Source organism: Aphis gossypii, chromosome 3 (assembly GCF_020184175.1).
Source record: "Aphis gossypii isolate Hap1 chromosome 3, ASM2018417v2, whole genome shotgun sequence".
Lineage (NCBI taxonomy): Eukaryota > Metazoa > Arthropoda > Insecta > Hemiptera > Aphididae > Aphis > Aphis gossypii.
Window position 1 is genome coordinate 11,756,222 of NC_065532.1, and position 279,588 is coordinate 12,035,809.

General features: G+C 27.5%; 11 protein-coding genes and 1 pseudogene across 16 annotated transcripts; 5 read left to right on the forward strand and 7 right to left on the reverse strand.

Moving 5' to 3' along the window:
• Positions 1-5,512: 5,512 nt before the first annotated feature.
• LOC126550988 (uncharacterized) lies at positions 5,513-6,349 on the reverse strand. Its single transcript, XM_050203742.1, has one exon. It carries the CDS (start codon positions 6,347-6,349, stop codon positions 5,513-5,515), a length of 837 nt encoding a protein of 278 aa, XP_050059699.1.
• A 1,525-nt stretch (positions 6,350-7,874) lies between these two features.
• LOC126551398 (proline-, glutamic acid- and leucine-rich protein 1-like) lies at positions 7,875-11,551 on the reverse strand. Its single transcript, XM_050204559.1, is given in 13 exon segments — positions 7,875-8,647; positions 8,770-8,982; positions 9,045-9,208; positions 9,211-9,229; positions 9,312-9,456; positions 9,526-9,642; positions 9,781-9,966; positions 10,051-10,208; positions 10,281-10,493; positions 10,575-10,646; positions 10,799-10,908; positions 11,152-11,236; positions 11,305-11,551. Coding segments are annotated over 13 exon segments (2,133 nt in total). The 5' UTR covers positions 11,332-11,551; the 3' UTR covers positions 7,875-8,023.
• A 1,726-nt stretch (positions 11,552-13,277) lies between these two features.
• LOC114124126 (mothers against decapentaplegic homolog 3-like) lies at positions 13,278-16,867 on the reverse strand. The gene is made up of 5 exons (XM_050204573.1): positions 16,280-16,867; positions 16,016-16,177; positions 15,721-15,945; positions 14,219-14,363; positions 13,278-14,144 (listed from the first exon to the last, which is right to left on the reverse strand). Exons 1-5 carry the CDS (start codon positions 16,344-16,346, stop codon positions 14,021-14,023), a joined length of 723 nt encoding a protein of 240 aa, XP_050060530.1. The 5' UTR covers positions 16,347-16,867; the 3' UTR covers positions 13,278-14,020.
• Positions 16,868-22,488: 5,621 nt separating this feature from the next.
• On the forward strand, positions 22,489-36,821 carry LOC114125537 (uncharacterized). The gene is made up of 4 exons (XM_027989230.2): positions 22,489-22,685; positions 25,870-27,554; positions 35,309-35,463; positions 36,328-36,821. The coding sequence occupies exons 1-4, from the start codon at positions 22,681-22,683 to the stop codon at positions 36,544-36,546; spliced, it is 2,064 nt and encodes a 687-aa protein (XP_027845031.2). The 5' UTR covers positions 22,489-22,680; the 3' UTR covers positions 36,547-36,821.
• On the reverse strand, positions 36,818-42,302 carry LOC114125544 (coatomer subunit alpha). Its single transcript, XM_027989242.2, has 3 exons — positions 42,159-42,302; positions 40,897-41,306; positions 36,818-40,273 (listed from the first exon to the last, which is right to left on the reverse strand). The coding sequence occupies exons 2-3, from the start codon at positions 41,291-41,293 to the stop codon at positions 36,972-36,974; spliced, it is 3,699 nt and encodes a 1,232-aa protein (XP_027845043.2). The 5' UTR covers positions 41,294-41,306; positions 42,159-42,302; the 3' UTR covers positions 36,818-36,971.
• A 1,331-nt stretch (positions 42,303-43,633) lies between these two features.
• Positions 43,634-46,738, forward strand: LOC114125483 (F-box-like/WD repeat-containing protein TBL1XR1). Its single transcript, XM_027989155.2, has 9 exons — positions 43,634-43,850; positions 43,918-44,362; positions 44,504-44,642; positions 44,719-44,880; positions 44,944-45,126; positions 45,284-45,486; positions 45,563-45,728; positions 45,840-45,941; positions 46,113-46,738. Exons 1-9 carry the CDS (start codon positions 43,793-43,795, stop codon positions 46,140-46,142), a joined length of 1,488 nt encoding a protein of 495 aa, XP_027844956.2. The 5' UTR covers positions 43,634-43,792; the 3' UTR covers positions 46,143-46,738.
• Positions 46,739-56,172: 9,434 nt separating this feature from the next.
• LOC114125474 (F-box-like/WD repeat-containing protein ebi) lies at positions 56,173-67,354 on the forward strand. 2 transcript variants are annotated; one of them, XM_050204562.1, is made up of 10 exons: positions 56,173-56,413; positions 64,275-64,346; positions 64,414-64,861; positions 65,007-65,145; positions 65,219-65,380; positions 65,444-65,626; positions 65,781-65,983; positions 66,060-66,225; positions 66,327-66,428; positions 66,603-67,354. In XM_050204562.1, the coding sequence occupies exons 2-10, from the start codon at positions 64,289-64,291 to the stop codon at positions 66,630-66,632; spliced, it is 1,491 nt and encodes a 496-aa protein (XP_050060519.1). In that variant the 5' UTR covers positions 56,173-56,413; positions 64,275-64,288; the 3' UTR covers positions 66,633-67,354. The 2 variants fall into 2 exon arrangements, with proteins under 2 accessions (XP_050060519.1, XP_050060520.1); XM_050204563.1 differs by lacking the exon at positions 56,173-56,413 and adding an exon at positions 63,549-63,996.
• A 3,260-nt stretch (positions 67,355-70,614) lies between these two features.
• On the forward strand, positions 70,615-208,873 carry LOC114125592 (uncharacterized). 3 transcript variants are annotated; one of them, XM_050204560.1, is made up of 16 exons: positions 70,616-70,849; positions 70,919-71,069; positions 71,184-71,327; positions 71,433-71,508; positions 71,577-71,719; positions 71,803-71,995; positions 72,083-72,214; positions 72,293-72,423; positions 72,498-72,554; positions 150,592-150,753; positions 150,846-150,974; positions 154,966-155,080; positions 155,169-155,291; positions 165,887-166,044; positions 166,224-166,318; positions 208,554-208,873. In XM_050204560.1, exons 2-16 carry the CDS (start codon positions 71,046-71,048, stop codon positions 208,696-208,698), a joined length of 1,827 nt encoding a protein of 608 aa, XP_050060517.1. In that variant the 5' UTR covers positions 70,616-70,849; positions 70,919-71,045; the 3' UTR covers positions 208,699-208,873. The 3 variants fall into 3 exon arrangements, with proteins under 3 accessions (XP_027845114.2, XP_050060517.1, XP_027845121.2); XM_027989313.2 differs by having other exon boundaries at positions 70,615-71,069; XM_027989320.2 differs by lacking the exon at positions 70,616-70,849 and having other exon boundaries at positions 70,973-71,100.
• LOC114125602 (uncharacterized) lies at positions 72,737-141,655 on the reverse strand (annotated as a pseudogene).
• LOC126551401 (uncharacterized) lies at positions 176,253-177,785 on the forward strand. The gene is made up of 2 exons (XM_050204574.1): positions 176,253-177,059; positions 177,165-177,785. The coding sequence occupies exons 1-2, from the start codon at positions 176,804-176,806 to the stop codon at positions 177,626-177,628; spliced, it is 720 nt and encodes a 239-aa protein (XP_050060531.1). The 5' UTR covers positions 176,253-176,803; the 3' UTR covers positions 177,629-177,785.
• On the reverse strand, positions 208,333-213,535 carry LOC114125581 (4'-phosphopantetheine phosphatase). 3 transcript variants are annotated; one of them, XM_050204553.1, is made up of 12 exons: positions 213,305-213,535; positions 211,973-212,076; positions 211,698-211,900; positions 211,275-211,630; positions 211,034-211,140; positions 210,771-210,954; positions 210,516-210,708; positions 210,197-210,349; positions 210,035-210,122; positions 209,769-209,973; positions 209,367-209,691; positions 208,333-209,122 (listed from the first exon to the last, which is right to left on the reverse strand). In XM_050204553.1, exons 1-12 carry the CDS (start codon positions 213,450-213,452, stop codon positions 208,909-208,911), a joined length of 2,280 nt encoding a protein of 759 aa, XP_050060510.1. In that variant the 5' UTR covers positions 213,453-213,535; the 3' UTR covers positions 208,333-208,908. The 3 variants fall into 3 exon arrangements, with proteins under 3 accessions (XP_050060510.1, XP_050060509.1, XP_027845105.2); XM_050204552.1 differs by having other exon boundaries at positions 211,197-211,630; XM_027989304.2 differs by having other exon boundaries at positions 210,792-210,954; positions 211,197-211,630; positions 213,305-213,533.
• A 39,831-nt stretch (positions 213,536-253,366) lies between these two features.
• On the reverse strand, positions 253,367-256,915 carry LOC114125558 (uncharacterized). Its single transcript, XM_027989267.2, has 8 exons — positions 256,672-256,915; positions 256,400-256,587; positions 256,086-256,295; positions 255,415-255,489; positions 255,204-255,342; positions 254,003-254,532; positions 253,762-253,927; positions 253,367-253,663 (listed from the first exon to the last, which is right to left on the reverse strand). The coding sequence occupies exons 1-8, from the start codon at positions 256,775-256,777 to the stop codon at positions 253,563-253,565; spliced, it is 1,515 nt and encodes a 504-aa protein (XP_027845068.2). The 5' UTR covers positions 256,778-256,915; the 3' UTR covers positions 253,367-253,562.
• Between the last annotated feature and the right edge of the window lie 22,673 nt (positions 256,916-279,588).

The following is a 279,588-nucleotide window of genomic DNA, read 5'->3' on the forward strand; positions in this document are numbered from 1 at the left end:
AGGTATATCGTATATATTATAATATAGATTAGTAGATTACTTACATACAAACAACCACTTTAAAATAATACATATTTTATAATTTCCCAAAAGAGAGGATAGTATTTTACTTAATTTTTAAACTCATAATATAATATATTAAACTATATCTATTAATATAAGTAAGTACTTAGCTAATAGCTATACTTATATAATAAGTATGGCTGGTAAGAGATAACTATATTGTTGGATTCCAAATAAAGTAATAAAGGTACCTACCTATTAATTTTACAATGTGTTTTTACTTGTTTTTTGCATTTGGTGTTTTGGTGAATAGTGAGTGGTAACATACTTTATAATACTAGTTTTTTTACAGTTGGAAGTTTGATCAACTTGATACTTCTAGAAGTTAAAAGTAAAAAAAAACGACTTTTTTCAAAATAAAAACAATACAAATATGAGGAGAAACGGGAATGAAAAAACGGTGACGTGATTTTTTACACATCCCTATACTGCTTTAGTGCTTAGTAAAATAAATTGATAGATTATATTCGTAATATCTATAGGTGTGTATATACTGTACAGAGCTACTTTCTCTATTTTTTGTATTAAAATAAAGTAAGTATGTATTTTTAATAATTAAATTATTCGTTATAGTACTCGTTTGTAGCATACTTAATATAATATCTAGGTATGTAGTATGTATAAGTACAGCAACAGCCATAAATATTTTAAGCTATTCAAGTCCTCGGAAGACTGTCTAATGTCTTCCTATACATTTTACATATTATAAAAAGTATAAATAGTAAGAGAGGTGAATATTAATAACAAAATTAAAGAACATATTTTATTTCAAAAAGTTATCTCATATGTGTATTTTGTAAAAATCGTAATTCCGATTAGAAATAGGAAGTAGTATACGGTCGTCGGTCACAGACTTAGATCATATACCATGGATAGAACCACGGCGTTTTTTTTTGTTGCCGATATTAGCGACGAGTCTCTTGATGAGGTGCTCAATCTACGCATGCAGTATATGATCTAAGGTCACAGACTTCTATAATAAATCTGTGAGTACGGTTATCTACTAATCGATACCAGATAACAGATAACCATTAACCGTGGCTTCCAACTATCTTGATTTTTTTTTAATAAAAAGTACATCGTGGAGAATATATTAATATTATTTTTGATTCAATAAAGTAATTAAATACTGAGTCATAGGCTATCTTTTATAGGAATGATTATCGCAATAATGGGCAAATAGTTAATACACACAAAGATATTTGTTTTTCATCACTCTTATCAAATACCAAGTATTAGTTATTATGTCATTATAGTGAATAGTTGGTATAGTACTTAGATCATATGATCTAAGGTATAGTATAACTACAGTAGGTACAACATTTTTTCGTTGTTTTTAATTCACACTATTCAAACTTCATCAGTTGTTTGATTTTGGTCCATAATGAAAAAATAATCAAACTTGGGTCGTTATAAAATATATATATATACTGCTGTTATTAAGTTAAATGGTAAAAAACAGCATTGGACGTGACAACTATGTTAAGTTTATAGATACATAGGAAATGGTAAACGGTCACTTTGTACTGTCTATTGTTTAAAATACAGAACGCGGTCACTTAGTACGGTCTGGTATAAAGGTACATTGCAGAACGCGGACACTTTGTACGGTCGAGCAAAAAGGTACTTTGCAGAACGCGGACACTTTGTACTATTATATACATAAAGTATATTATATAAATATAAGTTTTTTACCTACGTAGTAACTAGTAATTATGTAAAGTGTTAATTAATTAAAATAGAAAAAATAAAAATATTATTGATATAAAATATGGTATAATAATAATAATAATAATCTAAATAATCAAATAATCAATAATATCAATAACTTATATTAGTGGTAATAACAATAACCCACGGTATCCTCCTTCTATTTGGAATGTAAGATATCAAACATTGTCTAATTCTCATCGAACAAATAATTTTAGTGAAGGGTGGAATAGTTCGTTCAATAAATTAGTAGGAACAACGAATCCGAGTTTTTGGACAGTTTTGCGGGCAATACAATTAGATGAATGTGGCAATAGACTTCAAAAAAGACAAAAATCTTGTACAGCTAACAATAATAAACTATTAATTTATGTAAACAGCATCAAAGAAAAGAATTGACAAATATTGAATTTTTAAATTCCGTATACTTTACATGTAATTTTTAACTATTTTTTCATTGTGTTTTTTTATTATAGTACTCTTTGAAATTTTTGATATTTATATTGTACACATTTTTACATGTAATTTTTAACTATTTTTTCAGTATGTTTTTTTATTATAGTACTCTTTGAAATTTTTGATATTTATATTGTACACATTTTTACATGTAATTTTTAACTATTTTTTCAGTATGTTTTTAGATTCTGAACGGAGTGAAGAATGTATTGATTTTACAATGATGTATGTTTTTTTTTTGTGTCTGTGTACAGCATAACTAGTCGAAATAATGCTCCAATTTCAAAGTATTATAGAGTATTACAGAGGTGAAAAGTTAACATTTTCCAACAGTTTTTTATATTATACTACTCTTTGACATTTTTGATACTTATATTGTACACATCTTTACATGTAGTTTGATGATAGAATGATATTATTGATTATTTGATTATTTAGATTATTATTATTATTATTATACCATATTTTATATCAATATTATTTTTATTTTTTCTATTTTAATTAATTAACACTTTACATAATTACTAGTTACTACGTAGGTAAAAAACTTATATATATATAATATACTTTATGTATATAATAGTACAAAGTGTCCGCGTTCTGCAAAGTACCTTTTTGCTCGACCGTACAAAGTGTCCGCGTTCTGCAATGTACCTTTTTACCAGACCGTACTAAGTGACCGCGTTTCGCACTTTTAATGCCTGACCGTACAAAGTGACCTAGAATCATAGGAAATATCATCTACATTCATCAAATCAGAAAACCAAAAATATCATTTATCCACAAGTTAGGTACCTATACTAAATGTTAGCATTAGACAACCGCAATTAAAACAGATGCATTTTTTAAGGGAAACTTTGAATTTTTTTTTCAACCCGCGGGATACCTACAACTTTTTGAAATATAATATTGTAAAAATATCGAATATTGATCGATAAAAAATCGATTCCGGACACTAAAAAAAAAAGTAAATAAATAAATTATAAATTGATTAGGTTGGTTGATGTTACATGCTACAAATATTTTACACTCCAAGTGGTTGTAAAAAAATCGGGACTTTCTTGTCACGTTTGCTTGTAAGACAGGACACTGAACAAAAATTAAAAAACGCAAAAATTTGTGACATACGCGTCCCGCTAAGAACTAATAGTACAAGGAACAAGTATAGGTATTAAAAATCGGGAATGTCCCGCCAAATCAGGGCGTATCCCAACCCTAATTGGAGTCCTAAAAGATTAAAATACTAAATAATTAATGAAGTCCAGTGAAAAAATCTTTTTCAAATATAATGATTTGAAAAATAGCAGTATAAAAATAAAAACAATTATCTAGCTTATAAAATTAATTTATATTAAAAATTACAATACTAGCAATATGAAAATAAAAAAATTACCTATCTATTTATTAAAATTAAAAAATTACTATGTTAGGCAAATAATAATAATAACAATAATTTACCAAGTCATTTAATGTGAAAAATTGCATACCTTTTCCTTGGTCAGTTTTTTGAAATCGGGAACTCGTGGAAAATAGCTTATGTGCTATGTGTCGGAGACTCAGAGTGTCCTCAAGATGAGAGTCAATTTTTAATTTATAAAATCGCAATAAAACCGATTATTACCTAACCAATAAAATATTTGCAATGAATTATGGCATAAGGCATAACTATATAATTTGAGTTTAAAAAATGAAATGAAAATTGAAACATACATTTTCTATTAATAATACCTACTATAAAAAATAAAATGATAAAATATACTAAATAGTAAATACTATTAAAAATTCTAATAAAGTACTCTGATTTAGATTAAATTACATAATAATCAAGTACTATGTGTTGACGGCCTTGACTGACCAGAGGCGTGTCCAGCGGGTAGGCCTGGTAGGCCCGGGCCTACCCTGATTTTTAACTTTTAAGTATAGGACATAGGTATTAGGTACCCAACATATGCATTTTAAAATTATATTTATATAAGCACACAAATGTGTTGACTATACAAATTATTTTTATAACCAGGCCTGTCCTAAATTTTGGTCTTAAACACGCCTCTGTGACTGACGAGGACCAGAATCTTGTTTTTTGCAGTCTGGATCCGGACCGCGGTAAGCCAGTTGCCGACCCTTGGTATACAGCAGTATAATGTACCTATGCTATAATAAGGATATTAACTTAATATTGAAAAATTATTAATCATGCTTAATATTTATCACAACTACCTATAAGCCAGGAATGGCAAACCTTTTGAACATTACGTACCAAAAATTTACCTTATTTTATTTTTTTTTTTTGAGAGCGTGCCATGAAAAAAATATTATATTATTATAGTGCTATAATATTGTATGTTATATTCAATATTGTAAAAACAAAAATTTTAAATATGTTAACCTATTACCTATAATATTATATAATATATAATAGTAAAAATCTTCGTGTGCCCACAAAATCTTTTCACGTGCCGGCTAGGGTTTGCCATCCGACATCCCTGCTATAGGCTATAGATGATATTGCTTTAATAATTTCGTTTAAATTAAATTGTAATTAAATACATTTATTTTATTAATTTTTTGTACTAAGTATAGTAGTGGTTGTACACGTCTTGTACGTGTATATCTCTATTATACAGTAGTAGTAATTTAATTTATATGTGTAAGTGTAACAAATAGTTTTCAAAAAATAAATGTGGTTGCTTCTAATTATAAGTATGAAAATGTAGGTAGGTACCTATTAACTTAACCTCTCCTAGAAAAAAAATGTGTACTTATCACGACTGTCTTTTTATATATTGTATTTGTATACAAATTTAATAATAGATAGCTTAGTAGCTATTGGTCTTAAATTTATAAATACCTTTTTTTTTTTTTTTTTTTTTCCGTTTAAATCACTACATGGAGGCCGAACTGTTTTCACATTGCTTAACCCCCATGTAGCATCGTTTATTTATAATACATAAATTTATACACACAGGCTTAGTCATAACAGTTATGAGATACCCCTACCGCAGCAAGCTGGTGTACGAGTACCCCCATCCTGTTATGACTTTACAGATTAAACAGCATTGAGTAGGGATAAGCAGGAATTACCCACCTATCCCCTCACAGAAAAATTTCACAATTGTTTTATAATTATCCCTTGACTTCTCGGGCCAACCACGTCCCCCACCCTAAACATCTCGTCCTGTCGCCTCTTCTCGGACCGGACTAAGCCAGCCATCCTAGACATCACGTGCTGATGACATCTTCTCAAGCCGGTCTAAGCCCGCCGCTTTAGATTCCCGTGCTGGGATCATCGATCGGCTTCTACGGCCTGTCGGGCCCTCTCCTCCTCCTCCTTGACCGAGAGGATGTTTTCCACCATCTTGTAGAAGAGTCTGAGGGTCTCCTCGGCGTCGCAAAGTGCAATCGTCCTTTGATAGCCGTCTGTCGGTAGGTCTTCGAATAGAGGACCACAGAGTATGTCAGGCACATCAGCTGATGTTGGTGGATGCCCGAGTCGCTCACGGAGGTCTGTGCGTAGACCGTTCCAGTTATCGCAGTGGAACAAGGTGTGTTCTGCTGTATCCGAGGGACACTGGCAGTGGACACACCTTGGGCTTGCAGCCCTTGCGAAGCGATGGAGGTAGAACTGAAAGCAGCCGTGTCCAGTGAGCGCCTGTGTCATGTGGTAGGTCCAGGGGACAACTGGAGTCGTCCTGTTATACCACCTAACCAGGTCGGGGATGAGGCGGCGGGTCCAGGCAGCCTTGCCTGAAATGGACCACCTCATCTGCCATTCGACAATGGTAGCCTTCCTTTCTTCCCTTTTGATCCTATCTCTGGAGACAGGTGGATCTCCTGGGTTCGGTTCGTCATTGTACCTGCTCTTGATCCTCACCTTCTCGCGGGCGATAAGATCAACTGGCGGCATATTCGACAATACGAATGCAGCTTCGTCCGAGACCGTCCTGTAGGCTCTGATAGCCCTCAGGGCGGCCACTCTCTGTGGTCTCCTAAGATTTCTAATGGATTTAGCAGTGCCGCAGACGGAAGCCGCCCACACAGGGGCGGCGTAGAGCAGCTGGCTCTCTACTACGGATCCCAAGAGTCTTCTCTTCCATTGACCAGGCCCGTTGATGTTGGGCATGATCCTGCCAAGAGCAGCCGCCGAAGTGGCCGCTTTTTTGGCGACCGTTTCGACGTGCTTCCCAAAGGAGAGACGGAATTTATAAATACCTACTAAAGGTTTGTATAACAGAGATATGGCGCCCGGAAGGGGTGGCAAGCTGGGGCATTTGCCCCACTCTGGTTTTCAAAAATATGTTTTTAAAAACAAAAATATAAAATATGTTAAGATAAATTACTATGTATTATATAACAAATCCTAACATTGCCTCCTCCTAGAAAAATTTCTGCGGTACCTATGGTCTATGGAGTTGAGTAATATAGTATGCCCAGACTTAAAATATTTTAAGTCTATGGGTAAGCTACATAATGATCTGTATTCTATAATACTCCTCAAAATTAAAACATTTGGTAAAAACTATTTTTTAAATTTGATTTTTATATATTGAATTATTGTTTAATTTCATACATTTAAATAGATTACCTAGTAGATACATATATGTCAGTGACGTCTGTGGTATGTACCTAGACACATTTTATCATGAATCAAATTTTTGATTGAATAAGGACCACAATATATCCTATGGTTGATTTATTACAAAATTTAAATATTTCAGTTGAAATGTATACAAGCTAATTAATTTTTTTAGACATAATATTATTTCAAAATATATTAACTTTTATTTTCACATAATTTCCTGTCAAAATAAAACATACTTTTATAATTATAAGTTATAATTTTTAAGTTTACTTTCCTTTTCGAATGGTAACATACATTCGGGATATTTCGATAAATAAAAATCAAAATCTGGAATAATAGTTTATGAATTATAACATATAAGTATTTGAGGCTTAAGTGAACAAATTAGTAGACTAAGATTTTGTGAGGTATCCATTTACCTCAGCTCATATATACTTTAAATATTTAAATAACTCATAAATTCGTTTGAATTTTGATTTTTATGTATCAAATTACTATGAAAAATATTTTATTTAAGTAAATAACATTAAAAACTTATGTTCTCATTCAAAAAAATATTAATGTAAAAAAACCATATTATTAAGAAGACATGAGGTACCTATAAGTTATAATCTATAATTTATGAACAAAACATTTTAATCACTTTTAATTACCTATTACATACAATGGTGCCATATATAATACACGACACAATAATATATTTACTGTGTCATTATTAAATAAAACATTAAAATACACTTATAGAATTAAAAATTCTGACAAATTTTTCAAATTGTAAAAATATAAAATACAAGAATACATACAAAAAACAATTTTTAGAAAACACAATCTGATAAGAATTAAATTGGTAAATTAAAGGGTTCTATTCATAATATAGAGAAAATCTTCTCTACATCGAGGTTTTATTGATTAGTAATAACTTATTATGAAAAGATTCAATCTATACTGATAGATATAAAATATATATTTAGATAAGTTTATAAATTTGGTTGAAAATTGAAATTTCAACAATACTAACAGAAAATAAATTGAATTACTGAACAAATTATCAAGATAACATTAATCATTTAACTGAAAAATGTAAAAGGTTATTTATTTTTTTAGATAATGTATTGGATTACAAGGTGAGATAAATTATTGTCAAATACCTAATATTAAATTGTATATGAAATACTTTAAATTTAATTGAATCTCATAATAGTTTTGTACACATTTTTAATCACTATCTATAAAGTCGTTTAGCATATCTGTATAATTTTCTTCCTCCTCATCATTTTGAATTGGCAATTCATCACCAGAGCTTGAGTCCATATTATTATCAACATCCATAGATTCTATTACTTTATTTGATTGAACAGGCTCAGTATTTAAATTGTTTAATTCTTTTACATCAGTAGGTAAAGTTGGGTTTTCAACTGTTTTATTAGAAAAAGTAGTTTTGTTTTCTTGGATAACATTTTGAGCAGACTGTGAAATTGTATTTGGCTGAACATTTTCCGTGTTAATAATTTTTAATTCTTTAGCTTTGATGGGTGTAGTAGAATCTTCAGTTATTTTTTTTAGAACATGAGTTTTGTTTTTTGATATATCTAGAGAAGGTTGTAGAATTGTTTTTGGCTGAACATTTTCAGTATTAACATCCTTAATTCCTTTTACTGGATTAGGTAGAGTAAAATCTTCAACTATTTCATTTAAAAAATGAGTTTTGTTTTCTGGTATAGTATTTTGAGCACATAGTGGAATTTCTATTTCATTTTCAAGAGGGTAAAATAATGTATCATTACGTGGACGGATAATATGTTCAAGCTCACTCAATGATGATCTACAAACTTCTTTTATCTGAATAACAATAAAATCAGAAACAATTATAACAAAATATGATTAGATATACATAATACATAAATATTAGATATCACTGATACCTACAAGTAAAAAATTTAGACTTTCCAATGGTAACTTACTTTTTCATTACGATCAGTTGTACCAAAAGTAAAAACACGTAATGCTATAGTTGTGTGTGCAATGCATTGTGAATGCGGTGAAATAATCACAGCTAACAATGACTTGTATAGGTTAAGACGACACAGATCGTCGTAATATGGAAGAGGATAATCATTTGGCCGTTGACACTTAATAACTTCTAATAGCAAACCCATGATCGTACTTTGAAAAATCTAAAAAAATACATGTTAAATTTTTTTTTAAATAATTATTTAATAGCAAATGGTTAACATACTTTAAATTGCAGAACTTTCAAATTTGATGATAAAGTGTTTAAAAATAACTGAAGTGTCTTATGAGCTTCATTACAAACAGTATGATTTGCATGATAATCATGCATAACAATAGTATCCCGTTGATCCATAATTTTTTGATTTAGAGCACCACTCTTTCTTTTTTGTTACCTGTTTGTTTATCAACCTTCAATGAAAAATTCAGTATTAAATAAATTATTTGAATAATATTATTAATAAATATTAAATAATCTTTTATATAAACTTACAACTAAATTTAGAGATGGTTTATCAAATTTGATATCAAATAAAATCCCAGAAGTAAGGCTTTCACTAAATAATTCAAGTGAACTCTGTGATCCAGCAACAGATTGCCATGAGCATAGAACTTGATATGTTAACACACGCTGTTGCCTTAATACAAATAAAATACAACATTGTTAGTATTTAAAACATTAATTCTAAAAAAATTAAAAAACTTACAGTTTTGATCTTGTTGTACCATATTGAGAATTTGATGAATTAAATTGTGTCATTTTTAAGGATTGTAATAAAATACGGCAAATTAATGTTCCTTGAGGTATTAATATTCTCCCAAAACTGTAAAATTAATAAGTTATAATTCATTATTTTTCAATATTCTAATTTCAATCTAATTAAAAAATTAAAAACAATGAATTTATAAGAAAAATAAATCGATACTTTAAAAGTTTTAAATAAAAAGTAGATAATGCATACCATTTAATAATGGCTGAAATGGTTTTGATGGCAGAAGAGTGTAATTTCCATAAAACAGAATCTAATGCAATAACATCGTCAGTTATCATTGTAGCATTAAGTTTTTCTGAAGTAACAGACATAGTACTTAGAGCAAATTGAATAACTTTGTTGGAATCAAGACGTTTGAAAGTAGAGAACATTGATCTATAAATATTATTATATTTTTGATTTAAATTATAAATTATAATTATAATATAAATATTTATGTTAATACTGAGATATTCTTACAACAACATTGATTGCATTGCTGTATTAAAAAATATAAACACTGATGTCAACTTTTCATAACGTTCTTTAGGAGTCATTTTTGCGAGTTCAGCTAAATTGAAAACTGTTATATTAAATTTTCCTTCATATTGATCTGTCACATCAGTTCCGACAAAGAACTAATTACCAAAAAGGAAAATACAATATGATATAAATAGCTTTTAAAATATAATAAATTAAATGTTTCTTACGTTAACATTAGTGTAAAGTTGGTTCAAAAAATAATTGGCAGAGTATAGATAATCATTAAATTGATTCGTCCAAGCATCAGCATGATTAATACCTTATTGCCCGCGACCACCATATTGAGGAAATAAAGCGAGATATTTTGTCACTTTGAAAACAATACTATCTTCGTTAAAACATTCACTTAATACTTTAGATGTAAATTTATCTATTATATTCTGTAACAATATTACGTTTGTACAAACACATTAAGTAAATTAATTAATTCATTAAAAATAAATGGTTAAATAAAATGATACCTTGAATTGATTGCATGTTCCTCCATAGTATTTCAAAAACAATCTTATTATAGTTACTTGTGCATCTATAGTCTAGACAAAAAAATTATTGTATGAACAACGAAATGTTTAATTTTACAATTTAATAGTATAATAATATATCAAAAGTAAAAACATTCAAATTAATTTATATAATTACATTTTTTTATGTCAATGCTAGTAATTAAATAATTTATAATTCTTACTTGTTTATCGATTTTCCTTGATATTAAGTTTTCAAAAAATGTTGGAAGAACTGTAGTAGTTATCTGCTTTTTTAAGTCCACATCAGCCAAAGTTGATGTAATGAAAATTTCTAAGAAAAAATATTGAACATATCATCATTACATACAAATAATAACGGAATCCAATTAGATAACGCAATACTAATCTTTGTGACCAAACTATTATTATATAGGTAAGTAATGAAACAAAAATAAAAAATACTTGAAACCAAGTATTATTAATTTTAAAACACCGATATTAAATAACTGGACAGATTGTTAACTATAAGACTACTTGACGAGTAAATTATTAGTATTAAATTTGAATTTTTTACCAAACGTTTTGCATTCTTCGGAAGAAACTCCATAATTAGCAGCATTTTTCAAACTTTTCTGGAACCAGTTAATTGCTTCACTAGTCTATGAAATACAAAATACTAATTATAATATACGACCAAATAATGATCAAAATGTTATTTTAGTAAAACCTTTAACGATGTGACTTGTGAATTCATTTTTATTCAGTTTTTGCGATTTGTGATTAGTATGATATGACAACAACTCTACGACTAAGTACTAAGCAATGAACAATAAACGTTACTCGTCAGTAATGCTATATAGTAGCTTAATGTATTGCGGATAGACAAGTCACAAACTCACAAACTCACAAGTATAAAATCATTCAAATCATTCAAATTCCACATGGTTGCGAGAATGACGCGCCGGCGACTGATAACAATGAAGCATACTATATTACTATCACATAATATCATTATTATCTTTTATGATAAACCGGTGCTACATCATAGAGTAAAGTTACACTATGTGCTACGGGTTGCGTAGAGGTGGGAGTTCTTAATTTTCGAATCCCACCTTGATTCATCATGATTCACACGATTTACTTATGAATTGACTAGATATTTTAGAGATTTTAGATTATAGAGCAATCATTGTTTTTAATTATTGTACCTACCTATTTCATAATTTAAGATTTGATCAATAAGTATTTTATAATTATAATTGTATGAATTTGAACTATAGTTATAGATATAAGATTTACCTTATTATACGTTTTACCTTATTATACGTTTTATATGATTATAAAATATCAGTTGTTTGTATTATTATTTATTAATTATTACTTATCTGGACCATGTAATTCTATACAAATTAATCTGAAAATAACTTACGAAAAGAAAAATGTAAAATACGGTTTGGGTTTTCTTGAAATAAAACACCACCAAACATCCACGTTAACATTATAAGAAAATACCGTATACGGAAATAACTATATTTCGTTATTCGTTATATTTGATACATAGACTGATGAATATCTTAAATCGTGGGTTAGGTTAAAAGCATGAACTAAGAAGATCTTATTTTCTTATTTTACTTATAAATGTATAACACAAATAGAAACATTTTTTATCTTAGATATTCAGACACAATGAAATGTGACATTTTCAAGAACAACTTATAAGAAAAAACATAAAATAATTGAATTAATTGTAATTTATTAATACCACAGATTTAATAAAATAATTATTTAATCTGTGTTAATACTATGAACCTATTCGTATTATTGTATGGTATAGCTAGTTATATTAAAATACTATATATCATGTGAAAAATCATAAATGGGAAACCATAACTAGAAAAAAATTATGAAATCAAAATAATCAAGTTGATATTAAGCTTAAATATGGTATTAAAAAAAATAATTAAAACTGTATAGCAGATTATATATATATATAACAAATAGGTTAATTTCAATTAAAAAAAAAAAAAATAAACATACATTTAATTTTACCTTATACTAGGAAAGGCCAAAAAAAAAAGGGTTTTAATTTTAGATTTAGTATTGAGTGTAGATTCTAGCTATTGAAAATAAATTTTTAACTAAACAGTGAATATTTCATTTTTTTTAATCCATCCAATAGACATTATTAAGCAATATGTAGTTAACAAATTTAAATTTAAAAAAAATATATATTTATTACTTATGAATAATATTAAGTCATATATATTATATTTATCGAGTAATGGCGACCCTATTATTTATTAATCAATTCTTTTCCGAAAATTTACTCTTTATTGTACATCAATATAATATTCACTTACATACTAGAATAAAATTAAACCAAAAGTAATCACAATTTAGGTTAGATACTTATATGATTTAATAGTTAACATTTTTGTTACTTTTAGACATATTTTATACTGTATTTAAAGAACAACTATAATATTATGTATAACTAAATTTTAATTTGGTAAAAATTAGGGTACTTAAAAGTACCGAATAACTATAAATAATATATTTGTATTCATTATTTTATAATTAATAATATTTTATTTCAAAGTTTATAAAATTACAAGTTATATAAAAAAGTTGAAGAATATTTTTAATAACATTAGAAAGTACTTATTGACATCACAATGGCCAATTAATTTCAAAATCTCATATGAAAAGAATGCTTTTTTATAATTATATACAACATATTTAAATCTTTATAAAATGTATTAATTATTCGACAAAACAATGAGATGTATTTAAAAACTTTATAAACAATGAATTCAAAATGTTATATAGCTTAATATTAAATATATTTAACATATTTCAGCTGTCTACAACTTGGGCGCTTACAAAATACGGCTTACCAGTTTAATTTAGAAAATATATTGCACATGGTGAATGCAAAAAGCAGTTTGATGAACATGCTCATTTAATGCTAGAAGTCCTATGGTTTTACATGTTTTATTGGCTTCTCTGGTTATTAAATTAAATTAATACAACATTAAACAATATAATTCAAACTGAACAAACCTATAAAATAAAAGCTTGAAACTTAACACTATCATATATTCATATATATATTTAAAGTCATGTTATTTAAAATTTTTATTTTTAACATAAAAAAAAATATTAATAATAATAATAAAAAAATTCTTAACTCTAATACTCAATAATAATTCTAAACATCTATCACTAACATTTCGGTTTAAACGTTTTTTTTTTCATGTTACATTAAAAAAAATAAAAACATAAAAACACAAAACCACTGTTCCAATTAGTCGATTAGGTTAAATACAGATTCAATTCACGACCTTAAACTAGACAGCCATTCCAAGAGTTATGTACAGTTAAAAAATATATATATATATTATATAGTAATAATAAAGGTGGTTTAAAATTTTAAAATTAAATCACGACATAGAACTACATGTCAAGCGAGGTGAACCCATTTGTGTAAGAACTCTGTCCAACCACTGCAATGGCCCATTCAGATGTAGTTCTATCCAACAAGGGGTAGATGTAACGGTTTGTCTCCTATGAATACGATCAAATATAATTTATATACATGTAAAAAGTTTTAAATAAAATAAAAAATTATTATTATTTACCTATATTCAGCACCCCAGCCCTTAACAAAAGACATACGTATCGTACACATACGAGTTAACTGGTATACTGCTTCAAACCCTTGACTTACTGATTGAGATAGAAGAGATGCAAATTCTTGGTTATTGAAGATTTTTAAATTACAACCTAAATTAACAATAAAATATAATAATAATTTTTCAGTAAAACATGTACAACTGAAAAGATAAAATTTAGTTAGTAAAATTAATAAAAACAAATGATAACTAGTAAATATTAGATAAATTTAAGGTGTAAAACAAAATAAGGAATTTACAATGAACACGATTACTAGCCTAGAGAAAATATTAAATACATAGTTTACAGATTTATTTATAATTTTAAATCTAAATTTATTTGGATAATTTAAAAATATTGATAGTGTTAATGAAAGGTTACTATTTATTTATTTATTTTAGGCTAATATTTTATTTATTTATTAGTATACTTGTCTATGGTTACTACTCGTATGGATGAATTGTTGAGAAGATGATATGTAGTTGCGTACTTAGGGTAATGAATAATTATGTGTTTGCTCATAATTGGAGTTTAGCATGTCGCACGTTGGTTTGGGCTACAAATAATATTTTTAGTAATAGTTAATTGTTGTACTTAGTTTATTAGGTCTTTAGTTAGTTCATTTGTGATTTATAATTTTATAAAATAAAAGTAAATAAAATAGTTGGTAATATTTATTATAAGACATGCAAACTATATTCAACAGTAATAGGATAAAATAAGAAGTATCTAGTAAAATAACTGAAAAATATTGAATCGTAATTTAATTTTTATTTAAATAAATAAGTATTGTAATTAATTATTAACTGATAAGGTGAGAATTCTGAATTGTCTGAATTTTACTATTTATAATTATTATTCAGTTAGATTATTAGCAATGAACTAAAATATGTGGTAGGTGGCATGTACCTACCAAATATTATACCAGATACCAATTTATAATCAATGGTTATACCAATACAATACATTATTATTTATTATGTTCTTTACAACAATAATTAATATTTATTTTATTTAAATTATAATAAACATTTTTGTATAATCTTTATGGAAAACATTTTACTCTGCTCTACATTAACCACCAGTTTCAAGTTATAACATTTTATTTTTGTAACTGAAATATCACACACAATGACCAGCATTCTACAAAATATGTTTGTAAAGTAGAAGAAATCAACAAAATACTAAATAAGCAATAAGTGATGACGAAAACCATATAAGGAACAGTACGGCTGTAAAACAATGAATGTTAACTTTTAATCAGGAAAACGGACCCTACATTCTAAACCATGATGTATGGGCAACCATAAGCAAATAAATCCTTATAAAAATTGAATTGTCATTTGGAACAATTTATATTATAAGGTACCTACATACCTATATGAAGAATCCATGACATATTGTATTTAAATAATTTTTAGTATACTATTACATTTAATAAATCCGTAAAAGAAATAATTAAACATACCTGGAGGTATTTTACAAACAGTGGCTGGATGCCATCCGTATCTCTGATTACAATTAGGTGACTGTACAAAAATACTAGAATCACTAAGACATTCTGCAAATACTTCACCGCCAATGTAGTAGAGCCGTACACCTTTTCCAATATGTCGTCTAATCTGTTCAACTACATTAGTTCTATTTACATTTGACAATAGGCCCAAGCAAAATCGTTCTGAATTACTGGGATCTGAAATTGATAAAGGAAATCATTTCAACATGGAAATTATAGGTACTAAGTATATAGTGACTTTCATTACCTGTGAAGCCATCAACCGATATAGAAGGTTGAGAAGCGTGGAAAGTCTCTCCAACCCTTGTATTGAGCTCGTAATAGCTAATTGAGCACCAAAATACAGGTTCGCAATAGAGGACGGGTTGAGTGTCCAGTACTCCCATCACAGTAGGATTGGGACTCATACCTGCTCATATTAATATGTACATTAGGGAAGAGTGACAACGATCAACAAAATACACCGGAGTCGGGTTATCAATGTCAATACAACTACTACTGAATTACTCACTGTGAGATTCGTTGTTATCGCCGTCTTCGGACATGTAGCCCGGCGGTGTGGTCGGCGAGTCCATCATCTCGGAGGCGGAGAGCGATATCCCACCGGTTCCACTCGCGACGATACCCCGAAACTGCAAAGGCACACGCACAACGAGATCACTCGCTCCGGGAGGCCGTCAAACTGAAAAAAACCACGATCAGGAAATCGAGGGAAATGAAAACCCGAAAATTCGTCTTTTCCGGCAAGCGGCACCTAAGGCACAAGGACGTAATGGTTCGACACACGAAACAACGTAACAACAAACGATAAAACCCGGTGATCGACTGCCTTAGAAATTAGGATAATATAAGTCGACGGTACGTCACGCGCCGGCGCCTCCTACGCTATCTTCGAACGTACCTGTCGACAGGCTGCTAGTCGCTACAATCACGGACAATCAATGTTAAATCGGGACTTTTTTTTTTTTTTTTCACTTATTTTATGCGCCTCGCTCCGAGCGTCGTCACTCGTCAGTCGTCACACATACACACACACACACACACACTAATACGCGCGTCTCACACACACAAATACACACACACACGTCTTGCCGTTTTCAGTTTTCACGGGTAAGACACAAGCGTGCGTGACATTCCTCCGCCGCGTTTGTAGATGGCGCTCGTGGCGAAACGCGGACGAGTTCGAAGTGTCTTTGCAATTTTTGGCTCGTCGTCGGTCGTCATTGGAGTATTCTATCAAAAGATTGGAAGAAACCGCGTAAAAACGCTAAATTGCTAAATACCTATAAACCGGTGACCGGCCGACCGCCCAGACTATATTTAATATTATATTATAATAGCCTATCGTGATTTGTTGTAATATTCATACCAATAAATTATTGTTATTAAATATTTTATAGGTCTATGATTCGTATTATGTAAGTTACAAATAGTGAATATTATAAAAGTAGTAATTAAATAAATTGCCAATTAGTAATTACCGAGTAGGTACTTACTAATTTTAGAACAAAGTCTGTATTATACGAACCCGATTATCATACTCAACACCTTCAAAATTGAATATAAACATCAACACAAAAAATGTGTGCACACTTTGGTATGTAGATATCATGTTAAATGTTAATATTTAATTGAAAATATTTTTAGAGGAGTGCGGCATGTTCAGGTCAAATAGTTACAATTGAAATTTTTTTTTTTTTAATAATTGGTATAAAATATAAAATTAAATTGTATAAAATACAAATGTACCTAGACATTAGTAGCTATATATTTTTGGTGGTTTAGCAAATTATCGCTGATACCCCAATTGATTAAGGTAGCGTTTGAGTCTTGAGATATTCGTACTTAAATCGCTGTATGTATATGTCGTAATATCGTATTATATCATTTATATACTATGGACGTACCTATGACAATAATGTTATACAGTGAGTACCTTCTGTACAGTCGCTAATAACACATCGTCATTTATACTTGTATTATACCTATACAAATTTGTTTTCGCTTATACTATTAGGTCGTTTTTTAATTTTAATTGTTCGTTATTATGGATTTTGTATATTTAATTAAAAGTGAACTAAGTTATTAGCATATATAAAATCGAGAAAGAAAAGGTGCGAAATTAAATATTTTTTAGTTTGGCTTATAAATTTCAATAAATAAATAAATAGTTATTTTAGACCAAATCAAACTTGATTTTTTTTTTAAATCCACTTCACTGTAATATAGTTCTTTTTAGAGATACCTATAATACCTATTGCTATATAAAATATAAATTGAGTTATCAATCTCTGTCTCAGTATAGATTAAATTATATTTAAGTATGAGCATTTATTAATTCTATAGCTCGATATCGTTTCTAGTACGATTCAAGCTTACAAAAACACATTTAAGTGCATAAGTGCATAGTTTAATTAATTATCGAGCACTAATAAAGAAATTACAGATTCAAAACTAACACAATATTGACATATTGTATTTAAATAGTGATCTAAATAAAAAAAGTACTTGTGAATCTTTCAGTAATAGCCAATAGGTATTTTAGCTATGGTTTTAAAACTACTGACAAAATTATAACCGATTGGTATCGTCAAATTCCCAGGGGTAAAAAAGGATTCTCAAATGTAGTGAAATATCCCTTCTTCAACTGTTAATTAATTCAAATTTGGACGAAATTATATATTTAAACTTAGGAAAAGTAAAAAATAACGATCTTAATTATTTTAAAATACTTTTCCATGACTTATAAGGACTCGAAACTTTTATATTTACGTATAAAATAATTTAAATAATGTAAATTTAATATATTATACTATTATAATAATTGAAAATGTAATAAATGCTATATGTTTTTAGCATAAATTAATTCAACTTACGATATTAAGGGTAGTAAAATAAAATACAAAAAATAGTATAATATACCTATAGCAATGCAATATTTTAACATATTAAAAAAAAAAAAAAAAGAATACCTATTATATTATGTCTTAATATTCTAGTCTTCTTATTTCGTTTTATGGCTCTTCGCAAGTCTATGCCGCCGTTAGTCATTTATTATAATTTTCTCCATGGTTTTCGATCTTTAAAGTATATACTTCCCAATTTGTTTAATGTCTAATTATTCTACGTCTTCTTTTATTTTATACTTCCTACACTTTTTTCGTCTACTTTTTGGTTTCTTACCATTTAAATTTCAGTTAATCATAGTCTTTATTCTTTTTGTGTTATCTCTTTGCAGTATATATTCATATTTTAATTCTTTATAATATTATATAGGTAGACCTATAGTTATAGACTATAGTATTTAGTAACCTATGCCACTATAGTGCCTTATCTCTCAGTTTTCTGTTTTACCTTTGTTATTTTCCACTTGTTTATTTCTATATCAATGGTAGGTCCATAAATTTTCCTTAGGTTAGTTTGTTAACGATAGTATCTAATTATTTTTTTTCCATTTCCTTTGTTTCGAGAATAGCTTTGATTTAAAATTAAATTTTAGCAAGACAAGTAGGTAGGTATACATTTTTTTCGCTTCCATGTATTCCATTATTAATTTTTAAGTAACAATCCTCTCTTTGATTTAATAATAATCTTTATTTACGAAAATAAAATTTGAATTACATTTTTTATATCTATATTTTTTAATATAAAATATTTATAACTATAATGTAATATATTAATTTACAACAATTATACAAATAAGTCAAAAAGATTATATAATATACAATAAAAAAAAATATAAAGTAATACCTATAAGAAAAAAGAATAAAATAAAAATTCTAAAAATCCACTCCAAGGTATTAAAGGCATTTTCTTTTTCAAAGGTATATAATAATGTGAATTGGGTCTTGTATCACTTTCAATAATTTCTATAGCTTTTGTGTTTTCTTCGTTTACTTTCAAGCGCAATGTCTGATGCATTCCTAATTACGCACTCTATATTTCTTTTCACACTTTCTACGTCTTTACCAAGAATGTCTAGGTCATTCGCAAAACCTAATGTTTAATATTACTTTATAATATATTATAATATTAAATATTAATATATGAGTATCATAATATACCTAATACATAATGTATCGTATATATTACGATACAAATACACAATAAATAATATAATTAGCTGTATTTCTTGATTTCACTCGGGCTAAAATTAAATTCTCTTGTTTTCCGTTTTGCTTCAGTTGAAAAATATACAACATTGTATTTACAATTAATAATTTTATGATTTTTTACTTTTTAAATTTGAGTATATTTTTAAACATGAAAATCTAAAATTAAAAAACAAAATCATAATAACAAATCATAAAAATTAGTATTTGATTTTAAGATTTATTTTTTAGATTCTATGCAGAACATAGAACCCAATGATGTGTGTTCTTTTTGTGTATGATCAATTTGAAAAATCTTGTTATTTAAAAAATAAATAACCACAGAAACTTTGTTTTTAGCTATTTATATACAATTGAAATTTCGATTATTTTTAGTTTTATTTTTTATGAATGTCAGTAAAAATTTATAAATGAGCAAAAATGATTAAAAATGTAATACAATATGTATTCTTAATATTTGTATTTAGAATTTTGATCAAATTTGTGAAAAATACAAGTTATTTCGTAGTTAGAAATACATAAAGAATTTCTGTTTATACCTAATATTTAAAAATGTAATACAAGATTTTTATAGTATAATTAATTTATTTCCTAATTAAAGAATACCGGACATTAATAGCCAAAATATATTTTTATGAGCATTTTTAAGTTATTTTAATACGAATTCATTCGTATAACAGCAAGTTATAATCAAACGATTTTAGCTTTTTGTTGTAATTCAAAAAAAGAATAACTGCAGTAGATACTTTCACCAAATATTGATACTATCATTTTCATTATATGATAATTCTTTCAATTTTTTAGAGTAATTTTATGGTAAATATTTTTAAATACTCCAATTTTTCAATTGTTTTTAATTGTTAATAAAAAGTTATTTACTGGGTCAACATTTTTGAAAATTTAATACAAAATTCTAAATAAATAGTTTTTATATTTGTATAAAAATATAAAAAATATATTAGCACAATATTTTGCAAACGATAATTTACGAGATAATGTAGATGAAAAATTAAAGAATGTGATAATTAGACATAAAATAAAAAAATTCAAAGGTGAATGTTGGTGTTAATTGATAAAGTAGCTTACAAAACATTTTTGTGAAGTGGGTGATTATTAACATAAAAAGTAGAATGCACTGATGGGGCTAAAATTAAGGGCAAGAACTGGACAAGGTTTCGTGTTGCATTGGCTGGAACTTTAAATTGGATACGTGTTAGTAAATCTAAGGTAAACCATAAAGAACTTTTAAGAAGAGCATTTAAAAAATGACTGTAAATTGCAGTGCATCATGAAGAAAGTGGAGGTATATTAAATTATTAAACATATCGTACTGAGTATAGTGCATGAGCAGTGTCATACGTAGTAAAGGCAGTAAAACATAATCATATAGCGAGACACAATTTTTCTTACAAATATTAGATAGGTATATAGGTGAGAAATTTATTGTATACCCATTTTAAGCCTATATTAAATTGAACGACAATTTGTTAAAAGGGACCCATGTATATTTTCGACTACTTTTCAGGAGAAACAAAAAACAGTCTTCCTTTATTTCTATAGCCTATACTGTATACTTATACCATAAACATAGGTACCTTTTAACAAACTATGAAATATTTCATAATAACTTTGCACAGATAAGATGATACGAAATAGGTACTTTTTAACACAAAACGATATGTTTACATAAGAGGATGAATAATATACAACAAAACTATTTTTGTTTAAAATGTAACTTGCAGGATCCCTTTTAACAAATTGCCATTCTTGTTTTCCTCATTGTATGCTTGCCATATCACTATCCCATACTCAAAAATTTAACGTACAAGAATAAAGTAGAGAGAATAAAAATAATAATCAACTTAATTTTGAATTCGAGGAATGCAAGAAGTTTAAGAGCTTTTGTACTGTGAAGTCGATATGCAAAACTGCTGACTAAAAGAAAGTGAAGACGAAAAAAAGTTTCTATATTATCTAAATTACAATACAAGGAAAAAATATGTTATATTATTTTAATATATTTATAATTTTAGTTAATATAGTTATGGTATGCCTAATATTTCACCTATTAAAGTTAAAATCACATGGGAAAGTTCACAATCAACAACTTTTTGTCAGGAGAATTATGATCGAAGTAAAATACTGAAGAGTAGGACTCTGGACTAGTAGGTACTATATTGTACACTGTCCATGGATTTAGAACTGTTTAATGATAATATGTGTATTAATATTATGTACTATGTATATTGTATATAGTATCTACATCTTCAATTAATACAATTCATAAGTTCGTTTTTATATAATTTGAAAACTTAACTTTACATAAAAATTTACTCCATTTGTATCTACTTTGTTTTTATTCGAGTTTAATTTCTCTATGGGTTTCTATCTTCAGCCATATTGTGGGTACAAGTTGCCAAAATAGCATGTCAAATCGTCATAAGTTTCTAAATAAGATCCGTTTTTGTAACTTCTATTTTGCGACCAGCGCAAAAGGGAAATAGGACTTGTAAGACAGGTTTATTTGAAATCACTTGTTGAGGAGCAACCAGTTTTATGGAATTAGATCGAGCTCGGAAACTGGTCACTACCGTTGGTTCAAAACATACAACTCAATAGTCTCAGCTCTGATGCAGCTAGTCTGTTGACGTTCTTACATCTAAACCGAAGTGTTTTTATGTTTTGAAATTACAATGTTCGTTTGTGATTAAAGAAAAATTATAACTCATTTCTTTAACGCATTTTTAGTTGTTATAGTAGTTCATATATTAGAAGCCGACTTTATCGTGGTATAACAACAATGAGGTAAATATAAAAATATTTCGTATTTATTATTCTATAACAAGTTGAATAGGTTCAGGCGTAATAATTAATAGAATGTTATATTTATTTATTTAGATCTATACTTTTAATTAATAATTACCATAAAAATATTAAATAGATCAAAACTGAATTGTAAACCACATACAATTTTTAATATATTGTTGATTTTCGTGAAGTTAAATGGTTTAAAAGTTATATATGATAATATTATCTTATAGTAGTTGATATTTGATATACATATATGAAGATAACCAGAGGTGTTCCCAATAATTTTTTTGAGAGTATACTACCTAAATCATCAAATATCTAAATATAAATAATTAATATAATAAAAATATTTTTTTTTATGGGTTATAAGAGTAAAGCCGGTAAAGAACGTTTCAATAATATGGACAAAATTTTAAACACATTTTTTTTCATATCCTCTTTATATTATACCTCGTCAATCTTTACAAATATTAAAAAGTAAAAGAGTATGACTCTTTCAGTCATAAATAATTTACGTAAATATGGTAAAATTACTTAATTAAATTAATTTTGTTTTTCCTTTGTATATGATTTGAGTATATGCAGTATACTTATAATTTTGACATTTTGTAAAAATAACTTGAGAGTTAAAATCGCAAATCGATTGAAACTTGAGAGCATACTCAGTATACCTACCCATATTATTGAAAAAAATTTTTGAGAGTATACGGCGTATACGCAGTATACCCTATGGAAATCATATAACCATATAACCCTATACATCCCTGAAGATAACCCGTTGATCAGTGTTTATCTTTATCCGTATCACCTCCTATCGAATAGTGCTAGGTATTATATTTATATTTCTCTATACGGATGCGTATACAAATATTAACTATCTCAATAAATTGGTTGTTTTAGATTTTTAAGAAATTAGAAAACAAACATTTAAATTTTATTATTTTGAGTTTACATGATCAAAATAATTTATCTACCTACTATAAACTATAGCAATTGTGGCTCTATAATGTAAAAATGACTAAATAATTTTCTAAAACAAAAAATCACATTTAAAGTTTTTAGTTGAAGCAATAAGCAATATGGTATATTTTTGCTGTTATAACTTAAAAAAATAATAAAGGTCATAATATTTTACATCACTATAATTCTTTTTTACACTTTATTTTTTAAATTTAAAGGAAAGCAATGAGAGATTAATGTATTGATTTTACAATGATTTGTACTTTTAAAATGTGTATATTTTGTTATGTCTGAAGTCAGTTTTTTCTAGTAAAAATATTTTTCCGATCATTTGAGGGAAGCCTCAAGTAAAAGATTGGATTTACTTCATACTTTAATAAGGTTCAAGTCAAAAGTCTAAATTTCTTAGTAATTTTTATAACAGTAAAAACATCGGTGATTCCATGACTACGGAATTGTTAAAATTCTGTATACCTATATATAAATATATATAATATATTATATATTATAATAATATAATTATATAACCAATAATAGGTCTTTATAGGTTTATATAATATATATATATATAACGAAATTAAGTCGACCAATAAATCCAATACTCGTGTTATTTTTAAATTGATTTTACTGATTACAACATGTTATAGGTACTTTACCTAAAATTTTTTTTTATATATATAAGTACTTACTTTAGTCTAAGAAGATTTTTTTTCCATTTCTAGAAATAAGTAAAAGTGAAGTAATATCTCAAAAACGTTTTCTAGCATTTCAATGAAATATGGGGAAAATGCCATAAAAAACATTCTTCGAATACACTTGAAACATTTGTATACCTAGGAACCGCTTTGTGGTATTCAGCAATAAAAAAAGATACAAATACATTGCAATTTGAGTCTTGGATAGTAGCTATACGTACAATATTGTTACACTAAATAAAACTGAACAATTATTTATTATTTATGAAATTATAAATGTATTATCATTTAAAACGTGAGTGGCAATAAACATTATTATTGTTATTATTATAAAAAATATTCGAATATTATATTATATATATATATACACACATATTATTAATATATTTTTTTGCCATTTTACTCGTAGTACTTTAAATATATTTTTAAATATAGTTGGATATAATTCGTTTTTTTTAGATTATTTCATTGACATTTCGGATATAACATAATTAATTTCAAAAAAATTATGTTAATAATCTCAAATTATTTCTGGAATGATTAAAACTGTTAAACTTAATAAAACTATTATTAAAGAAATTTGCTTTGTATACAATACATTTTTATTGAAAAATGTAATGATAGAATGTTACACGAGAGAAAAGTTTAAATTATTATAATATGAAAGTGAAATGTGATATATATATAATAATATATAATATACATATAGATAGAATATAGATACGTGAAAGAACGCATTTATGTTGTATCAATTCATCAAAAAGTGGAACGAAAATAAAAACGTTTAGGGTATCGAATGAATACATAATGAAAGTCTCTAGAGCAATTACTATAAAGTCAATTATAAACAGGATTGATTTAAGATTGCGTAGGTATATGTGTAGCGGGAAAGTAGTTTGCAACAGTTAATTGATTATGGATATGGTTTTCTTTGCTTTTTATCTTTTACCTTTTATTAGAAATAATATAATAAAGGAAAAAGTTGTATTAAGAAATTTATTTTAAGTGGTGGTATGAACATGAAATGATTTGAACTTTGAACTGACAGTTTTATTACGTGTATGATAGGTATGATACTACAGTATAAAAATAGGTACTTATAGGAATAAAAAACAATATAATAATATAAAAGTTTTTTTTTTTAAACTGTTTTATTTCATATTAGATACAAATAAATACTTACGGTTTTTCTACAAAATATTATGTGATTATTAATTAATATATAAATATAATTATAAATTATATTTTATGAATTCTGTACAGAATTAATGTTAAAATTAAAAATAAACATATCAAATATTTGAATATCTATTTTAGAAAACAATAATTAGTATAGGCGGTACTAATTACGTATATTTACATATACATATGAAAATTGACAAATGGAATTTGTTGTTTATTGTTACAGTAAATATTTTAATTTTTGGATCATTATTTTAATATTTTTTAGTACCTACTATTTATAACTACACGGTTTTGCGAAATAATTGATAAATACCGATACGTCACATTATATGTTTCAGCATAATTAAATTGTGGATCGTTGTGGTTTCCTGTTTTGCTGTCGGTAACTGTACCGGCGAGAGTAGAAAGATCGACGAAGTGCAGTATAAAAATCACCGGACGTCGTCTTTCGGAAATGATACGTCACAGAACCACGCCATGCTGCATAAGACGTATCCTGTGTATCCAGCACAGGTTTATGCCAATCTTTCGAACGTAAGGGATTTTGAGGCGGTCAAACTCCATACAGAACAGCAGCAGATGTCGAAGACTACGGAAACGCCGTCGGACGTGGTGCGAATGTTCTTTACCGCGACGACTGCGGGCAAAAAGAAACCCCTGCAGGATGCTACCGGTAGCACGACTCCTGTTCCTGGTCTGGCAGCTCCGACTACAGGTTCTATTTTCAGGACCGCCGCACCGTCCACATATATTGTGACCGCTAAGAACGTTGTGTCAACTGACACCAAAGACCTGTATCATAAGTCACCAATTTATTCGGGATCTCAATCCGAGGCTGAAGTCAAGTACGCTACTTCATCGGTGGACTTCCGAGGAGTGCCATCGGTCAATGAAAACGAATCAAGAACCAAAACAAAATTTAATGGCTCAAAAATTAGACGGGTCTTGAAACCACAAAATCTGGCGATGCAGTCATCACTTCCCTACACCTCCACTACAACCCCGCAAATGTCACCGTCGTTCACCAGTAACCATCGAAATTTCACCTCGTTCGCGGGTAGTACCAAGGTGAACGCGATGTCGGTAACATCATCAAAACCGTTCGCGACCGTGCTGGTACCCAAACATGTCTTGGATGACGGAGTCTTTCATCAGCAAGAAGACTCATTCCGTCCAATTGTGCCTCCGGTATTTACGCCATACAAATCACCCAGCGTCGGCGTCGACACGAATAGTATCGTAGAGAATAGACGGGTGTCGGACATCGTAGCCGGTAACAATAACCAACCACTTGCTAACCGAGCCACCGCCGCGACGACTGTACCTAAGTTAAAAAATTATGGGCATACGAAACCACTCGCGTACAAGGTAGAAGAATACGTACCAGGTGATGCACAGCCGTCCGTCGTCCCCAACCACGGCTATGGTAACGAACAGGACAGGTCAGATCGCTATTCCGTGATAACCGATAAACGTGACATAGAAAAGTCACACAATCGGGAACATCATTCTGCTTCATCGTATTATGAAAATGCACCAAGACACAATGGTCCACCAAAAAAAGTAGAAGCTTTAAAATACGGATTCGTTGAATCAGAGGCGGAACCACTTAAAAGTGACAACGGTCCAAAGCAAACTCGTGAATTCTATCAGGCAACTGAGTGGCCAGCTCGAATTAAATACGAATATTTCGACGGGAGATCACCGACGCTATCGTCTGGATTGGTTCACACACAAGGATCGATATCGGAACCTCCATCCAAGGAGCACTTTAATGCCTCACCCGCCAGTTTATCGCCTCCGAACTACCCCCAAACGGAATCCCCGGAATTCGTAATGGGTGACCTGAACCCCAAGGACGTGTTGAAATCACTCCTACGAGACATCCTTAAGTCCAAGCAACAGGCCGAGATCAAGCCAAAGTCGCCCACCACTATGGATGAAATCCTCGACTCGTATATTAGTTCCAACCAACAAAACGCAGATTACTCGTCGCAGGACAGTTTTGATATTACACAATCAGGTGAGTCTGAACGTCTGGTGTATAATAATCATATATAGTATATATATTATATATACCTAATAAATGGTAATTATTTAATAAGTACGTTATTTAAATTATATTATAATATATGAAAATGATACTGCGCGGGGAAAATGTAATTATTTATTCAAATTTAGGAAAAATACGATGACTATATTATTGTTATACATCTTTACACATAAGTAGTACCTATGGATTTATATTAATTTTCGGTAGGTAGGGAATCATTTTTAGTTAGCCTGTATTGCATATTTGATGCAAAAAAGTTTAGTATAAAGTTTTCAAACAATACAAACAATAATATTTTAAGGAAAATACTTTCTATGAAAAAAGAGATCATTCAAAAGTTGAAAAAAATATTAAGAACATTTTTTTTCTAATGTGTCAATTTATAAATATGTTTTTGAACATTAGGTTTGGTTATAAAAGCATAAAGTATTTAAGTACGTATTTAATATTCTTCTATGTATGACTGTATATTGTTAAATACCTATTTACAAAAATCAATTAGGTACAATTTATTTATTTTTTACGTAACTTCGTTACTACATCAGTACGTCATACGTTTAATTATTACAACAGTGTTTTTTTATAATCAAAGTAAAACGCTAAGTATATAAAGTATATACCTACCTACCTAAAAATATTAGTGGCATTATGCTTACCACATTCGAGACGGAACACAATAATAGAAAAATAAGTTGAGGACGAATCACGCGCTGAGCGCGTCACAGTATTTTATTCATTGAAGACGGATCACGCGTTAAGCGCGTGATGACTTTAAGACATCGATATTAAATTTAATTTTTATCTTACACTTTTCGTATTTCGGTAGTATCGATAGTGCAATAATGATCAACATCGATAATTAAAATGTATAAATGGTCAGCTTCGCGTAGAGCACTGATTTTAATTAATTTTAATTGCGTTTTGTCTATACAAAAATAATTTCTATTGACTTCTAATTTTGTTTTTAATAATTTGGATATTTCTCGTGAATTATATCGCACTCTTGTTATGCTGGTCAACTCTTTTTTTTTTATGTTAAAAACAGTACATTTTGATAAAATAATTATATAAATAGGATAAATTACTATTATTTGATGTATATTTAATAATATTAAATAATAACTGTTAAGTTAATAGGTTTTTTGTTTTTCAAAATCGGTTAAATATCAACGTATTTGAAAAAAGTTGAAAACGCCCCGTCCACTATAAATAATGACCCCCAAAATCCATAGTCCATAACAGTAATATAGGCATTACGCGTTATACGCGTGATCCGTCTCGAATGTGTTACAAAGTATAATACACATATTATAATACCTACACAAGTTAAAAAACAGTATAATAAAAAAAATACATGTAAAAATTCCTTATATTTTAATAGTATACATATTTTATTGTAATCACTTACTGTGGCTGCCAGTAACCACTTTCCTCGAACCAGTCTTGACCTAACTGGACATAGCCAAAAAAACGACATTTTTGTACGGTTTTTTAATCGTATTTGGTAATAAAGTAGGTAGTTTGACAACTAGGAAATGTATTTACTTTGTATTTGAAATCAATTTACATAAAAAAAAAAATGCAAAAACATATTATTATCATTAAATAATTGTTAGATCGTGTGATAAAAACATTTAATTGTGTGAATATTTATTACAATGTATTACATGCAAATTTTGCAGCATAATTCGGTGACGTATTACAAAATAAAAAAAAATAACTGTACAGTAGTAAAACCTTGATTAATCGTTTTAAACAGAATCAAGATAGTGACGATTAAAAGAAAAATATCATAATCTTATATTTATAACAATAATTATCATAGGTACCAAAATTGATTAATAATTTTAATATTAAACGTATAAATGTATATAATATGTATTATGATGATAAAATAAAATAATTTGAAAAAATTACTCATTTTAGTTTGCTTTGGTATATGAATTAAGATTTTTTTTTATACAAATAAGTTTTTTATTTTTGTTAAAGTATTTCCATAATACGCGCTTGCAATATTCTATTTACAATTCACGATACTATTATGACGGTGGGTCGTGGGTGACGTATAAAATATGTTGACGGATAATCGAGGTTTTACTGTTGTATAATATGTATATTGTATAGTAGATACTATTATAGCATTGGTTTACTTCAACAGATCATTTATATATTTAACGATTTCATTTTTATTGGCACATTTAGTTTAATCCGTATAAAAATGCAATTATATACTGCACTGTTTTTCTATATAATTAAATGCAGTCTAAAGGAAATTATCAATAATTCAAATTTACCTTTTTTTATAACGGGAGATAATTGAGTGAGGAGGGTAATTTATTACATTGAAGCCTTTATATGGTGGCACTTATGATATATCCGAGCCTGTGTGTTATTAATTATAGCCTAATAGGCTTCATAGATACTTATCTAAAAAGTACCTATATCTATCTACAAAATCTAATTCTATGCTTACAATTTGAACACAATTTCTTCACCATGACATTTGTTTTTTTTAATAAGATGGCACCAGAATTCTTGTGCTTTACTAGTGTATAACATGATACAGATTAAAATCATAAACATTTCAAAGTTTTCTAATGTCTATTCCAAAATTAAACCGGATTTTTAGACGCACCGCTATTGAAAACAATATTGTAGTGTTCTTAACGTTTTTGTTTCGTAGAAACTGGTTCACCTAGTTATTTTTAAACATTTGATACATATGTAAAATAAAAGCACAATCTTATTATTTTAGAAATTTCAGAATCTAACTTAACCTGCAGCAATATCTACATATCGTATCAGGTTCCAGTGTAGTTTTTCTTAGGTTAGGTCATAGATGATCAATTACAATTTCATCTGCTTATACTAGTTATACTCAACTCGATTTTTCATGTTTATTTATTATTTTATGTAAGTACATTTATATGTTTTATTTCATACTTTTTTTTTTACTAGATGTAGTATATTATAATCTACAAAATAAAAATATTAATATTAATTATTAATATTAACTTATCTCTGCTGCAGGATCTCTTCTGTATTTACGACCTTTCTCATATATCGCCGTTTTCAATTATTTATTATTATTTTTTATGCATTGAGAGAAAGTGTCGGATAGCAGTTTACAAAAGTTGCCTAAATAACTAGGTACCTACCTGAATGGATCTTGTTTTTTTCAATTACTAAATCTCTCAGAAAATAAAAAAAATATTTTGTGACTCATGATATTTTTATTTTCTGTAAGTTATTTTATCATATATTTCCGATACATAAACTGTTTGTACGCGATCAGGGCAATTCGTTGGGAAATCAAAACATCCCTATACCTCCCTTTCCTCCATGTTCACTTACATAAAATACACAGCTCCTACATAATGACGGAGAACAATAAAAATAATAACATAACATAATGTATTATAGACTTATAATCATAGAAAAGAGATTAAAATACCTAAATAATACCTATTATACTTGGTATACTTTAATCAAAAAATGATCATAAATGTAGTTTTTATTGCAGCCACAGTGGTCAGTGGTACTTATATAATAATATAATATAAAAGCATGTAGGTAAATTTTTATTATATGCACCTTTACAATACACTAACCAAGTATAAACGGTAGTAATCAGGGATTGGATTTTTGATAGCGATCGCATATTACCATTGGTATTATAAGAAAAAGCCAAAGATATTTTATAACAAAATTAAAATTTTATTTTATTTTCATTTGTATATTATATACATTATACATTTTCTTGTCAATTTAGTCAATTTTTAACGTCTTGATTCGCACTTTTTAACCTCTATTTCAGTTTTATTATTTTTTTAACCTTCACTACAAACATTTTATTTTTAATATTACGTATATTATTACCTCCGAAGTCCAAAGATTTATCATATGTTTTCAACATTTTTCATATTAATTTAAGTTAACACTCACATTCAATATTAATTGTAGTAGATTATTTTTTAAATTATTTAATGATTTGTTTTCCATATTTTTTTCCATAATTATTGCTTTCAAATTTAATATCACATATTATACATATCACGAGTGAACCACTTGTTGCTTATTTTTTACTTAAATTATGTAGAAAATTCTGTTTACTTATAATTAATTAGTTGTTATATTTTATAAAAATAAAATAATGATATAGCATAGTTGCATAATTTAAAATTCAGTTTCTATAATACAGGTTCAACAATTTATAGATACAGTTAAACCGTTTATAACAACATTTAATATCCGTTAGAATAAATAAATTATCGAATACTAAGATACTATAATCATTCATAATATTAATTACACAATTCCAATAAAACTATTTTAAAGGTAGTGAATTACAATTAGCTAATAGTTAAAATCATTTTATATTAAAAAGTGGATATTTAACAAAAAAAAAACCTATAAATAATACTAAAATGAGTAAAATGTGTAATACATTTAACCAATGATAATATTTTCACTTTACTTTATTAATTGTGATCATTAAATTTGAAATATTTACAATTAAAATAATATTATGGGATCAATAATGCGTATATTTAAACCGTAACTGTTTTTAATACTTTAGATATTAATCTTATGTTTATTAGAAATTTTCAATTAATGTGCATCGTATATGAAACATTAGACACAAGAGCACGTCATTAATAAGTACTTATTTTATTTAAAATAGATTGCATCTGGGTTACTGGCTGACAATTTTTACTTATAAATTAACATGTATTTATTTTTTAGCATTAAATTTCTTCCTGTTATTTATTCTATATTCTATCATTTTAATATATTTATAATGCATACTTGATACTTTACCAAATGGTAAGTATACCCATTTCATTTTATAGTTTTATAATACTAATAAAATACACTCGTATGTTGTATCATACATATGGAAAATAATCATATTAAATTAAACCCGACAAACCTGATAATTTTATATTTGAAATCGAGTCATCTGTGTGACTGTTTTAATTTAGATTTAAAAAGGTTATGGTTTATGCTTTTAACAAAGAAGGAGTGACAACTCAAAATAATAAATCAATGGAACTGAAATGTAATATACCTATATAAGTTCTGCATGCAGGGTAGAGCATTATTTCAATACATTTTAATTTATGCTATCATTAAAATACAATTTTATTTGAATACATTTTTTGTAGTTACTTGAATAAAAATGTATTTGAATTAATTTTTAAATAAAACTAATGAAGTAAAACCAATATTTTTTATATTCAAACACATGTTTATTCGATTTATTATTTAGATAAAAAATTCCTCAACTCTGTATGCAAATCGTGAAAGGTTGGTTATAGGAAAATGATATTTGAATAAAAGTAAAGACTTATAAGCTATAAACTTAAGTTCTGTACTAATAAAATGTTATTACATTTCATACGAATGTATGATTAGTACCTACTTGAAAGTTATTTTTTAAATATTCGTTATACGTGATGGCAAAGGCCCATTAAATATAAATTTACTTATACCTATTCATTGTTATATATTTATAATTAAAAGTAGGTATAGTTAAGTATAACTATAATAACCATCATCGTCTGACGTCTGCTGATTCACAGTCTGAGAATTTATATAATGTTTTATTTAGTCAATCACATTGCTACAACTATTATTACTTTTATATAGGTACCATTTATAATCTACTCAAATTAGTTTATTTTTTACCCAACCTACATTTCATGGAAAATTATTTTATTTACTCCGATAACAATTCGTATTTTAATTATTTTAATAAAATAAGTAATAAATATTTTATTTGTCTATTGGTACAAATCATACACAAAAAAAATCCATTACAAATTAATAATAAAATAACATTTAATTCATTTTTAATAACGTTTCTCATAACATTCTAATACATAAAATATATTAAAGTATATTGGCCACTTAAATATGCATGTATATTCATCATTATTCAATCGTTTATCAATAGAAATATTGAGAGAAAAAAAATAAGATATCGCTCATAATAAGCTCACAAAAACTTGTCTAATTTTCTCTAAAAATATAGGTTTTTAAAATATTCAAATGGACCTTTTTTTTAGGATATTGAGCAATCACATAGATACTAAAATAATAATATTAATATTTAAAACAAGTATAAGAACGCTCTTTTGTATTATATTAATTATTTCATCGCTTTTGGACAGCGTTTTTCTTATAAAACCTCTGAGTAGGTATACTGTATAATATAATTACAATATTCTGGTACACATTTTATAATAATAATTTATTTACAGAAAAAAATTCGATTTACATTAAATATTTTCATTATGATTTCTTTGTTTTTAAAAATACTTGGTTTTTTTAATTATAGATAGCCGGCAGTTTGTTTTAGCACTGACAAATATATACCACCGTGACCAAACACAAAATAGTTTTAATAAAATATTAACTAAGAATATATTTAACGGTGCTTAATAACCATGATTTTTAGGTGAACGACCTAAAATTAAATTATCTAATTATTTATGCCCATTGCCCACAGGGATTTTGTGATTCCTGTGAAAAGTGGTAAATCTGTAATTAATTTATAAAACATGAAACAAATCTACAGTGTACCTAACGTCGTTATTAACGATATTATGTTAGTATTGCCGACTAAATTTAAATCTATTAAAACCTTGAACAGTGGTGGTCATGGCCACAATATCTATATGCCTATCTATTATATCTATATATTTTAGTTAAAAACTATATAGTTAGCTTACCACCTTACAGGTTTGACTGTTTATAATTCGAACGGAATTTATCAACATGACAAAAAGTATGTACCTATTATCGCAAGTATCACAAATATGTATTATAGTTTCACTGCAGGTGAGAAAGCAATTATTTATTGATTTATTACTCGTGCCTCGATTTCTCATTTCTACGTTTGATTTAGTTGTACCTACTCCAGCTGTGTAGGAATCGTTTAAGGAATCCTAAATATATTTCTTAAAAATATGAAGATCGATTATGACGTGTTGCGAAACAAAGAATGGTATTTTAGTTTTTTTCACTGTATAATATTAATAATATAATAAATTATATTAGGTATCTACCTATGCGAAATTAGAAAACAGATTACTTAAATATAGATCCATACTCATATTATATGTTGTATAATACAGGAATTAAAAATGCAATGGTCAGTAACTTAGGTATAAATTATTTATGGAGGGGTTTGTCTTTCAATTATGTGTAATAGCTAAGCTGCTTAATTGCTGTACATACCAAACGTTTTTTTGTAAAAATATATCAGTTAGCTAAAATAGAGTGGTATTCGTTAAAATTCATATAATTATGTATTTTTTTATTTAATTAAAAATGATTTTTATTATTACCACTTATTTATTTACTAATTGGTATTTTAGTAAATGGAGGGAGGGTTAACTCTTACCTAAGCCACTAGCAATGGTGCTCATTACTCATAATAAACACGCATTATTGAAAATGTTTAATAATTTCACTATAATACACTTATCTGACATTATTCGCGACTCGCGACTTATGGAAGATTAATTAAGATAAGATTCAATTACAATAAAAAGCGGTTTCATAGCGTCTAAACGAAAACTAGATCGTCCGATCGTTCCATATAATATATAAAAATATTATAATAATACGTATAATTATATTTAATTATTAATAAATAATAACTAATATAACCATTACAGAATTGATTTTTCTAATAATACTGGTGTAATTTTCAGACATGAACTGTAACTTGCGGTCATCCAAGTACATTACCGACGGACAATGTGTATCAACTAAACGCGTGGTAGAATCTGTGTGCGCCGACCGCTGTCTCGTTTCAGCCAGTTCTTTGAGTCAGAGACATCGATCTTCTATGCTCGACAACCAACAGGTATATACACAGGCGTAGACTTTAGATATGAATACCTATATAATAGGTGTATACGTTATGGACAAAGACGTAAATTAAGGAATTATGAATTCTATAAAATCGAAGTGTAAATGAAAGAATTCATATGTTTTTGTGGTTCTTATTGTTTAAGGACCGAGGACTTTAAAAATCGTTCGTCATAACTCATAAGGTTGAATACTTACAAAATCGTTTGTAAAATGTTCAACTTCGTTTGGTGGTGATAATAGAGTAATAGAAGTAAAAAAAAAAAAAATTATCTAGATTTTAATTTTTAATTTGTTAATGTAAACAATCAGTAGACGATATTGGTTTTAATGATTTACGTTATTACCTTAATATTATATCGTTGACGGTAGCATATTTTGATACATATGTTTTTTCGTAAGTTAAAAATTATTTTGTAGAACTTGTAAAAAGGAAACACGTAAATGTAACTATACCTATATTACAATTCTTATTAGGTTCCTATCTATACTTACTAAGTGTGAAACAGTGAATATACTTCAATTTTCATTTTTGGACTATTTCTAGTGCCTAGTAAATTTTAGTTATTCTAGTTAGTACTCCAGGGGGTAACTTGAAATTTTTTCATTTTTTTCCATAGACGTTGGTAAACAATTTTATGCTCGGTCGAAACCTTATAAAAATGCGATGTAATAAAATGTATTTAAAAAATAACCTGACGCAACTTATTTCCATATACCTAAACGTCCGAAGGTCGTAATATCGACAAAAATCGTCCCAAGTCAAAACGTTCAACTTCAATAGCTTAAGCTAGAAAATGTAATGTACCTATAATGTACCAAATTATTATATGATATTATTTTTTTATTTACAAAACAGGTGGAAGCCCTGCAATGCTCCGACGGTGACGTGAAAATGGTTCGTGTCCAGCTCAAGTGCCGAGACGGTAACATGTTCAACCACGTCATAAAAGTAGTGAGCTCTTGCCGCTGCAAATTGCACCCGAAACAACCGTTGATGAGGAGCAACTCGCCGAGCAGTCCGCGAGCAGCCACCATCAACCCGGACATCATGGCTATTGCCGCCGGACAATTCTAATAGCCACGACCGTTCGAATATTATAATTTATTGTTAATTGATATTATTTATATATTATTATACAAACCAACATAATGTCGTCACAAATCTATCACCGTACACTTTGTATACTTACTGCAGTTCAGTCGGTCTCAAAGAATGTATTTATTTATATAAGTCTAGTCTTAAGTGTAATGATAATAATGTATGTACACCGTCCGTCATTGTTGTTGTTGTATTATTTATTTATTTATTTATTTATTCAATAAAATACTTTTCGTAAGTAATAATATATATATATATACACATTTATTTGGGTTAAATAATATATCGAACATAATATAATTATAATAATATATGCCTAAACGTAATAAACAAAATAGAAAAATAAAACGCAAGTAGAACAATGATTAGCGAATCTCAAAACAAAAATAATTTCACATTATTCACCGGTAGTGCGCCGCGGTTATCTTGAGTCCCGTGGACTCTCGGCCGATGGACGATATCTGACATATGTTGCACACCTTTCCCCTGTGCGCGGGCTGGTACGACGCCGAACAGAACGGACATTTCACCTCCTCCTTGCCCTTGTAGATGGGCACGAACGAGTAGGCGCAAATCGAGAACGGGTTGTGTTGGTCGTAGGCCACCTGCAGCTTGTTGACCGGGTTCAGGTCGCAGGCCTGCAGCATTTTGCGCGCCTGTTGCGCCACGTCGGCGCGCGGGCCCAGCTCCAGCAGCCGTTTGGCGAACGACGCGGCCGTGTTCAGGTTGCCGATCTTGTAGAACACGTTGATGGCCGTGCGGAGCGTGAGGATTTTGTGCGACATTTGCAGGTCGCAGTGCGTAAAGTAGGCGACCATCTCGGCCACGCGCTTCTGGTCTTCCGCCGTGGTCTTCGGGTGCTCCTTGCGGGCCGTCTCCATCACCAGCCCGACCAGGTACTCCTTGCATATGTGCACCAGCTGCACGACCTCGTTCACCTCCTGCTTGGTGTCCACGCACAGCAGCGGCACGGCCGTCAGTATCGACCGGAACTTGGCCACCGTTTCCGGGAACTTGCCGGCCGTCGTCAGCTGATAACACGCCTGCAGTTCGCCGAGCAGATGTTCCAGTTTCACGTCCAGCACGGGCTTGTTGTTTTGGCCTTTGCCGCCGCCGCCACCGTCTTTCCAGTTGCGGTTGGGGTACACGAACAGCGACGGGTGCGTGGGCAGCGGCGTGTACGACGTGCACGATTTAAGGTACGAGTCCATGAACAGGCTCTTGAGCGGCCCGAAGTTGGTGACGCCGATCTGCTCGTTGAGTAGCCTGAAAGCGTTTTCGAAATCGCCCGACTTGACGTGGTCGATGGCCAGCTGGCTGTTGGCCGACCATGCGAGTGACGGGCAAGCGGCCGGCTGAGGCGCTACGAAATAGTCGGAGTCTTGTTGTCGGGACACCAGCACTTCCGGCGGAAGTTCCACCTCTTCGTCACCCACGTCCCAACCGTCCTCGCCACCACCGTCCGCTGCGGCTGCCGACGCCGCTTCTTCCTCGGCTTCCGAGTGCGTGGGCGACATGCGTCCCTCCAGTCCTAGGTCAGCCTCGGCTCCCCAACCCTCCTCCTCTACGCCCACATCCTCACCGATCGCCGTGTCGATGAGCCCTGACGCCTTGCCGGCCGATAGTATGGCGCCCTCAAAGAAACCTTTGGACACAGTTAACAGAGGCCAGTTGGACTCGGCCTGGCTGACTGGTGCTGGAGGTCTGAGCAGCTTAGCGCCGGCCGTCACCGTCGGTAAGTTACCCTCGTAGCCCTCTTTGATGGACTCGGCTTCGGCGTCCAAACCGTGGGTGGCGGCCGTTAGGTAGGCGAGCGACTTGTGACCTAGTTCGTTTAGTATCTTGATTCTTTCGTGACAGTCACCCAGCAATAGCGCACCCTGGTAGTGCCCAGACACGTCCTTACGTATTTCCGCGATTTTCATCATTTTTCTCAGTTTGTCCAAATTACCGGTGATCAGATACAAAAATGACAGTTTGTCAAAGTTCTTTGTCCTCTGGTAACACATCTCCACTACCTGATGGTTTCCCTGCAGCAATGCGGCCTGGCCCAGTTGTTCCCAACACACCTTATCGTCCAAAGTTCTAGCAGCTTCCAAAGCAATGTCTATATTACCACATTCCAGTGCTAATGAAAATCTGGTCTTGTTGTCTTTGACAAAATGTAATGCTACTTCTGGATACCCTTTCTGCTGCAAGTAAGCTATTATGGATTGTCCAATTAACCGATCATTCCTAACTATGTGCAACACTTCTTCATACTTGCGTTTGATGAGTGCTAATTTAAATTTATATTCTGTAGTATCAATATTTAGTATTCGAGGTCGACACTCCCTGTCCAAACAGAACACTTGGTTACCACTGACTTTTGTAATGTATATAGGCAGATCTAATGTACGTATAATTCCATAGTCACCACCATCTGGCAAAGCATATTTAATATGATTACTAGTAGTATATATAAATGCACCGCAATCGTCCCATGCCCCTGATTTTATTCTGGAATTTTCATGTATTGTACATAAAATTTCCAATTTTCTGTTACATATATATATATTATGTTTGCATAAAACGGCCAGTAAAGACCCATCATTTGCCCATATTACATAACGACATTTGGCTATCTTAGCTTGAGCCAACACTCTCTTTTGTGTAACGTCAAACAAAGTCAAATTTTCAGGATCACGTAGTAATAATAAGCCAGTACCAGCATAAAAAATTTCATCTATATTATTGGGTCCTATGTTCTTTTTAGTTAATTCATTTTTTAAATTTTTTACAGCCAACATGTGTGTTTTGTCTAGCACAGCAAACCGATTTCTGGCTATCCAGACGGCCATTAGACCACTAGACCTCTTACTCTCAGGTACTTCTGTAACACTACTGTCTGCTGATTCTTTAGGCATTTGATATAAATCATAAGTGCTATTTTCAAGATTTGACGAATTTCTTGTACATACGAGCATTGCATTTATAGCTGGGTTGTAACTAATACTGTAAATAGGCGTACGCCCACCACCTCTTAGTTGCATGACAGTGTTCACTTTGTGGGTAGTGAAATCAAGACGATGTAAAAATCTCTCTTTTACGTAGAATAAGAAATTACCAAATTGTGTAAATGCGGGTCTTTCACGTTCCAACTTGAATATAATCATACCCGAATCATGACCTGCAGCAAATAAGTTGGAGGTTGGGTGTGCAGCAAGTACCCAAAATCGTTCATGTTCTCGTCTAAATGTATTGAGACATGTCCTTTTTGTCATATCCCAAACACGTATACTTTTATCCTCAGAATTTGACAGAATAAGCTCTTGTTTTGGATGGAACACAACACAGGAAACATTATTATAATGTCCACGGCACGTGTCTACTTCCCATGCTTTAGAATCATTCATTCTCCATAATTTAATTTGACGATCATCAGCACCGGAGACAATAAGTGGCAAAGTAGGATGGAATGAACACCAATTAACACCACGGTCATGACCTTCAAGCACATGTTTAACTACAGCATCAGCTTGACCAAATAGATCTGTAGCATTTGGATTCCTTAAATGATCATCTAGTCCTCCAGGGCCAGGGGCTACATTCTTCTTACGTAATCCAGATATATCCCAAACACGAACTGTCTGATCTAAAGATGCAGAGACCACTAAATCCTCAGATGGATGGAACTGAGCACACATGACATAATGGTTATGGCCTGAAAACAATATTAACATAATGAAATATTATGTATAAAATGTATAAAATACATAACTCATAAATCATTATATAATATATTTAGTTAGGTATGTTAGACTATAATATTAGGTTTTATATGGTTATGTAAGTATAAAACAATATTTAATAATTGACTGGACTAGTTGTTAAGAAAGTGTTATTGCTGTGTAATCGTTGTTATTATTTTCTCTAACTCACATGTAAAATAGACAAAACACATTAGGTTAGATTTTATGGTTTTAAACATTTTTAGATTTAAATCACAATTACAAAAAATACAGATGATTATATTTTTAAGAGTTCAATATAATAATATAATATATTAGTGAAATATTTTATTGAGTCAAGATTTAGATAAAGTGATACAATAACCATAAAAATACTAAAGTACTACATTTTAATGATTTTGGCCTGAAATTATTTTTTGAATGTTTTTTGTTAATGATGTGCGGGATTTTTATAGATGAATACTAGTAGTTTTTATTATAAATGAATATTTAAAATACCTAGGTATAAATGGAGTTTAAAAGAATACTTTTTAACAATATAGTCTTTTAGGTATAACAAGATTATCAAAATAAAGGGACAATTCATTTCACTTACCAGTTAAAACACAAATACAGGCACGGCTTTGCCAGTTCCAAATTCTTATTGTCTGATCATCAGATGCACTTAATATCCAAGGGTACTCATGATGGAACATTGTGGAACGAATGTAATCCAAGTGACCAAGTAATGTAAATATGCATCGTCGTTGAGTATAATTCCATACTTTGATTTTATAATCGTCACCACCAGATACAAAGATAGGTTGTTGGCTGTGAAAACTAATACCGCGTACAGGTCCATCATGTTCGTCAAATTTGTCTAACAAGGTACACATACGGTAGTCCCATAATTGGATTACCCCTGTATGAAGACTAGCCAATATCCATGGCCGTTTTGAATGGAATGTAAGGCCTTTTATACGGGCCGATTTAGTTTCAAATTTTGTTAACATAATTACAATTCACCTGTAATTAAAAAGAATAATAAACTTTTCAGTTATGAAATACAATAGTTAAGCAATTAATTCTATCAGTTTTCATTGATCTTGATGATATAGGTGTTAGTAAGACATTTCTTGAACTTAAATTTATAAATAATGTATTTTTAGAAATCTGAAAACTTTAAGGCATAAAGGTTTTGTATTACCATACAAAGAATAGGTATATTAAAAGGATTTTACAAAATATTAATACTATACCTATTAGACTACTATAAATTTAATATACTAGCTCAATTATTTTATTTAAATTTTACACAACATTATATCAAATTTTAAAATAAGCAATATCAATACTGAAAACAACTTATAACATTAATATCTACAGCAAATTTTAGATTTCTAGGGTACCAATATATTTAGTTATAATTAAATACATCAGTTGCATCAATAATATTTTAATTGGTTAAAATGGTTAAATTATTACTTTCGATCCATATCGATACATAGATTATAATATTTTTTGTAACTATTTAAAAATCACCAAATGAGTTTTATACGATAATTCTAACATATTAAATATTTTGTATTACTATTTAGTTCGATATTGATACATTTACATACATTAGGCACATTAAAAGTCTAATACTTAATTCAGTTTATTCTAAGAACGCATTTATTTAACCAAGTGTTTTATAAACCGGGTATAATTGTTTAAAAGTCGTCAACATAAATATTTTATAATACAGAGCACACACCCACAAATCAACAGAGTTAATGTTATCGAAAGAAACCGCAAGAGAACAATAACATAAAAAATCACCAAAATATTTTTAAATACATATTTTGTTTCAATAATTATGATGTAAAATGCACTTACTCTTTAAAACCTTAATGTTGAACGAAATATATCACCATAATTCAAAATACTTCGAATTTACTTAAAGCTAAAACAGAAATTTATATTCACCATCAAGCATCAGTACTCAATTCGTTCAACTTGTTTACGTGTATCGTGTATGTTGCTGATAGCCCGGCCCGGTGTACCAACCGCAACCACGGTAGAATAATTTATAACTTAATGGTAAGATATATGATAACGTATCTTTAATCGTGGTAATACCACGGACTAAGATAATGACCATAATTTCAAAAAATGGTGGCAATACAAAATTGAAAATAGTTTTTAGTTTTTTAGTTAAACACAAATTATTAATTATAAAAAAACATAATTAACTGCATCGTCACTAACGCCACTCATCGGAAATAATTATCATGACGATCCAGAGTATTCATGTAATCGATTATCACACTTTAAGTGTGCATTTTTTAATGAACAATATAATTCGCTTGCATATGCCGTTAAATGTTATAATGTACATCAAGTTAAACCATACTATAGAAATGTTCCCGATAACTGTTGTAAATTATGAATTCGTAGCTTTTCGCATTACATTTATCAATGATTATCCAAACATAATTCAATCCGGAGTCGAGATATAAGCAATGTTTAACATAATAGGAGCAAAGATTTTTATTTATCAGTTTACCTACCGGCTGGCGGCTACCATTAAATATTTTATTAAACAAATTTGATCGACCACCACGTATTCACTACACCACTGGTTCGATCATGAAAAAATAATGTGGACTGACCGATCTCAAATTCTCAAATATACGTAAATCAACAAATCTAGTTTATTATTATTTTTTTTTTTTTTGGAAACTTATGTATTTTAACATTTTAAAAATTGTGGTACCAAATGCTTTTTTCGGAGATCATAAGTTTTTTAAATAGGTAATTCAAAAAAAATACATGCTTATTTCAACATCCTTACATCCTACAATTTTCAAAGGGAATTTATGGGCCAACGTTGCCACTTGCTAGATGCGCTCGCTCGGTCATTCGAAACTAAAACATCCCTCGATTTGCTAAGCAACACCACCTTAGGTAGGTCACAAGGCTAAAAAACGATACCCATTATTATATATTATTATATGATAGTATTTTGTCAATAGCGGTTAGAATAATTTTCGATTATTATTTTTCGAACAACTACCAGTTTCCACGCACAATCATCTACATACCTTTTATGTATACAAAAATAAAATATATATATATATCTCTACATTACACATAAATTAACCTTATTAACCTGTATTTTAGAATATTATAGTAATTAATAATAATATTAATATATTATATCGCCACTACAATAGTCAATAATTGACTGTGTGGTTTAAAAGTCGGATACGATTATCTTTTTTTTATTATCAAAGACGATAAGAATATTCCAAAGAGTATATATAGTTTTTGTTTATCTCGGTTTTTTTTTAGCGGTAGCGCACTCGCAAGTTGCGGCGATTCGTAAACTTATTGCTTAAGTAGTTAAGTCTCCATCACATTTCCTTAGGTCTAAGTTTTTAGTATTAATTTTTTCTATTATTATATATTATTATCTAAGAGTATGCTTAATTTTCGTACATTTTAAATAATTTTAAGTTATCTTAAGTATGGCTTTTTCGAGTGACGAATTAAACTTCCTCGTTTACCGATACCTACAAGAATCTGGTAAGTGCGATGACCCTTAATTATTGTTGTTTGATCTACATTTGAATTAAAATAAAATTTCGTTTAGGGTTTCAACATTCGGCATATACATTTGGTATTGAATCGCATATTTCTCAGTCCAATATCAATGGTGCATTGGTTCCTCCAGCTGCTTTGATTAGTATCATTCAAAAAGGTCTGCATTATACTGAAGCTGAAATATGCGTTGGAGAAGACGGATCAGAACAACGTTTGACAGAGAGTTTGTCTTTGATCGATGCAGTGATGCCAGAAATTGTAGCCAGTCGACAAAGCCAAAATCAACAAAAACAAAGTGTAGTCAAGAACGAGGCACAAGAAACTAACGGTGAAGAAGGTGCAGCTACTGTGACCCCAGCTGTAACCAGTACTGAAACAATGGAACTAGATAGTAGTATTGAAATACCAGCTGAAAAATCGACTATTCTTAAGGGCCATGAATCTGAAGTTTTTATTTGTGCGTGGAACCCAACCACTGATTTGCTTGCTTCTGGGTAATTATTACTCAATTATCTTTTATTACATTATTACTTACCAATCTTATATTTTTCATCAGTACATACTAAATATTAATAAATCTTACAGTGTTCTGAGATTTTACATTTCTGATTTTAAAAAACAATTTTCATTTATAGATCAGGAGATAGCACAGCGCGTATTTGGGATATGGCTGACAGTTCTGGTTCTCCTTCTCAACTTATATTGAGACATTGTATTCAAAAAGGAGGAACTGAAGTACCCAGTAATAAAGATGTTACTTCCCTTGATTGGAATGTATGTAACTTAGTTTTTATAATATTTAAAATAAGAATTTTATGTTTTTTTACTAATAGTTTTTATTTATGTATAGTGTGATGGAACATTATTAGCCACTGGATCATATGATGGTTATGCTCGAATTTGGATGACAAATGGCAGAATATCAAGTACTCTTGGTCAACATAAAGGTCCAATATTTGCTTTAAAATGGAATAAAAGAGGGAATTATATACTCAGTGCTGGAGTTGATAAGGTAAATTATTTCTTTTTTTTCCATTCTACTTTTGATTTATAATTTTTTGTTTGTGTACATTAGACTACTATTATTTGGGATGCTGCTTCAGGCCAGTGCAATCAGCAATTTGCATTCCATACCGCACCAGCATTAGATGTCGATTGGCAATCAAACAGCAGTTTTGCATCATGTAGTACTGATCAATGTATACATGTTTGTCGTTTAGGCCTTGATCGCCCAGTAAAATCATTCCAAGGACATACAGTAAGTTATTACTTATTATTTATTATACTCAATCCACAGTTTTTAATTTAACTAAAAGTATCTTATTGATTGTGTTAAAGTATTAAGGAATCATAACTTTATTTTATTTAAGAACAACAACATTTATTCTGTTACTTAATAATTGAAAACATTTTAGAATGAAGTTAATGCTATTAAATGGGATCCTCAAGGAAATCTATTAGCCTCATGTTCTGATGACATGACTTTGAAAATATGGTCTATGAAACAAGATACTTGTGTGCATGATTTACAAGCGCATAATAAAGAAATATACACAATCAAATGGAGTCCAACAGGTCCAGGAACAGCCAATCCTAACATGAATTTAATACTTGCTAGGTAAACACAATAATAAATTGATGTCATACTAAAATTGTTAATAATTAATATTTATTATTTACTATATATTTATCAGTGCATCATTTGATTCAACTGTACGTTTGTGGGATGTTGAGCGAGGTGCATGCATACATACTTTGACCAAGCATACAGAACCTGTCTACAGTGTAGCCTTCTCACCAGATGGAAAGTTTTTGGCATCTGGCAGTTTTGATAAATGTGTTCATATATGGTCAACACAAGTAAATATTTTTTATCAAAATATGAAAAATAATTAAAACATCAAATTAAATAACAATTCACTTCATTTTATACTTAGATAAAATAATAATCCTGCTATTTTTTTATTTCAGAGTGGCCAATTAGTTCATAGTTATAAAGGAACAGGTGGTATTTTTGAAGTTTGCTGGAATTCTAGAGGTGACAAAGTTGGGGCAAGTGCATCTGATGGAAGTGTGAGTATAATACACTCAATTTTATTTTCTATTATAAATTTTAATAATATAAAATTTTGATTTAGAAATTCTGATATTATTAAATTTAATCAGTTTATACTAGTAAAAAAAAAAGTAAAGTTACAAGTATTCATAACTTAATTTTCATATTGAATTTTATTTTTGTTGCAGGTATTTGTATTGGATCTACGAAAACTCTAATTATTTGGACATAATTTATTTTTATTTTGAGTTTTCCCTATTTTGGATACTGATTTTCAATTGTTTGCTAAAGAAGTAGCAATTTTCACTCCTGTTTTTATAAATTTATAATTATGGTGTTGTATCAAAGAAATAACATTAAAATAATTGGTACACGGTTGTATTAAAGTAAATTATACAAAACATATTTATGGTTGCACAATTAGTGAATATTACTTCTCTTTTAACCATCGGATTTGGATTTAAATGATAATTTAATTATTGTGAAACCAATTGTTTATTGCCATTTTTTTTCACATAATTTGTGATTTATATATAAATATATATCATTTTGTCAATAATAACGTGACACTCAACAAGATGTACATAATAAAAACAAAAATAACTTAAGTATAAAATAATAATAACCACATAAAAAAATAAAAAAAAATGTTGAAATGTGGAGTTGGGTTAATACTTGTACACAGTATCGAATATATTATATAACTTTATATACCTTAAAATAATTTTATATTTTATTTTATGTATGATTAGGTATTACTTTATAATAGTAGTTAGAAAATTAAGCAAATATAATATTATTTTTTATGTTGTAAGTTGTTTATATATTTTATGCCTAATTGAAACTCATATTATAAATATCTTGTTTATTTATTGCTTTCAGAAAACTCTATGTGGAAATATTAAATCATTATTTTTCAGTGTATTAATCTATATAAATTTTAAATTTTAAAACTATGTGTATTTTATTATTATTATAATTGATGTAATACTTTAAATTGGTTTTAATGGTACATTTCATTTTACACTTAAAAATAATTAAAAACTAAAATGTATTTGAATTTTAAAACAAATTAAATCTGAATGTTTTAATTATTACAATATAAATCTATAACCATTATGGTATTGAATTATTAAAGTATTATATAATTTTAAAATTGGTAGATTGTACTGTAATAATAAAATGTTGACTCATTTTTTATATAAATTATAAATTGTTTATTAATAGCCAATATAATAATTTAATTAAACTGTTGGCATATTTATTTATAATTTACAATTATTAATAAAAATGTTTTACTAAATATATTTAAATCTGCTATATTCTTAAATTATATTATCATGGATGTCATTAAAATATTTGATATCAATAATTTTTTATTTTGTTAAAAATAAACTTTTTATTATTTTTACTAAAATGAAATAATGAATAATTTGGTTGATGGTTATTATTTTAAGGAAATTTATTTTTCATTAAACAATTATATTATAAAAATAACATAGTTAATGGTTTCAGAATTTCAGATTCATCGCCAGAAAATACATTTTGTTTTCTATATTAATCTGTATTAAGATTAGTTTTTTTTTTTTATATTATATAATTGTTTTGTAGAACATCTCATCAGAATTTTTTTTTTTTATATTGTTTGCCTAATTTTACAGAACAATTGAGTGCAACTGTGCAGTCATTAATCTTATAATTAATATTGATATTCAATAGTATTGTAAAGTACCTATTTGTTATTAGATTTAAATGAATTTATTCAAATACACGATATCATAACCATAAGCTTCTGAATTAATTGTATCAAATAATTTAGGAAAAGTCAGTCATTATTTTTCGAAACAGTAAAAATGGTGTGAGCTTGTGATATTCAACTTAGAAAGTGGTTTTGGTTGTAAATTAAATCTAATTGTTACCTCAAGGAGTCAAAAGTAAAAAATAATTCCAACGTATTTCAAAATAACTGGAAAATAGGGAATTTTTTACTGTTAATTAATTTTTGAGAAAATCAATATTGTTTCTTGTTATAACTCAATAATGAAGAGCCTTAGAAAGTTGAAATTTTCAAAATAATTCTATAAGTTATGAAAATAATGTTGAACATTATTCCAAAAATATTTTTTGTAAATGTCTGAAGTTAAGATTTGAAGAAAATTGGTATATTTACGTATAAACTAACGATTTTAAAAGATATTGGTTAGTATATACATTTTGTTTATTGACATTAGAAGATAAAATAACATAATATGTAAATTTACTGGTGAATAGTTCCTGAAGTAAATTAAAATAATGCTCAAAGAATTAGGTGTTAGATAAAAATAAAATACATTTGTAAGTGTAAAGTGTTATTATGTTAATGATTAGTGGGGAAGTGGTGAACGAACATGTATCAGTAATTTGCAAAATAATGAATGTACAAAATTTATCTAGTAAAATTTTAAATGTAGGTATATATACAAATACTGTATAGGTAATCGATGTGAAACACATTCTCACCAGCGCTGAATTAGTAGGGATGCTGCTATGTATTATAAACTATAATTTATAATTATATTATCTATATGGTTAGGTGTCCTAGATAACTAAATAGGTAGGTCTTCAGTTTTTAATATTCAGGCAATGGATTACTCATTTTAATAAACTTAAGCTGATCTCCGCTTGCCATATTTGTTGTAAAAATTAAAAATTGATACCTATCTAAAAAATTTTTATATTCTTGGTATTGTAGTGATTTGAAAAAGAGGTTTACTTAATTAATCGGGGGAGATTGTATATTTCTAAATTCATTATTTATTAAATAACCATAACTTATATTATATTACCTCTCTGATTCCCGTGTCGACTTGTTTGTTGAAATCGTGGCTTTCGTCTGATATATGGAATTAGGTGACCGATTTATATTTTAGAGTAAAAAATCTTTTTCTTTGAATCACTATATTTGTTAATTGTACTTAATTTTTTGATACACATTAATATATATATTTTTAATTATTATTACAAACATTTATAACTATTTAACTATATCTTCCTGTCCAGACGATCTGCGTAGTCTTTTAAACTCGCCTTTGGCCGTCTGTACAAGAAGACAATAATAACGCGAATGCCCGCCTGAACGGCAGACTGGAATTCTTATAATATGATATCTTAATGTGTGTGTGTGTATGTGTGTGTGCTTAATCTTAATTGCTAATAATTATTATAATTATTTTCTTAAATACTTTACATTTAAAAGATATGATGGCTTAAACGCACATCATTACAGTATTAGCAAAGAGATCAAAATTAAGATAAATTTACTAATTGTACTTCTATAAACATACATTGTACCTAAATATCTCTTTTAAAAAATAAAAAAAACTAGTGTACTTATAGGCTAATACCTACCTATACAATTTCCTTAAATTCATAAGCAGATAATTGGTAATATACATTAGTGTAAACACACATGAGAACGTTTAGGGTGGGTTTAACCCCCTTCCACATATATCCCTCATATATCCTTATATTTTCGATTTTAATCCTGAAAATTAAATTTAACTCATTGGTAATTAATTGGAAATATGTACCTACCTGGCTACTTAAACTAAGTACATATTGATGTATCATATATGTATACCTACCTCCTTAAATACTAAAAAAATCTAAGTGATTACGTCCTATGTTATGTAAATATAATTATCATAATTAAAAAAATATGATGATTGTATTTCAAATACGAGTTACCTACCGTGATATCGCTACCTATTTGTAATATTTGAAATTCAATTCTATCAGAAATTCTTATAATATACCTATGCCGTTATTTTTACTTTCTGAGCATTCAGTTATCCATCTGGACTCCGGTAAACTCGTTGGCATGTTTACTAAAAAACAATAAATAAACATTCATTTGGTTTCTATATTTAATTATTGTTGATTTATCTATATTTTTGTAAAAAGATTTTTTTCAACGTATTATTCAATAGGTACCTAATATTCTTTAACCGCTATAGATATTATCTCGTATGAATTTAAAATGATCGATCTTATACTACTTTAAAGTTTAAATAAGCTTGTAAAAATTAAAATCAGCTAGTCGTCTTGATAATTAAAAACGAGAAAAATTTTTTTATCATATTATACTAAAAATTTACATAATATTAATTATATTAAAAACATATAATATAATATAAATCTAACACTCTCAAACACTTTGTACCTTTGAAATCGTGTGCCTGAATAGCAACTACTGAACTACCAACTTTAAAATAGCCCTTCTTTCTATATACGTTACATTAAATAATAAGCCTAGACATATGTAAAAAATCGTAATATTTTATAATTAGTTTTAAATTTTACACACAGTAGGTACCTAGACACTATAGATGGGTCTATGCATAGCTTATATACTGGTCATTTCTACGTTACCGCTCTCGTGCCGTTATATTATATACTATTACCTAGGTATGTATAAACTTCGCACAACTACCTAATTGTTGTGTTATTGCGGTATTATTTTGAGTTTCCGTTATAATATTTTAAGAACTAATATTATATTGTTAGTCGCCGTATAAAATCATAAAATATGATCATATGATACATAATATACCCACGCTATAAAAAAAAAAAGAATTAATCATCGAATTAAATATTTAATCATTGAAAAACAAAATTTTATTTCTAAAAAAAGTGACCATAATATATAGTTACGTAAATAGGTACGGTAAAAATCGAAATCCTAGTTAAAAAATATTACGTCTATTCGTAGGTTATATATAATATATTATTATGATTAATTCGTAATAAAGGTGTTTGGAAACAATGAAACGGGTTCGCAAAATCCTGATGCTGGCCGATTAGAATGATAGATGACGCGTAATACAAACAACGTTGTATATACCTGTCGTCTTGGAGATTTTCAATATTCTCGGCCACGGAATCGGACGGATGATTGTCGTTCGAGTTCCGCATTTACATTTCAAATTCTGACGCGTCCGTTTAATATTTGTATACGTTCTTTTTCGTCTAGTAAATAAACAACTAATACAAATGGAATCCGTAAAATCCGTCTGCACCAATAACGGTGTCACGTTCTCGCGGTTGTTCGATAACGTTCTCGCGTACATTACTGCTCGTAACAACTCCGACGACGACGACGACTTACAAGCTGTGGAGGAGACGATATACAAAATCCTTTTGCACGTCGACGGCAATGGCGAAGGCAGCGCCGAAGAACTGGTGGCCGTCGAAGAGATCGTCTACAACGCGTTGTTGGTGGCGTTGGCCGTCCGCGATCGCGCCGCCGGTGTCGCTCCAGCGCCGGAGATCAGAACCGTCGCAGCCGCAGTGCTTCTTGTCGACCGAGCGACCGAGACCCGCGGCTGCGACGTTCCAGAGCCGGTGCTGGAGACGAGGGACGAGTCGGTGATGGTGGTCGACGGAGAGGACCTGCAGGATCGTCGACCGACCGTCCCCCTCGAAGGCGGTCCGACGGCGTGCGACGGCGGTAAAAACGACGACCGAGACTTGTCGGCGGAGGGCGACGGCGGTAAAAACGACGACCGAGACTTGCCGGCGGAGGGCGCGGTGGAAACCGCAGCCCCGACGACGGTAGAAGACTCGGCAGCCGCGGTCGAGCCCGATCGGCCGTACGTAGCACTCGTCGTCGAGAAGACGTCAAAGCCGCGCAGAAGACGATCTACAGCGTGGAAGAGCGTCAGACGTGCCGCTCTGCGCTTGTTCTGCGTACGCTGAGACGGCGTTCGAGCAAAACGACTCCGCGGGACCGGACGTGAGAACGCCGCAGAGTAGGTGACCAGTACGGCACGTTTGTATCTCGCACCAATTCGCCATCTCGTCGCAGTGGCGTAACTGAGGGCCCGCAGCCTCCGCGTTGCGGGGGGGGGACCATGGTCATTTGGGACCTCTGGTTATAGCCAGTTATAGGTTATATTTGGTATAACAATATATATTAGGGGCCCGTTTTTAATATTTTTTATTTTTGCGGGGGGATTGTCAAATTTTTTTTGTTACGCCACTGCATCTCGCATTCCCCTCGCCGGTTTATCGTGTTGTCCTGCCGACGTACTCCCTCCCCCGTTTTTTTGTTGTTTTCATTACTATTGTCGTGTTTAAATTGTTTAAAAACCTTATTGTTCATTCGTGTTTTTTTTTTTACAAAAATTGTTTTGCGTTAATTAAAACGTACCTGCAATTTATATATTTTTTTCATTTTCGTTATTGTGATGTTATTATCAACAATGTTTGTTGCTAAGGCGCTTTGGCCTTTGTTTTTTTCTTATTACAAAAAATGAATTTATTTTTGTATATACTTACTTTTTTTCATACATGTTTTGTTGTTATATATTATATATTTATACTTGTTAAAATACATATATTGTTTTGTACAGATAATTATTGTTTTTATTTTGTCTTTTTAAGTGTATAAATCAGTCGTTAAAAAAAATGACTTTATAAAAGAGGCAGCTAAAATAGGTTCAATTGTTTGTAGTTAACTAACTATAGTACGAAGTCACTGGGAAAGCTGTTTGTACAACGACGTGGAAAAGATATATAATATGCAACTAGATATATTGAGATTGTAACAATTATAAATATAAGTATATGTTACATGACACTTATATATATATGAACGTTACTGCTGACCAATACACATACACACATACATATATATAATTGTAAGGCCTATGGCCAAGACAATGAATGTATACGTAGCCAGTCGATTGTACACCTTCTAGACATTAAGTAGTTCAGGACTCCGTTCGACCACGTAAAAGTCATTTTTAGTATAGAAGATAATTACTGTGAGTAACATTATTTATAAGTCTTTAATATATGATAAATATTAATAATAACTGAAGCTGAATCCTCGTTTATTTACATTACTTTTAAGATTCCGATATCTGCCCCAGGCTACGGTAATTATATCTATAGGGTCCTACGACTCTCCCTAGATATCTTATATTTAACTGGTCCTTCCCCGACCACGTTACATATTGGTGGAGGCGCCGGAGCCTGTAATTATTACAGTTGTATTGCAATACGTGGATTTTGTTTCAGTTTTTATTAATTTATAATTTTAAGTAATTTAAAAATTTTTTTTTTTTTTTTTTTAAGAGTGAAAAAATTAAGTTTAAGCTAGATAAATTCTAAATAACAAAAAAAAGGATTAATACTGCCTAGGTATAAGTTTTAAGAGGAAATTTAAGTTTTAAGAGAGATAAACGAATTTGAAATTTAATAGTATGCAAGAATCATTCATAAATAACGAACAGGAGAAAAATAATCATACACCCATACGACGAAGTATTCAAACTACACAATATTCAAACAACATAGAATAATCACACTTTGAGAGTTCTAATTCAGTCCTAGTTAATAATCAACTATTGTATAAAAAATATTTTATTATGTTAACCTTAAAGTCAAGTTTCAGATATATTCATAAATACACAGCGGACGTCAAACACCAATTTAGTTAAGTCAACCAACCTAAATTGTCCAAAAATATTCAAATCATGTAACTAAATATAGATTAAAGTTATGATAGAAATATTATGATTATAAGTATGTAAACAAAAAAGAGGAGATTATTTATTGTAATTATAGATTAAGTGATTATAAATATTATATTATTGGTTATACTCATATTGTCAATCATTAATGATATTAGAAAAAGTAATAATTATGAAATAAATAATGAAACAATCGAGTGTATACGCTATACAATATAAGACAAACACTATGTGGATTAATAAAAGGTATAATTTGCCTCTGGCACGGTAGAAACACCTGTAAGCAAATACTTATACTTTGTACTACACAAATAGCCTTCACTGCATCAATGAAGAAATACGAAACAATTACAAAAAAAACCTCAATCAGCAGCCCATCATCGCCATATTATTCAAGCAATCAAGACGAATACAAGATAAAAACAATGTTTATGTTCAAAATTTCTTTTGTAATTTTTTTTTAAGGGAGGGGTAATGTAACAATTATAAATATAAGTATGTTACATGACACTTATATATATATATATATGAACGTTACTGCTGACCAATACACATACCTACACACTGTTGTATTAAGATTTAACGAACTTCAATAATTATTAAGCAATAATAAAACAAAACATTTAAATAGGTTAAGATAACAATAAATTGTGAAATATGGTGTTGATAAACTTTTATATTTTAGCTAGCATAAGTAATCTATTAATCAAAACATAGTAGTAAGAAATGTAAATAAAAATTGTTATTAATCGGGTTAAAATAATAATTACGTAAGCTAAGGTGTATTGAATTGTAAATTTAGTATATAAGAGATATGGTTAAGGCAGCAAAGGGGTCAGTGGTGGTGATCGTGTGACTCGATCACCACCGGACGTCGTGTTCAAATAAAGTACTTTGCGTTATTTTGTGTTTAACTTTATTTTGGTATACGTCCGAGTAATCGGCGTATACGACAACACATACATATATATAATTGTAAGGCCTATGGCCAAGACAATGAATGTATACGTAGCCAGTCGATTGTACACCTTCTAGACATTAAGTAGTTCAGGACTCCGTTAGACCACGTAAAAGTCATTTTTAGTAGGTATAGAAGATAATTACTGTGAGTAACATTATTTATAAGTCTTTAATATTAATATATAATAAATATTAATAATAACTGAAGCTGAATCCTCGTTTATTTACATTACTTTTAAGATTCCGATATCTACCCCAGGCTACGGTAATTATATCTATAGGGTCCTACGACTCTCCCTAGATATCTTATATTTAACTGGTCCTTCCCCGACCACGTTACAAGATATATCATAGATAGTATAGTATCGGCAGAAAGGAATGGATTGAGAGGAATTGGTAAAATGATCTTAATAACCGAAAACCTTAAAAAATATATATTTAATGTTTTTAATACGCATATTACATTAAACTAAATTGGTATTTAGTTTAGTCGTAAGTTTAAAACTAAGGTTTTACAAATAAATTAAACTGTTATTTAATTTTTTTTAAATTAAATTTTATCTGTTATAGTATAATAGTGACTCATCACTAGTAGTCTAGATTAAACTTTCAAGTAACATCCTTTGAATCGTTTAAGTTCATTGTTTTAGCAGATGATTAGGTAATCACGATATCACATGAATATGGTATATAACATAATCTCCTAAAATTTACGACTTCCAGATCAAAACGATTAGAAATACACGACTCTAAACGATCCATTTTTTATAATTTTTCTTTAAATTTAAGCATTATTAAGCTTATATTAAATTTTCAAGTTTTTTCATTAATATTTTAAAAATAAATACTTAGAAAAATTCATCTCTCTATAAATAGCTCAAAAAAGTCAGAATATTTTGAAAATTTAACCGTGTGTAGAAAACGGAAATATAAAAATTTGGTGAAAATTTCATGTTTTTAGTGATTCGTTTTTGAATTATAACTATTTAATAAAATCGATTTTATCAAAAACTGGTTTTGTGTAAAAATTACCGTTCATCAGTCACTTTTTTATGGTTTTTATCGATTTTTTGAAAACTGCTGGAAACTTCTTACTTTTGACTTGTATAATGCACCAAGAATAGCAATTCAATTTGCCATCGAAAACCACCCCTAAAGTTTGAAATTGAAGCATTATTTCGACAAATTATCGTGTACTCGTAAATAAACACATCATTATGAAATCGATACATTCTTCACTCGGTTCAGAATCTAAAATTATTTGCATAAAAATAAATTTCAACTAGCTATGAGCGCGTAAAAAATAATAATACAATTAAAAACTGCTTGATGAAAGATGAATCATTGACAAACTGCAGCACGGAGCATAAAATTTACATAATTGAACAACTTTTAATGCGCAAAATAAAACAAAATTATTTCTAAGACAAAACGCATTGTGTGATCCGTGCCTAGGAAATATCGCCAAATCGCTATTTCGTCGCTGGCTAAACCGGTCTAGGAGACTAGGAATATTCGAATATGTTTTATTTTCCGTCAGTAATAATATAAAGTTCATTCATATAACGCTACCTATCGGCAGGTATTAAAAGTAAAATGTTAATCGCCGAAAATCCCTATAATATAAATTACGTGAACATTAGAGAATTCTCTGTTTTTTAAAAATCCAGTAATACAGTAATATCACAGAAGGTAATATTATTGATAATAGTGATAAATGATTAGGTACCACGTACATGTGGTTGTCTGTTGATAACACTTCTTCATGATTTTTATTTTTTATATGACAGTTAAAACACTTAAAACTTAAGACTTAAATTAAATTTAAATATAATAATATATATAATTATTTCAATCAAGTTTATATATTTAAGTAATCGTAGTTACCTAGTGCGTTTAAATTTTTTCTATCTGGTTGTTATTGTTTGGAAATGTTTGCATTAGTCTTAAAGTGACATCAGCAGCTGATGTAATTTCAATAATTTGGTACATTTACTATTTACATTTAAAAGGTATTTAATATTATATTAACATTAAAATTGTTATAAGATATGATCCATTTTCTTCAATCGGTTTAAGATAAAAGTTTATGGAAATATGTATAATATGTATGGTAACTAATAAATAAGAATAAAGCAAAATGTTTAATTAGTCTTAAAGTCATTGTACATAATTTTTACCTATCTAAGACTTTAAATTTTAAATTGACTTTTTCATCACAGTTCAATATGTAGGTGTTCTTCATTTATTTAATTTTTATTTAGCCCTTTGATTTAAATTAAAACTGTTAGGTATAGGATATGATCTATTTTATTCAATCAGTTTAAGACAAAAGTTTATTGTAATACGTAGAATATGTATAATGTATGGTACTAATAAATTAGAATAAAGCAAAATGTTTAACACGTAGACTACGTAAGTATTTTTGCAGTTTTCACACTATGCGTATGTCATTTTTCTAAAAATAACATAAAAAATTGTACCTATTTGGTCATACGTTCAAACGGTGTATAATTACATATTTTAAAACACACGCTTAATAACGCAAAATAATAATAAAACAACATTCAGCAACACGTAGGAAATAATAAACCATTTACTTTAAATATATTTTGGATGCCAAACGGTATCAAACTCATTGCTGAATGATCTTCATGATGCCGATTGGCGTCAGTACACAGTCAATGTGTTAATTAGTCTAAAAGTCATTGTAAATTTTGTACCTATTATTTTTTTTTTTAATGAAAAGTGGTACAATTCAGTAAATTTCAGCACCTAAATATTTAAATTTGCTAATATATTTGTCATTATTTTTCTTAATTCCTGACTCATGAGCAATAATTTCATAAAATTCAACAATGAACTTAACAAATATTTGCATTTATGGTTTTTGTTGTTTTGTGTTCGTAAAATTATAAAATTTATAACTTTTTAAAGTCTATATTCTATAAAGTTATTCATACAAAAGCCACTACTTTGAGCTTATGGATTCCTTATCATTATTTTTAACTTATTTGTTTAAACATTGTTACATTCAATATTATAATCAATATAGCAAAATAGTTATTCGGTTGAATCAGTTTTTTGACTCCAACTGGCATGAACTAAAATTCTGTAAGTTAAAATGGTCAATCATGTTTAGTATAAATTTATACCTTAGTAATATAACTTGTGGCTAATACATTTAAGCATTGCGAGTGTCTTTAACAATTAGTACCTATCTATATTCATCTAACTTTTTAAAGACTTGCAGTTATATTTTATAATGTTGTTCACACAGAAGCATTTTTTCTTAAACTAATTTGAGCATATGAACACTTAAACATAATTTTTAAGTAATTTTTTTAAACGTTAGTCACATTTAATAAAATAATAAATATAGCAAAATAGTAATAGTGGTTTACCATACAAATCTTGATAGATCACCTATTTTATTGTAGATATTAAAATTTACTAAATGACAACAATTTATCTTTTTATTAGTGAATAAATGATCATAACACATCAAAATATTGTACATATTTCAATTATCTTCACATTTATGAAAATTAAGTTATAAGTATGGATAGTCTTTCAAAAACAATGAATTTACTTTTAAATTTAGTTTACCATACATAATATCTCGATAGCTCACTTATTTTTACATACTCAGAAATCAGAATACATATATTATGATAATTTTTTACTGATACAATTGGACATATTTAAAATACTTACTATACTTACTAATAGTATTTGATGTCATGATTAGGACTTTGATGTTGTTATAATTAAATTAAAATTACTAACTATAATGTTTATAATAATATTATAAAACTTTACCTATTTATTATGAATATTTTATGTTTTTTATTTATTGGAGGAAAGAAATTTCATATAAATGTATATATATATAATATTAGGTACATATTATGTAATGTATTTTACCAATATTGTGTAAGTATGAATTTCATGTGATTGGCTTTGCACTCCATGTTAAAGATGATCTATGCATAGACGTATTGGTTTTTTTTTACCCGATGACATTTTTATTGAAGCAATAGGTATAATTATTCAAAAAAAAAAAATATGTGTAATACAAATATGAAATAACAAATACATTTTTAAATAAGTTTTGTCAAAATTGTGTTGTTTTAGTAATCTAGTGTATATACTATGTATGTATTTGCTCATTTTTTTATTTGTCTGTTTTTAAAGCTTTTAAGTCCCTAAGGCCTAAATCTAGCTATAACCATTAGTCTTTAATACATTTTAATTAATGTAACAACATCCAAGCCCTAGTTATTATAATTGAATATTGGATTGATCATATCTTAATGTTGTGAAAAGGTAATGTTCTTTCAAAATCTATTTGATTTTATATGCATTATTTAGCATTATGCTGAACGCGAATTTTAATGATACAAGTTTTTGAAATCAATGTTGTCATTTTATAGTGTTTAGAAATGTTAAATCTAATATTAAGTTGATTCAAATAAAATATGAAAGTAGGTATGTTATTTCTTATTATTTAAATTAAAAAATATATTTGTATAAATTTTAAATAATTCTATGCTGTATAATATACTATTATAATTTGATATGATTAACTATTACCTTAAAGTGGCGTCATTTTGGAGGTGCAAGGTGGGCATTTGCCCTCCCTCCTATCTAATTTTAAAAGCAGCCCGATGGGCCGGTATTGGCCTGTTGCCATTTAACCTTTATTATTATAACATTTAATACAGAAATCAGTATTTAAAAATATAAAAATTATAAAATAAGTAAATTGGAAATGGTAATTTGATAAAATGTAAGTAGATATTTGTTTGCGAGCGAAGCGATCGATTTTTTTACGTATTCAAGCCGTTCAAAACTTTTGCCCCTCTATTGAAAGCCGAAATGACGCCACCGATCGCCTATTTATATTCTGTACAATCTTTTTTTATAATTGTATATTATATAAATAATAAATTAATAAATATTATGTAAAATTATTGAGAAGATAAAAACCGTTTCAATAATAGTATTAATTATAAATAGTACAATTATACAATATACAGAAGACTATATAGTATCATGCGTTGTTGTTTGTTTATTTATTTGTTTATTTTTAATATCAATGAATACAATTATGTGATTATTAATTGATGGAATTTTACAAATTTAATTAAAAATTCATAAAAAAATAAATCCTATATGAATCATACTTCAAAAATATAGGTTCTCATTTTAATTTTAAAAGTTACTCCTCAAACCTCCCCGTTCCAATTAAAAAAAAAATTAACATAAAAATAATTCTGATTATGTGATTTAATAAGGTTTTCACCTAGGTTATTTTTTCCTAATTTAAGCACGTCATGCTGAAATCTGCTGTCACATGAAATTTGAACACCCTGTATATTAATACTATGTGTATGTGTATCAATTTACAGCTTGGAGGTTCTGAGGGTAGTTTTTCTAAAGTATTCAATTCTTGTCAAATACAATATACCACAATATATCTCTGGTGTCGAAAATTTACTAATTGATACAGACGCAGACCTTAATTTGATATAAAACTTACTCCAAGATGATGTCCTAGTATCGGATGCAAAAATATACAAGATTCAAGGTATAAATGATCAATAGGTGAATACACTAGGTAGTACTATGTTGGTGGTATCAATGGCCATACAGGCTTTTATACGTTCAGAACGTGGAAATTAATGAACAAGTAATACAGTTAGAAGAAAAGGGATCGTTAAACATAGCGATAGTCCATGGAATGCGCCACTACTAATCGATCCAAAGAAATTAGACGCTGTAGAGTCGATCAACAACTAAAAAAAATAAAAATACAATTACCAATAGGGTTAGGCTTACTAATCGACCTAACAGAGAAAGGGATATCGGAACTATTACGGATAGTTGAAGTTAGTGTAGTTTACGAAGAATAAATCCTTATGTTCATCATGGAAATTTCATTGATTGACAACTACGATCTTAATATATTATGTATAAATCTATTCCTTTAACTGTAAAAGCACGAAGTAATTTATATGCTATTTTAGAACCGAACTCTGATTATATAGCAGTAGATAAACTCCTTTTATACTCTATAGAATTAAGCAATTATCAACTTTAAAAATATAAAATAATCATCAAAATCATTGTGGAACTTACACGGCAGACAACGAAATTAAATAAGTACAAAAATATATAAACATTTCACTCCAAAGCTTAATTTGTCGATAAATTTCGATGTCTTAAAAATTCATTCAATAATTGATTTCTTGTTTCCAAAAGCAAGCATTGAAATTAAAGATAATTTGAATAAATTAACAGAAAACTCCAAATTGCTAGACGAACTACATAATAATTTTAAAAAAGGTTTTGTAGAAACGAATTATGGCTCAAATGGGCAATGAACTTTCGTTTTACCCTGAGGGTGTTACGAACCTCTAGTTATAGTATAATAGCATAATATTCATAATAAGCATTTTAACACGATGCCATAACAATACATCAAAATGAGCGTCGCCAGCAGTCGTATTTCATTTTACATACTCGGCTCATGTGAATTCCTATAATCAATAAAAGTATTTAGTGAAGTTATCAAAAGTCTATTTAATACCTAACGCAATCTTCTGAGATTCATTCTAAAATAATATAACTGTTTCCGTAACGAAGACGAATCAACAAACCCTCTACGGATATAACCAAAAGGGAACACAACAGTATATTGTTATTATCTCAAATGGTGTATAGAATAACCAAGAGTTACATTGTGATAGTCGGTTCTACAAAGATGCATTTGTTGTTACAAATTTTATTTTACAAGTGTCGAGGAAGTTCTGCGGTTTTGACATGAGTAAAATTCACATAAGTTTGATCTAGATTTATGATGTATCGGTTGACTAATTTTACAAAGTGTATATGATTGTACCTCTCTGCACACTTCCCATTGATAATTTGTCAACGTGAAAAACTTTTCTGTATCGAAATTAGTTGCTACAATCTCCATACTAAGGTTGATTATGATAAAACTTTGACTATCGTACGTGATAACTGATAGGTAACGCCACAACGGAATTATATTATAGGTATTGAAATGGTGTCTATATTATTATACTAGAGGAATTTTTGTTAGAAATATAATTATATATAAGGTTCGATCTTTATGACAAATTGTTATTTCAGAGATTTTCATGAAATCTGAAATAGATTCTGCTTTAATCTCAAGTGGAAGAGTCGTTCCTATTGGGATGTTTGTCTTAAGTTCTCTAAGTTCTGCTAACCAACGCTGGGTGTGCAATATACTATACTGGTGTTTAATTTTCCGTGTAGGGCTGAATCAATTATTGTTAAAAGATTTTGAGTCTCACAAGCGCATTGATTCAATAGGATTTCGGAGAAAATTATAGTCTGTTCTAACAGCGTCGTTCGGATCTTTATTCGATCAATGTCCTTTTGCATTTCTTTTTACTAGTTCGCTTAGTAGCCAGACAGCTGGATGCTCTGTTAAGGTTTCTGTTGGTTTGTTAATATTTGGTTTAATGTTTTTTTATTATGTTCATTAGTTGATAATTCGATGATTCGAGCTTGCTCTGATATCAAATTGATATCTTTTACATTTCTGTAATTGAGTTATTTTGTTGAAGATGAATCCAAAATCAATGCTCTCAGCACTATAATGTGCACGGCGATTTTATGTATTGTTTGTTTTATGTCTACGTCGGCGATTTCACGATCACGCCCGACTTCTTTGCGGCGGCGGCCACACCCTGAGTGCTTAGTCCGATGACGTCCCGACGGTCGTATAAGGTCACCCGTACATCGTCCATTCGGGTGGCAGCTGTACAATAACGTATGAGACATAGGTACTGTGTTGGCGGGCGAGTACGGGGACTGCGTTTAATCGCTGACATTACCCTTTCTCACACTATGCATTTCTGTTCGTAAAACGTAAAACAACGTCTTATGTAATACCGAAATTGTTAGCGAATAGGAACATAATATCGAAAAAGTTTCATTGACCAATAACTACAATCTAAGTATAACTATATTTATAAGTATTGTTGATGCATTAAATTTGGTATACGTTATGTCGTTATCAGAGGCAAATTCTCCGGGCATGCTCAATAATACAAACAAAAATTATTTTGTCATTAATAATTATTATAATATTATTACGTATTTAAAAACATAATGTTTGACAAAAACGTCATTTAAACAGATGAAATTATTATCGTTATACTCTATCGTCTGTGTTTATTTTGATCGTACCATTTATTAACAAAGCATACGATAGCTGTGTGCGCAACACGGACTAAGATAGTAAGATACGACCTTATGGCTTATATACATATTAGTCCGTGATGCGCAAGCTGGTATTTAACGCTTATTATTACCTTTATTGCCGTTTATTCCGAGACTCGCTCTACATAGCAGGCGCGGATAATTGCCGATAAGAAAATTGATAAGAGCAAAAATAATTTTACCTCCAAAAAATTTGTTAACGTGGTTTTCATAATTCACGAACGAAATGTTCAAATGTGGTTACTTCAAAATTTTTTTTCACTATACGGCGTGGATGTTGATATTTTCAACTTGAAAATTACACAGACTTCTATATAATCTGTATTATATAGAAGTCTGTGGAAAATTATTAAGTAACGTAGTTATCAATCCTGTTTAATTAATTTCTTATTGTTTACATTTTTTTTCAATCTAAACATTTTGTTTTCCGGGTAAATAGAAACATGCAAAAAGTATACAAGCCAAATCCGCGCAGCAATGTAAAATGTTTTTTTTATATAATAAAGGCCGCAATTAAGTTATTTGAACGGTTTTTAAAATTATATTTCTAGGTATTCAGCCTCATTAGAGTTGATTAACAAATCCTTAGAAAACTAAGCCGTTGTTTTTTTTCCCCTACACCTGGTTAGGTGGAATAGAAACATCGTACTTAAAAAAATTTATAAAATCGTTAATCGAATTTTATAGTTGGGTAATCATTGAAATTTCTGTTTTGTAGTACACGGTGAAGCCCAAATTTTTTTGTAATTCACATCATTGTACATATTTTAGATCCAGAGATATGTTTTAAAGTTGTTGACATTTAAAAACGATCACACAATTATTAGAGAATGAAATGTTGACGTATTTTTTTTACTCGTGGTAACGGATACTAGCTATAATAGCCAGATCCACCGCTGCCACCAAAAATGTAATGGACACGTGCTCAGCGCCTCTGCAACAAATAAAAATTACGAAACGAAATTACTTAGGCTCAAACTAATATTCTTTGTTTAATTGTTACAACGTTTTTAATAAAAGAAATGCTCAGAAAAACGCTTCTTAATAGTTAGGTAACTCAAAAATTGACTGCTACGTGTGCGAGTCCTCGCATACGAGCAAGTCGTCTGTTCAAAAAGGGTTTATTCAGCAGATTTCTTTGACCAGTCGTATGGAGAAGGGATTCCTACTCGCCTGTTGTCACACACGTATCAGTTTACAATGTGTTTAATTTTATTATTTTTTAGCAAAATACGTTAATACTACAACATAATATATGGAATAATATTACCTACTAACAGTGTTCAGTGGTTCTCAACAATATCGATTGAAATAGGTATAGTTTGTACTTGAACGTTACAATTTGACAAATAAAAATGATACAATATTATAAGAGCTTAATATTATCAATTTATCTATGGAATGTTAGCAGTACGCCAGTATGAAAACTAACGATTACTGAGTGTTTGTTAATAGGTATAGGTGTAGTAGACATCTATGTTGTCTAACATAGATATATGCAACTTAGGTCTAAGTTTTTAGTATTAATTTTTTCTATTATTGTATATAATTATCTAAGATTATGCTTAATTTTGGTACATTTTAAATTTTAAGGTAGTAATAAAAGTATGACTTTTTCAAGTGACGAATTAAACTTCCTCGTTTACCGATACCTACAAGAATCTGGTAAGCGTGATGACCCTTAGTTATTGTTGTTTGGTCTACATTTGAATTAAAATAAAATTTCGTTTAGGGTTTCAACATTCGGCGTATACATTTGGTCTTGAATCGCATATTTCTGAGTCCAATATCAATGGTGCATTGGTTCCTCCAGCTGCTTTGATTAGTCTCATTCAAAAGGGTCTGTATTATACTGAAGCTGAAATATGCGTTGGAGAAGATGGATCAGAACTGCGTCTGTTAGAGAGTTTGTCTTTGATCGATGCAGTGATGCCAGAAATTGTAGCCAGTCGACAAAGCCAAAATCAACAAAAACAAAATGTAGCTAAGAATGAGTCACAAGAAACCAGTGGTGAAGAAGACACAGCAATTGTGACCCCAGCTGTTACCAGTACTGAAACAATGGAACCATGTAGAAATTGTATTGAAACACAGTCTGACACATTAACTATTCTTAAGGGCCATGAATCTGAAGTTTTTATTTGTGCGTGGAATCCAACCACTGATTTACTTGCTTCTGGGTAATTATAACTCAAATATCTTTTATTGATTATATACTTACCAATCTTATATTTTTCATCAGCACATACTAAATATTAATAAATCTTACAGTGTTCTGGGATTGATTTTACATTTCTCATTTTAAAAAACAATTTTCATTTATAGATCAGGAGATAGCACAGCGCGTATTTGGGATATGGCTGACAGTTCTGGTTCTCCTTCTCAACTTATATTGAGACATTGTATTAAAAAAGGGGGAACTGAAGTACCCAGTAATAAAGATGTTACTTCCCTTGATTGGAATGTATATAACTTATTTTCTATATTTAAAATAAATATTTTAATTTTTTTTAGTAATAGTTGTTATTTATGTTTAGCGTGATGGAACATTATTAGCCACTGGATCATATGATGGTTATGCTCGAATTTGGATGCTAAATGGCAGAGTATCAAGTACCCTTGGTCATCATAAAGGTCCAATATTTGCTGTAAAATGGAATAAAAGAGGGAATTATATACTCACTGCTGGAGTTGATAAGGTAAATTATTTCTTTTTTTCCCATTCTACTTTTGATTTATAATTTTTTGTTTGTGTACATTAGACTACTATTATTTGGGATGCTGCTTCAGGCCAGTACAAACAGCAATTTGCATTCCATACCGCACCAGCATTAGATGTTGATTGGCAAACAAACAATAGTTTTGCATCATGTGGTACTGATCAATGTATACATGTTTGTCGTTTAGGGCTAGATCGCCCAGTAAAATCATTCTATGGACATACAGTAAGTTATCATTTATTATACTCAATTGACAATTTTTAATTTAACCAAACTTTGGTCTTTTATTTATTGTATTAAAGTATTAAGGTATCATAATTTTATTATATTTAAGAACAACAACATTTATTTTGTTACTTAATAATTGAAAACATTTTAGAATGAAGTTAATGCTATTAAATGGGATCCTCAAGGAAATCTATTAGCCTCATGTTCTGATGACATGACTTTGAAAATATGGTCTATGAAACAAGATACTTGTGTGCATAATTTACAAGCGCATACTAAAGAAATATACACAATCAAATGGAGTCCAACAGGTCCAGGAACAGCCAATCCTAACATGAATTTAATACTTGCTAGGTAAACACAATAATAAATTGATGTCATACTAAAATTGTTAATAATTAATATTTATTATTTACTATATATTTATCAGTGCATCATTTGATTCAACTGTACTTTTGTGGGATGTTGAGCGAGGTGCATGCATACATGCTTTGACCAAGCATACAGAACCTGTATTTAGTGTAGCCTTCTCACCAGATGGAAAGTATATGGCATCTGGCAGTTTTGACAAATTTGTTCATTTATGGTCAACACAAGTAAATATTTAAATCAAAACATGAGAAATAACTAAAATAAATAACAGTTTACTTTATTTAATTCTTAGATAAAACAATAATCCTGCTATTTTTTATTTCAGAGTGGCCAATTAGTTCATAGTTATAAAGGAACCGGTGGTATTTTTGAAGTTTGCTGGAATTCTAGAGGTGACAAAATTGGTGCAAGTGCATCTGATGGAAGTGTGAGTATAATACACTCAATTTTATTTACTATTATACATTTTAATAATATAAAATTACTGATTTAGAAATTCTGATATTATTAAATAATAAATTTAACCAGTTTATACTAGTTACAAAATAAAGTTACAAGTATTCAGAATTTAATTTTCATGTTAAATTTAATTTTTTTGCAGGTATTTGTTTTGGATCTGCGAGAACTCTAATTATTTGGACATAATTTATTTTTATTTTGAGTTTTCCCTATTTTGGATACTGATTTTCAATTGTTTACTAAAAAAAGTAGCAATTTTCACTCTAGTTTTTATAAATTTATAATTATGGTGTTGTATCAAAGAAAAAACATTAAAACAATTGGTACACAGGTTATATTAAAGTAATTTATACAATGGTTGCACAATTGGTAAATATTACTTCTCTTTTAACCATCGGATTTGGATTTATATGATTATTCAATTATTGTGAAACCAATTTTTTACTGCCATTTTTTTTTCACACAATTAGTGATTTATATATAAATATATATATTTTTAGTTAATAATAATGTGACATTTAACAAGATGTACATAAGAAAAACAAAAATAACTTAAGTTTAAAATAATAATAACCACATAAAAAAAAACATTTTGAAATGTGGAGTTGGGTTAATACTTGTACAAAGTATCAAATATATATATATAACTTTTTTTACCTTAAAATAATTTTATATCATGTTTTATGTATGATTAGGTGTTACTTTATAATGGTTGTTAAAAAATTAAGCAAATATAATATTTTTTTTATGTTGTAAGTTGTTATTATATTTTATACCAAATTGCATCTCATATTATAAATATCTTGTTTATTTATTGGTTTCAGAAAACTTTATGTGTAAATATTAAAACATTTTTTTTCAGTGTATTAATTGATATAAATTTAAATATTAAAACTATGTGTATTTTATTATTATTATTGGTATCATACTTTTTATTGTTTTTTATAATACATTTTATTTTACACTGAAAAATAATTAAAAACCTAAATGTATTTGAATTTTCAACCAATTACAAATTTGAAAACCAATTAAATCTGAATATTTAATCATTACAATATAAATCTATAACTATTATGGTATTGAATTATTAAAGTATAGTAATATAATATTAAAATTGATAGATTGTACTGTAATAATAAAACGTTGACTCATATTTTATATTAATTGTTTATTAATAGCCAATATTAATATTATTTAATTAAACAGTTAGTATATTATATATTTATAAATTATAGTTATTAATAAAATTGTATTATTAAATATATCTAAATTTTATACATTCTTAAATTATATTATCATGGATGTCATTAAAATATTTGATATCAATATTTTTTTATTTTAATAAAAAAAAAAAACTGTTTATTAGTTTTATTGAAATGAAATAATGAATTATTTGGTTTTAATATCTAAAATATCTTAACACAAGTTTCTGAATTAATGGTATTTAATAACTTAGAAAATGTCAGTCATAATTTTTAAGACAGTAAAAGTGAGCCTGCGATATTCAACTTAGAAGGTGGTTTCTGGTAGCAAATTAAATGTAATTATTATTTGAGGAGTCAAAAGTAAAAAATAATTCCAACGTGTTTCAAAATAACTTGAAAAAAAGGAATTTTTACTGTGAATTAATTTTTGACAAAATCAATATTGTTTCTTGTTATACCTCAATAATAAATGACCTTAGGGCTTACATAGTTGACATTTTCAAAATTATTTTTAACATACTTATGAAAATAATAATGAACATTTAAAAAAAATATTTTTTGTGAATGTCTGAAGTTAAGTTTTTAACAAAATTGAATATTCACGTATAAATTAATGTTTTTAAAAGATGTTGGTTAGTATGTATATTTTGTGTATTGACATTAGAAGACAAAATTAGATATTCAAACGAATAATGTTGAAAAAGTTATTTTATTGTAGGTACTCAATTTAAAGATATGAATCTATCATAATAATTGCAGATACATTTTCACATTCACTTAACGATAACTAATACCGTTATTCTGTTATTGTAAAACAACTAATCAGAAATAAGTTAATAAATAGGTACCTATATAATAAGAAAATATTAATGCACATAATATGTAACTATTTTTATTTCTGTTGTCAATGATGTTTATTGTATAATATTCTCTTGTTGCTTTGGTAGGTAAGTTGTGAGGGTTCTAGTGAAAATGTCTTTGCATAAATTAGGGGGTTTGTAAATGTTTTCCTATTATTTATGGTACCTAAATTAGTGCGTATTTAAATTTTGTATAAGGTATATACTATATTTTGTTTTATTTTAGATTGCAGACTAATATTTTTTTATCATACATATTATAATATTTAATGTCATGTCTACTGATATTTTTTAAATTAAATATTTTACAGACTTGGAAAGTTAGAATTGACAATAGGTGTAGGTAATATTTTAGTATTTCTTTTGCAGTTAATAAATTTATCATTAACATTTAAATCAATTTTATCAATTAAAAGTAGCCAAAATTTGTACGAATGTACAACCAATATGATAATACTCACACAAACTCTAAACAAATATTTTTGTTTATAATTCTTTCATTTTTTCTTGTATATAATTTATGTTTACTTTTCTATATTTTTGTTGTATATATATATTTCTTGGGTTCAACCTCTCCCCAAAATAAAAAAAAAAGTTACATGATGCTAAATAAATATTTTATTACGGGTTTTCTAATAGTTTAATATTGTAGATAGACTATCTATATAATTTACTATATAAATCCTAAGATAGTTTGGTCTTTGGTTATTTTGGTGTGGTGTATCGCTGCGTTTTCTTAATTGCAATTTGTGTTAGGTACCTAGATAGGGTTTTTTAAAATGAATAAATAAATATTGATAGTACATATCTTCATGTATTTCGAGTGGATGGAGAAAAACTTATTTAGTCATATCTCCCTCCTCAAATAAATCCTAAATACGCCACTGTAGTAGGTATATTAGAAGTTATCTTCTAAGAACCTGATATTATGAGGCATAAAAAATATAATTATATAACATATAAGATAAGAAAACAATAAATAGATATCAGGCGCTTAGCCTGAGGGGGTATTTTGGGGACGTTAAAATACCTTCCTCCTCTCGGTGATATCAATTTGTGATCTAAAAATAAATTAAATGCTAAAAACGATTCAGGTTTTTACAAATTATAATTAACAGCAGCTACTATTAGAAATGTTATTGATAAACGACGTTGGGAATTTTGGGAATTGGAAACCCTATTAATTATTATCTGAAGATTTGAAAATGAAGGGTCAGTGCCGTAACCACCCTTCGTGGCGCCATTGGCGAATTTTATTTTGGCACTTATTTTTGTTTTATTTCATAGGTATTTATAATTTTTATATAATTATAATAATATTAAATTTTTACATGTTAATCAAAAGTATTTTTTAAATAATCGAGAATATTTGGTTCAAAGAAATTTTCGAAAGTTAAATATATTTAATAATTTAATAATGTGACCGTATGGCCCCATGACGGATGTGTGAACAGCTCTTTCACCTATTTGTATTTACATATTAAATTAAAATACCCTCGTTTCTTAGCTAACTGGCTGATAGGTATACCTAGGTATAGAAAAACTGAAAATTCTGCTGAAATTTGTTTTTCGTATGCAATGACTTATCTCATTAAATTCATATTTAATACATCTATTACTGCGTGACTTAAAATGCGAGGTATACCTTACACTTATTTTTCCATATAGAATGTAATCTACTTAAAAAAAAAAAAAACTATGTAAATTAATAATCATTAATTAGGTAATGTGAATGTGTATAAATTGTATTTGTTTATTATTGTCTATCAACGTATGAAATATGTTAGTTGTAAATATCGGTTGAAATACCTAGGTAAAGTTTGTATTTGAATGTTACGATTTCAAATCGTACATTTTTAGGAAATAAAAATGATATAAATTTAAATTAAATTTTTATTTTTTGGTATATTAGCAGTATGCCAGTATGCAAAACTAACGGTTACTGAGTAATGAGTATTTTGTTAGTGGGTATTAGGTAAAGTAGACATCTATGTCTATACATCTTGTTTTTTTTTATTAACGTTTATTATACCATGCTATAAATTTATGTACTATCTATATTGACAACTTATCTAACCGTTTACAGACTACAAAGGTCAATCAATTGGATGTTTAATGAATTAATTCAACAACATTATTGTACAGTACAATCTATACAGTTGAATGTTCTCATAAGTGTTTTATCTTTTTACCAAACTACTATAAACCTTACCTATTGTGATTGTAGCTACCAAAACACTACATTTTGTTTATACCTCTACCTTCCTACCAGTTCACAATTTATGTTGTTCATTCTAACTACAATATAAGTTGCAATATTCAGTGTAACTATAATAGTACACGAGTTTCATTATGAAGGGAAATTTCAAGTATGTATGTCGATATTTTTCTAGAAGTTCTATAGATGTTACACCCGAAGTTAAAAACGCTCTGAATAACCGAAAACCAGTAATTGCATTAGAATCAGCTCTTATTACACATGGATTACCATATCCAAAAAATGTTGAGACTGCTTTGGAAATGGAACACATCATCAAATCACATGTAATTATCATCAATGAACATAATATTATAAGTATATATTTTTACATGTACATATTACATACCTATGTAATATAATTTATTGTCTATTTTATAATTTATATTTTTCCTGTTTAGAATGTAATTCCAGCTACAATTGGTATAATTAATGGCAGAGTTAAGGCTGGTATGTGTCCAGAACAAATCAATGTTCTTGGCATGCCAGCTGAGAAAAAAACTATCAAAGTTTCTCGAAGAGATTTTCCTTATGCGCTCAGCCAAGTAAATCTTAAAATATATTCATATATATTTTTTGTAATACTTATAATTTTTTTAATTTAGTTAAAGTTAAATTACTGATTTGTAATGTTTTAATTATAACCATAGGGCTTAAATGGAGGCACCACAGTATCCGGTACATTGGTTATTGCTAATGCATTGGGCATAAAATTATTTGTTACTGGTATGTATCTAACTTATTCACCTAATAATATTACCTATCATTAATTAATTAATTTTTATTGTATTTAGGTGGAATTGGTGGAGTTCACATAGATGGTCAAAATTCTTTAGATATAAGTGCTGACTTATTTGAGTTGTCCAGATGTGCAATAATGGTTATATCTGCTGGTATAAAATCTATCCTTGATATTGGAAGAACTTTAGAGTACCTAGTAAGTATTTACTTACCTTGTGTCATTTTGGGACAGTTATTACAAAAGTATACTTCACTAATTAACTATTTAAATTTTTAAAGGAAACTGTGGGTGTTTGCGTTGCTTCATATGATTCAAATGGGGAATTTCCTGCATTTTATACTAAATTAAGTGGATATCAGTCTGTGTGTAATGTTACTTCGCCCTATGAAGCAGCTGGCTTGCTAGAACAATGTCAAAACACGGGATCTGGTGTTTTGTTAGCCGTTCCAATACTAGAAGAAAGAATAACAAGTAACTAGCATTATAAATATTTTTATATGTAAATAGGGTACAATAATACAATATGACTAACAAGTAACACAATTTAACTTTTCAAAGAAACAGAAATTGACAAAGCAATAGAAAATGCTCGTCAAATGTGTGAAAAACAAGGAATAACTGGAAAAAATATTACTCCTTTTGTTCTGAGTGAAGTTAGTCGACTGACAAAAGGACTTTCCATGGAGACTAGTAAAAATAGCAAACAAACTATTCATTTAAGTAGTTTTTATATTTTATTTATTTATTTATTATTATTATTATTTTTAGACATTTCTTTATTGAAGAATAATTCCTTGATTGGAAGTAAAATTGCATTGGAGTATTATTCAAAATTGTCTTCTACCTCAAAATCAGTTTTTGAAATAAAAAAAAGTCTTAACAAATCTAGAAAATCTCCTGTACGTATATTAAGATTTTAACTTTTGGTTGTTATTTTAAATCCATCAATTATTGTTATTGTTTTGAGATCTAGGTAGTAATTGGTGGTAGTAATGTAGACTATGTGCTTCAAGTTGACGAAGATTTAAAGGTAAGTTAAACTTTATAAGTTATAACTTTAATTATTAGTCCATTAAATTTGAAGATTATTTAAAATACATATTTTATAATGCTTTTTAATATTTATTAAATAATCTTTATGTGTCAAAATTAGCAGAATAATAATGATAGGAAAATAAAGGATAAGTATTTAAGATTATGAAAAAAAAACAATATTGATAAATCATTATTTTAATAATAATATTAATAATAATTATAATAGCTCTAGGAATGCTTAAAAAATAATAGTACAAAGTTTACAACATTTATTGTACAACAAACATTTTAACATTTTATTTTTAATTAATAACAAATAAAACATACCTAACCACGGTTTGCTAGTACAGTCAAACTTTTGCATACATTTTCATGATTGTATTAAAGACAATTGGGAAGCGACAATTCCATGACACAAGAAAATAGGCTATACATAATATTAGAATTAACGGTATTATAAAATTTAGCTTCATTGGAAAACTAAAAATTTAAGATAAGAAGTATAACTATTTTATATTAAATTAGAAATAAGTAGGTTGTAATGATCTTGTTTAAGATTTTCAACAATTAAATAGTTATAATAATAAGGAAATTAATTAGGTTTAGTATTAAGTACTTATATAAATTTAACTGCAAAATAAAGTTTTGAGTTCATTATGTACTCATTACAATATAGAATGATTTATAGTTCATTGAAATTTAAAATAAGTACCTAATCAAATATTTGCTGGAAGTGAAATCATTTTTTTTTTTTTAACTTGGTAGTTAATTTTTTTAACGTCATTATTTTAACACTTTAGATGTATCGAGATCGAGGTATCCACTTTGAGCTATTCAAATATTGAGTTTATAGATCTTTTCTTTTGTTTTTGTTATCCTATGTGGGATTACCTATAATATATTATTTAAGTAGACTTGTTGGATGACTGTATATCATAAGCATTTATGAATAGTTTGATTGAAAATAAGACAAATAGAATTTAGTTAAATTAAAATATAAAATAAACTTGTCACCAGAAGTGTAAAAATTGTATTAAAATGACTCAAATACATTCAAGATTCAATGAGAGTCTATAATTATTAGTTTTATCAAATTTGTGTTTATAAATTCATATAGGTAATAATAATTATGTAGGATGTTTTCCTTTTAATAGGTAGGTACTAAAATTGTATTACTATACTTATATTTCTTTAGATGCTTGAACAAATAGTTTAATCCTTAATGATAATCTGTTTTACTAGCAGTATTTTTTAAATTTTCATTGTATTAAAATTTATGAACTTACAAAAAAAAAAATTCACTTTAGGTTGTTAATAGATAGTAGAAAAGTTGTTATTCATTATTAAGTTACAATATTAAATAAAATATAGAAGTTTGGATCTCTCAATATTTAATGTAATAGTTCAAAATAATATGTATTACTATAATTTATCTTTATACAATTTATTTAAGGATTACCAAATTATATTTTACTTACAAAATTTGACTTTTTAAAAATATTACAATAAATGTCACTATCACAAAAAGTTAAGGCAGAATAAAAGGATTCAATAATCAATGCAATAGAATTTGAAGAAAAAAAATATTAAATTTGAAATAGGTATCTACAAAAAAAGATATCAAGGTAATGCAAATCCTTCGAACACAACCAATGGATGATTCTTAAAATCAATTCAACATAACCACAAACATGTTTTTATAAGTTGATTTTTAATCATTTTACATTTCTTTTATTAATTATTATTGTTATATTTAATCAATTTATTGACATGTAGCACCATGTAGTCTACTCCAATCACATTTATGCCTAGCAATTAATTAGTTAATTAATCATTTCGATGTTTCAAATTATTTGTTTGCATACTTGTATAATGATAAATTATAATTTTATTTTTAATCTATTTTTAATTTTAATTTTTAATCTATTTTTATAGTATTCTTTTTTGAATAAATTATAATGTAGGTATCACGTAAAAAATGTATCTTCCAATTTTAATAATATTTTATTGTTTTTATTATTTTTTTTTTAATAACTTTTATGCGGTTTTGGTGTCGCCAACAATGAGAATTTTTGGTTACTGTCAATCACTCGGAACCAAGCGGCTACGCATCTTCGTAGTCATATTTGATTCTTATGTCTGGTAGTTAGTAGTCGATTTACATCTTTTAACTCGTGAAGTTCGTAGTTACTCTTACTAGATGAGCCTGTCAATCGCTTGTCATCACATAATAATAACGCACTATGGCTATTCGTGTCTGATTCATTGCCGTCCGTGTTCGAGGACTTTACCCTGAATGTCGCTTCTATCGAACGACCTTTTAGAAGTGGTTTCACTCCATCTAAACTTCCATCTGAAATCAAAATTAAAGATTCTATTGATTTATAAAATATCTTATTATAATTTTAGGCAGGTGCACTTCAAAATTAAAATACAATAACTTTATTTTCGTAAAGTTTTAAATGGCTCTAATTGACGTTATAATTTTATTAATAAATTAAATATACTTCTGAAACGATGTATTATTATTTATTTTGTATGTGATTTATCTCATATCCTAGTTTGAATTTTTTTTTTATTATTATTGTAAAGTACATACGTATTATAGATATAATAGGCTCTTAGAAATTAGAAATACCGTACTTACCTATCTGAGTGTCTTGTCTCATAGGAGTAGATACACGTACTACGCTACCGTTATGTTCAACTTTTTGTAACAACTTCCCTGTAGCTTGTTGGGGTACATTGACTAATTCTAGTCGAGCTGTATCTCCATGAAGTATTTTTATTTTTTGTATCATTTCTCGAATTTCATACCTGCGAAAAAAGTATTTTAATGATAAATTCAAACAAACCAAAAATGTCAACTATTTTATTAGAAATTCGTTTTTGTATTTTTGAAATTCTCTCTAAAATCAATTACTAAATATTTCTGGTGACCATAAAATGTATAAAGTTCAATGCGTGTCTCGATTAACATATTATATGATTATATATTATACCTTATAGAGCGTCATTATAAAATGTTTAGATTATTTTGGCTAATTAAATAATTAATTACTCAGTGCAAATAAAAACCTTTAGAAATATTAAAATGTAGAATAAATTAAAAAATAGATAAAAAAAGTAAGTTTTTAGTTTTTTATTAAATTTATATTTTAAGTGATGTAAGACTACTACTCGATATCTTTATCAAGCTGGTTTATTTATAAGCATAAATTCTGCATAATAGGTAATACTGTTTATTCTATTGAATTTATTTCGTATCTATATCTCAAAATCAACGGTATAGCGACCGTATTGTTATAAAACTCAATAGGTCAATATGCTCATTTAAATACAAAAGAAACAAATGCAACTTAGAAATTGAATAAGATGTTGTGTTTGTAGAGAAGTGTGATGAATAATGTATACACGTAGGTACGTTCTGCTTATTCGTCGGTACGTATATAATATAAAGGCTGACGATATTCATCAATATTCAGGATATCCTTGTTTAATCTCTAATGTTACGGGTGTAAAAGTTGTCTAGAACCGTACCGAATAAAATTACTAAAATACTAGTCTAGATTCGGTTTACCTCAGAATGCCTAGAAAACACAGTTTCAAAAATGATATGACACAGTAGCCGAGGACGAACAAGACGTCGGCACTTCTACGTATCCATGCCATCAGCGCCCGTTCACATCCGATATAGTAGTACCGGTGCGAAACGAGCCGACACTTGATTGGCATCTCTTCCATGTTGTCATGCTCTTCGCCTGGACAGTGGTAAATATAGCAGCAGTTGTTGTCTGTGGCTGCCAGTAATCCCTTCGGAATGCTGACGCCACTGCTTCTGGCTTATGGTAGCAGCAGCTATCCGGTAGTACTGTCGTGTAATCGACAAAGTGTTCAACTAGAAAGTAATAAAAATAATATTGTGTTTATATTACACTATTTGTCAGAAAGTATACGTATTTTGCCTATCCATGCTATTTATTCATGATATAACTTTTATATCCTTATTATTGTGTTATACATATTTTATGTTACGGTATACATAAATTATAATAATATATAATTTAAACATTGTAAAATTGACTTCTAAATAGGTCCAAAGTCTTCGATAAATGTGCGTTATACTCTATATACCCCCCTCATTAAATTAGAGTTGACCAAACTCATGTGTATACTTCCAAAACTTCACTTTACTTAAACAGTAAACATGTATTTTGTGTGTTATGGAAAACAGCAGGGTCTGACTACTAAAGTTGTTTCAATTCTCTATTTACTTTTTGTTCGATGTATAATTAATTTATCTATTTATTTTATCACTGTTCGCTTTAAATAAAGTTATATACTTCAATTATTTGATCGTTGTCAAAATAAATAAATAATAATAAATAATTTTTTTTCGAAATATGTACGGTTTGTATACTTCTATTGATTTTACTAAAATTAAATTAAATGGTAACTATCTCACACTTATACGTTCTTTTGTCACAAAATCTATACCTAGTGAAATAATTATAATAAATACAAACAAACTAATATATTATAATCACGTAGCTACTTTTTTATATTTATTTTTTAGCTTCAATTTCTCGGAGAAATTTATTTAATAAAAATATAGGTTTCATATTATTCATTTTTATGACATTAACATTTCCAATAACAATAGATAAAAAAAGCTATTTTTATTGAAACAAAAATCAAAAAAAATTATAATTTTAACTAGCTTAAGGTCCGTATAATTATATAAAATAAAATAAAATAAAATATATTATAAATACATATTAAGTATGGCATCTATATTTAGGTTATAATTTATAATTTACAATATTTTTAAAACTAAAATATATTTTAAAATATTTCCACAAAGTTTATAGGCATTTGTTTTCTAGTAAGTTGGAACTATAAAAATACGTGTTGCTACATTCCATATTTTTAAGCAGTATTAAATATTATTTAATAGCAGTATTTAATTACTATTACCTACCTCAAGAAACAATATTTAATCTTTTTAAATGTTAGGTACCTATATAAATTTATTTTTATTTATAATCATAACCCAGTTATTGTAACTATTTTGTACATATTACTATAATAATCATATTTTTGTGTTTTACCTATATTGCTTATTAGTTTGGAAAATTAGTTTCAACTCATAAAATAATTTTAGTTATGAAATGTTAAAGTTTTTTTCTAAGTAACACTAATTGTTTCGTTAAAAATAACTTCTAGTAGGTACACACCTATCATTATAATTTTAGTGATAAAGTTCTTTTAAGTATACAATTATTTTGTTATATATATAGATCCTATATTATATTGATCATTAAGTATTATATATATATTTTTAATAATTAATAGTACATTTTGTGTTATTTTTGTTTTTTTGTGTGTAACTTTACCTAACTTAATTTTCTTAGTGGTACCTAAGAAGAATTTTATGTTTATTTTAAATTTCTTATTTGATGACAAAAACATAGGTATCATAGTAAAAAAAAAACAAGACAGTAATTTTCTCATAAAAATATTTAAATAAATTAATATTTAATTAAAAGAAAATAAGATAACTAAACAGAGACAGAGACTAAGTAATGACATGTAAATATTTCAATGTTTGGCTTGAATTTGTTTCATTAGAATTGAGTTTTAAATAAAACGATAGGTAATAATTGTTGATTATCGTATAATAAATTATATATACATTATACATATAAATAATTATAAACTATAAATTATCATAGGTACTGTATTTTTTTTTATGGAAATGGAGATGTTAGCATTATTTCTATAACCTTTAACATAATATGTCTAATTAATGTTTAGATTTAAAAAAAATATGTTTAGAATTAAATACATGCTCTGTATTTTTATTTTAACCCAGCCTACTTACTTATATTTTTTAAATTTATTAAATATTTTTATAATACTGTATTTAATACCAACTATTATTGTATATATTAGCTTGAACAAATTTAATCTTCTTCTAATAGGTTAGATTACCTAATTAGGTTTGGTAATGCTCTTTATATTCATTATATTAAAATATTAAACGGACAATAATTCTTAATTCAAGATATTTAGTATCATGAATAAAACTAAAAACTGTATAATATACAGTGTATATTACAATATAATTTATATCCATCCTGCAAACATATATTATATGTATTCTTTTCTAACTAGTTGTGTATTTACACAAAATTAAATTTAAAATCGTTCATGTGATTGTTTAAAAAAAAAAAAAAATGTATTCCCATTACAAAACTATAAACATCTATTATCGTTGCTATTGGCAACTACATAGTTTGAAATAAACATAATGCTGTCGCGTGCCTGTACAAAAATATAACATTCCTAATTCAGCCTCCGATAGTGTAGCACTAGAGCATCAATTACAAAAATTACGTTTCATAATTCTTCTTGTTTGAAAACATTACGAATTTATAGTTTATAAAGTGTAGAATATATTTACTAGTAGGTATATAGGTATATATTACAATATTATGCAGAATAATATAATCGACGATAATCAAACTATGTCGGCATCAAGTTCTGCGGCAAAAGTTTCAGAACTTCGTGATTTATCGGGCTCGCCGACAAAACGTTTGTACTCGTCTGCTCCCGATTTAATGACGACAACAACATCGAACGATAATACGATCGCGGACCGGGAGAAAACAGAGATCCAGACGCCATCTGAGTTAAGCGATGGTCAGATTTTCGGAGAAAACAATCCTGAGCCGATCAATTCACACGACGGGAAGAACCGTGGGGATTTGGCCGGTCGGACGTGGGGTTCGATGTCGAGCTTATCGAACAATGACGTCACGTTGAAGTCTGACGGTGAGAAGAAAATCGAGTGCATCGCCGTTCCGGTGCAAGTTCCGTTTAATTCGTCGGCGTGCACTGCGACCGCAGAGCCGGCGGCAGTCGAGATCGAAACGCGATCTGTGTTGAGTAATCGGCAGTTTTTCGATGAACAAAACCCCGGGCCGGTAAGTTTCCACGATGACGGGAAGAACCGTGGTGATTTGGCCGATCGGCCGTGGCGTTCGATGCCGAACTTATCGAATCATTACGTAGTGATGAAGTCTGACGGTGAGAAGAAAATCGAGTGCATCGCCGGTCCGATGCAAGTTCCGTTTAATTCGTCGGCGTGCACTGCGACCGCAGAGCCGGCGGTAGTCGAGATCGAAACGCGATCTGTGTTGAGTAATCGGCAGTTTTTCGATGAACAAAACCCCGGGCCGATCAGTTACCACGACGGGAAGAACCGTGGGGATTTGGCCGGTCGGCCGTGGCGTTCGATGCCAAACTTGTCGAATTATTACGTGGCGACGAAATCAGACGACGTGCCAAAAATCGAGTGTATCGCCACTCCGACGCAAGTTCCGTGCGACTCGTCGGGGGTAGTGCCGGCTAAACGTCGGTCATTATGGAAACGGACGAAGAGATTCGTCCGTCGCATGTTTTGTTGCGGTTTGTGATACATGATCAGATTCTGTTTTTTAGAGATAATATTATACTATTATAGTAGTTTACAATTTTCGTGACTGCTTGTAAAGATTTTCGGTGTATGCCTAATCAATAATATAAGTAGGTACCTGATTTTTTTCCTATTTTCTAAATTTAATTCAATCGTGCAGTTGCAACGACGGGTGCTTATACTTAGACAGATACCGAAAATCGTATTTGTTTACATAAAATTTATATGTTTTTGTTATTGTTATTTAATAAATTGGTTTTTGTTTATAATGTATATCATATTTATTAATCAACGCCAACACGTAATGATCGTAAATGGTCGTTTTTTCTAAGTATGTCGTCATTTTTTTTTTTTTTTATCGAATTTCGTGATTATTAATTGATTGATGAATAAGTACAATATCTAAAACTAAATTTTGTATAATACTGTACCTATTGATTTAAAATTTAAATTTATATCTGTTTTGCAGGTTAGGTTAGGTTAGGTTGAAAGTTTTGTATTAAAATATCAATTCGCCCCCTCCTTTTATAAAGTCATAATTTTTATTAATTTCAGAAAACAATAAATCTATAAAATTACTGTATTTTAAACGATAATATATATTTTAATCATAAAGTGGTATAATTTTTATACACTTAGGATTTTGAAATTTGTAATTTTATTTTTATTTATACAACTTTTATGACTTGATGAATTAATACAATACATAATTATTTATTTATTTAATGTTATGTTGTCTTTTATTCAGAATTTAAAAAAAAATTGTTTCAATATTTCTTTAAATGTTGAATTAGATATAATAAAATATAATAAAATTAGGTATAATAATATATTCAATATTTTTAATAATATCAGTAGAAATATTTAAAAACTTCATTTTATTTTTTACCCACCAAGTTATTATTTGACACATACGAAGATTGTATTAAATTATGATTGGAGCTATGGTTACACATTGTACTTTTTTTTATCGTGGTTTTTTTAAAACTTATATAGGAATATAGGATCACAAATTGTTTTTAAATAGCATTTTTAGAATAATAATAAGCTACTTTTTTTTTGATTTTGAGCATCTATTTAAAGAAGAACACTACGTAGGTAGCTATTACTTCTCCTGATTTTCTTTTATCTGGTGCTAATTAAGCTCTTGTTTTTTTAAAAAATATAATATTATTTTCAATATAGCTAGGCGTAGAATACATTTATGTGTGAAGCGGGGATGGCTATAGCGTATAATAGCCAAATAATGTCTGGACTTCCGGTACACAACATAATATAATATATATATTCTAAAAATGTATAACAAAAAAAAATGTTCAATAATTTTTGTTTTCTTTTGTCGGTCCTTTAATTAACACTAAATTTTGTTTATATACAAATTAAAAAAATATATAATTATTTAATAATTAAAAAAAAATTCTATGGTGTATTTTTGAATGTTAAACATAAATAAATAATCTAGATACCTAATTAACCTAATTAATCTACACAATTTATGTTTATTTAAATTATATAAAACACTCATTTAGAGGAATTTTTAATCAGTTTAATCTTCGTTGTAAGTGTCAACTATAATATAAATTGACTTCAGAAAACTAAAAACATATTTTTGCTGATAAATAGTTAACTTACGTATGATAATATTCATACTTTAAAGTTTTAATAAATTTTATTTAAACTTTAGTCCTTTAAGCATATATAACTAATATTTAAATTAAAATAAAATAAAAAACTTTTAAGACCAGGCATGATATTATTAATGAGGTTTTTAATAAGTGTTGTCATTTTTAAAGGAACATTGAATAAAAATACGTATTATTTCATCAAACTATTTTTATTTTTTTATTTTTTCAAAATATTTTTCATGTAATAGGTATATGAATAAATTTGTTATTATCATATGATACCTAACCTTATGCTTTCAAGTATTATTTATAAAAATGAAAATTAATTATCATAAAAAGTGTACATTGAATACAATTATTATATTGTATTATATACAGTAGTCCAACGAGTATGACTTATAGCCGTCGAGAAAGTTCGAAGATATAGGTCTAATATGGCTGTATGCAATAACTGCTGAATAATTAAGCCTGTATATTCCGGTAACCATTTATAACTCAAGAGACATTGTAATTAATAACGTAGCTTAACTAAAACTTCTAACGAGGCTTAGAATCATAAATCTCTACAGAATTTAGGTTTTTGAAAACGTGTCATACATTTTTTCGTCATTTGGTTTTTACCATTTTATAGGTAGGTAACAAAATAAATAACAATTATAATATTATTTTTTGTATACACATTGTATATTGTTTTATTTTACACCTAACAGTATAAATTAAGTATGCAATTGTTTATGTAAACTATTAAATTAATTTAGCTGTAGATATCTATGAAATTAAATATAGTGCGATATCGGTTTTAAGATTTTTAGGGATCGCAATTGTTGTACACTTTGTTATGTCAATTAAACATAACGAGTCACCGCTTAAAAATGTATTTATATTTTGATAAAATGAACTATCATCAATCATTGATTATTAATAATGACCATAAAAGTCAAATAGTATAATATTTTGAATAATTTATTTAAAATATTCAAATATTACTCAGTATAATATAAAAAATAAATTTATCATAATATAATATGGTGTAGAGTAGTTGCTAGGAATTTATTTTAGATTAGACCTTAATTATTAATGTTTAAATGTATATCATTTATCATAGAGTATCGATATCGATTTGTGAGCATTTCAGCATGTTCTCGTAAAAACAACTTAAATTTCTACTAGAAGAGACACTGTCGTGCGGACTGCAGATAGATGGCATCAGTTTATACAATCGGTTAGTGGGACACACCAGTAAACCATAATGTATACATACACAATTGATCGCTTTGAAAATGCGTTTGTCATTATATAATATATGCTTATACGAATATATTTTATTGTGTGATGTTGAGTTGAAATTGTATTCGAAATTTTGGCGTCGAGAATATTTTATCTAATAATACCTCTTCCAAATAATTTATTTCTAAACGTGAAAAATAACATATAGGAACACCCCCTTATACGTACGCATAATAATGAAAGTAATAGTAACTTGTGAACTTTGTGTGACCCAACGAAGCAAGTCCTATATAATGGTTGTTGGGGGGGTGGGCACGAACGGACGATGACGACGTTGATTTTTTTTTGTGTATCTAAATATATGTGCCGCATACATAAGACATTTTGTGCCTCCCACAAAACAAAATTAAATCATGACACGAAAAAAAGTTCGGTAACATAAAGAAAATACACTGACTCACTACCGTTGAAAATCTACAGTATCGATCAAAACTAAACTAAATAATATAAATAATTATAGTGCGACTTAATGTCGATTCACGATTGTCGATCTATAATATCGAGAGCAGTGAACAATTCGGCGGAGGTTCCCGCGGACAATCGGTTTTTAATGGTATCTGCGTGTCAATACAATATGTTTCATACCTAATTATATCTACTTATTAAAAAAATAAAGCGACTAAATATTATTTAACCGCAGAAACCGGTCAGACGAATGACGGTCGCGATAAATCACGATCGCGTAATCCTGGAAAACGTTAAAAGAAAAATAATTTTCACGAGCTAAAAGAAAATCGAAAACGGATTAACGGTAATTATACTGATCATTAGGATCTATTCGGGTTCAGTATTCGTTGACATCGATCTCTGTAATAAAATATGGTAAAATACGATTGGATACGGTTTCGCGTACGATAGCGGTTCGTTTTTTGAAAAGCGTCTTATAACGCGGAAAAACGCCGCGATTTTCACCGCGGTGCAGAACTGCAAAAAGACCAAAGGCCACCGTTTGCCACCGTAACCACCAATCGACTTGGGTACAATTGATGATAATAACCGAAGAAAAGCATAATAATAATATTATCATTAAAAAGTAAAAACTGCAATAAGCGTGACGTAACACAATAATAACACTCACCGCCAACTTGCACGGTGACGTTGAAAAAGTCCGGCGGCCCGGTGACGCCGCAACACTCGTGGTCGCGCTGCAGGTCGTCCCAGACGGCGGTGAACCGGCCGTCGCGGCCGTAGTCGGCGGCCAACCGGTCCCGGAGCGCCGGTTTCAGCCGGGCGACCATCTTGTCGTACCTGTACACCCAGTACACGCCCAGCACGGCGTCGCCGACCAGGAGGCCGAGCAGCAGCAGCCAGTAGACGTTGAGCAGCCGCTCGCTCAGCGACCGGGCGCCCAGGAAGCCGACGATCTGCAGCACGGTGCACTGGACGAACAGCGCGGCGTACACGTAGAGCAGGCTGGGATGGCACAGGTCCAGGCCGGGCACCAGGTGCCGCCGCTGGTCGGCCACCACCAGCTGGTAGGCGATCACCACGAAGCACACGACGCACACCATGAGCACGGTGTTGCACGTGTAGATCCAGATACGGTAGTAGCGCATTGCCCGGTGTGCCGGTGAATGAGATACCGTCATCCGAACGGTAAAGCACTGGAATACGTCAGCGGCCAATAAGTGGTGCTGGATCAGCATAACGGGCATCATGGGGGTAACTTCATCCGCTCTATGTCGAAATAACCGCCGCCGCCGCTGCAACAACAACAACAACAACAATGACATTAACAACAACAACAACAACAACAACGACATTAACAACAACAACAAAAAGGTATAACCTGGGTAATCGTCGTTTGGCCGCACCGTCACGGGTGCGCGCTCGATGGGTGGCGGTGGGTGAAAACCTCACGTAACCGCCGTTGGGGTGGCGTTGCGGGTCAGATTATGGACGAGCGTATAATATAGCAGACGATTAAAGTAAAGACCGTTCGCCGCGATCGCCACCGTGCGAGCGTTATCGTTAATACCTAACGCGTAGGATATATACTTTCGGAGGGGGTTTTCGGCGTTTAATTCACGATATTTATTTTGAAACCGTTTCATCTTTAATTTCGGGGGGAGGAGTCGTCTAACCTAACCTAACCTAACCTACGCCCGCGGAAACGTATGTGTATTATATCGATTGCCTCGTCCGCGAGTGTGGTCAAGGCGTAGTCTGCTGCTGCTGCTTCTGTGTTAATAAACCCGTCAGCGTTGCAGTTTTGGGCGGTTCCGCGGACGCGTGGCGATTTCGAAGCCGATCATAATAATAATGCGATCGTTTTTAAAATTCGTATTTTGATTTTTAGCCGATTTCCCGCGAATCGCAGCTTCGACGTAAAAATATCGAAAACAAAAAATGCCTACGAGAAATAGTATAAATTATAGTTGTGGATTATTCTGAAATTCAGATTCTTATACGCGTATGCCGCACTCCCGGGACGACGTACTCTCGACCGCGAGGATAAGGATCTTTCGAGTTTTTATTTCATAAGCTTGCCACGACTTTTGTGCTATTTTTACAACTCCCCACACTCATCTGTTTACGTTCCGTACACGAGCACTATCGCGATGTAGAATATCATACACCTGACTCATCAGCCGTTACACGCTCTGCCGAGCATACTTCTCTCTGCGACGACGTTACAGTACCTATGCATTCATCGTTTAGTGGCATTAACGCTCCGAGCGTGTGCTCGAAAAAGCACCATCTGCCTTCGAAAACGAATTCTCGTCTATCATCATATCGGCGTAGTGTACGTAACATACAATTTAGCTGTTAGTCAGTTTTATATGTGTGTATTATATTGCAATAGAAAGGCGGAGTGTGTATATTAGATATTAATAATACTCACCTTACATAGGTAATTATTAATTTAATAAACAATTTTAAATACACGTGATAACAGAACATAAATAAGGGAAATAAATTTTAAAACTGTATCATTTCTAGTAATGTATTGTTAATATGAATATTTGGTGAAAATATCGAGACTCTAACACTTGGATTACTTATCATTTTTTAGTTAAGTAAAAAAAAAAATCGATTTTGTGAAAAATGGGCTTGCGTAGATATTTGAGTTTTCTTTGAGTTTTTGTATTTTCATTGCTTTTCTCGTTTATGTTTAAAGGCATTGAAAATTATTTACTTTTGATTCCCAGAATACCAACTATAAATTCAATTTGCTATAGCAAGTAACCATGCTCGAAATAGAATTTTGAACATTTTTCTACTATATAGTGTCAAACAGAATATTTTAAAAGTACTAGACAAATTATGATTTGATATCCCAGAAATTTACCAAAAAATCGAAAATATAATATATGCGACTTACAGATTAAAATATAACATGTGATGTATTGATGTTTTTTGTGGTGCTTAGTGGATAGCATGGGGACGATTTTTATCTAGTTTTTAATATTTTAAATTTTATATAACCATTTTTTAAGGGTAGGTGGATTTTCAGAAATATCCTTAGTAGTACATTATTACTTTGAGGCTCAGTGGTTTTGAATCACACTGCACATTTATGTACGAACTCCGTAATGTACTGAGTGGAAGTATGTTTGAATTATTTGAATTGTTTATGAATGACTTTTCAGTTCGCATGAAGTACTTAAAATTAATAATTCTAATTGCGTAACTTTTTTTTTTTATTTAAAGAAGCAAAATGAATTTATTTTGAACTTTGAAGTCATTTTAAATGATAGTCATTCGTGTTTTATAGTGCTGATCATTTTTTTTCTTCGTTACAGATTTGGGTACTGCGTCTATTAAGATACTTATTTTGATGATTTTGTTTTCTAGTCAACTGAGAATGCTAAGCGCAATTGAATTTTTGACAAAAGTTGGTATTTAAAATATATTTTATTATTTTGGGTAGTTTTAATAACTAGATAATTATTCTTTAACTTAAACCAATTCGAACAATGTAGTTCCATTTTGAAATAAGTATGATTGCAGGGAATTAAATTTCTATAAATGTTCTTACACAAAGTTTTAAAAAATATATAAAAATAAATTGAACTGCTTTTATTTTATGATATTAGATAGACTTTAAGTGGAAATGTCGGTTAATAATATCGAGTTTAGACTTAATATATATTAAATTACGTTCGATGTTCTACAAAGAGTATAATATACCTAATACAAGAAATAGAAATTCTTCACTTGTTTCTTAGTTCACTGTTATGCGTAGGGCTTAGAGGTTGGGTTTACTATCATATTAAATTTTGGACGAGACTTTTATCGCATATAAAAGACGATTCTGAGCAGAGATCAATTTACGTGATTGTTTACATTATCGTCTTCATACTTGTGATGTTAATAGAAAAAAAATTGGAAAAGATTCTAGATATATGAACATCTCTATAGTTAGAATAATATTATATTATTTTTAAACTTGAGACATTATTTTAAGTTTACAAATTTATTTTATCAATATGTATGCAACTCATATTTTTGCATTTATTAAATTCCGCACTATACAGAGTTTTTGTACTTGGTGCAGAGAAGTGATAAAATACTATTTGTGTTGTATTATTGGTTTTATAATTTTTTTATTTTATTCAGCAACTATTATTTTACAACGTTCTCTAAATCAGCGTATTTTGTAAATTAATGTAAATTTATGTCTAAAATATTTACATTTTATTATTATTTTACTTTTTTTTAATAAATGCTTAAAAATATACCTAAGTATATTTTATTGAAAATATTTTAAGTTAGTCAATTCAAAAATAATATCCACTGCTTTATAATTAAAAACATTTTTGGTTAAATTGTAATAAATGAATCAATAATTTAGTCATGGAAAACACTTATATTTAAGTTTAAATTTGAAATAATATAATTTTATCAATTTATTTATTTATGTTCTTTAGTTATTAATCTATTAAGTGTTAAGACATTATTTTAAACTCATTAATTTAATTTGTTTCATTGAAAATTATTATACTAATGTATAATGGCGCGATTAATTGATCCCCTAAACCAATTGCGTTAAGCATCAAAATGTTGATAAATAATCGCTTCCTATAATAAGAAATCTTTATTCGTCGATAAACATAATGGTTCTACTATTCAAATTATTTACAAGTCATTAAATATTTCCCTTTAAATTACAAATTATGATTTATATCTTTTTTTTTAAAAAAAAAACACGCTGTTTTGTTTACGTGTTTGTCTTACACGTATTTTTTATCATGATATTATAGACATTAAAATAACATATTACATTATTTTATAGTTTATTTATATACTAATATTACTAACTGCGCACTTAAGTTCATAAACATTACTATTTTCTGTACTATGAAATCTAATAATTAATTTTAAACATTTTACTATTTTATTTTAGATTCTATTTATTTTAATATTTATGTAAGTTTTTGTAGGTTGGTAATTAATATCTTAATTAGTCGTTGGTTAAGTGAAAAATAGATTTTCAATTAAAATTTACATAAATAGTAATATTACTTTTAACGTCTTATCAAAATGTTAATATTTTAGATTAATTTGATGAAAGTATAAAATAGATTATTATCATAATTAAACGCATGAAATCAACTTTGTAAACTACATTGAACATTTTCTTGGCTCATAGCCTAAATGCCTAATATTCATAAATATCGAGATGCCTTATAAATGTCAAAACAGAAGCACTAAGTTTGTTTTAAGCGTACAATTTCGGAACATCAATTTTTACTTTTAGAAAATATCAAACTATTTTACAAGTCTTGGCAAGTTGAACATAATGTTTATTAATTTAATTAATAACGTTAACAAGAATACATTAAAACATCATTGTTAATTTATACTTTTATAGTTATTGTTGGAAAACTTTTGAAATGGGTACGTTTTTATTATGAAAGGAACTTGTTACATAGATCGAGCTTTTTAAATTGGTTAGATTTAATGTTAAAAATTGATCAGCATAGGAAAGCTGTCGTGTGAATGGATAACTGGAAAGGTTGGGGGCTACAGATTATTTGCCAATCATTTCCTACGTAATTTTCCTGTGCCTGATGTTTGACGTGAATGTCAAATAAAATCTCACATAAAGGAAAGCCATCCAATAAAATGATGGTTGAGCGCGCATATGTGTTAAATTATTATTTTTTAAATTAAATTTGATTTTGATGTTTTCAGGAGTTTATTTTATTGTTTTTCGTTCACAACTTTTTTGAAAATAATTTATTTAAACATATTTTTGTAATTAAATTGTTTTGAATACATTTTCAATTGAAGGTTCATATTTAAATCATATTTTTAAAATATAATGACTTATCATACCTGACCTATATATATATGTATTATGTTGCACCAATAGTAAGTTTCAGTAATTATTCATAAAAGACTATTTTTATTTGAAATACGTATGAAACATTAAAATATAAATATTCTATAATATTATTTTATAATAATTTTTAGTAGGAGATAATATGTTATAGAAGTTGATTTTTTTTTATACCCTTAATTTTTTTTAAAATAATTGATACAATGTTCGTATACTTTTCCATTGTTAGCTCAAAGTGGTTTATTTCAGATAGTGTCAAGTGTCAACCTGAAAATATGTTTGTTGGTGCTTTTGATATTTTTGATAGTTTTTACCATCTCCTTTTTGAAACGTAGTGATGAAAAAATGATACATAGAAAAAACCTTTTTTCTTGCGTGGAACTGATCTGTTTGAAGTTTCAACCAAATTGCATGTTCCCTTATAAAACATGAAGTAAATAATCTACCATGATTTAGAATAAATATATTTGAGTCTGTTATGTCTTATAAAACTTATATAAGACTTCGAAGTTCGAACTTATTTCTATTACTAGACTGCATTATTAACTCGAGATCTTGTTGTATTGTATAGATTCTGTCAACTTTTCTCAAACTTTGTTTAATTATACCTAAGTTTCTTTCAACATCTCAAAACAAATGTCCTCGAATCGGGAAATAATATTCTACTGTTTAAAATTTTTCCATATCAACCAAAGCTGGAAAAATGAAATGTCACGTGATCTATTTATATAACACCAGACAATAATCCGGTATTAATTAAATACACGTTTAAATTTAAATTAAAAGCAACTCCTGTACGGATAAGAATTCAAAAGTTACTGTTGATTGTTGAAACTAATCAAGTCATTGGCTGTAAATCAGATTTTCCTATAAATATTTTGCCGGTAAAAATTGTACGAGTCGAGTCATTTGTACACTCAACGGATGAAAACACATTATAAACATAACAGACGTTTCTGCGTTAATATCTCAATTCGATAAAATACGTGACTCAAGTCGTTGTAACAATTATAGTGCATCTATGAAAATAAAAGATTTATAATAACGAGATCGTAGGTTATTCAGGACTCTTGTTACGTGTACAAATCGAACACCGGCGCTCTTTAAGGTCTGAAATATGAATACACATGGCCACCTTATAACCCTATATAGGCGACAGCTGTTAAAACTAAACACTAATATATGTATCGATTTTCGCCGGATAAATAATTCATTAAACAATAATTTTGCGATTCAAAACATTGTACGCGGATTCCGTATCGACGATTAAACGGAATCGTAATTTTTTCCAATCACGGTCTATAATATACGTTTCGATACCGAAATATTTCGAAGCAAAATGTTATCTCGTCGTAATTAATTTTCGTGTGGTTTAATCAGACCAGTCAATAGTATACAACGTTGTTTTGGGAACCATGTATTGGTGTATAATATTATGTAAAATACGATATATTATAATTTATATGCACTCTGCGCAGTATAATACGTTAGCGTCGCTCTCGTCATTTTGCGTATTCTATAAAACGGCGTTTTACTATATGCAATATTAGTACACTCGTGCATGCGTGTATGGCCCTCGACGTAGACACATACTATTATGTCGACTTCTTGCGCATTCATTTTAGTATAGTGTCTTCTGCATATAATTGCCTATTCAAGATTTGATATTTAATTAATTCTAAACTTGATTACCCGAACTGCGAAATATAACGAATTAATTTAATCCTTCGGTTTGATTTTGACTGAAATAGGTTATTACATATTATGCGTTCTACATGTCAGTCAGTGTTTACATAATATACATATTGTTATTGTACAGAAAATTTAATTGATTTATCAAAAACGTACCAAACGAATCATTAACAGTATTTTAATGTTGTAATTGAAGAAGTAAAAAGGATTTTAAAAAAAAATCTAATATATTTTAAATAATGAAAACATGTTTTGTAATTTATTACTTACTTAGTTGTTCAAAACAGATTTTTTTAAATCATTTTTTATATGCTAGGTATTTTTATTACATGTTCAAATATCATAAATAATAACGCTGTTTTGTACTAAGTATGCATATATTTATAACATTTAACATTTGACAAGTTATTTTGTGTGCTTTAATTCATCGAAGGGGTATTTACTATTTTATAATATATTTATAATTATTCAGTAACACGATTATTATTAAAGCCGTATTAATCATGAATTTTAATCATCCACTCGCTATTATTTCATATACTTCTTTTATTACTTTTGCAATAATTTTATTTATTTTCTATATCGTTTATGATTTTTCTAATACTTTATTGAATTCATCTAAATAATATACATCTATTTTTTTTACACAATCATAAAGCTTCAAATATATCTTTGAGTGATTTAAAAACAGTACATTATTAAGTTATATAACTTATTGATAATTTTAAGAAAAAAATTATCATTATCGTTATTATCATTTTAGTACATTATAATATCTAATAATAAAAATAATAAAATATCTAATTTTTTTCGTTTTGGAAAATATATTATTCTATTTGAATTGAATGTTTTAGAAAAATTATTATTGTACTGTTATAAATTTATCTATTTTGACAATTTATTACGCCTTAATAAATATAGGTACGTTATATTTTATTTCCCGATAAGCGGATAAGATATAGCGGCAAACAGTAAAGATAAAAAAGTGCCGAATGCGCAGAAAGAAACGTGCGTGAGATGTCGAACTATAGTGGAAAACGATACGACCCAACCTGTGCATGCACATTAACAATATTTTAACATAATATGTTTACCTTTTGAAACATTGCCTATGACATTTTTATCGTGAACCATCTTTACGAGAGTAATGATAATTAACAAATTAAAGTCGCATGTGCTGCTGTGAGTTGATATCTTTAATTTGCACGTGGAAATGTTCTGTTGTCGATTAATCAAAGTAGATTATAGCTTAACAGGGATTATTGTTAACGGAGTAAAATCTACGGAGTTTAAACGACAGTTGAATACCATATGAACCGCCTGACAGAATACTATAATAAAACTTTTTTTACAGCCCAGTGTTATTTTTCTTCCATTTCTTCTATCCGCCCGGGTCGTAATAAATCTATTATTTTTTAACGTCCCAAGACGTTATATTTACGGTTAAGCCTTTCGATTTTTACGAGTACTTGAACGGATTTATGTATAGCTATATGCGCCATTATTGCATGATGTCGTCTTTTAGATTAAAAAAAACGCAATATTTTGCCGCATAGCCTAGTCTTGACAACACTACTCTAAATGTACTCGTGGGGACACGCGCGTGTATAGCCGAGTTTATTTAAAATTGAAATATTAAACCGCAAGTAATTAAATAAATTCCACAATGGTCGGGAATCGCATGACAAACAAGAATAAATAATAACATCTCATTAGCACACAAAGCCTTGGTTATCGTTTAGGAATGGATAATGATGGTATAAAAAATAAATTCACATATAAGGAATAGCTTAAAAGGCAAAGAAATGGCTATGGATATCAAAAAAAAAAAAAAAAAAAACTAGATAGAGGGGAATCACGCAAGTTTAATATTTATGAAAATATAAATAATTCACGAGTTTTTCACATTAGCATCAGTAGTGGTCTATTTTTTTCTCCGTCCCATAATGGTTGGATGAGCTTTACGATTACGTGTTAGCTGATTTAATAGTTTAATAGACTGTAAATCGCATGCAAATTTTACGTGAATATTTCAAGTGTCCTTTTTGTACTGTGTGTTCGTTTCGTGAACTGGAAGTTGTAGAGATGTATCTAGAAAAGTGTGTTTACGTATACACGATTATTCTACCCACTATCGATGCAGAATTTTGTTGATTCGTTGCTATATAATATGACGGGGTTTAAAAATCGTCATTAAGTATAGTCCATGTATTTTCGCACTTCTATAAAACTCTTCTAATATAATATTCGTTTTGTAACTATTATTATTACAGATGTTGTTATTTTGTTGAGTATGTAAAAATAAATGTGTAACGTGGCTTATCACGTTTCAAGATATATAATACATATATAAATGGTTATGTTGTATCATTTATAGTTTTACTTGATTTTAAAACTTTACCGATGTATTCCAGTCACGAAATATTGCATGAATTACTATTTTATTATCATTTATTTAATTATTTAATTTTAATTTTTAATACAATTTAAAAAAAAAAAAAGTTAAAGTTTCATTCGTGTTCTTAATGTTATAACTTATAACTTTTTAACTTTTGCATCTACATAATATAGCTCACCGGTATTTGAGTGTATTACTTATATGCTGTAAAAAGAATATCAGTTTCTGAACCGTATAAATGTACATATATGGCTGTATATATTTAAATACTTGGTTTATGGTAAGTTCTACGATATTTTTATCCATATTTTATATTATAATTTACTTAAAATTAATGTTGAAGAATTAAAGTAGTTCTAACAGAAAATTGATTGTTGCTCTATTGTTGTAGCTAAGAATTAAAACATAGTTTATTAACTATCAAACAAGATTTTTAATTAAAAAATAATCATTGAGATTGAAATTGACTTTATGAAATTTATTTTTCAGAACAAATTTTTAATATGAAAATTAGAAGTTGAAATGTTGTTTTTAAAAGTCATTACAAGGTATAAAAAGTTTTAAATTACGTTTTATTGTTACTTATTAAATAATATTATCTCAGGTCTCAATAATGCGTTTATAATAATTAAGCATTTTAACAAAAGACTATGAAGGCGTGTATTATTCAAGGCACATTTATGAGATACACTTCTACAATATTTTTATTTTATTGTTTAAGTATTAATTACAAGGTTATTATCTAACGTTAGGGTTTGAATAATAATAACAAAAAAAAATAGTATTGTATTATGGTATATATTATATTTCAAATTTTGTCAATTATTTTATTTACATCAGTAATTATTTCAACAGCTTCGTATAGATTATTTGTAAAATAAGGGATTCATTTTTGGCCTAGGTGAAAATTGAGCAGTGGATGATAATGTGTTTAACTGTGATTATTTTATTTTATGTTGGACAATCATGTTCCACGTGAGATTCTCGTGTGGCCAATTCTAGTCTAGAGTCTATTTAATACGACCTCTTATTTACGGTTTTAACTATACTGTATTTTGGCTAGAGCTCAACGAAGTGTGTTATTTCCCTTAATTTGTTTTCTGTAACATTGTTTCACTCAGTGTTCTATTAGTTAATGTAGTATTTATCTACATTTCCGTGTATTTCGAAATTGTTGGAAAAGATAGTGTTTTACCGTTGATGTTGTTCTTTTTTGTGTTTTAGGAGGCTGATAACATGTCTGACGGATTGTTTCTCTTTTTGTTATTATATGGTCCGGATTTGATGTAGAGCGTATATTTTTATTAGATTGGTAAGGTTATGTTGCTAATATTTAAATTTAAAGGATCTATCAGTACATTGGTTTTAAGATTGGATATGGGCTCTAAGTGCGTGCCAGAGCAAGTGTAAATTTTTTGTTTTTCCTATCTTAAGGACTGTTTGAATTCCTTTCTAGAAGAATTATAAATATTCAGCCGTATAAATGATACCATAATGAGTGTTTAGTAAAAATTATTTTATTTTATAATGATGTAGAACTAGCCTCCTCAAGTTTTAATTTAATTTTTTAAGACACACCGATAAAATATTAAAACGGGCACTGGGATTAGAAGAATATGTATTGTATATTAAATATATTTTATATTAACTGTAGTTCAGGTGTTTCCTTTTTGGAGTGTTCGTATGTAGACTAGTGTTGATTTGATGATTTAGTTTTCTCCGAGGAAGTATTATGTTACCTTCACGTTGAAGGATTATATTGTAAATAATATTAATGTCAGACGTTATTTTTTTCAATAGCCTAATAGTTTTTTTCAGTTTTGAATTTAATGCATATATTGTTGAAAAACAGTTTTTGTTTATAAAAAGAATACTTTGTTGAATTATCTGGCATTGATAACATTATTTGTGTACTAAAAAGTTTAATTGTTGAACATAAAATATTCAAAATGCGCAGTAACATTAGTTTGAATATCAATTTACTTTTTATATAAAAAAAATACTTATTTCTTGGATGTTATATTTATTTATCTCGGGTTTATTTTATTACATGTCACTAATGCTTTTATTATAATTAATTATTAATTATACTAAAATAAATTATGCTATTTTATATGTATTCTTACTTATTCATAACTGTATAATATACTAATAAATAGTATTCTAATTTATTCGTTTATTTGTGCATTTACTAAAGTTAATATTTGAACATTGAGAGTCTAGACATTTAGTTGTCAATATTTTAAAAATATTTAGCATTTTGGATTATTAAAATTAAATTATTTAATTTTGAATAAGTATAGTTCACTGCATTAAGTTTTATTTGTTTATTTGTCTCATGTCTGGTTTGTTATTAAAACAAGGTCACATATTTACCAAATGGTGTGTAGAAAGTGGTTAAGCAACCGTTATCGTCATTCAACACGACTGCCCAAAATCTATGTTCTGTATTCAATTTAATCAAAACATTTTCATGATAATGTAATTTGTTATTTTAATCAATGCCCACATAGTACATATATGATATAGAGTAGTAAAAAATATCAATTTTCTGTCCTTAGCGTTGAAATTTAATACAATGTTTGTTGTAAGTAGTTTATTCTGAAACCAAATTTTTAATTTTACAATTTTTTTTACATAGAATTTTGAAGTTCAAATTTGGACAAAATTAAATATTTTAAAGTAAAAAAACGGTTTTATTATATTTTTTATGAACAATATTCTACATTTTACTTTATACAAACATAAATTTCATATAAAAATATAATAAATGATAATATGTTTTGGACCATAATTTTATTAAATGAGACCACCATAATATTTAGTAATATAAATTACTCTAATAGCAATAAACAATACCTATTATTATTATAGAAACAGGGTACATAATAATATTATTTAAAAATAATAGTACGAGTCTTAAGGCTTAAACAAAAATAAATTAGATCAAAAAGCTGATTGGTATTATAAATTAAGTATTTTGTAAACTGTATTTCGTATCAATAGAGTAGAAGAAGAAATTTCTTAAGTTTTTTTTCTTATTATTAGCATACGGTTCATCTGTCGCAAAAAGACAATAATTGCATTTACATGCAAAAACATAGTTTTATTGGTGCTCGAATCTTAACGAGAAAGTTGGAATATTTAAGTAGATTAAAGATAATATTTCGGGACGTTCAATCTTCGAATTTAGCAAACTATAAAGCCAATACAAATCTTTAAATTGTATTTTGAATTCCAAAGTTTCAATATTAAATTCAATATAGTTAATGATTTTTATGTTTGTTCAATTTATTGTTTGTTCTATACGCTTAACGTCCGTATAAACAAATTTTGACGCAGTTCCAATTTTATTTTAAGGTTATCTTGATAATACGGATTCTAGATTATCGATTCATTTTCTAAAATAGTTTGAACAGGTGAATAGTATAAGATACGGATATACATTATACATATTAGGTCGTAAAATTTCCAGAAATTACAACTTAAAAATTTAATGCTCGTTGTTAGATACTGTTTGGTAAATTTGAAATCACTAGTAAAAGTTTTTCGGATGCAATGATTTATCATTGAATTTAAATTTAACACATACATTAGAGTGATTTACTCAATGATGAGATACATTTGACACTTACTGCACAGCATAGCGGTTGCCCACTTTTATCGTTTTGTTTTGTTTCTTTTAACGTATCTCATATTGTATACAATTTATTTATAAAATATTAAAACGTATATTATAATAATTTTCAGGCTATCTAAATTTCTTAAGCATTGGATATAATTATGATCACATTCTAGTATTTTGATATTATTATCTACATAAGAACAAATAGTTTTGAAATATTAAACTAAAAACAAATAAATTGTTTTAATTTTAAAATTTTTAATTAAGTTAATTTTTTTTATAAAAATATCGATAAAAAATGTTCTTAAAATTGCCTGTATTTATTTTATAGTATAATTTATAGATCGAAAGAATATATACTTCTAAATGTCCACTAAACAATAATCATTGCGAAAGACTTAGGTGCAAAACGTTGTTCAGCGATATATTCTATTAAATTCCATTAATGACTTGTTTCACCAAAGAAATATTGTTCATATAAAGCTTTGAGTAATGTTTGGGCGTTGACAATGTCACTCGCATCTTAGTTTCATCTGACACTATCCGTCATTTGTTCTACTATCTTAGTGTCAAAATTACAATTACACAAGTGCACACGAAATCAGCTCATGAGTAAACCGCAAGAAGTCTAGGCTAATGAATGTACTTAACATAATGTTATTAATTGTATGTAATTAGTAAGTAGTAATTAGTAATCATCAAAGCAGTTTGAATGTTGTGTAGTAGGCTTTAATATTAAAGTGAAGTGACCTATTATAAAATGTAAATTCAAAAATATTTTCAGGTCTTTCTTATTGTTTTTTACAATATTTTAATTTCACAGCTAATGAGAATTTTCCAACTGTAATATTTTGCACGCTCGTAACTTCTTAAAAATTAAAATGTCGTACAAAAATAGGGAGTGTTATAACCTTTACGTTGTACAATAAGTAAATTACTTGTATTATTAAAGGTTGCTATATAAAATTGGAACTATTTGACATAAATTTGCTATGTTGTACGTCTGTGAGATGTGACAACACATGTTGGCGTGACATCTTCTTAGTTCTTAATGATAGTAATATATTTTACGCATGTTGACATGTGCTATTGAAATAAAATTGATCATATGGACAACTTAATAAATTAACGCTGTATTGGATACAATACAATGTATACATTTTCTGTATTATTTGTTTTATTTTGAATTTAAAATGGAAAAAAAATAATCTAATAACTCATATGACTTGTATCAACTATTAAAAATAATAAGGTATCGGAGAGACTTCATAATAATTATTGAATAATATTCACATGGTACTATACTATGTTGGTGTTTACTATTTGTTCACTCATTTGTGACTAGTGCAATATTCAGTACCTATTCTGTATTCTATGTGTATGTCACATTTTAATGATTACTGCAATATTTTCCAATATTTTTGTATGTTTTAAAGTTATTATTATTTCTCAAAACAGATTAATAAAATATGAAAATATATTTATTTTTTTTTAATATGTATTACAATTTTAACACTTTATAGATTACTTATACTTTTTTTTATTTTTTGATAGTTTCAAATACTTAGAAAATTACTTAAGAACACTTTTTTATAATTCAAATATTCTAATAACTCAATTTAAACTTTAAAGTATATTATGTTTTTCAATTTAGATGATCTTCAATGAATGAACGAATTATTCCATTTATTTTATATCATAAAAAATATTGTGAATTAAAAAAAATAAATCAACAAGCTTACAAGCCCAATAATTGAAAATTTTACTTTAATCAGTTGTTTGAATATTTTTTTTTTATTTTCCTTATAGTTTGTGAAGTTATTAAAAAAAATGTAAATAAGAATATCGAAATTTTTAAATAAAGGAGTTTGATTGATAAGTATTTCTATGAATTTAGATTTCGGTTTATGAAGGAATAAGTTAGTATTTTAATTTACTTACAAAATTTAATCAATAAATTTTATTAAAGATATGAAATATTTATTTAGTATTATTCAAAATAATTTTATCTTTTTATTTTTTTATTTCATATTAATTAATTAATAAATTAATATAAATATAAATATTAATTAATTAATTTAATGGCTGGAAAAGGAGCCAATGAAAAATGGCCTGAGTCGCAGCTTGCATAGATTTAATAATCAGTTGACATTGATCTACATGTCTTGTTACCTATTTATAAGAAGAAAATTGTAATTCATTTGGACAGTATTTACTTACTTATAGCATAACATAAATGGTCTCGATTCAGTAATAATATGGCCGTAGCTTTAGTCGTGATTTATGTATTAATGGTAACATTGTTATATAAATAATATATTCATATCCTTATATATACGTAGTTATGTTAATTGTGTTGTATAGAAATATAGTTTCTCTACTACAATATAACTTAAATACATGGCATCTGCTTTATATCCCAAAAGGTTCTTATAATATGCATGATTATTAATTATAATGTTAATTTATTTAATGACAAAAAAATAATAATAACTAAAATAATAATGATGAAGAAAGTGAACAGTTAGTTTATGGTAAACATTTAATTTAGTTGTGTCTATAGTAGTTATGATTTTAGGTTGATTATTAAATTTTATTTCATTTTATATTTCTTGTATTGTTTCAATACCTAGTAAATATTTACGGTTTATATTTATATTATATTATTTATAAAAATTTTCTGACATGATGGTCATCTAAAATTAATGTTATAATAATAGACGTTTTTATGATGTTATTAAATAATATAAAACCATAATTATTTATAATATTTTACAATTGTTGAGGGAAACTTTTAAGTATATCTGTATATCGAACTTAGATATATTGATTACCTATGATTGTTATGTATAATAATAAAAAAGAAATAAAATAAAAAAAGCATAATGTAATAAATAATGATATTATAATCTTTCAGCGAGCGCGCTATAATATAATCTCTTAAAAGAATAGTTGCGCGTTGTACATTTTACAATAATTCTAGTATATGTTAAAATATATCAAATATAATTGCATTTATTGTTTTATATACCCGAATGGCTGAATTTACTAGTACAAATACATATTAATAGAGGCAGTATAAAATAAAATTAATACGTTTACATAATTATTTTTTATTTAAATTCATAAAATATTTCAAAAATAGTCTAAAACGTAGATAATAACATTTTCGAGGAATACCCATGACCGTCGATAACAGTTAAATATAAGTAAAAAATAAAATAAAAGTACAAAACTATTGCATTTTAACAACAGCGCGTCAGCTGAAAGGTATTAAAAAAGATGCGTGGTATTAATAGTAAATATTAGGCACAAGTGTTATTTGACATAGTTATGTACCTACACATATTTTAATTATTATTATTTTTATGTTACAACATCAAGGGTCTATACTCATGAGAGCCAGTTGGTCAGTTTGTTTGTTTTTTTTTTTTTTTTTTGGGTAATTCGTAGAGGTCCGTGTCTGCGCGGTAAGTACACAAACACACAGACGCGGTGGCTTATGATCGTTGAAAATTAATGGTGATGGGCGTATGACGTACCCTAACAACGATTACGACGCTTGTTTAACATTTGAATCGCGGGAATAATTTAAAACGTTTAAAAAATTCGTCGCCGGAAGAGAGGACGAGGTACAGACCTATATTACGTACCTCCACAAAATATCCGTATTACACACCATCATAGCACTATAGTTATATATACGCGAGGTTGAGTGCTTGCTCGAGTGCTGCAGACCGGACCGTGATTTTAAAACGTACACAGTCGGTACCCGAATAATATGTTATAATAATTATAATCCGACTGTCACGTATGACCTGCGGTATAATTGCAAACGACGTGCTCGTATATACATTATTCCGATTCGTCATTTATTACATATATGGCACCGTCGCCACCGCCGCGTATAATATAATTATTACGATTTATAACAATTTAATATTACGATATTTCACCGACGACCTTTATGCGTGTACAAAACGATTGGTACAGCATACGTCACGAAAAAACGACTCTGCAACTGTATTATATACACAATATACAATATCGTAGAATAATATACGCACCTGTCGTTTGGAGTTCATTTTTTCATATATACCGTTTTTTTTTTTTACCGGAACGGTACTTACACCTCCCAACTCACACAAAGTTCCACCCCCGAACAGTCGTCTGATCCAATAAGCAAACAGACGAAGACGTCAAAACGCGGCGGCCGGCCATTGATACATCGACTTCTGCCTGGGAACTGCCACGAGGGTCCCTCGGGGCCAAAGTCTTATATTCCTACGCAGAATTCCGTATTTTTATATATATATATATATACGAGTACAGATACCGCACACATGTGGTGTGTAGGTTTAATGTATATATGTATTAAGTGTTTATTTGTGTGCGTGTGTGTGTGTGTGTGTGTGTTCGAGCGAACGTATTTGACACGCGACATTGTTATTTGACTTTAACACGGACACGATAAATATTCACGAGAACATCCGTTTCCAGGCGAAAGTTTTATATACGTACATCACCATCCCGTTCTTTGGCCGTGCTGACGTAGAAACAATTAGTTTTACTGCCTTTTAAGTGTCGTGTCTGAACGGAAAATGACGTATCAGCAGTATAAAGAAAATAGGTACATTATATATATAATGTTAAGTATATATAATAATATGAGCGTATGCGGTATAGGTCGTCGCAAACGCGAATTGATTTGGCGTAAAGTCGACAAGAATCACTATACGTTGAACGTTTGCATGTCGGCCGTGTTAACGGTGCTTAATAAATAATAATAATGCACGCGTAGGCTACGCGTTATCATAATATTAAAATGTCGACAAACAATACAGTATACTGCTGTTCCGAATAATAATTTAATTGTTCGAGTTTTTAGGCGGTGACGTTTCTGATTGACAATATAACTATATTAATTTTCGGAAACAAATATTATTACTTGACGAGTTGACGCGAAAAACATAAAAAAATCATTAGAGTTCATAAAAAAAAAAAATGATTATTATTAATATTTATTTTGATCTGACATCGTATTCTGAATATCATTATCTTGCTAGCATTAGGATAGGTACTATTATAGTATACACAATAATGTTATTATAACTATCGTCGCTTCGATACACATTTTAATATTTTATTCGTTTTTAGACATTAGATCGAGTCCGTTTGTTTATATTAACTTAGTAATATTACTTTAAAAACAACGTGTAACAAAACGTTACCTTTCACATCAGTATTACAATTATTATTACTAAATATAAAACTATGTTTAGTAAGTATCATATGTATTGTATTATTATTTTTACATTTAAAAAAAAGAGTGATAAAAAGTAATCAATTGTAATTAGAATAATTTAATGTAAATTATTTTCGAGCATATTCAATAACAAGTAGCGTATAACGAATTTTTAATAAGGTTTTTTTCAATCGGATTATACAAAAAACGTCACATCCACACGTGTTGTCTCAGCTTTCAAACGCATAACACAATATAGCGCATTTTAGTTCAGCTTATAATCAAACTGAAAAAAAGAATATTATTTGGTTTTTTTTTTACAAGTTTTTAATGTATTTAAACTAATTGAAATTACATAAACTATTACAATTAAAAAACAATCATATCTCGCTTAAAATTTAAAATATCGTAGCTACAAACACAGATATTATTTCGCAATTTATAATATATCTGATAATAAATCCTTAATTAGTAAGTATAACAATACAAAATCAGTTCTGTTGAATGTAAATTTGCCATTTTATATGTCGGTTAGACTCGTTTCTTTAATATAGCTATACGTGTATCATATACCTTAAGGCCACATATTTTAGACGGGTCCCTACAACAGATGCAGTCAATTACAAATTAAAAGTAAATTATTTAATTTGATACTGAAAATTAAATAGTTTTATAAAATTACATTTCTCTAATTTTACTAATCTATTTATAAGGTAAAAAGTTTAATATAAACATTTTAAAGTGAATTTAGTTAGAGTTTTATCCTACAAACGTATAATAAAATTCACATTTTACGAATGATTTAGGTAAAGTAAATTATTAATTATCAGGTTATTGTACTGGACATTTATTAAAATTACGTTAGGTAGTTGGGTAGGTATTTTTTTGAAATTATATACAATAAATACAGATACATACTACGATTTTTTTCTTAATTTTATTATTCGATCAATAGAATTATATCGAATTGCTTAAACTTATGATAAAATGTTTTACTTATTTTCAAAAAAATTATGAAACCATTATTGTTTTTTTCCTTACTATAACAATTAAGGAAAATCAAGATTATACATAATACCTGGTGTTTGTAGGTTGTAAATTATATGAATTTGAAATAAACTTTAGTAGAAATAATAATGAATTTGGATTTATATTTTATACTATATAGTTAATCTCTAAACCTCCATTATATTTCAAACCGCAGCTTCAATTATACCTGATTGTAATCATTCGTGCAGTTAAGAGTTTGAGAAAAATTGCTTCATAATAATAGTAAAACTCATTTTAAAACTGGTAAATTAATAATATCTAAAAATAGTATATACCGCACAAAGAAATGCCATAGGAATCGTTAAGTTTTCAATGGTGCCCTTGTTCTTGGAAAAATGAACTAATATGTATATTGTTCTTTTGTTTTGGTTTCTATAAACTCGCAAGGCGTAGTACTCGGGTTTCGTCTTTTCAGGACTCGTATTCCTCAAACATCCGGATAACCGTTCTTTGAAAACTCAGAGGAAACTACTGTAGTTTGGATGAGAGTGACGACGAGGGGACGTATGCGAACAAAGTACAAAGTTTATAAAAAGTTTTCCTTCCACTGTTCCCCCCCCCCCCCGCCATGTCGATTAGACTTCGTTGTCCAAAGAGTGAACACAATTAGCGCAGGAGCCGCCAGGGACGGGAACAATGACAACTGTTTGTACATTTATTTCCACCCCGTTCGTTACCCAATCCGGACCGACTTATTGATTGCGAGAAACCTGAGGTCTAATGAAACAGAAATATGGACGGGACCGATGGTTAGAAAAATATTTATATAATATTATTTTTTCCTCCACATGACGTCACTGACAGAGATGAACGTCATTATTGTAAGACGATATGTTTTGCTGGCAAATGGCCTCGGATATAGACTGTACATCAATCGTCGGCCGTCCAAACAGACTCTATACGGTTCAACGGTTAAAATAAACAATAACCCTGATTAATTTACAATCATTTTTTTTTTCACTCTTGCTATACAGCACGCTCCCCTCCGGCCGATATTAATGTGTTTGTCCGCGGTTCGCAAATGCTCGTAAAATGTTTATTACTCTATTTTATACATCGCGCGCGTACGGCATCTGCCACGCCGCCGGTCGACTAGCAGTAAACATAAATTCGTCTAAAACGGGCCAATCGAGTGACTATATGTGTTTTAATCGCGTTTCAATGTAGGTATATATTATGTTCGATCCTCGAGATTCCTGCGAGTGTAGGCTGCAGAGAACGTCGGCTGTCGTAAGGCGGCCAAGTTGTGTATAGTCAGAGTTTTTTTCCAGCCCCGTTCACCCCTTCCACTCTGCCGCCACGACGACTGTGCGTTCGACTAGAGATTAACATATAGTGCGCAATAGTTGTTGTGTTGTTGTTATTTTTGTTTTGTACATAAAAACTCATATATATATATATATAACAACCTGCGAGAGGAGAGCGTTTCAATATTATTGTGTATTCGAAATTATAGATATACCTACTCATATGTATATTTGATTAGATTTGTCGTAATACATCATATTTTTTTCGTTCATAATTTTTTTTTTTTTGAGATACTTTTCAAATTAATAAAACGCTTAAATATTGTGTTGGTAAACGTTTTTATGTACACCTACATTCGTATTATTATTATTATTTTTTTTATCATGTGCGTTGTTTTATCATCTGTTATTATCGCCTTTCAGTTATAATACATATAGTATTAACTATCACATTCATTAAAAACATAAAAATGTAATTTTACTTAAAGTTTTCAATTAGTTAATGCGCTTCAGTCAATCAAATCTATTTGGAGTGATGATATGAACATTAATAACTAGCATTGTCCGTTATCTAAGAGAAGCGACACTATTCAATTCAAATAAACTATATAGACGGTTTACACACGTTATATAGTTAATTTTATTTTCAAAACTAATAAAATATATTGGTCTGCTTTGAAGAATTTATTATAAAATAAAAAACTACGATATTCGAAACAAAATCGTATGACGGTGGTATTTTCACAAAATAGATATGAATTTATTTTTCATCATTTTGCAGACGTGGTTGCAATGTGTCACCACGACTTATGGCAGCTAAGGCATATGTTCATCTGCAGTAGAAAGTTCCATGAATAAATCAAAATGAAAAACAAAAAAAAAACGCGATTTGTAGTTCAACTTTTCCCTCAAAAATGTAAATGTTATGCTGATTGTGGAGTTGTATTATATCTACCTTGAACTATATTTAGTATAATAATATATTTTGGGCCGTTACAGTAATTATTTTACTTTAAATAAATATGTTCTAGGATTAATATAAATAAATCAATAAAAGGTATAAAATATTTACTTTCGCCGTAAAGCCAACGCCCATCAAATCTAAAATAGAGTCAATACATTTATTTTGTAAATATGTGGCACATTTTAGTGCGGTCACGCTATTGTATATATAAATGTAGCTATTATAAAAATACAAAATAATGCTAATTTGTTAGTATAACCAATCAAGACGTGATTATGTTTATATATATTTTTTTTAAATTAATGTATGTAGTATATTTTGTACTATCAAATAATTATTACAATGTTTTATTGTCGTTTAATTATTTAAATGCAATAATAAAATCAATTTAAAGCAAATTTGTAACGACTTAGGTGTTATTATGTTTAATATAGATATCATATCATTCTTTATTTACAGTAATTTATTATTTTATATTGCTGAAACGATGATATAGAGTACATATTCAGAGTATATCACGATTCAAATATATTTGAATGTAAAATTTTCAGATATTCTTGAATCCTGATACATATTATTATGTAATTCCACAGTAGAAAAATGATAAGAGTAAGCAAAACAGACATTGATAATAACCGAGGAAATGATTAAGTTAGTTAAGTGTTCACATATAGGTATTTTAAAATTAAGAATATAATATAGTTAGTAGTTATCTTTTTAAATAAAATGAACTGTGCAAAAGTTTAAATGATGAGGGAATCTCAAATTGCCTTATGTAAAAAAAAAAAATTGACTAAATATTATTTTAGGTTGTTAGGAACACATTGTATTCTAACTATTTTATTTTAACTGAAAAATAAATGGACGAAATTAAAAACATTGTTCTATATAAAGATATTCGTACATATTTTAACTATTCAAGTATAAGAATAGCCAATAGGCGTGTTAAATTGTACATATCTATAATGATATAATTTAAATATTTTAAATATAATACGTGATACGTACTAATTTTTGTAGGGAATATTATTGTATGCATGTAAAAAATAAAAGCGAATAATAGAGAGGAGTGTGGATAAATGATGATATTAAACTCACATGTGTTGTCTCAAATCATTTAAACATATAACACAGCACATTTGTGTTCAGAAGAATCAATTTTTTGTTATTAGTTTTAATATAACGACGAATTTAATTACATTTTTTGTATAGTTTAATCATGTAAAATATTATAGTTTTTGAATAAGTGATAAATCCCTTTAAAGTTAAAATATCAATAAAAGCTTACGAGATGACCCAAGTAATATATTGAGCTAACAAGTATAACAACACAGAATGGATTTTTCTATACGCAAATTTGCAACGTTGTACACATTTGTAAAACGGAGACGACGCAGCTTCCTCTTAATGTAATGTCGCATACAATATTTTACGATACTTTTAGAAGAAGAAGGAGGGAACGCGCTTAGGTCAAAAAATAAAGTTGAACGATGGTTATAAAATTATATTTGGTTTAACCGCTATGCACTAACCAATAACAATAGCGACGGAAGACGAGACGAACGGATGATAAAACGGGAATGTAAGGTTGTATTTTCTATTCGGACGTATAGTAGGGAAATCTTAAACTACGAACTAAGAAGTATAAAAATATGCCGGAAGTGACTACAGTTGTAATTTTTTTATTCTTATTAAATAAATCGTCTATGGAGCACCGAATAAAAAACAAATCGGAAAACTGCGTAGTTAAAAAAAGTTAAGTTGTACCCAGATATGAATTTGCTTATGTGCATAATATATAATGTATATATAGTAGGTATACATTATACTATACATACCAAATGAGATTGTACTCCGCTTACATACCAAATAAAAAACTTATATGCTTTGGTTTGATATCAGGTACAACGAATAATAAACATAGTAGGCGTTGTAAACAGTAGTAATTCGTGTTTCTATATTATAATTATTAAATATCGCGTCTAGATGATTTAATTAACAGTTTGCAGTTTTTAGTTTGTATCAAAATTTTAAAAATAATTAAAGTTTTCTATCGTGAATCAATAATTTAGAAAACAGAGCATCACCGTCCTTATAAAATCTTAGAGATGCAGATACTGGTATACGTTTTAACGTGAATTACAAATTATTACAAATTATACATATATTATACTAAAAACAGAATTACATATATTTAGAATATTTTGATTTGTAAAAAAAATATTAGAGAGTTATTAAGGCTTTGTCCGTGTTATTCGTTTAATGGAATGAATTATGTATTTTTATATTGCGTAAATTGATGTATTATTCTATAATATTATTGGTAGGTATTATGTTTTTATTTATTATATTTTTAGTTTTATAATTTAACCAGTGAAATGAAAAAGTTTTATTATTTACTCTCGTTTATCTTACTAGTCTATGTAAAAGTTATTTTATAAGTTATTTTTGTTTATATAATTATGTATATATTTACTCACATTTTTAAGTAATTTGACTAAAAAACTATTTTTCAACTTAAAAAAAGCTTGTCATATTTTTATAATTATTTTTAAAGAATCTCAACCCCTAAATTGTAGACGAACAAGTGTAATATATTGATAATTAGGGATGACATAAATTGTATGCCCCAGGGTACAAACATTCTAAATATGGTCTTGGGTATAATATAATATACAGTTAGTATATAGGAAGTTTAGTGTCTGAGTTATTTAACAATTTTATTATTTAAAAAAAAATATTCAAATAGGTAGCTGAATAATATACGTTTTAAACTTTTCAAGAATGGTCTTACATTTTAGCGCACCTCCTGCTTATTACTGTATGAATTACGTTTACTTTATTTTTATTTATTTATTAATAGCTAATATAATATAAACTAAGATAGTTCAATAATTATAATAAATGAGTTTCATTTTAAAATCTATAAAGTAATTCTAAGAAATTAAGTTTAAATTTTTACTTAAAATCAATCTAGACATTTTATTCAATTATCTCAAAAATCGTTATTGTACATTTTTACGTACAATATTATTAATGTCGTGGTGAATTAATTTTTCTATACATTTTTTAGCGTAATTAGCCAACTATAGTGTTAAAAATTAACGTATTCCGTATAAAGTGTATATAATTATCAGTTATTGGAAATGAATGTATAGATTTTAGTCCTGTATGTATACTCGAATATTGTATACTAGTTGTATTTCCAAGAACTGTTCGTATTCCGAAAATTTAATTTAATCAGTTTTTCCTTGTAATACTATTATATTAATATTGAATACAGTAAGTCATATTATTGTGTATTTAACGTAAAACTAAATTTATCTATACGAATACTTTTGAACTATTTTTGAAATTCGACGGATTATTTTATACAGATGCGAAATGTTTTGGGTGTACCAACGCGTAGAATATAGATTTTAGGTAATGTATTCCATATTATAGCCATAACAAATCAAGTCTTATTTGTGTTGCAAACAAAAACAAACTTTTCTAGTTGTTATTGTTTATACACGAAACACAAGAAACAACCTCGATATTAATAAAATACAAAAAAAAAAAAAAACTAATCGCATGATTATAGATTAAAATCTTCTCTTTCAAAATATTGAGATAAATTATTTGATTCAAATTTTAACTCGGAGCTCATACATCGGCGGAAATACAGAATAAGGTTTTTTCTGTATCGTTAACCACCGAGTCGGAGTACACACGAAAATAATAATATGTCGGTGTCCAGTTTCCTTTGCACGATATTTATTTGCAAGCTCGAATAATGAGATATTATTATACTATCAAACATAATATTATATACAGTGTCACTATAATAGTATAATAATTTAAAAGGATTGGTAGCCCACGGTTATGTCACCATGCGTGTACAATGTACATCTTCATCATATAAGAGTAATAGTATAATATTATTATTCAAATTAGACTATAGACTAGATAATTAAAAGGTACCTGAATTATAAAAATATATTACTAGAAAAGTAAACAAATAAAAATATCATGTTTGATAAAAAGCATCATATTATGCGTTGTTATACGACACGTGGGTTTTGACATATTATTATAATTTTTTAACAATCGGGCTACCTACTTAAAAACGCATATATGGTGTTTAAATAGTATTGCGGTGAGTGTAGTACCTTATTTGTGTAATTATGTAGTCGTATATAATATACTTATATGAAATCTGTTTTTTATTTTTAAATAAAGTTCAGGCGCTGTAACCGGCCTCCGACATCGCTGCTATACGCATATACGCACTTATAAATAAAACTATATAATACCGTGACCGTGTATACGCAAATAATTAATTACTCTCGGTAAGTCCACCTGCAGCAAACGCCACCGTCCGTCGCGTAGTCTCTCTTTCTCTCTCTTCTCTCGCTCGCTCATCTCTCACTCACTATACGTATATATAGTAACGTTCCGTCTGCGCGGTAGGTAGTTCAAGTCATCTTCCCTTTCACACCGTTTCCTCGGGCGGGTAAAACGACGCCATCGTATCGCTGCCTCGTCCTCGTCGTCCTGCCTAAAATGAAAAAAAAAAAACAACTTTCCACGTCAAAATAACGCACCCGTAAACGCTAATGGCCGACGACTAAGTTAGGTACCTACCGGGGGGGTGCGTTGATGCTACGCGGTATAGAAAGTGGCGTGTTGGCTTGCGTGGGTCGACGCCGCCGACGACGACGACGACGACGACGACGACGATGACGACTATACAACTTGCAGCAGGCTATATATTATAGCTAATATTATAGTGCAGTATATAATATCATATATATATGTATAACGTATATATATATATATATATGTACACGAAGACCAGTGTGGGTGGGGCAGTGGCGAGATGGGGCAACGGGTTTAGGACCACCTGGCCGCCGCCGTGGTATTAGTATCGACTTCCGATTACTCACGTCGGGTGTATACATTTTCCTTTCCTCCGCTTTCTCCTCGACGGTATAAGGTTTTGTACACGCTACGCGTACATCATCCTATCCCGCCTACATCTACTACCGTACGTCACCCTTTCGCCAAAACCCACCACCCACCCACCCCCCCACCCACCTACACCCGGTGGCCGGGCCAGCAGTGGACGTGGTTGAAGTGGTGCGGGGGTTGTAAGGGTACGGCGGCATACGTCTGAACATCTCTCTTTCTCGCTTTTACCCACTCTCACCACCCACCGTACCCTATACCGTTTTCGGGTCGAAACATACAACAATTTCGGTGCAGTATTAAAATTTGCACACATATAAGCAGGTGTGCACATAATGTACAAAAAAAAAAAAAGTGTTTAGATGGGTACACGGAATTCAGCTCTTGATGAAGTGAAAATCGCGGACTTGCAGCGAATAATATACCTGACATAAAAACGTCGACTTGATGTTCTATTTATTATCATGCTTATCATTATTATAGTGTGTGTACCTACCTAACTATATGTCTATATATAATTTTTTTTATTGCTCACACGAGATGTGCCTCGTTCAAACTATAAACATTTTTTTAAGAGAACAATAAATGTTTATAACAGTATAGAATACTACAAAAAAAATCATATTACGATACAGAGATGTTAATTAAAATTTATTTTACGTAATACACACGTTATTGTGTTGTTTCAAAGTATTCAGTGATATTCGAACTGACCAACTGTTGTATACGTGATTTGTTTATAGTTTATTCCGAAAAAAACCAATTCTACCAGACAATTTTATAGTAGTCATAATTTTAAGTAAATTATACGAACTAAATTGAGAAGACCGTGGTCGGATTTCGTTTTATAAAGACGGCTAGTATTATAGACCACCTTAACCGTTCTACGCCCGCTCCGCTAAAATAACTGAATAAAAAATCGCTACAAATTGGATGCCGGCAGAGTTTATTGAGCGCACTGCGTTATATTTATATATATATATTATATATGGGTACGTGCAACGTATAACAGTATAATATAATAATATAATAATATGAACGGGTGTGTTCGTGATAATTTCGTATAGAAAATTCTTTATACTGATGAAAAAAAAAGCCATATCGTACAATGTCGAGAGTGGCTAAATGTTGTAAAACTTTTATATTTTATTTTTATTATGTGTGTCGGCAGTTTTCATAATAATAGGAAATAAATAATTTAAAATGTTATTTTTGTTGAGTTAGAACTATTTTGTGCTTTAATGTAACTAAAAAACATGTGCTTTGATGTTTGAATATCCTACTTGTAAAAAAAAATCAGTGGTTATTAGAAGAAATATATTAATAATAATAAAAAAAAATGATGCATATACTTCGTGTTCATGCTGGATTATGATTTATGAATATATTAACTATACACAATGAGTTCAGTATACGTATATAATTGATATTGTCGGGTTTTATGTGAGTTATCATTTATACGCCAGAAAATAATAGGAAAAATATATTTAATTGTATATTGGTTGATATAATATAAATGCATTATTCACTTAATAGTTGACATGTTTATTTTTTAACGCAGGATATAATATATTGAACATGAGATATTTTGATACCCGGAATGTTTGGAGGGTACAAATTTTTTTTATGAATGAATTATGCATTTTCGTTGAGAAATAACTTTTGTTTGTAAAAAAATAATTTTTTTATTGAAATAGATATCATTCATCGTACATTATCCAACAAATAATTGTCGAATAATTTGTATGAACCTATCTAAATAACAATTCTAAGGAATGGCTTTTGTATCATTAAAACGTACTTATATATAGTACTAAAGATAGTATGGTCTTCATCATAGGTAAATGATTTTGGAAAAATGTATAAAATGGATGTTACTCATCCATACGTTATCGGATTTAGTATTTATTATGAACATTTTAAAATCATATTGCATCATAATTATTCCAAATCTAATGTAACGAGTATTAATATATTTTATTCTCAGTACATACAAAATTTGGTAAATTAATCTGTATGTATAATAAATATACAGGGTGTCAATAAAGTTTTAAAATCTTCTATAAAACGTTTGTAATCCATTAAAAGTTCTCAAACTTTCTAAACACCGTGCGTTTATAAGTTATAATTTATGATTTATAATGACGATTGACAAGTATGTACTTATTGTATGGTTTTTGAAAATAAATGTCCGTTCCTACTGTTCCAGGCCATGTAGGATGTGTTTAGGTTTGATTTATAAAGTTAAAACAAATATAGCTACGTAGGTATTATGCTAGATATATCAAATAATAGATTTATGAATTCGATGACCAATGGCATATTAACATAAGCTAGATTTGTTTGGAGTAAATAAAATAAAAAACGAAAACGTAAATTAAAATTTAGTTAGATAACTTTTTTTGTATTCTCGGCGGGGGATGGGGGGCGATTGAATCTAATATTATTGTGTGACGTTTCTCTCGCAATATTTGGACTTGTAAACACAACATAATATTATTATATTTTGAAACATTATATAGCATCTAGGCAATATCTTATTGTTTTGTCGTATACTCTATTGAATATTTTTAATTAGACATCATGAGTTATGATTTTGAATCGCAATTTATATTTTTGTTATTCGTTCGTAATTATTATCAATTAAATATTGTATTGTTAGCTGGTTAGAATCGTTATTTAGATATTCCGTAGCATAAGATTATATACATCGTGAAACCTTCTTAAAAGAGATTATTAAAAATTTTAAATGTATAATAAGGTATTTATATTACATAAAATATATAGTCATCTGTTAACGTAACACTTATTATTTAAAAAAAAGAAATGAACATTTTTGAGAATATTTTTTTAGATTATTTTTATGTCGTTAAAAACAACATTTTTTTATACTATTATATTTTTTACTATTGTTTTCTGTTATCATTTTTACAATTTTTTAATCATAACATACATTTTTAATGCTTTTTTCCAAAGTTGAATATTTGTTGAAGCACTTCCGATACATAAAATATGGAATTTTGGAAGAGTCGTTTATGAGTTATAAGTATTTAAAGTTTGAACGAATGGAGCAGAGTGGTCCATTACTTTGCTCGTCTAAACTTTAAATACTTATAACTAATAAATTACTTGTCTGAAAATGTATTTTTATAAATCAAAATAATTCAAATAATGTTTTGCTTCGGAATAAGGAATTCGGAGTTAAAAATGTACCAACTTCGTGGTGCAAAAAAGTGAAAAGCTTATAAAAGTGGAAAAAAGTTTTTTTTTCAACAAATTATGTAAAAATGATATTTTCAAAAATGTTTTTGTTTTCTGATATAAGAAGTATCTTATGTTAAGCGGATCATCTCGACATAATGATATATCCCTCAACATACTTTATCCCCCTACGCCTTTGTCGGTAATCAGTAACAATACGTAGGTTGTTTATTCTCGTCGTTCGCGAGTCAACGGTTATAGTTTGAGCTTCAAGTCTACATAATTACGAGATAAAGCGTAACAAACTCGTTGACGTGATAAAAAAAAAAACGAAAAAAACGCGAAAACTATATGCGGTGAAAACGGCGGTGATGACTATATGATGATGGTTTACGAGTATATCGCAAATGATATTACGGACATTACGGTTTTCACTCAAGGCGGTCGTCGCCCAGGCCTAACTTACAGTCTCGCCATCATCGTCTGTACGACGATTACCGATCGAACGATTTCGCGTCACCGCCATATTATTATTATGACGATTAGGTATATGCTTTATAAATAATAATAAATTATAAATCATAATAAACAATAGACAGCGTGTCCGGCGCGTCAAAATATTCGGTAAAACAAGTCTCGAACGACAAAATCGAACGAGCCTCTCCTGCACACATTACTGCCGGAGCCCGACCAAACGTCCCGTCCCGCCTGCTGCCCGCGAGTATTATACGCACAAGCCGAGTGCTGCCGAGTAGAATGCGTATAGGTAAGTCGCCTATATTATTTACAGGTTCTTTGTACGGGAACGGCGAAAATTGCATATACGCCTTTACAAGCGCTTATTTAAAATGTATTGTATTTACCGTATAATGTATGTGTATTGTATAGGTTTGGAAAATCCATGTAAAACCTTGGGGAAATAGTCACGCAACATGATATAAATATTAAGCACGGTCGTGCATTATCGTATAATATAGTCGCTCGGCATTATTTGTATATACACGAGTACAATATGTGTACTTTGTGTCATAGTGTCGTACCTATACACGTGTATTATAGATCGCGAATTAAATAATATACTGTGTGGTCGGTATAACAGCGTTATAATAATAATATATGATTGCGGTCGAGGTGTTGGATTCGGTGGGATGACGGACAAAAGCGCCACTATATTATAATGTACAACGTTTTAGCACTGGGTATAACGATAATGAACGGGGCATATTGTTTATTTGTATATCACATAATAATGTGTTATAATAATATGCTTCGATGGGTTTTCGGTACACTCTCCGATAGAATAGATATTCGCACGGTCGTTTTTCGGCATTTGTGTCATTGTACTGTGCGTTTAACACTATGGTACGTATAATAGTATCGTAATAATTAAGATATCGCGTATTGATATGAAAATAAAATAATCAATAAATGATTAATTGTCATACGAATTAACTGCAATTATTTAACTAAAAGATAATTTTCTCGTACAAATATAAATGGTCCAATATTATAGTTCGGTTTAAACGAGTCGAGTCGACGTTTTTCAATATGATTTAGTTCAATTGGTCTAAGCTTCGCTTTGTACGCCGAGATCAATGGAATTACGGTAAGATAGAAATGTCTAATACTTTTATGACCTATATGTTGTTTCTGACGTTTCCGTTATTCGGCTACCATTGAACGCGCATATGGTATAATGAAAAAAGAGGATATTTGTCGGCGGTAAACGTTTTAGAATACAAATGCCAACGTTTTTAAAAGTTGAAATTCGCAAGCTATACGTGCTGTATGTTAGTTGACCGTAGTATAGGACATAACGAGTTATTTCATTGGTCTACGGCTTTAGATACAGCGTGGTCCACCGTGATAGTAATCCAATGATTGTTATGGCGATGAAATAATGAGTCTGAAAAACCGACCTTTAGACAAACCGTTTGTTCCATTCGGGTTTTCAAGTTAACGCGTTCATTAAATAATTGCTTAACAATGACTTTCGAATTCATAAGTAATAGGAAACGTTAACAGTATAATAATACGTTTCCAGTGATTTATGCTCCATATAGTTTCTATAGTGCATCGATAAACCAATGCGATGAAATACGCTTTTGTACATATTTTAATGACAATGTTACGTTTGAAATAAGATTGAAGATGTATGAATAAATTCCCGATTGGTAGGTATTGAGAAGGGTATTTGAGTTTATTTTTATAGTACATAAATTATTATATACTTTTATACAATGTAAACATGGGATTGGATTATCATGTTTCTCTCCATTTGGCTCAAGATCGTCTATTTCTTATCCTTATTTATTTTTCAATAGTAATTTGAAATTTCAACTGCTTTCAATATCTTCCTGGCTGACTGGCGAGGAAAAAAAATTACTATCTCAACTCAGAAATGCTCGTTATTTTTATCCATTATTCTCGTTCGCCCGCTTGTTAAAATTTGTTTTTACTTTCCGTTCTTATCCATCAAAACCATCTTGTTATTATTCAATCATATTATAATATATACATTGGAATTATGTTGTTTTAGCAACTTATCTATAAATCAATGTTTACAGCGTGTATGTTATAATAATATATACGTGTATAGTGTATACGTTATTATAATACAAATTTTTGTATTTACGTTCTCCCCAAGTCTGAGGGTTTCCACGCTGGTGGCCTCTCTCCTCTTTTTATTTATGGTGTTGCTATCTTTTGCTATCAAGTTTACTTTTTGTACATAAATATTGCGGATTGTAAATGTCCTTTTGTTAAAAAAAAATATTGTATTTACATAATATTATATACCAATTTTAAGTATTACTCGCTAATACATTTGAAATTTATCGTTTTTCTCTATTATAGCTTTGGTAGAAATGTCTAGACTCTTATCCATTATGTTCATCCTATCAATATTTCTAACTATATAGTAATAAGTATGTCGTTTGTAGTTAATATTGTTAATAATATTAATTAATTATTATGATATGAATATTTTTGAAAAATATCAGTAATGTTTCTTATTAATTTATGATTATTGGCGCAATGCTTTAATATGCTTTAGTATGTACTGTAATGGTAAATTCATATTTTAAGAATACATTTTTTTAGTCAGTCTTAAAAAACCATGTACCATAACTCTGTCCTCTTAGTTTTAAAATACACTATATGGGTTGTGGTTTTGAAAAAGTTTCCTTGGTGTCTTCAAATTTTAAAAACTACCGAATTAAAAAACTCTTAGCTTCACGAGTTAAACAAATTAAAATTTGGTACTTCCTATACTTAATAATTATATATATGTATAGTTGTTTCACTGTTTTATTGATTAGTATATGTTCAACCTTTGAAAACTTTTGAAATTAATATAGGCGTTTGTAAAACCACCTATTTGTATATTGTATAATTTTTGTTGAGTTTTCGATCTACGAGTATACCTATTAATTATTAATCACTGTTCTATATAAAATCTTTCTGAACTTTGTTATTACTTAATTGCCTAATTGGTTGGGTTTGGAATTATTAAAGAAAGTTTGAAATATTTCTCAAACTATGAGAGATAGAAAGTTACTATAAACGAGATAGTAGCGGCTAATAGCAAATTAAATTGTGGTGTACCACAAAGAATCGTAGTCCGGTACTATTTATTTTTTATAATGTATAGATAAATAGCATAATGTGTTATGCAAATTTAATTATCTATACTGATGATACATTGTTTTAATATTTACAAATAATACTTGAAACTTAGTGGACAGTAATCTCTAAATTAAATCGTTTAATAAATTAACTCGATTTAATAATAATAATAAATTAAAATAATATATTTTTATAGCGTTTTCGATAAATAATTGTTCAAATGTTTCATTTTATGATTTAAAGGTTTGTAATTATGAAAAAATAGATAATCCAAGCTATTCTATAATAAGTAAAATGACTGAAATAAAGTATTTGGGTTTGATATTTGGCTGTAATACAAGATGGAATATATGTAATATGTATATTGTATATATATCCAACATTATAATTCGACTAAGGGTACCTAATTACGTTTAAATTATATAGGTTAAATAAAATAAGACTCCATGGGAATAGTATATATGTCACTATATCAGTATATATGTCAGTATGGAATAATGGGGTAGTATACAACAGATAATATACTCAATCCATTAAATATTCAACAAAATAAAGCGATTTGTACCTGCCTTATCAAAAAAATAAAATAAATGTGGATCCACATTTATATAGAACTTGATGTTTTACATGTAATTCTTTTATATGAAAAATTTTTATTTCTTTTACTGTAAAAAATTTTCTTTGCCGGATTATAAATTCAATAAGCGAAAATCATAGAATATGACATAACAATTAAATATACAAAAAATGTTTAGAAAAACTATTTAGGACCTAAATTATTTAACTTTCTAAATTTTAATGTAAAAAACATAATTGATAACTAATACTACATTTAATGTTAATATATTATATAGAAATCAATCATCGTTGTATTTTTTGTAAAACACATACAATATATATAAATATATCTATGCATTGATAATTAAAAATGATGCTGTGCTGTTCTTTTATTTCTCTTTCTGTTTTTACTATTATATATATTTTATTATTATGTATGATTTGAAAATAATATTAGTAAAATAAAACTAAATCATTATAATAACCTCAAATATCCAATTTAAGCTTTACTTATAGGATATAGATACCTATAATATTATAATATCCATGATTATACATTTATATGATTTTAATACTAACAATTCTAAAAAAAAAAAATTAGGCTTGTGATTTAATTTTATTTAGTTTATGATTAATATTAAATTAAAACTTCTTCGATTCATTTACGGATACTCTATGAATCTTTTAAATAAAAAATAATTATTTTTTTCTTTTGTATAATGTTTTTAAATACAATTCCAAATATTTCTGATGTGGTTTTTGATTATAATTTATTTGTTTCTTTGTTTTTTAATGATCTTTTGAATTTTTATGTCAGGTTACAGCTAAAATGTTAGTATACACACTTATTTTTTATGTTTTTAAAGTTTTATTGATAACGTTTCGACTAGGTTATCTTATTTTTGACATGGACATTATGTCTAAGTTTGTTAATTAAGATTGGAAAGGAGTAACGGTGTCAGCAAAAACATAACAATGGAGCATTTCAACCTTATTTTATTCAAGTGATTATTGTTTTAGTAATTCATATTTCTCTTTATGATTAAATTTATAATGGTTTATTTACACGAAATGTAGCTTGAATTATCAGGCTTATGAGTATTTTTTAAATGTTAATTTGTAAACATAATTTTAGTCTTTTTCGTTTGAATATTTGTATTCTAATTTAGTTATTCTAAAATGAATATAAAATATAAGAATTACTCTTGAAAATCCTAAAATCAACTATTTATCAATTCATTAATCCTAAGATTAGGGTATTATAAGAGTTAATAAAAAATATTGGTTAACTATATTAATTTAAATTTATATTTTTTTATGTTATTTATGAAATTTGTCAAATAGTGTAGAACATGATTTATAATAAACGATATTTAAACTGTTCATGTTTGTAGTATTGACGAATGTATCTTATTTTAAAATTAATGCCAACCAAAATACACATGATTGGTCAAAATCGTGGGGTGGGGGTTTTCCGGAAAAATCCAGTGAGCGCTCTTGATCCTAACATATTTTAGTATTATTACTTATTTAAATTAAAAATTACAATATTCAATTATTAAATAGTATAGAAAAAATAATAAATTATCTAATAAGTAATAATATTGTTCATAACAAAGTATAATATTGAATACTTAAGTATTAGTATTTTATTTTAATTTATCACTATGTCAATAATAACTACATATATTATATTACATTGTATATTTAAATTTTAATAACACAATTTAATCATATTAAAGATAGTTAAACATTTCCATTTAATGTATTTTTGTTATTTGTTAACATGAAACTTACTTTTAATGCAATTCATAATTAGATAAAAATAATAAATCTATAAAATTAGTATATAGGTATATCATATACAACGAGTTAAATCTAAAAACGTAATAAAATAACAATTTAATTCAGAATCACATTAGATATTCCCAGAAAAGTTGTAAAATAAACATCAATATTCTACAGGGTTCACAATATGTTTATAAATAAGTACATACACTCACGTAATTTTTTATTGTACTATGTTGAGAAATCTGTGTCACACGACGATGAACCGATTTTTATTTTTTTTTTGTCAACAATAGGTAAAGGTACATTATTGATTTCGTTTAATAACGTTTCTGCTCTGTCAACCTTACATTTTCTTAGCTGCAACCTTTATACGTCAATATGGGCTGAGTAGTGAGCTGTCATCAGTTTACATATATTTTGTTAAATTAAAATAAAATAACTGTTTTAAATAATTAATAATTTTTAATGAAAAAAATTACATACACGGTGATTTGTCAACCTTGCTCACCTCTATTATTTTATTTAATAATGAATTATTGAGTATACTTAAAGATCGTATTTCTAATCATTTAGGAAGTTTCTCATGGCAATACCAACTTTTTTTTCTAATAAGAATTGAATATGTTTTATTGTTAATAGTTAAACAAATTAATATATTTTTTTAATGTTAATGTATCTAAATCAAAGTTTGAACAAGTAGCTTCTGAATCATTAAAATGTGTATAACAACTAAAGGTTAAAAAAAGTTAGACGACTCAAAAGCTACGTGTTTGGATTACATTTTAATATACTTCATACATTTCAAAAATTAATTTGATTAACAAATTACAGGAAAAAAGAGTATTTCTAAATTGAATAAAAAAAGTTGGTATCTGCCCAAAACACGCTTTAAATTATATAAACATCTAAATCATTGAAAACATGATCCTTTAGTGTACTTATATAATGTCCTTAGATCTGAATAAATTCATTATTATAGGAGAATGAGAGTGAATTTGATTTGAGAATCGTTCAATATTCGATTAATTTAATAACAGAAAATATATAGTGATCCATTGGGACTTTTTTTTTTGATCGAATAGAATACGTTACATAATTTTAAACCCTTCTCCCAATTACTTTTGGATTCAACCTTGGCCTTTTGTGTGACTATGTGATGATGTGATGACCGAAAGAAGTTATCTCAAAGATAATGAATATTGCGGCCCTATGTGCTACTTAACAGGATTAATGATGATTTTTCTTTCTTTTCATCAAAAATTAATATATAAAATAATTAATGCGTTTTTGTAGATTAAAAAAATATTAAATATTTATAAACGAACGATTTTTATAAGTTTTATTTAGATTATGAGTAAATAAATAATATTTTATAATATGTTGTCATTATTTTAATTTTATATTTTATCGATTAAAATTTGAAGTTATAAATCGAAAAACTATTTTAGTATTTTATTATCTAAATATAATTCTGCAAAAAAGTGTTAACTTCTTTTTAGTTCTATAAAGAATCTGGTGTTTTTGTTTACTTTAGAAGATGTGATTTACAGATAGAGATACATTTTAAGTTCAGACAATTAAGTACAATTTATAATTAAAAATATAAATGATTCCACTTAATTATTTTAAGTATAAATTATAATATATGTTTTATTCTTTTAACCAACTTAAAAAGTCTTTACTTACATTATATTTTTTTTAAATACCAAAAACCTAAAACTTGTCCTTATAAATTATAGTAAACAATAATATTTATTTAGTTTCGGTCTTAGAACTATTTTCTGAATCGTCGATGGTTTATCATTATGAATGTCATGATGTTTAAAAATATGAGTACTCCCTACTCAATATTCATTTGAATATATTAAATATTTTGCATTTTATGAAATACTACCCTATACTATAGCACTTTTTCATATCGGCGTTTATCGTTGGCGTACCTAGGATTGTGATTATTTTTCAATATGTAGTAATTTATATCATGTAATGTATAATTTACAAATATAGGTAATACAAATATTTACTAAAAAAAACTTTTACTCATTATTGTTTATTTTTGAATATTGTATATCTCGTATTTAATTTATTTTTATACAATAGGATTTTATTAATATATAATATAAGAATATAATACATACAATTAAATCATTATTGATCTTGAATATTAATTTAAATTTTCAAATTTTACAGAGTAATAAATCTTAGAAAAGTATACAAAAAATGGAAAATAAATGTTTATTTAATTTATGTCCAAAAACATGTGATTTTGCTAGAAGTAGATGTTGAGTGTATCTCGCCATTGAGTATATATCACTGAAACGGACGTGTTAAATTTTAATTCAATGTTAAATAATTGATTCTGAGTGATTCTGAGCTAAGGCGGTCTTTCGGCCTAAATTTCTAATGATATATTGTATTATAAATTTATATTACTAAGTATAAAATATTAATATAAATAATGTTTCTCATAGTAAGAATGAAGGAATAATTTTTGTGAAAAACAAAACAATGCTTTTATTATATATTATTATAATTAACGTATACTTTATATACGTAATATTATTGTCATTAAGATATTATAAATCAATATTGACCATAGATACCGTAGAAAGGTGTGAATAAATTATATTGCGAATTATTTATAACAATGTATTAAATTGCCAAGGCTTAGTTATAGATATTAAGAATTTTATAAATTTTCTTACGGACTAATTTTTAAATTTTCATGGTTTTGTCTAAATTTGAACTTAGGTTATAAAATTAAAACGCTAATAAAAAAAAAAAATGAGCCTATACTTTTTGATAAAAAAATGTTTGATTTGTTTGTTATTAAAATGATTGTATGAAATACATTTATGTAATATGTATTACAATATTATTCTTTTCTATCATATTGTTTGTCTTTAAAAATCATTTGCTTTAAAATCTGAGATTCTGTAGTCATCGGACATTAAATATGAAATGCACGACGTGTATTTAATTATATAAATAATACATAGTATAATTAATATTAATATGAAGATGAACAATGTGATTGGTATGTTTAAATTTTGTTATCATTAAAGACATTCGATTGTTTAAAAAGTGATAAAAATCATTTCTTTTATTTACATAACGTAAACTGTAAACTATTATTAGTCGACCCACTTTTGCCGTTTCCCTATCTACGACCCTTTGTCGTAATTTTCGGTGAATTATCTTCTGGCTGTTGGGAGTCCGTGACCTTTATCGCAGTATACGCATATTATTATTAGGTATTATTATTATTATATCATATAATAATAGTATATAATAGTGTAGTATATTATGTACATATTATATAATATTATATTCGTGTTTATTGATTTTTTTTTATTACTCTTATTAATTTCATTAAATTTATTCAAATAGTATTACCTAATATATATTTTATTTTAGGAATACATATGTATAATGTATATATATATTTATTTTAAATAATACGATTATATAAGCTAAACAATATTTACCAAACCTATTGTAGATAAGTATTAAGTAATATAACTATAGGCATTTGTAGTTTTAGTCTATTATATTATTCATATTTAATCTTAAAACATATTATATAGTATTTTATAATATCTGAATGTAATAATATAATATCTTGAATATTTTTTACATTTTTTAAGACGTTAAATAATATTTTTATTTTATTATTTACTATTGAAATTTTTAACAGTGATACTAATAATTGATAAACGGTAGAAATATTTAAATGAGTTCTAAATTTAATTTAATCTATTAATACGCTTTATGCTATTTAACTGTATCCTATAAGGCAGACATTGGCATCAACATAATAAACTGACGATACAATTAGTAAATATTAAATTATTCATTTATTTTTGCAATGGTCAAAATGTATTGAGTTATAAATAATATATGTGTGTACAGGAAACCTTATTTATAGTCAATAGGTATTAGACCTGTTGTGTGCTTTTTCCAACATTTTCCATTTATTCTGAGGTCATTCGTGTTTTTGTCATTCCACTATAGTGCTATACCCTCCAAAGACTATACCTTTTTAAATCACTTTTCCTTTGACCTCTCTACAACATTCATATTGAATATATGTACATCTTTACTTCGTTACTTTATACATCTTTATTCTACGTTTCAAATTATATTAGTACCTACATGGCTGCAAGCCTAACTCGTTTATACTACAAGATAAATACATTTTAAATAATTTTTGTCTCATGATATTATTAACTGGATGGGAACACTTTTTTTTCTTTATTAACAGGCTTGCCTAAAACTAAAACTATATATACGTTTTCACTTTTCTGTGTTAATTATAATTGTATGTTGTTAATATACTACACTGCCACTTGCTTAATTCCTGTAATATGTTTGCGTGAAATTACGACTTAAAGTGGAACCGTCTAGATTGCCCTTGGATAATATTTAGATTATTTAGATGTAGCTAAGTGGTATAATTTCCCATTTTCCCAGGGCTACAAAATAAACTTAAAAAACACAACGACCATTTTGTTCGCGAAACGGTCGGTAATACGTATATATTATGTATTTATATGGGGTATTGAAAAATGTAAAATCGCACAATGCAAATGCTGCATACTAGGTACGTTGCCAACAACACAAATCACGCTACTGTTTAGATAATATATTGTTTTATTCTCGCATGAAGAGTTTAGCGGAACATCAAAATAAAATATTTAATATTTTATGTGTAAACCGTAAACGTATGAAACAATTTATACAGCATAACTTTTCTTAATCACGTACACAGTTATTGTATTTTTCTTTTTTTTTCCAATGTAATAATAATGGTGAAAGTTCAATAGCGAAGATGGTTCGGGAAAATATTATTATGTTATTATTTTTACGAATGGCTCGGTTCTATTGTAACCGTTAGGTACATAAAGTGGCTTAATATCTTAGGGCTGCTAGGGGTCTACTTACAAATAAAAGAAAATTACTGTACTAAAATCCAAAATTTTAAAACATAAAATGTGTAACACTCTTTCTTGTTTATTCGGTTATCTGATATAAGAAAAACGATCTAAAAATATTAAAAAAAAGATCTGTTTTTTTTTTTTAGTTTGGTTTATTTCTTTATCATTTATGTGATATTTATTTATACTGGTTACTGACATTATTCTAAACACTATCTACGCTAATGGTAATTAATAATAATAATATTTAAATGCTTGAAATATTTGATTGAAATTATAATAAGATGTAGACACTAAATAATATACACTACATAAATAACAGAAATAGCATTATTACGCTATCAGTAGGTACCTATTTATAAAAGTTTGACGACAGTATAATATGATACCCTGTACATTTTTATATTATTGTATGGCTACGTTAGATTTACTAACTTCTAAAAATACGGGATAATTAAATTAATATTACTCCCCCTCCCTTCCATTTTACATTAGTTAATCCTCATTTTAAATCCTACATACCTATAATTATGTTTAATTTTGAAATCGTAAAGTAAAACTTTCAAAAGAGAATTCTATTAGTACTGCCGAATAATGTATTGTAAATATGTAAGGGTGATTATTGATTATATACGCAATTATAATAACACAACAGTGTTCAATTTAAAAATGTTAAAGCTACCGTAAGTAATTGTTGCATAAAAATAATAATATTTATGAATACATTTATTTACAGCTTGATATGTTGTTGTTATTTTGTATGCTTCGTATTAGGTTACTGTTGAAAATTCAAAGAAGGGTCAAATTTGTAAAAACTCCAAACTTTTAGGAGGACAAGCATTAAAAAAAAAAAAATCATAAAAAACGTAATAACAAAGATGTATCGAATGATAAGTACCTATATTTTATTATATTATCATAGGAAAAAATAATAAAATTGGTTACGGGCAATAATGTGACACGAAAAACCCCTGCTTGTATGGATTCCGCAGGTATATTTACAAATCATTATTCGTATAATTGCTTGTTTAAAGTATAATATGCACAAGAACATCGTATAATAGCAAGCACGTCATATATATTTGATGAAATTATACAGAATAACCTCATATATAGTTACTTAATTATGATATCCCATGTTTATATAGAAGTACTCCGGAATGGAATGCATTTTCACGGTCTTGTATCCGTTTCCGTAACATATTATATTGATATAGGGGTGTAAAATAGTTGTCGGATTACATCACAACAGAAACCATATTATCTACCTATATTGTTTGATTTTAGGCGTCACGCAAACGCTTTTAGCACGCTATAGGTAGACCAAGTATACATATATTATTTTTATAAAGCCTATTACAGTTATTTTTTTGGTAATAAATTAAAGATAGTTAATTAAAAACTATATTTAATAAGATTGCCAAAAGATGTTTTCTTTTCTTTATTTTACAATAGAAAGAAAAATGTAAACATTTCCTGAAGAGCTTCCCGGCGGCGATGTCCATTGTCTAATTTATTAAACATATTATTATACTGTAATATTATATAACAAGCATGCTCACCGCCAATTTTATTTTTAATTATGCTTTTATTCAGATTCTGATTTTTGAAATTTTATGTTTATAACGTATTTTAAATTACTTAGATTTGTTTTGTCATTTAAGAAGTGTCCTGTGGTAATACAAACTTCTTTTGTTCAAAAGAAAACCATCCCTTTTTACTGTAAATTGTTAACACATTTTGTTTTTAAAACGCCGATGTTTTTAAATTGAAATTTAAATGAATAGTTTTTGACTTATTGAACTTTGTGTGCTTAAGATTTATTAGAAGATTCGGAACTATGATAATTTGAAAATTATATCAATCCATTTATTTTTATGGTTGTAAAAACTGTTGTTAGTATAATACGTATTAAGTACTAGTCTTAATATCATTTACTTTTCTATTTTATATAAAACTGTTATTAGAAATTATTATCTTTGTTATAAAACGTTTAATAACTTGAAAGCTGTTCGTTCCATTGTTGGTTAAAATACGCATCAGCAATAACAAAATAATCATTGCTTTCGCGGTATATAATAGTACTTATTTGAAAATATTAAGTTTTGTATCAGTATGAAATTGCTGTATCTTATATGATATAAATTCAAAGAGTCAGAAAGTGACTTAATATATTATTAGAGCAGCATAAAAGGCAGAAATTATATGTTATGAATCACTCAGTATTATTACATCTTTATATCCAAAGAAATTTTAATAAATAATATAAACACACATAATATTATTATGTTATAACTTATAACTTTCATTTTAAAATACCCACACACATATAACAATTTCCAAAGGAGACTAGTATTTTTAACCATAGTGGTCACTTGTTCATCAGACATCATACAGCTAACAAGATATAAATAACTTTGAAATCATATAAATTATAAAGGACAGAAAAATGAAAAGACTGACTAGAAAAATATATTTTTTATTACCACTAATAGCGGTAGCAGGCAATTTTGTAAGATTCTCAGATAGTCTTAGGTACTAAGTAGAATGTCATTATCGTGTATATTTATAAAAAAAAAATAGATTAATGTCCTGAATTCTAAATTAAATAGTTTTAAAATTGTGTTATACAATAAATGAAATGGCTTTAATATTACCAGTTTTATTTTACCTAGATAATTAGAAATAAAAATAAAAATAATAAAAATAATTAGAAATTTTAATGTCGTGTACTATGTTTAAACACTTTGGGATATGTCAAAAATATCTTTTTAATATAATACAGTTCCCTACATTATCGACCATTTTTGTACAATGTTGAAACAACGCAAACTTTGTCCAGTAACGCGTGGTGCACGAGAATTTAGATTAAATTGTTGTCGAAATTAACATTGCGTCATTGCGACGACGTGTGTCAGCCTGATTTTACTCGTGTAGTTTATAAATGTTTAATCGAATGGTTAAGAATAATCAAAATACTCACGATCATTTAAACGATTTCAAAAAACTTCAAATACCTCTAAGGCTTGCGATGAACTAATATTAATATTGTTTATTTGACATGTTGAGCGACAAGGGTTTTTCTACTAAGTTACTATTAATTTGGCCACAAGACTCATAATTAGTTCTCAATAAAGTACAATAATCAAAAAACCTTGTGAGACCCAAATGTCAGTATATCATTGTACTTAGAAAGCGATTACCAGAAACGGGTCTGATTTATCGGAATTATTAATTTCATTAGATTTAAATTCTTACAGTGTTGCCACATCATTTTGATGTTTGTAGCGACGGGATATCTTGTTTGTTTATTTTTTTTTGTGAATTGTTTTCTGTTCTGTAACATCGGTCATCGATGTCTGTAATTTAATAGTAGTTTTATAATATTCCGCGGTAACCGTGTTGTTGTGTCATTGTCAATGATGAGAAATGATATTTTTTGTCTTAAATAGTAATCTACGGTTATTTAACGATTCATATAAAAAAAAACAAAATTTAAAATTTGAATTAAAAATTTAACTCATAAAAATGAATCCATATAAAATCAATGAAGTGTTGGATTTTCGATTTTGAAGACGACTCGGATAAAGATCCAGACTATAATACTTGTAAGTACCTACTAATGTTTATTATATCCAGTACCTATATTAAAAACGTGGTTTTTGAATTGATTTACTAAAAATATCATAGAAATTAATGTAAAAACTATAAAACCGGTTCAAAATTTCTTTAAATAAACCCATTTTCGAATAAATAGGTATAAGTTTTATACAATTTAAGTTAATAACAGTTATCTCTGCATAACGATGAAATGTGATTCAATTTGTACATAATATTGTGTTATCATAGGCTTATGTTTTGTACATAATGATGGTTGTTTACAGTTTTGTATGTTGAGTTTAAATGCTTCATAGGAAAAAAAATATTTCTTTCCTTGGAAGATCGTTATTAGGTAGAACTAAGTAGGTAATATTATAGTAGTTGCTAGCTAATTTGTCTCTAGAATATTGATTGTTGATCATAATTTTTTTACCAATTAACTAAAGACAATTTTAAATTTAAAAATAATATAATTTAACAAAAAATCCATTTACAAAATGTTTTCTATCAAAATCAAGTTTTCGCATTTAATTCCTCTTCTCTATATAACAAGACACTGATTGCTATAAGAACATTTCTCATTTGTAAATTTGGAATTGCGTTTAATTATTATTGTTCGCTTTACAGTAACTAATAAGTAATAACAATTTACATATATATTTGTTTCAGATAATATGTATCAGAATCATTTTTATTATATACATTTATAAATAACTTTTAAAAGCCTTATTTTATAATACTATTATAGGACAATTCAGAATTTTATAGTATATTGTGTTAAATAGATGAAAGAATTACTTGCGTATTTTTCTTTGGGAAATACACCACCTCCTACCAACATTTGTATAAAGTTTCTCTATAGGAAAAGTTAAAAGCGTTTATTATTTGTATTTATGGTTTTGGCATAACCTTTTTAGAACTATGCCAAACATAGAAATTTTTTTTTTGTTTTAACAAAAGTAATTTTGTTTTCTTGACACATGTACATAATACTTTCCTTTTTGTATTTAGGTTTTATTATTAAACATTGTACAACAAAGCGCACCAAAGGCGCCAACTAGAATAACAAAAAAATACAATTCATATATTTAAATAAATCGAATATCATTAGAGAGAGTATATATTATTATTCAACTCAAAAAACAAAATATTCATTTCCGTTTAATAGTGCTTATGTATACTGGATATGTTTAATCCGGGCATTAAAACTATTCATTTTGATGTTTAATATAGAAATGATCAAGCATTTGAAAAATACTACATATTATCTTATTTCACTACCATTACTATAACAATTGTTATTACACTCATGGTTATTTTAATAATTCATGTTCTTATTTTCCATCTGACATTTGTTCCGTTTCCGGTTCCGGTAACGGGATTTTGTAGTCGCAAAGGTGTACTCTTTTAAATCCGTTTTGTTAGCTCTGTTAATCGACAAATTGTGAAATTGTAAAGATCTGTTGAAGCCAAACAAACTTTGTAAGATACGAGAAACTTGAACGAGAAGCCCTAGAGACGGGCACAATAATAATTTATTTATTGTTCGTTCCTTGTTTTCGCGTGTCCAAAAATTGTCTAGTAGCATCAGCGTCTTGATACACTGAACATTTATTTTCTAATATGACTTAACATCTGCACGAATTTATTATTCAGGTCGAAATAATGATATGGTCAAACCATTTTATCGCCCCTCGTTATCCCCTGGGCATTGAATTACTTTGGCACGGACATTGGCGTTTTAATAGTGAAACCTTTAAACGTGCGCGTGGAAGCTTTAGTAATAGCACCGAGACCCTGTAGAGGTTTTTATACTTGTCTGGGGAGAAGAAAAAAAATTAGCTCGTACAATACATCATACATACTGTACATTGTTCATTTATAAGTACTAAAGGTAAATGATCATATAATAATTAATTTCTCGGTTCGTTAAATTTTATTCGCAAGTATATCATCACATGAAATTGACTCGTTTAGTTTAGCAAACCCAGCTACCTATCATATTTTTGAAAAATTTCGTTCCACGAAACATGATTCGAGATGAATTAGTTAAACTCCTTGTACACTTTGAAGTTTAATTACCACTGTTAATCTCTAACCTATTTTAGGAATTTGATGGAGGAAAACATTTAAATTATAGATTCTTGTGATATTTTAGATATTTTTTAAAATGTAATACGTTTTGAAACATAGAAGTAGGTCAGTAAAATGTGTTGACATGGGTAACGACATTTCCCAAGATAGTATTATTTTTCTTTTTTTTCTATTATTGGCTTATACCGACTTACGAATATAGTAAGTTTGAACGATAATAAGTGAATACAAAGTAAATACCGTGTTTGATATTAATCGATTAAACATTTATGATGGTTTAAACATATTATGATAAATATTATATTACATGCAAAATACAAATAATTATAATAAATGGTTTTATTATTCGTTTTGATAAAATATTAAAAAATATATATATATATCATCAAAGTGGTATTGAAAATAATTTAATGCATATATTATATTTAATAAATAATTACTACATAATAGGTAGGTATCTGGTATATATTATTTGACCATCTATCCTACTTATTTAAGTAAGTTTCTTTTCTTAGTTTTTTTTAAATACCAATAAATTATGTCCAGTTTTAAAGTTCGGGAATAGTATCTAGAGAATTATTAGAATATGTATTTATTCGAATAAAAATGTATTTGATTTTTTTTTTTAATTATTGGAATACAAATTTAATTGAAAAAGTTTCAAACATAATATAGTAATTTGAATACTTTTTTATCAACATATTTGTAGAACCAATTTAATAAAACAACTGAAAAATTATTCAAACAAATTTTTATTCGAATAATAAATGAGTAATGTCTTACTTTGTTTCATACAATATTATTTATAACGTGTTTATAAAAATTAATTATAATTGTAAAATACACATTGACTGATTCTTGGATAATATAGTTTGATGTTTATGTTATTTTTTAAAAATATATTTACAGTAAGGAAGTAGCAATTATATTCAAAATAGCATTCTTGACTATTTAAAATAACAAAAATTGTAATATTAATCGTGTGATTTTATATAAAAATGAAATTTTATTAACCTTTTGAAGTATTTTAATACATTTTTTAGGTACTGCATTTATTTTCATTTATAATTATTATACAATTAAGAAATAATTGTTCTATAAATATCAAAGATATAATAATAATAATGTTTTTATGGTTTACTCGCATTTATTTTGCATAAAACCAAATTAATTTTTATCTGAACTTAAGTGTTAGATTACACGATGAAAAAATAAAAATAAATATCATTATACAATTAAAATGTAAATTTTGCTTAAGAAAATTTATAATTTTTTTTGGGTGTATTGTAAATTTTTATTAAGCACATTTAAACTTAGTATAAAATAAAGTATTTTATTTTGTGTGAAGGCGTAATAATAATTTTTTTTATTTTATTTTAATGATTGTGGCTGGTAGTACTTCTAACACTCTTATATGTTCATTACCTGCCTGAGGCTTTAATTGGTTGGAGTGAGTTAAATTGCTCAGAAAAATAATCATTTCCTTAAGTGTAGTAATTGTAAATGGGTCACTAAAAATATGTTAAATTGTAGTTTTATAGTGTTGTTATACCTATAATTAGTGCTCATGAAAGTAAGGGTAAGATTTATTTTCACTCAAATAATACGATTTTTTGTAAATTGTTTCAAAATAATAATTTCAGTATACGAGTAGGTATAGGTCAAACGTGTGATACTGCGAGGCTAAATGGGTTGGCTTGAGTATTTCAAAAAGGATAAGTTTGTTTATCCTGTAAACTATTAGGCTTTTACCCAACTCATTTTATGAGAAAGACACTATGCAAGTGGAATTTTTTAAATACGTGATGTGGGTTAATCAGATGTGTTGTTTCAAATGTAATAGTGTAATATACATTGTAATACGTAAATTAAAACTCGAAAAAATTTGTTTTCTATTTTATTTGAATCTTTATAGATTTTATAAAAAATGTGATGATATTAAAAGGCTATACAATATATAATATACAATAATATAATAATAGTGAAATATACAATTAATTTTATTTAAAATAATATATAAACGTATAGGGTTTAGTTTTGATGGATTAAATATATGTATTTGTCGGAAAATAGTATTTTACTCACAAATTTTACTTAAGTTAACTTGAGTTGACAAGTCTTTTTTTTTTAAATATTTTCTTACCAATGGAAAAAATATATTCACATAAATATGCACGATTAGGTACCTAACACGATTGACTTTATTTTAATCACGATAGACACGTTGCATATTTTATTTAAAAGATGTATACGTGTTTTTATTGTTCCAAGATTCATTTTTTATTCTTGATGTTTTATTTATTAAAGTAGTTCGTGTAATTCGTGAGTGAACTATATCTATAAATTAGTAGGTAAGCTTAAAAAGCAAATATAAACAACATTAAATTGAGTGAACTTCAGACGTCCAAATTGAAAGAAATATTTTGCTTATTGACTGTAATAATTGGTTAATGTCAAATGTCGATATTGACAGGATAATTTCAAATTTATTATTAGATGATTCTCGATGAAAAGTAAATAATTTATATGTCATCATGAGAAGCATCCAGATGATATTGACAATAGCCATTGTTATAATGTTAATTATAATTTTATGAGCGGCACATCATAATAAACTATATAGAGGTAGGTACTTTTTTTTTTCACAAATACATGTTGAATGTAATATTGGAACACAGTATTTGCTCGGTACTCATAATGATGGTAATAAAGTATGTTTTCCTTTTACATTTTGTAAACCTAAATAACATTAAAATATAAATTTACATCAATATACGCTATTTTAGTATATTCAATGCCTTACAAAACACCTTAATATATAAACAAGATAATAAATATTGTATGTTAAAAAATCAACGAAAACATTTGATATTTTTTTTTTGTGAATACTAACAAATTATCGGTGCATTCTGACCTTTTCTAAATTGTATTTAAGACGGAAATATCTAGTACAAAAAAATAATCTTAATGTATGAATTTAAACTAATAATATACCTATTAAAAATAGTTTTCTATTAGTTTTTATATATAATTTTGAAAATAAAATAGAATTTTTTTTTTTCATATTTGTTTCTATATAAGCTTATAGGGCTAATCGCAATGTTTCTTAAAAACAAATTTGGATTTACAATACTAGACGTTATAATAGATGATCAAACGTGTATTTTTTAAATTTTGTTATCCAACTATATTCTTCTGTTGTGTTGTATCCCTGTAACATGTACAAAAATATCTAATCACAATAAAGCTCGGTGGTGGACCCGTGGGAAGCGAACGATCCAAAAACCATATGGCTGTACGTTAAACAAACAATATATGCTGTCGACGACGGAGCGATCGGCCAGGTCTCCGTTTATTTTTCAGTGCTTTAGGGCTTTTTCGCTTTTATCTTTCTTTGCAAAATCAATGAAGTAGAGGGTTGTTTATTGTGGACTTTGTCGTGTAGATATGCAGTGTGTGCACTGCGTGAGCGCGCGCATACATGTCATACGGTTTGGTCATGAATGGAGCTGGGAGAAGCCAATATTATTTTATTCCATTCAAATTCTCATTATTATTAATAATTTATATTATTGTCCCGTAAGCCTGCATTCCGTTGGGAAATTATTGTCTCTTCGACTATTTTATTATACAACAATAATTGCTTCACGTCGATAATATTTTTTTTCATTTGCCCGCCAATGTATAGTAGCGTTATTTCATATCGGCATGGTTAGAATTGACGTGCAATGACTTACAATTCCTGTTTTACTCCCCCCGGATATCCGGTTGAATCGAAAGAAAAACTGGTGTAATCTTCGATTAGTCGTTTATCTTCCCTAGGGAGTAAAGGATAGTTTCTCGGCGTTCAATGAAGTGGAAACAAAGTGTTGGTATTCTCAGTGGACTCTTACTACTATGAAACTTACGTACATATTTATTTTACGTCAATAAACCAGTTTGACTATTTTTATAAATAGTTTTTTTCAAATTTTTTTTAAATACAATGAAGAAAACTAGAGCTACTTCTTATTAGTTATATATATTATTAGGTTAGGTTAGGGATTTTTTTTTATGTTTTATTACCTAGTTTTTATTAATTTGTTTGCTATTTTTGTTGTGTGCGTCTAAGAGATTACTATTAGCGTTTGTTCAAGTTAATAACTAAAATAGCATACGTGACTACTTAATTAAATCATCAGGCAATTTAACTTGATTATATGTTGATACTTTAAGTTTAAAAATCATCATGTGAAATATATATATATAATATATATATATATATATATATATTTAACATGAACTCCAATTTTGAGTTGATGAACGCTACAATTTATGCTAATGAATTCTAAAGATGTGTGCGTTTATTTTCTATGTAACAAAGAGAAAACAAGTTGCATTAAATAAGGTTGACTCATAAAATATGTATACAAAGTAGTTTTCAACTATCTTTAAAAGGTGACTGAGCCTTTATCTTCTACTGAGTTTACGAGCATTAGTTTTTAAGTATATCAAAACTACAAAATATATAATGTAACAATATGTCACAACTCAACTTAATTATAATATAACTCACTAATTGAATGTTCTCTATTGGTTAACTTAAAACAGTAGATGTAATAAAATAATAATTTAGATAACGTTTTCACTTGTCAAGTTGGTTGAAAATCATAATTTGAAAGAATACCATAGCATGAATCAAATTCGCTTTTAGATATTTATTGGCGCGAAGGTTAATGGGTTTACAATAATGGCCGCTTTTTTTTTTAAAAAAAACATTTTTTGGGTTGGTAAAACAAACGTAATAATTATTATTTCAAACAGCACCTTAATACATTGGAAATTTATCATACGCTGTACTTTAGCGAATCATCTTCCAAACTTCTCAGTAATATGGAGTATATGGGATAAGATAATCACAAAATAGCGCATATTTATAGTAGGTGAATTTTTATCTAAATTTTGATTATTTTCTGATTCTCTGAACACAATTTATAATCATTTTCAAATGTAGTGATTTATAATTAGCTATAAATACACACTAAGATACATAGCCACTCTCCTGTAATATTTAATAATTATATTGACTTTGATCACGAACAAATTCAAGGAAAACTGTCAATACAATATATTGATAATTAATGAAATGATTATTTTTTTTTTTTTTTTATGTATTTTTTGCTATTTAAAATATTATTAGTTTTATTATCATTAATTCAAAAAAATTCTAATTCATTATTTTTTGTCAACCAAAATATTTAACCAAGTATTTTATTTCTGTAGAACAATTCAATTTATTGTAAATGCTAATTTAGCATTAACAAAAAAATAATAAGGTCTATAATAGCGCTAAGAGTCATAAGCTTCGAATCAATACATAAGAACACAATACATAATTTCGATTAGATTATTAATACAGTTTTAATTGTTATCTATACAACTTTATCAAATACCTATTTGGTCGTAATCACATATTATTATATGAGTTAATTGATTATAATATTTTAATTACGTTCCAAATTAATATTCAATAAGATTTGATATTTTGTCTAAAATAATAATTACCTGATGGTAAACACTTGAAGATTTATTTAATAATTATGATTTGTTGAACTATTTATTATTTTATTAACTAGATGATAAATTTTTTATTCGATTCCCATATCTATTAATCTTTTAGAATTAGTCAATATTTAACTTCACTCCGTGCCCGAGTAGTTTAATTTATTACACACATTTATATATAATATATATATATAAATATCAGCACCTATAAGTTGCATAGTGTTTACCTAAATTAAGATATTGCTACAATAAATACTAAAGTATTTCATGCTTATTATAAGTATAAGTATAAGTATAATACATATACAGTATAAATTATTATAAGATATTTTCAACCAAACATCCACGATCGCACTTTGGTTGTATGAGTATTATGATGAAAAAAAAAAGGAGATTTATTTATTATTTATATCAAATCAACTATAGCTATTTAGGAAATAGATATTTTTTTCTATGTGTATTAACTATTAATGTTAAAACGTTAATCGATCGAATTGGGTTACTTAATATCCTAGGCTTATAATTACTATGAAAAATTGATACCTTTGTGGGAGCGGACTCATAGAAATGCCCAAGTTAAAGTTTAACCAAGTTTATTTCATAACTCCTACTCTCGATTTCTATATCCTCAATCAGTGTGCCCAAGCAAAACGCATACAGTGATTGATGGAGAAAAAAAATATGTTTAATTTTCCATTTGTTTGTAGACAAAGTAGACAGTCGGCCTCCACGTACCCGGGTCATCTAAATCATTAACTAAACATAAAAACCGAGTGTATAATAACACGATATTATTTAGGCTCAATCGTGATGGACTTTATAATGATACGGTCGGACATCGATTGCAGTTTTTATCTTACAATATTATTATGTTTGACAACGCCACCGCCGCCGTGGTCGTCAACGGCCAGTCAAATGTCGTCCCACTCGCGTGTGTTCTGCGCGTTCACATTGCCATCGCAACGCACTATAGGGACAACCGTCTCCGTAAAAAAAGCATAATATTTTTATTGTATTCGTGCGTGTACGGGGCGGTCACGGACGAGAGCTACGATATTATTACACAGTCGCACCGATTACCTAAAAATATATACGCGTGGCCAATATTTTATAACATAAAAAAATATAAACATCCTTATAATAGGCATTTTTTACGAGTTTCTATATAATACGAGCCTATATTCGTATACGGGACGACAAATCGACGTATTTTTGATGCATTGGATTCCGGTGGGCGGGCGACACGATAATAATATTACATACTGTGTATCGAGTACATTACTATTATGGGTTAAACGCATACAGTTGCGACCGCGGTCGTTCGTGCCGCGTAGACGGTAAAAGAATATTATCGGTGAATAGTCGAAATATCGATATGCACACCGCCGTTTTCGTGAGTACATCGCGCCGAGCCAGAAACATACGATCTCGACAGCCGTCGACGAGACATCACTACTGCAGTATAGATCGCGTGGAATGATTTTTTTCTTTTTTTTTTACCGACCGTGTGACGCTAGAGCAAACGGGGCGCGTGGGAGTACGTACGCGCGACGTCAACGGCGGAATGGTACGAAATCGATAAGGATTACCTGAACGTATGGACACGTAAATAAACGTATACATGTATGTATGTACGTGAGGGGTAGACGGGCAGAAAAGTGCGCGAGAGTCGTGAAATATATCGTAGAGAGTTAAATAGTTAAAATGGGCAGTGGGAGGGATATTATTAATTATAATTTACATTGTAAAAAAATCTTAATTCAAACTCTGACCGTCTGGCTGTTTTTTTTTATATATAAAGATTAACTTTGTACCGTGCTCATTTATATATGTAGTTGCTGTAGGCATATACACATGACTTCCTAAATAACATGAGTATTAAATTTAAAAAAATTGTATAGCTCATCGTCTATCCTAATACATTCTAAATGTCATTGTATGTAGAAAATAATAATGCACGTAATGGATGAAATTATTAGTCTCTATATGATTAATATTTTTTGAATTACAATAAAATAACTAAAATTGTTAACTAAAAAAAAAAAGTTGAACATCAAATATTTATAATAAACAATATGCGTATTTATCTTAATATTTTTAGGTTGCTTAGAAAGTACCTTTTCTAAGGTACTTAAGAAAATTATTATAAAAAAAAAAAACTAATACATTTATTTTACCATAAAAAGGATAATTTTCCAGTTTTCGCGATTTTGTCCAAATTTGAAGTATATTGATATTTTTTAATTACTTTAATAAAGAATCTTATATTTAATTTTTAAGATATAAATATAATATATATTTTATATAAAAAAACTTATCTTATGAAAATGTAATGCCTATAAATAGCTTAAACTTAAATACTTTTAGTTATCTTTTAGCTTAAATATTCAAAACTTTTCACTGTGCACAGGAAATGAAAATTTTATTAATAATGGAATATTTTAGTTTCTACTATTGATATTTATTGTGTTATACAAAACATTTGATATCGTTTAAAGGGAAATTATTATGGTAAAATTATCTTACATAAAAATATCCAATGTCGGGAAAATTTGAGGGTTAACGCCTAATTCTTTTTTTAATTTCAGTAAAAATAACTTATAAGAGCAACGATGTACTAAAATTTTAATCATTTTGGCATAGAAAAACATGTTTTCATGTATAAATCGAAAAAAAAATGTTGACATTTTCAAATATCTACAAATATTATAAAAAGTATCATAAGATTCATAACTCTCTAAAAGTTATATCATATCTATAAAATGCTAGTGTTTGGTAAAGGTTGAAAATTGTTTTGATTATTTTAAAAGTAAGTATTGAGAACTTTTTACTTTTGACCTCCCAAATCACCAACTATAGATGTATTTGGCTACCAAAAATCACTCTCAAAGTCGCATTTTTACTGTTCCTAAAGGTGACGTAAAATAAAAGAAAATAACCTTACTATAAAACCAATATATCGCTTCTCATAGACTTAAAAATTTAAAACAAGTAACAACTATCAGCTTTAGTAATTATTTCATTAAACGAATAACATATTTGTGTAGCTGTAGCTCTGTAATATATACATTATCGATAAAAGTTGATAAATTTCACCTTACTGGTTGGTTTTCAATTTATGGCGAACTAATTATTCTCAAAACTTAGACATTGTCGAGTCATCCTCTCTAAAGTGACCATCGCGGGAGCCAATAATTAAGCAGTAGACGTACACTTATGTCTTATAATAAGTATGTTATATCAAATGCGTATCGTTCGTTTGCGCAGTTTCCGAAAGGTCAGCGAAGAGAAAACGTTTCATTCATCTTACGTTAAATTCGCAACTCTCGACCGTGTACGGACGCTATCGACGACGACGACGATGACGGCAGCGACGGTGGTGCTGGTGTGACCTTTATAGTAGTATTATATATCTATGTGTATTATTATTATTATTATACGTACGAACCTATGTATAAAAATCGCTAACATAAAAAAAAAAAAATTACAAAAACATTTTTTTTTTTCCGAATGTTCAGTGTATATTTTCAGTTACAATATACAGCGTTTTTCTTCGTGTGATCGCAGAGTGTAAATTAATGTTTTCAAGCTTGAATTATTGACATGCGCGTACGTTTTTTATTACTATTTTTATTATTATTCTAATACGGTACATGATAAATCTGCTCACGCGAACATATATTTACAGTGCACTTTTTTTCGTACCTACCAATTTCAACTCCTCGGCAAATGTTCAATAGGCATATTATTATTCCGTTGAATTGATTGTATAACGTATATTATACTACCCACCTCATACAGTTGTTTTTATGTTAGTGTATGCTTTTTGGTTGTTCAAGATTAATAGCGCACACCGACATGTTTTTTATGAGAATATCGAAACCACGCTTAATCAAGTCAGACCTTATTATTTTATTTCGTGATACTTACATTTAAGTGGTAATTGATTTCAATAAAAATTATTGAAAAAAAATTCTTCCATAACTGTGTAAAACAGTGGCCCTAAAAATCTCGTTTGAAGGTGTGATGATAATAATATTATATAATAAAATTGAAAATTACAGATTCGTTTACATCCCTTTATTTTGTTGTTGTTAGTCTCGTTAAAACTTTACTCGAGTTAAATTGGCACCGTTGTTAATGTCTCGGCGAGCTTGACCATAAATTTAAGTGACACTGTTCATTCGCAAAAAGCCTAATTATTGTTGACGCTTAATTAATCTTACCTATAGAGACGATAGAAATTATGATTGCGATCATGACGATCTTGTAATGAGTTCTAACGAGTATGCCTATCAACGTATTATGTATCCAAGTGTATCATTCAATTCATCAGCTATTAAATATATTTTAAGATAATTTTTATAGTCCATTTAATATGTATTTAATTTAATAGTATATTGGAACCGAAAATTTCCATTTTTAAATATCAAAATGTTGTTAAAATTAAATAAAAAATAAAATTATGCATAATTTTAAGTACAAATAAAATAACTTATTCTCTCTATTTGCTGAGAAGTTTCTGTTATCGGATAGTTAAGACCATAACTTATATAGCATTTTAAAATATTTATGAAGAGAATATAAAATAATAATATGAATTTTTAAAACATCTATAAGCACTGTAGCTTAAAAATATAGAGTATTGGTTTTAAGATATGTATGCTGTATGTAGGTATTCCAACAAAATTACAAAATTTAAAAAATAAAATGTTATATTAATTTTTTTTAGTCTGTTTAGTTAAAAACTTAGCTTTTTTTGTTTTGGTCCATTCGCTAACTCCATGCAAATGCTAACTTCCGCACCCTAACGACTTTACGTAGTATTATGTATACTGTTTTAATAATTCTGTCATAATGTTATGCTAATACATATTATGACCGGACGTATTTACCATAATTATTCTTACACGGGTAAATCTTGACACAATATTCGCATTACTAATTTCATCTTATCATGTCTTATAACTTATAAGTTATACTATCAGTCATAGTTTCTCATTAGTGATTAGTGTAAAAGTTGTGACAGTCACTATAAGTCATCTGTGTGTTAAAAAGTATAATCGATTAATCGAAAGTAAATCGAGATATTATAAATTTAATAAATTATAATATATTGTATACGACAAGGATTACTGGTTTTAAATATAATAAATTTAAACGAAAAAATGATCGTTAACTAAATCACCACGTATTGGTCTAATTACATCGTTTTCGACATTATTATACATTATAATTTATAGTGCTTACTATATACTTTGTAAGAGAAATGGTAACGTTATTTTTATTGTTCCGTACTGCATGGTAAATATTAAACAATATATTATACGGTTAAACAATAACCTTAGTTTAGAGTGCCTATTCATCCGTTAACCCTAAAGCACTTAATTCATTTTTAGCTTATTATAATTAACAATTATTATTTCATTCAAAATTAGTTCTGTCTTTGTGTACTCACATTTTGGAAATCCCAGTTTAGTTTGTTCGGCCCACCGCCATTTGCCTTGTAAGTAGATGTTATCCGATTTTTGCAATCGAGTAGAACGCATTTAAGAACAGATTATTTAATTACATATTAAATATTTGTTTGTTTGGTAATTTTGAGGCGTTCGAGTCGCTATGATGCGAACGCTAATAAATCATATTTTTTTTATTTATTTTTTATCCAAAAAAAAAAAAAAATTATAATAATAATAATAAAAAAATATAATAGAATAGATTTTAAAAATATATTAAATTTGTATTATTTATTTAGTAACAAGTACTAAGGTAAAAAAATTCTAATAAATCGCACATATTTTTTATTTTATTTTTTACTGTTTATTTGTCCAGCGCGCACATTCAGAACTTTCCGTGTTACAGCGCGAACGCACACTATGAATGAGTAACGCGACGCCGTAGCCAATGCGGTACTGGTGGCGAAATCTGTAATTATTATGCGATTCGGACACCCGGTAGTAGTAGTACGCCTTTTTTCTTCTTCTTCTTCATATTCTTTTTTTCTACGTTCCTTCTTCTTTACAGCTGGTTAAATTGTACCTTTTTCCTTTGTTTTTCGCCCTTTATTATTTATTATTATTATTATTTTTTTTATTTATTTTTTATCCAAAAAAAAAAAAAATTATAATAATAATAATAAAAAAATATAATAGAATAGATTTTAAAAATATATTAAATTTGTATTATTTATTTAGTAACAAGTACTAAGGTAAAAAAATTCTAATAAATCGCACATATTTTTTATTTATTTTTTACTGTTTATTTGTCCAGCGCGCACATTCAGAACTTTCCGTGTTACAGCGCGAACGCACACTATGAATGAGTAACGCGACGCCGTAGCCAATGCGGTACTGGTGGCGAAATCTGTAATTATTATGCGATTCGGACACCCGGTAGTAGTAGTACGCCTTTTTTCTTCTTCTTCTTCATATTCTTTTTTTCTACGTTCCTTCTTCTTTACAGCTGGTTAAATTGTACCTTTTTCCTTTGTTTTTCGCCCTTTATTATTTATTTATTATTATTATTTTTTTTATTTATTTTTTATCCAAAAAAAAAAAAAATTATAATAATAATAATAAAAAAATATAATAGAATAGATTTTAAAAATATATTAAATTTGTATTATTTATTTAGTAACAAGTACTAAGGTAAAAAAATTCTAATAAATCGCACATATTTTTTATTTTATTTTTTACTGTTTATTTGTCCAGCGCGCACATTCAGAACTTTCCGTGTTACAGCGCGAACGCACACTATGAATGAGTAACGCGACGCCGTAGCCAATGCGGTACTGGTGGCGAAATCTGTAATTATTATGCGATTCGGACACCCGGTAGTAGTAGTACGCCTTTTTTCTTCTTCTTCTTCATATTCTTTTTTTCTACGTTCCTTCTTCTTTACAGCTGGTTAAATTGTACCTTTTTCCTTTGTTTTTCGCCCTTTATTATTTATTTATTATTATTATTATTTTTTTTATTTATTTATTTTATTTCTTTTTTTTTGGCAAACAACCACAACCACTGTCAAAACGGTATGCAAATGTTTCAAATGAAATTCTATCTTTATTCACTCGGTGTCTCGTATTTACCTGGATAATAATATATTTATATGCTTTTTACTTTACTTTTTTTAGAACAATAATAATGGTATAGATACTATTGTCATGAATTTAATCAATTGATTATATTATTATACACTATTGCAGTAATTATTGTGACTTATAAATACTATAAATTTGCTAAGCCTAAAAAAATTAATATTAACATATTTTATTAACTATTACTCTTACTATTCAAATAATTCTATGTTCTTGTTTGGTAAAAATATAATGATATGATATGATTCGGTCTTAACGTAAAAAATAAAATTATACAATTATATTTTATCAAACTCAAATATTTAATTGTTTTCGTAATTTGTACGATCAAACATCTTAATTCATTTTTTAGGAAATAATATTTTATTCATAGTAAAAATGTTCAATACAAATCTAGGATATATATATATAAAAAATATTCAACTCGCTTTTGACATAATAGATACTTGTATTTGTATTTAAAATTAAAAAATATATATATTTATTTTAGAAATACTTATAAGGCTATAAGTATTAAATAAATAACTATAAAACATTTTTGTCTGTATCATATTGTACTATAATCATTGAGTTGTGGCTTAAAAATTGTTTTAGTTATCTATAAGTCCAGTGTATAAAATAAAAATAATAAAAAGATAATTAACGGTTAAAGATTTCAAGGAATATTTTATTTTATAAACTATATGAATGATAAATTATTTTTATTGAAATAATTTGGTTAGATAAGCTATTTGCATTTAATATATTTTAATTATTTGTAGTAATTTTTAGTTATTATTGATAATAATTGTATGTCTGTAAAAAATATATTTTTGTATTATAATGTATTAATGTTTAGTTGATTAGTATATAATTAAATATTCTACGAAAGTTGCATGAAAACGTCGTACAATATTTGTAAAGCAAATGTTTCTGTAGTAAATGTTGAATGTTAAGTTTTAGATTAAATCATTCTATGGATAAATATCTTTCTATATAATGTTGATTTATTGACCATGACGTAGACGAGGGTACATCGTATTATAAGTAATTCAAGATCAACAAACTATTGTTTATCCACTATTTATAAAGTTTTATGTAAATATTAATTATTTTCAAACTCAATATTTTACTCTTATGTGCTACAAATACAAATTCATCATATTGATTTGACGGGAGAAGTTGCAATGTATTTTTTTAAACGAATACAATAAAATTTCTAATACATCTATATTACATAATATATACATGTGTTCATAAAGTATATTGTATTATATGTGAGTGTTTTTATATAAAAAAAAACAGGTGGTGTTCATTCTGTGCATTGGTTGTTTTTTGTTTGTTGAAATGTCCAAAGTAGAATGTAGATAGGAATTTCATTTACTCGAACGACTCTGGGAAAACACGGTTGCAGAACAATATGCAAAGGAAATTTTATTTGGGATGCGGAAAAAACGACACAAGTTTGCCAGTTAAATTGAACTTTTTCAATTTAAAAAAAAAAAAAAAAAAACGATCCGTTCCTCCGCACAACACAACTTTTTGACAGCCAAAACATTGGTCCTCTCGGCCAATAGACTACCAGCGGTGTATTCAGTGTATATTGTACATACATACATAAATTGAATAGTGTTAGATTACCTAAACGATAAAAATAAGTACCTAATAATAATAATAATGTGATACAAAATTAGTAGCCTAGTAATTCATACACAATAGTGATTTATTTATAGTTTTGGTACAATAATTAGACTTCAAAAAAAAAGGGGGGTAGATAGATAGTTAGAATAATTGAGGAGAGTGAGAAAGTGATGGGAGGGAAAGGGAGAGAGGAAAGAGAGAGAGAGAGAGAGAATGTGTGTGTGTGTGTGTGTGTATGCGTGTAAGAGAGAGAAAAAGTGAGCGAAAGAGTGGCACGCCGGCGTTAAGGGTTCAAAATCAACAGGTACATTATGGAACAGCTCGCCCGATCTGCAATTGTGTACCGATTTCTTTTTTTATAATTTTCTTTTCTGTCAACTTGATAATCGTTGTGTACAACGGTAGTTGTGGTGTCACTGTTGTTGGCGTATTATAACTATGTATTATAAATACTACCAGCTAAAACACACTGGAGTGGACATTTCTTTATTATTATTATTATTATTTTTTTTTTTTTTGGTAGAGGGAGGGGGGACGAGCGACCTTGCGTATTAAATGTCAGCGCGTTAACCTTCGCGTTTCGACATGTGATGTTGTTGTTTTATATTATCGCGTTGCGACAGACAGTAATAGGCTATAGCGCGTGTTGGTTGTTAGATTATGTTATAGCAGGTATGATATAACGAGTGTGACGATGACTACGTTTTTAACAATATTATGTTTTGTGAACAGTAAGTTATGTATGGCCAAATTATACACACACACATTCACACATGCATACATATTATATATACATATATATTATAGCTAATCGAATCGATAAAGTTCGCCTTGGCCTACAGAAAGTCCAAGATTCTTCACACACAAAATATATTAAAATAACAAATAAACGTATTCGTATATTATGTTCATAAATGTATATGTATACATACACATACACATACACAGACACCTAACACCCTTTACTTTTTCCTTACACAAACATACATACCATCAACATCCCACCCCATTCGCATACATATAGAGACGCACAAAACATGCACACACACACACACACACACATACACACACACACACACACACACAAACACACATTACAATAACGTGTACTTGAAAATATTTAAATGGGTTGGTTATGTGGTCGCCGAATCGATAAAAGTGGAAGCACGCTGTGTAGAGTGTGATAGAAAGGGTGAAAGAAAGAGAAAGAGAGAGAGAGTGAGGGTGGACTGAGAGAGTGAGATGGGTAGTATGTATGTGTGAGAGAGAGAGGGTAGACGCGCGCCTGGTTTTATCCCGGCACTGCACTACGCATCAAAAGGTTACCATGGAAACCAGTTAATACGACCACTCTCCGCTACCACACGTCGTTCTATCACATCTATTCTCTCTCTTTCTCACTGTTTTTCACTCGCTTTCTCACCGCCGCTGCCTTTTCCGCCCATCACCAACACTACCACCCACCCCGTACTCGCACTCTTTCCCGTGAACTATCCCTCACCGCTTGCACTGGCACCGATCCTGACAATCCACCTTGCCCCTCACCGCGCTGTGGTCCTGCTCTACAACGCGTCAACCACGCGCGCCATCATTCCTCCGGCCGCCAATTTAGGCTTCATCTCGGTAAAATCTGTCCCATGTCTTGACCCCTACACTCACCCCGTCGAACCCTTTTTACCTCTTTCACTTTTACCTTCCAATTATTATTATATCTCATTTGTGGAATGATGGACGGCGTGGTTAATGCGCCAAAGGAAAAAGACGGAACAACGAGATGGAATATATAATACACAACGACGACGACGACGACGACGAAGAGCGAAAAATAGAAAGGGAGAGACGGCGAAAAACAGCTATGAAACGCGCTAGAGTGAGAGAAAGAGAGAGACGGACGAGGAGAGAGAAAAGGCTCACGCATTTATATCGAATAAGTCTTCGGTTCTTCCTCGTCGCCCCTCCGTTGACTGCTATCACGTCCACTCACCTCCGACCCCGATAATTCATGCCACACTTAAGAAAACGCGTCATTTTTTATGGGCTCATGAATTTTAATCGCGACTTATCTCTAACGGACACCGCACGTACTTTTATATGTGTTTCGACGTTTCGTATATTTCCGTACTCCTTCGTGGTCTGCAACCACGCCAAAAAGTAAGGGGTTTAATTCGCATATTTCTTTTGATCAATGCGATCGCGTATACACATGTGTGAGTTGTGTGTATGCGTCATCGTTATATATATATATATAATATATAGATCGCTATATAAAATACTAAGTTTTTCAATAAGAAAAAAATACATATTTTGAATTTTTCCAATGTCAAAGGACCTTTTTCGTTGTATACTTAATGATGGCAATACGATTCTGTGAGAAAATGTCTGTAGATGAAATAGCACCTAATCCGTCTTCGTTAAATTTAAAATAGCTGGCAAGTTAATATTACATCGCGTTTTCTTCGAGTAAATATATATCGAAATTGAATTATTACTTCAATCTGAGCAATGAAATCGAGTTAGAAATCTTCGTACTTGATGTGATATTTTTATTTTGTCATCGGATTTCGACATGAATTAATAGTTTAGGTACACAGATTATTTTACACGGTAAAAGGGATAAATATTACGAGTGCACATTATATTTTTAATTTCAACTAATATGTTTTCTATATGTATACTGTATGGTATATTGTAAATCAATTTGATTGATCACGGTATATATATTTCAATTTATTTTCCTCCATGTTGGCCCATACCAATGTGTTTGTGCTGGCATGCATTTTGGTACGTTGTGTAATAAATGTATAGATCACCGATTACTAGTTAATTAATTGTCAACTGAGTGAATAAGCTCCACGGGTAGTGTACGTTTACCGGTATATATTAGTGCTTAACGTCAATGCTGATTTATCACATCGATTATATTCACTGCGTTGCTATCTGTTTGCATATCCATCCGCCAATATCCGTTTTCCTCGGTCTCGTTTAACATTATAATATATGGTTCATCATAAATATTGTTATGTCGGCTACAGCTTATACTTTATACTCATATGATGTACGTTTATCCAATATTTTGTAATAATAATAATAATAATAATAATAATAAAAATAAAACATTACTTGTTTGATTATTATTATTATACTCATTACATTTTATAAGTAGCATACGTTTTATTTGATCATTTACAATTACTTTAAAAATAAAACATTAAATATAACTATTATAATAAATTATATTATACATTGTAAAATGTATAAATCTATATATATATATATAATATAGGAATTTCGTGTGAATAACGAACAGACTTTAGATAAAACCATCGATTATACATTGTAATGCTTTTGTGATATTTTTATGAATTGTATAGAGAATAATATACTTTTAAATATTGATAGTGGTTTTTTATTACTTCGTTCGACTGTAATGTTTATTGTATAAATATATGCTGCATTCATAATAAATAAAATATTTTTCATGTTATGTTCAGAGTCCTAGGATTTACGAAGAACAAAAAATTGTTGGGCCTTAATTGTAGATTAATTTTGACTAGATAGAAAAATGTAGTGTAAATCAACAAATTAATAATAATACATTATACATTTGGAACAAAATTGAACTTTATGATAACTTCAAACTTTACACATAGACATTTTTACTGAGGAGAGGATAAATCCTTACTGTAGCTTTTTTATAATATCAAATAACTGGTATTTTTGATATTAGACGAGTGTTTTTTATGATCTTACTATAAGCAGTAAATAGTATGTTATTTCATGTTATATGTTTATGATAATCGATAAATTATTTTTGATTCGTTATCTTGTTATTTGTTTCCATATTTTTTCGTTTTGACCGTCAACGGATATTAGTTGACCTAATTGTGCAAACTTACTATCCTGAAGTCATGCTTTAATTTATCCATATTGAAATTATAATATTTTTCGTGGCTTGTAATTTTACTTAGGTAACTTTATTTGTCCTATAAAGTTTTTTTAAGGCCTAATAAATACTTGGATTCGTATAGCATCTGGTAACAGTGAGGTGGTTTGAGGTTAAATTGTTTGACGAATTTCTATAGAACAGATAATAGCCTATAGTGCCCAATATGGAGCTTAACGAACCAAGTATTGTTTGCATAACTTTTGTGCGTGGCAGCATGTTCATTTGTATTTTCCTAGCCTGTTATAAATTATATTAAATACGTGTACATCGGCTGATGTGTTTTTAGAATATTATGTATGTACGTATTATAGGTATCGAGCAAATAAATAACTTATTGTCTAAATTATTTTTACTAATTTAACAGATTATTGAATGTAGATTGAATTATAAATAAAGTAGTTTCTATTGTTATAAAATTACCACGTTTTTGTATGCAGTTAATGCAGGTAATGTAGTTAATATCAGTTAGGCTATGTAAGTGATATTTTATTCTATTTTTTTTTCTATGTGTTGTTGGTCTTCATATTAACTCGGCTGCAAGAGCATTAGTTACATTATTTTTAATTAGATAATAGAATATAATTATTTACTTAATTTACAATAAATTACATTATAATTCGTTGGTTAAATTAATTGATTTTAAAAAGAAAGGAATTTTCTTGTGTTTTGCCCTAGGGTTTAGACTTAAGAGTTAAGACCGACTGTATCATCAAAGCATTCGGTCATTCCGAGGCGTATTTGATCCTGTTCATATTGTAGACTCAATAATATTCTCTCTCTCTCTCTCTATATATATATATATATATATATAAATATATATTATCTGTTGTATATAAATGTAACAAAAATTCGTATGTTTGTTATATGTGTATAATATCGATTGTAAAAAAATATCAGTATATTCATGTTTATATTAAAACCAAATATTCGTTAAAAAAGTTATAGTCAAAAAGACAAAACTAAACAAGGAAGAGTTACCAAGTATGCTCTTTCTATTTTATTATTTAATATTGAATTATTTAAATTCTAGTTTTTGGAATTTTTAAGCATATTAATTTTGATATATTTATTCAAAATTCATCTAAAAGTATAAAAGTACTCACGGTAGGAACTGGAACAATTTTTACAAATTATAAAATGTTATTAGGTCATTATAAATTAGTAATTATTAGTTACTTCTACAGTTAACAAATAATATCATAATATCATGAACTAACTTATTATCCTTGGTATACAAAGTTAAATAACTCAAAAATTGCTCATTAAAATTTCGATTCTGACATTTGTAGTCATCTGCTTAAAAGTTTGCAGTAAAAAATGTTAGTTATTTGAAATAATAAGCGCGTAACATGATACTACTTAAATAGTATAAAACTATAAACACTATCCTTATTTAAAAATTCCAAGAATCAGAATTTGAATAATTTCATTATTAAAAGGAATACGGGGAAAAAATAATGCATTGTAATTCACCCTGTGTATTTAATATAGGTATTGTTATCTTTAAACGTTGTAACTTTGAAACTAATCGTTTATAACAATTTTTAACGAACGCAATTAATAATTGAATCGCGTTAAGTTTTTAACTATATAACAATATAAATGATTGAAATTTCTGAGTATTTCGTTTTATTTTATATAAAAATATATTTTCAATCGTTTTTTTTTTTTTTTATTATTAATCAATTGTTCGTATTTATTTGTTTATTTCTGAAAGCAACACATTGTTCGTTAAAGTATTTATTTTGATTATAACTATGCTAATAATATATATACACTGCAGAGGGCGCAAAAATGAATCATACTCCTGTGACAGATTTGCTATACGTTATTTAATAATGACTAGTTGGTATGGTATACAAATTGAAAGCTTATACAAACCGATAAAATCTTCGTTTGGCGCTGTGTATTTAATGAGAATTCACAGTTTTGCGAAATCGCAAGTGTGCACATTAGTACGTTTATTGAACGAATATAATTTTCAAAATTAGATTAATTAAAACACATACGCGTAACCGTGCAAGCAGAACATCTATCGGATATTCTTCGGGCGTGTCCAATGAATGAACGATACAATAATAATGCCATACGAATTCGATATTAATATATTATACGTATAACGATACTAATTTTTAATAATATTATTATGCACACGTTATGTTTCAGCTAGACGGTCGTATGTTGGCAGGTCAAATGAAACGTGTCAGCGGCGGGGTAGGTAGAAATATAGCGGACGCTTTGGGCCGATTCGGACACGACGTCTGTTTCATGTCCGCTGTCGGCGACGACTCGAACGGCGACACGATAATCAAATCGCTCGGCCATATAGTTAGTATATTATTCTTTCGTCCACCGTCTTTATACGATATTACATTACACGTTTTCTGTATCGTTAAGACCGTTTTTTTTTTTTTTTTTAGAACACAGATAAGATCGTCGTTGCCAATAATCAGTCGACGTCTTGGTGCGTGGTGTTTCAGGACCAGCACGGCGATTGCATGGCCTGCATAGGTGACATGGAATGCCACAAACGAATATCTGTTGACATGGTAATTTATGGGCTCGGTTTCTGTTTATAGATTATAATATATTTTGTATAATTTAATTCCTTTTGAAATATTATCGAAATGATTTAATATATACTATAGACAACGCGACGCAATCGCACGTATAAACGGTGGTGTGGGCGCCTATAATACTATTGTATACCTGGTGACTGGTACACCTAAAATGCTTAGTCGAATAATTCGTTTTCTATGTTAATCGAGTTTCTTAATACCGTCGGTGTGATTGAATTACTTTAATCGTCAAGTTAATATTTTAATTGCTTTGACAACATCGAGTATTCGATTACTCAATTATAATCATTAGTTTTAAGGCTTTATTCGTTTATGATATTTTATGCAATATACTGTAATAATATAAAAAAGAAATAAAGAACTTAACATTTTTTTCAACATATTTTGATATATTATAGAATTTGGAAAATGATTAGTATAAATAAAATCCATTGAATGAACTTAAATAAATAATATAAATAAAATGCTAAATATTTTTATCAATGATATATATATATTAATATTATTATTTATATATTTATTTAATATAAATATATAGCATGTATATCCGTATGTAAATATTATATACAGTGGACACCGCTTATAAAACTCATTTTGGAATCAGCACAGATTTAGTCTTATAACCGAATGAATCTTATAAGCAAAGTGGAAAAAAAAAACAAAAATGTTAATTATTAATGACTCATATTTTACTCTAATCTACTTAAATACATATTATGCTTATTGGCAAATAAATAAAATCAGATAATACAGTTAAATACATATTTTAATTATGCAAATAGGTAAAATTTATTTTATGTACCTCTGTACTTGTTTACGATTAAAAAATTATAATTTTGGTTTGTTTTGTATTACGTGTCAGATAATTAGGAGTGTAATATTAATACTTCACACTACAATAACGATAATTGCGATAAATATGAAATCGCATATTTGTTGTACTTACATACACTCATTATAAAGCATGAATAGAAACCAGAAACAATAATTGACAAAAATATGTACATTTTCAAAATCAATTTATTTCTACATTTTAACCAAAATTGTTTAATTTTAGACTAATAACCAAAGTGGTGAGTCTTATAAACGGATTTTTTATAATGTATTTGGATATGTCCGGACCGTTTCAGACGATTCGAGTCTAATAAGCGACTGAACCTTTATTATTCGCGAATCTTATAAGCGGCGTCCACTGTATAATACATATTAGATATTTTTTTATTATAAATCTTTTTTCGCGACTTTATTGGCAATGCTTATTAGTTACAAAATATTTTCATATTATTTTAATGTAATATTACATATATTATAAAAATAGTGATAAGTGTATAATAATATTAAAAAACGAACAAAAATTTCTTAGATATTTGAATTTTACTAAATACAATTCATTTGATTTTTAAAACTTAATTAATACACTTTTTAGTCTAATTTTGTTTTTAGGGCTAATAATATACTAATATATAATATACACTATACAGTGTGTTCATTAATTTAGGAAACACTGAACTTCTGGGCCTGATTATATTAGAATAAATCGTTTTTATTTTTTTTTTATAAGCTGATGGTATATAAATACACATCTATAGATACATTTTAAAATTTTTATCATTTCGATCTGAGCATGCGCATTAAAAATGTTTTTTATTTTATAGCAACAATTATTTTGTACACAATATTTGAATAGGCCTAATTTTTAAAGACATTTTAATGAATCAACTATGGTTGTAAAATAAAATTTAATATTTTTACGAATTTTTATTTTTTTTTTTTAAATAATTTTATACCCATATTATGTTAGTCTTGTTTAATATGTTGTTTATAATAATTAAAAAAAAAAAAAAAAAAAAAAAAATACCTACGTATAAATATTATTTAAAAAATAACCAATAATAAATAATTATAAATTATTTTATGCATTATTAAGAATAGTAAAAATATTAATGATTTATTAAAATTGAAGTGGCTCTTATTATTCAGTCAATTTTGAATTTAGAACCATAGTCATTGAATCATCATAATTACTTTCAAAAATAGGCCTATTTGAATATCGCGTTCAAAATAATTGTTGTTATAAAATTAAAAAACATTTTTACTGCATATGCGCAGATAAAAAAGATAAAAATTTTGAAATGTATCTATAAAATAATATATATTTAATATATACGTATACCAAAGACTTATAAAAAAAAACCTGATTTATTCCAGTATAAATTTAATGTTCCCTAAATTGGTGAATACACTGTATATATATTATAATGTATGTTATAAATTGTGATTGATTATATAAATATTAAAACAATACATTGATAAATAAAATATCTAGCCACTTATCTAACATTTTATTTAATTTCTTAAAAAGGTATTATATACATAATATTTATTCATATTCACGTAGGTATCGTACCTTTAAGTGGAAGGAAATTAAACGTTTATTTATTTTAGTGTTAATAATTATGACAAAAATAATGCGAGTGGTATTTAAATAAATCTAAGTAGGTAGTAAAACATTCATTTTAACTTAATGACTTGATAAAAATTAAAGTTTTTATAATTATTTTTATTGTCTGAAAAAATATTTACTTAACGGACTACGAATTTAAAATGAATTATATGGTACTTAATATTTTTTTATATTCCATTTAGTTTTGATAATAAAATTGTTTTGTTATGTATTGTGAAGCTAAATAAAAATTAAAAGAAATTAATTTAGAAAGTTGTCAAATACGATCACTGTACAAATATATAACTATGTATAATACAATCACTCAAAAGTTTATTTTCAATTAATTCTATCAAAAAGTTTACAATTTGAAGATCAAGTCGTATCATATGAAATACAATGTCGCATTATATATTTTTAAATTAATATTGCTTAGTTATAACGTACACTTATCTCATAGTTCTAAAACAATCAATTTCGGTATTATTGTAATAACTATTAGCGTGTCAGTCATTTTTAGTTAATTACATTTTATTTTTAAATCATTAATGCTTAACAGTCAATTAAAAAAAAAAAAATAATAATAAATACATGATGAGGATAGTGAACAGTTATTTTTACAACTATTTTTGATTTTTATTACTTTTTTAAGTTTAAACTGTTTGTGGTCTTAACGATTTAGGTTAGTGACCATAATAAAATACCTATTTTTCGTTTAATAATATAATTATTTGAAATTTGATTTTCGAAAGTTTTAAATGTAATTAAATATTTTATTTTTAAAATTCTTGAGATTTAAACTTGATTTTTACTACTGAAACAATATCTCATAGTGGTAAAAACTTCTGTTTTCAAATAAAAACCTTTTTTTTTTTTTTACTGTATTGAATAATTTTTCTAAAAATATAGACGTCTTGGATTCAAACAGTTTTTGAGTTGTTTAAAATTATGTGCTAAAATGTAATAGTTCCATAATAATGGGTGCTATGGACGCTATGATAATTTGAAAATTTTAATAATTAATATTAATTTTTTAAAAGTTTATAATTTGTAAAATAAATATTATCACTAATATGATATGTATTTACTATTTTATATTTTTAAAAACCGTTTTGAAGGACTATTATATCTTTAGTGTAAAAATTATAATAACTGAAAGTCCATAAGCTCAATTTTTGGATTAGTTACATGAAAATGTTCAAAAAATTCATCCTTTTAATAATTTACAGTGATAACGGTGTTCTCATTTGAAATAAAGACATTTGTATCAATAGGTGTTACTACAGACACTTAAAATAACACAAAAAAAAAAAAAAATCAAGAATTTGAAACTATATTCTTTAAGTATACTCAAACATTTTAAAAATAAAATGTTTAATACATTTTTTATTACAGAAAATGGGGCTACTATTGATTATTTGTATTTTGTGTAATAATTTTTTTTTAAATAAGTTGAATTATTATTATTTTACGAATCACATCATAAAATTTATTGTTATCATTATTTCTTGTCGATAGATCAAGAAAAATATCGATGCGTTATACCAAAGTCCACTCGTGGTTATCGATGGCAATGTTTGTCCGGAGACAATGGAATTTGTAATTGGATTTTGCAACGAGGAAAACATACCAGGTAAGTGTCCAGTTGTCTAAAATGGAGTAAATATATTTTGGATATTATGTAGTTTCTCTTGTGATTTGTAATTTGTTGTATTCTGCAGTATACTTTGAAACAACTGACATTGCTGTGGCTTCCAAACCATTCTATTCGGATATGTGGAAAGCGCTTTCCTTTATGTCTCCAAACTTAAAAGAGCTCCAAGAAATATCTAAAAAACTTCCAGGTAAACATTATCATATTTTAATATAGTTTTACAATTAGTTCTCCAAAATACGAGCATATTATATTTTAACACATTTTTCTGATTGTAAGTAATTATTCTAAATAAATAGTTTAATATTTATGTACTTTTTATTTTTATGAATTTGGAATCTCACATTTTGAATGCATCATAATAAATACTGATCGTAATAGCCAGTTTTACATAAAACCATTGTTTGTACGTACTTAATATTCCTCATTTTTTTTTATCACATAACATAATTTTGAAAGAGTTAAAAAATAAAAATCATTTTATATTTTCATAATATATATTTTTCATTTTCATACTAATAATTTACTACTTAATTTAAATTTTCAAGGCTACGAATTATTATAAAAAATAATTTTTATTAATTTCAATAAGTTGTTTTTTTAAATATTTTTTTCATATAAATTATTTTTTACGGTTCTCAAATGCAATGATTCATAGGTAATCAATATTTAAATAATTATTGTAGGCAGGTACTTAATATTATTTATTAGTGTTTATTTTATAAAATAATATTTAAATAAATATTAAATAATTTTTTTAACAGACTATATATTTAATTTATATAAACTATTTTAAAAATTTCGACATTTGATAATTTTTAACTTTTGATGATGATATCAATTTTCTTAGCGAGATAAATTTTCTATTACGAATTCTCAAATTAAAAACAAAATGTTATTGTTACATGTTTTGTCATTCTTCATCGCAAAAGTTTTTGTTGTTTACAATATATTATATTATTATGATTCCAAGTGATTAACTAGCTGTTCTCTTTAGTGCCTCCCACTGTTATGTATATTTGCTAAGGGGCTAAAGGATTTTATCACTGTTTTATTTACTTATTTAAATTAGTTACGCATAAGAAATTGTATTGCACAGTTTCACATGAATAATTTTGACGATCAAACAATGCTCAAACTGTTCATTTATTTTCTAGGATGTACGGCTTCATTAATAAATAAACATAAATAGTATAAGTGTTATTATTAATATATTTTAAATGTTATAGAAATTTAATGAATCCCATAAATAAACAATTTAAAAACACTGATGTATAGTTTATAAGTAGTGAAATGACGTAGAGTGTAAACTACTGAAAGTCAATCATTAAATTGTTATTTAAATTATATCAGTTGTTAGAAGAAAGTACTTATATTATTTATTTGAAAATTGAAAAATCAATGAATATTAATAAATAATATGAAATTAAGCATAGATTGTATTATATAATATATATATATATTTTTTTAGAAGCTATACCGATGTACTAATATTATATTTCATATACCACTGAAAACAAACGTTGCATTTTCGCATTTTCTTTCTTTAATAATTTTATTCATATAATTTTTATACCTAATCAATATTTTAGACATTTATTTTATAATACTTTTACTAGTTATATAAGCCTACCAAAAATATTATAAATTCAAATTGATATTATTTAATTTACTAAATAATCTGAAACAAAAATTGAAAAAAAAAATTATATTATTTGTTTTTATGTTTCTAAGAAAGTTGAGATAGCTTTATTTAGAGTTACAGAGCTAATTTATGTTAATATTTTAAAAGTTAAACTACTTATTTGCATTTAGTATGAAAATAGTTATGTAAGTTTTAAAGACTACTTAAAAAGCGAGTAGAAGAGTATATAAATAGGCTGGTGGGTAGGTTTGAGGGAAGATGTTGTGGGGCACAGGTACAAGTATATATTTTTCAGACGATTCACTAGAAACCATAATTTTACCGTGAGAATGGTGTATAAATGATATATACATCATGTAGCGTTTATTTTCAGGGTTATTTTTCATCGATTTGGAAATATAATACGTAGAAACCTTGTTATGTATTCTAACTAAATAATATTTAAAAACAGACATTTTGGCATTGGCCGTTTTTATTATAATGACAATATTATCTGCTAGCTATATTGTATGTAATATGTATACAATATTATAATTGTTTATAATAGATTTGAAGTTTAATATAATAATACCGTAACTTGCATCTGGACCATTTACGCGAAATGTATAGCCCAATAATATATATTTATACACCGCTGACCGGTAAAAAATATTCAAAGAAGGTCTTTTCACACGTTAAAAATTATTTTATTTAAATAGTATAACATTTTTAGAATAATTTTTTTGAAGTTTAAGTTATTGTGAAGATTGCATTTAAAAAATATATATATATTTTTACTATTTTTTATTGTTATCAGTGAAACTAAAACATATTAGTGACAACATATATTATCAATTTTATATTCCAAAGCAGTTTATTTTTCTGAGATATATTAAAATAAAATTTTGGTGGCGGTGTTTGAAACCGAGTGGACAATGAAAATGGAGGAGCACATACGTAATCTTATCTCCTATAAGTTAAATACAATATAGCATAACACAAAATATGTTCAAATTCGTGCGGAAAAGAATACTAAGGAATTCCATGGTTTTAAAATTTGCCCTTGTCTAACGCGTGTGGACACTGAAGAATATACGAGATATGCGTGTACCGTGTATTGGTGAGGTAATCGTTAAAATCGTTTTTACGAGTCAAAAAGAAAACGGAAATCAACGAAAATGCGGGGATAAGTCGTGAAAGTGCCGTTATCGATAAACAAACCACAGACTTCTTACAAATCCCTGACAGCAAAAGAATTGTGGGTTTTCGTCGCCAATCGGAGATCGAAATATCATGATTACTCTCTCGTGTATTTTTCATTACTTATATATATATATTAAGTGAAGTGTCAGAAAAATAAATTGGTTCAAAAATGATATATATATATATATGTATTTAAATTATGATTTCATATTTCTATTGAACGTGTCATTTTTTTATTGGAATACATTTGTATTCTGTTTGTAGAAAACATGGCGTTACGAAGTATCCCTATTGAACATTTTATTTATTACTAAATTCAAAACCGTAAATATTTGACGGCAAAATATTAATTTTATGAAATACATGTATAGGTACGTTATTGTTGATACAAATTACAAATTTACAAAAATTATTATTTTTGTTTTTATTTATACTAGAGTTATTACTCAAGTTATGTTTTACCCATCATAGATTATTGCCTAAAGTAAAATCTTCAAAACTATATTTTTTATCTTATTTTTCGTTAAATAAACAATTTAAAATATATACATATAAATTATTGACCGTTGGTTTGTGACTAATGTATTCTTGACATGTTTTATAAATAATTCGATGTAATAATCCTATTGTAGTCTACATTTGTTGTATGGAACAATAACTAACAATTTTGAATGATATCTATGTATTTATATTTTAAGGGTTACTTCATCATATAATATAAAACATTATTATTTATGACCTTATAAATACTATGAGTCTATATTTATTATACAAATTTCATATTGTTTATACTTATAGGGTCATTTATTTAACAGTATTGTGGTTTTAATTTTCAATAATTTTTTTTCGATTTTTTTTTGTTAATATGATATATTCTTGGTTAGGTAGAATAATACTATTTAAATTATTCAAAGAACTTATAATACTTATTTATTTTTATTCTTTGTTTTAATAAAGTGTTTCAGTTAATATAATATTAAATTGATATCATATTATTTTTTATTACTTTGGTTTTTTTTCTAGTAAAAACTCTTTAGAATTCGATTCATTTTGATTAAAACCTATTACAAAGTATAATAATATAAATAGATTTTGCGTATAACTGGACGAATTAAATAAGATTTACAATATAAGAGAGAAGGGTTACTAAATATAAAAAAAAATAATAATGAACTCTTTTCAAAAATTCCATTATACGTTGGCTATGTTCTTATTAAATTAAAAATGAGAAGCTACATAAATTTCTTTGAGGTTTAATAAGACTAAAAATCTCTAATCAAGAACGGCCATTTACTAGTTAAGTTATATTACTTGTATATAAACAACTTTTTAACTTCACTTGAGTGAGTTGTAAAGAATATACAAGCATCGTTTTTAATGAGAGAAAAAAAGTATACACATATATTATATTTTAATTAGTAAACTGCTGGTAATTGATTTAAAAATTATATACTCTACGAAAATAAAATAATTCCATCTAGTTCTTCGTAGTTATTATTTACATTTAACCATCAACAACGTCAGTTTCAACTGATATTGTTTATGCTTGCCAACTACCAACGTATTGAAAGTTATAATAAGTACTTTATTATTTATATTTCACTATTTATGTCAATTAGTTATGTTTTGTTGCATATTATACTAGTCAGAAATTAAGTTTGGAAATTTCTAATACTATTATCTGACATTTATATAACACAGGTGCGTGAGACATAAATCATTATAATGGTATAGGCAAGAGGTAACATGTTGAAAAAATATTATGATGATGCAAATAACTCAAATTTGTTGTAGAGTTTTTGAAATGATAGTAGTATTATCGTATTCACCTATTTATTGTACATAAGTTATTAAGTATGTAGGTGTTTGAAATTTGAATATATTTATTTTATTGTAAATATATAATGGAAACAAAAATATATTATTTGATTGTTAGTTCAATGCAATCGCATAAAGGTTTTTTACACCAAAATCGGTAAATAAGGTAATAGGGTTTAATTTTAATGGATGTTTAAATAAATATTTTCGTCTATTTTTCCATGCACTGTACTGGCTATAGTGTTATTGATGATTAAATGTATTCAGTAATTTATCTTCCACTCATCGCAACATTATAGTTATACCACCATCTATAGATGAAGTTGATTTTGACTCGACGCTATTTAACATTTCGATGCTTCAATGAAGCAGATATGAAACTAAAATTCATGGTTTTACATTCATATTAATATATTATATCATCTCTGTGTATGCTATAATTCAATAACTATATTTTCCACTCGGTCTGTCATTCGAACATCGTCAATAAAATTATAGATGCATGGTAAAAATGATTTTAAAAGGTACCTACAACCCATCAAAAAGCACTTAACAACCGTGACAACAAATTATTTTTAATCTGAAATTGATTGGTTCTTTGCATAATCAAATTTAAAATTAATTCTTCTTTTATTAAAATTGTATGTAGTATACTTATATGGTAAGTTACTTTTCGTACAAGTAGAAAACGAGATAAAAACGATTTGCAAAATAAATGTATAGCGCATGATTACGTTTGAAAAATATACACTTATTACCTTTGTGAAAGCCTGTCTAATTCATCGAGACTGAGTAGCGTTTTAATATTTAAAATATATATTTTGATGAACCATACAGATTATTTTCTACTATATGGATAGAAATGTAAAACTTTGATTACCTACCTAACAATTATTTCAACGGATATGTATTATTTCAGTGTATACAGTATAGGTACAGTACCACACTGTCAGTGGAATATGTTTTGACAAAATGTTTTTCGCGAGATTTTTGTTTTTCATTTGTGTTCTCCCTAACGGAATATACCGTGTACACTACATTTCTCTTTCTTGACGACGAACAGCGTCGTCAATGATTAATGTACCAAAACTTCTTACATGAATACCACTCAGACGTCAAGAGCCAGCGTGTAGATGCATACACAATAGCAACGTATTGTCTTCAATCAGCGGTTTATAGCGAATGAGTTATTCTGAAATCACTTGGAACTATAAAAGCATTACAATTATTTCGATTGTGAACAGTAGTAGGAGATTTTTTAAAGGGGAGAGAATGAAACAGAGATGGAGAAATGAGAATAAAAAAATAAAAAAATATATATATAATTTAAATTTTATACGATTCTTGAAATTCAAACTTCATTTGAAGTTTTAAGTTTTTATTTTTGGTTTGTCAATAACAATGAAAAACCGTTTATTTTTAAATTAAAAAAGTTGATACTTCTCAAAAAATGTCTATAAAATGATTATAATATAGTAGTTATATTTTTCTTTTTATTTAGACCCAGAAATATAATAATGCAAAGTTAAATCTAATTTATTTTATTATTTAAAAAAAAAAATATCTAACAAATTATTTTTTAAATAGTTTATCAAACATAAATGTTCAAAAATTACTTACCTATCAAATATAATGATATTTTATGAAATGTAATAAATTCATTACATAAAATATGAATGATTTATTTGTATTTTAGTTCAGTTATATTATTATAGTCCTTTAATAAAAATTAATAAAAATTAAAAAAATAATAATATTGTACCTTTTTGAAATAATTAAAATTAGTTCTTTTAGACTGGTAAACGAATTATTTTATCTAGACATTATTGTTTTAAAATAAATACGAATAAGACACTACATTTTGAACATCTAATACATTATTCTTTATAAATGACTCTTTACTACCTTGCAAAATGAAAAACATTTAATAAAAATCCAATTTTTCGTACAATAATAATAAAGTAAGACATGTCTTAGAGTATTTTTTTGTAAATATAACATGTCATTTTAAAATCAATTATTCCATTGTTATTCGTGATACTCAGAATTTAAAACACAAAAGAATTATTGTTTTTTCAAACCTAATATTGTCACATTTAATTTAATTTCTAAACTGTAAAATGTACCATCAACTCAAGATTTGAACCTATCTATTTTTGTCAGTATTTTTTTATCAATTAAAAATTTAATCGCAGCTTTTCAAATTGAAATGATTGTAAAACAACCGTCTGTCATAGGGAAGTTCCATGGAGTTTCATTGTATAAGGGGCGTGAATTTGACATAACAGTTTTAAGTCTTAAACATATCCAATAATATTTAAATAGACTTGTTGGACATTGTTGGAATTTGTTGTAAATTAATATATTAAAGCACATAAAAATAAATATCTATACATAATATTTAATTCCAAAGACTTAATCAACTCATGAGTCTTAATTAAAAAAAAAAAAAAATTCAATATATTTTTTTAACATTTAGTAATGATTTATTTATAATATTTATAGTCAAATTTTACTTTTACTTTTTATAAGTGACTACAATATAAACCAGAAAACAACTGTAACTTTAGGATGTCGCTGAATGAAATCATATAATTTGACTTATTTTTATAGTTAATACAAATTTAAAATCCATTCTTAACATAGGGACCTATAATATTATTACAATTTTTTTTTTTGTTTTAATAAAATGTCTACCAATAATATAACTAAAAATTGAGAATTTACATAATTATTGTTTACCAGTACCTCATTATAATATAAACATCCTATGATTTGTGCTTTATATTATCTTATTACTAAAATCGTATAGGTACACGTTCGGAGGTTAACGTATATTTTTCGACTATATTATTCGATTAGCGCCATTAACGATCGTTTAAATATTACGTCCTAGATATTACACTGAAATAATCCATACTTGGACCTTATCTTCTCTATTATTATACACATACCTAACACTGTGTAGAGGGTTATAATTTATGTTCGAATATGAGAAGATTAAAACGTTTGATTACATATTTTAGACCTCGAAGTGATCAAAATTCCCGTAGAAAATTGAATATAAATCTTTTTAATTTTGAAACGTTTACGAATACGAATTATGCAAAAATTCGTTTGTTAATTTATTATTTTATCCTTCTACTAATTTTCCATGTTGCGAATTAAAATCTTAGAAAATAAACAGGAAATTCTTCTCGCATACATATGTATTTGGAATTTTAACCATAATTCCTTTATTTATAGTGGGTAATATTTATTTACAATAACAGATATGCAATACATGAATAATCAATAAAAATAAAAGTTATAATAAATAAATAAATTGAAAAATAATATTAATATAATGACAGCAATAGTTCTTTAATAATTCAATAATAGTTTCAGAGATACATGATAATAGTAATTCAAGAATATAATTAGGATATAAGAAACATGTACCTATGTGTGCTATTACAGTGTGTCTGTACATAAATAAAATAATCACGATTGCATTAATGTAATTTTGTACTTTCGGATCTCGGATCGCATATGTTCATAATATGTTATATATGTTATACATATGTTATTCAAGTCGTATCAGCGTCTTTTCCAATTTGTATTATATTACGTCACGTTAAAAATTTAAGCTTTTAAAATTCTGTTATTATTATGGAATTCATTCGAAGTCAGAAGAACGAAAATCTGTTAAAATGAAGTGGGTTTTTTTCTCTCGTTTTTCAACTAGACTTACTGACAATATAATATTGAGAAAAGTTAGTCTATTTAATTACATACACCATCCAATTCGTTATGCTTTACGTCTAAATCAGGATTTATTATCGATCGTAGTATTCTACAGTAGGTATTAACTATTACTTCGAATGTTTATTTTAATATTTTTACTTTAGGAAATACCTAATATATCTGTTATACAATAGGAATTTATTCAGTGATATCACTTTGACTTAATATCATATGTTTTATTGTCAATATTATGCTTATTCCATTTTTATGTAGTTATAAATGTATTATAATTTGGCTTAACGATGATAATTATAATATGTACTCATTATTTATTAATTAATGTACCATTATATTATACGATATAACAAGTAAGAAAAATATGTTTTGATATTGAATAATGAGTGTGTACCAAACGAATAATACTACTAATGGTCGGGTAAACAATCGAACTAAAAAGAAAACATATAATATTATGTTTGAGCATAAACGAGGTACACCCATTAACGACATTAAGGATTTTCCGAACTATCTCATCATATAAAATTAACTCGAAAACGTATACCGATTAACTATAGTACATATAAAACCGTTAGTGCAAGCCATAAAGTACAGTGTTTATTATTGATAGTCGTATTAGGAATAGGAATTGTGTCGATAGTATACGCTTTAATTTTGTCACATTGATTGTATACGTCATATTATATTACATTACGTTCGAATGATCTTCTAAAGAAAAATCCGAATCCCTATCTATACATCTCATATGCCAGACTTCCAGAGTTTCTCTACCTCGTAACAATCTGTCAGGATTTCTCAGAACATTAAGATTATATCTACCTACAATACGAATATACCTGCAAAGTCTCAGCGTTAAACTATTAAGTGTACAAATCGCTTACCAGCGGTGTTAATATTTTTATTGGAATGGTGAAATATGCAACAATACGGTATTAATCTATTCATAACGCGATTAAATTATAAATCGTAATATTTTCCGAGTTTCGTATTGTAAGACAAAAGGGTGGTGCTGCTTTTTTTAAGCTATACCCGCGTTCCAATTTATTTTAATCGACTAATTAATTTTCGTTTGTCCAATCAATACAATCTTTTTAAAAAAAAAAAAAAGAAAAAAACAGTGTTCCTTTCAGCTAGTATTTATTTATTAATTTCGAATCGTTCAAAATCGTTGCTAATAATAATTCTTTATTTCTGACCTATATTCTGAAACTCGGCAAAATGAAGTATTCATAAGTCGGATATTATACTGTATATAGTATATATACAAACGTAATACATATTTATTATATTTATTTATCTAATGCTTATGGAATATATTTAGAACATAGGTATAATATGCTATTGTATTATAAAATCGTGAAATTATCATTTTATACATAATCATTATTTACATGCATGGAGTACATTTAACATGTCAGAATTCTAAGTCATGTGTTATTTTTCTCGAACGATCATGAAACGTAATCCATAAAACATTTTCCGTTGTACTTAAATTAATCTCCAGAATCATAATGTATCACAAAACATTTCCGACAAGCACACAGAGTTGTCATTTGTGCGTCGCGTTTAATTGTATATTATGTTCGTTTTTCGCCGATTTTCAGTTATTATTCTGGTATTGTGATAGTATTTATCCGGAATGAAATTCTTATTATAGTAGCAGCGATTTCTGGAATTTGCAGTCTGCGCAAAGACTTTCGAAACCACCCAGGGCTATTCGTTAAGAACTAATAACTGTACAGATAGGTTTAATCTCGATTAACTATTATTTTTTAAGGGCATTTACTAGCTACGGAGTTATTGTTGCCGATTTCTACAGGAAAAGTTTGATTGAGAAATTGTTATCAGTACAATATTTTCACGAGACTTGCGAATCCTGCTAAACGTCAATTGCACATTTGACAATACTTAAATATAATCCTTATTAGCAAATTGATCGCAATAGACATTTTAATAAAATAAAAGCGTAATTATATATTATATATAAACACCAGCGTTTTTGTTGTGCGTAAATTATTATGTCGCTGAACGCAGTTTTTGTGGATTCGTTTGGAACGAAAATAAAAGCAATAAAAAGTTAAATATCACAAATCTGATGGGCTTTCCCGTTGATGCGTCAATCGACGGTTATCGTTATAACAACCACAAAGTTGTAAGACACTCGTAGTTGTATTATACTTTTGTCGTCATTGAGCTCGCAAGGATTTCGAAATAAGTTGCCCTTTATCCATTTATACACTATCCCTAACCCTCGTGCTCGATACAGAGCAGAGGTGTTGTGTGTTCGTATAAGTGTACAACAGTAATCGATGGACAACTTCCTTATCATCGAATACTAATTTTGAACACTTTGAGAGAGATACCAAAGGGAATTTAATTCTGTTTTTTCATTACAGCTGAAGAGCGTGTAAATTACGCCATTAAAGTTTCCATTAACGGCGGCGACGAATTCGACACACGAGATCGCATAATGAATAGTTCAAAAGACATCGTTTGTAAGCTAATATCTCACATTCCCGTCATTATGGTAACGCTTGGCGACAAAGGGCTGTTGGTATGTATAATGTATATGGTATATTATGTAATATGTATTATATATATATATAGATTTTATGAACTCGAAACATTTACAGTCCGAAATGCTGTTGAGTTAAAAAAAAAAAAATTACGAAAAAAAAACAAAATTCTTTTGTGATAAAAATATCTAAACGATGTGTTTTTGTTTTGTGACAGTTGGCCTCGAGACAATCCGATGACACGGTTTCGCTAGTACATTATCCAGCGCAAAAAATAGAAACGCCTGTCAGTGCTTCTGGAGCCGGTGATTGGTATGTACCTATACCGCTTTATAAAAACTTACACTATTATTTTTTGCTTTTGTTTGTCCCAGAAAGTCTATGCATTTTAAAGTTATAATTATTTTTAACAATACCAATTTTTATCATGTACCTACACGAAGTTGGTATTGGTATGAAACTTATTTTTTTCTAACAATGTTTGCTACAATTAAGTTTTATCAACAAGAAAAGAAATAGTAGATTAGTAAATTTATTTTAAGGTAAAAAAAGATGATTAAATAGGTATCTTCTTATTGCTATGCTGATTTATGTGTACCTCATAATTGAGTAAGCCACAGAAATGCAATGTACCTACTTATGTGTTAAATTTAAATTCGATAATAAATCTTTGCATACGAAAAACGATTTTGAGTGAAGACGGCCTGTCAGCCTATATTACTAAATATATTTTATGATTTATTTATATTGTTATTATATTTACTTTATTCTATTTTATTAATTTTCCCGTAAACTTTACATTTATTATACTATATTAATATTGAATTATTATAGTAGTATCTATTATTATTGCATATTATATTATTGTTATTAACTTTTAAACAAATTAGAGACTTATTCTAGAATAATACCTACGTGTATAAATTCGTGATATAAATATGTTTGATAAAAAATCGTTAATTTACGTACGTAGAATTATCTAATTTCATTAATCTTTTTTAACTTAAAACGCATACAAAATATTTGTAGAGTTATGCTCATTTTAATTTTATAATTCCTACAATAACAACTTATAAAAAACATGGTATAAAAAAGTTTTTCGATCCAATAAAATATTTTATACCAACAACTATTGAAATAAAAAAATCATAAATTTCGCATTGCCATTAAATGACTAAAAAAAGTAATATAATATTTTGAAAATTGTAATATAAAAATTTGACAAAAACTCAAGTATTTACGATGGTTTGTTTTCAAATGACAATAACAAAAGTAATAAATCAATTTTGCCAAAAACTAGTTTTATGTAAAAATTTCAGATTTTTTCCTAAATTATTCATCTGTTTACCCAACTGTTAATAAAAGTGTTTAAAATTATTAATTTATAATAAATGTTCACTTACCTACTAGAAAAGATTCAGAAATTGAAAATCAAATAAAAACATATATCATTGTAAAAACCAATACAATCATCTAAAAAAAAAAAAAAAAAAATTGAATAGAATAGCAATAATACATATTAATTACATACAAATTGGAATATCTATTTCGAATGGGGCGTTGTATACTAACACTTATATCTAATTAATGATAATATTTATAATTTCGTTTTCGTCTTATACTCTTATGTACAATTTAGATTTATGGTTTTGCATATTGCGGGCAAATTATGTACCATTGGTATAATTCATAGAGCTGTTCACCATTAATATAATTCGCCCATACTCTCACTAATGTCTAATCATAATTCATAGTCTAACCGTAGCCCATAGGTTTAGTCGTTTGGGTAGTACAGATAATTGCATAAAGCGGATCAGCAAAACATTTTAACGATGATAACGTGAGCGATTTTCCGGGAATTCAATTGATGTCAATCTATCCTTTGAATTTACAATTCGATGTTCAGCTAAATCTGCTGCAGTAGAAGTATATCATAATCATAAATTAACAAGAGTTATTATTAAACCGACCACAAGTATACTACTTGATTTCTAAATTATTGATTTTCAGTAACTACGTAACTACTACTAATTATTTTTTTTTCTTAGTAATGATGTTGTATTCATAAAATAATTTTTGGTTGAAAAATACTCATCATTTTTACATTTATAAATTTATTTTTTCTCGAACTATTGTGTAATGCTTTCATATTATGTAAATAAAAAAAAATAATTTCCAAAATACATAAATTTACTGAGAAAATTACTGTTCAATGATAAAAGAATCACCTGTTTTGTATGGATGATTTCAATTTTATAATTTAAACGAAATGATTACAAGTTCGACATTAATAGAAGTTAAACTCAACGACATGGAAACTTTCTAGTGAATTTAACTATTGTTATATTAACCAAATTTTGAAATTCAAATTTATATCAAGGTTTGCTGGTTTTCTTTCCTAAATTAATTTATTTTTACTATTTATTGTATTAAATATGTTTTATGCTATTGTTTACATTTTATTTTAGATTTTGAATGGGATAATGAATGTATTTTCTTTTACAAAGATCTATGTGGGTGTTTTTTTGTGTGTATACAAGATGAGTAGTCAATAAAATGCTTCGATTTAAACTTTGAGGGTAGTTTCAGATAGAAAATTGGATATAGTTTGTACTTCAAAGTTCAAAGAGGTCAAATCGAAAATTCTCATTACTTTTTTTCATAACAGTTGATAAAAAAATTATGAGTACGCATTAAAAATGATTGAAAATTGAATGCGAGGTTTCTAATAAGTGATTCATTTCCCAATTAAAAAATATCGAAAATATATAGCACAATATTTTTTATAATCATTTAAATTTAGAATTTTGATGAAATTCGTCAAAATCTAGAAAATTACAAATCATTTTGTTGTTTGAAATTTATAAAAAATGTCTTGTTTTACCTACGATTTGAAAATTTAATATAAGATTCAGGTTCTTTAAACATTTTGCGACTTATATTAAAAAATATATTTATAATTTTATATATATATTACGGGAAAGTCAAATTAATTTTTTATGACTGTTTGAATTTAAACTATTTTCGACAACGGATATTCGCCTTTATAGTTTATAATAATTTATTATTTTATTCCAAACAATTTTTGTTTCTTATTGTTATTTGAAAACAAATAAACTAAGATATATGAAATTTTCACCGAGTATTTAAATTATCATTTTAAAAATATTTTGATTATTTTTGAGCTATTTATAGGCATGAGAAAATTTTTGGTTTTTTTTTCTATAAGTGTAGAAATATTCAACCAATAAAAAATATTTGTAATTGAATATAAGATCCAACCTAAGTTATTTCTATATCTTCTATATTTGTTTAAAATTATTAAAAATACATAGATATAATATTTTTAAATGCATTTGAAGATAACATTTTTACTAAATTTGTCAAACTATAAGTATTTGATACTAAACAGTTTTTGAAATCTCTATTTTTATAGCTTAAATTTGAAAATGTTATTTATAATATTTCTCATAAGCATTTCATACTGGAACTAAAATATCTAAAAATATACGAACACATATTTTTTTTTATATATATTTGAAGAAGTTCGAATTTGCACTAAATGATGTATTTTAACGATGAATAACGATGTTAATTATTTTGTTATAAATCAAAAATACTATTTGTGAGAATTTAAAACTTTTACTTGTATTAAACTAATATGAATTTTACTATACGCAATGACATTTTTGATTTGATTTTTAAGATATTATCTACTTCTACTATTTATTATTACTGTTTTAGGATATTCACAGAAATATGTTATTAAATTTTAAGTTGTTGTGTAGTAGTTGATATGATATGGTATAAATACATACTACTTGAATAATTAAATATTAATATTATAATAAATTTGCGAAATTTTTGAAAAAAAATATTATCGATTTTCCATTATTCTAAAAATAAAATAAATTATTTTAAAAGGTACATTAAAAATACATATCATGAAATAAATTTAGTGATACAAGTCGACAGATCGTATCATTCAGAATTTTTTTTTCGTATACAATGGTATATTATGGATTTCCAACAACAGTGTCTAACTCGACACCTAATGTACAGAAGAGAGGTACCGCATCTTTCCTAATTTTTTCTTTTTTTCTTATGGAACTTTTTACACGGAAGCTTAATGTTCAAAGTATGTTAGATATAATCCTCAGTTTGTACAGTTACAGTAATAAATAGTTATACAATAATTAAGGTATAATTCATTTAGGTTGCATTATAACTGAATACAATTTGCTATGATTATAGTGAATAGTGATTATTCAGATTGAAAAAGATTTGATAACTAGTTACAAAATGTATTTAAACAATTAGGTTATGATCTATGAAATTTACATTTTACATATAGGTATTATGGTTAAAATTTTAATTTATGTTAAGTAGGTATACTATCAAATGCATGCTATGTAAATTATAATGCAGTCTTTCTTTTAAGATAAAAGAGTGACAATAAATTTTCTATTTAAAATTATATTTATTTTTAATTTTTAAGTAGGCATAATATATAATTTAAGACACTCAATATCTTTGTGCAGAGCCATAATAACATAAGAATTTTGTTTTTTTTTTTAGTTAGTTTTTATTACTTGGTTGTATACATTTTATTTTACCGTTGAGTAAATGTGGTCATGCATAATACAATTTTTATTTTAATGCTAATTCTACTCTCAACAATTTTGGTGACTTATTTTTTTATTCATATTTTCAAAACATTTTAGTGGTTTAACCGACTTTTATAAGTTGAATTACTTTTAAAGAGACCCTGCTTCCGAAATTTCTAGTTGTACCACTGATTTATACACAAGTTCAAAAGCAGTTATGAAATATAAAAGAAATGATTTGGTGGTTGAACCAACCTTTTGAGTTAAGAATTTTTAAGTTATGAAATAAATGTCTCAAATTCTCGTGAAAATAACGTCCAAATGTATTAAGTTGCATTTTTTTTTAAATGAAGTTATAAAATAAGATCATCTTAAACTTCTACTTTGATTCAATTCAGTCTTCTGACTAGAATATTTATTCTCCAACTGACCTTATTAATATTTTTCTATACTAATTCTTAACCTATTTTTACTTCAACGAATATTCCAATTCTTTTTACAAGATTATATGTCGAAACGACTCGAAAGTTGAGTAGAGATTTTCTTGAAAGGTTGAAAACCGTAATAATGTATAAGATGAATCTAAAATCAAAATCCACTAAAAAGATTTACACAGCGAACGTTAAACGGAGTATATTATCTACATCGTATAATTTAGTTTTTTTTGCTTGAAAATGCAAATTTTTCGAGTACAGAACTTGAACTTTTTATTAGAGAACATGCTTACTGTCTCCAAGGTTTAATAACAAACCAAAAATTACATTTTATGTACTAACTTATAATGTATATATATTTTACAAAATGCCACTCAGAATCGTTTTAAAATGTGATGATTCATCATTATCAGAATGAAAGAAAATCCATGGTGTATGCATATACATAATATATTAACATGCCTTTAATAAACCTGACCAAGTGGCCCGCAAAAAATTGTGACCTACTCTGGGGCGTACCGTAAGTACCTATCATCCGGGAACAAAGTAGGTCTGGATTTTTATAATTTTTGTTTGACATAGTTTGTATAATATGTTTTATTGACTTACCGCTATTCGCGTTGGTCCTTGCTTCAAACTTTAAATCGATGTGTTTAAAAACACGTCAAACGAGATAAACTTCACGCCAGTGCAGTGAAACGTGCTTTATCTGATAGTTGTGCTCGGGTCTGCGATTACGACGAGCTAAGTATATATAAGCATACATGTGTACAATATTTGAACGTTAATAATATCTTTGCGTAACTATAATGTGTTCTGCTTTCCGCCGATCTCTCCACTGAACTCACATACACTATAACGATTTTAAAGGAAATCCGTTTTATTCATTTAAACGATTTTCTAGGTAGGTACTATAGAATATTGCCACGTTATTTTAATAAACACAATAATGAAGTCTACTATTTAGTATATTATGTATATTGTACGCAATCAGGTCGGATTCCTCCATTTCGGATAAACGAACTCATCATCTTAATTACAGACCTCAATAATAATTATTAATAATTAATAATAATTTTCAAAAAATGTGACGTAGGTATTATATTTCTAATATATTTCTAAGTAATTAAATGGGTCAATTATTGGATACAATTTTTTTCCGAAACCATAAATCAATAAACACAGATACCTAAATGTAGAATTTTTTCAAATACATGATGAGTAGGTACCTATTGTAATAAACTTTATATAGATTGGATTATAGAAAAAGTATAGACAATATAATTATTTTAGAATAGGTATATAATGGGAATTTAAAAACACGGAATCATCAAATAGATCGTCAGTAATGAATATTCCCCAAACGGTTGGCAGAATTTTGGTCAAATTCATTAGGTCTAGATAATGTTTAGTCCAAAAATGTTAGTCCAATGCTATTATAATATAGTCTAAGATACTTTATTTTATAATGTTAAGGCCAGCATAAATTATAGTCTAATATATTTTTTGTCTAACCCAAGTAATCCAGAATACTTAATTTAAAAAACTATTATTTAACCAAATTTTAATTACTATGGTTTCAAGAATATAATTCTATTGATATAGCTTTATGATTTAGAGTTAACCTAAAAAGAACAAATTATTGATTATAAAAACTATGGGTTTTGTTATCTAATTTATTCATTTAAAAAAACCATATCGGGCATTATTGGACACGTAAAAATACAGTAAATAATTAAACTTATTAGTCATTACAAAGAACAGAACAAAATCATTGTATATCATAGACTATACTACTATGGCTCTAAGGTTTAGAACTTTGGCTTACCATGTAGGTACAACTACATAGTGATCTAAATTCTGATATAATAAACTAAATTTACAACAAACGTGTTGTACTGATATTCACTTGGTTTTATTAAGACATTGACTTATAAAATAATGTATTTATAATATATTTATAAGTACATCGATAATAAAAAATAACGGACAAAACAACATTGAACGTAACTGATTGTTAAACAAACAGAAATTAAACCTTATGTATAAAACCAATATTCTTAAAAATCTCCATACATAATATTATAGTATCCATCAAATAATTGGAACAATAAGTTACGAAAATCAATAAATTAAAGATAAACTTTATAAATATCAAAATATAAACGAAATTGGCATCCAAAATGCAAGAATTTATAAAACCATTAAAAATATATAAAAAAAATTTTAAATCATCTGATATATTTAAATCTAAAAATAGTTGTAATAGTTATTATTGATTCATGTATTTTATAGTTATTTATTTGGTAAATAATTCTATTTGATACATGTGCTTAATTCTTATACTTCACGCTTAAGATAAAATTTAAATACGTTTTATGATAGAACAAATTATAATTATAAGTAGGTAGTTACAATGGATAATTGCAAGAGAAAAACTAGAAAACAAACAAGCGGTAAAACTGTCTATTTATACATTTTCATAATGTTCATTAAAAAGTTCTTTCGTTTATGATTACAGACTTTTGTTTAAAATTAGTATATTAACTAACTTTAGGTATTTGCAACTTATTAAATATGCAGTTCAAATCGCCTCGTGCGACGATATTATATAATTACTAATTATTAATAGATTAATTAATGTTATTTAAATCATTCTATATGTCGAAATTCTTTTTAATTAACTATGGAAATATTGTAAAAATAAATTATTTGAAGTAGGTAAAAGTAGATTTATAATAGTAATTATTAGTTTTGTGATATTTTACTTCTGCAGAGAGTAATTTTCATTAATTAAAACTATGTATTTTTCTTGACGATAAAATTGTTTAACGCCACTTATTTTAAACCAAAAAATGAAATGAATTGGAATTTAATGCATAATTTATTAGACAGAGCGCTGAGAACGATGTTTTTCTATTCTTAATATAAATTATAACTGACAAATCCATATTTATAATATATTAATATGAATAAAGTCACAAAACTTTTTACACACCAAATTATTCACCACTATCATTTAGGTAAATTATAATTTCAAATTATAGCTAAAAATCAAATTAGGCATTAAAAATTAATGAAATATTTTGAAAATTTCAAAAAAATATTTTAAAAATTGAAAAACTGTGAAAAATATAAAAAAAAAGTTCTACTTCAGAGTATTTGCTACATGATTCATATTATGTACTTGAAATTCATTTTTTTTTAGAAGCGAAAAAACCCTTAGTACGAACATCTGGCTCTATTAAATTTATTAACATACACGTTATAATATTTCTTGGCAAAACTTATTTTTTACATAAATATTTATTCCTCGGAATCGTTATCGATTTTTTTTTAAAGTATAATTTCAATGAAGAATATAATTTGAGTATATTATTTTGTATTTTTGCACCAACGATCTACCTAAATAGATTGGATTTGATCAATTAGATTTAAAAGTGAATTCGGTTTCTCTAAACTTGTTTAAAATTATAGAAATAAGAGGTAGGTACATTATATTATTTCAAAATACATTAACTCAACGTGTTTGTACAAATCTCGGTCTAAAACAATCAGTCTATGTAATTATTTTTACTGGGGATTTTTTTTATGATAAGCATATTATTTTAACCGGCTCATATATATCGAACGCGAGTTAATATTAATTAACTTGAGTGGTATAGGGGAGGAGAAAGTATCCACCGTTATAGGATTTTGGATGGCGGTGGCTGTGCAGCAGCAGTTTAAGGTATCTGCAATAAAAACTAGCAGCGTTGCAAATCGCAAGCTTTTTATGGACGGGAACACTCTCTGGAGCTCTGGCTGTATTGAATTATACAGTCATTTATACTCTGCTGGTAGTCGGTGAGGGGGAATCGAATTTACCGCCTGAAAAAACTTTTCCGGTATCCAATTCTCGTCGTGGACTGCCCCATCGTATACGATGGATATTGTGCTTTTTCTGGTATAGAATGACTGCGGAATTCACAAAGCGGGTGGTTCGCGGAGCGAAGAGATGATGTAAGAAAAAAAGTTAATTGAAAAAAAAATGCTCGTAAGTGAAAACGCCAGTTTACACCAAAAGCTCCTCCGGGAAAACTATTCTTATTATTACGGTGTGTGTGTGTGTGTGTGTTTGTGTATCTTTTTCTGTATAGAAGGAGGAGATTTCATAGCAGTGCATATATTGTTTTATTCGATTTTTTCACTTGTCAAAAGATACACATATCATATACGTCCTGCATACTCCTACGTGACAGCTAAACAATGTAATACCTTTTATTCCTGAGGGCATTCTTCCTGATCGAATTTGCTCGTCATTACTACGATGTAGAAACGTATTGCAAGAACGCTTCAATTATTTTGTGACCACTGTAAAAAACATAAACAAATTTTTGAAAATTTTATTTTTGACACAAATATTTTTTGAAATCGAACAGAGATTTCAGTTATATACAATAACGTACAAATTAAATCTGTTGACCACGATGTGAGACGGAGTTTTCAAATCTTTGGAGATGCTACACACCACACACACACACACACACACACACACACACACACACGATGTCTGGTACCGATATCTCGCAATAATGCAATATGATAACATAATAATACTAAAATATTGTTTACGATTTTACGATGTCTTTTGTACGGCGGCGGTGTGTCGGTGCTGCAATGGTTGGCACGAAAGCCGTTGCAATGTTGTGTACTACTGATTAATAGGTACGACGACCCGCCCGCAGCATTGCCCATTTACGCACTCCGTTAAAATGATAATAAAATCCCGCCGGCAAACGGACCACACATTACGCAATAAAACAATTATAAACATTTAGTAGGTACATAGTAAATAATGAAAAATATAATAACCCCTAATCCTAAAGGGTTCAGTTAAATAAACCAAAATGTTTAACCGGGCCGCAGGGGATATATAGGTATCTATATACGTTACAAAATCCAACGAGAGCTCTAATCAGAAGTGTCGTTCGGTGTATACTTTTGTGGGGTCAAGGCTGTAACTGAAAAAAAAATCGAAGGGGGGGGGGACCCCTGGACCCCTGGACCTTTCTGAGAATTGTTGTATTTACATAAAATGAAATTTAAAAATAATTGAAAATTGTTCTATGGCTTGACAAAAAAATGTATTTCCATTACAAAAACTATAAACATCCGTGTCGTTGCTATTGTCAACGGCATAGTTTTGAAATAAATAATATTATAATACTGTCGGTATCAAATCTCACAGTCTTATTTCAGTCTTCACTTCTGCAACACTGCGATATTAAAGTATTATAAAACATACAATCATCAATAATTATTCTGTAATTCTAAAAGCTTTACAACGTATATATTTATACAAACATGTCGAACACTATATCCGAGAACGAGACATTGTCTTCATCGTCTGCGGTCCAGATATCCGATGAACCTAATGAAATGAATCCGGAAAATGGTGGTCAGTTAGAAACAGTCTCGACTAGTCAAAATGTATCGGCTACGACTATGAAACGACTTTACGGTTCGTTGCCTAATTCAACGTTGACGGCTTTAACAACTGCAGGTAACGAGATCGACACGGCCGCAATCCTGCAGGAACCGACCGCCGTTGCTGCATGCATTACACCAATGAATCCTCAAAATAGTCAAAAGAAAGAAGAAGGAAGAAAAGAAGAAGAAAAGAAAGAAAGAAAGAAGAAAGAAGAAGAAGAAAAAATGAAGACTCGGCCAGTCAAAACGTATCCGGCACCACTATAACACGACCAAACGAATCAATGCCTAATCTAACGGTAGCGGCTTTAACAACTGATGGTGACACGGCCGCGATCCTGCAGGAACCGACCGCCGTTACTGTACAGCCGGTTTCCCTTGAACCCATTGTATTTGACCCGACACCGATTAAATTGGAAAACAACGCCGGTTTACGAAATCACGAACTTTCAAATATTAATACATCCGAAAACGAGATTTTGTCTTCATCTCCTGCGGTCCCGACAACCGATGAACCAACATCAATGACACCGGAAAATGGTAAGTTAGAAACAATCTCGACTAGTCAAAATGTATCGGCTACAACTATAAAACGACTTTACGGATCGTTGCCTAATTTAACATCGACGGCTTTAACAACCGCAGGTAACGAGATCGACACGGCCGCAATCCTGCAGGAACCGACCGCCGTTAATGTACAGTCGGTTTCCATTGAACCCATTGCAATTGGCCCGACACCGATTAAATTGGAAAACAACGCCGGACTACGAAATCAAGAACTCCCGACCGCGGAAGTCTCCTCTGATCAGTCTGCAACAGTATCATACCGTGATGGATCGGGAGAACCGGACTTAAAGAGCCGAGATCTCGGCGGTCTTCAGAAAAAATTGTGGCATTCAATGCCGAATATAGCACTGCATTACACAGATAAGACGTCTTACGACACCAAAATCGAGTGTACTGCTCCGATGAAAGTTTCACACGACTCGTCAACTCGTAGCAGTATGACTGTGACAGAACCAGAGGTAACCCAGGTTAAACTTAAACGATGCTCGTTGTGGAAGCGGGCGAAGAAATTCGCCCGTCGCGTATTTTGTTGCGCTGCATGATATGGTCTGCAGTACATAGTATAGAAATTAATAAACTGTATATTTTACAGTGTTCAAACATGTAAGTTATCTTATAAAATGTTAAATACCTACTTGTACAGTTGTACTTGATTTAAATAATTTTGTGAATCAAATTCTATTATGAAACTTATTCGACTATGACAATATAGTCATATTATATTACAATGTTCAAATTTTTAATTTTATAAAATGTTATATTCTTGTACAGTTGTACTTCTTTATTCTTAAATCAATTAATTAAAATAATTTTGTGAATCAATTCTATTATGAAACTTATTCGACTATGACAGTATAGTCATATTATATTACAATGTTCAAATTTTTAATTTTATAAAATGTTATATTCTTGTACAGTTGTACTTATTTATTCTTAAATCAATTAATTTAAATAATTTTGTGAATCAAATTTTATTATGAAACTTATTCGACTATGATAATATAGTCATATTATATTACAATGTTCAAATCTATAAATTATGTTATTAAATGTTATATACCAACTTGTACAGTTATATTTATGTATTCTTGAATCAATTAATTAAAATAATTTTGTGAATTATATTTTGCTATAAAACTTATTAGTTATTCTACTATAATAATAAAGTCATATATTTTGATAAAAATGCGTTTTTTATTTCAAATTTGTATTTACAAACAATAAAACATTAACTGGATTGATCTTAATAATGTGGGGTATATTTTGATTAACGTATTGTTACGATTAAATTTTCAAAAACGAAATAATTTGTCTCCGATCGATTCATTCTCAGGACGCAGATGATACAATAAGCGTATCTATATATTGAGTATACTGGTTTGACCGTTAGCAAACGTCAGGTATTTATATTGTTTTGAACGATTAAAAGAACTAAACTTTGGACGTTTTAAACAAAAACCAATGTGCTTGTCTTTTTTTTTTTTTATGTAGGTCCCGCGGGTCGGAAATACTATAACTATATACTATAACGGATCGAAACGAAACGCAAACACGCGCAGAGAAGAAAAAAATAAAAAAAGGAATTATTTTTTTTTTTCGCCAGAAAAGGCTAAAGTCCTGCAGTTACCGAAGGAACCACTGATTAGAAAATAATTTGTTTCTCCTACCCTTTGTAATGTTTTTCCCCTAGTTCTTTTCCTTTCCGTCAGATTTTCCGCCGCTCCTCCGTCTATACCTACCGATAGTTTTTGTTGTCAAACAGTAGACTTTTAACACACCCTGAAATTGGAAACGGGGCTGGATGACTGGGATTTTTGACATTCAGCCTTAATTCCTAGGACCTAGGGTCAAGCACTTATTGGAAATTTATACATGGTAAATGACTGTTAAATATGTATCTATCTAATAAATAGATGTATTTGTGTAAATAGTATCGATTTGAATATGCGTCTTAGATATGTGAGGAATATGTAGGTATATATTATTATGGTGGCGAATATATTGTTATATTTAAGTGTTTTATATAAATATAATAGTATAATATACACTCATTCATAGCACATGGTTATTGAATGAAAAAAGGTATCATTTATTTTTTATTTTTATGAAATTCGTGGTAAAAGTATATATATATCTATATAATAGCTATATAACCCTTTATCATTATTCCAAACAGATCAACAACCGAACACATTTCGCAACAGAAAAGCAAAATATGTGTAGTTATTTTAGGTACTTTTACACCTATCCGCCACAATATTTGAACACGTTTTCGATCAAGTATTGATTATTATGTTGAAAAATAATTCAATATACATATATTAGGTATTGTATATTATTCCGAAAAAAATAATCATTTATTATTTGTGTTTCAATATTTTGACGGAATTTCAATTGTACATGTTTAAATAGGTAGTAGAAATATTATTGTAGTATTCACGTCATCAAAGATCGGTTGGGATTAATAAATTAATACCATTTCACTGTAATAATATTTAATAACGTATATTATATACATTGTTATTTCAATTATCAATAGGTACATAAAAAAAAGTTCTTTATTTTACAAAAAACCAAACGAATCGATCCAATAAAAGCCGTAGCGCGTTCGTAATTTGTAATAAGATCGTATATTATAATAGTCTTATGCATTAAGCGCTTTATGCATTTTTATTAAAATTCTTATTTAATCACATCGCGATGTTAATAATAATAAAGCTAATATTTATTTTCTACCCTTGTTATATTTACGAGCTATGATTAAATTTCCATTTATTTAAAGGTTTTTATGTCGGCAATACAATGAAAACGTTCCATTTGTAGTGTATAATAATTTCAAGCACGCGTTAGTGCGTTACTGTTATGTACTACTATTAGTGGATAGTTATCATTTTTGTTGGGATTCTTACAAATATTTCGTTGATACGATTTCGTATACACTCCGTAAAACTGATGGACGGTGACCTATTTTCATTTGTTTTTTTTTGTGCTAAAATGCATTTGATGATTCTTGAAATACATTATATTTCTTTATAACATAATATTATATATCTGTATAAAATATAGGTGCTTCAAACATTTTTTATTAAAATATTCCATTCGACGGAAAAAAAACTCTTCAGAATTATTTTACAATACGAGTATGACCTACACAGACAACATAGAGCAATTCGTTGCAAGTATAAGACTATTACCATATTCATCGACCTTATCAAAGATGTTCGAATTAAATTATGACAAAAGGTATATTTTAAATAAATTAAAGTTATTATGAAAATTGTGTATAATTTAATATACAATAATGCGCTGAAAATTGGGTCGATGCATTATTTTTTTCGTTCAATTAAAAATAATGGTTTACTCAAAAAATATTTCTTTTTTTTCAATTAAAAAAGAAATATGTATATTAATTATAATAATTTGATTTGTAATTTGTTTTTATTCTTGAAAAAAAAAAATCACAGCTCCGCCCGTAGTTATCTGTAAGCGGGACTAGTATTCATTATATCCCTATCAATATGCACATTTAATTAGACACGAATTAGAAATCAGGATTTATATTACATAAACTTAACCCTTTTTGACATGGGTTTGTGGCTTATTCGTTTTTAAAAGTATTTACAGCTCAGGCAGACATATAATTACATACAAACAAAATTAATTTGCGCTTGAATAATTAAAAATTAAATACAATAATTTAATTATTAGAATTGTATGTTTCGTGACGGGTATAGCGCTACCCTACAACGGCTTGTTATAAATTATGCTTTGAAAAACATTAACAGTCTCAACAATATTATATTTTGTAGCTTTTCAAGGGCATTAGTCAGTCTTGTCGTTCAAATCGTTGTTGTTTTAGATAAAACCTATTTATTGTATTTTACAATAATTATGGTTGGTTCTTGTATAACTTAAAAATCTGAGGTAGCACATTTATGGAAATATTTTAAAGATTAAATTATACTTTTACATTATTAAAAGGGTTAAGGTAAATTGTTTAAAATGTGTAAGCAAATGATGTACAATGCACAAATAGCATACATGACGGGACTGCTATTTGTGGGTTTTTTTTTTATAATATATTATATATTAATGTTTCATTTTCTAGATTGTATTTGCCTAAATTCATAATACAAACATTTTATTTTAAGTTATTTTCACTAATCTTATTTGGTTCTATGTTTACATTGCATCGAGTATAATATTTTTACAATCGTAATTTAAATAGTATTATATTTTCGTATTTTCGTATTAACACTGATGGTTTTAAAATAGTCGAATATGAGAAGGGTGTTTGGTTTCTCGGGTGCTTCTTCCATTGTGAATGGATTGATAATGCATTGACTTGGGGAATTATTGTTGTCACTGTTCAGTTCAAAGAAGCTTTTTAATCGTAAGAAATGCTTTCCAACATCGCATTGGATGTATTTATATGGTATTTCTTCGTACTTGATTAAGTAGATGAGAATGAGATTAGCGTGCTCATCAATTCTTGATTTGGTGGTAACTATATGTCTGTAGAGTGTGGTATATATAGTAAGATATATACCTATAACATTTATTCCAATTTTATTCTTGGAGCATGTTTGTTAATAAAAGCTGTTACTACCAAGTTATTTGCCATATATATATATATATATGTATGTATACTTATATGTATATGTATAAGGTACTTAGGTACTTACTATATACATTTATATATGATCGTAGTAGTAAGTAATGTGATTTATTTGTTAGCTATAGTTAGTCAACTCTTTTATGACCTGTAATGTCTGTATTGTCTAGGTGAGACCTAAATTAATTCGATAGTTATAGATTTTATAATAATAGTTTTATGGATATACTATTCAGCCTTGTTAGAGGGATTAGGTGAATCGAACACTAAAAGGACTTTTAGAGAATCACTAGTCATAGTCATAATCCTATTATTCTGTAACGTAATCGTTAAGTTTATATTATTTCATATTATAATATCTGGTTTCTAGGTATATATTATCATTAAAGTTTTAAAAATAATTGTTTTCTTTTTTTTTTTGAAGAAAAATTTACAATTTGTATTTTTTTAATATAATAAGTAAATTTGATGGTAATACAATAAAAATATACATGAAAAAATAATACTCAAATACATAAAGTCATCCAATAATGAAATCCTTCAAAAAAAAATAAATAAATAAATAAAAAGTAGTTAAAAGTAATCCTATTATAGCAATCGATGATTTGAGTTAGAAAATTTATTTATGCACATTTCATACACGATTATGAACATTCATAGCATCAATACGCTGTGTTATACGATATAACATTAGATATTATTAATAATGAGAAAATTATTTTAAATTTAATAAACTATAGTGCTTATTAAACTTAAGATTTTCAAATTAAGGGAGTCGACATTTAAAACAAAATGTAATATTGACCTACTCCAATAATATTGAGTATTTCTCGTTGTTTATCATTGTTTTTGATGATTTTCGGACTTAAAAATTTTCACTTTTGATTAATTTTGTTTATTAGCAATACATATATCACAGTTTACACCTATGAACATTATATTTTTATTTTATCAATAAAAATTAAAACGTATATTGAGAAGATTAAGAATTTGAGTTAAAAAATAGTTGATTAAGTAGAATTATAATTATGATTATGATTGGTAAATTCAGTTTAACAAAGTGAATATGATAAATTGTTTTTATCTTATTCAATTATTCACTTAATATATCCGACATAATGAGATCAGTTTTATTTTTAGAATAAAGAGTGAGAGAAAGACCAGTATTATAATATACTATATAACTGTCCAGATACATTATTAATGGTATATACACGGTTAGAGTATATAATTAATATTGAACTTACTATTTAAAAAATTTATATAAGTACCCTGCTGGCATTTTTTTTTAAAAATATTTTCATGTGATTCCGTTATAGATTATATCTACCACTCAATATTACATAAATTTATCAATAGAGTTTGTGAAAAAGCCAAGTTTATTTTGTACTATTACTTACAAATTGTTGTAGGTACCCTGCAAATGAAAAGAGTAATGAGTTTAATTTCACAGGATACCTAATGATTGTATACGCGTGTAATTTTGTTTTTCTACGATTTTCTCTTACCTAAGTGCAATTTTTCAAAACCAAGTTTTAATTAACACATTAGTATATTTTTTGAAAAGTGAGTATGTAAGGCTACTCTTAAAAATATATTATAGCAATATATTAAAATTCCCAAATAATGTATATAAATAAAAACAGACTTTTGGCAACATTTTTGTTTCTTAGATCATAAATGATTCATTTTAGTTATTTTTATTAGTATTGATCGCCAATATAATATTATGTTTATAAAAAAATATGTTACATCAAATTTTATTATTATTAAATAAGGTATTTAGAATGTATACAAAATATTATTAAAATAGGTAAAAATATTACAATTTTATTTTAAGAAGTTAAAATCTAATTATAGTTACATGCTATGATGACGTATATTCTTATCTTAGCTATAGGTATATGGATGCTTATCATAGAACTAAAAATGCAATTTTTTTAAAAAATGTCTTAGAAATGTAATTATAGGCGTTAAAAAAATGAGATGTTTGCGAAATATTCATTAATTAAAACTCAAGAGTTTCGTTATGAAAATTAAATTCAAAGGAAAAACAAAATTTAAATTTTGATTCTATTAAATTACTTAAACTGATGAAGATATATTACAAAATCATTTAATATAATTTATCGCATATTGAAACAACATCGTAATAATATAATAGACGAAAACAATTTTTTTTCGGTTTGAATTTCTGTTTAAATTATATTCATATATCTCCTCATAAGGTAATATAGATATACATAACAGGATACATCCTACCTAAGTTTTGTATAATATAGTTTTATTAGGTCAACAATAAATTCAAAAAAACTGTATTTCATATAATTTTTGGTGGAGAGGATAGAACTATTAAACTGCATGCGTAAAATTCAAAGAGAATTCAAAATTATTCTGTACAATACTATACATAACGAAACATCACCTCGTAAGTCGTATCTACCGATATCTATATACCTATCTACATGCTGCTGTACATATAGCAACGTTGTAAATCATTATGACGCTGAAACGTTTTTTTTTCTCGCAAACGAAAATAACGAATATATAATAATACATAATATATATCATTGATCATTCAAATAATATATTGCATTCGTTTCGGCCGACTACTTATATTCAGACAAATACTCGCTCACAGTAACACAGTATAATAGGTAGTAGATAAATATAAATTGTGTATTGATGAAGGGCGGCAATGACGCTGTGCGTCTTTAAATATCAGTGGGTTTTAGACACAAGTTGTGAGCACATATTATACAATATATTGTTTTATTTATCTTACGGACGAATGTATTATCATTTGTAAACATATATTGTGCATCGTCTGTGGCGAATTTTCATCGGAAGTCGTTCTCAAACCGCGCGCGTTCTTCTCATCTAGCGGAAATGGGTGATAATAATATAACTATATGTGTCTATTACACGACCGACATCATCGCCGTATGTAACTGCAATGTGACGTTTGTCGTGCGCTTAAAACTAGCTAGGTATTATATTGGCCCGAGAAATGTAAAATAATAATTAATCTAAACGTCCATCGGTCCGCTGCAGCACGCGTGCTCTGCGCGTCGTTTGTCAACCGCGTATTATTTTTAGAGTCGAGTCCGCAAATAAACCACCGTGTCATTCCTTCGGGATTCGATCATTCAAAAATTAAATTCACCGACGTTCGATCGATATATTTTCGAGATGGTTTTTTTCTTTTTTTTCTTTCAATATTTGCTTATTCCAAAACAACGTTTTTAAAAATATCCAATCCGAACATGCCGCCAACTATTGCACCATTATAAATTCGTAATATCAGCACAACGTTTTTCAATAACGAAAATATAGTGTTTTAAATAACTTTTCGTCACGCGCCACAATAAAACTATACAAGCTTACAAGTGTATACGCTTTAAATACATATATTTCTAAGACGACTTAGCGATATAATACGACACAATAGCGATTAAAATTTAACAGCTCCAGTATTGTATATTATTATGACGTACAATGTACGAGTTTGTTAAATAAATTTAAATAGATAATTTCATTCAAATTATTAATACATTTTTTTTTCGGGATTTATCTATATCTAAATACTTATAATTTGGCCACATCGACTTTTCTTCCATGTATTTACAGATATATTATTATTTAGTATATAATGCAAATATGATTTTGCAAGTTAAAAAATTAAAAATGTACCCATCCATATGGAATCATTATATTTTATTTATATAAGAACTACATACCTAAATTATATTATAGTTTAATAACAATTTTATAAATGACTTTTTCGATGTCCAATAATTAGAGCTATACTGAATGAAAACCATTATTTTGTTCAATAAATGTAGTATTACTATCTTCGCCATTCGGCCAATACGAATAAACCAAATATTATAAGCTGCGTAGAGATGTTATACGAACAAAGTTAATAAAGGTTTAAGACGTTTTTAAACGTTGTAATAAAATAATATTTACGATCGATATTGTTCATTATCTTAAACTCGTAGTAACCCTCATAAATAAATTTCAAAAAAAAAAAAAGAAAAGAAAAAGGAATTCATGTGTAATGTAAAATAATAATAAGTCGGTCGGTCGGTCGGTCGGTGCCCACGATAATATTCGGGTAATATATTTTATTTTTTTATTATTATTGGGCGAAATTGAATTTAAATAAAATAACCGTAGACGAGATGATTTCACGGGCAATGAGCAAGCGGGATGAAATTAATTTAAAATGTTGTCGTCATACATACCTAATAGTATATCTCTTGTAACCCGTTCGCGGAGTATAAGTGTAGCGTATTGCAATGCATTATGATATTATCATTATTATTATTATTATTATTATTATCGTCTTACAAGCACGGAATAATAATAGGCGCTCGCGACACGCGACACACGTTACTGTCTCCGAAAGTTTCGCATCGCATTAGCTTTGGCCATCCGTCAGTTACTCATTACGACGTTGCGCACTACTCTGTATAGATAATAGTATTATACGTAGGAGGACACGCAAGTGCCTTATAGTTGTTCAGAGGCAGTAAACGTCGTCGTCGCGATCGAAACCGAGTCGGCGGTATACAGTACGCATATATTATAATATTATGTATACTTACGTCATACGATATAATGCACAGATAACCCATCAACTCGGATGGTACAGGATATCAACATCACGCGATAATAATATCGTCAAAGAACTTTTTGTCTAACGATTTTTGCACGAGTCCTTCCCCCCCTACGCCCTCGCAATCAATTCGTGTCTAATTACGTTAAGACGTATCGATACAGCCGCCCGTCTCTGCTTTCTATCAAAGTGGCAAGAAGTAGTTTACCCCCCTCCTCATCTCACCATTCAGTTTATGACTCGGTAATTTTTTACACTTCTAAAATATATGTTCATAATATATATATATATATATATATATGAAATCTTAATGATACCTATATTGTATAGTGATTTTCAATAATATGTTACCTTACTTAAAATGCAAAAGTTTCATTGATAATTTTATTTTTGCAATATTGGTTATATATAAAAACAACTAAAAAAATTACCATACTCATTTCGTATTTTTTTCATACAATATTATTCATTTACAATTACAGATGTTTAAACTGAGAAATTAAAAATTAAACAAGTAAATTTAAATTAAACCAAATCTTAAATTAGGTATGTACATGAAAAAAGCCCATTGCACTGTCATTTCATTAAAAGACACCCACTCGATACCATTACTGCAATACATTAAATTAATAATTTAAAATATACTATTATCGGTATTATCGGCACTATCGTCGTTTTCAACCTGTCATAAATATACATTTTTTTTTTTACACAGCGTGGTTCTTTCATCGAACAACACTCATTATTTCAAAATCTATTACTTAACATTTTTGAAAATATTTTTTTTTTACATAAATTTCAGTTAAAATAAATCAATATTTTTAAATATTCTTTATCGTTTAAAAAAATTGTTTTATCACTGGAAATTATGCAAAAAACGTAATTTCAGAAACGTTAATAGAATTTTAAACAATGAGTATTGTTTGATAAAAAAATCATCCAATATATGGAATATATATAATATGATATGTTTAATTTAAACCCTATTAAAATCAGATTTTAAGAAAAATTTCGAATTTACCTCTGAGAGTAATGCAAGTATCTATACGAAATTTAAACATCTGCAGGAATATAATATGTATAATTGAACATAAACCTCGAAAGTTTATGCACCGAATTTTTTGAAAATTATCTTTGTCTTTTGTGACTTAACAATAATAGGTAGTATAAATTGCAGTAGGTATAACAACACTAAGGGACACGTTAAAGTTTGGGACGCATTCTTATTTGTTCGTTTTAACAGTACAATAAAGCTAAAAACTGATAATATACATAATATTTGCATATAATGTACGATTATAGATTATTAAAAACGATTCACCTCGAATGAGTAGTACTCATCTATATCTTGAATAGTAATTAAAATATTTTAAATGTACAATCGCAGATACATAAATTAAAGAGTTCATAACGAGATGGGTTAGGTCAATGTACAAATTATATCATATTAATATTGTTATTTACGGGAACGGAAAAATTCAGCGTAAACACTAATTATTTTATCGTTCTGTTTTTATACAATACAAAATAATTAATTACAAACTTTATAGAGATAAATCGAGTATAAATACTACAATTCGTTTTTTATTAAAATAATATTTAATGTAACTATTTGCTATGATATTTTTTATGGACATTTTTTATGTAAAAATATCGTGTATTAAACCTTATTTTTTATAAGCATTTGAAATATTGAACAACGGTTGGACAATGTTCGGGGTATTATTCCCTATTATACTATTCTCATCTTATCCAAACCTCTAATTGTTATTAATTATTAACTATACCTATTTGTTTAAAGTTATTTAGTTATACTTACAAAAATGAAAAAAGTGTTTTACTTTAAGGTATGAAATTAAAAATGATCGTAACCATTTAAAAATAAAAATTATAATACCTAAAAAATAGCTAAAAAATTATTTTTTTTTACAGGCTATAATAGCTGCAGCATTAATTATAATATAATGTAATATTTTTTTCCCAATATACCTAACTCTGAGAAATCGAGTACGTATTACGTCTTATAAATATATTACAATATATGAATATTATCTAATGTATTATGTGTGATAAAAAGGTAATCAAAAATAAGTGCTTAAGTATACAATAAAATATCAAACCTGTAGTATGTGAAAGCAATTTACGTTGGGCACTTGGGCGGACGTGCTATGATGAGTATATTATTATTATATTTTATGATAAAAAATGAAACGTTTAGAAATAATATAATATTGTCTCGTACTCTCGTTACTAAACATATGTACATAACGCTTGGTATATGATGAATAATGAATACTCAAATAACTAGATACCATTACATGTACAAAATATGCACTTTTCATCGGTAAAATATGCAAAATAATATGCTAAGTAAAATTTAAATTAGGTAGTAACTAGTCTAAAAAAAGTATTAAGCGAAAATTAATTTGAAAATAACTATATCTTACGAAATAGTTAAAACTTTTCGAATTAATTTGCGTAAATACTTCAATACCGTGTACAGCGTAGGCGAAGACGTGAGTGAAAATTCGAGTAATACTATAGTGATATTATTTCAGCGTGATTTGAGCTAAAACTATATTATATTATGTTATTTACTAGCTCTTTGCCCCTTAATCTTGTATGTACATCGATGACGCAAAATATTTTCTTAGATTTGACAGTAATATACACAATTACAAACTACAAAATGATAGTTTTGTAACTCTATATTTTTATATCAAAAATCTGATTACTTTTTTTAAGGTTTATTATTTTATTTTAATGACAAATACTTTTCTAAAAATGTTAATATGTAATAAATTGGGTGTTTCAAATATTAAAAATGTTTTAAAATGTTTTTTTTATCTATATGGTTATTGGGAAATTTAAAGTTTAGAATGTTTTGATAAAAAGTGTATAATTTCATGGAGTCTCTTGGAAAAGTTATAATAGTCGCTATACATTCAGCTCATCTGAACTTTAAACGATCGATTTAAAAGAAACTCTTCCAATAAGTATTCATGGCAGCTAATATTCATAAAGTTATTTATAATTTCGCTTGGTGTAGGATAGGTATTATAAATCGATGTATAACTTAAAGCTAACTACATAATATTATAAATTGTAATCCATACGTATAATAATATAATGATTATTGTTATCTTCGTGTATTCTTGGTCTGAGAGCTTTTTAGTTTTAAACAATGGCAGGATCTCAAATTCGTTATTTCAAATTATATTCTCTAGAGTAGTTTTTTTTTTTTACAAGTAACTTGTTGTTATTATAGGTTGTATTTTCAAAAATCGTTTAAAATCGTAAATTATTTCTTTCATTTTCATTCAATTGCAATTCAGTGGTATTTACTAAAAAAAAACTTCAATAAATATTATACCATAATAATATTATATTCCTATAATCATATTGTTTTTTAATCATTCTATTTAGTTTAAATCTCCTCGGATCGAAATCGGCTGATTTCTTTTCAATATGCAACACTTTCAAAAAGTTGTTTGCCAAGTTTTAAAGAACTCTCAGTGTATAGGAGTTTACAAAGTTAAAAATAAGATTTCATAAAAAAATTAGAAAATATACGTGATTATGAAAATTTAAATAGTAAAATAGTCGATTAAAAAATATATGAAAAAATGTTTTTTTTTCTTGGACAATATTATAGTCCGTTAAAAAATTAAAATATAAATAACAAGTAGTAGAAATTAATAGGTGAAAATAAATATAAATAAAATGTATAAATATATTTTGATTCTTATTCATTAGTTAGTAGCAATTTAAATTTTCAACTTTTTTTCTACAAATGTTGATAAATAAAATGTTCGTTAGTCAAAAGCTTAAAAATTTAATACTAGGTTTCTTCAAATAAAAGTTTATACTATAACCAAAAAATCATAAAAACAATTTTATTTTATTAATATTTAATATTTGAACAATTTTAGTTAATTTTATGTAATTTAAAAATACTATTTGAGTGTACATGAAACTTTTAATACACATTATTATAATATTATAAATACACAATCACATTTTCAAATGCAACGCTTTCAGCAAAAATTACGTCAATCTATTATATTACCAATAGTAAAATAAATTATTTTAATAGCATTATAAATATATTATGATAGTCAATCTTCGATCAAAATCATTTTTTCGGATGGAATAATTTATGTAATTTCGAGATTCATTTTTGTTGCTTGCAGATTAAATCGAATTTCTCAATTTCTTCTTTAAAATTATTAGGTACTAATTTATAAAAATAACCAAAGTTACCATTTTATTACTTTTACCAGATTTTATTTTACACTTGCCCAATTCAATATTTACTAAACTCTAAAAATTATTTTAATGATTTAGAAAAATATTAAGTATAAATATTAAAAATAAAAATGTAGTTCTTATGCAAATACATTATGTTGATCATAATTCATGAATAATAACATTATTTTATATCACCCGCTACTACTTAATTATTAATAATTTCATTTTGTTACACTGAAAAATTTAATTACTGATATTTTGGTGTGTAGACAGTAACGTAAGTAAACACAGTTCAGGGTCGAGGTCACAATAATATTATGTGTGTAGAATTTTTTTCGGGTCGAATGTCGATACGTTATCGACTCGTCATGTCATAATACAGTATACAGGCGTTCCTTGTTTGTTTTTATATTTGTTTATAATATATCTGTCCATTTCAAGAATATTTCCTTCAGTGCACACCTATATAATTGAAAAACTGTCCATCGGCAGATTCCTATAATGTGTCGGACATTATAGTCTTATCTCACATATCCGTTCGCACTTTTACCTCGAGTATAAGAGTATATACGGCCGTAGTTTGACTGCCGTCTAAGGGTGTTATTATTTTTTTTATTTAAACGTGTCACTCGCGATCGCAATACATAGTAACAACGATCCATATCTGGGTTTTTCCGATTTCTTCGAACGCGCTGTGGAAATATTTGGTTTCCGATACAAGCCGCGTGGTATTGACACGAAACTTTAAAAGCACTAGCTGTCTCGTATAAAGTGAACAACGCAGTTATAATACCGATATATATATATATATATATAGGCCTATACCGCTCAACTCGGAATCTGAATACGCGATGACCGTGAGGGAATGGAAAAATATCATGATATAAACGTCAGAAAATGCGCATATAATACTCTGTTGTGTTTTCCATAATATATATTTATGTTTTTGTTTGCGCTCTTATTTTGGCGTTTGCATGAGAACGCAAAAAGAAACACGTCGCCGCGTGCCTGCTGCCTCCGTCGACGGCCGTGGAAAAAGGGAGACACACACTCGCACATTAATAAATAATAATACACACGTGGAAAACGTGAAAAGCAACGTTTCGAGTGCAGGTTATGTACGACGAAAATGTGTTTTCGAGCGCGTTGGAACACGTCTGCCGAACGGGGTCGCACGAAGAGAATGGGAACCTTAATAACTTTTAGTCGAATGATTTTACGCGTGAGAGAAGACCACGGTGGCTTAAGACGTATGTGTGTGCGTGTGTGTGAAAGTTGAGTTAGTGCGCGTGTGACGTTTTTATATTTATCGTGAATTGTTTTTACCTCATAGCAATCGTTGTCGTCGTCGTAATCGTCGTTCGCGGTATTCCGGTTGTATATATATACCTACGCGAGTATTCGTATTTGGTATACTCACTCTACGAAGCCGTATATACGAGCCTTTAACTCCGCCGATATAATCGATTGCGCTCGGGGGGTTGTCTAGCTTTCCCCCTCATACACGCACAGTCCGAACGGTGAAGCGGTTGACTTCGGCCAAAGGGTCGCATACAGTGTCCCGAAAGCGAGATTCTATATACACAATACAATAATATATATATATATATATTATATACCTACCTTTGCAAATGCCCAATACTGTTTCAAGTTTTCACCCTGCTGCAGTGCGGTGTTCATTGCTGCGCGCCGTGGACGGGGCATTAGCGTTATAAGATTTATACTAATATACATTTGCGGGGCGCGGTGGAACTGTATTTAGGTTACAACCCTATATACAGGTATTGTTTGAAAACAAAAAAAAAAATACATCGAAATTCGATTCGATGGTTTTCATTGTATTTCTCTCGTCCTACCGATCTTTTATTATTATTATTATTTTTTTTTTTTAGTTTAGTTTAAGAGCTTAATGGTGTAAACGTTAATGTCGGTAGACTGGGAAAAAAAAACATCTACCTACCTACTGGGATTAATAATTTTCTTCGCGTCGGAAAGTTACTCGCGATAGGTCATCATGTGGCGCGTGTAATATACCGAAACGAAAAAAGTTTTCTCGCACCAATGTATAATAATAATACGTTTCTGTTGTATACTGTTGTGTAATAGTAATTAAACGGCACGTGCGGCCGTTGCAGTAGCGCGGCGGTGAAGTGACTTGCCGACTGTACGGCTGTGTCATCAGTCAAAAGATCCGTCTTAATACGAGAAAAACAATAGTTCGTTTTCAAAATAAATTGGTATTTGAACCGTATTACAAATTATTAATATATATATATATCTTCGCGGTTGCCACGGGGAAACGATTTCGGGATAACGGGGCGGCAGACTATTGAATTATTTTTTAAACGAAACGGGAGACGACGTGCAATACCGGAATATTATAGTCCATACTAATTCTCTCTCTATATATAATATGTTCTATGCTGGTGTGTGTATGTGTGTGTGTGTGTGTGTGTGTGTGTGTGTGTGTGTGTGTGTGTGTGTGTGTGTGTGTGTGTGTGTGTGTGTGTGCTACGCGTAATATTATATTATATTTCGACATTATGCAAAGTAAAGAGAAAAAAAAAATGAAAAATGAAAATCGAAATTACGTTCTTCGCTGCCAGCGCGCACACTAAAACGAGTTAAATCTCGTAAACACAGTAATGTGATTTGAATGTATTATAAAGACGAGATTTACTGCGAGCTTCCCTGTACAGGTATATCTATGTAGGTATATATGCATATTATATATAAACGCGTGGCTTTCAGATTTTCAGACGTGATAATATAAAACCGTTTGCGGGATATATCGTATTATGCGGATTGTTTATTAAAAAAAAAAATCCTACCGAGTTTCGCAAAATGATTTTATTTGACTCGTAAAATTATGTTACCGACTGCGTACGAACAGTCACCGTCCAGGGGTGGTCAAACAACGGTCGTCCGCTGATGATTTCATCATTGTCGGTTCCCGGTGGTTTCTCAACGCCTTTATTGATAAAACCGCAGTATTATTGCACTCAACGGTGATGTTTCTATTATTATACTGACACGTCGATATCAGGTAGGTACCTACCTACCCATATATTACCCGTTTACATTATAGTATTATTACTCGTCCGTAATGTGTTTAATGGACAGTGTTCCGATCGAATGGACCCGTTTTCTGCAGTCTATAGAAAATAAACTCACGTAAATCTCAGAAGGAATAATGTTTTCCGGTACACGTTTATCAAAAAAAAAAAGTTTGAGCACTCCTGGTCTATATGTATAAATAATAACCTCACATATAATACGTCTCGGTGCTGCCGCCTGAGCGATTTCGAAAAGTTTGTACGGTTACAGCTTACAATATTTTATGTACAGGCACGTTCTGCAGCTATCCGTAGGTGCAGAATCACCGATCGAAATTTCAGGGCATGGTACCTATTGTGTAAACTTTAAAATGCTTATATAATATTTTGTAAGTATTATAATAATTGTTAAAAGCCATAATAGTTCAATATTCGACATGTTGACATTTTTTGTTCATGCATTTTTTGAAATAACAATAATAATAACTATTATAGGACTCGGATTTTAAAGCATATAATTATGCTTCTTTTTTATACATGGGATAGAAATCTAATTTTTGTACATATAAATTCGTTCCACGTCATTTTGATTCCAAATTAACCAATTTTTTTTTTATGTAAATACTTTTTTTTTAAATTAATCCAGTTGTGTATTTTTTATGTATTTATTATGCTATTGTAATAAAATAAAAATAATTAATAATTAATGTAAAAACCCAGAATGCGGATATTAGATTATTATCGTTTTTGTTATCAGCTTGTTTATTAAATATAATATTAAAAGTATAGATTATCGATTTACATATTGTAGCCCTCGGTACCTATAAAAAAATACGGCCAGGTTAGGTACGGCCAGCATGCCTATAACATCGATATTGATCGTTTCAAAATTTAAGATTTAATGTTGTAATTTGAATCTTCTGGTATAAAGTATGCACCGATCACTTCAGTGGATGTACAGAGTTCGTTTTCTATGTATTTAAATATTCTGTCGGAGAATAGAGTCAATTTAACTACTGCAAATCTAGGGAAATACATGGTAAATAATTATTTTTTTTATTTAAATTAATTTTACACATTTTTTTATTCGTTTTTTAACCAGTTCATGTTAATTTTTGGTCATAATTTTTTTTTTTAAATAAATATGCTTCTTTTTTGCTGTATTTTTAAAACAATAGTGCGTGCTTTTTTTGTTACTTACTATGTTTTAAAATCCGAGCCCTAATAATAACATATTATTAAGGATTAAGGATGACACGATTAAACGATTCTGCGTGTGATGTATTGATATATTTTCCAAAAGAAGCGAATTCTTTTCAAAACGGCGAGTGTTACTGCATAAAAGATTTGGGGGCGCATAAGTAATATACACATTTGTCTATAAATATTTTCTAACGTTAACTGAAAATATACGTACCTATATAGAAATGATAAATAAATTATTCTGGGCAATATATAACATACTCTGAGATGGATGTTATATAATATTATTACGATGCGTATGTTATACCTATATGCGTGTTTTGTGTGCAGGTATGAGCGATAGCCAATTAACTTAAATTATATCGCCGCCGTATCACTGAAATGTATGCGTTTTCAGAGCTAAAATATTATTCCGCTCACATTATAACAAAATAATGTACATAGATATTTCGCGTGCGTGCTCTCGGTGTAGCGGTTTTGAAATTTACCCGCGGAAGAGAGACGCTCGCGTTATCGCCTTGTGTTTCGCTGGATATGTTTCAAACCCCCAATTAGCGGAATGATCAAATTAGATCTCATTCTATGCAGTAGCATGGCGTTATTATAATATAATGTTAAGGTTAACCCTTGTGAGTATATATCATATACGCGCGTGTGTAATAATAACAACAATGATTTATAAATAACCGACGTAATAATAGGACTTCTTATTATTATTTTAGTTTTCTGCGGCCTTCTGAGCTCGACGAGACGCGCAAACGCGCGCCTGTGCGTATACTAAATAACAATGTTGTGTATCTATTGTTGTTGTGAAGGGTGAACGGGGTAGTAGGGCGTGAAAAACGGTTTAATTAGTATATCAAATCGGTCTCGTTTTCGCAATATTATAATATCATTATCGGATCTCTGTCGAAGTAAAAACCGTATAATATAGATTAAAAATCACAACGTATACGATCATACGATATTTTAACAAAAAATACACGAAATACTGATTGGTACCAACCGATCCTTCTTTTTTATACTAAAGAATAATATATTTTATTCTATTTCTTCTATCTTTATAATATTCTTATTATTGTGCTTAATAAAATAAAAAAATAGTTGATTGTTGTACAATTTTACACACACGGCGTGTATGTAGATTTTCGACGCTAATAAGCCGGAAAAAATGTATATTGCGTTATGACGACGTATTTTAATTGGCCGAGGGTAGATAGGTACCTACGTAGCTCATGGAGGTTCATCGATCGAACGGAGTAGGTATATTACGCGAGCATATTATGAACGTTTTTCTACAAAATCGACAATTTTATTATTAACGCCATAATCATATTATGTAATTTAATGTCACCAAAATGATTTATCATCGGCCATCGTTTTCATTATTATTAGCATATACCTGCATACCATAATTTCAATGTCCAAAAAAGGTCTTAACTTTCTAAAAAAATTAATTACCATTACTTATTGGATAAAAATTATGAAACACTTAAATTAATTTCACTTTAGTACTGTATTAATATTTAATGAAAAAATAACATTTGAATAACACTTTTCATAAGACATATTATACATAATATACATCATTTATAAATAGTATAATTATGATTGATGATTATTGAATAATGATGGCAGTGGCGCAACAAGGCGGGTCCAAGAACTACAGAATATCTATTATTATTGTAATAAAAAAAATAATATAGATTTTAGTTATCATAATATACTCGTGTAGCCCAAAAACATAAGACTAATAAAATACGTTGCTATAATAATTACCACACATAAACTTAATAATAACTATTTTATCGATATAAAAATGTAATTGAAAGAATTAACACTTTGATTTTTGATCAATTCGACATTTAACACGCTCCAGGAGAGAAATTCCTCCTCAATTATAATTGGTGTCAATTGTACAACCAATAATGGACTGTATAGATAATACAATTAATTCTAATATAATATACTTATCGTTATTTATTTTTTATCGTAGAAATAAAATAAAACACATTTGTTTCATTTTTAATTTACAATAAAATTTGTTTGTTTTGAATTTCGATGAATGTTGGACCGTTTAAATTGGAAAATTTAGAAAACTCAAAAGCCCAGCGATCCCGCTCAGTGTTGGAAATTTAGTCACACACGATGTATGACACGGTCTCTTCAATACTATATACTTTCGTACTATGTGCTTGATATATCAAATTCTAATATATTACATAGCTATTATACAGGTAGTATAACATTAAATAGACTACCGTCATGTACGCTTTTCGTGTAGGTATAATAGATTTTCGTGTAATATAATATGTATGTATGGGTGCACGCTAGTCGCTATACTGAAAAACGCCGCTTTTCAGGAATGTGTTCGAAACATATTATTCAAAAACCCTACTCCGTCTATGTCTAATGTAAATAATTATATATTTGTATTTTGTATGCGGTATAGTATATGCCATATGCGTGTACTGGAGGCGTTCTGCGGACGAATTTTTTATGTTTTCGGTGTAACGGCTGTTATTCATTGGTTTTAAATAATATCTTTGCGCGATAAATTCTGAAAGATTAAACTGAAACTTTTAGAACCGCTGTGCATATAAAATCCATTATCGTGATGAACATTTTAGTGCTCGGGATTACTGTATACCAACGTTTATCGATTAGTTGCGTGCGGAAAGTTGTAACCGGCAGACGTTTGATTTATGACGTGCCAGAGAAATCATCAACGACCGTTTTTTTTTCCTTTTTAATTTTAAAAACTGTATAATTTATTTTTCTCTATTTCTATTGTCACAAATGTGACGAGACGTCGGAGATGGAAAAATATTTGAACGTATATTATTATAATAACTAGGTGCACGGGACAATATAATATGCGACCCCGTGCCTACAGCATCTGCAACAATTTGTAAAAGAAAATTAGGAAGAAGAAATAGAGTATCGACAACAAACGTTTTCAATAATAATGTTCAAGGTATACGTTTTTTTTTGTTAGTAAATGGTTTTTTTTCTTTTATGAATAATTAAATATTAAATTATGTTTATAAACTGTGGTTGGACTCGCGGGACTGTGGAAGTGCTGCAGAGACTCGGAAGCTCAGAAATTATGACGTGTTATATTGTTATACGATTTATAATATAGTTATATACAGCGATACTGGAGACAATAATACAATATATTTGACGCTGGTCTCCTTAACGGGTGATTAACTAAGCATAATTATTTATCACATTCTTTTTAAAACTACGTGTTAATTTGAACTCTGGTCTATTGGAGTTTTTAAATTAATATTATAACTTTAAATGGTTAGATTTCTTATGACTTTGGAAAATTCAAATTAATGTTCTGTCATAAAACAAACATCCTTTTTTTAACCAAAAGCGCTTTTTTGCACTTAATTGTTAAGTAAATAATTATATTATCTTATGTCAAATTATAAAAACATTAATGCAAAGTATCGTCAACGTGTATACAAGACAGCTTCATTTTTAAACTTATTTTTTCGGTTATAATATTTTGATATTTTCTAATAAAAATAAGATGGTTAACAACTAGATAGCTTCGATTATTACTATTTCCAATCTACTATGCAAAACAAGTTGTCTAGTTTTGTGTGTAATTGCCTATAGACAGCTTCGAAGCTCTTTAGAATATTTCTCGCAGTTGGAACTGTCTTGTTATTACACTGATACAATTAATTTAAATACTTATAGTTTCTGAGTTATTATTATTTATTATATTTAAGTAAGTATAATAATTCATGGTAATTAATTTAGAAAATACAAAAACCGTGATGATCTATTAGGATTTTATGATTTAAAAAATGTATATAAAATAATTGTTTGAGTAAATAATATTATATTTACGTTTAACTTATTCACCAATTTGTAGTAAAAAGTGTAGAGGCTCTTATTTAGTTATTTATTAAAATTAGACGGTCTAAAAAACTTGTATCGTCGTAGAACACTTCCCAAACGACACGAAAAAATGTAAGTACTTACCATGAGAAAATATGGTCTTAAAACGTAGGTAGGTACTTACAGTTCTGAAAATAAAATTGAATGAATGTATAACTTGAGGTTAAAATGATGGCGAAAACGTACACGTGGAATATTATGCTCTCTCTCTATCTCTGCAGTATAGGTTATATAGTACCCATCATTAATATTATTACCATATAAACTTATATCGCGAATCAACGTATATTAAATAATCATCACGTATTACGGGTAATAATATCGGATAATGTAGACGTTAAGTGAATTATTATATAGATACTCGCACTTTACGATCACAATAATAATATAGTATATTATGTTATCTATCAATCATTATTTTATGGTTTCGACAGAAACAATAATATGATTTTATTTGCACATATACAGCCCATGCTGCAGGTGTTGTACAGTGTATAATAATAATATGGCGAATACAATATTGTTGACTATTGATGTGTTATATTACTTGTTTGAAACTATATAGACATCGTTATGGTATTACGTCATATTGCCGAATCGAAAACGTCGCCGAGAAAGCGTTCCGAGACGATCGATCAACTATCGAGTAGACGCGTTATACGCGCGTCACGCCGTACTAGACCCATACGGTATAGTTGTATTACTCCGACAAGTAAAATATTGTTAAATTTTTTATTTCGTTTAAAATCACTGTTGAATTAATTTCATTCTGATAAGAAATTTGAAATGTTTTTTTTTTTTTTGGGGGGGGGGGGGGGTCTCTGCACATTATATACAAGACGAACGTTCGTGCTGACTGAGAGCTGTATAATGATAATATGTGGATGTTATAGAATTATTATTATGCGTTGTACCTATACAACTTAAAAAAAAAAAAAAAAATAATTGAAAAGACTTAATTTTCTGCTGAACAAAAATTTTGGAAAATTCAAAAATTAGTCCTTTATAGCTATAGATTTTGGCCTTCCGGAATACATTTCATTCTTCAAAACCATCGTTTGGTTATAAAATATAAATTCACAATTTTAACTCGGACAAATATTGCAAGCATATTTTCCTCGTTGTTCTCTTGATCCAACTACGAGAATGTTGAACTTTTGTCTTCGGATGTTTTTTTCTTGTTGTTATCTACCTTCTTAAAGTAAGCCCATTCGGTAAAGGTTTAAAAAAATATCTGTCAATCTACTGTTCAGATATCAACCAAACGACTATACGCATCGGAGCATTCACAACAGCGTTTTTTTTTTTTATATATATACATTCTAATATAAATTGTAATTGTTTTTAATAATAAGTATTTTCTGATTTAATAGTATACTTAAGCTCAGAAAATCCAGTATTCCAGTGCTGGTGACATTTATTCGTTCGTATAAAGCTATATATGTTATATAGAAGTTGACTTTTTCAAAAATTATTTTTTTCTCATTTCACCGAGTATCTTTAATCTATATACGTGGAGGACATACATATACACATATGATTCGAACTCGGAAAACTATAATGAAATAAACTTTCGATTATCACGGTCCACGGGACGGGATATATAATTTAAAAACTCATTTGTTATTTTCTTCTGCATTCTGATAATTACGATCATCTATATAATATTATTATTCTATCTACGATAATATTCATTGTCGTATTACACATTGTGCAGTAAGGTTATTACCCCGCGTATTACATTAGATCTTTAAGTCGCTGTAGAAAATAGTCCACCCTTTAAAATTACACTGTCAGTCAACACACTTGGGAATAGGGTGGGCCGTGTGCAGCGTATTTGGCGCCATAGATTTTGGCAAGTGAAGCGACGCCTCACTAAACTTCGAACTAAATGTTTCGTTTACAATTTCGTACATCGCATCCGTTAGATTTATGGCGATGTCTACGCATATTTTGTTGTTTTTCGTTCGTTTGCGACGATACTCCCGAATTATATAGGTTTTAGTTTTGTTTAGTATAATAGCCTCCATATTGTTGCCTTTTTACACAATATGTATATTGTATAATATTAAAGATTTTGGAAAAGTCATCTGTTCTTCGGTACAGTTCGGAGGCAAATACCGACTGAAACACATTGCACTGCAGCACATTCATTTCTGTTTTGTTTTGTTTAGTTTATTTTTTTTTTTACAAAAACGCCAAGCTATTCCTTAATCCTCTGGCAATTGTTTAAAAAGTAACATAACTCTAAACCGGGAAATTAATTATTTTTAGACCATTACGTATAACATATAGCTTGTACCCGTTGTATGCTGAATATAATTTATTATAGTTTATACAATTAAAATATGTGTACAAAATATCATGTTACGTTAATAAACGACTTTTGGCGTAAATTAAAATTATCATAAAAATGTTAACGTGTGGACGTGTTATATTTAATAATCACTGTTTGTTATAAATTAATTCATAGTTACTTTTATTTTGATTTTTAATAATATCCGTTCGTTCATATAATATATTCAAGATATTTAATATTATGATGATTTGTATTGAAATTACAATATTATACCGTTTTTCCATTTATAAATGATTATTAATTTAACAACTAGTTAGGTTCTTAACATTACAGATACAAGTATACAGCGCAATATATTATAGCGTAATACTATTGATTATAAACTATACAGTACTATTTATATTCAGTAATATTATGTACTTTATTGAATGAAAATATTTTTTTATATTAAATTTTCATCCATAAATTATTATTATCTTATTGAATTATATGGTTTTTTTTTATTTATCAACAGTGTTATTGCTCTGCTAGCTATAAATAATATTTAACTTAAATAAAAAAATTATCTCCGTTATAAATTTAAATTATAATAATTAATATAATTAAATTATAAATCAGTTGGTATCTACTACCTATACTTGAATACTTCAAAATCTGAAAAATCATGTAGGTATGTTCTTAAAACTATGTTTATAACATAAATATTATAATTTATTAAATAATAAAAAAAACGTAAAGTAAGAAAAAAAAATTGACTGGATAATTAGTATTATAGTAGCTGTTGCCTTTTGAACACTCATATTTTATTTACCTTTGCTCAAGGCACTGTTGTTATTTTTATGTATTATTATTTATTGTTTTAGATTTAATAAAAATGATGAATCATTTTTTGTTAACAATTACTCTAAGAGGAGCTTGATATACTATAATATTTATTTAGGTTTAGTGTTTAAACTAATAACGTCTTAAAAAAATATTAATTAATAAAAAAAAAGGACTTAAAAAAATAATTAAGTTCTCAATATTAGGTATATATAAAAATAAATAATTTCCTAGTCAGTTTATTTTCAAAATGTAATTAATTAATTAATTTAGTATTCACTAATTAGTATATGACATAGACTTCTCGATAAATCTGACATTAAAACTTTTAGTTTTATTATCAGAACCTGTAGTAATAGATACTCTAACTAGTATGAAACCAGTGTCATCGCAACTATAATAGGTCACAGTTGATGGATCTCAAATGCACTCATACAGTCATACATGAGAGACGCAGATTACTCAGATACACTTACATTTATAAAACAAATATTTACATAGTATACGAGTATTTAATTTTAACGTTTTAAAACAATTTTGTGTTTATAACAAATTAATTGTTTAATTCTCTTAACATTATTATTATGAATATATTATATAGGTATTAGGTAATAGATATAAACAGGTATTGTAGGAGTATCTAAAATAATGGTCCGATAAAACAATTCTCAAAAATAATAATACCTAATATTATTCATTAAAAAGTAAATGTTGATTAACAGATCGTCTGTGCAGTCATTATTCACTACCGCGTAAAATCTCAACAAAATCTGAAAATTATTCAAAACAATTTCTAACGATACGTCAATGTGGCCCCTCCAGCGGTCGTTAATAGATATATTTTATATTTTTATGTATACCTACTACACCTAACGTACAAAAAAAAAAAAAAAAATGCTGGGTAGCAAACAATACGTGATCGGTACCCGCGAACGTCGATTTCAAAACGATGCCGCGCACGTATTTTTATTTTGATTTCGTACGGCCATAGAACAATTTTTTCATCATTGGGAATCGATTTCGGGATAACTATAGCGCGAGGCCACATATATTTTATGCCGACGCAGTGGTCTGAAATATAATCTTAAGCCGGGTTCCCTCCATACCGTGTCGTGTAGAGTGGAATATATTATTATTATTATTTGTAGCTGAAAACGTGTTATCAACATTTTGTTACACCCTCGTGTTGAATAATAATATAATAATATATAGGTACAGAACACAACATGACAAGGTGTAATGCAAACCTGCAGGTGAGTATCACAGTCGGAAAAAAGTATGATAGAAACATATTGAACGTGCAGTAATAGGTACAATTCATAATAATATTATTAATAATTTAACGTATGAAAAAATGTGCGGAAATCGAGTTGTACTGTCCGATTTCGGTATTTAATTTTCAACTAGAAAAGCTAACACCTTACTCGTGGGACGAGTGACTCTAAAATATGATTGAGTCTCGTATAGTAAAGCGACACTGTGTATATTGAACTATACTTAAATCAATATAATATAAATCCAAACATTAGATAAATAGGTACACCTTAAATATAAATACAGTTTAACCGACAAATTCCCGATTCCGTCGTAATTAAAACACGAAAAGTTTATGAGAACTTTTTTTTCGTGTATTACTATCGTGTGTATAACACATATCAAATCATTCGTGTACTAATGTAGGTACACTAGGTAGTAGGCACTAATAATCATTAAAAACAGAACTATTAAAAAATATGTCAATACGTGTAAACCAATAAAAATGTAAAACTAACTAAATGGGTTGGCCTGAAGAATGACCATTATTGTATAGTAATAATTTAATAAAATTGTAACTATACAAAAAATAACTAGTTTTGGGATGGGTAACAGGTAACAGCAGTGTACAATTTAAAACAACTTCGCAGAAAAACGAGAATACATTTTTCGGGTAAACAGTGAGTTGCAATCCGATTCGTTTTTAGAGTTTGAAGTATTTATTGGTTTCAAGTTTAAAAATAACCGCTCCTATTACCCAACTATATCGCACACACTATTTATGAACAAATACTCAACAAAATACAATTTGTTTAAAACAATTGTGATTTTTTTACAATTCATTTTTTGAAATACATAATGTTTGTTGGCTTTACAAATGTGCGTGTTATGTATTTTTTCACAAATGAGCCATTGGGGTATTCTGCAAAATGATTTAGGTAATAATATTTTTGTTCTGTTTTTAATTTATTGATTGTACAATCTGAAAATGAAGTTTTTTTACAATGAGCAAAAATAGATTTAGGATTTATATAAAATAAGATACGATAAAATTAATAATTAAACTAAATTAGCTATATTTTAAGAGACCATGTCTCTGGAACCTATGTGCTTAGATAAATGAGTCATTCACTTATGGAACTTTGTGGTTTAAACTTTAAAGCGAAGAGAGTTAGTCAATCAATAGGTCACGACATCAGATTAGTTTAAGGCACCTTCTGGGATTACCAGAAATATCGGGAACAGACAGTTCTGAGATCAGGAGCTTGCAATAGTTATGGATATTAAAGTGTAGGCGTTTGTAGAATGCTTTGGCAACGTTTTGCATTGTTGATGTAAAGATATATTTATAGAGATTATCAATTGAGACATGATTTTGGGCTTTAATTATTAAACAAAGTAATTTAATTGAAATATTTTGATTGTATTAATAAACATGAAATTAGCAATTTCTCTATACCTACCTAGTTAGATACTATCTATAAATTCAAATTGGTTTGAATAAGAGAAGTTTATTTTTGAGATTAACGTATAGGTACTTAATATTATATTATATTATACTTTTTTTATATTTACTTATTTATATATTATGAGAAAAAGGCATAATATAGCTATCGAGTACGGTTGTTTAAGGCGAGGAGCTTGGAATGGATATGGATTAGTGGATTACCCAAATTAGTCAATGATCTTATTGTAGAAGTAAATTTAGTAATATTAATAGTATTGTTGTGAGTATGATTATTATAAAATAGACCATATAATATAATACTACGAGTAAGACATACCCTGTGCAAGTAAATGTGTTTTATAAGAAGTTAGGTACCTACTTAAAATCATTTAACAAGTTCAAACTATAAATTATTAATATTTTTTAGGTAAATTATTTGATTACATATATATAGTCTGTATTTAATATATTATATTAGAAGGTGTAGAACTTAATTTTTTAAAAAAACAGGAACGCAAATTGAAAAAACTGTCATTAGATAAAACAAAACTGCATTGGCAATATACAAGATAGGTATTGGTACTTTCAGCGTTACCTACACTTATGAACCATTCATTTTTTGTTTATCCCCGCATACTGCTCTGTTTTATGGAGTTATATGAAGGGCAAAATTATCGTTTCCCTTTCCCCCCGGATAATATCAATTTAAAAAGGGGAAAGGTGAATCGAACTCCCGACCAAATGCGCGTATTTCAATAAATAATATCGACAATATTTATGCACAAAATAACATTGAAAGTATAAAAATTATTAATAAACTAATCACTATATATACCTACTCATTAAATAGATTTATTGTCGATGGTTATAACACTATATAATAAATATGTTTTAGCAAAACTTTCAGTTAACGGTTTATAGTATACACATATTGGTAATTGTATGTTTAATTGCTTATGAAGTTATGACAATTTTATGGCAACTCGCGGCTGAGGGGGGGATATTTGGTTAACATCGATTAGATCGATATATACCCGACTAGCGACCTTTTATTATTGTCTAACCTTTTATTGTTTTTGTTGTTATTAACAACATTTTCAGAGTTCCCCGATAGATTTTTCTTTTTTTTTTTTTTTAAAAAAAAAAAACGTATTACACGATGATGTGGCGTTTTTCTATACGATTGTGAAACGAAAATATAATAATCGGTTAGAACGACGCAAACACAATAAATTCGTTGTAAATGTGGAAAAAAAATGTCGCATTATATTATTATTATTGCATCGTACCATCGTGGACAAATCTAATTTTGTTAGAATATTCCTTAAATTTGTTAGACATCGTTATTAGGCGGTCAGGATAGGTAGTACCACTATACTACCTATACCTATTTACCAGGCTCGTGTGTCAGGTTTAAGGGGTTCAACCCCCTCATCGCCTTTTTCACCTCCGAAGTTCAATGTACGATCGGAAAACTATATTCTACTGAATTATATTACTGTGATTTTTTTATAATGCTATTTTTTTTTTCCATTATACGAAGAAATCTTGTACACAGGCCTGCAGAGTAACTTACTATACGTAGGTACCGTTGTACTGCTTACCCACCTCAATTGGCAATTATTACCATTTTATGAAAACTCTTAGAAAATGTATTTTTAAATAGGTACCTACTTACAGGACTAAGTATATATATATATATATAAATTTCGGTACCTCCCAAGTGCAATGACCAGCATACAATATAATATTATACGTGGCTGTATTTATTTATAACTATTTATATTTTATTGTTTGTTCTCTGTGCGACAATATCAATATATCTTTATTATCTTTATTCATTGTGGGCGAGAACAGCGAGAACTGCTCGCGAGGATAGGATATCCAATAGGGTTTTCAACGATTTCCACGCGGAAACAGTAGATAGGTACCTATCTAATATACCTTCATAATATAATACACGATCGTGCTCACCGGCGAGCGGATAGTCCCGCCTCGCAGTTCAGCGTGTTGGCGTTTATTTTTATTTTTTTTCATTACCCATTATTATTATTTATTAAAAGCAAAATTCAATTGTTTGGCAGTCTGACAAATAAATGTATATAGGTATCCTAATAATACACTCGGTTCCTCGATAATCTTGGACCGTGTATTCATAAAGCCGTATAGCCCGTGGGCAGTACTACTGATCATATTTTATTATTAATATAATATACATTTATAATAGATAAGTAGGTAGGTACTTAATAACTATTTTTATAGTAAAGATATTAACTATGTATGTCTATGTATTTACGATTAGTTAGGTAGATAATTAAAAAAAAAAAATAATTTTCTAATAATCTTAATTATTTTACTAAATACCTACTTGTCTGTAGTTATAGTATATCAATCCGTTGTAGGTAATAACTTAGATTTTTTTTTTTCATTTAAATAGTAATACCTAGATACTTTGATTATAATCAATATTACCTTTATGATACGTATATGCCTTGGTAATTATTTAATCACGCTTTAAACAATTATTTTAAATAAAAATAAATAAATAAATGTTAAACAATTTAACTTACATTAAATATGCTACCTACTCATCTGTATAATATTGTCTAGACCACTGCAAATGCTTGTTGTAAAATGTAGGATTTTTAATAAAATATTCAGTTATTGTTTCAAAAAAAAAAAAATGTATATTTGTATAGCAATCACTATAGGTAAATTTAATATTACTATCAGTGACCCAAATGGAAATAAAAAAAAAAAAATGAACTAACTATTTTTAACTAAATTTAGGCAATATTTTTCTCTTTATTTATTTTAAACTCTTCAAATTGAATACGTTTTTCATTAACTTTTAACTTTAAGTTCTTAATGTTAATATGCTTTAATTAACTCGTGATTATTATTAACTTAACTATCATTTTTGATATGTAGGTGTATAAATGTAATTTCGAACAAACACATATGTTAAGTTAATAGAGAACTATAACTATAGTTAATTTTTTATTTAATAGTTATTGGGAGTTTGCTATGAGTAGATATTTTAAATTTATATGAATGGAGTGGAGTTATAGAAATTATTTATCTATATAAAAAAGTATAAATTGTTTGTTAGTAACGAGTAATAGGTAATTTATCATGTTAAGCAAGGATTTTTGGATTTGCAACAAACATTTGATTATTTTACAAATTACATTTTTAATCTATTAACTGTCAAACCATGAATTCATTTTATTCATTAGATATATTGTCATATGTAGGTCATTAAAATATTTAATTTATGGAGTTATGGAGTTGAATAATAATTGATTGAAAACATACCGTTTTTAGACTCTATAATTTGACATCTGCATACCATGCTGCTATCTTATTTGCATACATGAAAATATGAGTAGATAACCATTTATTATTGAGTATTATTTACTTATAAGTAATATTGTTTTATAATTTGAGTTTCTATTAGTTATTAATTGTAATATAACTGGCTTGAGAACATTGTTACAATTATTTTTTAATAACCCTTTAACCTAAAGACTTGAAGTTATAGTCAATACATTTTGGGCTTCTTAAAAATAACAAATAAATATTATACTATAATAGCTTATCATTTAACATACTAAATTTATATTTAAGAATTGGGCAAGATTCTGACAGTTCTTTTTTTTTTATATTTTAATAATTGTATGATAAACAAGGCTAGGGAGTTAGGTTGCATTCAAATAAAAATCAAGTAAATTATAATCAACGCATTTAAGACTTTGATTAAACAACATACATTTATTTGTATTCTTAATAAAACAATACATGGAAAATTGGTAACTTATTTAAAAATGTAAAACAATAATAAAAACATTAAAAAAAAAAAGTTTTAAAATTCATTCAAGTTACATACTTATTGATTTATAAAACAAATGTATAACAATAATATGACACATACGATCTTATTTTAAAATATATTTGTATTTTTTTGTATTTCAGTTTGTGCGCTGGATACATATCTGGAGTCTTACAGGGAAAACCACAAGAAGAATGTGTTGCTATGGGACTGAAAGCGGCAACATCAGCACTTTTGTCACATAGGCCAGTTCCCATAGAGTTGAATGCAATGTCAATTAATATATAAAATTAATATTTACTTTACAATACATAACAATTGTACAAAATTATAAGAATTCCATTTGTCAAAATATTAAATAATAATAATAATAAATGTTAACCAAATACCACAATATGTGTAACACTGTAACTTATACCATGTGATTATCATAATAATATAGTAATCTTAGTAATTAATATAATTTTTTTTTTTTTTTTTTTTTTAATTTGTTAAAAATTATTTTGTAACGTCAACACTTTCATATTTGCACACTACTGAAAACATGTCACCGCCTAGCCGTTTAGCTAACCAACGGTTTTTAATTATGGCCATTTTGAAACTATCACACACGAATTCTGCATCTATGTTGGTATGTACAGCTCGACCCATTCCTTCTAATATAATCAAATCCACAGTAGTTAATTCATTTGCCAATTCTCGTTCCAATCGACTGAAAAATAGAACAATCAATTCATATGGTTTTATTCGTAAACAAATAGATCATAATTCAGTTACTAATACAATTACTTGACTAACTAAATGATATTAAGCCTCTTATACTACAATTTATATTAATAATAAAATCTTAAGATTTAATTTCTTTACTTATATAATTATATAGTATGCCATTGCATTGTATAACATAATAATATGCCATATGATTATAAGATCAGTCTTTATAATTTATTTCTTACCTAAGATCTAAACATGGTCCTCCTTGAGCTGTCTCCATTGATTTCAATTTGCCTTCATCTAATCCTTTAGAAATAATAGGACAGATAGCAGCAGCTTGACGTAACAATACAACGAGTTCTGAATGAGTAACATCATTAAGAGCAGGAGCAGAGTTGGCACAAAGTATTACTCTAGAGCCTTGACGTAGCATTTCTCTGGCTAATGGTAGTATCCCCAAAACTATATCAATACCACTATTATCGATGAAAATTGCAATTTTTTTGTATGGCTCGTTGCAAATTTTTTGAACCCAATTATCAAGGCTGTCAATTAACCAAGGTCTGGCTGTAAATAGTACAAAAACAAAATAAACCTAACCTTAACTTTCTTTATTTATTTTTTTGTTATTCATGAATTATTACCAGGAATTCGGTTCCTTGCTTGTTTAAAATCAAATTCACCGGTTTTCATTAGAGCTACAGTTTCCTTAGCTCCCCAATCAAAAGTATTCCCTGCTAAGACACCCATGATTAGTTCTTTTTGTCTTTCTTTTAAATCTAAAGAATCCAATTCTTCTAATCGTTCTTGAAGACATCTTAATGCATATTCATTTTCTGTTTGTTTTTGCTGAAATGTGTATTATTTTTATAATTGTTAATTATTTTAAAAATAAAAAACAAAATCTTACAGTTAAATACGGGTCAGGAAAATCAAATTCTTTTAGACATTGATTGATTGTATCAAGAAGCCCTCTCACAGTCAAATTACCATAAGCACTAAATAGTATATTTATAAAATAAAAAATGATTTAAAAAAAAAATAATAAAAAAAATAAAGAAAAAAATCTTACAAAGGTTTTATTTTAAGTAGTTGCACCCGAGAAATAAATTTTTCCTTGAACAAAGCGGCCCGTTCTTCAGCTGTATCACTAGTCGGTTGACTTGCAACTGCATAATTAACATAATTTTCTATACTTTCTTCAAAGCAATTTAACCAATATTCTCTGAAAAATGTTTAAATGATCTTTTATAATTTATAAGTATAAAGTTAAATCTTTACATTGCTTTTATGATTTAAGTTGATATTATAGACTTTTTATTAAATAAGATTTATAAAATTGAAGTATCAATTGTGATAAAGAATAAAATCATTTCTAAATCAACACTAACCTAGCTTCTTTATCTGAGTTCAAATCGACTGTATCTGGAATATAACTAGATGGATCTTTGAGCAATGGGCAAAACGTTAAAGGTGATTCCCAACGATCAAGTTCAAGTTGATCAACTCGCTTACCAAATGTCAATTGAGTACGGTTACTTCCACTACCAGCATAATTTTCTAACCATGAAAACTTGTCACTGTCTGTAAATATTTTTTAAATATTCAAGTATTTATATTGCAAATGAAAGTTGCAACTACTAAACTACTATTATAGATGGAATTACCGCATTCTTCAGTGCCTTTGAGAAATGCCCCAATTGCTCCTAAATATCCTTCATGCCTCAAAAACAAACTTTGTACAGTTCCTCTAGACCAAAATTTAATAGAAAAAGATATAGTGTGCATGCTAAGTGAACGATTTCTTAAAAAATAACCACCAAAATACACCTAGAAACATTTAATAAACATCATGGATATATTTATTTATTTATTATTATGGTATACAATAAATTTGATTTATAATAACCTTTTTCAAATTATGCATCATTGCATATAAACAAGCGATTTGACCAATGTCATTGCTAATTGCAAACAGTAAACTTCTCGCCAAATCTGCTTCATTGTAATCACTTTCTGAAAACACAACAAATGAATATCAAAATATAAAGTACAGTTGACCTCTATTATACCTGCATTTTGACGAGGACATATTTTACCAAAAGAAGAAGCAATTAAATCTGAATGCATGCCAAGGGTTTCATAATCACCTCCATATATATCCTTCACAAGCATATCAGCCTTTCTATGATCTCCTTTTTCAGCAAGATCAAGTAATTCTTCAAATGTTTTAGCTTTAGTCAAAAGTGTACCAAGGCCCCAGAATGTGCCACCTCCAGTAGCTGTACCACCAATACGTTCATAACAACTATCCGACTCCACTTTTAAGATACTTACACCTGAGCCAATGTTAACCAACATGTAAGGAAATACATGTGGGTCTGCTGTTTGAAACTCATATTCTGGACTACCATTTCGATTGTAAACAAAAGCTTCATCACTTATATTTTTTAGTAAGAAATTACATCCTGTTATTAGACACGTAAGTTCATCTTCTTTATCTACTCTGAAATGTTCATAAGATAATGTTAGCATAAATCAAAATATATTTAACAAGTAATAACTATACACACTTTAATCCCAATTTGTCTTGAATGAGTTTGCTATACTTGTATGCCCCACCTCCTGTAGCTTTAATGCTTTTTCCTTTTCGTTCATCACTGTTAACTAAGTTGTCACCAATGAAATCCAAACAGTTTTCAATATATTTTGTTTCAAACTTGACAAAATGTAACCTTGCTTGTTCAGAATATGTGTAAACAAACTTATCATGTTTCTAAACAATATAAGTGTGAATATTTAATTTAATTAATATATAATAAAGTTAATTATTTACAATATATCATACGTCATCCTTGTTTTTCTCATCATTTTTGTCTATGTTATCGGTTGCATAATAAACTCGTCTAAATGATACTGTTGAGTAATATGCTATTTTTGTAAGCGAACCGCCTATAACAACAATAGTATATACATATTAATTCAAAACTAATATTCATAATATGATTAAATATTTAAATTAAATAAATTGTTTTATTAATAATGGTAAGAATGTAAGATTGCATATATTATAGTAATTTTTAAAAACATAATTAGCACTGTCAAACAAATTGATAATAACTGAAATGTAATAAGGAGATTACAGTCTCTAAAGAATAATTTGGGTAAAAATAAACAGTTTAAAACTATCCATGAATATAAGATTTAAAGTATGAATAGTACAAATCTATCAAAATGGTTTATAGCTCTATATTAATAAATTTGTTATTGTTTATAGTTGTATACTTTAAATCCAATATAAAATGATATGGTATATTATAATATGGATATTTTAGCTTGTATATTAACATTATTCTAAAATAGGTTAATAAGGCTTGTAAAATAGGAGATTTCCACTTAAAACTAAACATATACAACATTGCAACAGATGGTCAATAAATTATTTTTTGATTTTAATGTAATAAAATACAATATGAAATATTATATTAAGTAGTTACTCTTTTTCTTTATACAGATTATGTAGAAATATTAATTATAAATATTAAATATTGAGTTAAGAGTGTCAACATACCACTAATTAAAGTACTGATATTTAAGATTTATTTTAATAATTGGTTCAATTAAATATACATTAATTATTTTAATAATTTATTAATAATTTTAATACCTAATTATTTTAAAGTATTTAATTAACCAATATGTGTTTAAAAAAATAATTTTATTTGGTAGCTTAGGTTTTTGAGATAAAATATTAATGATTAGTTATTTACTGTAGGTTTTTAAAAAAAAATTTAAAGAATATACTCAACACTTGAGTATGTTTGATATAGCTACTTATATAATACTTTTGAACACAAAAATGAATACATTTATTGGTTGAAATATTTAAATTAGGCTTATATAAGACCATGATTCTACAAAATTGGTTTAATAATATAATAAAATTATTTTTACTTATTTAAAAAACTTCAATAACTAATAAGTTAATAATGTAAAAATGCCCTTAAAAATGGAATACTTTGGTAATATGTATACATAAATAAATTGCTTTGATTACTAAGTAACAAATGAAAACTAACAATAATATGCACATTTTAGAAAAATGAATATGTTTTGGAAAAATTTAGCTGTAAACAGAAAATCAATATTTGTTTTAGATACTATTGATTGTATAACATACCAATATCAATTGCAAACTGTTTTGCATTTTTCAAATTCCTGAAGACTTCCAAAGTATCAGGAAGCTTTATGCTATTTGGATTTTCTTTTTCTTCCATTGTTATATTCACTAAATTATTTGAGGACATTAAAATTGAGTAAAAGCACATAACTTATAAATATTTTTAAAATATTAATTTTCACCAAATTAAAACAATTTAAACGAGTACTTTAAAAAAACAATTTTAACAGTACATTAGTACATACCAGTTTGAACTTGTTTTTTTTTTCTCAGACGTGGTGAAATCGTTAACTAAAGTAGTTACGGAGAAACGGACTACGATGAATTGACAAAATGTTAAGTGAACATCCAATTTATTACATCACATTATAGACATTATTATTTAAATATTATTAATTATTATCATCGAGTGTTCGAGTAAAGATATCGTTTAGAGAGCACGTTTATTATAGATAATACTATCTTAGTTCGTAATAATATTTTATTATAAACAGGTTACAACTCGTTGCGGTATATTTTTTCATTGGTCGGCTGCGGTAAGGTCGTGTTTGTCCACTTTGTAGGTCACAGATCGCGCCACCGGGATATAGCCCGTCAATAATAATATTTATCATGCATAACATTATACCTACGAGTCGTGATGAGTATTATTCTTCTATTTTTTGTTTCTAACGTTTAGAGCATATTACAGATAAAAAACATAATATAGTTATAGTTATTAAAATTATTATATATTTTTTTTTATCTATGCGCGTGAGTGCTAAAAGTTTCTTTTTTAAACGGAATAAACCGACAACGTTTTTGTTGTAAAAAACCGTAAAAACAATATTGTTTTACGTGAATTTGATGTGTGTGTGTTTTTTTTTGTCTTCAAAAAGACGGTATGTAATTATTTACTACTGATGTGTTCCACGCAGTTTTTTCATTATAATGGCCAAACAAAATACCGATAAAAGAACAAGTAATATTTTATAAATAATCAGAACCGTTTTAATAATGCCATATTATTTATTTATACAAGCCACAAGCAAAATATAACATATGCATTTTGTGTGTGTGTTTTTTTTTGTCTTCAAAAAGACGGTATGTAATTATTTACTACTGATGTGTTCCACGCAGTTTTTTCATTATAATGGCCAAACAAAATACCGATAAAAGAACAAGTAATATTTTATAAATAATCAGAACCGTTTTAATAATGCCATATTATTTATTTATACAAGCCACAAGCAAAATATAACATATGCATTTTGTGTGTGTGTTTTTTTTTTGTACTACTGAAAATGATCGTGTACCTGCCTAATTATAATTTTGAATGATGAAATAATAATATGCCCAAGTAATAACGTTCTATGTAATAATTACAATTTTATCATAACGAAAAAAATATAAATATACAATAGAAGGTTGGCAAAATACTAAATATTCCAACAAAAAAAAATTCTGTGCTTTTTAATACTCGGTCACTCAGGATTTACACTTTTTATAGCTTTTGGTAGTTTTTACTTATTAATAATTATTGTAGTAGTTGTTGTATACATTTATTATCATCCGTTTTAAGGCACGACCCGGAATGCGGAGGGCCCTTAGTTTAATAACAAATCATCGTATAAATTGAAAAACAAAAAGTTTTTAAATAAATCTTGAATGATAAATATATTTGAAATTAAATATTTAAATGTTATGAAACTATCGACAAGAAAAAAAAATTTCAGATTCTTCAGTTATTTGCTTTAATTTGGTACCTAAAAAATAAGACGAGTATTCACTGTTCGGATAGAACACTATCCTAATAAGCTACAGCCCTTATTAGCGAACGGAATTGCAGTGCACATTTTAAGACACACTATTCCGTACGTTTTGTACCTTAGTATTTAGTGCAATGTTGCCAAATTTTTATAAGTTTATTTATTATTATGTATTTGACTTGGTTGTAAGTACGTAACTATTATTGTAACATTTATACCGCATGCTCACGAAGCATGTAGAGAGGTGTTTTCAAATAATGAAATTTAAGTATGTCGATTTCATTTAGGCCAGTGTTGGTAGGTAGTGAAAAGAAATCAATATATTATAAATAAATATAAAAAATAAAATTATAATGTTTAACGGATTAACTTTACGGATAAATTCCGAACAGCATGTCAGCATAAACAAACGAAAACGAGTTAGGAAAGTGGTTAAAACTATTTTTCGGATTGTTATTCCTATCACCACATGAGATCGAAAATTGCGTTCGTTGAACTTGCATCTATATGTCAAATATAGATGTATAAGAATACAAGATACTTACATTATCTGACCATAACACATTGAATACATACGTAGACAGTGCCTGGTTTGTGTGAGCATGTGCAGCTGCCCCAGGCGGAAAATTTGTTAGAAAACAACAATTTTGAAGTTTCTAATTTATTTAGATGTTTAGGAAACATTGAAAAATGTAAACAAAAATAATAATAGTGATGTAGTATAACACCGCTTACCAAAGTGTTATTACATAGTCAGTGAGTGTTCGGCGTATTATTGGAAATACCGTATTATTATAATATGTATACAGCACTCAAGCCGACGCACTTCTATTTTCATTCAGATTATTTTCGAGTATAAGATAAATCGTATAAAATATGTTTACCGTTTACCTACAGCAGTACTCACCCGACACATTGAGCTTGTTGTATTCCCAGTATTGTAATCTTCGAATTATTAAATTTTATACTTTCAAATGATTTATTTGTACACTATCAAGCATTTTTTCTTTGTTACACTATCGCTTCGTAGTCACATTCTTGTCAAGACAATTTGACTAAAAATTAAACGGGCTTAGTGTTTTCTTATAAAGCTTTTATTTTAATCAATAAATTCACAATCATTTTTGCGACAAAAACTCAAAACCGTAGCACACAGCGGTGGCACGCGGCAATGTACGTCAAAATCGCAATAGTGTGGCTTGGTCTTAACTCTTTTTCAAAACACAGCATCACTTTATGCTCTGTCCTGTTAAGGCAAAAATTTAAAAAAAATGAACTACATAATTTATTCTAAAAGACCTAAAAATTAAAATTACCTAGGTATTTAAATTAAAAAACTAGCACAATTAAATACTTAATTAAAAAAAAAAAATTAAATATGTATAAAGTAGTAAATACTCGTAAATGATAAAAAAAAATTTAACATATTGCAATAATTATAGTTTATACAATGATGAAAAATATGTCACGGAAAATTTGTTAACCTGGCGGCTGTCACTGTACGTAGAAGATGATTGTTTATTTCCACCAAAACTTTGAACACAATAGAACCGCCAGAAAAACCTCGGTATCTATATCTAAATACATGTTTTGAAAGAAGTATTAGTTATTACGTTTATTTATTTTTTATTGATGTTTGACTTTATTTTTTTAAGTAAAGTAAATAGATTGGAGAGTTTCCATAGAACATTTAATGCCCAGTTTTTAATCCACACCCTTCTATTCATTTGGTTGTATCAGTTTTGAATAATAATTATAAATAACAAATGGCAACATTGACCAGAAAATCGTACGTAATCATGTTGTTTTGGGGGTCATTTTGATCATTGTTTCCAAAAAATTAAAACATTTACTGAAAATGTACTGAACCATGCTTTACCGCACTATTCGTGTAACATTTTCTGAGCAATAGACAATAATTAATGTATATAATTTATCGTTTTCTGTTTATCATAGGAAAAATTTAAATTAGAAAAATATTTCTTCACCATCATACATTTATAAGTAAGTAATTTATAACTCAGTTAATGAGGTAAATTATATAAATCAGTAATTATATAGTTTGGAATTTTCTTCGATTTGAAAAATTATGAGGTAAAAGTTCATTGTAAAACATTTGCTGTTTTAAGCAATTAATTTAAATTTTTTAAATTCAACTAAATAAAAGTAGAGGTTAGTAATATGAGTCAGAATCTTACATCTTCTTAATGAGTATCAAATATGTATTATTAATGAGCTTATGTTATGAAAATGTTTTTGAAGACTAGAATGCGTCACACGAATGAAAATGTTAGGAAAAAACCAATAAAAAGTATAATACAAAGATTAAGGTTTAATATAAAAATGACAGATATTAATATATCGGTAATTTTTTTTTACTGGTTTAATTCCAGCTTTAAGATAGTGTCACATATGACATGACATTTTTGAAAGAATCTTATATAACATATTATGAGAAAACTTAATTTTGTTTATAAATGTTTTATATTTCTTTTTGGCTTTTGTAGTTACTTTAATTTCTATCTACCATTTTATTCATGATTTTTAAATATTTATGTATTTACTATAATAATCTTGTTTTGTTTTATTTTATTATATTTATAGGCTTTTTCAAAAAAAAATTACCGTTGGTAACCTAGAAACAATTAAAACTTTCGTATTTTATGTTGAGTAGTTTAATATTCTATATTAAAGTATGTAAATATGTTATGATATTTTATACATTGTAGGTACTCTCAAATATTTGTTTGAATAGAACTAAAGTTGAATGCCACAGCGGTATACATCAGTGGGGGCATAGCCTTATCCACTCAATAAAATGATGTGTACATATGTAAATCATGTATCTAAATAGTAATCGTTTTGTGGGTTATTTAACTTTGCATAATGCTAGACTACCTAAAAAAATAAAATAAAATTTAACCAAATGTCTACCTATCTGCAGTCGCGCGCTCATGAATGTAGTAGTAGGTACTAGAAACTTAACTGATTATTTATTGCTCATTACTGCGCAGTTGTTGGCTATTTAATTATTCAGTATGTCTTAGATTGTACATCCACATACCGCAAAACTACTCCACCAACTATAAAACACGCATGATAGGTATATAAAACATTTAAAGATAAAATGAATATTACAAAATTTTGTCATTAATAAATCCAAATTATAATATGTACTAAAATGAGAAACAATTACATATATAAATAATAATCATATGATTTATGTTTAAAAAAAGGCAATAAAAAAAAACTATCATAAGTTCATAAGCAAACTAACAATACCTATAATAATATTTAATAATCATCCTTAAAAAATCATTAGAGACTGGCCCACTGGGAATAGAGTTTTGAGTAATTGTACTACCTTCCTAACTTGGGTTAAAATTCAAGGCAATGATTTGTTTTGTTAGAAACTAAGTTGTTAGATAATAGATGTAATTTAAACTTTTTCCATAGTACATTTTTTTTGTAGTAGTAAAAGTGGTAGACACCCTCACTCATAACCTGTTCTTTATAATCGTGGTTGAGGGTAACTATTATTAAGGGGATTGAGAGCAGTGATTTTCTGCGTATTTTTCAAACACGCGCAAAATAACTTTTCACAATTTTCAATTTTTATTTTTTCAAAAATTAAAACATCAGATAATTATTTTTATCTCTACTTTTATATTATAACTTTTTACAGTTTAAGTTGAAAAAAATTTAAAATTTAAAAAAGTCGATTTAAAATAGACTTATAAATTATTCCAAACTGATTGATTTCGCAATTATTAACGATTCACTATTAATTATTAATCGGTTTATTGGAAATATATCACGTCTTAATTCCCAAGTTTCTCGTGTATTATATTATAAGCAAATAAACAAAGACATTAGACAGAAAATAATCCTAAGGATTTTTCCTTGATGAATCATTTAAAATATTTAAGTATTTAAAATCATGAGTATGTGATAATATAACAATAGGTACATTTTATACCAAATTCAAAATTCCATCCGTGATTAAAAACAGAGGAAAAACTATATCTAATATATATCTAATGACTTAAATCAATCGAAAAATAAGTTTTATGTGTGATTTTTTTTAAAATTAAATTATGTATGTTTTTTGAAAACATTTCATTTAAAAGCAAGTCTATCACTTTATAATACAATTTATACCTACAATAATATATATCCCTCGAATATTCAAAAATCTTTCTTTCTAATCCATATTATATTTTTTGCGTATATACCACATTATATACTACATCTAATGCGTAGATTCTACACTGTAGAGGATATTATTCTTTGTGAATATCTATAGTCTATACATTAAGAATTTAATTATATCGTATAATATAAAAGTGGTGGGCGTGTTTAATATGCTTCTCCATGTTGGAAAAAGTGTAAGGGGATTACAATTTTTATACAGCTATCAAAATTGTAGATAGGATTCCACAACTACGCGTATTACATTATATAATTTGTTGAATTTTATACTAACAACAATATTTATTTTAATTTTATTTATTGCTAATTTGAAAATTTTATTATTATAAATAAAATATAATACGCGTAGATAAAAAAAAACTCAAATCCTAATAGAGGTACTGTATCCACCTATAATCCACTTCAAATACGCAATTGTATTGTAGTAAGTAATAATAACAGTTATAATAACAATATTAGAAATTGTATAATGGTATTCATTTTTTAACTTGAATTTCTATAATATGATTATAGAATATATTACCTACGATACAATATTTCGTAGACTAGAAAATAATTTTAGTTCTAGCGTATGCAAATGGTAATCTACATCGTACATTTATTAAGGGTTAAGTTTGTTTTGGGTGACTATAAATATTAATGATTTTCTTTTATAACACTAAAACATTAACTTTAACATTATATGGTCAACTGTTTTCTTCTTGATATTTATATAAAAGAACCTTAAGTCCACAATAAACGTTATTGTTTGCATACAACTGTAAAAACGTATGTTGTAATGTCTGTTTCTGTTATATACCTAATAAGATATCGTATTATGCAAGCTTGAATATTTTTTTGAATTATAAAAAATTATAATATATTTACTAAAATATGTACAATACAACGCAGTTACACAATTACATCAAACTGTTTATACACTATTTTTTGTAATGTACAATTCTAAGAATACATTTGTGTAGTACATACTGACATGGGCTTAGAAATCTGAAATCTGAAATAGTTATAGAGGTGGAGGCTTAAATTGTTATTTTAAATAGATACCTAACAAATATAACTTTACTATTTTAGTACAGTATAGTACATCTAAGATATTAGATACCTAATAGATATATTATATTTCATAATAATATATTAATATTAAATATAATAATAACAAAAATAAATGTGTTTGGATGATATTTTGTTTTGATTTGACAGATCTTTAGTCTTAATACATTTTTATATTTCTGCTTTGAAAATGTAATGATAACATAAAATTATGTCCAAGTTTTATTATGAATATTAAAAATTACTTATCTATTTAGTATATCTTAAACCATATAAAATAACTTTTACAAAATTTGTAGTTGTGTAAAAAAAATAATATATTATAATTACTATATTGAATTGATTATTTTAAACAAAGTCGGGATAATAGCTAGTAATCTATAAAGTAGTCTGGTTATTTATATAGGTAAAATAAAACATTTTAAATAATTATGCAAATAATAAATTATTATAAATGACTAGTAGTGTTGATATATATGTGTAAAAGGTTTTAAATACATAATTTATAGTTATTGACTACCAGAAACTCAAATATCTTCTATAATAATAATCCAAACAGCTTGAAATTATTTTTTTTTAATATAGGTACCTACATATAATGGCACACAAGAAATGCTCGATGTACATGTACAACGGTGGAAATTTCAAATAAATTGTGAAATCATCCTTATACAGTTGTTCCTATGGATAGGCATATCTCAAATCGTCGAAATAAGTAAATCGGAGAAAATGTTTTGAATTCTCTACATGGTCAGGTAAAGTTACATGCTAAGGTGGAATTATTTTTATTATTCATAAATTATGCAAAAACCGTAGCTTTATTGATTGTCCACTAACATAAAAGCAATGTATAGTTGTAGGTATGCTATATATTTTATTATAGTACTGTAATTTGTAATATTTCAATGTTATACCATAACTATGGGCTACAACGTGTCGATAGGTTCGATAAACCGTCAAAACAAAACGAATTATAGTTCATTTAACAATATTATGGCATAAAGAATCTACAGTTCATTACAATAATATTATTAAACAACACGCGGACGGGTCGACCTTTTTGCAGGATTAACGTTTTTGATTAATTCAAATCGCGAATGATCAACAAAAGGCAGTATTTTAGGTATAATTGATAGGTAAATGATAAGGCAAATTGTATATTGATTCAACTCGCAGGGTACCTATAGTGGTACCTATTATATTTGTGGAATACACAGAGAACTGAGGAGGTATTTCACCTTATTTAACGGTTCACACCGTAATAATAATAATCGTAATTTCCAAACCCTTCGTTTTGCCTCCGGTCATTTCCTGTATATTTTAGTGTATTGTACGGCTACAGCGATAGGAACTTTTCGAACCGGGTCGGTTGACAAATACACGTTCGTTTGCTCATGACCACGAACCCAAACAGTGCGCTTCTTTAGGACAGCGTACACATTACACAGGGTGATACGGAAATGGTCGACAAACGATATTTTACAGAGTTAACTACGTATACTATTTAGTAATGATTTTCGTTCTAATCAATTATTATGTATAATCATTATGATTGTTAATGGTTATAATATTTAAAAAAAATCTATATCAAAGACCATTTGAATTAGGACAAAGGTTATTAGGTCATTTATCTGTTAATTAAAATCGTTAGTTCTTTCTGTTACATTTTATATATACAATCATGTTAAAATATAAACAAGTGCATACATTATGTGGTATGGCGCGTATTGGTAATTTTAGTTTACTCATACACATAAATAAGTATATTATAATATAAGTATATCACATATTATATTATGTTGTATGGACGGGAAATGCAGACTTAGGAGCGTCGAAACTTTTGCACCGAAGCCGACCGCAAAGCAAATAGGTACATCGAACGAATATGGGTCGAGGGCAAAACGGAATTTTTCAGATCGGTGCCTTGTATATAATAATGTTATAATAATATAAATAAAGGCAATATAAAATAATATGTAACCGAATTATTTAGTAGGCCACCGATCGGTTCGTACGTTATGGTGATTGGGCCACGTAAATGCTCATACACTTAATAATAATATTATCATAATAAGACATTATGTAATTATAAGCATACGGGTTTATATATTATAATTATAATTAGATATAGATATGCCGTGTAATATATTTCGTATCGCGACTTAAAACAAAAATTGTATTCCTCTCGCAGACCAATATTAATTATCGTTGAATTGTTCGGTATGATTATGATATTATTGCTGTTATTATTATAGGAGTTCAGATGTAATATTATGGGTTCATTAAGTTGTACAATATATTATATATAGTTGCTGCAAGGGCCCTACCTCGGGCTACCTATTTAGTATTTACAATAAGTTACAACCTATACCTACACCGCGCACACAGCACAGACGCGATCAGTGTTGGGTAGACCGTTAGGACGAAGAGTTTCGTATACTGTTTGGGCGAATAGAAAGTATGAATAGATTTATAGATAAATTTATTGTTATATTATAGGTACAACTATTATAGGTAATGAACATTCTCAATTGAAAAAATAAAACCACATACAATATACATAAATATTAATTAATTTAAAGAATTTTCTAACTAAATACTTAGGTTTTGTAATAAATTGTAATGAACTAATGTTAATTCAACAATTAATAAAAATAAAATCCTATGTGTATCATCAGAGTAGTCTATAATTATCGTCTACGTATAGGTAAAAAGAACTTTACTCGTCCAAATGGTATAAATGACAGTCGTCTAAACGGATTATTCGTTTTTTTTTTGCCAAAATGTATACATTAATTGTCTGAATGGCCACCATAATATTATAATATTATTATATACCGGGTCATATTAGGGATATGAATATTGCTGGTCGATATACACAAATAGATTTTAACCTTGTCCATTATTATTTGCTATACTGTAGCAGTGTTGTCGTCGTGAATTGAACTAAATTATAAGATAATATTATGTGTATTATGCTTTAAGTACATTATGATAATATAGTGCTGATGATCGTCATCTTCAAATATTTTTTTCTACGAGTGCAGCTCCGATATCGTTCCAATCTTATACCTACAAATTTAACGGTTACATTTTTTATATTATGAAATATTATAATATTCAAATTATCCCCCATGGCATACACTAGAAATTTTCTACTCGTTGAAGGATTATTGTCGTTCAATTTTTTTTTCACTGTTTCTGCTGCACTGATTTATTTGGCAATACATACAGAGTGATTCAACAAGTATAGTCACTCTTTTTTGTCCTTTAATTACGAATTCATTGAAATTTTAAAGTATACTTAAGGATCGTATTTTAAAATACTTAGATATTTTTATACCATTTAAGGAGCGATACAAGCTTCTTTTTTTAATGAGCACAAACTTCCTTTAGTATACATTTTTAAGCAGATGATTTTTTTCTAAAATTCAAACGAGTAGTTTCTTAGTTATTACAATTAATACATTAAGGTTCCTTTAATTAATAGCTTTTAAGATGGTTTTACAACAATTAAAATATATTTAAAATTTAAAAGGTACTTCATCTAAAACTTATTAAATCTGGATAATTGTTACAATTTTTAAAAAGTAAAATATTAATTTGGTAGTAATTACTATAATTATAGCCTTTTATTCATTTATATATTATAGATACGTACCTATACAAAGTATCCTTTTTATACAAAGTTAAATGATCCAAGAACTATTCGCTTTGATTTAGATATACAACATATTCAAAAAAGCCAACTCCTACATAATTTGTTATAATGTTATAATAATAGCAGTTTACAACAAAAAAGGATAATTCTAGTTTAAATTCAAAAATAAAAAATTGCATAAATTTTGTTTGTAAGTATAAAATTTTATTTTACTAGAATAAAAAAAAATATATAACTCTAAAATTTATCATTAAATTAAACAATTAAAGCAATTCAACGCATATCACAGTGACCTATTCAATGTCGAGGTACACTCGACAACTAATATAATATAGAAGAGTGAGTCCTATAATATATCAAGGAAAATCCACAACATTCACAGTATTTTAGTTTTCCTTAAATATGCGTACCTATTTGATCTAATCAAAATGAAGTAACTTTAAAAACAATTGATACATTGACATAGAGAGTACTAGTAAGTATAATATCTATGTATCGTCGTTGGTTATAAAATTAACATTATATTATATCAACTAAATAGTTTCATCTAATATTATATTAAAACTTATAATTTAGCTTTCATCTGGGAGCAAAATTCTAGGGATTTTTTTAAATATTAATGAACATTTTAAATTTAGACTTTTTTAAATTGTTATTTTACATATTACAATAATGTTTTGTTATTATTATATATAATCTCGTACGTTTCGTAATTTGAGTTGATATAACTGCATTAAGTATTAACTAAAAGGTATAATTACTTGTTTTGTTTCTGGTGGTCAATTTCCATAAAATATATTAAATAAATTGTTTATCTAATGTAAAGGTTTGAATTTAGTGAAAAAGTTATTAAATTTGTTTGTTTATATTTTATATTTGAGCGTTGAGCTATACAACTTTGAAAATTTTAATTTAGGAAAAGAGTATTGTTATGTTATATATTCTACTGAACTCATACCAAAAAAAAATGAAACATTTACAAAGTTATTTAATTTTGAAAATATTTGTAAGTACCTATCTAGTACAAAAAAACTCATCATAGAATTTTAGTTATTTTCATGGTAATAATTTCATAGTAGGTGTAATGAACAACTATGAAGTAAAAACTAAAACTTAAATAATCTATAAAAATATTCTTTTCGAGCGTCACTGTATAATATTAAAAAAGCAGAGAATACTATAAAATATTATAGATAATTCACAGTTATTTTACGTAAATAAGTCATGTGGAAAATGTTCAGAACAAATTTTTAAAATTAATTTGTTATAAGTTTAAACTTTAATTTAATTCATATAACTTAAAAGTTTTCCAACTTATGAGACTTTATGGGAATTCAGCAGGGAAGTGGCTGATAAGTTCTTATATGACTTATTAATTAGCAACATAAATTCCACAGGATTACTCTCAATAATTAGTTTGAATAGGTATAACTATTCATTGTACAAGATTAACTAACTTGTTAAAAGAATTTCATTTTAAAATAACCTTACAATAATTTTACATCATTAATTCCTCAGAATTTTCTCACTGGTGAACGAAATTGCTTAACACATTTTTTTCATGTTACAAAATAATTCAAAGCACAACATTTATTAGCATTATTTTTTTTTTTATTAATAAATTATTTTCATAAATTTTCAAGTATTTTTTAGGTTAAATCCTAAATGATCACTAAGATTTTGAGCGGAACGAAGTTATTGATTTTATTATGATAGTTTTTTTTTTTTAGAAGTCACTATAAGTTGTTGATAAAATATTTCGGTTTTAATAAACGGGCTCGGTTTCAAATATAAAATTAGATCTAGTTTGAATTTGTATATGAAGAGTTCAAGTTTAGAAATTTTTTGTAATACTTATATTTATTATCGAGAAAAACAAACAAAAAATGGGAATGAAAAATTTTTGATGTTTCTATAGATTTCGATAAAAAATGATTAGCTGAGTTATAGTTCATGAAAATTCAATTTAAGATATCATAAAAGTTATTCATAAATCTGTTGTAAAAATAAAACAAAATTATATAGGAAGTCACAATTTTTTTGTAATCATTTGTAGCTAGAATTTTGATAAAATTCGTAAAAATCGCAAAAAAAAAGTTTCAAACTATTTTATAGTTAAAAATACATAAAAGCTTTTCTTTTTGTATCCGAGTTTTGAAAATGCTGTACAAAACCCTCCTTAAGTAATTTATACTGAAACCATAAAATCTTGAAAAATGTATAAAAACAAATATTTCTTATTTTGACATTGTTAAAATTTGGAAGAAATAGCTCATTTAAACAATAAATAATGATATTATGTTAATTATTCTATTATAATTAAAATATATTATTCACGGGAACTTGAACTTTTATGTATTTTATATTACTATTTATTTATAGGTATTTTGAATCTATTTTTACTGTTTTACGTTATTTACAGAACTATATTACTATACATTTTGAATTGTATAAGTTGATATAATTACATGGAATAAATATATATACAATAATATGGTATTAATTAAATACAAATAATTTAAATAAACTATGAAGAATACTACTCTAGTTTGTTGAAAAAAGACGACTTTAATTAATAACGCATCCATTACAGCGATCTCTCTTAACATCTAGTCACCGCGATTCTACACTCGAAACTTAATGGACAATAAAAGATCTTCAGGTTTTTTGTTGAGTATATACCCATTTTAACTCAAACAATAAACCATGTGGGTATATGCAATACGAATAATTAATAATTAAATTAAAAACAGAGTTTTTTTTTTTTATGCACACAAAAATGTAATTTACATTATATTATACCGAGTATTATGGCGTTTTAACTTATAAACGATATAACAAAAGTAATTTTTATAATACTAATAAGGTAACTAATAGGTAAAAATAAAAAAAAAAAATGCTTAAAGATTACTGTGATAGAATATATGGACAAAAAAAAAGGATGTGGGGAAAGAGAATCGAAGGCGTTGGTGAGAATTGAACAATTGTGGTCACATGGTTATCATATTATTATTATTATTATTATTATATCTATATTCACGTTACCGCAGCCGGTCCGGAGTGATCGAGTTCGGTGTCGATTGTTGAAGGATGATCGCGACTGACTGATGGTGGTGTCGGCGTAACTACGACGGACTGTAAGAGCTGGCGATGACGGTGAATGCGAGTGCACTTACAACAGAGTGCTCGGCCGACTGTATTTCAGGGTGAAAATTCGTCAAACCAATCGAATCTTACGATTAAGTTCGTCAGTCGTAGTTGGAACGCAATGATCTATACTTCGAACCTCGCAGGACCATTCAATGCACCGGGCCGTTTTCACATCTCATATACGTCGACAATAATAATTGATTCATCGTCGATTCGATGTAAACATTCTGAGGTGGGTCGTGGTCGATTGATTAATTATAGGTATGCTTTAAACAATTATTTTAATATATTATAATATATAATATAAGTACGTCAAGACACAAATTTTACAGGAGAGACATAAAACTTATTTTTTGTTACTTATAATATTCCCTTTTCGAAATAAATTAAATAAAGATACACATACTGATACTGTAGTTATTGTAGGAACACATAGATATATTTCGTTTTCACACCAAATAGTGTATTTAGATTCAAATAAAATATTTCTACTAAAACCTCCAGCAATCTCACAGTTATAACAGTAAAAAATGTAGGATATATTCAAATTTTAAATATTAGATAAATTTATTTTTATATCTTGGCTGTTCTACACTCAATTTAATCTCAATTAACAACCTATATATTGTATTTTAGATAATTTATGCAAATAAAATAACAAGCTACTTACATGAGTGCAGTTACGTGTATTATTTTTAAATTTATCTTAATAAATTTGCAGTACACCATAAACTTAATACTTGAAACTTTATTATATTATATATAATACCGTATTAACTATAGTTAATTTATCATGTTATTAGTGATTATAATCACTTAAAAGTTTAAAACGGTAGAATTCTCTTCTACAGCTGTATAGAGTTCTATATACTATGCATAATATGTAACAAGTTTCAACTTTTGAGAGTACCTTTCTATATATTTTATGATTATTACTTACATCGATTTTCCCTTTCCAACAAATGTTGTTATCATTTATTACTAATCGATAATTTTGTTGGTTACTCACTCTAATTTGAAATATTAAATTAGTTTTTACTTCATAGACGTACCTTTGTTGTTGATGTATAGTTGAGTGCTGAAAATATTATATTTGTTTTGTGTGAGCTATATTTCAATTACGGAAAAATAAAGACGTTACAATTGGTGGTTGACTCTGGAGTAGTGGTAAACTTTCAAATGTTGATATTGTTATCATACTCATAACTAATTTCAAAACGTAACAGGTATTTCAATAAAAACCATTTTATTTTTGTACAGTTATCAAATATTAGAAATTAGAAAGTTAAAATTGTAATAGAAGTATCATATATATATATCATCTTGAGACTCATAAAAATATTAGTCCCTACATAAAATCTAAGGTTTATTTATAGTTTAGCCATATTCTATTTTTACAGGATTTTGAAGTAAGGAATAAAATGTAATACAAATATACGATTATTATATTTATACATTTCTAGAATAACAAATTACAATTACTGCAAGTTTTATGACGTGTGCACTAAAGTTTTCATTGTTATATTATAAAAGCTATTACATGTAGTAAAAATATAATTCTTCATTGTAACCATCAGTGAATCAATATCGACATTTTCTTTTTAAATAATTTTTTTGTTACTATTATATTACATTATATATTTAAACAATTGTTTGGACCGGGAGTGTAGGTACAACATTAATATACGCGCGACGCATCCGGTCAATAGCTCTATTTTGTGCGTGCCAATACACAACGATCGTATACCATCTACAGTATGTGAACAATATGTATAGTAGGCAGTGTAGTAAGCAATTGAACTAAATATAATATTATTTATACGAATTACAATGTATTTAGTTCAGTGGGCGTAAACAACAAAAATCAGCAGCAGTGGTCGGTAGTATTACCGGGAAAATACTGATTAGTTGCGTGGGCGAATTGTGTGTTTATGTATAATATTATAGGACATAGGTGTTTGTTTGTACTATTGTAATCTATTAGAATGGTATTTTGGATAATATATGCGTGTCTGCATAACAATATACCTAATGATAATTAATTCAAAAATATACCTATAGTGTACGGTTTATGAGAATCTTAGCAATGAGTATTCAATAATAATAATAATAATTATGAATGACACTAATCTAACCATCAGCATAACGATACTTATAAGATAGGTAATATCGAGTCAGTAGTAGTTCTCAACCGGTGTTATGCGATTTCGAAGAAAACAATCAAAAACCAGCATTAATATTAAACAGTAAAGTATTTCTAAAGTAGTACATGAACATGAATAATATATTATCTTATTTATGATTTAACCATTATAGTACGCATTGCTCACAATCAACAGTCGTGGTGGTGTGAAGCCATCTGGGAAAAATCAGAGCTCCTTAACTATAGACAAAGTAATATAAATCATGCGAACCGTGGACGAAATTAAAAAGATGACACATGAGTTGCTGTCATTAGTTTCGATGTCAATAGTGAGTGTTAGTGAATTCGTGTTCGATATCGACGATTGACAATGTTGTTAACCTTTTTGAAAAAATACAAAAATGATCAAGTATTATCGTTAAGATTGTAAGGATGCTATTCAGATTGTCGTTAAAAATTATATTTTTAAATTAGTTTAACGATGGCCTTACTCGTATCTGTTTAATATATCTCGTCTTCGGTATAATATATTAGTAAAATTCATAATTAAAGCCTTAAAGAGTTTCGCTTGATGGATGACTTTAAGTTCCATTTCCATCGCATAATACGTCATGAAGTGTGACGGCGGTAAGTGTCAAATAGACGTGCATGAATTAATTTTTAAAAATTTATATAATATGCGTACATGGGGTTTTAATCGAAAACTATCTTGAACAAGTTGTATATAATATATTCACATTGGCTGTCTAATTTGTCAATTATTAAAATAAAATAATTAATTATTATACTTACTCCTATATTATCATAAATCAGATGACAATACATTTTTTTTATTATTATATTATCAATGTAGTAATATGATTTTTTTAAATGGGTATGTTTATATGTATTATCTTCTAATTATTTAATTTATTTAGTGAAATGGAATAATATATTAATCGAACGTTTTTAACTGGAAGAAAACATTTAAACAATAACATTTAAAAACAAATGGATAATTAATCCTTATGCGATTAAAAATAGGACACAATCGATACATTCACGTTTATATAATTATGAACTCCAAGTACCAAACCCAATGCACTATAATATGTGTAGTAAAAGTGACTTTAAAAAATATCTTTTTGTCGAATACAGAAAGATGGAAGTCGCCGGAAAAGTAATTGTTTTTCTGATATACGTAAACTATATAAAAAATAGAAACTTCTTTATTAACTACTTATACCTTTCTGTAGGTACTGTTATTTTAATATATTAATCATTATATTTTTCAGCTGGATTTCTGAGATTTTCATGATTCTGTACTTCAATAATAATATTAACTTTGTGTATATTATAGATTTTTTCAATATAAAAATAAAAATATCAATGTAAGTTTTTATTTTGCGTGTGGAAAATTACATTATAGAAAGCTGAAATTATAGGTAATAATAGCATAGCAATTTTGAAAAAAAAAACAAATAATTTAATACCTAAATATATTTAATAAATAAAATAGTATCGCATTCTAAAATATTATTAGCTAATTTTTAAATTATTTAATTTGTTTACGATCATCTAAAGCAAAGTTCATATAATTTTTAATGCACAATAAATTATTAGCTAATAATATTTTAGAACGCCATACTATTTTATTTATTAAAGTAAATTCTGAAATTTGTAAGACATTATATAAAAATTTGGTTAAAAACCATGTACCTATTACATTTTAATTTAAAATTACACTTATTTATAGGTAATGGTTAACAAAATATAATATGTTACGTGCTCTGATATTTAATACAATATTAAATACAACTTTATACTGCGACGTAGGATCACGACTCCATACATTCCAACACATAATAAGGGAAAAAATGTACAAAAATATATGTTTAAGTGGATAGATCTGATACTCGTTAATATATTAAGTTATAAAATCAAATAGACCAATAAAATAATAGTGCACTCGTAAGCCTACAAGCATTAATATTATAATATTATTATAGTTATAATGTTAGTATTTACACGGCGAGAAAAATTATAATATTGCTGATATTTTTATGTAAGTCACTGTTCGATAAAACGATTATTTACCTAAACTTTGTGTTATGTTTTTTTTTTTTAAATATATTTTAGAATATTAATGATAATTTACAAATTCATAACAGATACTGTTTACTAAAAAATTACAATTCATATGCCCTAGTTAGATTAGGTTACTTTTGTTACTCTTGTGTAGGAACTTATTACCCCCCTCATTTTCACTGGTCGCTCAATGATCTTTTTTTTCTGTAGGTTACAACTTACGTTTTTTTTATTATTATTATTTTATTTTTATTTTTTATGTTTAGAGATACAATATACTGAAGGGAATTATTTAAAGTTAGTGGGTGGAATATCCTTAGTCATTTTGCTATTTTCGACGACTAAGTGTTTACATCAAACAATGACTTATATCTAAATTTATATTTGAGTTTATAAAGTTATGTGTACAATATGTTCATATAGTCTATTATTGTGTTTAATGTGTGTCGTAACTTGGTGAGCTCATAGTTTTGTATTAATTGACTTATGAATAGTCTTAATAGAGTTAAGACTTGTATAGAAATTTCGTAAATCTCCATTGTAATTGTAGTATCTATTCGATATAAAGCGTCATAGTTTCAGTATTTATTAGAAGTCAATAATAATATATTAATTGATTTAAAACTTAGGTAAGCAATTTATTTCAACTGGATTACATTTCCCATGAAATGAAAAAATATAACATTAAAATACAATGACACAGTTCTATATAATTTTTTTTTTATCATTATATTATTGAAATATACATAACTTGGATGTTTGTATTGTGTGATGAAATTCCCCTCTTTTTCTCTCGCACTATTTATCTGTATTTATAACCGTACAATACGTACACGCATTAGTGCACTACACACGCACATGTTTGATGATGAGCAATAACAATAATTCGACTGATATACGTGATTTGATTGTTAAAGTTGATTGCATTCAAATTTAATGCTCACAAAAAACAAGTGAATTACCAAGAATTATGTATGCAGTAGAAACTCGGGTGTATACATTTATTTATAAATTGAACAATATGCTGTACAGATTTGTATGCATGTATATAATAAATTTAATTTATATAATATAATAGCTTTAATAACATGTATATTTTTCATAAAAACACATAAAGTCACTCAAAACCTGTTGAAAATATATTGTTCATCAGAAGTTGTGTACATAATACGTAAGAAAATGTTTTATTTGATTATTTTATTTCTATTGTATTTATAAATTTAAAAATTAATGTACTCAATTAAATATAACGCAAAAGGTGTTGATTAGTTTAATAGGATTATTTGACGAGTGGTTAAATATTTGTACAATACACATGCAGCTAGATTTATGAAGCCAATGAAATAATTAAAAACTATCCCGTGTTTTACGTCCTTCATTACAACGATTTTTGCAAACACTATTTAATTACATACGCTTTGTCTGAAAAATAAAAATTCCATTACAAGTAAGTGGTTTTGTTTTTAATCAGATACAACCTAACTTAACCTAACCTATACTTAATATTTTTAATGTCTATTATGAAAAAATCTACTAATATAGATCATATGTCTATATGTTTATAATATTATATAGGTATTAAAATAATTACTAGTCTATATAAATGGTGAATCTTTTCTGTTAACGCTTAGTAAGTAAAAAAAAATTTTGGTTATTTACATAAATTTAAAATTTTAAGATTACTTATGAGTTTTATATTTTTTATACTTGGAAAAACTTTTAAATATTGACAATGACATTTTAATTTGGTTTATTTTTTTGTTCAGAATAATCTAGCTATAATATGACGTATGGTAATAATTGAAAATATAGTCCTTAAGTATACATACAAATTCCGAAAATTAAAATTATATGGAGTTATTTATTAAAAGAAAAATAGGAATGATTATATTTAGTGAATTATTCTGTATATGTAGGTACTGGGATCAAGTACTTTTTACAAAATCTAGAATATCATCCAAGAACTTAACGTATCGACTGGTTTTCTATAAAAAAAAAAAAAAATTGTAAGTAATATCTTTATTTTTTTTCACACGTGCTTATGTGTTACTCTTTATACCGTATATGCTATTGATCGTACAAGATAAGGTGTATACACACCATAATAATGAAAAAATATGACTGTCAAATCAAAAATCGAACATCCCTACCCACCATTTGACAGAAAGAGGATTACTTTATTATAATATTGATTATTGACATACTCGTATAAATTCTCGTATAAATTTAAATATTATTTTCCGTTAAGTTCTACTGTATGTAATATATTATATACATATATATTTATTAGATCGAGTCGGATTTCTGGTTTTTTACGTGTCCGTTAATCAGTTTTAACGATAAAACCCGTTTAATCGTATTAACGTCATGGCTAGTACACACAATATGAGCTTTTTAATGGTGTGATAATAATTATCATCACAGCGGTACCTGCATAATATTATGTTTAATCAAATTTGCACCACAGGAATGATTATATATAGTTATCCTTTTTGAGTAGGTATGCGTTAGGAGTTGAACACTGAGAATACCTATTATTACAATTATTTTAGTCTGAAACGTTTGTCCCTCTTATACTTCGCACTAATCTATATTCACCACAGTATAATAATATTTATCTGTCAGTTCGTCGAAAACACTTTGATGCTGTATAATAATATAATATGTATATAATGTTTCGAAAAAAAAGTAAAAGATAAAAAAAACCCGGCGTAACCATGTTTTGCCTACGATTGGTTACGACTTATCATAGTAAATACATTCGTAATTCACATAATAAATTCATGAAATATGATTTATCGTCTTGAAACGAAATGAGTTGTGTTTCAAATGCAACCAACGTATTATATTATACGCTGCTATTATTATTATTATGATTATTGTTATTAGACGTTTGTTTCTCGTCCTTAAGCGACTTTAGACGATTCAAGAGATTTCCTCAAACGTAGTATTATGAGTTGGTGGAAATCGGCTAAAATTTCTCCTAAGAATTTTCCGTAGTTTATTGCTGTATCGTACAAAATAAAGTAATTATAAAAATGAATATAATAAAAAAATCGTATACGATCGTACAAAATATTATCAAACATATTATGCAAATATATCGAGTATTTATTTTATTATTTATACGTGATTTTTTATTCATTATGATACCGAGTAACGAACATTAATAATTGTCCGCAATTATATGAGTACCTATGCGTGTTTAACTATTTGAAAAAAGAACAAGGATAATCATTAGTTATAAATTTATAATGATTAAATATTCAGAGATAATGAAAAATACCTAAATCAAATTGAATTTCTCATTCTTTTTTAAAAACTTAATATTTGTACTTTCTGGCGTTCTGGCATTTAATATTGTGTGTTGAACGTTTTGTGTATATATGTTTATTTATCGTTTGAAACTTTCGTATTAACGTTTTTTATAATCTTCAACTACTAAATAATATTAATCATGATCACGTTAACCATTATACGTTATTACACACTAATCGAAGTGTATCCAAGCGGTTAAGTATTCAATTTTTATTTGTGTGTGTTTTTTATTTATTTATTTTTTTAGATTATTTCAATATCATAATATGAAGAACAAGTAAATGGAATTTTTAAATCATTATTTTATATTTTTACTTACTTAAAGTTAAAATTTTTTCTTATACGTTATTGAATACAAATATTTCTATATACTCTAAAATTACAAACGTATTATGCAGCAATAACGACCAGAAAAAAATAAAAACCGAATGAAAGCGTATTTTTTTTGGCCCTCTAAAAATGCTTTAAATCATTATTTTCGTATATTATTATTTACATTTACAATTTATATTGTATGCACAATACGTACATTACATTTGAAAATATTATTTAAATTTTCGTTGCGCATTTTATATTATACATAAATGTAATGATAAACAAATGTTGAAATGTATAATGGTTAGATTGAGTGTATTTTTAAAATATGTGTAAAGTTAAAAATATTTAACGACTGACAGGATACAATGAATCAGTGACTGGTTGCTTAAAATTCGTCTTGACTTGCACATATCTCGGTATAGGATAGTCATATATTATAACTAGGTATTATACTATATATGATAAAAACAATGATGATGAATCATTTTATTCGAAAAACCATTCTCAGTAGAGCCGTTAGAACTATGGTCTTTGTGATTACTTCAACATTGTTCGCAGATTGATGGTAGTTTCACTAACTCTGCTAAGAAAATCGAAAATGAATTCGTAAAGGTAAATTTAAATTATTGGAAATTTTTCAAAAATACTAAATTGAAATTTATAATATATAAGTTTTTTTCAAAATATTTAGAAACTAAATTATTGATACAAATGCGATGAAGTATTACTGATTATATTGTATTAAAATATTGATAATTACAAACCTTTTTTTTTTTTTTTTTGGAATTATATCGTAGATAGAGACAGTGATTAAAATATATTATTGTAAATATAAAACTATATATTTTATTAATTTCACTGGTGTCACACAATAGGCTCGCGAATGTATAAAATAAGATTTTAAGTGTTTCAATGGGTTTTAGATTGTGAGCAATGTATGGATTCTCATTTACATTACAGTTTACTAAACAATTTAGGTCGAATTCGCCTCGTATTTATTATTGAAATACACAGAACGATTCAAACTTAAGTATTTTTATTATAGAAGATTAGAGTTGTGTTTGGATTATAGCCCACAGTATTTTGTAGGTACCTACCGTAAACTTTTAATTACTTAGTTGTTAGTAACTATATGCATTATAATAATAATATTTTGACAACGAATATTTTCAAATCGATTGAAAATAAAATATATTCTATTACCTATGATTTTAATGGGTTTCTATAAATATTCATAAAACGTCTGTAATTGTTGAGTATTTCAATAAATACGCATACTAATTAAAATATTGAAATAGCTATTTCATAATTTATTTTAAGAATATATATTTTCATTCCTTATGTAAGTATATATAAATATGACTTTAAGAAAAAAATATTTCGCTATAATATCAATCACTGATGTGTCAGCGTTTACGTTTGAACTTGTTTTTTAAGTTAAGTTCTGTAGTTAATATGACCTTTAAGTTATACAATTTATTGTTTTTGCGTGCTACTTATAACGTTATTTGAAAGGTCATGGATAGAATCCAATTGTTTTCGCCTTGTTCAGTCAACTGTCTGAAAATTCAGTACCTACTCTGTGTATGTGTCTTTAGTCTATGCTTATATGCTTTTTTAACTTTTATACTTTTTATCGATTGTCTTTTTATGTTCACTAGTATTCAATTTAGCATTAATATGCACGTTATTAAACACAATCATTGTAAATGGTAATCGATACGACTCATATTTGTTTGAAGTTTTGAATTGTGAATTTGGTTAAACGATTTCATGCACAATTCTTCAGTTTATTTTTAATCGCATGAGTGATATTTATTATTATTAAGTATTATTAATAAAATTTAATAAAGCGTAAAATTAAATCAGTAAAATAATATATTATAACGATAATTTATTAATAATAATATGATAAATGTTACAAAATAATGTAATAAAGTAAAAATGTAGATAAAACAAGAAAAATGGACCAAATAAAATATCAGATCAATAAACATAAGTACATTTTTTAACCTTTTTTAATTATGAAATATAATTAGTTTGGTTTATCCTTTCCACGTAAAAAAGAGACATGGTAAATATTATGTTAAAGTTACTAAACATAATATAGTATACAATATACATATATAGTACCTATTTAAAATTCAATGTGATAATTTTTCGTGATGTTTGAATACATTGAATAAAATATTCCTAACATAATATATATTTTAATTTCTACACTAATAAGAGCTGTTTTATTTTTTTTTTATATTAAAACAAAAAATAAAATAAACAATATTTGATTCCATGGATTATAATTTTTATAATAAACACTTTCTGTAATATAAATATTTTAGATTCTGAATGTATTTTACAATGATATTTTTTGTTGTTTTTATTTTTTATTTTTTTTTTGTGAACATGGGTATTTGATAAATTATCTATAGAATGCTTAGATTATCAACTTTGAAGATGGTTTTGAATAGTACTACAAACTAACCTAAACAGTAGTATAGGATTAGTTTATACTTTAGAGAAATCTAAATTAAAATCGGAAAAAACAAACAATATCTACATAAACTTGAAGTTTTTAAAAAATAATTACATTATTGTTATTTTATAAATCGTATAGTTTTCAAAATATTTTGACTTTTTTGAGCAATTTATGGTACATTAGAATTTTTTTTTTAATATCAATAAAACATTTATGAATGGGTAATCATGTTAGCAAAATTGAATACCAAATTCCTAAAAAGTGGTTTATTTCTCAATTAAAATTTATTGAAAAATTTATAGTCCAGATATTTTTTTTATTTATAAACATTTAAAGTAAGACAAGTAAGTTCAAATTTGGAAATGATAGATAACGATGTTAATTATTTCATTATAATTTAAAATAATAATCGATTGAAAACTTTGACGTATTATGTTATACTATTATGAATCTAGTTTTGCTATTTTATAGTATTTGTAGAAATATGTTATTGAATTTAAAGATGTTTAAGATGTAATTTAATTGATCTATATTTTATAATAATAAAATATTTCATTATTCAAAGTAAAAATTATATCAATCTATTGTAATACTAAAAATAAAATAAAGAGCTTTAATAGCTAAATCTATACTTAAAAAAACGTATTATTAAATATATTTAGTGATATAAGGTGACAAATCGTTTCTGCTGAGAATTGTTTTTTATAAACAATTGTTGTATAATTAAATTCAAATTTAATGAACCCGTAATAGTGATCCACTCGACATCTTAAATACACAGCAAAGCGGCACCCATTTGCTTTCCTTTTTCTAAATTAAATAGTAAATCTTTTTTAAAAATATGCTTTGTAATTTATTTTGCAAATACACATTCCTTAATCCAGCGTCATCACTTTTTACAGAAACTCATTTTTTTTTGCAATAGATATCTTAATAAAATTCTTAATCCTTGTAATAATTAGTAAAATTAGTTAAAGTAATTTTTATAAAATAAATAAAAAAATTAATATTAGGTTATTTGAAGAAAAATATAAAATCACACTTGATTTCATAAAAAGTACTTTTTAATATATCGTGATCAGCAAGATTATAGCAAAATATGTGGTATTGTTCACAAGAAATGGAAGTTTACCCAAAGTTTACAAAATTAAAAAAAATTCAATACCACATTATAAAAATAGTAAAATAAATATCCATAAACATGGTATAACTATAGTTTACAAGTTCACTTAAATTTTATATAAATATACGTTGACTACTATAACGACACATAAGATATTGTGATCTACACCATAATAATTTTACTCTATTTTATTGTATTATAATGAATGTGAACTACAAAGTTATGTTGGAAACGTTTTATTTAAGATTAATAAAAATTTATATTCTAGTAAAATATTTTATTAGGAATAATTTTCTGTTGTGTAAGCAATTAAGCAAAATCATTATCATATTCATATGACTTTTAGGCCTTACGTACACTGATAAACGATTGAAGAGATTCTGATTTAATACTCTTGAGAGTAATTTTCAAGAATGTAATATTTATGATAATGTCACATCAGTGAATTCACATTTAATAGTGATAACGATTTTTGATTAATTAGTCCACCTTCGTTTAGGACTTTATGAAAATGAAAATAAAATTATTTTAAGTATTAAAAAGCTTTTAAAACTAATTAAAAGCGTTGATTATTTTTCTTTCATCGTTTTACCTCATTGTTTGAATAAGAGGAAAAATTTTACCCGAAAACAAATATTCTCTAGCTCTTACATTCAACCGTTATCGTTACTCTTGACATGACATTGTGTGCATGATGAATTTTTATTCTAGATTCGTTTGCGTGTTATTTTTAAGTATACGACATATAATCAAGACGGTTTAGGGGAAAAATGCTTACAAAGGTTTATCGAAATGGTAAAAAAAAAATAAAGTAACCACACAGGACCCTTTTTTGACCCTCATTATTATTTGGGTTTTACTCGTGTTTACATTTGTTTCAGGTACCTATCGTGTGGATTTTGCTGAAACTACAAAGCTTAATTTATAATCATTTTTCAAAAAGTATAATTTTTAGAATAATCCTGTTTGAAAATTTTATGTTGCACGCTGAATATTCTATTTCTTTTTAATGCATTTTGAATTGTGATTTTATTACAGAAAATTTTTAAAATGCAAGTAAACATGAGGTTGAATGTACAGTAATACTTAAGTAGACGTTTTAAGTAGCTTGCACACATTAAACATTATTGTGATCATAAAATAAATCTGAAAATTAAATGCCTATTTTCACTAAAATAACTAAGAAATTTTGAAAGGAGGTTGTATTCTACTTTTAAGGATTTAAACTCATTTTACTTTTTAATAATAATTGTAGTTACATAAACTGTAGTCACCTTTTAACAAATACAAATCTTTCAAATTTTTAGTTAAATCTATACCATTAAGTTAATTATTATGTTTTAAATTAAATTTAATTAAATTATAATTTTGGCATAGTCATTCAAATTGAAATCGCTTTTTTCTAAATTTATCTATTCTTCTAATAATATTATAGTTATATAATAAAAATTAAAAAACAAATAAAGTAATAATAAGATATAGAATTTAAAAAACGTACAAAAATTTAAAATATTTTTGACGACTTATTATAATTATTATTTTTATTAACTTTCTCAAATAGTACTTATACATATAATTTTCTCTAAAAAAGGTAAAAACCGTTTGTTGGGTGAATACAAGGTACAAATGCATTATGTTAAATTTTCTTTGTACCACACGACCCTACAGTCGTATAAAGTTTAGTCTAAGACCTGCTATAGTTAAATTGTTCCAAGTAAGTAGATGTGTAATTTAAATATATAATATACGGATTGAATTCCTCTCCCTCCCAATAAAAAACAAAAAACAAACAAAAATACAACGATACTATCAACTATTTAATTGTTTTAAAACACGCAAATTAATTTTTAACGTACCTAATAATTTTTAAAAATAAAATAAAATAAAATAACAACAACAAGTTCCATCAAGAACGGTAATCTAAATATAATTTTACTCACTTGATGTCGTACGCGAAGCGTGTTTAATGAGTACCAAGTCACTAACAACCAATAAAACTTCCGCTGAAGTGAAACAATTTAGTTTTGATGATAAACTTATTTTATCGAGGTACACCCGTGACTGTTAGTTTTCCAAGTCTTAGTCGAACACAACAATTAAAACTAAATAATAATTATGTATTTAAAAAATGTTTGTGCCGAATAAAATATTAGTCTTATTTTTTTTTTTTTATTAACTGTTACGAAAATGATTAAAAACAGTTTTCATTGTTTTGCCGTATATTTGTTGTTACCAAATAGTTAATCCAAATAATATGCGTTTTCAACGAACTAATACGGAATAAACTGAAACTGTTTGACATTGTTGTTATTTCGAATCCGGGATCATTTATTTTCTTTAGGAAACATCAAAGTCATTTAGTTTAGAATGTATGACGTATACATATTTAATGTGTTATATGCAAACACCGATAAATAATTTAAACACTAAAAGTGAAAGCAAGTCTTGGTAAAGTTGAAGGGTTAACTAGCGTTTTAAAGTCTAATAAATAAATATCTATAAAAATAATATATTTTTGTATATTTTATTACTGTTATCCGAAATACAATAAAATGATTATAAAATTTTGTTTTTTTTTGTAAGCATATTTTTCTATTTTATTGTAAATGTGATACATTATAAACATTTTAAATAGAGTAAAATTGTTTTCATTAATAACACTATTCATAAGACGATAAAATGTCTATTGGATTTATTTAGCAAAATTAATATTCTCTTTAATATTATTATTCTTCCTTCAAAAGTGCACTTATAGTAATAATGACAAAATTTTAATTTTTTTTTATTTAAATTATTTAAATCCGCTTATTTGTTTTTTCATTAATTCTAAGATGAAATTGCTTTGTAATTATTCTGAATAATAATAATAATTATATTGCACTAAATACGTAATATTTTTCCCGTAGATGTCACGGCAGTTTTTTCGAGAGCTTTAAGTTCGCCTCGCAGTATTTAACACCTTTAATATATTCAAAATATTCATCACTTTCTACAAACCATTATCTTTTTATAAAGGCCAACTTATTGCTTAAGTAAAAATTAACTTAATAGATATTACATATACCTTCTTAAAGAATATGACACATAAGTAATTTTTTTAAAATTATAAAAAAAAAAAAAATTATATGATTATAATATTATATAAAATCGTAATAATATTTTATAATTATAGTTTTTTCTACATTAGTATAAGTTAAGCATTTAGGTAGTAGTTTTATAAGTACTGTTTATATATAGCAATTTACGTACTCAGAATTTACAAAAAGTTAGAAATTTCAAAATAAAATAATGCACAATTTTATAAGATAATGCATTAAGAATACTCATTCATATGGTTTCATGTAATACATGTAATAACAAATTAATTTTATAATTTTTTAATTTAGTTTTGAAGTTATACTTAAATATCATGATTAGAAATTCTTAAGAAATTGTGTATTAATAGAGAAGTATACTACAATTTTTTTACAAATTTTTTTACAGTACATATATTATTTTATTCGATATATTCTATATATATATTTTTTTAGTTTTGATGTATCTTATTCAAAAGAGAAAAGAGTAATTTTTCAATTATTCAAATTTTACACTATACTTTCATAAATTAAAAAATGCTTGATAAATTTATAAAAAATTATAATATTTTTAAATTACCATATCCCTTATTTCTGAAATAAATATAACCGTGCAGGTAATTCTTTTAAAGCAGAAAGTTAAATAACTATAATAATATTATGTTCAATGAATTTTGATTTTGAAAGGGAATAAGCCATTTAAAGAACAAAAGTTTGTATCTCCACAGTACACTCTTTAGATAGTACAAAAAAAATCGTCTATACTTCAATATATTATAATAGTTCTTTAAATATATTTAAAAAATTATAATTTTGAATAGCATTAACAAAGAAGAAAAATGGTTAAGCTGCTTTGTGAATCCCCTTAATATAAAGTATATAAATTCTACTATTAAATGATAAAACAACATATATAAATATATTTATTAATAATTAATCTATACGAAAGTTGCACAATAACCTAGTATAATAGAGTATGTATTGTGAGTTGGGTATGAAAGAGGATGCTTAAGAAATCATTATTAGCAATAATTAACTTGAATAATTTTTTTAGATTTTGGTATGAATTTATTGAATTTATTTTATCATACGGTTGAATATTATAATATTTGTAACAGGTCAAGAAATTACTTCTCTTTTAAATGGAACTGAAGATTTGTTAGTAGTAATCCTTAGGATGGAAAGATCCTTATTCTTTTATAGGGGGATTTTGATGAGTTTAAAGTTCCTTATGAAATTGTGTTTAAAGTATAAGTACTTCTTCATCAATAGTTGCCTTGCTAAAATAATTATGCAGAGTTAGGTTAGAGTTATATGATTAAAGTTGAATATTAGAAAGTCATTGAAGTATTATTTTTGTAACTTCGTATTTTTTTTTTTTTTTGTATTATTAGATTTATTTTTCCTTCACCTCAATGTTGCAGTCCAATAAAATATAAATGGTGAATATAATTCAATATTTTATTAATAAAAAAAAAAATCTCTGATAGTTTAATTTAATGTTCTAATTTAATAACAAAATGAATGTAAACGAAAAGAATATTAAATAAATAAAATGTAAAATGGTTATATATATATATATATTTGTAGGTAATGAAATATTTTAATATAATCACTTTTTAGTTTTTACAGCTATTATAAAAATGTTCTTACTGCAGAACAGGTTCTTCATTTATATGCACTTAAAAGTGTTTAGTGATATTAATAAGTTAGATTAAAATTGATTAATGTAGCAAAGTAAATTTAGAATTAACTATCATTTGCATAAAGTGTCAACTGTATTATTGTTTTATTTACTTATATAAATCGTGTTTTATAAATGTATACAACATCGATATAATTAGATTTTTTTGTAAACTATAGTAGATGAATAAATAATGAATTGTAATCATTAATTCATAATTGTAATTTTTTATAACACAATAAATTCAATAGTTTATGGAATATATTTGATTCTTAACAAATATAAATAGAGTATACGATATAAGCTATAAGTTATTATTATGGACTTGAGTGCATGATTTAAAAATTTTTACTTTATTTCAAAGCAAATAATTTTTAATTTATATTGTTTATAAAATATTTGGGTATTCTTTTATTATTCTTTTTTTGATGAATATACAAAAGTTTATTTTTAAAAATAATGCAGTTGTATATTAAATTATTCAAGTAATCAAGAAATATTAAAATTATTACCTAGTTTACATAAAATCTATCAATTGCTTAAAACGCATTTCACGGATAATTTTTGCGTACTTTATTTTATGATAGTTTCGTGTGTGTGTAAAATAATATTAAAAGAGATGCAATTTTTATGTACTAAATAAATTCATGTATTACGAATTTAATATGATGATATAATAATATATCATTGTATATTTTATATACAATTGTTACATTTATCTGATCCGGATAAAGACCTATACAATATTGTAAGTTTTCAATGATGATTTTTTTCCTAGAAAACATTTTAAATGCTAAATTGAATAAAATAAAAACATTTTTAGAAGTCGGAAAAAGACTTCATCATATTTTTTTTTGACATGTGCGTAATTTGATCGACAATAAATAAATTGATTACAGAATATTATACAGCAATTTACGAGATTGAAACGTTCATTGTTTTCTCAAACAAGACGTTTTATCAGGACATATACTCCTATATGTATATCATGTACAATATATGTACATATATATTTTTTACCTACATCATATGCTTTCGCATATAATTTGTATTATGTTCTGATCTGAAAGAATTTACGTATCGAGAAAACGTCTTCAGTGTAATGGCCTGCAGATACAAATACGAAATCTTGTATACTTTACAATAAAATTCAGTTCGATGAAATTCTTTTCGTATATATATATATTTTTTTTGAATTCGTATTATAACGAAGAGTACAAATTAAACTAATATTATGGTCTCCTGCAAAATAAATGTAATATAGGAATTTAATTTGTATTAACTCCGCGACTCGTCCCCCCCACAGCAGTTGTATGACGTCATGTGCACAAGGTACGAGCGTGAACTAACCTAACCGCTAAGCCCCCAGTCCCTATCATTATATCGCCGGATCGAGTCTGACGCGTTGTTCCGCGTACAGCCGAGTCGTCGTCGCAACTTGCGTTTAATATAATAAATTATATATATCGTTGCGCACGCGCAAGTGCAGTTGGTCGGACGGGAAACGGGGTGGGAAGGGGATGTGATGTATGACGCGTCGCGACGGGAAGGTGGGAAAGGAAAAAAATAAATGAGATATTTACGGCAACAAATGAAACTGTCGCGAAAGGTATATAATCCCTAGACACCACCATATTATATACGTATACCCATCTCGGCTCCATACCTCCCCCTCAAAAAAAAAAAAAAAAAACAACCCATCATTTCACTACCTCCATAAACGCACATATCACTGAACCCTGCACGTTCCCGCGTGTACGGATTTTATCATAGATTATATTATATACATACACGATATTACGCACGCACTAGCTCGCACGCACACGTGTTTTCTTAATACCTGCGACGGACGGCCTTTAAATCCTCAAGAGCGTCTTCTCTTCGAACGGTACGTTCCGTTCTTCTGAATCGTCTTTCGTCACACGTCCGAGCTTGTAGTAGTTGATACCACAGTAATAATCAACAGTAGTGACAAAACGTGCGCATAAAACAAGTAAGCAATTGGGATTGTTCGTTTTCGTTTTTACAGCCGTGAAGTTGTGGACGCAAACTGCACAAGCGAGGGGTAGATGTGCTACACAAATTGAGTATCCACTAATAAACTTATATGATAATTTCGTGGTTTTTAGAATAATGAAGTATTCTTATATTGCTTATACATGTCTGCGAACGAATACTCGTATCTTTCTATCAATAAATGATTAGATTAATTTTATCGATAACCTAATGCAGTTTATTAGATTATCGTCAAAAAATATTTTAAATAAAATACATCCATATTGGTATTAGTTTATCTAAATGTCCGACCGTCGTTGACTTTTGATGAATATGTTTTTCGACATAAATTTCACTATTATTTTATCGAACTTTGAGACAAAACTATTAAAGCGCTTTCCGAAATTATTACTGACGGCTAACCAAGAGAGTTGTTGTAGATACGTGAGCAGGTGTTTGTTAGCTACGGTGTGTCGAAAACATCCAAAAGAGGTGAACAGCTTAAATAGATGAAAAACATGTAGTAAAACATGAATGACAATTTAAAAACTGTCTGTCGTTCGACATGCAAACGATACGTATTGTAAGACGGCGCTTAGGTTATGCAATATTGATACATTCACGTGTACGTGGACGGCGGACGGCGACAAATCGTAGTAAGAAGATTGTGTGCTCGGAATATTCGTTGTTGTAGTAGTATAGTAAAGCAAAGTAGTTGCCAAGATAGTTTCCAAAGTAGTTTTGGCCAAATAGAATTTCATCCAAAGTCGATTAATCAAAATCAACCTTAAACATTTTTAAAATGTACTATTTGGTCCATCGTAAGTTTTAATTATACTGTAGCTAAAAAACAATGAGTGTATTTTCATAAATATTTTTTTATGAACGTTTGAAATTTAAGTTAGTGTGAAAATGAATATTTACGGGTAAAAATAATTATTTTTTGGTCAAACAATTTTCTCTGGTTAGGGGGGAGGGGTTAATGAGTCCAACATTTTTTTTAATTCTAAAATTTTATTAGTACTTAATAATATAAAAAAAATATTTGTAATAATCCACTTACTGTGTTTAAAATTAATGTACATTGACCTGTTATACAATTTAATAGTAAAATTATTGTCTACGATCTAACTTTTAACATGGGATTTTTTAATGTTTTTAAATACGTTATGAGCGTTTTAAAATAATAAAATAATCTTACCTTTAAATTCAATAATATATCATTAAGAATAATAGTGTAAATAGTATATTCCGATTGTAAAATATTGTTATGCTATGCGTTTGTAAAACAAAGATGACACATGTGAATACAATGTCCTTTTAACTTATAATACAAAATGTATATAAAATATAATAATATATTTAATACATTTTTAAATAAAACGTATACAAATAAACTATATTAATAAAAATAAGTGATAATATTGTTCCTTTGGAATAGTAAACAATCACGAGACCAACGTGAAAACTATCACGATGATAGTTTGGTTAGTTAAGTGCAAAACAGAAATTAATAAAAAATGAAAAACCCTCTAGAGTCTAGTCTAAAAGAACCTATATAATGTATATTTTTCCCCTATTTAAAATGAACTTTGACTAGCACTTCGTAATCGTCAAGCTTGATGAAACACTGTTTTGAGAGTTAGAAAACCAAAACAATTGAAAACAACTTGCCAGCTAAAGAACATGAATATGATCATTTTGCTATAAACAAAAATGTTTTCATCTTGTTTGTTTTATCTGTGTTATTTCGTTTCATATTATATTTTTTTTTCTATGAAGTACTTAGTGTTAGAAACAATATTATATTGAACAGCAAGTTTTATAAAGCTTTTGGCTTATAAAATAAAAGCAAGAAATAAGTAGACATCTTTATCATGGGCATGTATTTTTAATTATAAATCAGATTTTTTTTAGAAAATGATTTTTTTAAATAAAACAGCATACGAGTACATCAAAAAAGTATTTTTTTTTTTTAATTATTGTTATTTCGTTAGTTTAGATACTATTAATAACTGTCTATACACTAGATTATATTTTTATTATACTTGTTAATAGTTTTGTATACTTTATTTGTACTAAATTATTATACACTAAATAATTAAATTATAATCATGTCAAGGGTGGTTCTGGGGGAATCTAGAGACTACTATTTCCCTCCTTCCTAAGACGGTAATAATTATAAAAACTGTGTATTGTTTAATAGAAAATTGTAAACAAAAAATATGTTTAGTTAGGAGTTGATCTGTACATAATATTATTTATACTTTGAATTATAAATAAATTATATTAATATAAAATATACCAATGGTATGCTATTATTATAAACTTAGCCTACTCCCCCAACCAAGTCTCTGGAGTTGCCCTTGAATATATTTATTTATTTTGTAGAAAATATCAGTAAATAATGATGCTATGATAATAACGTCGTCGTATAATAACATGTATAATCATATATTATTTCTAAATCGTTACGTACGATCGATGTTCAAAGTAAATCATATTTTAATACAACCATCATATTATTCTGTTAGTTTACAACCAAAATGACGTTTTTGCTTGTAATAATAAATAATAAATATACTAAAACGTGTAGTTATTTCTTGAATAATTCAGTTCTCAATAAAAAAAATATTGTGCCAAACAATATATATTAAATACGTAAATGTATTTTTTTGCACAAGATTATCATGAAATTATTCCAATGCTAATTGATAATTAAATTAATAATATGGAGAAAATATTTTGATTTTTTTTTTTGTTATATCATTCTTATTAATTATAAGTTCATTATAATTCATATTAAATTTTCGTTACGTTTACATTTTAAAACGGTAAAATTAAGTCATGGACATTTTAAATAATTATTAACGAATAATAAATGTTAATACATACAATTAATTAAAAACAGAAGTTAGATATTTAACTTTAAAATCTTAAAATTGAAAACCGAATTAATTTAACGATAGAAAGAAACACAAAAACACAAAACAATTAATATCAAAATATTTTGAATTTATCAAAACTATAGCAACAAAATTTAAATGTTTTATTTTAACTACAAACTGGAATAACAATTAATTAAAATTGTGTTAAGTTATGAGATTTAAATAAATGTATCTACCTCTAATTGTATTTAAAAAAGTATTTTCTATTAACCAAAAAAATCTAAAAAAAATGTATTCAATTAAAATAAGAAACATATATTTATAGACACTGTCTTTGGTTTTTTCGTTTCATTATTCATTGTTTGTACTTTGTATAAGATGCTGATAAAGTTATATGTTAACTTAATTACCATAAAGCACTAAAAGTACGCAAAATAAATTAGTTAGTGTGAGTATATCATGTCATAGTATAACTCTATATAAGTAACACTATTTTGTTTGTTTTGTTTTCAACAAAAATATTATATAAACAATAAACTATACAGGTAGGTACTGAGAATGAAAAAATGCATGTTGTTTATGTGTACTTACACGTCATGGTAAAATTAGTTATTACTTTGAACTTGTACTTTATCAAATGTTAAATCTACAGCTACTTTAAATTATTTCATTTTTTTTTTTTTTTTTAGTAACATCAATAATATCATAATATAATCCTAATGTTCGTGAATAATTATTGTTGCTTAAGTCGTATTATCATTATGATAACATAATTATTTTATTTGTGATGTCGTTTTTTCGTGTCTTTTTATCAAATCAACGGCAACGATACAGTCGCACGAAAAAAGATTTAGAATCATCCATATATTTTTATATCGCGTCGATCACGAGAAATATTTATAGCGCAGCGTCGTTTGTCATAGGTGTACCTATCATTCGGTATTTTAGCGATAGTCGTACGTTGAAAAATACTTTTTTATTTTTGTTTCGAAAACGCTTATAATTGATTTTGCATAATGTCATTCATCATATCCAATACGCGTGTAGTGCCTACCTACTGCAGTAGCGGGAGAAGGAGCGATAAAATAATATATATTATAGTTTGCCACGGCGGATAACAAATGCTATAAAATATTATGTCACAATAGTGTAAAGTGCTATACAGAGTGTTATGGAGGATTATTCGTGTTGAATATTCGACCGCATCTGTGAGAAGTTACCTGACGGGCGGATGATAGTGGCGGAAGTCTGTCACTGTCGCGAGACGACGACTGGCATACAATGTGGAGCGGTGCTGTCGGGCCGGAGGTGTAGAACGTAAGTGCGATATAATAATATATAATATTATCATAAAAATATTGAATGTTTTCTTTTTTCTTTTCATGCACACGCACACACACACGCCTGTGATACGTACATAATATAAAATATAATATAATATACGTATTACGTATATATGGAGGCATAATCTATGCGGCGCACGGAGGCAAGTGGTTATGGAATTTAGGTTCGTCGATACCGCCGTTTTCTAAACACCTCTGCGGCAGTGCAGGTGCTCACACTATATATACGTACGGGTATTATAATACTCTATTACATTGCCGTTTCAAAGGTCGATATCATCCGGCGGCACCGTCTCGTGCCGTGTCAATTCAAATAACGGCTGAATACTAAACGGTGCTCTACGCAGTGTACTTCCGTATTATATACGTATACATTATATGTGTGCGTACATGTGTGTAATCAAAATATTATCAACAATTCGACACGACAATAAGGCGTTTTTGAAATCCGATCACGTTTTTAATATTTTCACCCGACCCTAATCACCCACGTCACCGCACCGCCACCGCCGTCACGGCCGTCCGTCACTATCACGCGGACTCCTGAGAACAATTTTTTTTTTTTTTTTTTACTCATACGAGTATTATTATTCCGATCTATCAAGAGTAAGCGGAGGAAAAAAAACTTTTACACGAAATTTAATAATAAGTAATATCAAAAACGCCATAAATAAGATTCGAAAACAAACGAAAAAATATACTTACAAGGCCGGTCACGTAACTCGTAGATTTTTAGATAACTAATCAGAAATATATTATATATATATATATAAATCTATATATAAATATATTTATTAATGTTATTTTTTTCAAATTTTTCAGCAGATCTATTAGATCCATATGCGGTGATGAATTATTTTTTGATTTCCAGTAAATACCTATTCGATCACCGTCAAAACGGAACTATTAAAAAGATTATTAGACGTTTAATACCGATCTACCTTTTTGAATATTGGGAAACGCAGAAAACACCTTACACCGAAACAGATCGACTTTATTGTATGGTAGCTTTTTTCCTCCGATAATTGAATTTTCAAATAAAATATATTACTTTGGCAATGCATGAACTAGTAACTAAACGTTAAGTATTTAATAGTTTAATAGTGAGTTAATGGTCCCTTAAACATGATTTAGTGTCTAATATTATTGGTCTTTTAAATTGAATCGACCCATTGAATTAATCTGTTTTTCATGAAACTCGGAATAAGTTAAACAATTAATAATAATAGAGAATATAAATAGCTGGTATATGTAACATTGACTAGAAATTAAAATATTGTTTTTTTAAATTTTATAAAAAATAATTTTACTCGAAGATCTGCATTGGGTATACCTAGAAAAGATCACTGTTATAATATTTGCTCTATTTTATGAAATATTATGCTCTGTTGTCTATAAAATTTAAAACAAAATTAAATAACTATAATAATAGCGATGGTGAACAACGATACTGAAAAAACGTATGAAACGATAAAAATCTATACGGATAATACGGATTAAAATTCTTTTAACAATAAGAAAAACAGAGCAAAAAATCGTCTGTTTATAATACGATTATAATATATAATGAAACGACAAGTTTGTTAATGTTAAAGTGATTTTTTTTTTTATCTTAGTTTGTTCACAAGAAGTTAAACCATATTTTTAAAATCTTTTGAAACGGAACTGTTCTGAAGAATACTTAATATTACATAGGTCTTAAAAATATACATTTTACTAGAACCTTGAAAATTCATAGATTTGTACGTAACACGTCATGACGAGTGCGGTTAATCGTAGATGTACGGTATCTAACTACCGCTGTTAGACCGACCGACGTTAACGCGACGTTGTAAAAACAATTTTCAAATACTGAGGACTTTACGGCAAGTGATCACTTATTCTATATGTACCTAAACATTATTATGTCGTCCTCCCTGAACCGGCCAGTCTCTGCAATGTTTACGGGGCACAAAGGTTTAGTCTGGAACAACCACAAGACCGTCTAACGACGCACGCAGAAAACGTACTATCCGAGAATAAAACGGTAAGTTAAGCAACCGCAAGAAGTAAATAATTCAAACAGAAATAATCTCTGTCGGTGAATACAATCAGTCCGCGGAAGCGGATCATGTCGGAACGGAATGCCGTGGCACCACCACAAAAGGTAATGAGTGTATTCATAGAAGTGTTAATTAAATTCTAAGGGTAGATATTTATTTAAATAAAATAACAATATTACTGCTGACGTTTACCGAGCGAAAAAGGTTACACGGCTAGTGCGGGTGTAGAACGTGTTTTTAAATTATGGCGGAGTTTCGTGATTGCGTCATTTGTATTAGCATATTTTATAATATGAGTGACAAACTGAACTACAACACTGTTGCGGAAACAGTACAAACTTTATTTCATACAAGATATATTAATCCAATGTTACATATTAATCCTACTGTATAAATCCAAATATTACAAATAGGTATATATACAATTTTATAAGTTTTATTTGTAAATATTATAACAAATAAGCATATAATATATATATATATATATATATATATATATATATATATATACATATACATATATTATCGAAAACTCGTTTTCTATAAAACAATTTTCAAACGAATATTTATGCATCGTATCTGTGGTGATCTTTGCCCACAAGATAATTATTTTTTAATATTTATTGATAATATTGTACACGTATATACAAGAAATTACTAAATTAAATTGACTATTAACTATAAAAAAAAAGCGGGTACCTAAGTGGGTACCGCTCTGCTGTGCGTTAGGTGTCGTTTGGATCACTATTATATATTATATATATATAATATATATTAAATTTGAATCCTATGATAATAGGCATCATTGTATACGAAAAACGATTCTGAACTGAGATGATTTGTCAACCTAGGATATAATTTCGAGCGGTTGGTGAAAAAAGTGGTTTATGTTTTAACGGCCTAAATACAACGAAATTGAAGTTCTTTTATAATTATTGTAAGCTAAACTTATGGAACATCTTGTATTACATTTCCAACTCTTAGCTACTTATACAAACAATTTTATGAATTACACCAACAAAATAATTTGTAAATACCTATTCATGATTTTGGCGAATCATCGTCAATATTTGAACTTCAAATGCTAATAAAAAAAAAAATTGTGCCTGTGTATTCTTAAATTTTTTTAACCACTAAAGAATAACTTATGAGGAACTTTGTATTAAATTTTCAAGTATTTTGACTCAGCTAAAAAATTTTTATCGACATTTAAAAAAAAAAAATCTAAAATTTTAGTAGCCTATAAATAGCTCAAAAAAAGTCAAAATATTTTGAAAATTTAACTATATATAGATAATTTTAATATAAACATTTTATGAAAATTTCAGTATTTACAGTGATTAGTTTTTGAGTTACAGTCATATAAAAAATCGATTTAATTGAAAACTGGTTGTACGTAAAAATTACCGTTTTCCATCACTTTTTTTTTTGTTTTTCTCAATTTTTTTGAAAACTGTTGGAAAATGTTTACTTTTGACCTCTATAATGTACCAAGAATATTCATTTTTCCATCGGAAACCACCCCCGAAATTTGAAATTGAATCATTATTTCGACTAATTATGCTGTTCGCAGACACAAAAAAAACACACATTATTGTAAATCAATACATTCATCACTCCCTTCAGAATCTAAAAATTATAAACTTTGAAGTTTACATTATAAAAAATACCATACAATTAAATATTTTATCATATTCAAAACAATATAGTTTTTATTTTATCATAGAAATTAACTAAAAGTGAGACATTGTACTGAAGGTTACCAGTTAAATTAATTGAATAAATTAAAAATTTTATAAAAAGTTGCGCAACAAGTACTTTATGTAACAAAAAATATAACTTTATGTTCAAAAAAAAATATATATAAATACATAATATAATTAACTTTCTTTAAAATCATCTATTGATTCATGATTGTATTTTTTTTTATAATTATGATAATAATGCTTACATATCATTATGGAAGTCATGCGTTACCATTATCATTATTACATTGTTCATTTGATTGTGAAATTTCAGGGTTTTGTGTAGTAGATGGATGTACTTCTATTATTTTAGTTTTTGTACCTAAACAAATTAAAAAATATATTATGAATGTGGTGTAATATATGTTTACATTTACTATTACACATATGTATTAACAGATATAAAAATAAATACATTACTTGGAGAAAATATATTGCTAAGGTGCTTTGCTTTCTTTTTTAATTTTGACATAACTGTTTTATTTTTTTGAACTGAAGTTTTAATAGAATCAACTTCAGAAGAACTATGTGGTTCATTTTTATTGTCTTCACAAATAGAAACTTCAGAACACATTTGATTTTCAATCTTTTAATAAAAACAAAAAAAAAATAATTACATAAATATTTTAGTAAGTATGCAATAATAGTTATTATATAATACCTTTTCATGTAAACAAGTATCCTGTTTTACACTTTCATCCATCCTATCCACAAAACTATAATGATCTTCCAACCTTTTGTTGACTAAATCTTTAATTTCAAATTTTATTAAATCCATTAATGAGGCATTTTTATATAATTCATTTACTCGAGTTTGACCAAGTATCAACACAAATTTTATACTGTTCCCTAAGTCGGAAGACAACAAAGGTTCTGACAAATTTTCACAAACATTGTTATCATCAATATTCATACGAGCTTCCAGTCTTAATTTCTTTAATTCATAAAAATCTTTGTCTGAGCTTAAATTATCATTACATTGATAACCATCTATATTAGTTTGATCTATGTCTGAAATATCCATACTACAGATTCTTTTATATTCATCCACAGGTATTATATCAATTCTACGAAGTGGTTGTTTTGGAGAACATACAGGTGTTGATTTTTCAATTAAAATATTTGTCTGTATACATTTTGAGGATTTTTCAGATTTATAAAAATCACACTGTTGATATTTATGATCTAAAACTGAAACATAATTTAAGATTTTGGATGTTATAGTTAGATAATACTATATCATAATCATTATAGCTAATAAACGTATCAGATTTTCTTCACGGTAGTTAAGCCATTATAGAAGAAGTTCAGAAGTTCTACCTCCACATCACCAAAATATTTAAAATTGATTAGTATTGAATTATATTCTTAAAATAATAAAATACGTTGAAATTATAAAATCAATATATAAATATATATTTATATAAAATCAAAATATGAAATATTTGGAATTTAGATTTAGCCGTTACTTGTTAGTATAATATGTTGAAATAAGATGCATTTATAAAATAATCAATTAAATAATAACATTTATTTTTTTAAATTACAATAATTGTGTCATCTATAACCACAGCCAGAAGACTGTTATCCAATAAATTGTATAGAATGGTACAACGATAATTTATAAACCTATAGTTTAATTTTATACTCATTATCCATAACTAAAAATAAGTATCAACATATAGAAGTAAAGTAACCTATTTATTTAGGTTCATTTTCATACCATAGAATAATGTAAAATTATGCTACAGTAACTCAATGTATGCTATACTAAGATATAGTTTAAATTGAAAGAAGCAAAACTTTAATGATAAAACAAATTTCACCACTGTTTATAAACGTTAAAAAAATTGTATAGTTACTAGTTTTAGATTTAGCAGAACTTTGAATTTTTTCATATTCATTTTTAAGAGTATTATAATTTTCTTTTAAGGTTTCATATTTTTGTTTCCAATACGTTTCTTGTATCTGCATAGGGTTATCGCCTGGTTGAAGTATTAACTAAAAATTAAATTCAAATTTAATGTTATTAACTCGAATACTAAAAATCTATAAACATCATAAATAACTTACATGGTATGATAATTTATTTTTATGAACAGAATTACAGTTATTTAGGTCATGTTTATCAATGTGCATTTGAGTATTCTAAAATCATAAAATATATTACTTCAATTTTAACCCGTCATAAGTATCGCTATTTTTTGTAATACAATTGATATTGTGTTACCGTTATGTTAAACTTATCATTTTGTTGGTCCTATAAATTATTTAATGAACTTAAAATAGTGAAACAAAGATAAAAATTTTAATCTAGTTATATTTTAAAATTATTTGATTATTACAATAAATTTTTATTAAAATTGTATGTATAAAAAATTAAAAATAAATACAAAAATATATTTAATACAAAAATTAAACAAATCACTGTCCCATAAAAAAACTTTTTTGTGTTATTGGATGTCGGACAAGTAATAAATGGAGAATTTTATTTCTTCCAACTGAACGGTACTGCAAAAATTGACTGGTTATAATATTTACAAATAGATTTGTTCATATTAGTTTTGTTGTTATCTTAGTATAATATTATTAGAATAAGAGATATATGTATAGTGTTTAATTATTTTTATTTGGACAAGTGTTACCTAATATACGATTAATGTAAGCAAAACACTTATACCGATACCGATGAAGGGTTAAATAAACACATAAAAAAATCGGTACAATCTTAAAATATACTTTACTTTTAATTTACTCTCAAGAGTTAATGTAATATCTTTCAATTGAGTTTGAAGTTGAAGAATTTCCGATTTTAAACTATCAACATATTCATTGTCTGGTGATTTTGTAAAAGTGCATGAGTGAAGTTTATGCCGAAGAAAACAATGATACTTCAAATATGAAATATCCAAGAATATTTCTCCACAGAACTCACAAAGTACCATTGAATCTACCTAAATACATAAATATTTATTTAGTATTTATTTTTTAATAATTTAATTAAAAGTTATTAATTTCAATCTTTTTAAAATTAAAACGGTATACTACCTATACATACATTTTTATTGAACTTAAAAGTCGAATGGTTTTTGTAATGTAACAAAAAGTCTATTATCAATTGTGAAAGACGAAAAATTTTTTTAGACACACTCATTTTTTCAATATTGTAACTAAGAACACTGGCTACAAGCTTTGACAAACTCTTTACATCAGTGTTATCAACTATATCATTAATAACAAATTCTTCTACACAGGTAAATTCACAGAAAAAAACAATGTCATAATATTATATAATATATACCTATATTGTATGTATTGTATGAAAATTACCTAAATATTCCTCATCAATCGATCCATTATATTGATTGAATCGAAACCCAGTATTAGATGCTATACGTTCAAAATCTGAAGTTACTAGTTGCAGAAAATCATCCATAGTTAAGTTACCGATAAAATGTTGTACTTATAAGGTAGAATATCGCTACCTATTAAAAAACATCAAAATTTACACGATTGGTTTGTTTTATATGACAACACGTAAAACAAGCAATCGTGAAATCGAATTACTTAGTTACAGAGATTTAAGTCAACAACGGTCCGTATAATTGTGTAATTCAGAGGTTCCCGAACTGTGGGTCGCGCTATATTTTTATATTAAAAATAAATATATATATATTTTTTGTAAACAACTGATTCACTAAAAAAAATAGGTCATTCAATAAAATATTGTGGGTCACCAAATTTTAAAAATTTCCCAAAATAGATCGTACAATAAAAAGTTTGGGAACTTCTGGTGTAATTATAATTAAAAAAAAGGACAAATTGAATTCTGTGAAATAACTCATCGTGTTTTGATTTCTAATCTCAGCTTGCAGCTAATAGAAAATCATTTTTTTAAAGAGTAACATAGTATATTTTCCGACATAATGAATCGACCATAGATCATGATATAATTAACGGTTCAACAATACTTTATTGTGTTTGATAAGAACATTTTAAATTAAACAATCGTTGTTATCACTTATTCACTTTCACTCAACGAATAGCAAACGGATGATAACGTTAAAAATTAAAAAAAAAAATGATTAAAAATTTGAAATGAGAATAAATACGGTGTCCAAATGTTTGGTATGACTGATGCCAAATGATGAAATGTCTTCAATACACATGCTGTCATACGGTCAAAAAAAAAATTTCAGTTGTCTATAAATAGCCCAAAAGCAGTCAAAATATTTTGAAATTTTAGCCATGTATTAATAATGATAATATAAATATGTGGTGAAATTTTCAAGTATTTACAGTAAGTAGTTTTTGAGTTAGAACCATATAAAAAATCGATTTGGTCGTAAACTGGTTTTGCTTGTTTTTTTGTTTTTCTCGATTTTTTTGAAAACTGTTGAAAAATGTTTACTTTTGACCTCTATAATACACCAAGGATATTCACTTTGCCATCGGAAACTACTCTTGAAGTTTGAAATTGAAGTATTAATTTGACTTGTTATGCTGTACTCAGACAAAAAAAAAAAAAAAACAAAAAAAAAAACACACATCATTGTAAAATCAATACATTCATCACTCCATTCAGAATCTAAAATACGAACATATTTCTAAGTTATATAGTTACATACTATAGAACTGTTTTAAGTAAAAATCCGGTGATTGTATCACTCCCTGTATAATCATTATTTAAAATAACATCAAATATGGTGTGACAAATTCTGTTTTTTAAAGCCTGAGCCTTAACTAAGCAAATCAGTGACTGGGTCCAGACTCCAGGGTGGTCAGACGTGTAAAATTCATACTAGCAAACAACATGCGTCACTAGCCCACAAAATACCTAGTACCTAGAATTAAGTAAGTATACTCGTATACTATAATATTATACAGACAAATTGTAATAAGTATGTTGAATTTCAAAATATATCTAATATCATTAGTCATAAACATTAACCATTATAATGCTATCAGATGAGCTGATAATAAAAATTATAAATTTATAAATTATAACTGTTATCCTTAGTAAATTTCTTTTTCATTTTATACTTAAACTCTTTACTACTGGGGCATGGCATGGCACAATGGACACACCAATTATCTGACACTGGTGATTTTTCACAAATTCCAGTTTTTCTGTCACTTTTTTTTGTTTTTCTTGATTTTTTTGAAAAATGTTTACTTTTGACCTTTATATTGCACCAAAGATATTCACTTTGCCATAGAAAACCACTCCAAAAGTTTAAAATTGAAGCATTATTTCGACTAGTTTTGCTGTACACAGACACAAAAAAAGACACACACACATCATTCTAGAATCAATACATTCATCACTCCGTTCAGAATCTAAAACTATGTAAAAACGGTTTTAGTTAAAAGGTAAAAACTTATTTCGAATTTAACTATTTAAATTTTGATTGTGGTGATATCATTATACATAATACCATGTTACTAAAAAAAAAAATACCTTTGTATATGTTTATTTGGTTCACTGACATATGTCGCTACCGATACATCATATAATTATATTGTTTATAACATAGCATGTATTATTGCGTCAAAAACTGTATGTACATATTTTTAATTATTCGATAAACTCAATTAAAACATAAATGCAAAAAACAGTATCATATACTTTTAGTTTTTACTTAGAAATTCATCTCAAACGTTTTTTTACATTTCAAATATTTATTTTAAAAGTTTTTAAAATAGAAATTTGGTCGTATAAATTCTTTGGTTTTTTTTAGTTGTTTTATTTTATGAATTTTTTTAATTGTTATTTTTGTTCTAGACAAAACTTAATAATTATTGTAAAATTATAAATCTGTATAAAACTTATCAGTTTGTTGATAATTAAAACAGTACGAGTTTCTATATGAAATTGTAAGATAAATCTTTGTACGAGTATTAATTTGAGAATATTTTCACATTTTTAATAAATTTCAGCTAAATGTAACATTATTGATAAATTATACTTTTTACTCTGGTTAATATATGAATTCGTTATTAGTTAGGTACTGCTGTTAATAAAATTGTGTAAACACATACGTTTTTTTATGTATTTTAAAAATGAATGTGGAATAAAGTTTTAGAGAAAGTCATTTATCTACATTTTATGTCATAACTTAAAAAGCGTTTGAGCTGCGTGACACTATTTTATTTTTACGGTTAAGGAACATACAGTATTATTCCACAAAATAGATGATCATTTTTAACACTTTTTTATACTTGTCACAAATACATGTGTTGTACAATTTCTTTCATCCATTATTGAAATAATGCATAATAAAGAAATTGAAACTGGATAAATCCATACAATTCAAGCTTTTAAAACTTTTCCAGTCCCCGTGTATTTCCATTCTTCTAAACGTCTATTGTGCTTCAAAAGCGCCTTAATGAAAAAACTTTAAAAGTCGACAAACATTTAAATCATTGCTGAACGATTGAAACTGCAATAATGAGTGAACAGTTGGAAAAAAACCACGAAATAAAGTGAAAAAAATCAAATGTATAAAAATAATCCTTTCAGGTTTTTTTTTTAATAATCAATAACTTCTATCAAGGAGTAGTAGATTGACTAAATAATAACTTTTTATTATCGGATTATTTCATTATAACAGTATCAGAAAAATTATTTTTATTACCAAAGTAGTATTAATTTCTTTACAAAGATTAATATTTTTATTTTCAATTGTCAATATTGACTTAAAACTTCAACATTTTTAATCAATCAAAACTTCTCTGTGCATAACAAACTTGTCCATAATTCAAATGTTAATTAAGAATTATTTTATAAATATACATAATTTCAGAATATTCATTAAACTAAAAATCTAATTAATTAAGTAATTATAATTAGTAATCTATAACATATATTTTGAGACGTCCGATTTTTGGCCGTTTCGCATCAAAATAATGGCAATATTTATACATATAATTATATACATTAATTGACATAATATTTTTCAAAATATTTTGTTCAACTCGATATTGTAAATCATTTATAAGTCATTATATTATTTTATAAAACTAACGCTAATAGTATACTATTTTAATTCTAAATTAATGTAATAGGCATGACAAACGACGCTATAATCTTTCATTTATTTTCTAACTATTTAATTATTATAAAATAATCCTAATAGTTAATATCATATAAAATTGTTCAATATTCAATCTCTCTATTCTTATAACATCACTTACTATTATCATTCGAAAACATCAAATATCAAACACATAAATTATTAATTTTATTGAATATGAGCTCAATTCGTAGTAGATGATTTATGTATTGACACAATTTTGAAATGCTTATTTACGATTTTCGTATTTTATATGATCAAAAAAACAATATCATAATTGCCCGTTGGGACTATCTAAATTATTTTGAGTAACTATTTTAATAGATAACATTTGATTAGTTATATTACGTAGATAATGAGCCAATAGGTTTTTACGTATATTTATTGGATTTATATATAGCTCAACAAAATATTTGTCATAGTCATATTGACAAATGATTCTCGACCACATTGCCCACCGTATAGCTCACTTGAATCGTATAGAATAGTTTTTTTTTTTTTTTTTATTTAAACTTTGTAAATACAATTAGTTTCAATAGAATAGTTAAACAGATATTATTTCCATAATCGCCAACGTTCAAGAAAAACATCATTTCTAGGTAATTGTCACACCCTTACAAAGGTGGTGAAAACACATTTTTTTTCCTATTCAAACCAATAAATCATTTTCAGGGTATTGTTTTATTTTTTTTGTTACGTGAGATTTAAAGCACAACGTACATCCGGATTTGTATTTTAAAAAAAAAGAAACAAATGTCAGTCACCACAAGTTTTTAATAAAAATAATGATGTATTGGTTTGTTTCAACCCTCACAACTGTCTACAAATTATTTTAATATGCACCAATGTCAACAACTAAAGGAAATTCAAACGTTTTCAAAAAAAATTGGTACAGTAATTTTGACATTCTTTAGCTTTTTTTATCGGTTTGAAAATACTGATTGCTAAAAATCACCTTCCTTCATATTGTATTTGTTAAAGTTTACGTTTAAGCACTTCTCTCCAAACCGACATCATTTCATTCGTGATGTAATTTATTAAAGTTTTATACTTAAATGCATATTTTTTATTAAACAAAAATCAGTAAAAAAATGATTTTATGGTTATTTTTAAGTGTATTGGATGTATATAAACCTTTCTAAAGGATAAATGGTGAATACGGTAAATTTCTTCAGTGACTCAATATTAGGAGTAAAATTTTTCCTTATAATAATACAGATGTAATACTCAAATATCATATTATACATACAACTTGTACATAATAATCTTAAGTTGATAATGCATTTGAAAAAAAGTGAAATTATACATAATGATTTTTGTGAAATAATGAAGACAATTATATATAAATACGTATAGTAAGTTTATGTGCAGATTATAAATCTTAAAAATAAAAAATGTCCTAAGTATTATATTTCTTTATCTCTAGTATGCTAAAAGACATATAATAAATTATATGTAATAGCATACATAAGATTAGCTATGTATTTTATGTTTGAAAACAAACAAAAAAAAAACATTCTCTTTTATAACATGTAAAATTATTTTTTCCTTTTTTTCAATCATAACCCAACGTTTTTTAATATTGCGTACAACTTTTTTTTATTATTCAATAATTAAAAAACGTTTTAAATTATGTATTTGAATATGTATGTAATATGTTTATTATGTATATTATATATATATATAATTTTTCAGTATAAGTATTTACAGTAAAATCAATGCTATGATTAATTACAATTTTTTATTTTTATTTTACTTAAAGAAACAAAGAATGGGAATAAAACCGTTGGATTTTAGTAAAAATATGATACCGTTTTTTTACTGGATTGAAAGGATACTGATGAAAAACAAATATTCCAAAATAAAATTAATCATGTGTTAATAATTATGATATAACTTATGTTTTGGTTTATCGCAAAATGTTTTTTTCTCTATAGTAGTCTTTACTGAAACTATAATTGTATCCAGCGGCTTATCGGAACACACGTCAGTGTCAAAAAATGTCAAATTTATTTGTTTTATAATTTACACTTTGCCTGGTTAATATTAAAATGTCGATAAAGTGTCTTTTTGGATTAGCTGTCTACACATTGACATGTTTAATACATTATCCAAACGGTAAAAAATTCGTTCTGATTTTCTATGTTAGTCGTATTTCTGACACGCTTAATTATTGTTAGTTGATGTTTTTAAAGGTTTATTCGTCCCACGGGATAAAGAAAAAGAAGTTGTCTCTAGACGATAAGGGCAGATGTTTCTCAGTGTAAATAAATAAATCTTTTCAGGACTGAAAAACCGTATCCAGCAATCTTGAATAACGTTTTTGCCCTTACGTTTCAATAATTTGTTTTCTACATTCATTCACCATTATATTGTAATATTATAATCAAAAAAACTAAATTGGATTTATTGAAAATACCTGAAACAAGTTATTTCTAAAATCATCTTACCAAAATTGTATGATACAAACTAAAATGTAGGTAATTTAATAATTATCGAATACAAAAACATGTTTTTAAAATTTCAACAATATAATTATAATTCATAGGATAAATTATAAAGTAAAAATATTAGATTTATGTTATTCATATGTCTACGGTAAAATTAAGGTAGGTACTTGCAACATTTTAATATCCAATGAACAACACATTCATTTTTTATGTTTAAATACAAAACCCAGACAATACTCATATTTAATGAACTATAGATATTTTTTATTTATTTAATTGAACCATGCATTTATTTTATTTAAACGTCCATCATGAAACACCTTTTTAAGTGATATAATTAAAATATTTTTGAAATTCATAAAAATGTAGAGAAGCGTGATTTATCAACGGTGTATAACTAAAAGTGTAAGAGTTATTTTAAGAATCAACCCCAAAACATTAAGGTAGAAATAAAAATAATCTTTAGCTGTATTTCAATTATAATATAATTGCCTATGTACGTATAATAATAAACATAAATTTTCATTTTTTTCTGTTTTTATAAACTATACTACTCGTACCTAATAAGGTTTATTTTTAATATATTACTGAATAGTTAGAAAATTACAAAAAAAAAAACGTTTTTATTTTTATGCAGTGAAAACTGTTAGAAATGTTTTATTTTCACTATAAAAAGTTATTACTTGCTTCGTACATTCACGTAAGGCTTAAATTAGACGAAATTTGATTGAAACCACAAGGACAACCTTGAAACCTTAATTTTATTTACGTTTTGCTTCTTTGTTAAATAATAATAATCAAAACATTTTAACCTTAATTTGCAGAAACGTATTTTATGATACTGACCTAAAATAATGCAATAAACAGTAGCGGTTGTGTTTACAGTTTTTATGTTTTTGATTAATTTAAAATTAATTTTGTTAGTAATGAAAGGAAAAATTTGCTACACATAAAGTGGTTAAAGATAATTTTAAAAAATCAATGATTAATCACGGCGTTGATGATTATAGTAAGGAGAAGCACCCAAGGCGATTTGGGCGATTCCGATGGTTCAATCTCGTTTCGTTTATACATTTTTTTTTTTTTTTTAGTTTCTTCTTATGTATTTTTTAAGCTTTCACGCATGAATATTACATACCGGATTACTGATTCCAATATATTCAGATGAAAACAATTTTTCTAAGGCATGCAGAAACTTTAATTTTAGGATATGTTTTATCTATCAAATCAATAAGTTGAATTATTTGGATTTATTTTCCGGAAGAATAAATTCTTATTTTACCATACATAAAAATGGCATAGGAAAATTAATTATAATGTATAGATGGTTTGGTTTCTTGTTAAATATGTTTAACATTGGCATACAAAACAGTTATAATTCATTAAGTTGTAACTTTAAAAAAACCCCATACACTTTGTTTTCAACTGTTTTTACTTTTATTTTACAGCCTAAGCAATTAGTTGTACCTATCTATAAATACATTTTATTTTTTAACATAGTAGTACAAACACAGTGTGTTTAATGGCTAGATTAATTTAGCACATACATTTTAATGTCACTTATGTGTAAAATTATGCACTCCAATATAACATAATAATATTATGTAAATCATTACTGCAACTCAATAGGCAATATTTATATTTGATTTATTACAATTTCAGTGAACTATCTAATTTTACATAAATCCACACTGTATTTAAATTCCGTTAATATTTACTAATTTATTATTCGCCGAAAATGTTTAAAATGTCTCGAATTTCTAAGTGTATAATATATTAAGTTATTATTATTTGGTTAATTTAATAGACGTATTTGAGTCGTGTGATTAATCATTAGTAAAACATTATAATATAAAATACTTAATATAATATGTGTACGTGGTATATATACAATATAACATACCATATTTTTATATTATACGTTTATATATACATTTACAGCATTGCGGTGGATCATTAGATTTTCATTAGGCTTAAATATTAAACCTGTCCTTCGCCAATGGAAGTGGTAGGAAAAATATAATTCCATTTACTTGACATGAAACTAACACAAATTGCTTACACGTCGTAGTTGAGTGTAACACGAAGAAATCTTCCATAACATAATCAAAATATATATTTATATATTTTATTATAGTACTATTTACGATGAACACACGTAGATTCAGTAAATAATATTTCGAGAAAGAATTTTACTGACTTTACACTATGGAATGTTACGTTACCAAATAATAAATTGAGAGATTTCCACGACGTTATAGATTATAAGCAAATCTAGGAATCTAAATTGGTTTCATGATGATGCGTTGGATACAACTTTAAATTTTAATTTTCAAATCTACCAAACATAAAAATAAAATTCATCACACATACCTATTTAAAATGAATGAAATACTTTGTTTCTTGTAAATCAAATTATTGCACTTTTAAAAATAAAGCAACAATTTTTTTTTAGTGAAATATACATTTCAATAGTCAAAATATGTCGATATTATTGGATTAATACTTTTGTAGAATCAGCCGAATATATAATACATTATTAATTCAAAATTACTTTAAGGCTTTTATCAATTAGTAAAATATAATAATTATATTATACTTTTTCAATAATTTTTGTGAGTGCAAAAATATAATAGAAAACTTATTTTATACAATGAATTTAAGGAAAATTTTGACAACTACAAAACATCATTAGTATTTTATTCAATGAATTTACAAAGCAAGTTTGTTATTTTCACCGTGTTTAAAAAAACGTACTTAAATAAATGAGTATTGTATTATCACATAAATCACGTAATTCACTATAGAAGTAGACAGGTGGGTATGCCAGATATTATGGTGAACACAAGTTTAGAACCATATAGTGATTTAATCAATTTTACAGCTGTTGTTTTAAAATTATTTACTATGAACAAGTATCTTGTTTTTGGCTTACGCCCCTGTATACTGTATAATACTGTTAAGTTAGAATTTTAAAATTCATACTTTTGGATGTTGGAAAAATTTACCTTTGTTGAATTTCATCTGTGTTTCAAGCTGTTTTGAACATAGAATTAAAATATTTTATTTTTGGCGGCTTCTAGTTTGCAATGTAAATTTTTATATATCCTCATACATTATTAATTTTTAACCATCTCCTCTGTGTTATTATTACTTTAATTTTTTGCACTTTAATTTAACTTATTACTATGATAAAAAAAAAATTTAAAAAAATAATAATCTGATTTAAGGTATCTAAACTTCATATCACGATAATTCCAGAAAACTATGTATTGTTTAACGAGTATGAGAGTAGATATATTTTTTTAATGCTGAATAATATTAAAATATTTCAAATTGTTAAAATTATGTATTTATGTGAACTAAAATTTTTCAAAATACCATAAATAAAACACAATAATCAATAATAAAACAATTAATGTACACATTTTAAAGTAATTTCTTTAAAGACATTACAATAATTTTTGTTTTGAGAAATTTGGTGAGCATTACGAATTACTATAGACGAGAAAAAAATAAATGCATAAATAATATAATCTGACGATATGACGATATAAAAACTATAACAAACTCCTCTTGGAATGTTTTTTTTTTTTTATTATTATTGAAAAATCGATTTAATACCTTAAAATTTGACTTAAAAACACTCTAAAATCCCGCTTTTTATTACTTCCGCTTTAGTGAACTATTGGGACGAGTAGCAATTTTATTTTTTTGTTATTATTCATTTCTAATACGCAAAATCAATTATAAAAAGTTAGCGATTATAATATTATAATTGATAGTTTATTAAATTTTAATAATATAATAATAATAATTTTAATAATAATATTTCAACTGCTATAACATTCTGAAAACGCTGTAAGCGCACACAAAACGTATTTATCTATAATGCTATTATACATACCGCGCGATGTATAATAATGAAATATTTATGAATGCATTGTTTAATTTTCGCCAAAAATGCGCTTTGTTCACGCGGTAAAGTCGTGGTGGCGAACGCGAAAACGCCGGGAACTCGCGTATTCTAAAAGTAGCTTTTTATATAGGTTTACGTCGGAATCGCGTTATACGTTTCGACGGGACCGTCTTGTCGGGGCGTTGATTAACGTGGTTATTACTTGCAGAATAACGAGACCGGATCGAATAAGAACGAGAAAATTAATTAAACCGCCGCGCCATTCGAGAAGTCTTTATGATTAGCGCACGCGCTTTTATACTACGTAATATCGGTATTAACGCGCGAGAGAAATATTTGCACTCGAAACGGTTCAAAAAAAAATTAAAGACGTTCAATCGTATGAATATTACAAAATATATTATTATCCAGGTGTGAATTATTATTGACGCAGATGGGTGCGCCGCGCCGAAGCGACTGTATTACATGGATATCAAAATATTTCTGCAGGTCGTCGGTTTCGGCAGGTAGAGTTGCATCGCGTTATGATAAGAGCATAATATATATTGAATAACACAATTTGCATTGTATACATATTATAATAAACTACACAACGGTATTGTACGAGCGTGACGTTTATAAGACGTACGACGTACGTCGTTGTATTAAACATTAATACGCCGTGCCTATATATTATTCTTTAAATTAGAAATAGGAACTTATCGATTTCGACGGAAGTGACTTGAAGCGTATATTTTTTATTAACCTTGAATGTATAGTTAGCAGAATGTATATACTCACTACGAATAGACATAGTGATCCGAGATGCATAATTTTATGACTAATTTAATGAGTACAATATATAGAGTACTTTATAGTAATTATTATAACAATATTAATATATTATGCCCAACTAGAAAATTTCTATACTGGTTAAAGAATACCATATAGATACATAGGATTTAAATATTAGATATTAATATAATTTATAAAATGCTATTATACTATACAGTTTATAGTATTAGAAATCGAATAGAATTTATAAACGTCCTCCGCTACAAGGCACGAAGAGAGCACTGGAGAAGTCACTTCCGTAGCCAACTTTAAAATATAAAAATTAATGAGTTTTAAACGTTATTCCGATTTCAATAGATTATGAGAGAATACTTTACACGTATTTTCGAAGAGATATTTTTATCTCGATTTGTTTGTAACAATTTATATCTAAAATTGTATTCAGTCGTTATTGAAGCGTATACTAATTTCGTTTTACTTATACAGTTATTCTTACTTTTTATCGTAAGAATTTGATTTATTTACTTGTGATTTATTGAAAAAATGAACACGTAGCAACGATGTAATGAACACACTAGCTATATAACCACGCTTAGTCATAATTTTCAGATTTCAGTTTTTCTTTACCATCACAGAACTTTTTATTCGAATTACTTTGATGAAATTGTTTTCCGTAATCAAATATAACATCTGACTGTAATGCCAGATTACAGAAAAAGTGTTCTTATACCAATTCAAAATATCATGAAAATTATTTTTTGAGAATAGATTGTCATTTCGTTTATTTTTATAAGCTTTTGATGTTGAAATTTTGACGAAATTCATTAAGCATTACTTTGAAAACGGTATACACGTAAAATCTTCTTGGCAGTTGGCACTGTACTATAGATTTCTGAAAAGGATGAAATAGAGGTGAGTGAATATTTCTAAATATTAGTAGTGATATTCCAGAAAACCTAGTGACTCAACGCCACGTGGACATAAAATTGTATTGCTTGTCAACAATTTACGTTTTCGAAAAACGTTCTAAGATTTAATGGCTTATTTTTATTAAAAAAAATGAAAATTTACTGATAATATTATTCATATTCAATATAAATTTTTCGAACGTAGGTAATGATCTTTACATAATATTTTTATATGTAATACGTGTTGAAAATCTATCTTGGGCCACACACGACAGCGTCTCGCAGCACGCAATACATCCCTTCCAGTTCGTGTCACCAGGACTTTGAGGCTGTACAGCGACCACGTTAAGTTGTTCTCGCAACATTATATAGTACGTAAGCGGATCAACTTTTGGGCTCTCCAAATATCGAAAGTTACGATAATAATCGTTAGCCCGTAATCACCTGAACCGCTTTTGAATGTTCATTATGTTCGTGACCGGTTAAAAATCAGTCGAAGTTACAGAGACCCACAGTTGGTCGACTTCCGAGATCGGTTCTAGTCGAAGTTGATATCCCCCGTGTTGAGTTTTTTTTTTAAATGTCTGGAGCTTAACTGTTCGCTCATTGGATTTGTCGCGATAATATACCACACGACCATTTTCCAACACCAATTAACATATTATTATCATTATTCGTATGTGTCAAAGTTAATTATATTTAATAAAAATAAAAACATCAAAAACAAATAAAGCGTTATTTCAAATATCAATTATTATTATTGTAACACTCTCTTTACGCCTTAGTTATAAAATTAATTAACACTAATTTTTTCGAAAACTTAACTATAACCCCATGTCTGTATAACAGTGCGTTCTATATGAAGTACACCGCACAACTAGTCGCTATAGATTATCAATATTTTATACAATAATATTATAAATCTAATTTATTATTTCAATTCCCAAAAAGCTTTTCAATAGCTATGAATAAACATACCTAGTATATTTATATAAAAACTGATAAAGTTAGTATTTTTTATTTTTATTTTTTTTTTTGACTTTTCAAATACATTTTTGCTGTAGTAATGTAGTCCAATCATTTACCAAGTGAATATTGATAACCATAGTCAATAAACTGTTATATACCGCCGGAAACACCAAAACGCAGCGCAACATAGTGTTTACTTTGAGTACTTTGTCCTCACCACAATGTTGTATCGGATTTTCTAGTACAGTCGTATGATAATAATCTTCTGTATAAATGAATTAATGAAACACGATTCTCATGGTAAACCATCATAACGGTCAGTAAGGTTTCTATAATTTTTACGTTCTTTTGGCGCTAAACCCGTTAACCCAGCTAACCGTAAGTTTAACCTTTCTGAATTGTTTTCTGTTTTAATTTTTACATAAAACTATGTAGGTATTATAGTATACTTTCTAACAATGATAATAATATACCTATAATGAAAGGCTATTTAATTCAGAAACAAATTGCCAAGTCGCGTAGATGATGGAAATATCCTGCACATTTATCGCCATGCGTCGAGCAACAATAAATAACGTTAACAGAGAAACGTAGTATAAATAATACTTTCGTGTCCAAAAGACATAATATCGTATAGGTATATTCGGAATAACCTTTGAGTGTTATAGTTCATAATATAGAGTGGACGAGTAGGTATAAGTTAATTTGACTTTGTTAAAAATGTCGGCTACACGATTTTGACGAGAAGAACTAAACTTGTATAAGTAACTTAATAATTACAAGAAACTTGATGTATTTGAGTAAGTAAATTAATACAGCGTATATGATCAGAATACTGTATGTACAAGGAAAATTACGTAAGTCGAGTGTGTTCAATAATAATTATTGAGTGTGCTTCTTTTCTATGGCCAAATAATCTATTTAATATTGTAATAGTGTCTGTTTAATAGGACGACATATCGGTCATGTATCAGTGGCATCAAATGATCGGCTCCAATACATATACGTTTTGTGTTATGGGAACTACCGTGAAAAGAGAATCAAGTTAAGTTAAAGAACTTTCAAAGGAATAATCCAAGGATAGAGACAAAAGTGAATGCATGTAATATAGTGTGATTTGAAAATAAGATCAAACTTCTAAGTTTCTGGTGTAAGTTTAGTATAACGAGAAAAATGCAGTCCATTTCCAATTATAGAACTATAATCTGTATGCATGTACAATATCTATCTCTCGCTATATTTATAAAGTAGTCACTGGTTGGATAATTGCAAACACCATACACAAATTACAAACTTTAAAAGTCGTACAAATTGCTCAAAAATCATAAATACTCGTGCTCCGTCCTGTTATAATTTTTAGATTATATTTTTCAATATTTAATTTACCACTAAACGGTAAAACTGTTTAAAAAAGCATAAATATTCGTTAAAAAAATTTCTAGGTAATAAATACGTCAGCGTTATTAATTTTAACTTCTTCATATTCCAAGAATGACATAAATCACACTAGACAATAAGAGCAATATAAATTAAGACTAAAAAAGACACATTTTTAATAATTGTTTGTCTAAACATTACATAAAGTAATTACAAAGAAATCATAATTTTTAATACTTATAGATTCTTTTACCAACATAATAATAGGTATATAATATAGTTTTGATTTATAAAATTAAATTTTTTTATAGTCTATAAAATAGCACAACAATGTATTCACAATACAAACGAATTAAGTACAACAAGTACGTTTACGTCTACTCGTTGTTTGCTTTTCACCGTTGATATAATATTTTCTCTTGGTAAACTTTGAAAATAGCATTTTTGATTATGGCCCATAATATCAACATTTGTTACCAGTAGATAACGATAGTCGAATAAAGGAGACATTTATGATAAGTATTTTATCTGATGGTTGTAAGTAAAATTTCGGGCGCGCGAGATACAATAATAATATAATCGCGGACGTAATGTCGAAACCGTAGATGAATACACGACGGGCAATGTTGTCTTACAAACGCTAAAGATAAGGAATGAAAAGGTCCCTCAATCATTTGCCACAAATTTAAGACGACGTAATATTATTACTTCTAACCTCTTAAATAATAATACATATAAAAATATTATTATGCGTGTTCATTTTTATAATAGTAAGTATTATATGGCGAGTACAATGTATACGTACCTACAACATGTGTGTATAATGTTTTATTGAGTTATTTTAACGCGTCTATGTGGCTCACGAACAATTTTTTTTTTTGTTTAATAATAATTTATTATATTAAAATAATATTACCAGTATTGTATTTTTAAACCACATTGAAAAATGTAACTATGATATTATTTTCGTTTATCAACGACAGTTTATTTTTTTTTTAAAAAAACATCCGAAATTATTAGGTGTAAACATCGATATGTATGTTTAATATTATGTGTACAAACATGTACACGTGAGTATATTTAACAATGTTGTTATAAGAATGTATTAACTGCATTCCTGGTACAGTACCATATTAGTCCAACGCGATAATTGAAATATATTAAATTCAACGCATGTTAAATTAAACTTTTGAGTTAATAATTTAGTTTTTGTAGTGACTTTTATTATTTTTTCAATAGTTTGAAGTTGTATTATTATACATTTTTCTTTCAAACATTACTTCTGATGTTTAAATTGGAAGTTACGTAAAATACACAACAAAAGTACACATAAGTTTTACGTCCATGTAGTACTACCGATTTATCTAATAATCCTTATAAAATATTATACTATATTAGAACATAGTTTTTTCAATTTTCGAAAATTGTAGAAGCTAAATTATATAATAAAAAACTATATATAGTTGTAAAATATAGCTGTAAATATTAATCAGTACATGCTTATAGATTAACATGTTTAGTTTTATTTCACTACTGCCAGAAACGTTTTAAAATGACATATAACTGTCAGTTTTTTTTTTTAAACCACAATGTCTATAAAATATATTTAACAACGGAGTGCCAATAAATAATTTGTACATTCATATATTCATATAAATTTAAATTCACTTTAAATTTTTTATTAACAAAACGGCATTTCCAATTCTATGAAACATCCAATTTTATAATATTATTAGATTTACTAAAAAATTTTCTTCAGCAATGATTTTTTATTGACTAAAAACATTTTAAAATTGAATACAGAATGTTTTTACTTTTAGTAATGACTACAACATATATTTTATTCTTTATTATAAACCAGAATATTTTTCAGGGTACCTACCTCGACTTATAATAATCGAGTTTTTAACCAGTAGTTAATGTATCTATTATACACTTTTAAGTACATTAAATACTTTTTTAAGTATTTAAAGTGTTGATGAGGAAAGAGAAGAGAATATTTCACAATCTATAAATACACTACTCTTCTCATTAAAACTTTAAATACTTATAGGTAACTATAATTAACTACTCTTCCAAAATTTGATTCTGTTTGTTTATATACATATATTGAAATACTCCGAATAATATTTTTAATGAAATTAATTAATAACGTGTTGTCTGAAAAATAATAAAAACTTTAAAAAATATTTTTTAAAAACATCAGTTTTTAAAATAAAGAGGATTTTGCGTTAAATAAATCACCCAAAACATGACACATATTATTAGAATATAGAACTAATTTATATATTTTAAAGATATATACAAGATTATACACAGTTATAAGTCTAATAATGATTATGATGTATAATAAACTTACAAACAAAATTTTTGTTTTAACTATGAAATTACTCGTCCGTGTACTAAACAATAATCTGATTTTCTACGATGTTAAACTTTAAGTAGTTATCGTCTACAATATTATTACTGCTTGTCATGATGTCTAGATGTTTAAATCAAAACAAATGAAAATAAAAATGTATTTTAGTTAGATTACAATATTATATGGTTTATGAGTGTGTTTAAAATTTAAATAACTGTTGTATTGCAAAGCATCCGTGTGTATTTAAGTAACTGTTTAAAAATACCGTAGTCTATCTTCCTTACCTTAAGTTTAAACTTATTTTTAGAAGTTCTGAACAATGGTTTCGATGCTCTAAGTAATTATAAAATATTATAAATAGTTTTTTGACTTCTTTGTAGATTAAAAAGAGGTCGTACCCGCATATTGTATTGCCTCCGTCTAACTAACGCATACTAACTAACCAAAACTTAAAATGTTGTATAACAATAATGTTATGATACTTTTTAACCTATAAATATTATTTTTATCTACATTATTTGTATATTATTAACAGTTTTAGAATTTTAGATAATCAAGTTTTTATTATGAAAAAAAAATAAAATAAAATAAGCAAGTATCCACTTTAGTTTTTGTATTTTTTTTTTTTTTTTTTTTTTTAATAAGAGACATTATCTCAAATATATAAATATTAAACAATAATACTATTATGTATATATCTCAAACTGAAATATAATTTTATTTGAATATTAGGAAACAAATGGTGTTTTAAATATTGTGAACATGAACGAACTGATTACATATTAGGTTAAAGTAGATGTTTGCAAAACCATTATTTTTCAAACTACACAAGACAACGTTTGGATTAATGGAATAGAATTTAAAAGGGTACACACTTTACATTATTTATTTTCGTATAATATTTACATGTACCTATTTTTATAGGAATTTACATTCCAAGGGTGTAGCTAAATCACCGGGTGGAAATATAGAACCTACACCCACTGTTATGCAGTCCGGCAGAAGACAAACGACCTATCCAACTTCGGACCCCACAGCGTGATGCATATAGTTGATTAAAAGCATTTGGATCCTGAAATCGTAATTCATTTTTGTTCTTGTTTTTGTTTTTGTTTTTTTTTTTTTTGGAAATTCGTATTTTATAAATTATTCATTAATAACTTTTAAATCTGAAAACGTAAATCCTGGAGGGTGTTCATTAACAGGTTCACGAGTGGTGTGTCTGTGACTTTATCTTCGCCCGAGGTTATTTGGCAAACTCTCGTTCCATCATACAACGTTTAAAATGTAATTAATTTAAAGGGTTGACACGTAATCGTAAAGGGAGTATGGATGATGACGGGATGGGCGGTCCGGAGGTACCAGTAGACAGTACCGCAGTGGTATGCAATGAATTAATACTTTGGTTCCAAATACGATGTGGACGGAGAAAACTTGGTGGATATTATTACATTATAACCCGCCCAAAAACCACCATCGATGGAATTTGAAGAACAGTAGAACAATGGAGAAGGTCGTTACTAGTATTTTCCACCGACTGTTTAGGCATTTTAGTTTGTGTTTGGACTCTTTCGTCCCTTTGGCTCGTCTGGACAAAGGTGATACCTCTGCAAAACCACAATGGAACTCAGTTACGTCCGTCAAAGCGAATTTTATCCGCACCTCTCGGTTTGTGGTAGATATGGTTTTGGTTTTTGTTTTTAAAAGCCCGTTTCATCGTAAAGGATTTAGGGTCAATATTTTTTTTTTGGCAGAAAAAAAAAGAGAACCTTTTGGTTGTTTTTTTACTAACCTTATCGGACTAATTAAAAATAATTTATTAGAACATCAACGGGGAGGGAAACACGAGGGATGTGTGCACTTAAGCTTTGTACATGGTTTTATCTAACGACGCGACAGTGAATTTTTTTTTTAATTAAAATAACTTTATCATTATTCTTTTTGAAATAACGACAAGAGAGATAATATATCTTAAAGTCGCTATTTGCACCATTAAAATTCATAACCTTGGATTTTAAATTGGACCTATATCCTGGTGAATAATGTATTTAAGAATACAATTTTAATTGTTTTATAATTTAATATTAAATGAATTGCAACGTTTATTTAATTATATTCAGTAACACAATATGAATTCATAATGAACTATATAAAGTCAAGTTATTGTGTTAAAATTTATTATCTCAATAGATATTCAAGTGCTAAAAATCGTGCACAAGACTCAAAATTCAAAGAAAAAATTCAATTATTTTGAAATATTATTAATTAACTTATGTCTTATTATGTTTAATTTTTCACCCATTGTCATAATTCGTTTGAATTTAAGCTATCTTAAATTAGAAAATAATTAAATGTTATAAAATTATAATGTGCTTTTTACACTAAAATTTATCATAATATGCCAATAGATCATTGTTTCTATACTTTCTTTATACTTTTCTTCCTAAAAAGAACAAAATTATCTTATTAAAAATTCAATTTAAAGAAGTTTGATGCAATGATGATTATTAATATTGTTATAATATTATCAAATAATATAATATGATAACACTTAAAATTATTTTATTTATAAATTTAGTTGTATATCACATTTTTCGATTTTGTTTGTACAATAAATACAATTTTAGTCGAGTACGAGTTTTTAGTACCATATAAAAAATATATACTTTTAGAGTGTTATTACTAACTTTTTTTCCGACGAGTTGGAACAATTTCAGTCACCACACAAATATATTACATTCACTCAGTGAAGGGTCCCTCCATACAATATAACATGATTTCATGGAAAATTTATTCTACTTCAATTTTTTTTTATACTTCAATAAAAGTTAATGCTTACAATTTTATAAATATTGCTATTATTAACTTGAATACACGATAATAATTAAATTAGTGATTTGGTACATCGAATAATGATTATACAGCATTAAGTAATTTCAATCATCATTATTTTGCTTTCTTTGTTAATTTTTTGGAGTACGTTAATCATGGAAGTATATTGGTGTTGAATTTATGACGAAAATATGAATAATCGATTTTAAAAATTTCGATTTATTCTTAATGTCAAAGTTCTTTACAAAGATTATTATAATCCATGAATTGAAATTGCACCAAAATAGCTTGTATATGATTAAAGGAAATGTTAATGATATTAAACTCAATGATACATGGGTTGTAAAAGTAATAATAAACTTAACAGTAAATCCACATAAAATTAATTAAAATTAACATTTTTAATATTTAAACCATTTAAATTATATTATTAACCATTTATATAAATCAAGGTTTAAGTAAAGAATTATTAATAAATGATATAATATTGAATAATCAATATGATATTTTACGTAAATCATTTCAATGACATATTTTTGTTTGTTTATATATATATATATATATATATATATATTCATACATAGAACTAGAAGATTCAACACTAAATATCGTAAATTTTTATTTTTTGCTATCCCTAATTAAATTTCAAAAATCTACACTAAAAATCAATGAAAAATTCATTAATAGAAATTATTTTTAAATAAATATCTTTACTATTAGTACATTTTTAATAGAATGAAATGACAATCATGATACAAATTTTAAATTTGGTTTAATTTCCACTGTTATTCTAATTAATAAAATGTTCAAAAAATTATGATTTATAATGAATTTTTTTGAATTATTTATTAACATTTTAAAATTTTCTATTTGTTGAAACAACACGATTATTGTCAATTTAAATTGAACAAAAGTCGTCATCGTCATCCTAACTATAAGACGAGTCTATTGAGTATTGTCATATAACATTGATATTTCCGTTTCCCTAGTACATTCATGCATCAAGTATAAATCAGAGTCCTTATCGACATATTATTTCATATTTCATAAAACTATACCACTGCAGTGTGAACATATTGAAATAAATTTCCGATAAGAACTGAATAGGCACGAAAATAATAATAAAGAGGCAATAAACACAAATAATACAACAAAGTTACATGAATATATTATGACAAAAAAAACCAACCGTCAAATTTCGTGTGTTACAAAAAAAAAATGAAAATGTCACAACAACACAGAAAATATATTAAAAATAAATTATTATTATTTTTATCATTTTTTTTTCAATTGTTTTCGGACTTAATTACATAAGACTATTGAAATAAATTAATTGAATAAGAAATACAACTTCTCCAATAAATCAATAATTGTGTAACTTAATACTTAACTTTTTAATTCACAATATCCCTGTTAAACTCTAATCGTGTTCGCCGTATACTGTAAAAATGTTTATTATATAACAGTATAACCCGATAAGAACGAATCTTTTAAGGACTATCAAAACACTAAATTATCTCGACTCACCAGAACATTAACGACCATTGAAACTGGCCGACCACGTCATCTCGAGGGAAACTCACTACCAATAGGGTGTAAAATTAAACAGTGTAACAAAACATAACCGCACGTTTTAAACACGAAAGGCTTACAATAAATGCGATTATCCACAATTAGAAACCGGAAACTCGTCCGCCCAAAAAACATTGATCATTGCCAAGGAAAATACGTAAATAAATTGACAACAAATCAACAGTCAGTGCGTCTGTGCAGTGTATTATAGTTTACAGTTTCCTTCGGATTTCTTTTACCAATTCAACACGACCAGACATTTTTAGCACTACTGATTTTCGCTAACAAGAATGATTAGAATAACAAATACGCCTAAAATGGGACATCACAGATAGATTCGCCGGAACCTGACTGAAGACTCGTCCAACTTATCGCCTATAACTTCAGACTTCAACTATCGACTGCCTTTACTACGCATTTCACTGATAATTATTTAATTAGACCAATAGAAAATCATTTCTCCCAACATCAAGCCGGAACTTAACATCTAATCAACTATTTGCTAAATTTACGAAAGATTCTTCTCATTATCAGGTTACGAACAATGAAGTATTCAAATTATGTAATCTAACATAATATAATATTACTTCATAAATTACTTTTCATACTATTTTTTTTAATTTTTTTAAAATATTTTTTTTTTTATTTCGGGGTATTCCAAATTGTTATGCCTAAAGTAAAGTTATGACAGAACTAGACTCATAGGGTAACAACATCTCACATATTATACTCCAATTTTTCAAACAATGGCGACAGTTGCAAATAGGTACGTATTTATTTTTGTTTTTTTTTTTCATTCTATTCACAGAATATCAAAGAGTTACAACTTGCGTTTGTGTTAAACTATACAACTCATAGGCTATATAATATATATAACTTAATAATAATTCATTACATCAAAATCGTGCATTTTTTTCAAATTAAATTTGAACTTATTTAACTTTTAATATTAATTTTATAATTTTAATATTATGATAAAGTACCTACACATTTATTAAAATTATATCTTACTTAATTACTCAAAAAAAATATATTTTATGATTTGATTTTGATTATTATTTGTTTAAAAATTCTTTTTAAAATTGTATATCAATTAACTATTCACCATTTCATCTTTTTTACAAATAAATATATTATAGATAATACATTTTTAAGGTTATCAACAAATGTATTTTTAAATAACCGTTTGGCAAGCTAACCTATGTTTATATTCTATATATTTCTACATATTTTGTTGTTCCTTAAGATATCATCGGTTACAAACATTCTGAAGCTTATACGTGAGGTGAACAGTTGATATTTTATATGAAAGCAATTTATAACGATTTACAACGATGTCTTATAAAGCCTTCTAAATAGATCTACGTACAATGGTCCAAAATTGTCACTGAATTTATGGGGGTTGAAAACGCTTTATGGACTTTTAGAATGTTCTTATTCGACAAAATGTGTACCTTCACTTACTAACTATAATACAGATCATAATAAACATAATAATATACAACTTGATATAAAAAAGACTTGGCACAACTTACAGTCAGAAAATAAAGTTGATAAACATTTTTTAGAAGAATTAAATTGATAGTATGATATTTTATTTTTATTTTAAAAAATGTTTAGAAACACAATAATAAACAAAATATTACATTATTTACGATTAAACTAAATATTTTATTAAATATTTTTCACGCAATACATTTATATACTGATCATAATTCATTAAAAATAAAATTGTGATGTATCTAAAAATACCGTTTGATTTAGACTCATTGTGAAATAGTGTTTTTCTATACTCCCGAAGGGCTATAATTAATTTTGTGCCCCCTTCAATTGTCGTTTTCGGTTTCTTTGCGTTTTCCCTAAGGATCTCGAAGACGTACGAGTATGAAACGGAAATTTGTTTGTCAACCTTATAAGACATCAATGACGTATGCTTGGTAACTTAATCTTTGATCTATATTCATTCACGTGTTTTGAAGGTATATAATAGTTTGTACTTTATGCACAT

Bases quoted from the DNA above. Each gene is read 5' to 3' on its own strand.
- LOC114125581 (XM_050204552.1), bottom strand. From the start codon at position 213,452: ATGTGCTTTTACTCAATTTTAATGTCCTCAAATAATTTAGTGAATATA. The intron at 211,901-211,972 runs GTATGATATATT...TATATTGTTTAG, and splicing joins ATGAGAAAAACAAGGATGAC to AAACATGATAAGTTTGTTTA. The intron at 209,974-210,034 runs GTAAGATTTTGT...TACACATTTCAG, and splicing joins TTCCTGACCCGTATTTAACT to CAAAAACAAACAGAAAATGA.
- LOC114125558 (XM_027989267.2), bottom strand. From the start codon at position 256,777: ATGGATGATTTTCTGCAACTAGTAACTTCAGATTTTGAACGTATAGCA. The intron at 255,490-256,085 runs GTAAAGTATATT...TTATGATTTTAG, and splicing joins CTCTTGAGAGTAAATTAAAA to AATACTCAAATGCACATTGA. The intron at 253,928-254,002 runs GTATTATATAAT...TTTTATTAAAAG, and splicing joins ATACTTGTTTACATGAAAAG to ATTGAAAATCAAATGTGTTC.
- LOC114125474 (XM_050204562.1), top strand. From the start codon at position 64,289: ATGACTTTTTCAAGTGACGAATTAAACTTCCTCGTTTACCGATACCTA. The intron at 64,862-65,006 runs GTAATTATAACT...TTTCATTTATAG, and splicing joins ACTGATTTACTTGCTTCTGG to ATCAGGAGATAGCACAGCGC. The intron at 65,984-66,059 runs GTAAACACAATA...TATATTTATCAG, and splicing joins ATGAATTTAATACTTGCTAG to TGCATCATTTGATTCAACTG.
- LOC114124126 (XM_050204573.1), bottom strand. From the start codon at position 16,346: ATGATGGACTCGCCGACCACACCGCCGGGCTACATGTCCGAAGACGGC. The intron at 14,364-15,720 runs GTATGTTTAATT...TTGTTAATTTAG, and splicing joins TGTTTGTAAAATACCTCCAG to GTTGTAATTTAAAAATCTTC. The intron at 14,145-14,218 runs GTAAATAATAAT...TCGTATTCATAG, and splicing joins GGCTGGGGTGCTGAATATAG to GAGACAAACCGTTACATCTA.
- LOC114125483 (XM_027989155.2), top strand. From the start codon at position 43,793: ATGGCTTTTTCGAGTGACGAATTAAACTTCCTCGTTTACCGATACCTA. The intron at 44,643-44,718 runs GTATGTAACTTA...ATTTATGTATAG, and splicing joins TTACTTCCCTTGATTGGAAT to TGTGATGGAACATTATTAGC. The intron at 44,881-44,943 runs GTAAATTATTTC...TGTGTACATTAG, and splicing joins TCAGTGCTGGAGTTGATAAG to ACTACTATTATTTGGGATGC.
- LOC114125537 (XM_027989230.2), top strand. The intron at 27,555-35,308 runs GTGAGTCTGAAC...TGTAATTTTCAG, and splicing joins TTTTGATATTACACAATCAG to ACATGAACTGTAACTTGCGG. The intron at 35,464-36,327 runs GTATATACACAG...TTTACAAAACAG, and splicing joins CTATGCTCGACAACCAACAG to GTGGAAGCCCTGCAATGCTC.
- LOC114125592 (XM_027989313.2), top strand. From the start codon at position 70,878: ATGAAGGGAAATTTCAAGTATGTATGTCGATATTTTTCTAGAAGTTCT. The intron at 71,070-71,183 runs GTAATTATCATC...TTTCCTGTTTAG, and splicing joins AACACATCATCAAATCACAT to AATGTAATTCCAGCTACAAT. The intron at 72,555-150,591 runs GTAAGTTAAACT...GTTATGTTTCAG, and splicing joins AAGTTGACGAAGATTTAAAG to CTAGACGGTCGTATGTTGGC.
- LOC114125544 (XM_027989242.2), bottom strand. From the start codon at position 41,293: ATGTTAACAAAATTTGAAACTAAATCGGCCCGTATAAAAGGCCTTACA. The intron at 40,274-40,896 runs GTAAGTGAAATG...TATTGTTTTCAG, and splicing joins CTGTATTTGTGTTTTAACTG to GCCATAACCATTATGTCATG.
- LOC126550988 (XM_050203742.1), bottom strand. From the start codon at position 6,349: ATGCCCAACATCAACGGGCCTGGTCAATGGAAGAGAAGACTCTTGGGA.
- LOC126551401 (XM_050204574.1), top strand. From the start codon at position 176,804: ATGCCTAATCTAACGGTAGCGGCTTTAACAACTGATGGTGACACGGCC. The intron at 177,060-177,164 runs GTAAGTTAGAAA...TAACAACCGCAG, and splicing joins ATCAATGACACCGGAAAATG to GTAACGAGATCGACACGGCC.